Source organism: Carassius carassius, chromosome 44 (assembly GCF_963082965.1).
Source record: "Carassius carassius chromosome 44, fCarCar2.1, whole genome shotgun sequence".
Classification (NCBI taxonomy): domain Eukaryota; kingdom Metazoa; phylum Chordata; class Actinopteri; order Cypriniformes; family Cyprinidae; genus Carassius; species Carassius carassius.
In genome coordinates, this window is record NC_081798.1 from 8,188,473 (window position 1) to 8,423,359 (window position 234,887).

Below are 234,887 nucleotides of genomic sequence, written 5' to 3' on the forward strand. Positions count from 1 at the left end.
TCATCCATTGGCTGAAATAAATAAAATAGAAAAAAGCAGCAAAGAACCACAATGTGAGTGTTCTGGTGTATGAAGAAAAAAAAAAATCTATCTCATCTAAAATGAAACACTTTAACTATCTCAAACTCTAGGGGGCAGAAGTGATCCACTGTCCTTTTTATGATCCGATAAAGCATTTCCATGGAATTTTCTTTAAATTATTAACAGAAAAATCAAAAGCATTTTACATGCCATTCAGGCAACACATGTTCCACATCCTCTGTAACACAATTGCTAATTCAGTTTATTAGCAGTCACTTCTTGTCGCCAAACGTTGAGACCTTTTCAAATGAAAAGCTGTGACTGTGAGAGCTGCGCCACAAAGAATCCACACAGCACACATTTGCATTCACACAGCTCTAATGTCAATACAAAAGTCAATAGAAATCTACATTACGATTAGCCTTGCTAACCCACATGCCTCCCGGGCTGTGAATGATGCTGAAGAGTCATACCGACTGTGTTTACAGAGTAATGAATACACCGTATTAGTAAACCACCGAAGAACAGTTCACCTGCAGCTTCCTGAATTCCCTGAAGGAAAATTTTATCACTCTGTAAGCATAAATGTGTTATTTATTTAGCCTTATTTCTTTCTGTATGGTGTACAGAAAAACAAAATCTCCACGACACAATGGAAGCACTCCACAAGGCAAAGAAATGATGCTTTGTGTTGTGATTTCGATATGTTGTGCACTACAGGGTCACCGTAGGGTTCTGACCTTTACGAGTACAAACCATAAACTGTATACAAACAAAAGACCAAAGACTAAAAAAAAAAATCATGCGAGGAAGCATTTTCTTGTTTAATCCCTGAGAAGAAGAATTTAAATGATTTTATTAAACAAACAACAGATATTGCTGTAGGGACACAGATAGCTTCACACTGTTCTGACCACATTAATTTTTTTTCTCATGAAGAATGGAACAATAATCTACTAAGCTCATTAGTTTAAAATAAGCTCAGATAATAACACAATGTTTTTTTGTTGTTGTTTTTTTTTTTGGTATAAAGTACAAAAGAGTTACATCATCATTAACTCCTCTCTCATTTGCTAGTCATTTTTCAGCCTAGGACTTTAACCCATGTGTAATTATTATTATTATTATTATTATTATTATTTCTTTAGTTAAATGTCTGTAATTTCTGGAAGTGTTCTGACATTTTCTGACATTCCGACACATTCCAACTGTGTATAATTTTGAAAATAGAAATATACACAAATCCTGCAGTAAACTCTGTAGCTCATTGGTATTTTCGCTCGCCTCTGAATCGCCTAAGGCACAGTTGAAGGGAAAAACACATTAAAGGCCTCATAGCTTTTTGAATTCTATATGTTCTTTTTTTCCTTTTGGCTAGCTGATGTGCTGATAGACATTTTTGAAGTCAGTTATACTGTATCTTTTATAAGCTTTATAATACAGTATTGAAAGCTCAACAACAGCATAGGGTCAATATCAAACACTACAGCATTGAAAGCATGATGTTGTTGTCTCTGGTCGGTTTCCCCCGCGGTCAGTCCTCCAGGCCAATCAAACCCAAGGCCTCTTGTTCTCCGAAGCCTTAAAGTACTTTACCGTTTCCATGGCAACATCTGCCTGTTTGGTAAATGGAAGACTGCGCCTAATTTTTCTTGCAATTAAGAGTTGAACTGCTGTACACAAAAGCCCTGCAGGCTTAGCTGTGAGCTCATACCTCAAAGGACTCACGTTGTGGTTCACCGCTGCAGTTAGTTGACAAGACTTACACTGGATCAACACTAAAAGTAAAAATCCACTCCATTCAGCAGCAGCAGCATGTGAACATACAATAGAATGTGACAGTAAATGTGAAAGAATATTTTGAGCAAGTATGATTTTGAGTCTTGTTTGTTCATGGTGAGAGTTTGTGCATGCCGTGGCTCCCCAGCAGTTGTCAAAGAACCTGCCAGCCATCCGGTCTCTCCAGGGTCCTGTTATCATTGGGAGAAAGCATCAGTCTGAGTAAGTCAGCCTGCTGATTGGGCTTGTGGGACTGCTGTCCAGAACTGTTTTCTGCCACTGGTGCATAGATGCACACTAACAGTACATTAAGTGTTATTGTGTATTTTTATCCCAGCATAAAGTAACATTTTTAATCAACAAGGATACATTTCATTGGCCAAAAGTGACACTAATTTTATTTTCTTAGCCTTTTTTATTCTAGTCTGTTTGTTTTAGCTAATAAAAATATCAAAACTGATAAATGCATTTAAAATGTACAGAAACAGCTGTGCAGAGATGTTCGCAAAAGCTGATATTACAGGTTGGATACCAGCCGAATGTTGGCTTCAACCCAATTACACAGTTATCACCCAACCGTTCTATTACAGATAGATCGGAAGCCAGGCGCTTGTAATTGTCAACATCTGAAAACAAATTAAAAACTATTCAAAATTCAGTGGATGCCTCGGTCTCATTTATATGCACTACCATTTAAAAGTTTGATGTCCGATTATAATAATATATGTCATATCTGTGCCCTTCAGCAAGTATAAGAAAAACACAGAAATAAAGTTCAATCAAAACACTAAAGTTAAATTCCAAATTAAATCTTGAATCCATAGAGCTTCAAAAGATATTGGTTTCCTCTTTTTTTCCTTTTGTTCTCTGAGTAACAGACATTGCACCAGCTGGGTTTTTAGGTTATTTGGCTGCTATTACTTTAAGAGCTGCCGCTGCTAAAACATTAATCACCTGCCTTAACGCGCTAATTTTGACAGCAAATGTAAGCCAGAAAATAAAACTATATATATATATATATATAACATAACACTACATTTATTTCATTTTATTTCCCAATGTGTTAATAAAACATATAGTAATTAAGCTGTTTTGATCTGCTAATAACTGATTTGTTGCTAGTTCAAAATGGTCTACCAGTTTGCACCAGAGACTAACCAGTTAAGTCATTCTAGAACCGAGTTTCGAAACTCTATCATCTTAAAATTAATCAACAGGCCAAGAGTGAAAAAAGCAGAGATGGTTTACAGGTCCTAGTTACCAAATAAAGCAGTAGGGCTGGTTGCACATGTCACAAGGAATGGATAGTTGCTAGGCTACTGTGCTGGTGGAGGCCTGAGGCCTGCAGTGCTTCTGTAGATGGGAGGAGCTGACCTCTAAACTCTGGGTGATGATGAGCTGGTTGCCTGCTTTATTGCATTACAGAAAAACCGGTTGCAGAAAGTGATTTTAGTTTCTACAGTTGTTTTAGAGTCTGTTTCACTGTTAAAGAGGAATATAGGCCTCTTTTTCTCATTCCTCTTATGAATAAACAGGAAATATTCTATCTTTCTGTTCTGTTTTTTGATGTAAAAAAATAATAAAGAGAAAACCAAATAATGCTTTATTTAGTGGGCAAAAACACATAACCCTTACTTCAAAGATGGTGAAAATTGGATTTATCTGATATACTGAATAATTTATCTGCCTGTGTGTATCTGCTTGATTATATGCTAAAGGAAAAATTTCACATCACTGAAAGAATTTTACACTGATGCCACATTCATATAAAACACAGTCAGATTATGTGGCATATGGGACTGGTAGCAAACCTATATATATAAACCTATATATATATATATATATATATATATATATATATATATATATAGACACACACACACACACACACATACATACATACATATACATACAGTATAGTTTCCACTAAAATATTAAGCAGTAAGACTATTTTCAATATTTCAACAGCAAATCAGAATATTACAATGATTTCTGAAAGATCGTGTGACACTGAAGATGGAATAATGATGCTGAAAATTCAGCTTTGCCATCAATTCAGGGATATATGAATATGTTTGTGTCTGTTTATGAAGCAGCCAGTAACTGTTTGGAAAGTAAAGACTAGCACAGTCTTTCAAATTCAATCCTTTGAGTTCCACAGAAAAAAAAAGAAAATGGTGACACAGGTTTGGAATGACTCAAAGAGCTATTGATAAGAGAATTTTCATCTTGACACTCTTCACACAAAAACAGACAAAATAGATAAATGTATTTTTAAAAAACATAAGATGGTACATGAAAGATGTTGATCCTTTTTTGACGAAAGATATGAACTGTTTCCAAAAAAGCCAAGTAACAAATGATATCTGAAGATGTAACAAAGGGAACTCCATGGACACAATTTCTTCTTCTTCTTTTTTATAGACATTTACTTGAACAGTGGGAGGTTTAACAGACATGCAGTACCAAATACAATGCCCAGGGGGAGCTGGCATTCAAAGTACAAAATGATTCAATCATTCTAGCCAATGCAATGGTGCAACATGTATTTGTGATATGCCTTATTTCACAGCTAGATCAAGACGAAGCACTATGGATAAACAAGTGTGCCTGTCATTTTACAGAGTAGCACAACTTCATCCACATCTTTGTTGATCCTGGAACAACAAGGCTCCAAATTCTCACAAATCTGATTTAAGTGAAAAGAAAAGTTCAAGATTGAGGAGTTCAACAACATTCATATCTACTATATATTTAATAAACCAAAAAATGACAAAACCAGCAAAACATTATTTTTAACTTCCAATGTTCTCTCAGTGTCACCTGATTGCACAGGTGACTTGCCCATAAAGCAACGGGACTTTTTTTCAATTCCCTGAGAAAACGGCATTACGCAATAGACCTGCAAAGACAAACCCAACAGCTCATGCACGGAGGTCTTAGACCGACTAAAAAACACTGTTTACTGCAATCATCCTTCCTTATACTCACCCCTATAGCCATTTAGAAAAACTAATCCTGCTATTGGACTGCAGCAGCCCCTCAACCTGAGAAAGATTCTCTGCAATTGCCATGGAAACTATCTGAAAAGAAACCAGCAGCATTAATACCTGTTGCCATTTTCTCTCCCTGCTACATCTGCTGTACATCCACATAATGGTAGAAATGGCAACAACAACAAACTCACATTGGCAGGCAAAAGCTATAGGCAGCTGCTGCACGCCAAACATATTACACATATTAGGATCTTCATATGTGAGGGGGTGGGCCCTGCTTTTACACGAGAATCAAACGCTTCGATGCTGGTGCTACATCCATGCTGGTAAATCCAATAAATGTTCTTAATAGGTTAAAAGAGTACAACGTTATCTTGCTTGAAATTGGGAGCAGGCAAAATTATTCCCAAATGTTTTGATCATTATGGGAACACATTATATATCTATGCTTGTGGCATGCAGCTACTTCCCAAGAAGATATAGTTCAGGGTTTCACCGCCTCATCTCCCTAATAATGTGGAACATTCATCTAATGCTAAAGACAGAACCAGCCCAACAGCAGCTTTTATTTTATGATGTTGGAAGTGCACCTCACTGGAATTGGTTATTACTTTAACTGTGTACTTACTACATGGTGCTCTGGAATACTTGATTCTGATTGGTCAGTTGTGGAATTCAGTGGTCATTGCAAAAAATAAGGTCTTAGCAGATAAAAAGCACAGTCTACTTACACTCTAATGACTATATTCATGTCCATGTACAGTATTTATTTTTTTGACAATGTACAGACAGTACAAACAAGATTTGGGTGTTCAGGACTATGATATGGGGCTGTTAATGGCCCACTGACTGTACATGATCCCTATCAAATCAAATCCTATGGGGCAGTGTTTAATATTTAGCGTGTCCTTATCACATCACGATTGATTTTAAGCAACTCAATAGGGATATCTTCTTATCACTTATCTACACCCACAAAAATGTGCACAAACTGTACTTTTAGTGGTGCAACAGTTTGTCAGTGGAGCAGCACTCTTAAAGGGACATCTTTTTGCCTTATTTATCCCAACAGGTTCACAGTAATATCTTTAGGGAACAGAATACTACTCTGAGATACTAATATGTCCCTTTCAGACAAAGTTGTCCCTTCAAGGGTACCATATCAGTGACAAGCAGTTTTTTCTTACTTTCGGCCTTAAAGGCTGAAAAATATATGGACACTTTTTTTCTACACAGAACTTGCCCAGGACAATGAGTATTTAAAGGATTTATGTGCTCATAAGATTTTTTTTTAACCCACATTATCTCATGTATTGCCTTCATTCTGTTTTTGAAATGCTAATAGATGGTAATTATTAAAATCAGCTAGTGGTTTTGGGGCAATTTCAGAGCTCAGTGTGTGCAAGCATTTTGGCTTGGCTTGATATCACAAACGAGTGTTTTTGGCCACAGCTACAAAAGTCTCTGTATAGGTCAGTGATGAAAGGTCTGATCGATGATGTCTACATAAATGATGTCTCATCATCAAAGCTAAACTGACCAAAATTCCCACAGCTTAATAACATAAACAGATGCCATAATTTTTCTTTGGGTATTCCAGTAGTGAAATATTTTTTTCACAGAAACCATTTCATAATGTGTTAAGGGTCCACAAATCTATTTGTTATGATTTGAGCTTTCAGTTCTCAGTAGCACTTTCATTTTCCAGCAAATGTGCGGTAGCTACTTAAATTAAATGAGCAGAATGCAGTTGGTTTCATGAGAATACAAATTGACCTCTCTGTGTCCCATCATGTTTATGAAAAATAAATATTTGATTCACTCAATTATTTGAATATTTTAGGTCAGTAACCTTCCCAAACCATCAGCTGTATCATTCTGATAATGTGCAAGCACAGCTGTTGAATGCTCTGATATGTCAGACAGAACTCGTCAGATTCTCTTGACTATGTGGTTTCCTCATGTGTGCATAAAAAAGTACTTATTTAAAAATATATATATGATTAGTTTACATGTCTAATCCATGCTTATGTCTTCTCAGTGATGATTCTAACTCTTGTAGAAGTTCATTAAAGAAGAGAATGTTGTTTGCTGGATTTACAGCTGCAAAGAAGATAATACAAAATTGGTTTACTCTGCACATGTGTACAAAAACATTTTGGATTCATAGCCTCATTAAAATAGTGACTTGTGAATGTACAACAGCACGACTGAATAAGGCTCTGTTGCTTCCGCTTTCCTGATTTGTCTGTTTGAACTGATGTTTTGTTGAATTAAAAAGAAAAACTATTAAAAAAAGTTGATCACTATATATATATATATATATATATATATATATATATATATATATAATTAGTTGGTGCTTTGGTGAGGAACCACAGTTCAAATCCAGCTGGTGTCGTTTAAAAAATAATAATAATAATTAAACTCCAGATGTTATCTGCTTCCACAGTGCTCTTTTCTATTCTTTTTAACTTCATAAAAAACATCTGCTGAATTTATGATTTTTGAAAAATTGGGAAATGAAGGCTTGGGCTAAATAAATTGATGCAAATTAATAAATATATAATATATTATTTTAAATAAAAAATATAGTCAATAAATAATATAAATAAATATTTTAACTAATAAAGACAGTCAAACAATATAGTTTCATATTTTAAATAGTCTATTAATAGTAAAAAAATAAATAATAATAATTCACTATGACCCACACTCAAGTTTTGTTGTGAATTTTTTCATGCCTTCTTGTTTCTGCTTTATTTATTTATTTATTTTTTACCCCCAAAACAGATTACTGTGACAGTTTGTGTGGAACACCATCTATCAAATGGAGGCTTGATCACGTATATGGATCGATTCAATTCACTTTGCCCTTGTTTCAGTGACCTCCATGATCAAGAGCATTGTAGTGGAGCAAACTCCATAATGCTTTGAGCAGCTGTAGCTTCAGACACTTTATCATATCAGCTAAATTATCTCCCAAGCCAGAGAAAAAACAAAACAAAAAACAAGTGCAGCCAATGTTGTAATGCTTTATAAATACAGAAAATATATACTCTTTGTCTGCTGTGAAAAAAAAATAATTGTTTGCATGTCAAAAAGATTATATATGTATAAAGCTAATTAAACCATTAATGCTAAAATAATATTACAATAACACTGGTCAGTATGTATTTGATTAGTGACCTTAAAATCTTATCTTAATATTAGTATTACATAATAACATTTCATTGTTTGACATTTTCAGTAAGTCTGACTGAGATTTTTGAAGCCTACTGTATATACTGTATGTCTAACTAAGATGGATGGTGGTTGAATCTCATGAGCAAGAGCAAAGACAGTCTCAACTAGCCTAAATCTTTCTCTGTCCCCCTCACATCACCCCTTCCACACCAAGCAGCTACACGTCTGTCTATGGTGTGTGAATTAAAGAGACGCAGTAGAAAGGGAACATTTGAAGTTGATACATGTTGCTCTTGTGGGGAACGCCACCCCTTTGCAATTTAGCAGAGAAAAAAAGAAAGAGAGAGAAATAGCAGTACAAAAAGCAGAATACATTTCCATTTAATCTGTCGATATAGAGTCTTCTCTCCAGGGGAGCCTTTGATCTGAGATGCAAAGCTTTATTTCACTGTCAGTAGGTACTGTGCAGTGCTGTCTGGATAGTTTGCAGTGAGATTCAGACACACACAAGAAGTGTCCTCATAAACCATGTTTATGCTGTAGTTCCTATGTCATTATACACATTTCTGTTCTCATAAATCCAGCCTGATCTCACAATCAAAACGTGCATATTTAGACGCAATACGTATGTGCCTTTACGTATTTAAAGTGTCATTTACGTATTATCTGGACGTAATTACAGGTTCGATACGTATCGAAATTATGTAAAAACAACCTCAAATACGTACAGATAAAACGTGTTCTCTGACCAGTCAGTTATCCATAGAAATTTGCTCATGAAGCTGCTTTTCAATGCGTATCAGATTACTTTTTTAAATATTTATGTATATTTTCCCTTTTTATAATTTTTTTTTTTGATAAATGTAAGATCCCTATACCTCACCCGAACCTAAACCTACCCATTTTATACAGAATGTTAAAAGAATAAAACATAATAAAACACAATTTTAGTAAAAATATAACATTAAAACGTTATTTTGAGCCACTAACGTTAATCTTACACCTACCCCTAAACCTACCCATAACCATTTCTTAAAACTACATAAGGTTACTGTTATAAATAAACAAATAACAGACAAACAAACATAATGTTAATCATTTATTTTTTGCGAAAAAATATCAAAAGTGGTACCAAAGTAGTTCAAATGATAATGAGTTCCAGTCGCAGTCCTCTCTGGAGGTAATAGTTTTTATAGGGTACAGAGCAGAATTTAATTTATTAATCCGTGAAATTATGAATCTGTCTTCTCTCCGTGAAGGCGCACTGGCGTAGTAGCAGTACCATTGACAGTAAAAGAAATGGACACAGCGACCCCATTGAAACTCAATTGAGACAACTGAAGCCCGGTTTTAGCTATTTTTTGCACTTCCGTTTCTGACGCGCAGACTCAAACTAAGCTTGATGACGTCAGCAACCTGTCTGACAGATGTAAATCTTCTAGTAGCTGTGCGTGCAAACTGCCATCGTTAATCTTGCAGAGACGGCGAGCTTGAGCGGGGAGTTCTTTGGCATGAGTGAGCAGGAGTAAGTATTCTGATTAATTATTTTGTATAGTATTTTAAAATGTAACGCCAGTATGCCATATTAAGTTAATTGCCTGCGAGCTTCTCCTCCTGTCTGTACGGTAATGCGACAGAGAGTCGAGTGGTTATGACGCAATCGTTAGCCTATTTTTACAAAAACTGTTTCTACGGGGCCATAATTTAACATAGAAGGCAATGGAGCCCTTTATACATTGTCGTGTATCTTAAGAAATAAATAATGGAAACGTCTTTAAACGCCTCAGATGTAAAGTTATTCGCTGTCAAAGTGACGCCAAAATGAATGGGAGGTCAATGGGATGCTAACGCAAGTGAAGTTCTGCTACAAGATGGCAGCACCCGGCCGACTTCAACTTCCGGTCGGCTTCCTTGCCGCCTGAGCAGTACTGATTTCAAATGTCTATCAACTGAAACACTACATGTCGCAATCTGTGACGAATTATGTGAGAACCAATGAGAGTTCGATATTAGTGCCGTAAACCATGTCGTAACGTTCCTGTGGCGCACTGGCGCTATTTTCAAATTCGAATCATAACGAGCGCGGGCTTTGACTGTGACGGACGCTGTTGCTGAGAATGAAGATGAAGATCGATTGATATGGATATGTTCCTTGCAAACATCTGGATTCTAAAGATGGAGTACAGCAAACAAATAAAATGGATGTGATTTGTAATTTTATGCTGTGCTTTTGTGTATCTATGGTTTGCAGCATGCACAGAAATGTTATTTCCTATTAAGTAGATGAGTAAACTGCTTTCAATAAATTCAATAAAAACATTTATTGATATGACAATTAAATACAGCAGATTTAAATCATTAAAGCCACGATTTTAATATTAATACATGGGAATTCATATAAATTCACACTTTACGTTAGATTATTTACATTTTTTTAGCTGCTAACACGTACGTATTTGTACGTTTTACTGCTATAAATACGTCTAAGTTGTACGTTTTTATGTGCATGAAAACGTAAGTAAATGTACGTGTGGTAGAACCACATTTAACGTAAAAATACACACGTATTCTCATGAGATCACGTTGATAAATCATATATACCAGTACACATACACACAGATATTGGAAACTAAAACTTTTTTAAAATACTCTTCCAAAATCCAAATAAAAGAGTCCTGTGGCTTTATTATAGAACAATGAGTCTAAAAATACCCTTTTACATTAACAGGCAATACTGCACCAGCATGAGTCACCAAATGCTGCTCAAGTGAACTGGCGATGGAACATTATCCATTATTTGAACCTTCAGTCCTGATGCTTTGTCTGTCTTAATGGTATGCTCAACTAGATGTATTACAAACTGTGATTAGTATCACAAAATAAACATGTTCATTCTACTAATTTAACGTTATTTTATTGAACAAGCCCACATATATAGATCCGCAGCAGCATTTCCTATCCTGATAGCATCTGTGACCCTGGGCATTGTTCAGTCATTTATTAATTCATTATGCACTGAGGAGCTAGCTGGTGATTGAACTTTTAACAAGGTCTGAAATCACCCAACTACAGCCATAGCAAATTCCATCAAAAACGTAAATTGTCCTGAGAGTGGGAATATGTTTTTTTTGTTTGAACGAGACATCTACCACGGTAATCTTAGCAGACACAATTGGAAATTGAATCGTAAATTAACAAGATGGTTTAGAGGCGCACAGCTTTCCAATGCATGCTGAAGCAACGAACAGCAATACATTAGAAACAGAAACAAATAAAACCCCTCGACCTGAACTCTGGAGGGAAAAAAATCCTTTGTAGCAACTAACAGAAATAAAATATAGTAACTATGAAAAGCAGACAACTGAAAGCAGATATGAATAATAAATGTTGCTTTTTAAATTACATAAACATATCATCATTATATTTTATTAGTATATATTATAATAAATATTAAAGCATTTATGAAGTATTACAAATACATTCTATAAATGTTATGTCATTGAATATATTAATCTCATTGTTTAAATACAATAAAATTAAACTATTAATTCTATGAATTAAATATTATATGAAGCAAAGAGGATGCAGCTTGTTCATGCATAAAATGTCTATACATTTTAGATATTTGCAAAAACTTGTCTTTGGTCTAAGTAAGGTTGGAGCTTCATTATCTAGCATGGTTTTACTATGAATATAAAACAAGGTAGCAGAAGTCAGCTGATAATTCTTTATGAAATTTGATGTATTCAGAAAATAGCCTTAATCAAGTCATTGTGCTAGTTGTGCGTAAATTCTCATTCCTGAATTCAGAGAGGAGAATCTGCAGATTATTAATGAAGTGGTTCACATACTGGTCACAGTATAACTCATGCATTAAATCACAATGTAAGCAGTGATTCATGGCTAACATAATGGCATGAAATTTACCCACAAATCTATGTAATAGAAGAAGCACACTTTAAACGCTTTGCATGGGCTCTGGTAAATCAGAACGTTATATGTGAAATCTCTTCTCTTGCCTGGGGCATGAATAACAAGCCTTTTTCTTGACCCAGAATGTGGATGCTTATACAATATATATAAATGTCAACATGAGGAAAAAGATGCATGAAAATTATTAAAGTAGCACTGTCTGTACAGGAACAGAATCATGGAGCAATAAGTCATCCTCAACACAAGCTGTCTGTGCTGAACTTTAAAACAGTGTCTGATGCACAGCTATGCAGGTGTACTACCATAAACTGGATGCTCCTGAGAACACTATAGTAATTCAATAAAAGTGTGCCTCCATTTTGGGGGTAAACATTATCTTGCAAAGTTAAAAAGTACAATTGGTTAATTATTATGTACAGTAATAATATAGTGACTTCTTGACTGTGCTCTTTCATTAATGTTTTATTCCTACAGAGGAAGTCACAATGAATTAATCAGTGTCTTAAACTGTATGTAAGGCACTGTGGTTATGTTCATTTGCCACTGTTCTGGATTGTTGTTGGTGTTTGGATTTACAATAATAGTAGCATGTGCTACCATATGTTTACATATGTCTTTTACAATGTACTCATAATCAAACATGTTCAGATGTAACAGACGGTGATGACAGAAAGCCATTAGTGGTCAAAGAAAGTGCTAAACTGTGCCATTTACAGTACAACCAAGGAGGCAAAAAAGTGTTAGACATGCGTTATGTAAGGACCTTTATCACTGGATAACCGAAGAAGAGTTTTTCCCACCATGGAAAACCATTATGTTTATTGTGCCCATTACTATTTAACATTTAATGTTATGGATTTTAACAACTATGTTCGATATTCAGGCAGAGATTGTATGGTATATCTTTATTGTTCGGTATGCTACAATTAAATGGTCATAAAAGGTCTAAGTAAAACATATTAAACTGATCAGATATTCAGTTATTAACATCCTAACAACAAGCAATTACTTGCGCTGTGTCACATATCTTCAGCAAAAGAAGTTCTAAATTAAATAGAAGCTAACATGAAAAAAAGATATCAATAAAATATAATAAAAAAGATAATTAATTTTTTTTTTAAGTTATTTATTTTAAAGTATCTTACAGATACACTGAAATAGATGTGAAATATGGATATATGGAAAATTGGTGAGATGATCAATAATGATGTCATTATTAATAATAAAAATAATTATTATTCTTGCACTCTTTTATCATCTATTTTGGTGTCAATCCTTTACCGTGTCTGTCTTATAAAACACATTTATATTATAAATGACTATAATATAAATGACTTTATTTCTATGCTAAATATTGCACTACATGTTAGTATGCACTATATTTCTAGCAAATACATAATCTAGTGTGCAGCAGCATAATACACAATAGGGCCTTTCGCACTGCAGGAACCTTTTCATAGAACAAGAACTAATTGTGGAACTACCCACTTTTGGTCGTTTTCGCACCACAGGAACTAGGTGCAATTTTAGTACCGGACTGCCTTTTTCAAGAACCAAATTAGCTCCTACTTCAGAGCAGGGTCTAACCAGCACAAGTGGTACCAACTGTGACGTAAGTAGACACTGATTGGACAGACGCGCTTGAGAACACTGTCACCCGCCATGTTTTAAAACGCTGTGTCACATACAGTAAACATTGTGTCAACTTATTGCGCAAGTATGGTGAACAGCGATAAATGTATACGGCCGCTGAATTGCAGGCACTTGTGGAAAATGTAGCACTGGCTGTTGTCATTGGAGATTCTTAGTCCTCCTTTCTGTTCTTTCGATCACTTTACATATACGTCACCATTCCATTCTCCTGTTGTTGTCCTTCTTTGTTAACATTGTTGAACATCGCACACAAATGACATCGCTGTCGACCGACTTACGTCACTTCCTAGTACACATGGTCAGTGCGAATGCAACCCTTTAAATGATACTGGGAAACAGTTCGCGCAAAATCGTCCCAGTACTTCAGTACCCGTACATTTAGTTCTGGAACTAAAGTGGTGCGAAAGGCCCTAATGACACATTTGTTAATGTCCATTATTTGTTAGTATCCATCATCCATCGAGGCCTTAATTGCTGTTTACTCACAGCACATTGTTGAGTAAACAAAGCATTAACACAAATAAGCTGCTGCATGCACTGATGGGATGAGAAAGCATCATATCTGAAGGCCTGCCTGAAGCTTAATGTTTCACATGCTCTTATAAAATTAATTTATGTTCTAAGTGCATTCAATTAGTAAAACCAAATACTCCAATTATGTAATATGCTGTTTAGATGTGGTGTAGGACAGATTAAATTAGTCAGAAAACAGTGTGATATTGTGGTACATACTGTACCTTTTTGAAAGCACCTAGTAATAACCGATCGATACTTTCAGTTTAAACTCATTCATGCTAGACCCATAAAACAGTGGATTTCCCTATCAAGGAAGTTCAAACTAAAGGCTCAGGTGAAGTAGTATTGGACTATGTGTGATGTTAACACTTCTCTGTGTTCGTCAGATCTGCTTTCACATCCCCCACAATGTATAGTTATTCCTCTGGCATGTGCATTTGTATTCTGTGACTGTCTGTTTATGATGGCGTATCCTGGCAACCGTGGGCCGGCTGGCACCAGGAGAGCAGTGCGCTGGCAGAGGCGGCTCTACTGCAGCAGGCAGAGAGGAGAGCACTTACCTGCACATGAGGCGCTGTTTAATACACAAAAGGGTGCAACTGAGCTAGGGATCTGTTTGCACATGGGTATGTTTAGCACATAGCCTGCACAAAGGTGACACACTGACTCTGGCGTCAAATGGAAAATGCGGCACCGGTGACAGCAGATGTGCAAATCAGGACAAATTTGCATCTCGATTTAACATGCTGAAGTGTGCTTTAAAGTTTTTACCAAGCACACATATATACTGTATCCACATTCAAATGTTTGTAACTTTAAAGTTCAAGACTACATTTCCAAAAGTAGTTATTTCCAATAACTTAAAGTATACAAAAAAATAAACAAGTGATTGTGACGAGTGGGGCGGGGCCGAGGGACATGGGAGCGAGGCCGGTGGAGTGATTGGAGATGAACTACACCTGTTCGACCCGCCGGTCTCGAGGCCCATGGAGGAGATGTTGTGTGTCCCTCACGGACGACTGGTGCGTGCAAATAAAAACCAAAACACAACTAAAAGCCCAGGCCTGGTCCTCTCTCGTCCTTCACTGTCGTTGCTCCAGTTTTATATCCTTCCATCTCCTCCATGGGCCTCGAGACCGGTGGGTCGAACAGGTGTAGTTCATCTCCAATCACTCCACCGGCCTCGCTCCCATGTCCCTCGGCCCCGCCCCACTCGTCACAGTGATGATAGAAAAAGAATATGACATATTTAGGATTTTGCACAATTTCCACACCATAATTAATAAAGCAAGTAAAACTATTAATAATAATAATTTCAAAATTTCATAATTTGTAATAAAAATTGCAACATTAAAATGTATGTAAAATTTGTAGTTTTATTGTATACATTATATGTATAATAAAATGTAATACAATATTCATTACAAATTTAAATTAAATTCAAATGCAAACTTATTAAACTCAATTTATTTTAAATAAGTATTAAATAGTTAACAGAGTAGGTTGGATGTCTTCTAGTTGTAATATTAAGCCAGTTTTTTTTCTTGTAATTATTTATTATATTAACACAATACTTAATATAACATTAACAAAATCATTTTAAACAAATGTATTCATGATAAATTACAGGCTTAGTTCACTCTAGAATGAAATCTTCCTGATAATTTACTCACTGCCATGTCACCCAAGATGTTCATGTCTTTCTTTCTTCAGTTGAAAAAAAAAATTAGATTTTTAAAGAAAACATTCCAGGATTGTAGTGCTCTTTGAAGCTGCACTAAAACTGCAATTTGGACCTTCAGCCCGTTGGCTCCCATTGAAGTCCACCATATGGAGGAAAATCCTGGAATGTTTTCTTCAAAAACCTAATTACTTTTTGACTGGGTATTTAATGTGGCCTCATTAAATAACCAACAATCCCATAGGAAGAATCTCTGCCCATGCCCTCGTTCTTCTCCAATCAAAAAAAAGCATTAACCACCGCAACCCAGTCACAGTCATAATTGTAGGGGTTTCACAAGAGCTTTACAGTCTGCATCCCCCAGGTAATGTGCATCATAATGGTAAGAGGACCAAACTACAAACTGAATGGTTGCATGAGCTGAAAGTGGCGGACTTCTTAAAATTATCATTTAAATATTCACTACAAAAAATTTACTGTTTGGTTCCACGCATTACAAATAGTTACTTTAACAGTGAATTCCACTGTGAGCTATACAAAGAAACCATATTAAATCATATGCAGTTAACTACTAATCAGCTTAATATAACTTTTGGAAAAAAAAAGAAGCTATATAAAGCATGCGGTTACTGGGAAGCATAAGGAAAAGATGACTAATGTATAGTAGCTCACCCTCAACCTGAGCACAGGTTCCACTCTTCACAACAGTCTTAACCCCCCCCCCCCCCCCCTCAAAAAAAACGGCAACATAATAGATACTCTAAACCCCAACAGAATGTTAAATATGAACAACTCATTTTGCTAAAAAAAATTCATAAAACAACACATAACAAAAACACAAACATTCTTTTTGGCAAGTACAACTAAAATCTGGCAGAGATTTTATTTTTGTTAGCGAACTGTATTCAGTGCTGGCCTGGCTTTCACAAACAAGTGAATTTACAAATGATCAAAGCGCAGAACCATGCCAACTTGCTTTAATGATTTTCTTCTATTACCCTTTCTGATGATGTGTATTTCTTTAGAGTGGTGCAAAATGTTAATTTTATTCTAAATTATCTAAACTCTAATTTCTATTTCAAATCCTCTCTTAAATTACAATATTTTTGTGTAGGGTAGTTACATTTTAGCTGTGTCATGATTTATCTTGAGTTATAATTATTATACTTATTATTTCAGCTGAAAAGCTCAAACACAGACACTCACACAATGCAATTTAATCAAAGAAAGATGTACAAAAAAATTGGTCTTTATAGTAATTTTTCAGAACTGTAATATATGCGCAGTTTCTAAAACAGGCCGTTTTGTTCATTGTGACAACATGCTCAACCTCATTTAGTAGATCATACTGATTATAGAACTAGTAGAACTTTTAATTATTAAAGACTTGTAGTCTAGTTTAGACAAGGCACCACAAACATATTCCCAAAAGAAAATACAAAACAGATAAATACCTGTGACATCTCTCGAACAATTGTCTCTGTCGGAGAGACCAGGACATGTCAGATACTTCATCTCACCTCAAGTTCAGGAAATCTCAGAACAACCTACACTTCCAAAATGAAATCTCAGCATCTTGGTATTCTCTCAGCAATCTTTCAATCACAGCCATTGTGTCTGACAATGTCTCTTTTGTGCATCTGTACCTTGAAATCTTTACCATTTTCAGGCAGTAACCTTATGCCCCTCATAACCTCAACAATATATGTTGCCATTGTTTTCTAAAAGAGTTTAATTTCTCTTCTGATTCTCTGTCAGGCCACTTTATTAAGGGGACAAAATGAAAAGGCAAGGATACATTTATTGACCAGTCATCTACCACTTCACAATATAGCCACCTATCCAGCTCAATGCAGAGAGAAACAGTCAATCAAGCTGGTAAGGTCAGTGATCCCTGTCTGAACCTCTCAAATTCAAACAAATGCACTTTTCAGATCTGGACATATTATACGTGAATGGAAACAAGGTCAGTGGGTCTTGTCATTTTGTATGAAAAATCCAAGACTCTTAAGACCAACATACTTGACAAGTGACCCAGAAGAGTTGCCATCTGCCTTTATTAATCTACTGGAAAGTAATGTGGTACTTCAGTGCTTTACATCAAAATCCATATACAGTCCTGGGAAAAAGCTTTTGCCCCCTTCCGGTGTTTTTTTTTTTCACACTTAAATCATCAAACTAATTTAAATATTGCACAATAATGTAAGTAAATACAAAATGCAGTTTTTAAAGGATGATTTCATTTATTAAGGGGAAAAAAGCTGTTCAAAACTACCTGACCCTACGTGAAAAATTCATTTGATTAATTTAACCTGTTAAATTATGAAAGAATTGTGATTAACCACATTATTTTAGAAAGCTGAGATAAAGTTCACTAGCCACACCCAGGCCTGATTAATGCCAGAGCTGTTAAATCAAGAAATCACTTAGAACCGGTCTGACAAAGTAAAGCATGCTTAAAGATCTCAAGAAGCAACAAAGTAATTGACATGTATCAATCTGGAAAGCGACACAAAGCCATTTCTAAGGTTTTGGGACTCAATCAAGCCACTGACAAACCACAGTCAGAGCCATTATCCACAAATGGAGAAAACTTGGAACAGTGGTGAACCTTCACAGGAATGGCTGGCCTACCAAAATTACTCCAAGAGCGCAACGACGACTCAGCCAAGAGGTCATAAAAGAACCCAGGGAACTGGGCAAAAATGGCATCCAAGAGAGAATTCCAAGGCAAAATCCACTGCTGACCAAAAAGAACACAAAGGCTTGTCTCACATTTGCCAAAAAAGACTTTTGGGCAAATATTCTGTGGACTGATGCGACAAAAGCTGAACATTTTGAAAGGTGTGTGTCCTGTTACATCTGATATAAAACCAACACAGCATTTCATAAAAAGAACATCGTTCCAACAGTCAAACATGGTGGTGGTTGTTTGATGGTCTGAGGTTGCTCTGCATCTTCAGCACCTGATTGACTTGCCATAATTGATGGACCCATGAATTCTGCACTCTATCAGAAAATTCTGAAGCAGAATGTCTGGCTGTTAGTTTGTGATCTCAAACTCAAGCTAACTTGGGTTATGGTGCAGGACAATGATCCCAAACACACCAGCAAGTCCACCTCTGAATGGCTCAAGAAAAAGAGTGGCCAAGTCAAAGTCCGGACTTAAATCCGATTGAGACGCTGAGGCATGACCTTAAACAGTCCATTCATGCTCGAAAACCCTCCAGTATTGCTGAATTAAAACAATTCTGCAAAGAAGAGTGGGCCAAAATTCTTCCACAGCAATGTGAAAGACTCATTGCCAGTTTCCACAAACGCTTGATTGCAGTTGTTATTAGATATAGGGGGTAATTACTTTTTCACGTATGGCCAGGCAGGTTTTCATAACTGCATTTTGTATTTACTTTGGTTATCTTTGTGTAATATTAAAATTAGTTTGATCTGAAACATTCAAATGTGGCAAAAAAAAAACAACAACAAAAAAAAAAAATGAGGGCAAACATTTTTTCACAGCACTGTAGCTGCACTTGTACTAAGCATCCTGCTATCAAGGTTAGTAAATCCAAAAATGCACATAGCTAATTTCCTCAAAAATGACCTGTATTAAACATCTCACCATTCTTAAACCTGATGTAGTATAAAGCTGGTTCAGTCACCAAATATCCGAGCCTACATATTTTACCACCCTAGGGTGTCTTCTTTTTTTCTGAGGTATTTTGAGGTGAAAATCTCTTTTAGTGCAGCTATATTTCGTTAATTGATGTTATATAAGCCATCACCAATAAAGCTCCTTTTGTCTGTCTGCTTAATCCCTGCTGGCTTCCCATCATAACCTAAATATAAATTGTAATTGAAATCAGATCATGGAGCCTGTGGGCATATATGTCTTTAAAAGAACCCCACTGTCCTTATTCCTGTCTAAAAGCTAAAGGAGGTTAGATCTGAGCATATCTTCTGAAGTAAATAAGAATTTGTTTCAATTCAAGACAGAGCAAAAGTCAGCAAGAAAGTTTCTGAAGTCTTCTGTTTCTCTGTTACTTTTATAAAACACTGACAGACTTCAGCCTTCAGAGTTTCAAAGTGTGAGTTTTTGGAGAGGATAAGATAGGGATACAATTAATTATTTAGGCAAATAACTCTACCCTTATGAATTCAAATCCAACTATTGGTGAACTTTCAAAAGGTTTATTTCGAAACGCCATTAAAATTCCCTTTAAAATAATTCTGAACCAAAGAAAAGGTACATTTTTCAGAACTATCTTATGAATACATGTATGAAAGCTTTACTGAATGTTATGATGAAATAAAAAAACAGTACATTTCAGAGTTATAGCTCATGTCATAGGATGAATTTAGCAGCAATATTACTCAAAAGCCTGGACAAACCTATTAATTTGTATTATTACTGTGCAATATTTTACTGTGCAAATAATCCAAAATCATCAAAAATATAAAAACAATTTTGTCTACAACACTATAATTAATTTAAGCATCAGCTTTAAAAGTTCAAAAAGTTTTGTAAGATAATGATTCTGTTTTATTCAGACTTGTTAGTATACTGGTGACTGGTAGTGTATTTTTTTTTGTCTCATAGCAGTGCTGATGTGACTCAGTTATAACAAGGACAGACCTGTGGGAGGTTGTAACAACCATGTAAACATCTATATGTGGCTTGCTCAAGGGCACACTGGTAATAAAGCAGGGTTTTGAAAACAGTAACTCTGACCACCTTACACCTACTCATGCCTACAAATGAAAAATTAAGTCTTAGGAGTCTTACATCACTTGCTCACCAATGAATCCTATGCAGTGAATGGATACCGTGAGAGATTGAGAGAGAAAACCGCTGATTAAAAACATCATAATAATCCACAATTATATTCAGTCAGACAGTTTGAGGATTAAAAATTTTATTAATGATGGATTTGTTTCTTAACAATTTTTTCATGTGGATCACTTGTGGATTATTGTAATGTTTTTAATCAGCTGTTTGGATCTCATTCTGACGGCACCCATTCACTGCAAAGGATTAATTGATGATCAAGTGCCATAAATTTCTTGAAATCTGTTCTAATGAGGAAACAAAATCATCTAGATTTTTTATGTGGTGAGGTTAAGGAAATTTACATTTTTGGGTGAACTGTTCCTTCAACAAAGTTTAGCAAGCAGCAGATTATTCTTGTTGAGGTACGGACTGAAATATACAAATTAACACCACACAGAATGGGAAAATCGTAACATTAACAAACCACAAAGACAAAAGCGAGTAAAGAGAGGCAAGCAGACCTTAAGATTGGTCCAGTGTGTCCACAGGGCATGTCAAAAATTACAGAAAAGAAGAATGATGGCTCACATAGACATGGGAGGTGTCTTTCTGGCACACGGGCATATTTGAAACGTGTCATTTGCTCAAACATGTCAAACGCAAGTGTGTCTTTTGCAATATTCATGCTATATGGAAACATGCCCATCAGACACAGAATGCTGCTGAATATTGTACCATCAGAGACATGCATGCTTTAATTTATACGCTGCATTTCTTCCCTTGATGTACAATACAATGGCTTTGCCAACTTTTTTTACTCATCAACCAGAGGAAACTCTATGCAAGATGTCAGAACTAATTTACAATTGCCCATGGAAATTGAAGAAGAAAATATCTTTTTTGTTACAAAAGCACCAGTTATTTAAAATTAAAGTTTAGCTTAGTCAGGTCACCCGTAGGCACATCCTGTCCTAGTAAAATGCAGAAATAGCCAGACAAATTATTAAAACAGTTTCTTTAAAAATTAATTCTTTGGCTTGCCATAAAATATTTTGAAGCGTCCAGCAACAAGATCCTATAGGTAAGAATTTCATTTATAATGTGGCTAACCAAGATTCAGGTCAAACCTGAAAGCACGAGGATAACAAACTCTATACAAAATATGACTATACATAAAACATTTCTCAACATTTCTTTTAAAGAAAACAGTTATGGATATCAACCCTTATCAAGTAAGGCAAAATTGTATATCACTGACAACAAATTATGATACAACCACAAATCATTTGTGACCTAAAATAAAGTTTCCACTGAATAATTCAGATAATACAAGGGAAGGATTACAGAACAGTTATGATAGCTATCACACTATTGCGAGTTTATCTGGAAACAAGGGCTGAGCGCTATGGCCAAAAAAAAACTTTTTTCATATCAGTCAATATTGAAAATCATGGTAAATTTACAATCTTTATTTATTTTAAGTTTGAGTTTCTTATGTTAAATAGTGTTGGGATGCAGATGTAAATTTATGTTTATTATCAAAGAACAGTCAAATCTGTAATAATGGTAACAACCTCATTTTTATATGGTAACATTTTATTAATCTGACTATTTGAGTTTTATTAAGATTAATCATTGGTCTTCCATAGTAGCACACATTTAGATCATGATACCCACAGTTAAACCACAGATATAGCACCTCAATACCATGGCAAAATGTATCTATCTAGGCATTTGTATGAAAAACTGTCTATAAAATGCAAAAACGCTAATCTCCTTTAATACATTTAATACATTAATAACATAATACAATTTGATACAGAATCCCACATTTCTGCCACATTAACATTGTGCAGTAAGTGTTACTACAGTAAATTGATGGTAAATTATTGTGATTTGTACACTGAACAAACCTTCTGGCTGTATTGTTGAGCAATTGTTTAAATTCATTTAAATTACCAAGTCATTTGTGTTTTTCACTGAATTCAAGCACTTCACACTGGATCTCACAGCTCTTTTTACTGCTGGTGTAACCAAGACTGATCAGCGAGTAAACACATCTGCTCCAGTAAGCTTTCGCCCCACAGCAATTTGAACTTTGAACTGAGAGGATAAACAGCTTTGTGGCAATGGTAACTGTATTTCATTCCACTTTTGGTGCATAAACATTATATTGAACATTTATCATACTGTTGTTATCATTTTATCTAGGAGTATTTTATCGCGATAATTATCATTGTAATTTTATCGACCACCCCTACTGGGAACCTGAAAGTTAGAAACTTGTAAGTGATGGTTTACTCAAAATTCAGAGGAAATAAAGTCAAAATTGCAAGATACATAGATAATAATAAACATAATACACAAGCGATAACTGAGACACTAGATATCACAAATTTCTTATGAAACATGTATGAGTGCATCGGTGGTGTGATTTGAGAGCCATGAAAGTTTTGACAAAAGGTCTAAAGAAACCTTTTTAAACGTTGAACATCTTTTAATGTTATAACATGCATATGATGCTGCAGAAGCAGTCAAACTTTCCCATTTAGGGGGAAATAAATAAATAAATAAATGTATTGTGTGGAAAATCTGAATTGAGTATTTTAAAAAGCCACACAATAAATTAAATCAAATACACATACCAAACAGGCTCCTCTTCCCGGTATGCATAAACCATATGACCTGCCCTTCAACCATACACTCCATGCAGACAGGCAGGCAACATGTCTGTTCCATTAAGCGAATAGGAGGTTCAATTGCCTCATACACCCTCTCCCTCACCTGTTACTAATCAGTTTGTCTGCATTAATTAGGCATTTCCATTCCCCACATTCATGAGCTGTCAAATGAATCAACTACGGTGTCACAGAAAGAAAAGTAAACTGGGTTGACATCAGGTACAAAAGTGTTCTTTAATTTCTCTGTTCAGTTGATCTAATTACAGCTCATTGCTTGCTACACTTACAAACTTTAGTTTAATAATACCTTGAAAATTATCCAAACGAGATTACATTTACAATGATAACATGAGCTAAAGCAGCTGATTCTTTGCCCTTTCTCCCATTTGAGATCAATTCAAGCTTCACAACACAAGTAATCCCGCTAGCATAAAGGTGTTAAGGTCTGGTGCACAAACAATATTTTGTGTGTGGGCTGCACTTCAGCATTAGCACAGACCAAAGCTTCAGTCCTTAACAAACCTCCCTATTTAGAAGTTTGTCCAGCCTTCCTCTCAAGAGCATAATGTTCAAATGCATCGCAATTGAACATGCCAATCAAATGAAAGGAAATCAGGCATGTGATTCTGTAGTTATATGTCAACCCCTGTACATCTTCCTCTGTGTCATTTTCCATGAACACATGCATTATGCTCTATTCTACTTAGCCTCCTGAAACTGCAGTGGCTACCTAGCAACCCGTTGCTATTAGATACTGCTGGGCCAGTCGCCATGGCAGCGGATTCTCACTCATTTTCTTTTCCTTTGCACTGTAAACCCTTGCTCTCTCTTCTATGACATGAAAAATGAACAGTGCGTGTGTGTGAAATGTGGATATTCTGTGAAATCATGTGGGCATTCGTTGTTAAAATACTGACATTCAGCATGTGTATGATGAGATGCTCCACACAGTCAACTAAAGTGATACTGCAGTGTGTGAGTATAGACTAGAGTTCTAGTAACGGAAATATCACCGATACCACATCAAATTCTGGCATCGGCATCGGCGAGTACATGAACCCATATACCGATCCGATACCATTTTCTTAAACAAGACCATTATGACCGCAAGCTTTGCCTAACCGCTGCACGGTTCTTCTTCGAAATGAAATGAAAATGCATTAGCAGCACTGATCTATATATGACTGGATCGCTCATCGCGTTCTAAACTGCCAACAGACAGTGAAGCCGCTTCTATATTATAGATCAGTGGTTAGCAGTATGTCCGCTGTTTAGCAGTATTAGTATTCAGACTGGACCAACCAGACAGTAAAACGGTGACTAGGGATGCCACAAGTACTGCCACTTCACTACCAAGTCGGTGCTGAAAATGTAAAAATGTGATGATACCAGCGTCTCTGTAGCACAGGTAAAAAGTTCGAGTATATTCAGTACCCGCAGCTGCGTTCAGTTGCTTCCGTGTTAGTCTAAGCGCAGGGCTCCAGACTGTAGCCAAATATATACTAGTGTCTGTGAATATTAAACTGCAAAATACTATTTAAATATTACTCCTGCAAATTCTACATCTCTGTGGGTGATGGGCGCAGATGCGCGGTAGCTCGCTGTTTTGTAGTCTCTGCCGTGTGTCACTATATGAGGACACGAACACATAAACTGTCACTTCATGAGAATTTACCGTTTCATTTGAGAAAACTGTCATATCATAAAAACAGACACTCAAAGAACTTCATGGCAACCCATCAAATAAATGTAGCTTTAGCTATGTCTCTATGTAGTAATAATAATACGTCTCTATTAATAATAATAATTATGCCTAGACGGATGCTTGTTTTTTACTTGTTTTGTTGTAAAGAGATTATCTGATTAATATATAATTTTTTATATTCCTAGACTTATTTGTTTGTTTTTATACAGTTATATTGTAAAACTAAAATACCTTTTTTAGTTTGCGGTGTTAGATTTTTGGCTGCATTTAAAGTTCTTTTTTGCTTAAGAAAATAAATAATATTACTGTCAAATTCATGTCAGATAATAAAAATACTGTAATAAATACAATAGTCCACCATGTATTTGTTCATGTTTTATGAAGCACACCATAAAATAATTCTAGCAATTTACACAGGGCTAGTAGTATATACAGCTGTATATACAGATACACACCCAGGTATCGGATCAGTACTCGGTATCGGCCGATTCCCTGAGCCCAGGTATCGGAATCGGTATCGGGAAGAGAAAAAGGGTATCGGAACATCTCTAGTATAGACCCTGTATAATCCTCATCCACTACTCTGTTCCTTTCCAAAATTACATTTCCAAATGGAATTCTAATGCCAGCAACAAACATGACACACTTTTTTTGTGATTTTGACACAAATTCCTCAATTCGATTCAACTCCGTATCAATTACATGCCAGACTTTCTCAAGGAAAATACATTTCTCAACGAATGCTGTAAAATATACACGAGTCAGTTGGTATTAAAGGTTAAAATTAACTGATTTATATACAAATGAGGTAAGTTTTTATAATAAGAGTTACAATTACATAATCATATTTCTACTCCAAATAGTTTTTTTGAAATATAAAACTTAAACGGTGGCTGTCATAAAAACATGATGGAATTATTCAAACATAAATTAAACACTGAAGAGTAGTACAAATTATATAACAATTATGTAACAAGAATATGTGGTGCATGCACTGCATGTAACAAAATGTTTCTCTTTAGAGTTAATTTTTCTATTTGACTAACGCGTTTTAGATCACAAAGATGTTTTATTTCTGAAGTAAATGTGACATTATGTGAATTTGTTTATAAGCTGTTATACTGACATCTTTCCGCTTTTGAAAACAATGATTACAGGAAACGTATAGAATTTGAAATCATGAGACTTTGTTACATTTCAAAAGTAACAAAGCACAGAGCTTGTTGCAGTTTATTGGATGAAAGGTGCGTGACAATGTTATGTTTATTAACTCAAAACAGAGAATCAATTAAAAATGAGAATAAATTAAAATCGAGAAATCTATATTTTTCACCCACCCCTTGTAAGTGATCATATACAAACTTACTGTATATACTGGCTGAATTCTACAGTGTCAGGTCCTGTGAGATGCTTTACTAATTCCCTGAAAAATAAAAATGACATGAAAAGTATAATATGATCTCTGTGCACTTATTAAATTCTTCTCAGTCGCCGTTCAAAAACAATGCTCCCAAAAGTAAGTTACGTCAATATTTATGTGCAAGTCTTGTGTTAAATCATTAACTATTACTGAATTACATTAAAATCAACGCAGGCTCACTGAAAAAAAAAACAAAAAAAAATTAAAAAGTGACTACCCACTTTTTTGCAAAACTCCAAAGACGTATCTATACTGTACATACACTGCAGTTTCCAGAAATGAATACCAGTGGCAGTAAAACACCAAAAAAATTGTATTCCTTTTCAAACAAATGATGATTAAAGAAGCAAAATACTTTTTGCATGGTTCCTTGCAAAATACTGTTATGGCCTCAAAACACCTCTACCAAAGTACAGGATTTATAAATTGATACATTTTGATGTTTTCATCACATAACCAGCTCCGTATATGTGAATTTTCTAACATAAAATTGCTCTGCAACTCACCTGGTACAGAGCACCCAGTCACATGTCTCACGAAACACAAGTCATGAAAGAAGAGCTCAGAGACTTGTAGAAGCAAGCTACAATGCTTTTTTTTATCTCATGAGTGTTTTTGTTAAACATTATATGTTAGGTTTAGTGTAGGTGGTACATTATTATCACTTTTTAGTGCCACACACCAGACATTTAATTTTCAAACTGCTGCAATATGTACAGCAATGAACAATAAAATGTTGCCAGATTCACAATAGGTTTTGAATAAAACTGAACACACCTTTAGTGCCAGAACTATACTTTTAAAAGCCTAAATAAGCTGCAATAACAATTTGATATGTAACACAACAGACAAATACACATATGACCACAACCGGAATGAGTCACTGAAGCACAATTTCAATTTATAATCAGGTCTCATTAATAGCACAATATATTGACCTTGTCATTATAATAAGAAAAACATGTTATATTGTGTGCTTGAACATTAATACACAAAAAAGTAATGCTATTAGGGAAAGGACAGCTGTCCTTATGATATATAAAATTATATCATAATATAGAAAATTATCCCGGGGTTAGTTCTTCTGAATTGTAAATAACAAATTATCTAATATTTGGCATGATATAAAGGACAACAGTCCTGTAAAAAAATTTTGCAGGTGCTTGAGCTGAATTACCTATATTTGGCCCAGTCAGCGGTGCATCCCAAACAGGTGTGTGGATCCTACATCCTGGCCCTTCTCTCCACTGGCTGGCGGTGTCAGCTTGACCACATGGAGGTCACTAAAGCACAGATGGTCAAATGGGTAGAAGTCTGTTGTTTTTCTTCTCTGGCATCCCCCTGGAGGACAAATATAGAGTCAGCTTCATCCAAATTAAATGATTTTGAATGGAGCCCTGAAGGTTTAACACCACACTCTCAGCCAAAAGCCCTCTTCTGTTCCTAACTCTGTGCTGGCCAACAATCTTCTCTGTTCTCCCCATTACCTCACAGTTTGGGAATGTAGTCCCCTACAGTGACAGCTGCTGACAACTTTGACTGCCACTCACAGCATCAAGGTCAGAAGCACTCAAAGTCACAGCACTCTGATGCTGCCCCAGGTGAGGGTTCGGTGCACTGCCATATGATTGACAGAGTTCATGGGAAGGTTAAAAGTTATTTTTCCTCCTCTGTGTAGACTTCTCCCAAATGAAGGTAAAAACATCTACTGTATCTACAGTAGATTGACAAAAAGATGTCTTTTAAATGGCAGAAGCTTAGTTAGAAGTTAAATTCTGTGTGTACTAGCTGAGGAAGCTAATCTTTCATTCAGTTTCACTGCAGGGAAAGACACAGGGGAGGACTGAAACTCAACATATCTTCTCTCTAATTTCACCCTAATTTGATTGGTTCTCTATGCTTTGTTGGAAATCAACTCCTCTGGCACCTAGCTACTCTCATCAAACCTTTGACTATATCTCCAATGCACATCTGGGCTCCTCCTAACAGGAACACAATTAAGCAACAGTATACTCATCTATCAGTCTGCTAACATCAGTGTTGGGGATAACCTATTACAAGTAACGCGAGTTATGTAATCAGATTACTTTTTTCGAGTAACTAGTAAAGCAACGCATTACTTTTTCATTGACGAGAATTTCTTAGTTACTTTTTCAAATAAGTAACGCAAGTTACTTTTTTCCAATTAATTGACAGCTCTCCTGTGCCCATGTTGAGAGAAAAATTATAAGACATTACTGTAATTTCTAAAATAAATATGAATATGCATTAAAAAAAAACAGATTCAGTATCTCTCAAAATAAATAAAAATGCAACTCAGAACTTGACGCAAACCTGCAATAATGAAATGTTAAACTACACAAATATTCTTTATGTATTTATTTCCATTCTATAAACCACTGTCTTCTGAACTTCAATGATCCAGGTCATCCGTACTTATAAGCAAATATTACTCTAGACAAACTTTAGTGTGCCTTTTTTAATTGCTGAAGTGTGTTGAAATTCCTTTTTTTTCTACTGTACTTTGGCTTTAATATTTGCCAAAAATATAACTTTTTTTTTATTTTAAAAACAAACAAGCAAGCCCTGTCGAGAATTAAAAAGTAATGCAAAAAGCATTACTTTCCATAAATTGTAACTAAGTAACATAATTATTTCGGTTTTTATGGAGTAATGCGATATTGTAATGCATTCATTTTAAAAGTTACTTTCCCCAACACTGGCTAACATTCCCTGATGAGCAGTTTTGTTGCTTGTTTCTTTTTCGTTTCTTCCGGCAAGGAATTACACTGTACTAGATCCTCTCACACACACTCTTGTAGCCTATAGTGTCTTATTGCTATTGTTTGTTGTGCTCGGAATCTTTCCAAGCTTAAACCAGGCATTACAGAGAGAAGCTTGTGTCCACTTCGCCCTTTGTATAAAAACAACTTTTCATGTATTCAATTTCTTTTTCAGCTCAAGTTCTAAAGATCTGTAAATATTTTGGGAAAAACTTTTGCAGAATGGTGTTTTCAAAATCTATCAGCATAAATTGACAGATTAGTGATCCCAAGGGTGTTGGTTGCTTACTGGCCAAAATCAAAAGTCTGTGATATTCTGGTCCCTAGATTTGGCTTGGGACCTTCTTTATAGTTGAAGCAATTTTTTTATTTTTTTTTTGCCCATTTTATTTTACTGCTGGGCAAAATTTTTGATCACTTACAAGATAAATTGCATACCTCACGCTGCATGTTTTGAAGTATCAAACAGTGCAATTACACACTGAAATGTGATAAATTAAAGTGAGAAGTTTGTTCAAATCCCTAAAGTGTTATGCCTTAGCAAACAACACTAATAACAACATAAAAGTACATTTACATTTAAATATTTAAAAGACGCATTTATACGAAGAGGGAAATAGGGAAGCAGTTTGTCATAAGAGCCAATAATACACAATGGCAAGTTTAAAGTAAAGTATAAGCTAGATTAGTACACAGGCTAAAGCAGAAATCCATTTCTAATAAATATTTGTTATCTGCAGTGATTAATAATAAAAAGAAAATAGTAAATAATTTAAAATAAATTATTATTATATACAGCTATATGTGTTATCTGCTAGTCATCTCTGTCAATAAATCAAATAATTCATAAAGAATCTCTTTTCTGTTGTAAAACAAGGTTGTCAGATACATTTAGCTGTTTTTCCAAAAGTACAGTCTCATCTCTGGCTGACTGAAAGTGTTAGCCTTCATCTGCTTGAAATCATATCAGAAACGGATTAAGCTGACGCTCTGTTTACCTGACTGCGGACAACAATCCCAGCACACTGGTAAATGGAACCAAAGTCACATCTTAAAGAACCGCTTGCTTGCACTATACAAGGTAGGCTGGCTTGTAAACTAGGTCAAAACATCACGACTGATTTAAGATGAACAAAGCTCCTTCATCTACCAAAAATGCATTTGGGAGTCTACAGCAGCAGCGGGCATTCCCACGTGACACAACGCAAAGATGAAATGTATTTCAGTCATATTTTTACAGTTCTTACATATTCTCAGGAATTAGTTGTTGGGTAAAAGCTTCCAGTAATGGTCCACCGAGGATGTTGGCTTCACATTAGATCCCTCCCTATTTCCTTTGGAGTGAAAGTGCTCTGAGCCTATGGGATAATGGGAATGAAGTATTGTGGTATCATTTTACCTGAAAAGATGGCAGAGAGCCTCAGATCTTTCCCAATTCAGGCTTCATCTCCTGTCACCTGCCTTCTTTTCTACTTTTTTTCTTGCTATTTCAGTCAAGAAGCTTGATAGGTAGCCTTCTTCAAAGGCATCTCATCATTTCCACCTCAACTCTAACTTCTTTGACAGGTATAGAATGATGACTAGCCCTAATTCCTCAAAGCTCAAGAGTTTGCCTTTTTATATGACAGAACCTGCAAAGGTGATGGGATGCGCTGCCTGAAGTGACACTAGCTCCTGTAGTAAGAGATGCTCCTGTGTAGATTCTCACTGGACAAACTGTCAGTTTTGAAGTAAATGATCCATTATGTGTCAAATTGTAGAGGCAATGTGACTTTCTGTAAGAGAGGTCCAGGGAATCACTTTGGGACAGTGAAAAAACGCAGGTAAGTCAACTGCAGGGAGACCAAATGACAAGTTTCAGAAAAATGACACCAGTGTTGTGAAGCCTGGGTCTTCAATCCCCACTCTTTTCCACCGCTCAGGGCACGGCAAAAGTTTTGGCCCCATCAACTCAATGAGACAGGGGCCACTGCAGGCCTTATAAAGGAATTTCTCTCACCTCTCAAAAACAAAGATAAAGATCCAATTTTCTCTGCAATATCCTGTTCCACAAGAGGTTTTCTATGAAATATGATCAGGGATTCAATTAAAACCAGAGCACAAAACCATGACAACTTGCCAGAAACAAAGTACATGGCCCAGAGATGCTGAATATTAAATGCAAATATACTGTGAAACTGGTCTGATCAAAGAAAGTGATATGTTAGACACTGAATCTTACAGCATTATTGAAAAGGGCCATTAAAGATTTGGAAATATAAACCGGACACTTGTTGATTTATGTCTCGGATTGATGATTCAAACTTTTTTTTACAATATAGAAATTATGAAGAGCAAAAATCTCTTTCAAGAACTTCCAGCAAAGGGACAAAATGCAATTAGCTGTGTCTTGAACACAAAGTGCTTAACGTCGGCAGAGAGAGACGGGGAGGAAAGAAAGGAAAAGCACAGCCGAAGGGAAACGAAGGGGAAACAGAGATAACTCATTCTCTCATTTGAAAAAGGAACACTCCCCTTTTGTTGCCATGGAGACATGTCCTCTCAGATCCTCGTCGACATGCTAGTTCTCGGCCTCAATGCTTTCTAGCCTCCAGGATCGGTGTTGGTGGGGGCAGGGGCACTGCCATCCTGAATGAATCAGGCTAATGAAGGAGAAAGTCATTAAAGACACAGGATGAGCAACAGAAGTCAGTATCCTGGCCCTTATTGCCTCAGGAACAACACACATTCAGAAGGAAAGAGTTAATGGTATATTCTCGAGCAGGAACCAGGTGCTTCAAAAGTCTTCACATCAACAGTTGGTCGAAGGGCATACAGCAGATGACCTGGTTTAGATGTTTGATGATTGCTTTGTGACAACATCCAACCATCTATTCACATTTTGGACAACATTAGCATAAATCCTTAAGTAACTTGCACATGCTACTGAAGAACAACAATAATAGTTTGCTTCTTGGCCAGCAATACTTTACTGAGGGTATGCAGATAAAATGCACGTTTACGTTTTTAAAAGCAGCTTTACAGAAATTCTTAAGGTTACTCTTGTAATACCTAAATATCAAATTCTTCAGATTAAGCATTTCAGAATGTCTCGGTTACGTATGGTAACCCTCGTTCCCTGAAGGAGGGAACGGAGACATCACGTTGGTGACCGATTAATTGGGATAACGTAATTAGTCGGTCACGTTCGGCGTCACGTTCCCTGAAAGGGAACTACACTGTTTTATTCAGCAAGGACACTTTAAACCGATTAAAAGTAAAGAGATTGTTACAAAAGATTTATATTTTAAATGCTGTTTTCTATTTGAAGAATTGTATTACAGTATACTGAAAAATATTACATTTTATAAACACCTGTTTTCAATTCTGATAATAATAAATGTTTCATGAGAACCAACTAAGCATATTAGAATGATTTCGAAGATTGGAATAATGGCTGCTGAAAGTTCAGCTTTGCCATCACAGAAATAAATATAATTTTAAAATATATTAGAATAGGAATCAGTTATTTAAATTACTGAACCCAAACTTTTGAACAGTAAAGTGAACTGTAACATTATCATTCATATACTTTCATTTTTATACTTTTACTTTTGGGCAAATGTAAACATTGGAAAAAGTTCTGTTTAATCAGTTATTTTCAATAAATTTCAATGCTTAGTAGTACTTTGAGAAGCAGCTTTTATGATTAAACCCTACAGACAGGAAAGAAACAGATCGGAGGATACTTTATGTCACTTACATCTGTGCTTCCCTACTCTTCAAAACGCACCAGCCACGAATAGTTTGCTGAAATAAAGTGCAAAAGATGGAGTTTAAAGTAAAGCTGTTCCACTGCAATTAAGGGAACATTAACTATGATCAAAGAATAAGAAATGTACAAAATTCTAAATTAGGTTTTACAGACTTCTACACGATTAGGGCTGGATGGAAGGAACATGACTACTGCAACCCTCAAGATCAAGAGAAATTAAACAATAACAGCATGGCTCATTAACACCACCTAAAGAGCCAGAGACATAAGCATTTTAGATGTTTATATCTCTTTCATGTCATAAAAAAAACAAGCTGAAAAGAGCAGAAAAAAGCATAACAATTATTTCGTTTGACTGAATGTCAACATGCTTTTAAACATGCTCAGTGACACAGAAGACCAAGGTAAAACAAAAGCTGGATTCTTGTTTTATTCATTTTTAAGAGAATTGTTCTCTCACTCTCTTTTTTAAGAGCTTCTAGTCATGTATTTCCTACAGGCAAAATTGAATGACTGGCCCCGCGGACCTTTCAATAGGGGTCAGACACCTCTAAAATGGGAATCAGTACCTCCCCTTGGTTCATCAAAGGGAACGTAAAATACAAATGGAGGGTGAAAACAGCGAGAGAAAGTGAGAAAGAGCCATGAGAGATATGTATCACTGGCTGAAGTGGATTCAGCAGTGAGATCGTGAAAGCGAACAAACCTTTCAGATGGAAATGAGGGCACACCATACAAACCAAGGCCAAGCACAGCCTGTGCATGGTCACCATGGCAATCCACTGCGAAACAGAGAGAGACCTGTGAAATAGAACCACAAAGAATCTCAGAGGGCCGGTCTCATCGTTTAAAAACTCAAAGTCTTTTTACTTATTTAAAAGCTTGCGGCAATGTTGGAGTCATGGAGCTGCTGTACTGAATAATCAAGGAAACGGAATAATTCTGCATATGTAGCTTAGAAATGGCTGCAAATCCAATTCCTCCTTGTTGTTTATTAGGTTGCAAGCCACATAAAAGCAACCTGTCATTTCAAGACACATCAAATAATACCCAGCATTTTTTTTCCCTGTGAACTCATGCATTGAGAGAGACTGGAGGTAAAACTCTGAATAGACAGCATCTCCGCTGCCTTCGCTAATGCATTGCATTTCCCATTCTTTCCGTCTTATCCTCTTTCTCCTGTTCTGCAATGTCCCACTGAGTTCAGTGACCCTAAAGAGAAATCAATATGCTTTCTTGTCATGTCACTGAAGCCATCTTCTCTGGTGCTTTTTCTCTCTCCTTATGTTTTCCTTCTTAACATACTTGATGTGCTTTCCCTGTAGTTACAAAAAAAAGAATACCAAAAAACATGAGGGAAATGGAAGGCTTGCGGCATCACCAGCATTAAATAAATAGCCTTGCATCTCCCTTGTACCTGTGCAATGCTCCATGGGAATAAAATGCACCCTTTTACTTTTACCTAAACTTACATTAGGAGTTTGTACACCTTTACGTGGTGTGATACGTGGCTCAAATTGATATGCATTTCTTGTGCTTTATTTTACTTATGACAAAGAGAAATATTAGCTGAAACAACCAGGATTACCTCACTTTATTTGTAACATTATTTACTTGACTATGATTTTACAATTAGTTGCAGCACTCTGTTTTGACATTTATCTGGCTTATTTATTTAGCCATTATTCATTTTAATAGATAACACACGCAACATGAAAATGATCTGACCAAACACTATGACACAAGAGAGATTAAATCTTACAGTATTATTAAATGGTCCATTAAAGACATGGGAGTGAAAACTGGACTAATTTACAGCTTGAGTCAGAGCACTACTTGCAGTCAAAATAAATGTGTGATCACAAAAGAAATTCTTTCACGTCCAGTGAAGAGACATCATAAATATTCATTTGATTATAACGATGATGTTAATATTCACTCACCATCATGCAGCATTTTCCCATCTGTCAAGAAGTGGAGCACATAAGTAGAGTCGCATCTTTCCCAGAGAATTTTGGCTGTATTCAAATTGCGCTGCTGTTAATTTGCAGCTCACTGTTTGACTTCTGAATGTGAGACAAATAGGAGAAAGAAAGTTTGTGCAATTCTGTAGTTCAAAAGACTGTCAACAATGGCATGCGAATGGCTGAGAGCATAAACATACAGCACACAGTGGAGATCCCAGGGGTTGTCAAAGCTTGACTTCAAAAAGGCGAACCATGGAAAGTGAGAATCTCTTGGAACAAAGTGAATGCTACAGCCTCCATGTTGAGAAGGTTTGGGTATACTGTCATTCAAGGTAAAGTGACAGAGAAATGTTTGCAGTGGTTGCAGACATGAACCGCTCAAATGGTTGAGATTTGGTACTGCTCTCTTGGAGACTGTGTGAATAATTCAAAGCCTCTGGGGATGCCAATCCGCAAGAGGAGCTCGGGGGGAAGTCACTGTACTGCTCCACCTGCGGAGTCTACAGGTAACACAACAGGACAAAGCAGCCTGGAAACACTACAATCTGCAGCACTGAGAGTTTAAAGATTTTTAATATACTCTGGTAAAGCATGGATGCTCCAAAGTATTTTAATGAAAAATACCACTGAAGTGTGAATACAAACAGTGGCTCCAATGTCTGAACCCATATATGGGATTCAAAATGTCATTTTAAACCTACAAATAAGCAAAATTTAGGGTTGGGGAAAAAATAAACATTATAACATGAAAAAAAAGGAAATATTTAATATACACTGATGCTTTCAAATCATGACATGATCATCACATCACAAAATGCTTTGTGCCAATTTGGCAAAAAAAAACAACAACAAGGAAAAACACTTCTTTCCAATACATCTGAAAGAGCTAAACTAGTGCGAAAGATAGTCGTGCTATATAGGTCGTATTCTCTGCTGCGCTCCACTGTGCTCATCTGGAAATCAAAAGCTCAGAATACCAAGGGAAAGACATGTGTCAAAGAGGCAAAGAATGAAATCATCAAAATGGAAGCAGAAGCCAGCTACACTGTACTGAACTTCCCTTAACCACAGGTTGGATTCCTGTCGGACATGTTTCATCTGATGAAAGGCTGATCTTCGTCCCAGAGAACACTGATTGAGTGTGCTATGTGTGCTTGGTTCTTCATTTTGATTCACCCTCAATTCTACAGTTGTTACAGTCAAGCACAGGAGAGAACAGCCGTCCACAAATTGGTTTGATTCATGCAAAGGCACTTGCGAGGTGATCTGTGTTGAGCTAACAAATTTCTAATGTCTTAAAATCAGACAGAGTGTAATAATGTACGGCCTTTGAATGACAGCAGAGTCCTCAAGGGGCTTACTGAGAGAGAGAAAAAATCACCATAAACTATCAACTACATAAAAATAGGATTGCTTAAATTGAGTCTCCCCCCACCCCACCCTTTTTCCTGTCAAGCCAATACTGTAGTTAAGCAAGTTTGTCATGCAGACTATAGCAGGTGCTAGAAGCAGAAAGCGAGCTATCGCCTGGAGTTAGGCACAATTAATTAGTGACAGAATTATACATACACATGTGTATTTATGCTTCCAAGACCTGCATGGTAATTCAGATTGCCTAAGGGGGAAAAAACATCCCAGAAATCTTCAACAGCCTTGGTCTTGGATGAGCCATTTATGTTTGTGAAAACAGCCACATGCTGAATTTCAGCTGGCAAAGCATCACTCGTTGTGAAAAAGGTAGTCAAATCAGTCAGATATTACTGTAATGCAACCATAAAATCTTAGCTTAATGCAGGATGCTGGAAATTCTTCAATATTTTGATACTGTTTTCAAGATTGTTCCTCAATATGTCCCTCTAAATCACAAGGGTAGTTTAATTTCACCTTGAGTATCCATATAACCCCAATTAAAACCAAAAGAGCTGTTAAAGTTCTGGCTTGATTTGAAATTAATTAATGTTAAGCGGTAAAATAAGAAACTTTTCCAAGAGGCTAATTAGTTCTCTTAATGGTCAAATTAAATAATTAGTGTGAACAATAGGGAATATTACAGGGAAGAAATGTTAAAAGCAGTCCTTGAGTTTAGAGATGAGTGTTTGAAAGCACGTGGAGGTCAGTTGGAGTCTCGCTGCCAGTTTTTGGATCATTTGAAATTGGAAAGTGTAAGACAGTCTGACTCCAGGCAAGAACTGAAAGGAATGATCGCTAAAATGTGAAGGATTAGATTAAACCTCCAGAGATGATTCGTGGGCTTAATTCTTCTCGAAATCCTTGAAGTTTACAATTTGTGTGGTGCAGGAGAGGTAGATCTCTCTAATGAGGTTGGCACTGGTAGTCAAGGGTTGGTGTTTGGAATGCCGTTTGGTTCCAGACGTGGGCGCGTCATTTGTACGTATCTGAGATCAAAGCACATGTATGTGCTGACAGTGTTCTCAAAGAGTCTTAATTAAGGCAGTGATGCTCGCTGGGTCTCCTGATAATTCACACCAACGCAAAATTCCCTTGGATGTGAAAAAGAAAAACAATGAGGAGTTCTCGCAGGTTTGCCAGATCCTACCACAACAGAAGGAGCTGAAACAACGTTCCTCATCTGAGAGATAACTTCTGAAAAGACAAAAACAAACAGAGAAAAGCTTTTTAAACATGGAAAGCATTAGCAAAGATTTTCTCGGGACGTAATCCCGTATGATCCATCAAAACTGTGAAATCTCTGAAACATGAGATGCGCTTGGCTAGATATTCCTGTAGTTAATGGCTGACACACACGTCTGTTGGGGGTCGCTAAAGGTTCTCAACAAAATGGATCTTCCACTGCAATTTCTGGTGGGAGAGAAAAAATGTTTTTATCTTAACCAAACTGCTCACCTTTTCTCGCTAGTCAGGCAGTTTGCTCATGGCTTTTGACTGGTGAAAAGTTTTTCAAGCAAAAATAATCTCTCTCCAGATATAGCAACATCAAAAATGAAGATTTTTCTGCAGACATATTTGTGAAGCCACCCTTAACCAATTCTAGCTGAGCTTCCAGTGCCAACACATATTTACATCACTTTCTTTACCAAACAGAGTGTGAATAGTGAGGGAAGTCTTCAAACAGCCAGACGGACTGATGGATGAGAAGAGAAATGCATTCGTCAAAAACATCCTTGCACTTTTCCAAACCTTAAAGTAATTCTGAAGCCCCTTTCTGTTTCAAAACTCTTTTGCTTTATACTGTCATTGTGTCAGTCATTCTTTACTAGGAAGCTTTGTAATAACTTCCTGTTGGATCAAAAAGGGCATCATCAGAGAGCTGTATGACTGCAATCTGCAGTGAGCTCAGCTCCACTGCTCATGATAACAATAGAAAGCAAGAATGAGGATTTGCAAATGTGTCAGATGCATCTGTTAAAAGTATCAACTCCTAATCTTTTCTGCTGCTCATTTTTTCAACATTCTCTGGTTTTTGGTTAATCCTCCCAATATTACACATTTCTGGATTTCGACAAATGTCAAAAAATGTTTTTTATGTTTCATTTTTCTAAATGCAATATTTAAATGCCATTATCCGCAAATATCTACTACGGAAAAAAAATTAGTGTAATGGATTATGGAGATTTTTCCACACACTAGTTTTCTGCAGATATTCTAAATGTTTTAAGGAATCTTTTACATATTCAGAACTTTTCCATATTATTGTATTTATTTTGCATTTAGAGTCTTTAACTGCATTTGTCTTGTCTACTATTAACACATGCATATTAGCATTGGACTACCATCACAAATGAGTATATGACAATTAAACTCTGTACTTTGAAAGCCTGGGGTGCCTGTCAAATGATGCCCAAACCTGCCAAAAGAACAATAAATTCATGTTCAATGAAATGAAATGAAAACTAATTTTCTGAGAAATGTAAAATAATGCAAATGTAATTAAACATACATGCAGTTTTGTAGTTTTCTTTCCTGTGTTGATGGATTCTTATTGGAAAATGATGTTTGCAAAACAAAACAAAACTAAACTAAACTAAACTAAAACGATGGCCATTGCTTACATTATATTTTTTTGGTTCAGGCACTTCCAGTGGATTGCAGGTTGGTCCGTGATCAGCTGGAAAAAATAAAATAAAATGTATTTTAAAAATAATGAAAAAAGCAAATACATACGCATTTTATAAAATGCTTAAATGTAGCTTCAGGAATGGGGTCCTTTGCAAGGGGACCATCATATTGTCAATCTAGAGGGTATCTGATACAAATCTGTGTAGTGTAGGATTCAGTTTTCCATAAAGAGAAAAGGTTTACATTTGAATATGTACAGTATATACTAAAAGTTAATTCTGCAAACTAGCTCATATATGCATGGGTTCAAAGGTAGAACACATGGACTAACCAAACAAACTCTGATTTACTTTAACTTTAACAATACAAAAACAAGAAACTTTGGCAAATGTGAGAGTGCCTGAGCTCTGTCATGTGGCCAACTGTCCTTATTACTAAAGCACATCCAGAAACATTTTCGCTCATAATCTAGTTCCAGGGATTCGTTTTAACCCCACACATTCAATAATGATTAGAGGGCCAAGGTAGATAGGGCAGAAGAGAGATAAAGAAAAAGAAAGAGACTGAGACAGCCATTCTGAAGTAAAAGGAGGGATTATCAATGTAAGACCTTTAAAAAGTGAGACTGAGGATTATTTCACCTTCTCATGGAGTAATGCATAATTCATGCAGTCCTGAATCCTCAGTGAGTGTTAGTGGCTTCCTCCACATTTCTTCTATATCATCTCATTCTGTTCTTTCGCTCCTTCTGGACTGGTGATTTTCCCCCCTAGTGTTAAAGAAGGTTGCTTTATCTGCTTGTCTGCAAGGAACATTTTAATGTCTGTTGAGCCTGAATTCCCCCTGCCCATCAGCTTATATCTTAAAACCTCAACAAACTTTACTGTTCTTGCTTGCACTAGCTTTTTGATTCCGTAACATATTTTACAGAATTTTAATTTGCACTTCCCTGTACAGATCAAAGCAGAAGGTTTGATGCATATCAAAAATCCTAATGGCTAAATGAAAATATTGCTTAAATATTGCTTTTATTTCTTAAGGAAGTGCAGAGGAAAAAACTTAGAATGTCGACCTGTTACAAACGGGGCCCCAATAAATTCATCTATAGCAAACTTTTTGATGGCAAGGTCCCCAGGATGTCTTATTCTAAAATATAAAGCACCCATAAAAAGACCCATTAAATATCATAGATATGTCTATATTATAAATATTATCTGATATTTTCTATGAAGTTTCTTTCTTTACCACAACACTATATTTTCTCTAGCCCATCTTTTCTTTATATCATGGTATATTTATTTCTACCTGATGGTAAAGCAGAGCCACGTGCCTTTTTAAATGGAATCTTTATGTTTAGCATAAACAGATGGATAGTGTGATGCAAACTGTCCGTCATCTTCCCAGTATCCTGCCTATCACATCAATTTTGCTTTGTTTCCCTGTGACATTTCCTGGCATTCTAAAGCTGGAGATCTCCCAGTGAGACTGTTAACTGCTCACCATAGCATCAGATTCAAGGGGGATCGTATACAGGTTCCTGTCCAACATGTCACTTGTAATCTACGTTATCTACAAATTACATTAATGGTAAACCACCTACAACTGTATACTTTATATTTACACCTATACCTTTTAGATGGAAAATTCTCTTCAAACAACACAGGCTGAGGCCCACTTGTGTTTCTGCAAATACTTTTCATTTTTCCTCCCAAAGAAAAGTTTGTCTTCAGTATTTATTGTGTCGTATATTTGGAGTTGCATAATTTTCTAAATTGAAAGAGGCACGACATATCAGGGACAAAAAAATTAATAAATGCTGCAATCATTTGTCACTTGCCTGATGGAAATGAGAAAGTGGATGAGAGAGTCAGAGAATTAACAGGAGAATGTATCCTGTGGACATAACTGATCTTCAAACAGTGAGATTCATTTGAAATTCTGATTTGGGTTCCATATTTAGGCAGGGCTGTGATGAGCGCCAAATAATGGCAGATCCAGCTGTTAAATCTTTTTTGTCCCTTTTACATCTGGGCCCCTCAAGGCTGAGGCTCAGTGGCATCACCCGAAGTTTTACCATTTATCCATGATGCAATACATGATCATCACAAGTCTGGAGTTTATCCAAATTTTTCTTTTCTTTTTTTTTTCCTCAACTGCTCTTATCTCATCATGCCGCCTGAGGGCTGGACTTTAATCTAACAAATAGAATTGATAAATAATAAAGTTGTACATTTACTGTGTTTGGTTAAATAATTATTTGTTAATAAACCACAAGCAACAAGCAAGATGTGACGCAACAGCAAAAACAAGTCCATCTGCATGCGTACATTTTAAAATGCACAGCCTAAAAACAATAACGCAACTTTTGTGAACAGCCCCCAAGTCTAAAGGTTAGGGATATGTTTATGATACAGAATTAAAACATATGTTAAAGACTCCCAAAATCACATTTCTCTAAATTGAACCACATTTGAGATCTTTTCTCAGCAAATATTTATACAAATCACCCAAAAAAATGAAATGTTCTTAAAAGTAGCTCACCCTCTGGCCATCCAAGATGTAGATGAGTATTTTTTTCTTCACTTGATCAGATAGAAGAAATTTGGCATTACATCACTTTACATACTCATTAGTGAATGGGTGCCATCAGAGTCCAAACAGATAATAAATGCATCACAATAATCAAGTAATCCATATAACTTTAGTCCATGAATTAAAATCTTGTGAATTGAAAAGCTGTGTGTTTGTAAGAAACAAATCCTTCATCAACTTTAAACCATTGCTCCTGATAAAAATAGTTCATATTACATAATAAGAGTCACCAATTCTCCTCTCACATCAAAATCCATCAACATATTTGTTTAGAACCATTTTTGACTGTTTTCACTTGTAAACAGTGCTTGATATGTGCATATTTCTCCCCTGATTTTGACAAGATGACTTGTGGATTTGTTACATTAATTGGGGAATTTATGTATTTTTGTATTCATTTTTTTATCAGTTTTTGAACTCTTATTTTGACTGCACCCATTCACTGCAGAGAATCCATTGGTGAACAAGTGATGTAATGCAAAATTTCTCCAAATCTGTTCAAATGGATAAACAAACTCATCTTCATCTTGAATGGCCTGAGGGTGAACTATTCCTTTAATGTGATTAACTGATCAGAATATATATTGTAATGAATTTAAATAAAATAATAAAGCCCTGATGAATAAATATCAACTTTTTGTACAGTCATATTCTAGCAAAATCTACTTCATCATATTGTCCCATATCAGAAATAAAAAACTGTTTCTGTTCTTTCAGATAAAGCCAAATACCGCAGCATTCGCAAAATTACAGAGAGGTGACCTTGTCAGTGCATCTTCTTTCTTTTATTTGTACCGGATCTCTTGAGGTTGTGTAATAAGTAACATTTTGAGGCATATTTGGGCTACTTCACACAAGAGCCTCAGAAAACTGACTTCAGTGCAAGAGCACTCTACAATCCAGTGCTTATCCTTTTCAGAGAAGAAAATACTCTCCAGTCGCATGAATATGAAGAGCTGTGGTCCATTTTTAAGAGCAGAAAACTGTACAATTATGAATCACCAAGTGCCAGCATTGATACGTCATGTTTTAAACATCAGGGCTTGGTAGAGAAACAACAGATACAAGACACGTGCAGATAACATAAAAGCTGCTGGAACCAGATCTTGGCCAATTAAACAGTAGGAGGTGGGACTGTGTGGGAGCAGAGGATGATGGAAGTGGTGGGTTTGGGGATGTCAAGGCTACAAAATTACCCTCATTAGTCTAGTGAACGGGTCAACAGGGAAAGGTCCTCTTCAAAGGGATTTTAAACAGCAGAGGAAGAACTGAAGGACGGAATGCAACTCACACATCCAGGGCTTCTCGACATGCAACACTCTGCTAATTGCAGCCAAACTCCTGATGTGTTTTGATGATAATATTTCTCTTAGTTACCTTAATTTGGGTCCCAAGGCTGTATTTGGTTTCTGCATAGGCTTGATATTGAGCTGCTCGGTTTGATGGTGTGTTGAAAGAACGAATCCTGCGGGTGACTTCCAGCCTCTGAAATACACAAAATGGATATAACTGAGAGTTTTCTTTCTCGTATATGTATCTCTTTCATTCACACATGCTATTGTGGGAGAGGAAACGTCCACTGGCACACGTTCTTTTTGGAGAAGGAGGCTGAAAAGACAGACCTGCAGTTCGGAAAGGACTAATGTAATTAATGGAGCTTGCTGGGCTAGGCCGGCGTGGGACTGATCCAGCTGCAATGTGTGTCACTGGGCAATTAATTCACTTGACAGTGCCTCCCAAAAACTGCAAAAGGTCAGGAGACCAGATCTGGACCTTAGCTAGCAATAAAGCCTTGAAAAAGCCATGTAAAGTTTCTCACCCAAGGTCTCAGAAAGTTCATACGCTGTTAACCTGCTGTGTAGGACATTTCAAAGTCTTTAATGTCAGGGCCAGTTTTTAATCTAGAGGGCAGACAAGGGAAATATAATTTAAATAAAGAATACATAGAAAAGCTCCGGGTGTGTGTGCACTTTTATGGGTTAAATGCAGAGCACAAATTCCAGGTATGGGTCACCATACTTGGCCACACTTCACTTCACTTAAAAACATTCATTCCAGAGAATTTTTTCGTTGAGAAAGCCATTGGATACGGATGTGCCTTGATGCCTTCCTACCTTGGAATGCATCCACCGAAGGCAACATTTTTCAGCTTTTGGACACAGACAGTGAATGAATTTGGAATGGCACATTGGTATACTGCTCTCAGCGGGTCACTCAATCGGTTGACTGAATGAATCAATGACTCACTAGCTCATACTTGATTTGTTCCTGAATGAATCAGTGGTTGTGAATCAATCGCATGAGTGAATGATTCAAATGACTCACTCATAAAGATACTTTTCGCCACCTGGCTACTAGAATAATGATGTAACGCATATAATGATATGATGGTACAATCTTCTGATACCCGTTAATGTCCTTTAGCTAAACCTGCTATTAATAATATATTAAGTTCATACTGTTAAGTTTACCGTTGCCCTTCTGTGAAGATTATCTCTTTATGTGGGTCCTTTTGAAATCTCTCAACCTAAATTAGCCCATAAGCATTAAAAAGAGATATTATTTACACAACAAGAAAGCAGCACGTCTCAGGGGAGGCAAAATCTACCCTTATGTCTGATCTCTCGGAGTCTGCTGTATAGTTCAACCTCATAGTTGCGGCACTCAAGCACTTGTAAACATGTAAATAATTTATGGATAATGGCTCTCAATTTACTGATATGGATGTAGAGATAATCACATTTTGTGCCTATGGGATTCAGGAAATGCACATAAGGTAGCCTTTGTTCTCCTTTTGTGCAAACATACATTCTGTGCATAACAACACACTACAGAATCTTGCACTGTCCTGAACAAATTTAGCATGGCAGAAAAATTTTGAATAAAACAAAATAGCGCATTCACACAAAGCAAATGCCATCCATCTTATTCACATCACCACACTTCAAAAAGATCGGCAATACAATGGGAAAGTGATGAAACACTGATGTGCTCTTCTAATTTAGAGAAAGAAACAATAATTGCATATTCAGACCAAAAAAACAAAGTGTGCCCACGCAAGTTAGGAAGAACAGTCTGAAAAACACAAAGCAAACAAAGTAAACCACACTGTAAAAATACATTTACAGACAGCACCAAAAAAATAAAAAATAAACTGTGTTGTCAGGTGCAATAATTATTAGGGCTGTCAAGAGATTAAACCTGTGCCAATTAATTAATCAATCACACATCAATTTTGGCAGAGAAATTACCTCCCAAAAGATCATTTTAAGTAATTATTGTGTTAGATGAGAAAAGCAATGAGCTATACCAAAAAAAAATAAAAATAAAAATTCTGTAGTAAGAAATATTTTAATTTCACCAATACTTAATAATGATATTGAATATTAAAATAAGAAATTGTTAAAAAATAGATATAATAAAAATAAATAGGCTATAATAGGCTACTAAAACCACCAGTATGTGGAGACAAGTCTTGATGAATGTCCTTTAGTTACCGATTCGTTTAAACGATAATTATACATACTGTATGCAACAGGCAGGTTCTGTCATGTTTAATCCGCATCTGCTATGTATATAAAGGTGTGTGCATGTGATGTGTATTAAACATGGCCTATTTTGAGAACATTCAATTAATATTTTGATGAATTATGATATTTCTCTTGATTATTACACAATCACACCTGTAATATGCCTGTAGGCTATTTACAGATCACTCTCAAACTTTTTTGTGTAATGCTTATTGTGGGTGAGGCTAGATAACACCTAGATTCACAGAGGCAAATTATGATCACATTTTCACAAACGGCTGACAAAATCTAACCCCTGAGCTACTGTAGCACAGCATGAGTATGTGTGAAATCCCGAGCTGACTAAAAATGCTGTGATACATATGGTAACTGCACTGTGTGCATATTCTGACCAGGTATGCAAACAAAACAAAACAAAACAAAATGCATTGTCAGAAGGATGTTAATAGTACAATTTCCACAAAACAATTTAGCCATGTTTTTATCATCACCATTAGCTGGCCATAAATGTGGTTTTACTTTCACAGTTATCAGAGCTTACGGAATGCATGTAATTTTGCATGCAATACATCGCAGAGGATACTTTTGGAAGGATTGTAAAGGATTCGCTGTCTGTGGAAGAGTGCATGGCCTGCTGACATGCCTTGGGGCAGCAGATGAGCCCTGCAAAATGACAGTGTATGAGACAGTGGCAAAATCAGTAGAGCTGTGGGCCAAATCGGACAAATAGATCAGGCTGGGGTAGAGGAGCTTGTTGTCACTTATATTTCTAAAGGCTGTTTTATTTTTTAAATTGGTTTATATGTAGCCGAACTGGACTACAATACAGATACTGAACATTTCTGAACAGTTACTGCCTAGAAAATGAGTATGTATACACCTCATTTAAAATGAATAAAAGATTTTTATTCATTCATTCGTTCTTTTAATTAATACTTTTTTGATTCAGCAATGCCACATGAAGTGATCAAAGATTACATTAAATGTATTAGTGTTAAAAAAAAACACCACAGGTATTTCAAATCTTTTGCACTTTCTATTCGTCAAAGAATCCAGATATTTTAAATTGTAATCGGAATATTTTTTCCATAATATCAATTACATATGAAAAAAGCTCTAAAAGCCAAACCAAAACCACCCAATTACCTAAAATAATTCTACTTTTTGTGTCGGATAATTTCAAATTTTTAAGACAGAAACATCCCAAAATTTGAAGTGTGAAAAGAGTGTGAATGATTTTCAGTTGAAGACATCTGTGAACGTTTATACACAATAACAAGTCTTTAACGAGTATATTGATTCAACCCTGCCAGGATCAAAATATCATCTTTGCAATGTAACAAGGAGGTTGCAGTATTCGGCTGAAAGTCTTTTTTTTTTTTTTATCTGAGAGCATCTTCCTCACAGTACGATCAGCATCAGCAGCCATAACCTAGGATGCATCTTCAGTGAGAGTAGGAAAAGCAATCTGAACTGGGCCATGAGTAAGATGAGATGGCTCTTTTATCTTAGTCACAGAACCAAACCGATACCTCAACCCAACATCACTCAACCCAGCACTCAGTCAAAGAAGATGATTGGAGAAAAAGCAGCTTTATCCATCATGCAGAAGTTACGGGCTCTCCAGCCACCGGAGTCTCTGATGCATGAGTTCTGTCTCTGCCACGCTTGTCCTTCCAACCCAGAAAGCAAATTTTAAATCAAAAGTCAACAGAGGGAGCAGATTCGAATCCAGACACTTTCACTATGGTGTCATGCCTGTAAAGGCAGAGAAAAATGATGGAAATGTTTAGCCACAAATAAAAATATATACATTTGATAATGTTCCCACCACTAAACTTTTCTTCAAAAACTGTTTTCTTTTTAACTCTCTGCTTTTATTTTTGTCAGTGTTTAATAATTAACTTTTTTTTTCTTTTTGTATGCAGCTAACCATTTGCAACAGCACAGTACAAATAAATAATTGATCATATGAAATAAACTGAACCCGAGAGTTTGGAATAATGTAGTTCATGAATGTATACACTGTAAAAATAAATAAATAAATAACCAATTCAAGTTGTAAATAAAACCAAAATAATTGGAGTATGCTTTACAAGAAAATACTGTTTCATTCTTTCTACTTCAAAGTTTCACATTGAATGTGTTAGTTGCTGTTTCTTTGTAATTAATCATGATTATACTAGAAATTTCTAAGTGAAAATTGTTTCAACGCCACTTCATGTTTACAGCAAAAAACAACAAAAACATTATGACTGGTCCGTATGTAAAAAAAGCATTGCATATTTTGAAAATGTTCACTGCTGCATACAAAGGTCCATCCTCCCATAGTTTGCTGAGACTGTTAGCCATTGTTGTGTAAATGCCCCATGTTCTCTTCTCTGTCATGTCAGCTATTTTGAAATGTGCCCATGCAAAGCAAAGGTCAACTTGACTATTAAGAAAAACTGCATTTTAAAGACGTGCTCAGTCCCACTTTTTAATTGTCTGTCTGAAACATAACCCGCTTTGCTTCTTTAGGGCACCATATCTCTCACATTTAATGTCTGCAATGGCTTTCTGCCCTGTCATTGTCATCTCAGCCTGTCATATACGACGCTCTGTTGATTGTTTTTATGTGATATATATCCAAGCTCTGAAATTGGCACAGATTGGAACCTCAATCTGCTGTTCGTGCTACGTCTGTAAGAGCTTTGATTACTAAGCCCACTGTGTTGTTACAAGTTTTGAAATTACATGCTCGAGATGATAGCAATGGAAAATGGGAGCCACGAGGATCGCAGACAGCAGCTTAGCCTCATTGGCCCCCAGAAATCATTTTCTCCTGTACAGAGTCATGATCAGCCGCTTGACCACTTCTAAAATGTAATAGCAAAAAGGCCAGGCCAGTAACACTTGTCAAATAATAACTGGTTTGAGCAGCATCTCCGCAAACAACAAGCAGACATATGGTTAAAGGAGAGCCCTGGGTTAAAACACATCCACTTCAAGAGCTTGGCCCTGGATCCACTGCCATTCAATTTCCACGCTCTTCAGTCTTCAGACTCATGCTTCATATTACACCCTCCACCACCCCCGTTCTCTTTTCTTTTGCCTGCCTCCTCTCATCCATTCAAATAGACATCAGAATAATGATGGCAAGGCATGGGTTATCGATCAAACACTCACACTCAAACTGGCACAGGACAAATAATTGTGCCATTTTGGCCACAGAAAGGGTCTTAGTGAACTGTGATCGCTCCCAAGCTCTGATCCAGCCCTCCCGGGTGATGTGTCCTCGCGGACATGAGCATTTGGCTGCTCCACATGCCCTAGAGCTGTAAGGCTGTTTAATTGATGTCAAAGCTGGTCGTGTGAGCATTTTCTACAGCGCGGATCCAAGCGTCGTGTCACGGCAACGCATAATGGATATTCCTGTAGACATGTCATAGACACATCCATTCATCATGCCAGAGATGGCAATAAAAAATTCATTATCACAAGAAAACGTGTGAAATGCTTATAAATTGAGAAAGGCTCTGCTTTATCGTTATCTCATTGAAATTTAATACAGCATACCTGGTAAAAATATTGTGTAGTACTGACTATGTATGAATCATATAGACTAACGCAATGCCTGGAATTGAAACTTAATCATACAGTTGGTCGGTACACCTTTATACTGATAAAACAGTATCTTAAAAAGGAAAATTCATTAAAACTTGCTTTGAATGCTGGTTTGACAAAGTATTACCTTAAAAAAAAAAAGTTAATAACTGTTTAATGGAGGTCTACAGGGTTTTTTTTGTGATTCATGAAATTCTGCACTGGAAAAAGGCTACATTTGATAATGAAAAAAGTTATAGCGCAATTGAAGTCCGAAATTCTAATTTCAAATTTTTGCATGTTAAAAAATAAATAGGATCAGGTTCGATTTTCTGTGTTTTTGCATTCGTAGAAAGCATTTCGATAGGAAAGGATGACGAATCAGAAAAAAACAACAAGGAAAAAACATGAAAATTTCGGATGGCTGTGAGTCAGAAATTAATTGAGAATGGATTTAAAAATTCCAATTCTACACTATTTTTAACTAAGAGGTAATTTTGACTGATCGGCAGAGATGAAACTTAACCACAACCCCAACCTTTAGTGAGGCATAAACTGATCATATAAAAACACACAAATGGGATTGTACAGAAACACCAATTTTGCTCCCAGGTTAGTGATTTTTAAAAAGCTCTAACCCAGTGGTGCTCAATCCAATATGGCCATTAAATATGTCATCACTTGTCCACGGGAAACTGTGGCTGGATATGTCTGCAAGGCCTATGAAAGCATTCCATTAACCAAACAAAATCAAAGTCAGGCCTTCACATATAAGGGTTGCTACAAAGCAGGAGACCATCTTACAATAGGCAGCTGCACTTTTGACTTAGCAAGTGACTATACTGCTACACAGCTGAGTTACATGATAAAGGGGCAAGTGACAAGAAAATAACAGGTTTCATGTTCTGACTGTGAGAAAGAAATGAAGGAGAACAGGAAAAATAGAGCAGTCTTCAAAGGGGTTGAGGGCAAGAATGGGAGACTTCTAAAAGGAGGAGGTGGGGCTACGGTAAGGGCAGAGAGAGAGACAGAGAAAGAGAGAGAGAGAGTGAGAGAGAGAGATCTGCCTGCCTCCACTTCGTCTCTTGCTCAAGTACGCAAGCCGCTGACAGCAACAGCCACACAGAGACAAGAGAGAGAGAGAGAGAGAGAGAGAGAGAGAGAGAGAGAGAGAGAGAGAGAGAGAGAGAGATCGGAGAACACACAGATCCGTCCTCTGTAGATCGCCTACACAGTGTCAGAAATAGAGCTGAGTTTAAGGCAGGTGCGTACAAAGCATCTACATGAGACCCTGGGCGGTGAGCTAATACACAATCTAAGAGAGGATACAGGTTGATTGACTAACGTCAAGACGGAAAACGAGAAGAAGAAAAAACGTGACGACAACAGAAAGCAAAGAAGAAAAAGAGGAAGAAAAGACGGAGATGTACACTGAAATGGCCCATCTATTAACGGTAGGGAAGTTTATCATTTTCTCCCAGACTGAAATATTTACACGTTGCATTTGAACGTGCACTGCAGATGCGTCTCTAGTGGTGTTGACACAAGAAAGGGCAGAAAATGATTCCAGCAGAGAACAACCTGTCAGGAATCAACCTAAGCAGGTAATTCTTCGATATTTAAGAATTAATCGAGTGGTGTTGTGTCACAAGACCAGGTGTCGATAGTTTGAAATGCGGCTCAAGTTGTGCGTTGAACTGACAGGTTGAGACTTTTCCACGCTGCATGGCAGTTATGGTCAGCATGCAGAGCACAACGGGATAGAGTAGCACTGACTCACACATTAGCTTGGCCGAGAGAGAGAGAGAGAGAGAGAGAGAGAGAGAGAGAGAGAGAGAGAGAGAGAGAGAGAGAGAGAGAGAGTCTCTCTCTTTCTCTCTCTCTTTCTCTCTCTCTTTCTCTCTCTCTCTCTTTTTCTCTCTCTCTCTGTGTGTGTGTGTGTGTGTGTGTGTGTGTGTGTGTAAAAGAGAAAAAGAGAGAGAGATGCTTCATGTCGCATTGAAATTCCACAGCCAGAGCTTTGCGAAAATAAGGATAACGCAGTGTGCGTGCGCGTTTGTGAATGTGGGGGCATGCATCTGTCATTTCATTGAAGTGATCAGCATCCAGAAACTCTCCCTCCCTCTCTTCCTCTCTCCTCCTCTTCCTCCTCCCTGCTGTTGCTATCCGTGGCCGTGCTGCTGTCGCAGTTGAATTTGCAGAAGCTAGCGTGCGCGCGCTACTTCTCCACAGCGAGCCTATTGTTGTTGTCCTCCTCCACACTCTTTCCTCTAAGGGGTGTCAGCTAACGGTGCTAATCCTTCTCTGCCTCTTCATGTGTGGGGAGGAAGCGTACGCGTGTGGGTGTCATCATGGAAGACTGGACCAACACACGTGAGAGTGCTGGCAGGTGTCCGGTGCATTATGCAGCTCTGAGAGAGAGAGAGAGAGAGAGAGAGAGAGAGAGTGTCCAATGAGGACAGATTGGGTGTGATAAATACATTAGATGATGCTCATATGTATTTTGTAAGAATGTCTATGTGGTTGCTGCTTGTTTGTGGATAAATATAGAGCTAATGAAATGCACACGTTTTTAAAACTAAGTTTACTAAGTACAACCTGTTTTACTCTGCAAAAGAGAAATGGAGGGTTTGTAAAATAAAAGGACTGAGGGAAGTAAAAGGAAAGTAGTTTCAGTTACAGAGGCAAGTTTGCTACATGCTTTAAAAAGATTATATAAATGTCCAATTAATTGTGCAATCTGAGACCAGGAATGTGAATTATATATATATATATATATATTATAGACTAATATTTTCGTCCCCTAAAAATACAAATTTCCCTGTGACCCCCAAAATAAATAAATAAAATAGTCCTAAATGAGTTTTGGACATGGGATGTTGATGACAGTGAATCACAATCCAATTTGCGATGAAAAATATTCTGACAGCTCATAAAAATGCACCCAGACATCAATGAATAAATTCTTAATAAGTCGTACCAAGAAATTAAACACATGACTTGTCCTGACAACTAGACTGGAAAGATAATTGCATAGTTTGTTTATCGCAATGTTGATTAGCCCTCAGTGCTGTGTATGGGCATGATTACTGAATGCAAATATACACGTTTTCTTGCATGAGGGAGCACTATGGTCTCTAACAGTGCATCGCTGTAAACATTATTATCTTTACAGTTCCTCATCATTTAGTGGCTTATATAGTTCCTAACTACTCAAGATGTCCTTTTTACGAGGCAAACTTAACCCCAACCAATAGAGAGTATTTACCTACAACAATACATTTTGATGCATAATTTTATTCAATAAATTATGCCATGACCCTTGAATTGCTCCTAATTAATGATTTAGCTAGACTGACAGTCCCAATGTGCTCTATATGCAGTAGATAGTAAATTATGTTGTTTTTTTTTTTTGTTCTGAAAACTTATTTGTTAAACTCATATCCACCTTGAATCCTCAAATGTCTTGATTTCATATTGCTCACATCTGTTGTTCTCTAAATCAACCTTTAACATCTCATCTAGATCCAAACACAATCTAAATGAGATGCAATTTATTTGAGCTCAGCTCATGCTCTCTGTCTCCACAAGAGAGAGAGAAAAAAAGATCCAAAGTGGATTCAAACAGTGACTCTAAAGCTAAATAATGTCCAAGTAGCAAGAAAAAGGTGAGAGTTGCCAACTAAAATACCAATGACTCACATGAGCTATGATTCATTCAATTAGTCTCAAACTCAAGTGTAACTGATTTGAATAAAGCTGGTTTATTGAATCGTTTCGAGTGGTTCCATCTTGAGTTACTGACTGGTCAATAAATGGTGCTTTGATAAATAAATCAATAAATCAATAAATATATATTTAACACAAAGAAGCTATCAATCCATTTATTAATCTATTTTTCTATCTATTCACATATGATCATATACAAAAGATATGATTCTAAAGAAAATTTTACTCTACAAGACAAGAACAAACACTAATCACAAACACTCCTACTTGACATGTTCCCTACTGATTCCACCTATAGAATAACACACTTGACCACTGCTGTCCGCTCTTGATTTCCTTTTAAAGAGTCCATTCCAATGCTTTTCAAAGGTGACAGCAGCATAAGTCCAGACCTACAGAACACTATCAACAACCACTTCATGTTGAGCATAAGACAAGAACCCACCCACCGAAGGGCGAAACGCTGCCACGGCTCTGCTTTCTAAAAATAAAAACACTGGGGGCTGACTATTACAGCTGCAAACAATTACTAAGGGTTGCCTTGCAAATACAAATACAATGCTTTAGCTCCTCTGCCTGCTATCCCACTGCTTTGTGCTGGCTTTGAGGCTTGTGTGGTCTTTTAGCAGGAGTTTTGTGTTCTTGTAGGTCTTTTAATGTCTTCATCCTGCAGGTAAGTGTGAGCTTGTTTGTCATAAACATCTGTTAAATCCTCCTCATGTTAGCATCGCTAATGAGGCGAAGGGTGTGACAGAACAGATGCCTCTGAGTGTGAGAAAGAGATACAGAGGCGAGACTGTGGAAGGAAGTGAGTGAATGAAAGGGTGAGTGATGGGAGAAAATTTATGCAGCACATCCCTCCGTACCCCTACAGATGAGTCTTCAGTGAGGGCAGATGTTCCTATCATTAGGAAGTTGAGACAGGCTAGGTGCTGCTTAGCAGATATATCTGCTGTTGCAAAGACATGCCCATTTGACTATAATGGAAGGGTCGATTACGTTTATTGATCTACCACCAAAGAAACCGCCTTGTGCTATTTACCACATGCAAATGGCTCTCGTTCCATATGGTTGACAAAGACACGCAAGAGCCTCAAACCAAATTAAGACTTGTGCGTGTGAGGTCTTGTTTAACTTATCATCATTCCACAAATGTCCCTGCAATCTAGCTGCTGTAATCCCCATTTTATTATCATGGATTGGCCTGTGAACAATTTAAGATAATCCCTGTTAAACTGGCCTTAATAAAAATGTATAGCAACAAAAAGCAATGGAATTGATGTGGAGAGTCTTCTTAAAAGAAATATAAAGTTTATTTGTGGTAAACGATGACAGTATGGGATTTTTTTTCCCAGGGTTGGGAATGAAGCGCTATTCAGAGCTGTAAAAAAGTTTTTGAAATAATGCCGAAAATCTATGATTTTTATCATTTTCCTTCTGGTTACTGAATGTCAAAAATATTCATATATATATATGGAAGAAAAAAATAGTATTTTAGTTTTGTGTTTGTATATAGACATTTATAATGTTCCAGAAGATTTCTTCTTCAAATAAATGTTCTATAAAAAGATCGTAGAAATTTGGAAAAAAGTATCACATTTAGCACAAAAATTCAATATTCACCTTTGCCATCACAGGAATAGGCTAAATTGCATTATAAAATACATTCAAATGAAAAACAATTATTTTATTTCATTACAATATTCACAATGTTTCTGATTTTTCTATTTTAACTGTGTTTGTATCAAATAAATGCAGGTTTGGTGAGCATAACCGACGTCTTTCCAAAACCTTTATTTTAAAAACCTTTTAAACAATAGTTTAGTCTACATATTTATTATTATAGTATTAATTGGTAGTTTCATATTTAGATTTTGTCTAGTTTGGATAAAATTTTGGATGAGGAAAGTACTAAAAAAAATAAATGGAATGATTAAGTGATCAGAATAGGTTTTATGTATGATTCCCAATCATAATGACATGCACATAAGGTCTGTCCACATAATTTTAATTTTTTTTTTTTTTTTAATGTGCATAATCTCACAGCAGCCTACATTCATTTTAAGCTACACCTCTGCATTCCTCTTCCCTATTCTCTCTCTATCTAAAGAGCAGGCTTGGCTAGGTCATCCATGGGCAAGGGCTCACTCCTGACTGCTGGGAAACTGCAGTATAGCAAAAGAGCCACATGAATATGTGCGTATGTGCACAAATGTGAGCAAGCATATGCGTAATAGGGTCAAAAGGGCTGCTGGACTCACCTCTTGTGCTCGCTGAAGAGGGCAGATGAACTCAGGGCAGAAAAGATCACAGACATCTGTCTCAAAGAGAAAGAACAAATTGCACTGTCACAACACGGACCATCACCGCACACGCTCCCAGACTCACTGCTCTGTCTGTGCACTGCATTTCTGTAAGCACATATACAAACAAATCAGTGAAAGGAGCAAAAATAAAGTAAACTAAATCAAAGTGAAAGCCAGGACCGGGATGTGATGTCTCTTCTGTGTAGCTCATATGAATTCATGGCCTTACAGGCACCCTACATAAAGAAAAATAAGAGCAAGTATGTTGTGCATCATATCTGCATAGGCATATAGTACAGCACTGCTGTCAGAAATGAATATGTTTTCTGCTGAGAGTGGTACAGATACGTCTGAAGGAGGAGGTGAAGACAGAGCACTGCTCACAAGCCTCAAGGGCATATCTGTGAATAAGCAAACACATCAGTCTGCCATCTTGCAGTGTGATGATGAACGCAAACAGTGACAGTAAAACAAACCGAAGAGATTTATCAAACAGTCGCCCATTAACATTTCATTTTTTAGCTCAACATAACAATGTTTTTTTTACACTGTAGGCTTACCAGAAAAGAGCAAAAAAAAAGAGCAGTTAAACTATTCTTCATCTGTTTTCTTTTTTCTTTTTTGACACCTGCAATGAAAAAATATTTTATTGTCATTTAATATTGCTCTTTCGATGTATTTTGAATAATAATGTATGGTTTTAATACACATTTTTTATTAGGACTGTAAATAATTTTTTTTAAGGAAATTGAAAAGCCATTTTTTAGTGTGTGATGTTAACACACACATTACTCTGACTTAAAAGGCATGAATGTCATTTTAGAGAAAGAACAAAATAAGAAAAACCACAAAATAACAATGACACATCACTCTGGTTGAATAACTTTGATTTTGACAATGAGTTTTTAATCTTATCCTGTACTGCAGCAAGCTATAAAGATTTTGAGCTGTTCTGTAGGAAATTGTTTACTCTCACTGCTGATTGATTCGAATCTTTTATGAATTCAGTTTTCAACTCACAATGCTTGTTGTCTGATTTACACTGTCATTTGTGAGTGTTACATCCAATCTCATTTGGACATACAGAAAAATGAATTTGTCTGTACAAACAAGAGAAAAAAAAGGCTAAGTTTGTAATAACATACTTTAGCAATGTGATTCAGAAACACAGAGAAAACCAAAAAGACACGCTGACAAGTGATAAAACATTTCTTTTAAATAAAGAAATTAATGTCTTTCTTAATGACAAAGTCAAAAGAACTTGCTTCAATAACCACATTGTGAATACTTTCCCCTAAATTCTAAAATGTATCCTTTGCTCGCCTATAGCAATAGAACAGTTCATTAAAAAATCCCTGCCGCTAGAAAAAAAAATACAAAAATAGTCTGCTTTGTCTTGCAAAATTTCTTCCCGTCTTCTCAAGAGAGCTCAGTTATGAATACTAAGGAATCTTTTCTCATTAATTGCTCTCACAGGCAGCTTATCCGGGGTCATCGCTGCATTTTTGACTCAGTCCAATTAATACTAATCACAGCATCAGACTGGCTGAGCAAGAAGATTGCACTGTCAGAGCAACTGATCTTGGAAATTCATCAACAAAAGAAAGAAAAAAGGAAAAGAAAGACAAAAGTGGGACTCTGAGTGGATATGGCAACCTGCTTTTATTTTTTGGCCTTCAGCTTTCAAAATGTTTGGACAATTTGTCATTAACATTCATTAAGGTGCCGGTTCCAGAAACAAACCAGGACTTAAATGAACAGATGGACTTTTCCTTGTAGAATGGCCTAACATGGACGAGTAAGACAGACTGGCTGCTGTCTGCTCCAACGGCTCAAGGCATTTGTGAGATATCAGAAGGTATGCAGCTGAATTATTTATTAGGTAACCCAGTATATTAAATTAAAAGAAAGTGACTTATAAACAGAGGACAACATGATAGCAGATCAAGGCTTATGCAAAGCAGAGCTCAAGACAATGATTTTTTTGTCTTCTGCTGGCTCGTTCAGACATGGTGAGGTAAACTTGCCATGCAAATATATTTACTAGCCCAAGAAAAAGGCTGCCGTTTATGGAATTTATTGGAAACAAATAAACAAATTAATAAATAAATAATTTTTTTTACATGATTTAGTGACATACTCTATGCAAATCATCAAAGTTTTCAAGACGTTAAAACAACGTGTCAATGCAGAAAGCAACACATCCTGTAAGTGGCCTGAAACCATCACAGACCATCAGGCCATCCTTTAATTGCTGAGCAAAAGGCAGTGACGGCTTCCATAGAGAGCATATTTCTTAACATCCACTGGTGAACAGACATGCATATATTTGCATCCTTTCATGGCAAGTAGTCATTTCAATATTCAGCAATTAAAAAAAAAAAAAAAATTATATATCTATAAAAGCATAAAACAGTTTACTTGTACAGACGTATCCTAAATAAAAGCATGCATCTTTCTGCCAATATATGCAGGGTGCATAGTAATGAAAATATTCATACATGGCATGTTGCCATGTGCATGACTATCCAGAGCTGCTATTTTAGTCCACATCTTACTCAAGCACAACGTTCACATCCCCTCATTTTTTTGAGCCAAAGTGGAAAAAATGTCTGTTTATTACCACATTCAGACGTGCCCTCGCCCAGCCACAGAAATGCAATTATTCCCACAAGCCAATGCCATTTAAGTCATAATGGTCACACTGATATCCATAAATTGGACGGCCAGTCTTACTTCAGAATGCTGAGTTTTCCATTACTGCGTTAGTCACGTTTCAAAGTTGCCATGCGTATTATGATATCAGAATTTGAAGTTTTTTTTTTACCCCTTGTTAACCACTGCTTCTCTTAATTTCCTGATAAGAAACATAATTGTAGTATTTACTATAAATTCCTTCATAGTAGGTGACATTTAGCAGGAAAATTACTGCAAAATACTCTGAAAATGAATATTTTGCCAAATGTATAACTGAAATGTTGTGACATTTACATAAACTCATCTTAACATATACCAGCTGATCTTATATTGTCTTTAAATATACAAAAAAGCCCACCACCTGCCTCCAGATATTATTATATAAAATGATAACACTCTGTAACCAATCAGACTGTAACTGAATATTAATTCTAAAACCGGTTTTGCCAGAAGACATGCTTAAGACACAAATACAGTGAGAGACAGGATTTAAGCTGCACTGACGGCCCCAAGGTAGCCAGTCAGCTAAATTTATCCACCGCAAAAATGTTCACACCAGAATGAAAACCAAGTGGACAGTGCTAAACGCCTCCCTAGACAGCAGACAGTTATACTTAGGTCTCCCAGAACTTGGGCCACATGCTCACACCTTCGTGTACATGCTGTCCTCTCGCTTTGAGGGTGGCATTTCTTTCTGGGAACGATACAAATCTTTCTTATAAAGATGAGTAATTCCCATTATTGCAAGCAGGAGCACAGTGTGACCCTCTTCGGAGTGTCAGTGGGAATAAAACGCTTAATGAGTGACACAAATTGAATGTTGTTCCTCTCGGTGCAGGAAGGTGGAGGAAATTGAGGCAAACCTAATGAGCAGTCCAATCCCTGCAGCGACACCTGACATCAATGGCTGGTGACAGGTCACACGGCAAGAGGAGAAGAGCAGGGAGGGGACACCTTGCCCCCATTTCACCCGGCGCCATGTGACATGATCCATCCTGCCACGGGCCATCTGCGCCTAGTGAGACACTAAGTGGCACTCCTCCCTGCATCTCCCAAAGGAATGGATGTCTTTAATCACTACCATCAGCATCATCACACGCACATGCTCGTGCTCTTGCACAACACCTTATCCCCTTGTGGCCAAAGAGCATGGATGAAATGGAAGAGATGGGTCACTGCGCATTCAGTGAGACTTTTACATGCAAGAGCAGTAGCACTTGTTTGTTAGCCGAACGCATGTTTATGTCCCCACAGACCATCAAACGCACGTCCATTAAGCTTCTGGGCCAAAAGTGTAAACAAACTTATGTAACTCTGTTTGTGCATGATTGAACAAATGCAGATATGGACTTTACAAGGGAGTGCAGAAGCAAACATCTGCATTTCATTTTTCATCAAATATTTAGGTGAATCAGCCAGCTTTAATATCCTCGACTGCCTTTTAAGATGACACATGGGACACTGATCTAAGGCCATCACTCCTTTACCTAAAGGAAAATAAATATATGTATTTTTTTATTTATTCATTGAATTGAATTGATCAAAAGTTACAGGAACAAATTTTACATTGTTATAAAAAAAGTTGAGAATTCGTCATTTTGAAAAATGTAAGCATTCCACGTTTCTCATTTTCAGCATTAATGATAATAAGAAATGATTCTAAAGCACCAAATCAATTTAATAATTCAACATGAATGTTATCATGATAATACTTACTCTGATACTTTAGCTGTTTTTGTATCACAAGACAAAATCAAAGTATCATGACAAGCCTATTGGCAGCTAAAAGAATTTACAAATATAATAGAATAATAAATTAATAATAATAATTAAGAATAATAAATTAATGTCCAAAGGCACAAGGGGAAATTTTCTCATGACTTTTCCAATTCTGTGGAGTTTCACTTTTTTAATCAAAAAGTGTTGATTTTACAGTTCTCCACAGAGGAAAGTGGAGCAGCCCTATAAAGGGAGATACTGCCAGACATCTGTGGTTGCAAAAAGTGTGCTGGTGTTGATGGTGCATTGATTTAAATGACATGCCTGATGCTGACGTCCCCCTATTTTACACTCCAATCTTCCTCCGCTTCCATTTAATTTCATGTGCCATCCTTTGCCTCTGAGCGCGCTACCCTTATCTGATTCATTGAGCCATTTAAACCAGAAATTAAATTATATTCTTCAATACGCTTGTTTCCCAAAGAAAAGTTATGGCCAGGCCATTTATTAAAAGCAGACAGTTCCCTTCTTAAACTTCCTCTGATTTACGGAGACTCATTGCCGATAAAAAGCCCAAAATTGGATCGGCCTATTCCCACACTTCGCAAAACCTTTATTTTCTCCGTGAATGTTGAGATGATAGAAAAAGCCCTCAAACACAGCAGGGTTGTGTAATAAGTCTGATTACACACAGGAAGTAATTGGAAGGATCTGGATGGATCCACACACTAATGCAAACTAATTTGTCATTTGGGGATTGTGCCAAGATAATTTCCCAAACACCTTTCTGCAATTAGAGTGAAGATGCAAAACAGTCAGACTAAAGGAAGAAAGAAAGAAGACTACATGTAAACTGATGCAATACTGATTAGCGTTTTATTTGTAGCTGGCACGACACACAAATCTTACTGAATGCTCGTACCATGTGGCTGTCGGCAGAGATCTAACCAGTTTTATTTTGATTTGTAGACAAATACAAGCAGGGTCAGGGATGGAGCATTTTACTGTCCTCTTTATGGCTGGACATGTAAAAGGATTAAGGAGCTGGGCACTTTAATGGCCTATCATATAAAAGGCAAGTGTTGAGTAAAATAAAGGAATACATACTCACAGGTTTGTCAATTTAAATGTGCCACACATTCAGAAAAAGGAGAAAACAACTTAAATACTAACCAAAGACTTCTAGAGAGTTAGCATTAACATTCATGCTAGGCTAATGTATACAGCCACGGAAGTACCTTTTACTAATAAGATAATGCAAATGTATTCTGGAAATAAGTTTCAAAAACAATTTAGCCTGTGACTGCATGTATAATTAACAAAAAACAAGTATTAGAATTAGCATTCCTGATAGGCTAATGCATACAGCCACTGAAGTAATTAACAAACTTTTCCTAAGCAAGATATGCAAATGTATTCTGGAAATAACCCCCCCAAAACAATGTAGCCTGTGACTGCATGTATTTATTGCTGCAAAAGATTTAGCATGAGCATTCATGCTAGGCTAACGCATAAAGCTGCTGAAGTGAATAATGTCAACTTTTCCTAACAAGCTACGCTAATGTATTCTGGAAATAACCCTCAAAAACTTCAGGTGTACATATTAGCGGTTTATAAAAAACAAGCCCAATGGCGATATAAAATGATATGGCAACAGACAAGTGCATTAAAATTAAAATAAGGCATAATTGTATCCCAATTTTGTCTGTTTAAAGTAAAGCTTTTAGTCATACTGGCAAAATGTGCACTCATGCCATTCATATAGGACCATTTGGTGGGAAAGATTTGGTCTCACTGCATATTTAAAAGCAGCTCCCTCAAGCTTAGCACACTAATGGCTATTTAGGTCTGCTACTTCTTTCTTTACCAGCAGTCGGGGAGGAGGACAAACACACTGACATGTATGCAGCTCTGTAAGCCACCATGATGAGAAAGCAACTCCTGTCTCAAATCCAACACTTTTCTTTCTCCCTCTTTATCATGTTCTAATCCAGTATCTTCTTGTGATTCTTGCTGCCTCTTATTTGCAGAAGTGGTTTAGAGATTAAACACCCTCCTACTCCTATTCATATTCAAAGCACCCCAGTACTCAAAGAAAGAGGCACTCTGTTAAATGGTATACATAATTTTAGTACTTAAACTAATTTCCGTAAGTTTCTACATTTCTAATTTTCATTCAGATTTATGTTTTTCATCTAACATGTATATCTTTTGTTTAATTTCAGCTTTATTTCAATTATAATTTTTCATAGTTAACAACACTTAGGTTTTAGAAGTCTTTGACCTTGTATCAGGCAATTAAAATTGTAATTATTTTTTGTAATTACTGACAGAATTCATTGAATTGATATTAAATGGACAACGCACATAAGCACTCAAGTCCATCATGTTAATGTGCCAGATTTAGCCATACAGATTGATTTTATTCTTTCATATTATGCTTTGCATTGATTGTTTTAAAAAAGGAATTGTTAATTATTAAGCCACTTTAAATACAGAAACATTAGATAAAAAAAAAAAAAAAGGATTTTCAGTTTATAGAATAACAACGCTGGGGTCTTAGACTGCCCTGGCTGTGTCAAACAATTGCTTTACAATAATTATTGGGAAAAAAAAAAGTTTTTATTTGTTAATTTGTTTTAAACACAGTTACAGTATTTAATGCTCTCACACAAATAACTATTTCCTCAAATAATCAGCGTTTTCAAATGCTAAGCAGCCCCTTTCATTGACTAATTGTTAATAATAATAAAAAGATTCAAACGTATGTCATTTAAACCCTTTGTATTTGTACCCTAATCATGTAAAGTGCCAGGAACATACAGGTACAGATCAAAGCTTCCCATTTACATTTCTAAGTTATGACCTCATCAAAAATTCCTACATGATTAAAAGCAGATGTAATGGAGAATTCCCATATGTCTTCTGCTATAAGCATTACTAACCACTGAGGTTCTGGTGGCTAAATGCGAGTTTGCGGCGGGTCAGTGCCCAAGGTTTTCTTTGCCTATAACACACATAGAGGGTGAACTAAAACTGGTGTCCTCTTTAAATCCAGGAACTGCATCCATAATATATGAGGAAGCAGTAGGCACGGAAAATGAGCTATGGTTTTTTTAAGTTAAAGTTTTAACCATTTTTTTTTTTTTTAAGTTTAAGTTTTCTAGGAGCTGGTGGAATTGGTTCAATAAAGTCAGAAATAGGTCAGCAGATTGTTCAACTGTCATTTCTGCCAGCAGTTATTCAGCAGGGTAATCAAATGGGAAAACAGGTTTGAAAAATCACATATACTACAGCACTGTGCATATTAGTAATGCTGGTTAATCTATGTGGCTCACAATATGCGCACACACACACACACACACACACACACACACACACACACACACACACACACAAAACAGCAGATGCTGTGAGATCGAAAATATTACTGTCAGATTACTCCACTTTGCAACATATTTAAGTCAGCGATCTTCTGATCGTTTGGCCTTCTCCAATCATGCCTCCACGAAGCCACTCTGTGAGCTAACATTTGTGTAAACCTTCCCTTTGGCATGTTTTGTACTATGGCCAATGGAAAGTAGTCAAATGTCTCTTTGCATAATAGCTGATCAGAGGATTGAGAAGCATCTGAGTGACAGCTTTGACATTTCTAGAGAGCGCTGCAAGAGAAAGAGAGACAGATGCAGATAGAGTGAGCGAGTGAGAGAAAGAGCCCTCAGGTGCCCCCTCTCACCGATCACTGGAGAGGAACATCTGCATTTAATTGAATGCTGCGGACGTAAAGCGGCCTCACCCCCATTCACCTCCCCTTTTTCCTTTACCATCTTCATTTCCATGTGGAGTCCCACTCAAATCGCACTGAATAAATCTCCAATGCTTACCGCTAGCAGGTGGCACAGAGAGCTAAAAGCACTACAGTAGAGTCAGGCAGGAACTCCTCTAGCATGAATGCTGCTTAGCACAACAGTCAAAAGTGTGATTGAGCGAATGGAAGGTTTAATAACACAGAAAGTGATTTTGTGTGGTAGGTGCAAAACAAATCTGATTTTACTGGTTAGTTTGGGATCACTTTGGCGTGGTGTATGCTTCCTGAAACAACATTTATACATAAAACCTCAGCTCAAACTCAAATCTATTTTAGAAATTAGAAATCTATTTTTTTTTTATATATAGTGGAATATAGTGGATTAAGTAAATGGATAAATAGTGGATATATATATATATATATATATATATATATATATATATATATATATATATATATATAGAGAGAGAGAGAGAGAGAGAGAGAGAGAGAGAGAGAGAGAGAGAGAGAGAGAGGAAAATAGTGGATAAAGTAAATGGAGAATAGGGAGCAAAAATACATGTAACATTTATAACAACGAATATAACTATATACTAATTACTACATTTTATATATTTATATATTTTCTATGCTTGTCAAAGCTAAATTTATTATTAATGTACATTTATAACATTACATAGTACAAACTAAAATAACAGTTCAATATAAATAACTGAATCTATTCTAATAATGCCCATTTTAATTGTTAGAATTATTTAATTTATTATAATTTAAAAATAAATTCTTAATTACAATTATTATAATATATAATGTGTTATTCATTTAGTGTAATTATTGCAATTATGATACCATAATTATTATCAGGAAAAATTTATTATTATTATGAATTTGAAAACTTTTCATAGAAACCATGATACATTTTTGGGGACTCTTTGAGGAATATAAAGTTAAAAATAACATTTATATGGAATAGAAATCTTTTTAACATTATAAATGTCTTAACTGTCACTTGTATAAAATTTTATGCATCCTTGCTTAAAGTATTAATACATTTCTGAACTTCTAAATGGTAATGTACAAAAATAAATAAATTATACAAACACCAGTTAAAGTGCAGCAAAACCAATTTGCTAAATCCATCTTCAAAATGCGATCTATAAACATTTACCATCATAACCAGTTTGATGCTGCTGTTAAGCATGTTCTGGCTAAAACATGTTATTTTTACTGAAAGCCCGCAATCTTGCTCTAATCGATGTGAATTTGCAGAAGGTAGAGTCTGGTTAAAATCATAGTATTTTCCAAGTCACATTCTCTAAAAGCACTACCCTCAAAAACTCACCCTCTGTGCAGAATAAAGGAATGAAGCACAATGAAGAAACAAATTGTCACCTCTTGCACTCTGTTTAGTCAATCTTCTGACATGGTGATCAATTTGCCCAAGATAAAAAAAAGAGAGCAGAAATTACACTGTGAGGAGTCCCAGCGACCCTTGGCCAGACGATTACACAAATGCCATCGATCCCTGTGGCTCTTCTGAGGCACAAGCCATGAGGATGGTCCTTCTGAATGGGTATAGATTTTTCTCCACTGGTTCTTCCTTCTTTTCTCCCAAAAGACACTATTAAAGGCTATGAGAAAGGACAGGCAAGCTAGCTCACTGGAGGCCGGCCCGTTACAAGATCTGATCAACAGTGCAATCACACACTGTCAGCCAAGTCACACTGCAGAACTAAAAGTGTGGAAATAGACACCCATATTACTACAGCTTTTATGACATGCAAAAGATACATAGCGCAGCATGACTGCAGACAGCAGGTCAGTCGTAGGTGAGACATCTGCGGGTGGCATACCAGCCTTACTGCAATTAGATCTGCCCTCATTATCATTATCTGCAGCACCACTGAACTGTGAATAGCGCTGATCCAGGTCCAGGTCCAGGTTCCCTGCTTAACACTGGAGTCTATTGCAAAAGAAACAATAACAATGAAGTCATTATACATCAGGGTTAAGGATGCACTTGCTTCAGGCGAGTATGTGACATCTACCCTTGAATAAAGGAATGCATAATGTTTTATAATGAATTTTAACATTTTTAAAGCAAATGTACAGTACTCACTGAATAAAGACCAAAGTGTATTTTCCTTTCTATACTATAGCATATCGAAGTTGAGTGTTGTTCCAGATCATTCTGGGCTAATATAAACCTTGGTTGTTAACCATTTTACAGAAAGATCAGTGAAGCATTAATGTCTTAAGACTTTACATTACGGATCATTAATCATAAATACCTCTTAATTCAGAACGGTCTTTGAAACAGTGATTACATGGCGGTGTATACATTCCAGTAAGCAGTCCAGTATCTTTCTAAATAACTTCTGATTCAGGTTTATTTCATGCTATGAGTGGTAGTAAACAGGGAGATACTATTTATAACGAGCATCAAATCAGCATTTTCGAATGATTTCTGTCCATTAAGTAAATGCAGGGCACATGTTTCCAAGGCACATTTTAAAATGTGTTGCCGCTCAAATGCAAAAAATCATATTAGTTTTAAAATGTTTTATCTTTAAACCATTGTGTGTGGTGGCAGTTAAGACTAATCTCCTTTCTTCCAAAGAATGTCAGCTCATTACTGGGCAGTCATGGTAAAATGTAGTGCTGTCAAATGTTGGAGGCTTCAGACAGGGCCATGTGCTGCAATCCAGCAGCCTTCTGTGTAATTACAGCATGATGTGGGAAGGATTTGATTCATCTAGTTGAGAGCAGCCTTGGTTGAAAATTTCTGCTGCAAAGCCTGACGTGCAGTAATGATTAATAATTGTGTTTAATTAGCCTTTGACGGTTAGCCCTCATATCTTGGTGAGTTGATAAATACACTTGCACTGGCCCGGACAGATTTCTTCATTAATCTTCCATGGACCATGTTTTGTGAGCCAGGTGACGGCTGGCGAGTCTGCCAAATGCAGAAAATGTGTGTATGTGATATGCTGCAGTGGCAGACTTACCTCAACAGTGTCACAGCAAGGTGAAGCTCTTCTCTCTTTCATGCTGGGGTTACTCAGTCTCAGGACTGTTCCTTTGCTGTTTGATCTTTACAACAAAGCAGCCAAAAGCTCCTGCAGACCTGTCCCCTGAAACGAACCAGGATGACATTTTTAAAACTCACAGTGGTGTTGTGTCATCCCATGTGGCCTCCTACCATGCCAGAAAGCCACCGTGGTTTCAATTTCCAGCTCCAAACACCTTAAGCAAAATTGATCAATAACTTTATTTGTGATTACGTAAATTGTATCTGTAATATTTCATGTGATTTGCAACAGTGCTATAAACAATTTTTGTTTTAGGTTTAAGCTGTCCTGAATACTTCCATTCGGGCATTGAGTTGAGTCAGCTTAGAACCCAAAAGTGATTTGGGGAAAATAACATTATTGATCACTTTTGTTTAAAGTGTTTAGAGCTTGAAAATAGACAGCAACAGTCTGGTTATTTTAGACGATAACGTATAAACCTTTAAAGGGATCATATGATGCTGCTAAAAAGAACATTATTTGGTGTATATGGTGTAATTAAATGTGTTTATGCGGTTTAAGGTTATAAAAAATACATTATTTTCCACATACTGTACATTATTGTTTCTCCTCTAAGGCCCACCTTCTGAAACGCGTTATTGCCCGAATATTATATAATATTGTTATAGCCCGAATATCTCAAGCATGTGATGGAAATGTTACGTCCCTTAACATTTGGTGATGTCCTTTCTGGCCGGAGCGACGAGACATAAACATAAAACCCATTATAAACGTGATATAAACATGATTTCTAGTCGACCCTGGGCTAGACTCAGCTTCATTCACGGTGAAAGGAGATCCGGCGATCCACAGTGCAAAGTTTATGTATTTCCTAAGCGAGCAGCACAGATCAGCTCCAGGCATGACAAAGTAGATATCTTCCTCTTTTGGAAGGCCAAACAAAATAGTTTCGCTTTCACATTGAAACACATAGCATCTATACGAAATGGCGGCGGCAACAACAATACTATTTATGAGAATAAAAGGTACGCCTTCTTTCTTTGCGTGAACATCTGGGCAGCATTATGCAAATCCCACATAGTGACGTAGAGATGTGGGGGTCTGTTAGAACGAGCTATTTTAGAGGGGTGTGGACAAGTCTTTACTTTGATAAAGAATATCTCTTTGGATTTGAGACTTTAGTCTTTGCAACATTACAGATCTTCTTTTTACACCAAGAGCTTGTAACACTCCAAAGAAAAAGGACAAATTTAAATCGCATCATATGACCCCTTTAAAGTGAAACGACTTGTTAATCGGCGGTGTATACTTTTGCTGGAGCCATCAAACTATTATTTCACATTTGCTAAACAGAAAAATTCCTGTTGAAAACTTAATTACCTATGATTCTAGAACAATCAGTAAATGTGGCAGAATAAGTCTTCAGTGCCCACCCACTCAAATGCTACTCGAACTACTACCAAAAAATGAAAAATCTTTAATTAGTTACTCCCCCTCATGTCGTTCCAAACTAGTAAGAGCTTCGTTCATTTTCAGAACACAAATTAAGATATTTTTTGACGAAATCTGATAGCTCTCTGTCCCTCCATAGACAGCAAGGGTATTCACATTATCTTAAAAAAGTGCTTAGAGCACTTGCCATATATGAGCAAAGACTACATTACAGAAGAAAAATTTAATATTTTAGAAACCTCCAGCTACCTCTCATGCATCTTTCGGTCAATTACCCGCTATAATGCAATGCTACATTACATACAGTAGGCCTACCGCAGTCATTTTACTGTTTATACAGGCCGATCATTATAGTCAATAGTATATATTTTTGTGATGCATTACAAAACATATATCAGCATTGGCCTTTCATATTCTATCCAGGCCTGCTGAGTCTGGATTAAAGCTTTTAATCACCATTTACGCTCTTTTATCTCCACAGTTAGCCAACAGCATAGCTGACAACAGCATACAATCAAGCATCAAGGCAATGCAGTACATCTGCTCTTCCTCCCAAAACCAATCAACATGCTCTCAAACTCTCACTACATCTCATGAAAGTGAATTACTGCACTTTACTCAAAGATTAATTCAATCATCGTCATTAATTCAAATATGTTTAATAAATTGTTGGCTGTAGGCTTCTTAGCCCGCGTTCCTCTGAGACTTATCAATATTACAAGCTCCAAGAAATGAAAACTCTCCGAAGGTTTGCTGTTTTGCGCAAGAAAATCCAATTCCATCTACTAAAAAGCTATTGGTCGCTAATAGGATCAACTCATTCGAAGATGTCACAGACCAGTTTAGACCTCATTAAATGCTGTTACGGTGCATGCTGGTTTATGTATTCGATGTGTTCCACAGAAATGTATCAGAAGTGCCCGAATTACAGCTGGTCTTTAGATAAGTAATGTACGCATGTCAGCTTTACGTCATCGTAACACTTCTGCTGGATATTCAGTAAAATTACAGTCACCATGTTTTGGGGCGAGGCCAGAGGGTCCTCATGCTCTGTTAATTCTGGCAACTAAAAGCTTAATTGGGCTGTGTGGTCATAGCTGGCCTGCATGTCAGATTATTGCATGCTTGTCAGAGGAGATCCAAATGACGATGTGCCACGGTCTTGTGGTCATGTGTGCCGAGGTCATACTTACAGAAGAGGGTGCAAGTCATCTCATTTGCTGCTTCAGCTCTGATTAAAAGATGTTACATGATAAGCAAAGACATCTCGTTTCTGACGAAGCAGATGCATTTTGATGGGAATGCAGTAATGAATAGGCTTGCTGGCTTTCTGTGGTGCCATCTGTTCTCATTGAATGATACCCTTAATCAATATAAGGCCTATACAGTGTTTACTGGTAAGAATAAGCATTGCAGAAGAGACTTCTGGGGACTGAGAGAGAGAGTGGTTACACTCAAGCCCATGGCTCTGTCATTTCTCTAATAGCCTCGTCCTTGTGTAGATAGATGACTGCAGCTGAGCAGTGGGTTTTTACTACTTGTTTTTTTTTCTTCTCACTTTCTGAGTTGGGTAGGGGGGTGGTCTGATTTATGGCCCTCTCTCTCATCTTCACAATCTCTTCTCAACTTCAGGCCATCCCTTTCCCCATTTGTCTGTTTCTGAGTCTTATAAACAGCATGTCTTGATACACCGCATTGAGGGTCACATCGAACTGCTTTGTCATATATAATGTGACATGTTGACCTTAAAGGGATAGTTCACCCAAAAAGAAAATGGGGATCTGGGCTGCTGACCTCAAAACAGCACCATAAAATGACAAAACCATACCAAAGAAGTGGTCCATATCACTTGTATGTCTTCTGAAGCCGTGCGATTGCTTTGTGTGGCTAATAGGCTGATATTATGTCATTATTCACAAAAAAAAAAAAAAAAAAAAAAAAAAAAAAAAAAAAATTATATATATATATATATATATATATATATATATATATATATATATATATATATATATATATATATATATATATATAAATTTTTTTTTTTGGATCTGCATCCATTCCAATATAGAAGATAACTATGGATGCCATTTCTGTAAAAAGAAAATGGTAAGTTTTAACTTTATATCTCACGATTGATGTTTTATTTAAATTTTACAGTACATCTCATATTTGTAACTATAATTATCATAATTGCAGTTTAATATCTTTATAATTTCACAAACACAACTTTATTTTTTGCAATCGTCACATTATTATTCACAATGCAACCTTATGTTTCATATTTCCCAATACTTTATCTCACAAATGCAACTTCATTTCTCGCAATCACCACATTATTATTCACAATGCAACCTTATGTTTCATATTTCCCAATCTTGTGATGTGACTTTATATCTCACAAATGCAACTTATTTTGCATTTCCCAGCTGTCACTTTTTATCTTGTGCTGTGACTGTATCTCATAAACACAACTTTATTTCTTACTTTATAACTCAAAATGTGACTTTATATTTCACAGCTGCAATGTCATATCTCACAGTGTGGCCTTTTTGCTTACGTATTTTAAACTTTAAAGGTGCCATCTGTCATATCTGGCAAAAAAATCAAGTCATACTCCACATTCCATACCAGATGGGGGCAGTATGCCTGAATAAAGTGAATTGGTCTACTCTAGAGTAACAAACGAGAAACGGCATAGTCTCTATGCTCCGCCCCTACCTTCACAACAACCCTAGAGCATAGCCGAAGCCTATAAGACAGCGGTTCTCAATTGCAGTCCTCGCGCCCCACTGCTCTGCACATTTTGAACGTTTCTCTTAGCGCTTTAGACATTTGTTCTATTCGAACATAAGTGCCCTGCGAAGTGGACATCACAAGATATTCAGCCATGATTCCAGTTCGAAGCGAACGTAGCTATATGTTCCAATCAAAGTGCATTGAAGTGTGCAAGACATGTTATTCGTGTATTGCAGGTTGGCTGGTGGTTATGTTGCCCGCATACCGCCTCCCATGGCCGAAACTGGTATTACGACACCTGTCGGGCCGGGGCTAGTAATGCTACTGTTAATTAAGGTTGATATCTCTGCAGCACTATAACTTGACATTTTTTTAATGACATCATCGCCCTTATTTCTTCTCATACTTTTGATGCATGTAGGTCATTTTTTGGATATTTTTACCTCAATTTTTCCACATGGCACCTTTAACAAGCTCTAGTGAAAAGGTGTAAGAGCTACAGTGGACAGGAACATTATAAAGGAAAAATGACTTCATTGTCTGTCCCTCACAAAAACGATCATATGGCTTCAGAAGAATTTGAATATGAAGCACGAGCTGCATGTCCACAGATATTTGTAAATGTATAGTGTGTATATAGCAAGGCATAGTATTGAAAGTAAACCGAGAATTCAAAGCTCATTAATTTCAGATCAAAACACGAGCTGACATTCACGCACACAGAGGATCCATGTCTGAACAGAGTTGTAAACACACCTCAGAAAGCCCCACTGGGTGATAGAGATGGCTTCATGCCATCTCCTTCTGCTTGCCCCACTTTCCCCTCTCTATCTTCCCACTTCACCTCTCCTTCACCTTGAGGGATGAAATCACTCTAAGCCCTGCATTGGATTTTCTGGTTAATGCAAATTGAATTTTGGGCCAGTAAGGCCAACGGGGCAGGACTTGCAGCCAGCAGTACTTCTCTTAACAGCGAGAGTGATCTTGCGGCCTTGGCGATTACACAGACAGGAAATGACACCTTTGCTAATTCATCTCTTCTGCTACTGCTGGGGCAATTAAAGCCATTGGGCATCTGTCTGAAAATGAATGGAGAAATATTGGAACGTTTAATTGATAAATGTTTAAGCATTTGTGTCGTTTTGGGGAGTAACTAAATAAAAATAGTGACTACTAACTTAGAGGGACAGCTCATCCCAAAATTAAAATTCTGTCATCATTTACTCAACCTCATTTTTGTCCAGAAAAATAGATACAATATGTAACAACATGTAAATGGTATCTAAGAAAGAAAAAGCATGCCTGTTTAGCACCACACGTACACATTTATATGTTAGAAATAAATGTCTCAGTTCTGCTTAGTTTACTGTTCTATCGCTTTAGTTTCACATATAAAGAGGGTGTGTTTATTCAGCAGCTAATGGGTGCTATAAATCATTTCATCGATGAAATGCAATTACCACATACGTCCAAAGCTATTTAAAAGTCCCAAATGAAAGTAAATGCATGATTTCTTGTGGCTGTGACAAGCAATGTTTAGAGCATAGCTGAAGATGAATGGTATTGATGCTATGATTTATTGCAAAGCAATTTCGGCCCACAATGTACCTGCCAGCATGTCTTTAGGCCGAGTCATCACTATTTCAGAGGGGACACTGTGCATCACTTCAGCACCAAGCAAGAAGGTATATGCTGTGAAAGGAAGAACATGAATTCATAATTGCCCCTGAAATCTACTGAATCACCTAACAGCCAGCAGCAACAACAATGCAACAGAACTGTCAGAGAGAGCTCGCAATTATGCTGGCATCAGCAGATTTTTGAAAACGTAAAAAATGATCAAAAGGAAAGTTGCATGTCAGGGAAGGGCCAGGAAATAATTTACTGTATGTGAAGCAGAAAAGTGCACCTCTTTTTCAACCTCGGAGCTCCTGTAGTTTTTTCCGTGACAATTTTCTAACTTCTTTCTGACTGTTAGAATTAAACAGACTTTGCCTTTAAGAAACAACCCCTTCATATGTGAAATGAGAAACTGCACTTTTACTTATGAGACACGGGTTTGTCAAGTGAAATATAGTTTTAATTGCTCCATTCTATAAAAGCCTGCGAAACATTGTGACAGATTTGCACAAAATGCTTAAAAAAATAAATAAGGAAAAGCACCCAATTTGACCTAATTCTACTAATTTAAAAGTATCTGCCCTAGTACTCATTACCTCACTTTTACTGGACTAATGTTAATTTTGTCAGCCATTTTTTTTTATTTAGTCTAAGTCCTGGTGTCAAATGTACTTTTTAGTTTTCATATTTATTCACCCTTGTCCTGTTTTTGTTTAGTCAAATTTTAGTTGACTCAATGTCTTAGCATTTTATTTATACTGAAATTTACAGTACAATGAATCTGATCTCAAAAGACAAATGAAAACTGGCTTCCTCAATATCAATTCTTTAATTTTTGTGTATATGAAATAAACCAAACTTGCATGTTCACATTGTGTTTATAATCTGCACTACATCGCAGCTTTTCACATGGCACTGAAAAGGACCTAATACTGTTCATGAAAAACAGCAGTATATAGTGTTCTGAAAAGCAAACAATGAACCTTTTACCAGATGTATGTATGACTTTGGAACATAACTTGATAAATCCAATAAAAGCATCATGAACTTATAAGGTATCTTTAAAGCTTAGATCCATTCGCATTTATTGCGCCTTTTATGCGCTTAATTAAAACAACACTTGACTTAAAAGGGACACAAAAAATGCATTTTCAAAGAACAGAATAATGTTTCAGGCCTTTAATCAGCCATTATCATATACACTTAAGTATGTCAGAGCAGATGAAAACTCATTAGCAACATACGTAATTAAATCGCTCGGTTATAGACGTCATCTACCCCAAGGCTAGCATAGGCTTGTCACCTTTAGCTGCCAGTCGCTGAAGTTACTTAGTGCAGGCGCCCTGAAATACCACACAGCATCACAAGCTATCTAATGCATAATGAAAACCAACCAAGGGGGTAAATCAAATAAATATAAGCGGGAAAAACTAAGTGGTTTTACTCACAAGTGACACTTCTAGTTACTATGAGCCTGCTATTGTCAGCATGCTGCGGGATCCACTGCAGAATACATTAAAAAGACAAAATGCAGCTTCTATTTCCTTGTACTTGGTAACAATTTGCCATGCTCTGTGTTACTTCAAACTGTCCTACTGAGCGGGGCGCATTGTTGCCGTTCTACACACAAACATGCTGTTAAAGGGCTGAGAGAAAAGTAAATGGAAGCCAGTCCCACACTCTGGTATTATTATTGATTTTTCAAACAATCTGTGAACAGATCGACCCCCATGGGTTGACACTGCTTTTATGCGCTAACTCTAATTAACATTATAGCACATAGGCTGCTGTCTGGAGAGCCCTGGATAAAAGGAGCAGCTTCAGCAAGCTAACTTAATTCATCCCTGGCTGGGTCAAAGGGTTGTCAGATCTTCTGGTCCCTCTCTGACCCTCAGTCTTTTACCAGGGGGTTCGGACCGCTATCTGTCAGGCTTCTCAATCGATGAACCATTTGCAGATCACTCTGCAGTGAGCTAAGCGAAGGTTATTTACTGGAGAACTCCAAAAACCAATCTAATTAACAAAGGCACATCTTCACTAAATGCAACAGCCGAAAGCATTAACATTTGGAAACATTTGCCATGTTGAGGCTTTTTGCTTTATCTGTGCTGAATCTTCTCCTCTGCAACTTTAATAATCGAAAGTCAAAAAAAAAAAAAAAAAAAACCTACAATTTGCAAGGAAGCAAATGCCCAACTTTCAAAAACAAACAAAAAATTATAGCATGTTACTTAAATATTTAATAAATTCAATATTTACTGTATAAATCACAAAACAAAAGATTCAGAAATAAAATACACACACATACAGTATATACACCGTACATACATTTTATATATATATGTGTTACTAGTATCTTTAAGATTCTATTAATTTTATTTATTTATTTATTTATTTAAGTCTTTTTAGCTTTGTTTTAGTTTTTGTTATTTTTGTGCATCAATTTAAACTAAATAAAAATGCTAAATGTTTTGGAACCATCTGAAATCATGTTTTTATTATTTTTTTTCCTAACCTGAAATCATGGCAGTTTGTACATATTTTACGAGTTAGCTAATTCTGGCTCGTATGAATTTGTACGTTCTGTGAAAATCATACATATTTTACAAGTCTGCAAATCAGAGGAATTCATACGAATTACCACCCTTAACCTACCCCTCATAGAAAATGTCGTACGAATTAATTTTACATTGTAAAATCTGTATGAATTGGTCGTGAGATTCGGCTGTTATTTCAAGTAATGGAGATGTTTGCACACTATGCAGGATGGATAGTTTGTGATTTCAGACAGCTGAGATAACTCAAAACAAATTGAAAATAACTACTTGAATGAGCAGCATTCTTCTGTTATGGCCAATGAGCATATAACATCTGCTTGACGACTGACAATATGGCTTCTTGCCTCAAATGTGAGTCTTCAGTCTAGCAACTTGTCTATATTCCCCTTAAGGCAGCCCAGAGAGAATTGAGTCTTAAAGCATTACCAAAGTACGCTGATATATGGCTTTGTTTCAATTATCTTAGGTGATGGGATAACACACACCCTTGGTCTCGTAGGAGGCATAGAAACATAGACTGCCAGGAGGGCAGCAAGCAAACACAGACAGGGACTCATAAGGAAATTTTCTCAGGGCATAAGAAGGATTCAGTTTCAGTCCACAGTGATTTTAGATTTATGAGAGAGAAAAACTCAGCTCTGGCCAACAGAAACAAAATGAATTAACCAATAATAGATAACAACATAAGGTGGGGTCTAGATTGTTATTGTAATGTTCAGTAGATGCATCGGAAATAAAGAAAGTGATAAAAGAGTGCAAATTTCCAATCGCACAGTAGCTCTTTTTGTGATGCTGTTGCAGTTCTCTGAGATTCTATCCCCTGTTGTAAATGAAAGCGGTCTCCTCTGAAACTAATTAAAAGTTTATTAGTGATAGCGCGTGTCTGCTGTGCGTCAGTGCCTGGAGGTGAGAGAGGACCATATTGCATGCTGGGATTATTGCCACATCACTCCGTAGCCTACTCCAAATGGGCACTGAAAAAGAAAAGGGCGTCATTTACTGCAGGGAAAGTACAGAGGGTAAGGAAGGGGTCACCAGCCTCCAAGCACTAGTAACACGTCATCTAAACATGGGGTATTCTACAGGCCCAAATACGATGCTTTAATGAGCCTCAACGTTACGTCCTACTATATGGCTCATAAAGATCAACTATCATTATCACTTCATTATCTTAGTACTATTTATATTATGGTATTTATGAGCATTTAAATTAGCTTTTATTATTGTAATTTGCTTTTTTTATATTTTCAATTTTAATTTTATTCTATGTGCTTTTCACATTTTCAAGCTATATTTTAAGTTCAGTTTTACTTTTAATAACATATGTTAATTTCAGTTAGTTGCCAAAGTAACAAATCTTTTAAATATTTTCAACAGTTTTTCATTAATTGATTTTATTTCAGTTTTATTTTCGTTAACATTGATTTTTAATAGTTTTAGTTTAGTTACACGAACAACACTGATACACATTTATAATTGACTTCCCCATTGACTTCCACAGCATTTCTTTTCCTACTTTGGAAGTCAATGGGAACCATCAACTGGAATCTTCAAAATATCTTCTTTTATGTTCAACATAAGAAACCAACTCATGCAGGTTTGGAGGGTGAATAAATGAAGACAGATTTTTCTTTTTTGGGTGAACTATCCCTTTAAGATGGTCATTAAAGTGTATTAAATTCAATGCATTTATTATTAGATCAATGCACCACAAATTTGCTGAAGAATGACATCCTGAAAAAACATAACCACAGAAGCCATTATAAACACTGAGGACTCTTTACGGCTCTTAAAAACATATTTCAGTCATGGACTGTGATATCCAGAATGAGCCAAGCGTCTCATATGTCCTCATCCAAAGTGGTCTTCTCCAAGCCAGTTTTGCCTTGTACCCACATTGTTTCCACACACACTGCCAGGGAAATCACAGCCACTGGCATGTATGCACATGCAGTATATAGCTGGTCAGAAAAAAAAAAAAAAAAACACGGAGCAAACATGATACAAGCTAAGAGTTTAAAATGTGGACTGCCGTATTTTTAGTGCAGGTGAAATATATTGGGTGGTTTTCAGTCGTTGTAAAACCAAGACATGCACATAAACTCTCACACGCATCCTGAAGGGTTTGAAAGATTGTGTAGGTCAGTAAATGGCTGACTGGGGCTCATTGCACAGCAGCGGAGGAGTTTGGCTCTCCTCGGCCTGCAGGAGGTTTTAGTTAATCAAACTTAAACCCCTGCACTGAGACCATTGGTTTTGCTGGGCTGAGACTGAACTCTGTAAGGAGCTTTAGTGTATCCATCAGCACAATGGAAAAAAACGGTCATCCATCAGTGTCAGCCTCGATCGATGGCCGTGGCTTCTGGAAGCACCATCTGATTTTATTACGAAAATTAAAATAAATACGGAAACAAAAAGCACAAAGTAGGCTTGTGAAGTTGTGGATGAAGGCATATAAGCTTCACTGAATATATAAAAGTAAAGCTTGTAGGTGGTGATGAAGTTGAGACCTTGCAGCAATAATTCCATCAAGCTAAACCACTGCCAAAAAAACCATGGAGGCGAAACAAAGAAGGGTGAAGCACTCTTAAAATGAGGCAATCTACAATGCTGCTACGCTTGCAAGGAAAAAATAAATACTTGCACAAAAAAAAAAAAAAACAACAACACAACAACAATCGATCAGTCTCGTTCATTGCTGACCAGCTCCAGCAGGTAAAAATTATTCTGCATATTATTCTGCATGTTTTGCCTCTGGGGCAAAGACATTGTGTAGCCTACATTTAAAGATTGGATTACGTCAGATGTGAAGGCAGAAGCCAAAACACACAGAGAATCAGTTGTAAAGTAATGCAGAGGCAGGGAATTAAAAAAAGCAAAAACTGTTGAACTTTAATATAAAACTGTCGGGCATTTTGTGTGTGTGTTTGTTTGAGACATGTGGGGACTGAAGCTTTGTGGTGGAATGACCCAGCAAGCACCTTTTCCTTCACAGTATTTCATAATGTTGCGCTTTGGTTGCAGGGAGATTGCATTGCAGTACATTGTTTTTTTTTAAATGCTCTAGAATACAAAAATACAAGTTAAAATAAAAAAGGGTGAGAGCAAAACATGACATCATGTTTACCCATCTGGATTGTCAAAAACGAAATAAACTTCCATCTGTGTGAAAAGTTACATTTAAGAAAAGTATCATAACTCACTACAAGGGTTAAACATTTCACTTTTTCTGAAACTGAAAGTGCCTTTTCCAACTATCACACAAGATATAATTTCACAAGTGAGAAATATAAGTTTTATATTACTGGTAAATAATTTACTTAAGTTGGACTTGGTAAAGAGGTATATTACATATTGCAAAAGCATAACCCAGTTAAAAACATTCCTGCACCTTACGATTTTTCTTTTGATTTTTAAATTAAAAAACATTCCTATATTAGGGACATAGAATAAAATGTATGGTGTTTGCTTGCTTGCAGATCTAGTGGAGGGTGCTTCTTTGACGACTAGCAGTCCACAGAAAGCCGTGTTTCAACTCACAGCAGGCTCATGTTAGTACGGCAGGCGGCGGTGTGCACATTTCCTGGATGTACACTACACACAGCTCATTTAAAGCACCAAAGGAGAGCGTTTCCGTTTCATCTTTCTGAGTGTGACAGCAGCAGTAGGGAAGGGATTGTAGGTAAAGAGGAAGAGAGTCTACCAGCATGAAGTAAAGATAATCCGTACCCCTTCTCTCAGTTCTGACCTCTCTGAAGCTGATAGGGAACGTGGATGTGCGGCAGGGCCCTGCTGCCTGCGGTCACCCACTGTAGGTCCCTCGCTGACTACCGGAGATGGATGACTCTTTCTGTGCAGCACACGATCACATACGCATGTACTGTACACAGAATAGGACACATACTGATAACATAACTGCAACAAACCATGTAAACACACAGAAAACACATACACCAAACAGACTGTTGCTTTTTTTAAAATGGACTCATAGCAAATTAAAGTTTTGTCATCATTTCCTCAACCTGTATGACCTTCTTTGGAACTCAAATTTGAATAATATCTTGGCCCTGAAGAATATCCATCATGGGCTCTTTGCTTGTCAAACGGCGAGTAAATGATGACAAATTCTAATTTTGAGGTGAAGTATCCCTTTAAGCAATTACCTTCCAAGATCAATGATTTCCTCCTTGCCCTACTTTTCACAGATAAAAAGGGCAGATTGCAGGCAAACAAGTCTCGGATGATAGTCTGATTGAGTTCCCTCTAAGCTAAACCATGGCAGGAAGATGTGGCGGCTGGGGCAGACAGAGGCAGAGATAGCAGTGAAGGCCTCCCAGGAGCGGACAATGACATTGATGCTTAAAGCCAAGTGCTAATGAAGATGAATGTAAGGACCACAGGCAAGCCTCTGTCAATATTATTGAGGGTGGTATGACAGAAGGTCACTCTGAGCATGAGTCATCCTCCCACCAGCAGGGGACCAGCCAGAAGACTTAACCAACATAGCTAGTTTCAGAGGACGCTTGAGGTAGCACGAGGATAGCTTCTCTTTCTGAACGATCTGCAAACAGCCCAGACTGATCCCTTTAAAGCAATGAAACATTTAACATTTAATCATTTAGCAGACGCTTTTATCCAAAGCGACTTACAAATGAGAACAATAGAAGCAGTCAGGTCAACAAGAGAACAACAACAGTATACAAGTGCCATGACAAGTCTCAGTTAGTCTAGATCAGAACGCATAGCCAGGTGTTTTTTTTTTTTTTTTTTTTTTTTTTAATGAAAAGACAAGACAAGGAAAAGTGCTAGTATTAGTTGGTTAAGTGCTGTCGAAAAAAAGAGTCACATTCGGTGAGGTTTGGTAACGGCTGTTTAATTGTGCTGCACATGCGATTGTATCAGCCACGTTGTGTTTGTTTTTTTGTTTGTTTAATTTGTCCCCTTCTTTACCCTGGAGATGGATTTATCCTTTCCTCACGGTTTTGCCTTTGTCCTGGGGAAAACAAAAAGAATGAGAGAAATTATGAAGATTTTGATATAAATACTAACAAATAAATGAAATCACTGAAGCTTACATGATGTATATTGCTGTAGTGTATATGATTCTGGTTTTTGACATGAACATTCACACTACCGTTTAAAGGTTTGGGGTCATTAAGTTTACAAAAAATAAGATAAAAAATCATTTAAATTGACTGTAAACATTTATAAATGGTACAAAGATATATATATATATATATAAATTAAGTAAATAAATCCTGTCTTTTTAACTTACTAAAATATTGGGAAGAAATTGTGTGTATATATATATATATATATATATATATATTTTTTTTTTTTTTTGTGAACAGGTTTTAAATGCAGTAAACGGATAAACGGATATGCTATCTCATAATGACCATAACAACATATTTATCTGAAAGTTACAGAAATATTAAGAAAAAAAATCAAGACATCTATAAATATGTTCACAATTCTATAAAACTACATTTGTATCACAATACATTAAAAAAATATTTTAAATAAATGCTGCTTTTTTGAACTTGCTATACATCAGAGAATCTTGAAAAAAAAAAGATTACAGTTTCTACAAAAGTATTCTGTCTTGCTTTTACAAATCAGTTGATGTCTTTCATAAATGGGGGTATTTTTTGCAACTTTACTGGAATGGAAAACTGACTGCCACTGATTAGAGGCATAATGTTTAATATAATGAAAGTGTTCTTTTTTTGTGCCAGTAAACCCATTAAATGGTGATTGAACACCGTTCTGGTTATCTCCAGCTTAATTTAACCCCTGATTTATCCTTTATATATACATTTCACTTTATTTGGCATATCTATCTTCCTCTCAAAAACACTACAGGCAGACGGAAATGAGAAAGGAAAGGAAATGAGATCAGAGTCATTAACACATTTTCAGAAACACATTGTGCATCAGGTGATCACTATTCACATTTGGCAAGAGTTGCTGTAATCAAAATTAAATAAATAACCAAGAAGTAGAGAAATGCTGATCAAGAATGTGCATCTAGTTTTCATATTCAGGAACCACTGCAGGGCTTTCCTGAAATATAAAAGATGAAATACAAGAGATGTATAAAGAGCTGATGTTTAGTCCATGTGTGAAAGTCTTTCCCATTAATGAAAAACCTCAGGCCAAAGTTCTTTTGTAATGGAAATAAATACATATATGTTTGAAATAGAACGAGATGAGAAGAGTTATAACCCATGCTTCATCAACCAGAAAATTGCAGAAAAATTTTCAGTTTTACATTTTTACTTTTCATATAAGTGACAGTACTTTTTATTGTCCAATTTTTGTCTGAAATATTTTTGTTCTAAAACAGGTTTGGGGGGGGGGGGGGTGTATGACAAGCCCTACTGTCATTCTGCATCTCCATCCAAGATTTCTGCCTCTTTTATGCTTGGATACTAGTGGTTCCTCTGATGAAAAATGGCAGTTCAGGTTGTCAGTTCTCTGTCATCACACATTGTTAGGTATGAAGTACAGCATAAAATCTGCCCTTCACAACATCTAAATGTTTCTGCAAGTTCGACAACTACATGGGGATAGAGCTGATAGATTATATATTGTGTGATTACTGCTTAATTGGTTTACGGTTTAACATAAAAAAAAAAAAAATGACAAAGTGAATATTGTCTGCATTCATTCAATTGGTCAAAGTTGACAGTGAAGACATTTATAATGTTAGGACATATTTTTATTTAAAAAACAAATAATACCTCTTCATAAAAGACTCCTGAAAATGTTTTTGTAACAACTCTTTGAAATCTACAATTTTGAATTTCCAATTCCTAAATGTCCCCTGATAAGCAAAAGGTAAATGCTATAAATGATGGACAAAATGTGTTAACTGTCTCATAATGACTATAATAACATGTTTATCTGCAAGTTAGAGAAATGTTAAGGGAAAATAAAACAAGACAATATAAGTATGCTCATTAAAAACAAAACAAAACAAAAAAAAATCAGTATGTGTTCAAATGTTTTGCAGTATTTTATTAGTCGGCTGTGTGAAGGAGCAAACCTGTTATGCAGAGCTCCTTCAACTTTCACACTGACCTTGTGAAACACGGAGGCAGATCTCCATGGCAACTCTGCAGAGAGCACTGCAATAGCTCCTTCCAAGAAATAAATGATGGTGGCTTTGCAGAGGGTAACAACAGAAAGAGAGAGAGAGAGACAGAGAGAGACAAATATCAACTTTTTTTATTATTAAAACGCTTAAGATGCTTTTAAACACACAAAACACAAACAGCTGCTCTGGTTTACACATTCATTCACTCTGTAAAGGTGAACAGCTTTTTGTCCCACTCTGAAAAAAGCTGCTATCAAGTCGCTGCCGCAGCACTCATCTAATTATTACAAAGGTCAATATTCCTCAGGAAGGTGAATGAGAATATACGACACTCTCCTGAGACGCAGGCGGGGGATGCTGCAGTAAGGATGGAATAATTCTTGTTCATATCCTAGTTTGCATCTATCTGGCATTTAAAAACCGCTTCATAAAGAGCAATGTGATGGACATATGGGCATTCATATTATATAAAATACAGGTAATATGCGGCATTGTCAGTTAGTTTTAATTGATGGAAAGTGTGGCTGTCAGACACTTATAATATCTATTTAACCTGTCGCATATGAAATGTGGAAGATTTTTTCTGTGTGTGATTTGATGAGCAAACCAGTATAATCTGTAATGTGTGCAATTCTTTAAAGCTTTTAAGGAGGAATTTTTAATTCACTCTCTAAATGACTCCATCATGTTCCATCAGGTGCATTGTAATTACACAAAGAGGCTTATGAAACACTATTAAGGGTTGTTCGCACAGGACGAGCTCTTGCGTTCAAGAAAAACTGGAACTGAACAAATGCATCATGGTCAAAGACATCCATGCAGCATATAGAAAGAAAGAAAGAAAAAAAACATTAAAAAAAAGCCCATTCATTTCTCTTCAAAAGCAGGTGGGCATGGGAGCCTCATCCCAATTTGTGGGTCTTATCAGAGTGTCTTTATATATATAAGTATAAAAAAGGCAGTGAGGACCCTTTCAGGCTGTGAATTTCCTATCAAGTCATGATATTACAAAAGTGCTCACCCTTCCATTCCCTGGAGGAATTGTCCAAAGCCTAAGTAAGGCAGACTCAGGCGGATGAAGGCAAAAATAACAAGATGAAAATCCCCAATCAGATTCCATCTGTGGCAATGGTGGATTAACCTGGCTTTGAGTCACCACAACACCAAGTCGCTGTTTACGAGGCAGCATCCAACGTTGGATGACCTGGGCTAAATGCAATGCTGGCACGCTCAAGGGCCCTTCTTCATGTTTTGTGTCAGCCTCTTCTGAGAAGAAAGAGGAATATTCAATTAACGTGTGTGGTTGCAGCTTCAGGTGTTGTTCCCCTTATTATTATTCAAAAGCTTTCTTCTTTGTCTCAAGGGTTAGTGAAACCAGGTGTGGATCTCACTTTTTGGCATAAACCAAGCTTGCGTTTGCATAAATAATGTGTGTGTGCATGAACGTACCTAGAAAACAAACAACTCTTGCAAACACTAAGACAAATAAGGATTACTTGCAACCAACCAAACAAACAGATGCTCAAAAAGCACTAGTTTTGGATAAGATTGAAAATCCAGCCAATTTTGAACAGAGCATTAGCATAGATGATAATTAAAGTCCACACCTCATTTGCCATGGCAGATTTTGTCCCCAACATTTTATTAATTTAGGATTTTGACATCTAATATGTAGCAAGCATTTCCAATTGTGGAGCGGGTTTCATTTTGTCAGTGTCTTGTGTCACGAGTAGCGATATGGTGGTGGAATTTTTTTTTTTTTTTAATGTTGTGTGGTTGTTATGGTTGTTATTAGTCGAAAAAAGTAACGGCAGCAATATGTTCTATCGAGCACACAGCTGTCAGACTCCAATCCATCTTTTCCAGTTCCCTCCAAAAAAAAAAAAAAAGTGTACAGCTGCACTATTAGATTTTTACAATGAAAGGTTCTATTAGGGCCAATTACACCGTGTCTACAACGGACACGACAGCTGGACATGATAAAGTGACACTGCAAACCATTTGTACTTTGTTTCTGTATATCATCAACAGAACGAGGCATCAGCTACTGTCTGATTTGTCATGTCGCATCACTAATTATAATAAATTGTACTGTCTTTTGTCGCGTCCCGCCACTCGCATTCGCTGTCGACATGGTGTTAGGACCCAAATCCTCACAGTCAAAATTAAAATGTTACTAAAAGACCTACTTGAGCTTTTATCCAGAGCTAGGTATAAGAAAGCATCTATCTTCTGATCTATTAAAACAGTAAAAGATCATGTTACATATGCATCACCTAATTTATAAATAACATAACATTCATGACTTAAGACCATGATGTCTGTGCCATTAACTTGTTTTAAAATGAGATGCTGATAGACTACAGGTAAAGTGAGGTCCACTGGAAGCTAGAGGGGTCAAACTGAAGTTTTGAAAAGCAGCGAGACACAGTATGTGTGGCAGTAGTCATGTTGTGCTGTCGGAGCTTGATATTAGATTTGGCAGAAAATAGGCTGGCAAGGTCAGTGCAGGTGAAAGCAGAGAGAGACAGACAGTTAAGTCCTTTCAATGAATTCCAATGTTACAGACACACACTTACAGAAAAACACACAAGATGACAAGCTACTATTTTAAAGGTATTTTCTATGTAAATGTGCTGCTAATACAAGGATAACAGTGGCTACCACTGCAATGTGAAACATTGTAATTGACGTTCAGTGGCCTTAAAAAGTATTTGGACATTTAAGCCACACTTATGCACTATATAGAAGTCATAGCACCGCACAATAAAATACAAAAGCAAGTGGCATTTATTTCTGAGAAATATATCAAAAATAAATTAAGAATGTTTAAGGGAAAAAACCATTATTTGTTTGCAGATGCCACTTGGTTTCATATTTTGTATCTTATGTACTGTACATGTATGTGCAGTGTTATAGTGACTTGCATGTCCAAAGGTATGCAAATATATCTGAGGGTCAGGAGTTTCTGGTAAGGTATCCTTTTTGAGTCTTTTCAAATTATTTCAGACTTTCGGCTCCATCTACTCTTCATAGAGGGTTTTGTATTCAGGTAAAATATAGAGTTCCTTTACATCGTTTCATTACAAACCCATAACAATTTATGGATTCTACAATGATTCAGATATTCCCTTTTATTTCATATCCTGAAGCATGCTTCATAAATAATGAATACTGCCAGTCAATTCAGTCAATTCCATCAATTGATGAAAGATTAATGAGCATGCACTATTTTTTGTTCGAAAGAAAAATGTCTTGAAGAAGAAAACCATGGTAATACAAGAGGACAAACATTTTTTGTGATGGTATGGATTATCTACTGGACTATAATGAGACAAAAGCATGCAAAAGCAAAGGAATTAAATTAATAATGCAGGTGTGAAGTTATTGCTTTGGCACAGAATAAACAAACATAAATAATGTTCAACCCAAAACAGCCATTAATGCTATGTGTAAACCCACCTTTGAGGACCGGGCAATCATTTCCAGGTGTGTGTAACCACAAAGAATTATTCATAGAGCCTGGCAAATCGGCCTTACTGCTAGAGCGCAAACAGACCTTTTTTTTTCTTTTCCACTCACCGTTAAGCTCTGAAATGAGTCGTTGAAGGAGAGGACAGGAGGAGATTTGGCACAGAGATCCAGGCATCAGCATGCAGCCAGAGGTGGCTTGTACACGCACCGATCAGCGTTCATGCCGTGAATGAACATCAGGCCCGTAAGGAAACTGACAGTGGCAAATTCAGTTAATCCCCGCAATCTGCAAAGCAAATCAAGAACATAAATTGTGATTAAATCGAAACAAAGCACTGTTTTATTTTTGCATGAAAAAACCCTGACAGGAAAAAAGCTTTTGTAAGGATGCATTTGTCAGGGTAGTGACAGGATACCATGTTTCATGGGTTAAATCACAGCCTGGTGTCAAAATAGGTCTTTCAGCATGTCTTTTCATTATATTCTTTGTTGCCAAGATAATAGCTTGCACAATCCATTGTAAAGGTCAAGAAAAGAAGATTATTATGAACAGGAAGCTTTCAGAGTGAAATACAAGCATGTGTCAGATCAATTCTCATTTGTGCAGGCTTTTTAATTAATCAAAAACATACAGCTGCAACTACGATAGTTTCAGTCACAAACAAATGATTCTTCTGAGCCAGTCCTTTTAATGAATCACTGAGTAATTAACATTGGAATGTTAATCCTTCAAGGAATGAACTCCATTACAGAGAATCAGTTATGATGTTTGTATTTAAGCAAAATGGAAATTAGAACTGAAATATGCCCAAATGAAACAGAATCAATAAGCTTGTGGCACCAAATTGAACTGAATAAGGAAAACTATCAATTCCCAGCCCTAATGGCAGCTAAGAGATGAAAACACATTTATTTAGAGACGAAAAATAGTACCTGCAAGTTGGGACCACTTGTTGCCTGGCACCACAACAGCTGTTTCCTTTTGGAGGTAAATGAAGGTGCTAATCATTGGCCTCCTGCACTTATTTTGTCTTGCCTTTTGTGTTTCTTTTTGACCAAAGTGAGAGCAGAATTCAGTAAGAAAAAAAGATTAGTTGGTAACCTCAGCAAATGCATTATTCAGTATGCACAAGCGAGCAGCCCACATGCAAACGTCTCCATGCAAACGTCTCCATTGACCTCACATTAGGGGCACTCAATACGACACAGACAGGGAACCGACAGTACGCAACACATCCCTGGACCAGCTGGGCCAAGGTAACAGGGTGCATATCATGAGGGCCAAGCTTCTACTTGAGAAGGTGACTCTTTGTAAATGAGCTTGAAGGTGAAGTGCACATGCTGATGGCTGGCAGGGGAGAGCTCAGGGCTGTGCTCACATGGGCCTGTTGATAGCTATGGATCGTTCTTCTATCCCTCCATGCCAGTGCGCATATATATGAGAGGAAGCACAAATAGTCTCTGAACCGGCAGGTAGACCCCTGGGGGACAAAAGAGAGACAGAGAGAACATTAGAACTAATTGGGCATTCAGGAGAAGGATGGATTACAGTGGCAGAGCTTTGAGGAAGGGAGGAAAAGGGTGGATGCTATATCAGAGCAAGCTCTTCTGTCATTCTGCCTTGTAGATATGGTGTATAATTGAAAAATGAGCTCTGCATCTGTGATGTTGTTTAGACTGATGTGATCTCATGAACCCAATGAAGCAAAATACTGCATGGTGTGCCATGTAGGTGAGAACTTATACTAATAAAAAGAACTAAACCAGCCCATCAAGCATTGCAATTTATATAATAATACTGCATTAACTTCCAAGCTGGTGTTCTGAAAGTTAAGTATGAAAAATGTTTCAACTCATCTCCAAAAGTATAGAAGCTCTAAATCCAAAGTAGACAGCTGAAAGACTTCCTCTACACACCATGTCACAAAGTTTAAACAAAGTAGGTTAGACCACAGTCAGAGTTTCCTCCCTTAATGCATTTTTATGTCCCCTCTGAGTTCACGTCTTGTGAATTTAGCCAAAAACATGTCATATTTTCTCCATTCCTTACAAGCCCCCAGCATATGAGTAATACCAGGTCCCTGATTATTTGCAGAGCTAAATCCTAAGCCATGAATTAGACTCACTAAATTTCAGCCTGCATTTCTCATATTTTCACAGTAGTCATTTTCCTTCATGTACGAGACTTGAAGTGAAATTCGTCTGGAATATCCTAGAACAAATTTAAAGGAGCTCTTTACAGGGGAAATATACAAGCTGAGAAGCATGCAAAGTGTTTTGGTAATTGAAAAAGGACAATTGTGAACAAAGTTGTTGGAAGGAAGCTGAAACAGAATAAATAAAGCAGCAGTCGTCATACACAGCATGCGTTGATCTAACATAAGTTAAGAAATTTCATGATGTAATTCTTGGGTAATCTCTTCTGTGACTAAGTGTTGTATTTCTTTCCTTCTATTTATTTTTTCTTCAGGTGTGCCCCTAAACCAATCATAAAACCTTCTCTCTACTGTGCTAGGATGCAAGATCAATGGAGTGAGACTGAAGAGAATTACATCCTTCCAAAGACAGAAAAGGGATTTTGAGATACTCGTGCGACTACTTCACAAGACAGGATATGAAGAAACAGAGCATGCTTCATCTTTGAGACTAAACCCTTGGTACTCCTGTCACATGAACTTAAGAGATAAGTGAGAGGGTGATATTAATAACGGACTAAATAGTCTACATCACAGTGAATCTGCATTATATTATATCAGTTTAATTATGAAAATGGGACAGATTGCAATATTTCTTCTGCACATGCATCTGCTGCTCGGAGTCGGAAGTTCCTTGGTTACTCAGTCCATGCCCTGGAGAGTGCCCTGCCCTCACCAGTGTGTCTGCCAAATCAAGCCCTGGTACTCTCCCCAGTCTGTGTACAGAGAGGCTCCTACAGTAGACTGCAATGACCTGCTACTTATCCAGCTGCCCACTTCCCTCCCTCAAGAGACACAAACCCTCCGGCTGCAAAGTAACCTCATCAGTTCTGTCGACCAGAGTGAACTCCAGGGCCTTGTCAATCTGACAGAGTTGGATCTCTCCCATAACAGCTTTACCAGTACCCGCAACCTGAGGATAACTGACCTGCCAGCTCTTCTCAGCCTACACATGGAGGAAAACCAGCTGAGACACCTCCCAGAAGCAGCTTTCTTTGGTCTCCCTAGCTTGCAGGAGCTGTACCTCAATCACAACAGGCTTCGAAGCATCTCCCCTGGGGCCTTCAAGGGTCTGGATAAACTTCTAAGGCTTCATCTCAACTCTAATCGATTGGTTGTAATTGACCGGCGTTGGTTCCATGCTTTGCCACAATTGGAGGTTCTCATGATTGGTGGAAACCCTGTGGACATTATTCAGGACCTAAATTTTAAACCGCTGAGCTCTTTGCGCAGTCTAGTCCTGGCAGGCATGGGCTTGCGTGAGATCTCAGAGAGAGCTCTAGAGGGGCTTGAAAATTTGGAAAGCATTAGCTTTTATGATAACCATCTAGTAAAAGTTCCAAAAGCGGCATTGCAAAAGTTGCCGGGTCTAAAGTTCCTTGACTTAAACAAGAATCCCATTCAGCTAGTGCAGAGGGGAGACTTTCAAAATATGCTTCACCTGAAAGAGCTTGGCTTAAACAACATGGAAGAGCTGATTTCTATTGAGCACTCAGCAATGGAAAACTTGCCTGAACTGACTAAACTGGAGATCACAAACAATCCTCGACTCTCCTATATCCACCCTCAGGCCTTCCAAAAGTTATCGAGTATGGAAAGTCTAATGCTGAACAGTAATGCCTTGAGTGCCCTACATAGCCAGACAGTAAGGTCACTGCCCAGCCTTCAAGAAATCAGCTTGCACACCAATCCCATTCGCTGTGACTGCCTGATCCGCTGGGTGGGAGCCGACAATGACAAGCCGGTCCGTTTCATTGAGCCTCAATCCACATTCTGCTCTGAGCCTCCTGAGCTGAAAGCCCGACGAGTTAAAGAAGTCTCATTCAGAGAGATGGCAGACAGCTGCCTGCCATTGATTGCCCCAAGCACATTCCCCTCTTACATTGAAGTCAAACATGGAGAAAACATAGCCTTGCACTGTCGGGCACTGGCAGAGCCAGAGCCAAACATCTACTGGGTCATTCCCCAAGGTGTGAGATTGACTCCATCCAGCAGCTATGGGCGCTATGAGGTTCTCACAGAAGGCACGTTAGAGATTTTTGGAGTCACTGCTGAAGAGGCCGGATTCTACACTTGTGTCGCGCAGAACCTAGTAGGAGCTGATACTAGAAGCTTAACTCTACAGGTGGAGGGAGGTGACCTGCTTCGTGCAAGTACTCAAAAGACAGAGAACAGCTTTAAAGTTCAGGATGTCAAGGAAAGGTATGCCTTACTAACCTGGCAAGCAAGCCGTAATGTCCCTGCTGCACATTTATCATGGGTGTCCAATGGCAGTCTGGATGCCCATCATAGGCACAGCACCCGAATTCTAGCTGGCACCAGGAAATTCAACCTAACCCATCTGCTACCAGGCACTCATTACAAAGTTTGTCTACACATGGGGCCAAATGACACCTCATGTGTCCATCTAAGGACCAAGGAGGTGTCCATGCCAGATCCTTTACCAGACCTGACCCCAGCTGTCCTGCTGGCAGTTTCAGCTCTGCTCCTTTTATTTGCAGCCAGAGCATGTCATGGGGGAGCCTCATTCGGTTTGAAAGACCACATGCTGGAGCTTGAGAAACCCCACACCACCATTCTGACCCAGGAGCCGAAGGCTTTCGTGACTCCTACAGTACTAGTAAAGCACCTGAATCGCCAGGATCCAGACAAAGTCCTATCAGACAGCAAAGGGAAAGACCTCAGAAATGCTTCACTGGGGCAAGATGCTCGGGGGCTAACAAAAGAGGCATGCTGAGCAGAATATAGAATTCAAGAAGGACAGACAAGAAAAAAATCCATGGAGTATAAGTTTCACAAAGCTCACTTTACCAATCTGACATTCAAAACTACAGAGTTCTGAAAAATACAAAACTAGACAGTTAAGTGGCAAACCCGCTTCACATAACAGCAACCCAGTTTCAAAGTATAGTATAAAAACAAAACAAAAAAAGAAAGAAATTAAAAAAGATATTTGTATTTATTTTATAACAAAAAACATTCATCAAATCTATGTATATTAAAAGCATTTGCTCATATATCCACATACAGTATATCAAACTAGGACACTAAAGCTGTGCTCCCAATCATAAATAAGTTCATATAGAGTCTGTTTATATGCAACCTCCCAACTTCACGAGTCCGTGTCACAACAGGCTTAATGGTTGTAGAAAGATAAGCACTTATATATTTTTAATACTGAAGAAGAGACTGGCTTGACACAGGAAAGCATAGAACACAAATATCAAGGAAGCCTCTAAAGAACTCAAGAAGGCAGAATTGAAGTCTTCTGAAATGCATTCTGCGGGCAACAAATCACTTTTTGTTTTTGTGGTGAAAAACCCAACTGACTGATCTCAAAGCAAGCATTATGAAAAGAGCTGATATAAAGAGAGGTGTCATAAATGTTGTATAACTAATGTTGTATGTACTCTCTTTAACAGTGTGTTAAATTGTGCTTTGTACAAGGACCCCAAGAGAATGCTCCTAAGTTAAGACCATCCCAGAAAAATGTTATGCTTTTATGCATAAAAGAAAAATCTTTTTCTTCCTCAAAAATGAACCGATCTATACATCTGACAGGGGCCACAAACTTATGACCTAAAATGCTCAGAATGGGATGTTTGCCTATTTTGGTCCCCTTATTCCTGAAATATGACAGACTCTTGCTTAGAAAAACAATTCAAGTGAACAGACGTTCTAGTTTTGATGGACGTACTGCCTAGACATATGTGTCGGCCTCTTTGTTCAGACATGTCAAAAAGAAGAGAGGGTCATGGAGAAAGCCTGTGGAACAGCCCCATGATGCCATCCTTTCTGGCAAAGACGGCAAACATTTGATGACAGGAAAGAAGTTCACGTCTACGTGCACACAGTTTTGTACAAAGTAAGCACGTCAGAGCTCCAATCTCTTTCATTGCTGATGAAAAGTGCGGGTCCTCTCGAGATGCTAATGGGACAATACTTCATGGAAAGATAGTGCCAATTCTTCTTTCTGTAAAAAGAAAAAAATGGGCTTTTTCTGAAAACAGTTTGTCAGGTGAATATTCAGTGAACAGCACATGAGCTCTGCTCTGACTGCTGGACAGCTAATGAGAGACAGACCCAGTGAAAGAGAGGTCAGAGGACACCAGTGTGCTCCTCTTTTATCCGGGAAAGGAAATAAAGCAGCACTGGTGATTGTGAAATGTTCTCTTATGTTCTCAACTATGGGGAAATCCATATTTTAAAGGCTGTCATTTTACGGTAATTTGTGTGCTTTGATTTGTATTTTATTTTTTAAGTTTGTGGTTGATGTGCCCTCCTGTTTCAGTGATTCTCTCTCTTTAACTTGACCTCTTGTCTTGTCCTCAAATTGTTTTTCTTTTATTATTGTTTGTTGCTCATTGGTCTTTTCCCCACCCCAAAGCTGTACATAAGTCAATCTGAGTTTCCTATTCAACATACCACTTTCTGAAATAATTTAGATGACTATGTGTTAAATTCTATTTTGAGCTATTATTAAAACATTTTGGACTGATCTCCAGGTTTGATCGATTGCAGGACACCAAATGTTTACATGCACTTTAAAATTTTGATTTCAGTCAGTCTAAAGCAATAATTCCACTAAATGTCATAAACATCTGCCACTAAGTCTGTTTTTTGCTAAATCTCAAGACAACACAATTTGCCCAGTATGTATACACCTTAATCAGACTACAAATTAGCCTCAGCATTTTGCGATTAATCAATTTTTCACTGTGCATAAACATTCTTGATGGTATGGACATCATATATCACCCACAATGCATATAAACTTTAATTCATGCTCTTCCTTAATCAGGGTCTTGAGTTATGTTTCCTTCTGTTGTTGTGCTATTGGTCCAAAAGGGGCATAATTTCATAGAACTGCCTTAGAGTTAACAGGAGCAACATATCCTCCAATTATAATGAAAACAAATATTCATTCTTTTGAAAAGGAGTCACCACAACGAGTTACTCCAGTTTCTAGAGATTTGAAAAACAGCCCTCGGCTTCTTAAATTTGCTGAGAAAAAAGCCTCAGGCTGGTGATGCTCTTCCTCTCAGCAGCAAATGGTATATCCATCCCCCCAGTACTCCCCCTCCAGTGCCCTCCTTACATACTTCACAATTAAAGATCCTGTTGTCTAAAAACAGTAACTTAGAGAGAGTGATTGGTGCCTGAAGAGAAAAAAGAGTGAGAGAGAGACACGCAAGTTTGGGAGGGGGCAGTGAATTGAAGGCAACATAATAGCGTTATGCTTCTCCATGGAAATCATACATAATTGTGAACAACTATAATTGCACATTACAGTTATTTTAAGGAATATCGAAAGTGGGACGGCAGGGTTCTGTTTCATAACACTTAATGCCATCCTTCACACTCAAGTGGACCCTCTTGAATCTATCAAGCTTGGAAATGCCAAACTATAAGGCTCAATGCACCACTGAACCGTATCTTTGCCGTTTAATGGAGGGAAAAAAATACATTTTTACAGTGCAAGATCAAAGGAATATTAAAACCAAGCAAGCTCAACTACACTATTGCGGCATCTATAGTCAAAGTGCATAAATGGTAGATTTGCTGAATAACGATTTAATAAATGACCTTCTCGATTCAATTTCCTGATCAATGAGAGATAGTAGTAGTCTTGATTTCATTGCCTCAAGCTTGAAATCGGTTTATTTGGTTTCAGCCCAAATCAAAAAAACATAATTCACTATTAAATGGTACACTAGTCACCTGATATAATGTGACATTTGACTATTATTGGTCCAATCATTAAGATTGATTTAACTTGATTTTACTGAAATAAAAATACCACACTGACAAAAGGAAATGTTCTATTGGAAGAAATATAGAGTCCCTGTGATGCACGAACTGATGGGTTTACATTGATTAAAAAATTGCCTTAATGAGGATACAGCTGCTTTATAATTGGGCATTCTGTATAAAAACTTCACAGTTGAGGAAACATTACTCACTTATTGACGAACCAGCGGGCACTGCTGGTTAAATAATCATGAACCAGTAGCACCATCAAAGCACCCAGGCGCTGCCTGAAAATGACTGTCCATCAATTTCTGCACAGATAAAGTGGCCAACTATAGAGAAGAAAAAAAAGTTATTTAAACAGGTTACACACACACACACACACACACACACACACACACACACACACACACAATAACAACAGAGTGACTTAACAATTGTTACAAATCAGGATATGATTACTTAGAAAAAAGATTCAAATACAATTTTAACGGTTTTGCTGAAGGTTTAATTCTTGTACGTCATACACCTTCAAAATGTGAACATTTTTTGTGGTCTCTTCAAATACAGTCATGGATGAAATATCTAATAAACATTTAAAGTAATTGAATGAATAACAATCAGTTAAAAGGCATTTGAAGATAAACATGTTGCTCTCATGAACTCAAGGAAAAAAAGCAAGAATGTTAGGTAGGTGCACTGCTGCTTGGACTCAGTAAGAGTTTTATGTTGACCCAGACTACTTTTATTTGAAATATATATAGTCAGTAAAACAGTATTATTATTATTATTAAAATAAAATAATTAAAAAAATAATGGTTTCATATTTTACTATATTTTAAAATGTAATGTATTGTAATGTAATGTCACATGATGGTGGTTAAGGAGAGACCTTTTTTGGATTTGATGAAGTAAAGAAAAGAACAGCATTTATTTGAAACCAATTTTTGATCAATTCATCAAAAATAATGTATACCTGATGAAATTTGCAAAAATAAAAAACCTAACCCCAAAATGTAAGTATTGTATAAACAATACCAGCCCATGACAGCAAACTGGCTTATGCAATACTTCTTGCAATAGTGCACACACCATTCACCTAAAACTTTTTTCGATGCAATTCGGACTACATCTAGTGAAAAATACACCCTAACCTCAGTCGCTCAAGACAAGACCAGCAGGAATTTAAACATCCTGTTGCTCTCTTTTTCCATCCCTTAAAAGTGTTCCCATTTTTAAAGCCTGGAAGCAGTTTTGTGGAACGATGATAGAAAAATTGATTGTGAAATCTATTTAGTGTGGCTATCGATTTCCCCATAAGGGGAAGGAAGGCAGACCGTGTGAGTAAGATAATGGAATATGGAACGGGGGAGCAAGAGCCCAGAAATGGGAAGTGACACTGGTTAATGGAGTAGAACTGGGCTGTTTTAGGTGGGGTATGAGAGTGTGTGCACATACATCCGTGTGAGAGGTCCCCACAGCTACAATAACACTCCACAGTTTGCTCTGCATTTCAACTCACCCATTTCAAAAGGGCATCTGATGCAAACAATTAATTTTGGTCATTATTAATGCAATCTAATGTCGTTCCAAATCAGTCAGCTATTATTTACCCAAAGCAAACAAAATGAGCCTTTTTTTAAGTCACTGTTTTTATCTGGGAAAACTGGTGTTTTAAGCAACACAACTGTTTTCAGCACTGATAATAAGTAATGTATCAAATGAGGATCAAATACTATATTTATTGAAGGTTCATGTCACATCGAAGAATGGCTGTGGAAAATTGAATTGAATTACATTTTACAATATATTAAAATTAATTAAATATATGCAGTCTTGGTGAGCATACTGGCCCCTAAGTTTTAGTAGCATATGTGAAAGGTAGATTCTCACCACCTGCAAGAGCATTGTTGTAAAATCACCAGACATCTTACAAATCCTGCTCCACATCATTGGACAGACAGATATTGGAAAGGAAGGACAGTCAGATTGGAAGAAAGGCTCAGAGCAGTGAAAAAACACAATATTGATGATAACAATGAACAGCTAGACAGAACCAAACACATCGCTGCTACAAAAGTGACTGTCACTTCATTTAAAATCATTCACAGTTATTTAAATAGTCTGGCCATAACTACTGTTTAATAAGTGAAAACAATGAGCTGTCATTCCTCCTGTGTGACGGGTCTATGACTCATTGCACATGCAGAGCTAAGCTTTGCCATTAGCAGTCAATGCATCAAGCTATTTCAGGATTTCTAATAAGTATTTATCATTGGGAGAATCTTACTTAATGAAATTCATTATCTCTGAATAAATGATGGCAATGGATGACTATTTCAGCCTGGCTACACCAGGGAAAGAAAAAAAAAAAGAGAAAGAAGAAAAAAAATGCAATAACCTGAAATTGCTAGCAGGCAACCTGAACACATGTGGTCAAATCATGGTTAATACCAGTTTCTCAATCAACACATCTTTTTGTACAGCTATATACTGTAAATGAAAACAAATATGTCAGTCTGGTGCCTACACAAACTAAAACTGTCAGAGTAAACGGCATGTTAAGGTGGAGAAGTATAAATAAACCGTAGAAAGACAGAAGAACAATCACAAACAACACATTATTTTCTTCATAAGATCAAAAAAAAAAAAGATAAATGCAAAGAACATGTAAAACTGAAGCTTGAAATACTGAGGGCATTTAATGGTCACGTCCTTCGACGAGGACATTGAGCTGTTTATGTGTAGACCCCTCAGTGACCAGCTACTGTCAGTTTAACAGATCTAACCTGATGGTAGGCCCATTACTGTGAAGACCTGAGATGGTGAGAGATTAGAGGTGTGATTAGAGGAAGAACCCAATTATCCCTCAGCATGAGACTGACCCCCAGAGATACTTCCGTTATTGATTTCAAATTACAACACTGCGTCTTCCATTGGACAAGCCTGATGGACAGAAACAAGCTGAATTTCATGTATACTTCACATTATCAGACACACATTAAGCACATGAACAATGGATTTAATATGCATTATGAACAAACTGGCCTTTATATGATGAGAATAAACGATTTAAATAAAGGAGGGCTTTTCAAAAGATTCAAAGAGCAAAGTCAAAGGCAGCAAAGCAGAGATTTCAAATGATTCGTTGCGAAACGGAAAAGGCTGTTACTGCCTCCTTGTGGTAGAAAGAAAAAATAAACGTACCTTGTTTCTTTGGTAACGCGTAACAAGTAACAACTGGTGCAAAAGTCATTGAGTTAGGTTCTGAAATAAACGGTGAAAATACTGCAATGAAGCTGCAAGTAAAACTGAAAAAAAAAAAAACAGCATTTATTCCCATTGATTACATTACTTATTTTACAGTAAAAAATAAAAAAAACTGTTCAGATTAATCTGAGCAGAAACCATGTTTGGATTAAAAAAAAAAAAAAAGCAAACAAACAAAACCACCAAATAGACTTCATTTTATAATTGCACTGGCTTAGGATGAATTTGTTCTAGGAGGCATATAATGGCAGTGAAACAGCAGTGTTTGTACCACACACACACACAAAAAAAAAATTCAAGATAAATTTAGATTGACATCCTCAAAAAGTTAAATAACATCATTTATTAGAAAAAAAAGCAAAGATAGTCCTTTTTGTTTACTGTGTGTGAAAGCTCTTTCCACATCTAATGGCTGAGGACAATAGATTTTCTTTTCAAAGAGTCTACAATTGCTTTGCTTAATACACAACAGAGACCGGATCCACTTTGTTATGGCAAACAACACAGTGCTAAGAAAAGCAGAGGACAAAAACCCTAAAATCCCATACAACTTTGGTGATTTTTACTTAACACAGCCAAAAATACAGATGACCATTTTGAAATAAAAGAATATGGCAGTATGGTAGACTTTGTTTTTAAAATACCTTTCAATAAATGCCACTTAACCTAGCAGTTCCTTAACCTTCATAAAACCGAACATGTGTGGATGAGAGGCAAAATCCTGAACAGACAGAGCACAACTGTCCTCAAATCATACATGAAATCTGTTCAGGTATAGAAAAACAACAATGTGGAAGGAAAGAACTGAACATGTTCAGCAACCAAAGAAAGTAATTAACTAATCTTTTCTATTGTAGCTCCCATATATGAAAAGTTTAATACTTTACATTTGTAATACAATTGGATCTCACACTATAGCACAGGAATGACATGTGACTGGTCATCCCATTTGATCTCATCAACCAAAACTAAGTTTATAAATAAATAAATATTCCCATATAATCATCTTAAAGCAACTGTCTAAAGGAAAACTCTTTACCATGCATACTAAATATCACGCAGGAATGATTCCTAGAGCTTTAGTCTTTAAGTGCCCGAAATCTGCAAGAGGGAAAAATGAAAAAAAAAAAATATTCTATTCTTAAAAAAAAAATAAAAATAACAAGAGTTAAGTCAAGTACATTGAAAGCACTAATAGCACACTGTCTGGTCTGTTTAAAGTAGTAAAAACTAAGATTTGAATGGTTCATGCAGGCACAAATACTGAAGCCATGCATTTCTTAAGGGTCTATTAATATTTTTGATATCAAGGCAGGCAACCCTCTCTTTCACCTTACAGATGCTAAGCAGATGCAAAAAGATCACGTTTTGTTAAGCTAACAAAACAACGGCGAACCAACAATACGAGGTCAGTTTCTTTAAATTACATTCTGTACATTATATATACTTGATTTGTACTATACAACATAAATCATCAACATAGATACACTGCACTATTACACTGATACACCGTGCATTCATTTTAGCCCAGAAATGGTTTGTCAGTCACCCTGCCTCCTTCCATATAAGGGAACATTTATTAAAACTAGTATGTGAGTGTGCCTTTATAATACATGCGTGCCTTTGTGATGTTTCGGTCATGCTATGAAGGTTTTAATGACCTTCTGTATAACCTGGCCACAGCCTGGGCAAGGAGCATGAAATTTGTGCAGCCTGCGGGCACAGGGGAAACAGGTGATCAAGTGAGCGGTGCGGCCGTGGATGATGTTGCCGTTCCGCGGCCGCACTCGGCACAGCTTGCAGGGTTCCAGTATGGCCTCTGGTTGGCATTCTGTCTCCATGTCCAGCGTGTCCTGGCTGTCTCCCTCTGAGCTCTCCTGTGAGTGGTGCTGGTGAACCCGGGAAGGACCCTTTCCTTTAGACGATGAGGTGGATGATGTGGGGATGTTTCTCGTGACGTGGTGTGAGGGGAGGACGACGGGGTCAGACACAGTCCTAACGCAGTCAGGCATGTCGATTCCATCATCATCCTCGTCTTCATCCCTCTCGGGACGTGAACTGCAGGCAGGGATGTCTGGCACGGAGATTGAGTGCACAAGACGAGGACAATCCTTGTACCAGTCTTTCCGCAGAGCCCAACAGCGCATACAGTACCTTTGAAGAGGGGTGTTAAATTTGCGGCACTCTGAACACTGCCACGCATCCTGCCAAAAGAAGAGGACATTTGAATAAGATATGCCTTCCATCTATGTGTAACTATTTTGGAACATAAACATAATAAATGTAAAGATGGTAAATGTAAAGATATACAGAGTTATTTAAATCTTAAATTCATTATACAAAACTGTTCAAAAGTTTGGAAGTCCAGAAATGTAGCAAGGGCATCGTTAAAATAATCACTGAACATCACTGACATTGTTGAATAAAGTCGTTATTTTTGTTTTCTTTGCACAGAAAAAGTATTCTCGTAGCTTCGTAAAATTATGGTTTAACCACTGATGTCAATGGATTATTTTAATGATGTCCTTGCTACGTTTCTGGACGTTGATTGTGGTATTATCCTTGCTGTCAGAGAGCTCTCGGAATTCATCAAAAATATATTAATTTGTGTTCCAAAGATGAATGAAGGTCTTACAGTTTTGGAATGACATGAGGGTGAATAATGAAAGAATTAAAATTTTTGGGTGAACTATTCCCTTAAGTAGGTAGGTCAGTATCGACATTGGCCATTTAAAAATAGCTGGCTGATCACTAATAAAGAACAGCAAAAGTACTATTTGTCTTAAAAGTATACCTGTGTGGAGATCTCCGTATCAGTGTCATCACTTAAACACTGAGAGTCATCATCCTGATCTTGCATCTGAAAGTGAAAATTAATTGCATTTAGCTGGTTATGATGACTCGATAATGTTAAAACGAAACAGTCAATAAAGAAAAAACATTACCTTCCTGACATCTTTACCATCTTTCCCAGTCTCCTCTTCTTCATGTGGGGACTCCGCATCACTACCCTGCTCCAGCACTGCCTCCTTCATCTCCACACTAACTTGCTCGCTCTCTGCCTCATTCAGGAACCAAAGATCATCTGTGGTGTCAGAAACAATGGCCGTGTCCTCGTCCTGTCCGGGAGAGAGCTGTTCCCTCAATCTAGTTGTGTGACAGTCTCACTACAATGACTAAACTCCAATAAGCCAGAGTTTTATTTTTTCTTCTTATTTTTCTTCATGAAAATAACCATATTAATTATGTTCTGGTTATCGTGCCCTCTTACTTGATTGGTGTGAATATCCGTTGAACCGTTGCTCCGGCGAGTGTAATTACTTCGCAGGTTACCAAGAAACCACCAGGGCAACCCAGAAAGGTCCCACTCTTCTAGAGTAACGTCCAGTTTTGGCCGTTTGCAAGCAGACCTAGGCAAGCCATCTGAGGAGTCTGTAAAATCAATATCTGATTTTACACTACATATTACAATGAAAAAACTGCTGGATAATGATTATATTGATTACATTGTCTAAAGTGTGTTCGGTGGCTAATGCTGACCTTCATCAGGATCGCGTGGCCTGCGTTGCGAGCAGCTCTGCGTTGCACCAGTGCTGGAACTACCAGCAATGAGAGCCTGTCCAGAGCTGATCAACCCACTGGAAACCTACAGGGTAAGGGAAAAAAACGAATCAGCATACAGTAATGACATGACACACGGTAGAACAGCAGTTCCTTCACAGCAGGTGCCCGTGGGTGTGGCAACTAAAGGCCAAGTTCTCACAAGTTGTGGGAGGGGGAAAAAATAGGACATTTCTAAAAAGGTTGCTTAGAATGGGTCGCAAATGATGGAGATATTAGACACCGCTGCAGCTGTAAGTGCAAATAAATTAGCAACAAACTAGTAGACAGACACCTTGTATTTAAATTACATCTCACCAATAACACTAGTATGTGTAATTACCAGTAAAAAAAAAAATGCCAATCCAAAATAACACCTTTTAAAGTTCATATTATTATCATTAATTACTCAAAGAATTTCTATTTAAAGGGGTCATATGATGTGATTTTAAAAATAATTATTTTGTGTAACAGAATATGTTGACATGCTTTAATATTCAAAAAACACATTATTTTTCAAATACTGTACATTACTGTAGGTCCTCTATGGCCCGCCTCTCTAAGCAATTTTTTTCAACAAAGCCCCTCCTTCCGACAAGTGCAGTCTGCTCTGATTGGCAAGCTGACCCAGTGAATTGTGATTGCAAGCACGTGTCAGAAATGTAACGCCATTAACATAATAGCAAGCTTCAGCTTTCAAAGTAAATATCAAGACGTTAGTTATAATGTTGTTAGTTTCACCTTCAGTTCAAGCCCGAAAGGGCAACAGAGTACCGTGACAGACACCATGATGATGCAGTACACAAGCCACGGTTAAGACAGCTGTGGTGATATGATTTCTGACAGGCTGTTCACTGCTGTGATGTGACCCTGTTCTCCTCACACACACGACGTGTTACTCTACGCTGCGCAAAACTCTGCATTTGAACAGTCAATAGTAAAAAAAAACTTGAACTAATAACAAAACATACTTACAGACACGGTTTCAGAAGCAAAGTCGGAATTTACCTTTACTTCTGTAAGGCCAAAGTGCGTTTACTTTTGCACAGAAACACACAGCGTCTCCCTGACATGGCTGCATCAACACTACTGCGCGGCTAAAACCACGCCTTCTTTCTTTGCGCGCACATTTGGGCGGCATTACACAAATATCTCCACATCATGCATGGACATGTGGGGGCGTGTTTGAATGAGCCGTTTTAGCCTGGTTTGGATCTGGATTCTCTTTTAGATAGAATAAATACTTTTGTGGGAGACTTTGAGCTTTGTTACTCTGCAGATCGTATACACGCACAAACAGCTACATAAAACATTAAAGAAAAGGAAAACAAGAAATCGAATCATATGACCCCTTTAAAGTTTAGCACAAATGAGCACAAATGCATGACGGTACCAAGCACCTCCTCCAAGACTGCTTTTCCCAACTCCACCTAACTTCATTCCGCCAACTCACAACCGTAAACCGTCATGCCAATGGTGTTAAATGTGGATGGGTGTATGACAGAGGGGAAAGGGGAGAAAAGGGCCTGTGAACTGAGAAGGAAGCTGCAGTCCTTCCGAAAGAACCAACGACGCAGAGAAGGAAACTCTGAGCGACAAACAGAGACAGGTACTCTGTCCCCCAGCAGCCAGGCCCATGCTGGTGGCTTCTCCGGAAGGACCACCAGACCAAGCCGGCCGTGGGGAAGTACAGAGACGGTGCCACTCTGTACAGATACGGCTGGCGGAGACAGCTGCTGCCCTCCCCTTCATGGCAAACAGGCTACTGATCATGATGCAATTCTACACACAAAAACTGCATTGTAGCAAACGTCTGAGCAACTACAATGTAAAGAAAAGATGTGAAAGCTTGAGAAGACAATTATGGGCATTAAAGTAACACTGATTAGAGCACACATTAAAATAAAAAACAGAAAAAGCTGACAAATGTAAAAGGTTGCATGTATTGCATGCTTAAAAAGCACCAATATAAAGACCTAAATCATATTTTAACAAATAAAAAAATTACAATTGATTTTGTACTAAAAAAAGCCCTGCACAAAGCACTTTTGTCAGCCTTTCATTTACAAAGAAATAAGCAACGGAATTAATCAAATTAGATTTATCATGATCAGGATTTATCTGATTTTCTGATCAATTGTTTGCCATGAAGAGGAGTAGTGGACACTGTTTCTCCTCTGCACCATGCTTTAGTTTTACCTGACCAGGATCTTCACTTGGAGACTCATTAGAATCCTTGCCGACTGAAAGATTCTTTGCTGCATCTGTATTTCAAATAAGACATAGTAACAAAACAAACAAAAGAAAAAAACCTGCCTTTTATTCACCAAGCACACCTCAAGCACACTCGGCCCAAATGTAATGCCTGAATCTGTGGTGGAAAATGGTGTTTCTAATAAATATTAATATTAGTTTTATTATTTAATCTTTTATTTAACCTAGTCAAGTATTTAATGTGAATTCAAGATTCTGTATGAAGATTGCAGAGTGCACTAACCTGATAATAGATAAAAAAAAAAAAAAAAGTTTTTACATACCCACTTTAGCACACACACATCACATCACATTCAGACACACAAACACACCTTAAAATGAAAGGTGGGGCTAATCAAAATGAAAGAATGCAAGAGAGTAAAGGGCTAAATGACAAGCATGACAAGTCAATCAAGATCATTCAAAATATGCATCTTTGGGAGATCAAATTCAACAACAAGAAGAATGGACTTACCCGAATTATTCAAAATAAACAAATTCTTCTTCAACATCTCATACACAGGGCTATGAAAGGCAGAAAAGAAAGACTTGTAAATACCTGATATTTGTTAATTATCTCAAGGTATTCAGAGTTAGCTGTTAAAGGGTTAATTCATCCAAAACAAGACCACTCAGTCACCATTTACTCACTCTCATGTTGTTCTAAACTTGCATGACTTTCTCTCTTCTACACCTGACTTCCACTGTATGGATATTTGTCCAAACATTCTTTCATGTTTCGCAGTAGTAGTCAAACAGGTTTGGGTCAACATAAGAGTGAGTAAATGAATGTTAGCGCCCCCTTGTGTCAATTTGGAAAAACACTAATAACTTCGCAGTTGATAATGTACATTCTCACAAGTAAACGTGTGTGCGTTTGAGTGCGTGTAATTTATATTGGTCATCAGCCAAACAACTAGCTGTCTAGATATTGTCAACAACTGAAAAACCAGACACATATGAGACATCTTTTAAATCTCCTTTCTGGTAGTTGCGAGCTCACCTGGGGTTCTTAACAGAAAAGCTCCCCACTTCCAGTAGCTCTCCAAGTGGGTCATCTTGACAGTGGACAATGTGCTGTCTCTGTTTGTCATACAGCTCCTTCATCATGATGTACTGCCCCAGGTAGTGCATGACCTAATTAAAAAGACCGCCATTATTAAATGTACCATATCAAGCTGTTCAAAATCTTACCCAAAGCATGTGTCAATAAGCAGAGGTCATCTCATAAACCCTCCTCACCTCCTTCAGGGTAAACACCTCCTCCTGAGCACCTGCTACTCTCAGGATCTGCAGCAGAGGAGCTCTGGGGTGGACCTGCGCAATCAAAAACCAGGCTATGATATCTTGCTCATGATCTTGAAAGTATATAAAGTAACAGTAATTTGGTAGCAATATTTTAAAATAAACATTTACTGACTGCAGCAACTATTTCCTGTCTGAATTATCCATACATATTTATTTGAAAAATCATGTTAAAATGTAAATGCCAAATCTGATATAACAGGCTTGTGAAGGAATGTTTATTTGTTCATCATTCAATAAACATTATATTGCATTATATGCTTGTCCCCACAATTAAAATACTTCAAATAGCATCTTAATTCATATTATTCTAAAGATGGAGACAATGGATAATCATATGCAATTTAAATGTATTAAAGTCTCATTGATTTCCATCAGAATTTCCCCTGAGAGTTTGGGCCTCTGAATAAAACAGTTTTGTTGTTGGTGTTTTTTTTTAATGAGTTAAGAGCTCCTCTTACTACCTAGGCCTGACATATCAAATAAGACACAAAACACGTGGATCTACTTTTTAGAAATATATATTGTCTGTCCAACAAACAGTTCCATTTCTTAAAACAACAACAAATAAAGATTTTTCTTTTTAACGTTTCATACATCAGGCTTTACACTGGAGTAAATGAACTACATGAAACCGTAAGAATGAGAGTTAATATATAGCAAAAATGCATATCTATTGCTCACCTGGGCCCCTTCCCCTGGAAGAGTCCTGCATGAAGAGCTTGACCCCGTTAACTGAGATGATGATGATGACAATGAGGTCATGATTGACTTAAGTACTGTGAGGAAACATATTTGTTTTATTTAAAGTTATACCAACAAAGGGCTGTCTTTCAAAACCTAGTGAGCGGTCTACCTAGACAGCATTTCTGTACATCACAGATGTCGTTCAGATCGAGCTCCATAGAAATTAAGTGCATGTTAATAATATACATATACACAATACACTCGAGTGCTAAATATGATAAAAGGGAAGAAAAAAAGACAAATAAAGCAAGTGTATCGTTATTTTCCCGAGGCCGTCATAATGTAGCCGTCGGCTAACTACAAAAAAAAAATCTATTCAATTTCACGCGCACAGGACACGTTGGAGACAAATGATTTTACTTACCATTGTCCTAGTTCTTAAATTTGGATAATAAGGTAAACTGGGATAGCTGGCAGGATTAATTTAAATTCTCCGAGGTTGAAACGAGGATGCTAGGCTAACTTGCGCGAGCTATCAGCGTGCTACATTTAGAAGCACAAGAGGCGTTATTGTTTAAACTAGAACTAGATAGCGTGATCGTGCTGGTAGTGCATTCACACTCACCGTGTTATCTGTGAACGATTACATGGCTTCCAGCTTTTAACGAATCGAAATTTGCGTAAAGAAAGGGAGAGATGTGTGGGTTTTTTGAACAGTTGCAGTCAGTTGAAGTTGACGTGGTATATGTCGTCATCGGGGTTGCCAGAATTTACGCAGTTCTCTTTTTGTCCTAACGGGGGCGCTATAATGACCTTTACTGCAATTCCCATTGATCATCCTCAGAAATACACATGGAAAAGTGCTTTATTTTTTAAATTTAATTAAAAAAGCACACTTTCTTATATTCTAAATTCATTGCAGTCAAACTGAAATATTTCAGGAGTTTTTTTGTTTTAATTCTGATGGTTATGACTTATGACCAGTTCACAGAAATTTAAATTCAGTATCTCAAAATTAGAATATTTTCTCAAAGAAAAAAAAAAAAAGATTAACTAAACAGAAATGTTCAAGATCTCCAAAGCAGGTTTAATTATGCACTTAATACTTGGATGGGGCTCCTTTTGCACAAATTACTGCTTCAATGCAGCGTGGCATGGAGGCGATCAACCTGTAGCACTGCTGCGGCATTATTGAAGCCCAGGTTGCTTTGATAGTGGCCTTTAGCTCCTCTGTATTGTTTGTCAGATGTTACTTATCTTCCTCTTCACAATACCCCATAGATTCTCTGTGAGGTTCAGGTCAGACATGTTGGCCGGCCAATCAATCACAGTAATATCATGGTTGTTTCCTGACATCTTCCCAAGGCTGTGGTCATCACTGTGGCTTGTGCACCTTTTCCTACCACACTTTTTCCTTTCAGTCAACTTTATATGAATATATTTTGATACAGCACTCTGTGAACAGCCAGCACTTTCAAGTAATGACCTGCCGTGGCTTACCCTCCTTGTGGAGGGTGTTGATGATTGTCTTGTGGACAACTGTTAAGTCAGCCAGCCTTTCCCATAATTGTGGTTGCATGTTCTAAACTAGCCCAAGAGGTACCCTGTATTTATACTCAATTGTTCAAACTAATCAAACTCAAAATGGAATATTCCAATTTCTTGAGATACAGAATTTTTCATTTGCCTAAGCTGTCAGTCGTAACCATCAGAATTAAAACAACAAAAACAACAACAAAGACCTTTTCACTGATATTAATTTTTTTTTAGATGCACCTGTGAATACAAACTCTATTGGTCATCTTTGTTTTTTTTGTTTTTTTTTTTAAATGCATTTTCTGATGAATTATATATGTATTAAGCAGTGTTGGGAAGGTTAGGATCTCAGTTAAAAAAAATAAAATAAAGCTTATACATAAAGCCAAACTGGAAATAAAGTTATTGAATAATTATGAGTCCTACTGCATCGTAAACTCCTGAAATATTGGTGTCTCATATTTTAAAGCGGTCAGTGGAATTTGGGAAATAAATCAGTCAATATTTTAAAAGTAAATGCACATTGTTTTTAAGATGGTCATTCCCTTTATTATTATTATTATTATTATAAATGCTACTACTACATCATACATATAAGCTATACATAGGCCTAAAATAGTTTTCCTGTGCGCATTGTGAGGAAGTCAGACAAAACACTCTCTCTCTCTATATATATCACATCATGGCACCTTTGCTTAGCTTTCTTCCTTTAACAAACTTAATGTTATCTAAAGAAAAACAAAAGAAAATCACAAGAAACCAAGACATGAGCCTCATTGTATTTCAAATTTCTAATGGCTTTATTTATATATAGAGATTTGTATGTATGTATATATAGTTTATGTAATAACTTTGACTTCAATTGCTTGATTATCCTTTTTTTTTCATTTTTGTTCTGTTAGATTTTAACGACAGGACATAAAGAACAAGGCATTCCACATGATCATATATTACAAAAAATAAAGAAAACTTGAATGTGTGCACATTACACACATACATTACATAGATAATACACTTGGCGTTAGTATAAATAATGAAATATGGGCATGACTGAGTTCACTTCGACAAAAGAAAGCAAGCGCACAGAGAGAGAAACAGAGAGAGGAAGAGAGAGAGAGAGCATTGTTATGACAGCTAAGAGGATAAATAATTCATCATATTTCAATCCAATGAATCTGTTGCATAGTTCGAAGCAAGCAGGACTGACATTTCAGCATGATAATGATTCTCACAAAAGCTAAATGAAAGGGCTCAAAAAAATCTGGATCTTTTTTCGCCAATTAAAACACACACTGACTGAAGACACCGTTTGTGACTGTCAGATCAAGAATCAAGACTCCTCTACCACACACATGCGTAGACACTTTGTTGTCTATATCCAAAACACACATTCAACTATTTACTCCAAATGTGCATTGACAATAAATGAAATGGCAATTCAGCTGCTTATGGTGATGCCTCCAATAAGATTGACACACCTGGGTCGACTTTACATGAATTTAGCATGGATCAAAATGAGCTCAACTCACACTTTGATAATGGAAAACAAACCATCTAAGTGTACTCTACTTTCCAACAAGAACATTTTGAGTCAACTTCTCCTAATTAGACACAGATTCGGTAACAGTGTATCCCTATACTGTCACCTTATAGCCCTTAAAACTACATCACATTAGATGAGCACATATTCTCTAGCATCTTAAAGAGACTGTAAACACATACATGACATTGGGCTTTTTAGATTCACCAGTTGACATTTTCAATTCAATTATGCAAAATAAATGCAAAACATATTCACTTTCATGTTGGAAACAATTAAGGCCTCCACACTTTCCCAAAACCCATGATCAAAGACAGTTTTCTCATTTTTAATCGACTACTCAAGACTAAATCAATCAGACACAGTGGTGCAGGTTGTCCATGTGGTCCATTGGCACTTCTGTGATCCTAGAGATGTAAAAAATAATTACAAAACACTACATCTCTGTAAAGTGACTGTAAACAGATTTTTCCCAACATTTTATCCCTCACCAAGCAAAGCCCTTGTCCTTCAAATAGATCTTGTTCAGTAAAAGTAACAGAGAAACCTAATTTGAATAGCTTAAGTCATTAATAACATGATCATGGTAATGGGGGGGAGGGGGGTCATAGTGATTACCATAGAAAAAACATTTTGGGTTCCCTGAAGAACCTTTCAGTGAAGAGTTCTCAAAAGAACAATTTTCTTCTGTAGAGGCCAGTGGAACGGTGAAAATGAAAGGTTGAACCCGGCCCTTACTTTAACTTGAGCAATGCATTTTTATAACACCATCTAGCACATTTACACACGAAAACAATGGGATTTAGTGCGGTGGAATGGACACATTCTATGTGAACGGCCTCTTAGTATGAAGAACCTTTTGTGGAACGGAAAGATTCCATGGATGTTATGGAACCATAGATGCCAATAACCTAATTTTAAGAGTGCATTTCAAATGCATTATTAAAAAAAAATAATAATGTTTTTGGATTGAAGACTACACATTCATTGGCTAATGGAAATAACTAAACCTAACTTGTATGAGTTTATTAAACAATGCCCTCTCTCTCTCTCTTTAAGCCCTCAAACAGAGGAAAAGAGTATGAATTAAGAGAGTAAAGGGAATCAGTGCGTTTCAGGAAAGTGAGATGGGAACTAAGTACGACTGTTGCCTACCTTGAAAACGCAAGTTCTTCAGCTTTACCACACTAGCGTCTTTCATCTTTGATGGATCATGCATGGATGAGAGGGAGCTGTCTGGATGGAGTCGGTAACCCACACAATAAGGTGATGGAACATCAAAGCTCGTACCACTCTGCAATTAAGCAGTTCAATCGACAGCCACTGCTTATGGCTATAAAAGTAACGAAACAAAGCCAGAGCGAAGCGTAACTGGTAAAAAGACCAGAGATTGTTCAAGCCCATACTCCGGCAGTCATTCCCCAATTCCTACGCCCTAATAATTAGGAAATTTAATGGAGTAGTGCTCTCTCGTGATGTCTAGATAAGAAACGAGATGCTTTCATCTCCTCGGTACAGAACGTTCTTCTCTGAAACAGCATCGAGTCAGTGTGTGTTTCCCTAGAGTCTACTGATGTGTAAGTGTGCATGCGTGCGCGTGTTTGTGTGTCACATTCATTCTGGAAACAAGTAAACATTTGGGGACGCCTCATTCCATATGTAATCATGCAGAACATTGAACACATATATTGAACAATTACATTTTTTTCCAATGCAGTTTCCCCCCCCCCCCCCCAAGTACAGCATGGTTTAAGCTACACAGGACACTAAAAATACCAATCGCACCAGGTTGTACATATTGCTTTGAACCACCAATTTGTTTATAAGTAATGCATGCCACATCGATGATATTATGTTTATACAAAAATAACACCAGTATATATTAAGGTGTTTCATATGAATTACAGAAATCAGATGTTCTATTGACTGCTTTCCCCGCAGCCAAATACAATTTTCATTTCACTCAACATCAGATGTAAATGGACTAAATATATGCAAAATAAGTGGTTATAACTTAATGTTATATTCCAGTTTTAAAACAATCTTTTATTTACAGCTGTGGTGTATCATTTCCTCCTGTCCCTTACCAAGCAAACAAGAATTGTCAGACAACTTCAGTAGAGTAGTAATGCGTTAAAATTCAAAAGTTATTGCACGACACCTTGAAGCGATTCTCAGTTTACACAATGCGAAAAGAGAGATAAACATGTGCAATAACAGAAATTGTTCTAAAGAGCTATTAAAGGGAACCAGAAAGGAAAATAAAATAATGGCTTTGATCGTCTCCCCCTTTTTTCTGCATCCATTCTGATCAAGTAATGAAAAAATATTTAAGTGAGTGGGGCATATTTTAGATCCTCATGGGAAAGAAATATCCAAATATGGATGAAGTCCAGTTCTAAGTTATTCCAAATGAACAAGAACAAAGACATAATCTGTACAAAGCAACACTTTGGCAGAATTTATATAAAGCTCTAACTGGAAACCGTTTCGACTCCTTCCACATCAAGTCAAATACATTTGTACTTTCATGTATTAAACAGTATGTATTTTTCATTTATATCCAGAGCCGCGTATGACAAAAATGTTTTGCACAAAGACAAATCAAAGTTAAATGATGACAACACAGAGAATACGTACTGTAATAATCTCTTTTTCCCATTGCAGACACTTTGCCACTTTAATGGGTGATACAGAAGTCTCACAGAAAAAAAATTATGCTTTATCAGTCTAAAAGAACAAAGGAGTTAAGTTCGAAAACCTCAAAACCTGTAATTAACATTTCCCACTGTAGTCCAACATATTCTAATTAGGTGGCAAATCATAATATTTTACACACATCTATCTGAGGCTGCAGGTTTGGAGTACGCTATTCGGGATAAGGCCATTAAATGCTCACTCTTCTGTTGACAACTAAACTAGACCCCTTGACTTTACAGTAAACACATATATATATATATATATATATATATATATATATATATATATATATATATATATATATATATATATATATATATATATATATATATATATATATATATATATATATAAACAAACACTGCAATATGTACTCAACTGCTTATTTTGCTAATTTGTCATGTCACCAAACTCTCTGGCCTATACACCTATATTTATATATTTTCCCAAAATATTAAAAAGTACTTAATATAAAAATACAGAATAATTGTAAAAAAAGGAACAAAACATTAAGTTTTATATGAAATTCATGCATGCTTCCCCACAATAACATACCATGTTCCACTTAAGCGAAATAACAAAAACTGCCAGTAGGGGGAAGTGCAGCATCAGCCGACTGCTGTGGAACCTTTCCGTAAACATTAAAGTGGTCCATCTAGATTTTTTTTTTCTTTTGTCTTTAGGCAGTGACTCTCTGTGTTTTTTGAATTTGGTTGGATATACAAAATAAACTGCAAAAACAATGGGATATAAAAGAACAATCTATAAAATATGGCTCTGAGCAAGTAGAAAAGGGTGTAATTTGAGGAATCCATCAAACCTAGATTGGTATGAGCGGAAGGTCGTTCTATGGCAGTAGTATGTTTTGGCTAATAAAAAGCACATGTTGTTGAGGCCACACTCTTATGAAAACTTATGTTTGTCATCCAGGTTTCAACAGAGCTCACAGGGTCCAACAGAGGCCCTTGCTGCATGCTAATGTGTATTAAAGTGTATTCTTTTTTTTATTTTTTTTTTATAGCAAAAGCATGCTTACTACGTGCAGTATCCTTACTATCACAGGCTAAGTTCAGGGATGGGATTTTGGAGCTCTACCAGTGATGTCTGAGTAACTTGGAGCTTATGTGGAGCACAGCCTGATGTTATATAAGAAGAACACCTAACTGCCGAGCTGAGGTGAGAAAGAGACTGGATTTGAAAGTACACACATACATAATCACCTCTAATGCATTTTTTTTTCTAAAGAGGATACAAGAAAAAAAGAAAATCCTATTCATTAGTTGTTATATCCCATAAAGGTTAGTAATACAATTCCCATTCCCATACAATCAGACACAGATGAACCTAAAGACAGATACATGCACACTATGAGGAGGTGCTGTACCTTCAATTAAGTATTTGGTCAATTAGGTGAGCATTCATTTTGAGGCAAATGAGCATTAACAAGAGACTAGAGATGCCCATTGGGTTTGATTTCAATGAGATGCTGTGTAGGATGACCCTCCCTGCCCCCTTAAGAGCCAATCAGGTATTCTTAACTCAACTATACAATAAGTTTATTATAGGCTTTTATTCTGCTAATGTTTACTATAACAGCCTTACATCTGTACGTATAAAGTGACAGAACACTCAAAATGAGCCTACAAGCATCGTATTAACAAAGTCTGCACACATAACATGAATGTAGTGTCTGAACTACTTAAAATGTCCATTAGAGCATAATATCAAACCACCTTAAAACAGAGCAAATTAAGAGAGAGAAGAAAGAGATAGAAATGTATTCAAATAGCAACTGAGTGCATGATTATAATTGGCTGTATCATCAAAAAAAAATTAAAGAGAAAAATCAAAAGAACTATGTAACTGAGAGTCCTGGGACAAATAACAAAAATGATTACAGCATTACACAAGACCAGAGATGTGACAATATAAAAATGAGAGAACTGTAGAAGAGAGAAAAATGCCAGTGACAGGCTGAAAGAGGGCGTTTGCCGCAGAGTCACCCTCTAGTGTGTAAGTTAGGCCATGCGTCACATGGGCTGCAGCACAGCCGCATGTACTTACAGAGCACTGCTGCTGCTGCCGACACAGTGCAAGTCATGAGGGGCAGAGGGGTGGGGAGGGGGGAGGAAGGAGGAGAGGAGAAAGGGATTGTGGTTGCCCCATCGGCCGCTTTAGGTGCTGCTGTCTCTCAGATGTGCATCAGCAGGGCTCCACCGGAGGAGTGGTGCACAGGTTTTAAAAACAGAACAAACAAAATAAAAATAAAAAGATGATTTCGGGGCAGGAGGCTCGATGGGATGTTCACACAGAGAATTCATGGCTGTGAAGAGAGTGGCCCGGGGGTTCACCGCCACCTCCTTTTCTGGAAGAGGAGGGGAGCTGATCAATCTCTACACAGCCCTCATCTATCGTGGAGATGTGGGCTTCTTCTTCGGAGAGGGGTACAAACCCAGGTTGGGACATGAAGTTATGGATGGAGCTTCTTGATCCTGGCTTCTCTAGGCCCTCGTATAGGGAGCTACGGAATGCGTTCACCACCTTAATCTGCAGCGAGGAGTTGGGAGACAGAGAGAGAAGGAATTAGTGGGATCGTATTGGCACAGGGTCCGCTTCAGAGCGGGATGCACTGGATCTAGAGGGGTACAAATCGGTGGTTGATTTCATTTCCATAATAGCACTCAAGCTCTTTATGAGATCTCAAAACAAACAATTAAAAACCAACAAAAACAACAGCACAGACAGTTGAATAGAGAAACGGGGATAAAATGAATACAAACCATGACTGTGATGCAATTTTCTATTTGGGGCAAGTGAATGAGGAAATCAGGCATAAGTGGGACACATCCATATCAATCACAAGCTTCGAAATGGTACAAACAAAATGACCGCAATCACAGAATCACTGCAAGATTAGACGGACATGCAACCAATGTTTGTTCAATAAGCTATTTAGGAGCCAAAAATTGCAGATGTTCAGCATCGCTTCTGGGTTTATGAAAGCCTGCCAGTAGGGGTGGGCGATACAGCTGTCTGAACGCTACACTGGTAGAAATGGTCAACTGCAGAAATAGAGTATTGTGTAAAACACTGCCGCATGGTAAAAAATAAATGTGCCGAATCACATTATATTCAAGATGGAAAGAAGGGAAGTTACCATTGCTTACTCAAGATTTCCAACAAATGTTTGTCTTAAACCATGGCAAGAAACAATAGTGTAAATTACTACAGTGAATATTAAACGACATCTAGATTAACTCTTTATAACCAGCAAGTGCCACCAGAAAGGACGCTACACTTCATCCAAAATGTCAAACTGGGTTTATAAGAAGTTTACTTCGGAATGCTTTTAGTTGATTTTTGTTTGACTTAATAAAAGCAATGCTAAGGAGACTTCAAATAGATTTTCATTGATTAATTACTTGTTGCAAAGCAAGGGGGCATCAAAAGTAGCTCAAATCACCTAAAAGTAGAGGTCGACAGATGTAATGGTTTTGCTGATTAATCGGCACCGATAGTTGATTGCTGGAACAATCGTTTATCGGCAAAAATCCATGCCGATAGATTTCTGGGTTGCGTCTGTATTCATTGTACAGTGCGAGAACGGCATCTAGTGGTTGAAATCATTCACAATTTTCTATTAAATTAGATTATATTTGCCCGAATCATTGTTAAAATGTACATAATTGTATACTAAGCATTTTCATCAAAACGTTTGTCTTTCTGTGGCTCTAATAAAGTCTGCATGCTTCATTTATAGAGCTATAATATAGATCGCTCTTTCCATTTGCTCTGTTTTAACATTGAACACTGAACTTCAAACTTATCTATGCCTCATTGTTCATTTTTGAAGTAAACTTGTGTCCGTTTGATGAATAAATAAACTTTAGACCACTTTTTAGTTTTTAGTTTTAGACCACTGCTCGAGTTGAACGAGACGTGTCTGGAGTGTGTGTGATACCGGAGTTCGCCTAGACTCAGCGCTGCTCTTTTATTTTGATTAGATAATCATTAAGTGTTCAAGAATAGAAGCAGTTAATGTGTGACTGTGCGTTCACACCAGATGTGACTAGCGTGAATAAATCGCATTCTGGCGAGAATGTAGTGGTTTTAAACACAAATATGCAGTTTATTTATAAAGACAGCGTCTATTTAAAAATGTGTTTCGCTGATTTCGGAGACGATCAGCTCCACGTGATCAGTGGGAGCTCAGTGCTCATGTAGAGCAGTCTCAACTCGGCCAGTCCGTAATATATAACTCATTTTAGGGTAAATCTAACAGGTAATTTTTGGTCTTTATTCAATTAATCTATTAATATGTTCAAATTTAAATAAAAAATAGGCAATACTGTTTGATATAATATTTCGTTTCATTGTAATGCAGGCTATAGGTCTACACATTTCCCTGAACTACGTTTATGCGGCTATTTATATGTTTAAATGAAAACAAAAGGAGGCACTTGCGTTTTTTGTTCAAGTTTAGATTGTAATGGTTTTCGAATGATAAATGGAGCCAATGTTTTCATAAAAGTATGAAAATGTATCATACAACAACGATGATTTTGTCCTTCATTCTTGTTTCAGATTTCTGCCTCTGCTCGCTACTTCATAAATCAAGTCACTACCAGAGCAAGCTCCTGATTGGTTAACGCGGCGTGGATTTTCGCCAAAGTTAACATTTTTCAATATGCGTGATTCGTGCAAATTCGTGTCTATTCGCATCTTTGCATTGACTTAACATGTAAATCACTCGCACTTAATGCTTCATTCGCGTCTGGTGTGAACTTAGATTTGGAGAGACACAGAGGAGAGGAATTGTTGAATTAAGTCGTTATTTTTGTTTTCTTTGTGTACCATAAGTATTCTCGTCACTTCATGAAGTTACAGTTGAATCACTGATGTCAGATAGACTATTCTGATGATGCTTTTCATACTTTCCTGGACCTTAACACTTATTTATTTGGCAGTCTATGGGACAGTCTATGGGATAGTTTTCATCCAAAATATCTTAAATTGTGTCCCAAAGACAAGTGAAGCTTTTACGGGTTTTTGAACGACATGGGAGTAATTGAATAATGACAAAATTTTCATTTTGGGATGGAATATCCCTTCAAGTCAGTTGTTTTATATTTATATCTTTATGGTGCTTTTTAGTTTAATTTTTTGCTTTAACACCCACCACTACCAGTAAGTGTTCTGCTTTTGTAAAAGAGAGAGGTAAGACCAGTGAACGGGTGAAATCAAGAGGGAACGGAGAAGAGAAGAACTGTCAGGAGGTTGAGAGAGAACAGAGAAGATGCTGTCAAATAAGTGAAACAAACACACATGGACACATGTATAATAAAAGCGTAATTCTGATTCCTGGTTTTAATGCTTCATAAAAGCACTTGCTAATGAGTATGGTGCTTCAAAATGTCTAAAGACTTAATATGCAGACCAATAGAGAGGATGCCAGAGAACTTTTGAGAGATGCTGCTTTACATGCAGGAATGCCAACAGAACAGTTTGTCAGGTAATTTTGTGGTAATGAGTTTTGACAGGCCATTGTCCTTGCTCAGCGCTGTGCAGTCAAGTTACCATTACCTTTGGTTGAGGATGCCATTTATTTTTATATGAATTTTGTGGGAATTAACATTTACTTTTTTTTTTTTTTTTTTTAACTTAACAGTAAAATTGAAGTTTATTCCCCCCCAAAATATAAACTATTATGAATACAAGTAGACAGAGCATTAAGATGCATAGCCTGTGCATTCTGGGTCTCTTAGAGACTCTATGCGCTGTGTGGTAAAACGTCAGAAACTAATCTTGCTCTATTGCAATTTTTATGCCTTCAACCTTGAGAACAACCATAAAGACAGATGTGAATTGGAGTAACTTTTTTTGCGAGTGTCTGGATTTCCCCCTTGGTAACAAACAAGTCTGAAGAACCCTCTGCCCTGCCAGCTCAGCCAATCAGCAATGGCTTGGTCTGTTCAATCAGTTTATTTCTCAAGTTTACATTCTAGAACCATGCAGCTATGTCTACCATGTTACTAAATTCCATCTGGCTGTAAAAAATGCAGGAACAGCAGGCTGAAGTAATTTGTGAAGCCTCTACTCTCTCCTCATAAATTCTCACAGCCTTGTCTTGAATCACTAATTTGGATGAATAAAAAGATGACTCTAGACCTAAAATGATATTCATGTACAAAACTAAGTGCTCACTTGTATGGTGGCAATAATAATTGGTTTTATTTACAACAACATCATTACAGCTTTAAATGTGAATCTTGAGGATTCATTCCTCAGAAAAGTAACATTTATTTCTGGTGTAACAAATGCACATGAGCCCTATACCCTTCCTTGTGTTCCCCATAGTGAGTAGGGGTCATAATGATTCTCTTTCCTATGGAATTCCTATGGAATTCGCCCTCTTCTCTTCTCCAGCTCACTCTCTCTCGTTTTAACAACAGGCTTCTCCCTCTTTTCACAACTCCTTTCACACACTCACTCACACTCTTCTCTTTGTCTTTCCACATTCTCACACTCATGCTTTCAGCCTCCTCATCACATCTTGTGTCTTCTGCTCTGACACGTTATACTCTGTCTCCATCTCTCTTCATTGATATTCTGGAAGGAACTATGAGTCATGGGCTGTTTTTTACTGCTTTCCTTATTTAGGTTGCATCAATAGTGCTTTTTTGCATTACGCATCTGAAAGTGTGTGTTCACGCTCAAGGCAGATAAAGGGTCAGAGGGTTCATTTCACCATAGATGAGAGCAATCCAAATATACAGAGCTGGTAGGAAATTAAAGGTTCAATTAGGTTCAATCATTTTTAAAATAACCATGTGAAAATGGACAGATGCATTTCAGCTATATCCTGCCAAGCAGTGCATTAAAATGTTAACTGGGTTTTCTACAGAACCGTGACGTGTTCAGAGGGGTTTTTAGTGTCAATATGCAGTAGCTAGGACGTTGGTAGGTGGTAGAATCAAATTAGATTATATGAGAATTGCAAAATATGTAATTAAATAGTAGTAGTATTGCTTGCACATACAGTATGGTTATAATACTAGCCATAATAACTGGGAGTTACTTAGATTTTTAATACATTAGAAAAAAATATTATATTAGCTACTGTTGCAATTAACAATACAACTATTAAAAATGGTTTTAATTGAAATAAATCTGAAATATAATAAACTATGAATATTTTATAAATGAATAAAAATAGAAATAGATACATTAAAGGGGTGTTCGCTGTTTTATTTCTAGACTTGACTGTGTTTATGGGGTGCAGTCTAACATGCTTTAATGCTTCGTAAAAAAAATTTAATAAAATAAACATTACTTTCATATTATTTACCTTTTATTCCACACCGCTCTGATCCTTCTCTGAGAAATGCGCTGATCATTTTCTGCTTTTATGAAGCCCCTCCCTCAGAAATAGGTGATGGGCTCTTATTGGTTGGCTAGCCCAGTGTGTTGTGATTGGCTAAACTGCCTCTAGTGTGAGTCTAAATGTCCCACCCTTCATCTCAGCAGCATGTGCTCCGGTTGTATTGTAAACAACGGTGTGAGAGAGAGAGAGAGAGAGAGAGAGAGAGAGAGAGAGAGTGATGCTGAGCATGTGCAGACACAAGAAACAGTATTAAGAACCGCTGCTTTAGAATATTGATTTTGAATCCATTAGAATCGTTAGAAGACAGAAATTGTGATTCATATATGAATAGATTTTTACATGCACCTCTAGTTTTCTCTTCCTCTTCTATAAAGCAGCGCAGCATGGCCACGCCCCCTTAGCTGCCTTTTCCCTGAGGGTGGGGTTTAGCTGGGTTTGTTACGTCATGAACCCAGGAAGTAACTTGTTCAAGTCCCAGGAGCCGTTTTTTTTTTCTTTGCCGCCGAGAACAGATATTCTGTGATAAAGTAATCCATATGAAAACAACGCGATGTCTGTTTTTCATGTCTCCCTTCATTATATCTAATGTGACCACGCCCCCGCGCTGAACGCGCTATTCAGATTCAAACTGAAGCGCGCGGCTTGAATACGCCCATAACAGAAGAAAAAGCAGCGAGACTGTTCTTCAAGTTTTTATTTTACTGTTTGCTTCGCGATGAGAGGAATAAGACATAATTCACCCCGAAAAGATGTGATGTGGTTGAAGATTTGAAAAATGGATTTCCTCAGAAAAAAAAGAATTAAGCACTTTATTCAGCAGAGATCATAAACATGAGTAAGTCTCTTTTTATTTATTTATATACTTGTACTAGTTTTCACAGTGTAAACATTTTACTAGAGACTTTTTCCAATGACTTTTTCCAAACTATAATTCCTGACTAAATATGTAATCAAGTGAAACATTATGAAGTTTCAATAACAATATACAATACTATACCATTCAAAAGCTTGATGTAAATAATATAAATGTAACAAATAGATAACTGTAACAATTGTAAAAACAATGCTGTTCTTTCAATTTATTCCCCCTAAAAAACCTAAAAAATATTCTCAGCTCTTTTCAACATTAATAATAATAATAATAATAATGATAATAATAACAACAATAAATGTTTTTTTTTGTAGAAAATAAGATTGTTAAAAGGATTTCTGAAGGATTGTGTGACTGGAGTAATGATGCAAAAAAATTTGTTTGAAAGTCAGCTTTGATTTTTACTAATAAACTGTTTAACTGCTCCCCCAAGTGGATATTAAATTATGTTGTGGGATAATTAAATATATTCTAAATAAACTACAAACATAAAATTATATAGATTTATTTTGTTCTCACATTCTTTCTTGTAACTCTTCCCTCTCAGTGGCACAGATGACTGAACGGCTCATTATGCGGGCCTTTGTCTTCCCGGGTGTAAATCACAATGATATTCATGATAGTTGAAGCCTACTCGCATATGACTTTTACCAACAAAAAGTGTCTTAGAAAATTTAAATCAATATATTGTTTTCTGTTAGTGAGCAAACATGATGATTTTCACATAATTTAGAAAGAAAAATTCTAGGCTACAAGCTCCAGTTCTCAAAAATCCCGGGAACCATTGTTCTTTATGTGTTTTATGGCCTTATTCAAGTGATTTAACATTTTTAGTTTTTCACTAACCACGCATAACATTTTTTTTCTCAAAAATACAATCATGTACATGGATGCATTTCACATATTATTATAGCCCAGTTTGTGCTGATTACAGTGAGATTAGACTTTACCCATTTAGATGTTTATAAGAAACTGAAAAAAGCACAAATGTCAGGGCATGACAAAACTTCTCCAGGCCCCAAAAATACCCTTAGACTCCAGAGGGTTAAAAGACGATATCTCCATTTGCAATGAACTTTCAGCTTCATAACTTTGCAGATATTGTTTATATTCAAACAGTAAAATTACACACTAACATTAATAAGTGAAATGGGAATCAACCACCCCTTTAAAAATGTTGCATTGTCAACTAAATAGAATGTTTAAGGTAAACCAATACAATTGCTGTTTATTAAACAACTAAAATTGAATTAAATTGCAATCAACCTAACTAGTACATAAAACAACCTAAATAATAAACAAAAAATGCATTTAAGAAAGTATATGAATGCTTAATCCAAGGTAAGATCTTGAATAGGTCTAAAAACCTATGATTTAATTACATCACATGCACCATTTGCTAACGGCCTTTCTAAAGGGTCCTCACTCGCTCACTTTTATTTGCAACAATCCTATATGTGGCATCCCCTTCAATGGTCTCGTCCAGAGACAGGCAGAGAGTCAGAACGGAAGGGTTGTAACGTGACAGAAGTATTTTTTGTTTTTGTTTTTTCAGGAAGGACCGTGAATGGCCTGCATCTGTCTTTCTGTCGGCCGGTTCATCAGACAGTGTACATGCCGTGCAGGTCAAAAACATCAAAGGTTGTGTAGAGATGCATCAAAATTATGGAAACACCAAGCAATTCTTCCCACACATAGACTTTACCTGGGCAGGCCGCCCAAGTATTTTTTGTAACACTTTTTTGCTTTTCATTACTTTTATCCTCTTATCCTTTTTTTTTTAATCTCCTCGTGATGATGAAACAATCCTGCAATCGATTAGAGGCCATTCACATGTCGCATCTAAAAAACGCATAAAAAGACCCGCAGAGAAGCAGTGGATGTCTCGCAGACAAACACCAGGTGCGTTAGTGTGATCATGCTTGTTCCACATAGCATTTTTAAGAGCAGTCAGGCACTTGCAGAAAAATGAATGGATCTCTATGGACCTCTGCTTAATTTATTTGGTAATTAAATTTTTTTTCTTTAAAACTGTATTTCCTCCAGATTTTTCTGTAACCAGCAGATGGCAGAATTCTGCTCCAACACCTAGATCAATATCCAAAAACAACCCATTTTAATCGGAATTAGTGTTTTCAGAAAAAATATATATATTTCAAATGCATGCTAATGGTGTAGTTGACAAATTTTAAAGTAAGTGGATAAAAAGTACTTCATACCCCACTAAACACAGCATGATCTGTATCAAAATTAATTTCAATAAATAAAAATATTGTTAAGTCACAAATTATTTGTTGTTTGTCACATGTAGTAGACCATTTTTGTGCCATGGGTAATAGGAGGATTTTCACCCGGCTACCACCTCAAATATATTTTAAACCTGTGGGAAGCACTGCAAGGTCATCAAAAAAAAAAGTGACTGTCCAGAGTAGAACACAGTGTGCTTTGGCATGTCACCCACTCTGTTCTAGAATAGGAATAGGCTCATTGAGTAATTGGATGCCTGCACTAAAACCAGTTTTCAGGTTTCAACTGATCATATGTTCAGATCTAACGCTTCATTCCAACTAGGTGTGACATGTCTCAACTAATTCTTCAAATAATCACTGACAGCTAAATGCTGTGCAAAGTGACAAAATCGTGACCAATGCATATTTGATGTATAAAGCACACCTATTTAGAGCTGCACTGCACAAAATAAATTATAGAAAAGTGTGCACATCCAACCCAAATTAATGAATGTGGCCAAATGTGTTGATATTTCACTGTCTGTGGCATTACACAGCAAAACGCATCAAAATTGTAACTAGCATCCATCAAAATATCTTGATGCGTGCCATTGTTGATATTCGCAACTTTAACATGGAAGATATTTTTTATTAGTATATAAAAATTGGTTTAATAAAATAATTTTATTGGTTTTACCCTTAATTGTGTAAGGGGTAGTTAGGACACAGTGCTAATGTAAACTGGGTATAAATAAAACAAAACAGAATAAAAGGAAAATAACTAAATGATTTCTCCTAATGAAAATCTAAATAATTAAATATGTTTGGCCATCCTGAAAAAAATAATAATAAATGTCCTAGCACTAGTAACTCACATGCAGACAACAACAAGGCTGTCTGCATTCAAATCGCACGATGCACTTTTTCAGGTATTGGAAGAAATGCAAAGTTAATGAGAAAGAGACAGAAATAATGAGCAGAAGGAGCTTTAGATGGGAGATTGTGAGGACAGACTAAAAAAATGAATGAAAATGAGGAAGAGAGATAGGAAAAGCAGTCTAAAAAAAGGGTGGTTACTGATTTACCGCAGGATAACAGGCAGATCATGAAAGCATTCAGCATTGCCATCATGCAACAGCACTGCTAGCTTGCCGGTGTGTTATGTGGCACTCACTGCCTGTAGTAGAAGAGGAAGCAGGGGCGGGCGGCCCAGCAGCCGCAGCAGAGTTGGCGGACAGGGAGGAAGAGGAAATCCCTACATGGGTGGGGCTAGAAACAGTTTTTGCATCGTTGTGCTGGCTAACCACGGAGGGCTGGCGACGCAGGGCCCCAGGCACCGCCGTTTGGCCCGTCTGGAATGTATAAACCACGTCCATCTGCAAAGAACAGGGAAAGGACGAGGGGAGGGGGGGACAGAGGAAGAAAAAGAAACAGAGAAAGACAGAGACCAAGGGGCCAAAATGATTGGTTAGAGCAGATCAATTTGTTATTTGAAAGAGAAAGAGAGAACATCCACTCATCCCACAGATAAAAAGTTTGGTTAGTACTGAGCAAGTCTGGCAGTAGAAGGGCTGGCACAGGAAGATAAAAAGGAAAGTTTTATGTGGAAAACTATTTTTTTTCCAGGAGAAAGGAAATGCTGTGAAGATGTCAGTGAAAAGAAAGGGAGCACAAAGGCTTTATGTAGTACTGATGAGTCTGAATCGTACTTGTGCCAATTATTTCTTTCTTTGTGTACCACTAACCATGCATGACAGATATAAAATAGAAATCCATGAGGATTTTAAAAGTGGGGTGGTGGGACGTTGGGCGAGGGGGAGAGATAAAAAGCTAATTAGTTGAGTACTGTTTTTGCGGTCAGTTCAACAGCTCGTGATCAGGAATAAGAGCGAAGGGGAGGGAGGAGGGAAAGAGGAGGAGGATGAGAAGACTGTTCGGCCTCTTTTTCATTTGGGCTTGGAGGAAAGTCTGGCAGAATTAACAGGGACGGTGATCTGAAACTACATGGGGTCCGAACATATCCAGGGCACATACACATTAAAACTCTCCCTCCCCTTCACACATTACTGCCCAATTAACTTACTTAGAAGACAAAAGAAGATAATGCAATGAAAATGAAAGTACACCATTTCAATCAGGCTAATATGGGAATATTAGAATAGTTTAGAATCATTTAAAATAAAATGTAATAAAGTTGGGTAAAAAGAAATACTTGTACTTGTCTTGTCTAGTAAAAATCTATGTAAAAACACATACACATTTTTTTATAACTTATTTAAGTTTAATGTCACTGGCAAATAGCTTTTTTTTTGTCAAACATAAAACTTAAACTAATAAATAAAAATAATCTTTTCATAAGGAGGCTTGAAAAAAAAGTTAAAAAAAATCAAAATTAAAGATTATGATGTAAATTTTTTTACTTGTTTTTAATTACTGATATGCTATAAGTGATCCCAAACTATTACATAATGGACTACTAAAAAGATAAATCAAAATAGATGTTTTGTCTTATCTTCAAAACAGCTTTTGCAACATGTTAAGAGGCGATCACATAAAGGGATAACCAAATGTTTTCAACATCACTTTGTAGGCTGTTCATTTCAGTTAACATACACTTCAAATCTTGTTTTTTTTCACTAACACATCAACGTATTGATCTTTTACTCTAAAATATTGATTGCAAAAACCCAAATGATATGATGAAAGCAGTAACAAAGAATGGAGAAAGAATGAGAACAAAACAGAAAAGGGTTTAAGATGATCCCATATGCCAACATGAATTCCCCGTGACTTAACCCATTGCTGAAAGGCAAATTACACATTTCTTAACGATACAAAATGAAAACAAAAACTAAAACGAATGTGTTGTTTTCAGAAGTGACAGGAAGCAAATCTACAGGGATAAATCAGGGCTTGTGGAATACACTGATGGTGGGGGGTTTACCATAGTGTTCGCTATAGACCATTCTTAATAGGCAAAGAACGTCCTCTCAGAAAGATCGCCCACCAACACACAGACACTCCTGGAGGATCCAGATAAATACATCTGTGAACCCTCTCACTGAATCCACTCATTGTTTGTGAGCTGCAACACTGTCATGTATGAAGGCAATGGAAAGTGAAAGGAGGTCCTCCCACACGGCCTCCTTCTACAGAGCTTTAAAAAAAAAAAAAGTCTGTTCCCAGTCGTTTCTTCTGTTGAAAGAGAGCAAATTTTGCTGTACAGTCCCTAGTTATCTCTAGGCAGGTTGTGCATATAGTCAGAGAGACATGGGTTGCCCCACTGGCATTTCAAGAGCGTCATCTCCAGGGCACATACTGCTTTTCAACCTGGGAGACCTAAGCAGCTCACAAGTCTTTGTTTAGTCTTAAGGGAGATGCTTTTCCACAAATGAACCCATGGAGATGCTTGAAGGCCACTAGGGTGATGTCTACACAAAAAGAGCCACCGGCTATCTAGAATGTTCACTAATAATGCCACTTTCAGCAACGCACATGCTGTTTGGAGCTGTAAATAAAATATGTATTTGTTGCTCAAAACCAATTAAAAGCAAACCAATGAAATACTAGAAAGGATTGCATTCATCAGAAAATTCTGATGATAATAGATTGAATACATTACTCCCACAGATCATATTCTTTTATCTAAGATAATTTAATGTAAGTTTTTCAAATCTATCGCTCTATACATAATTTACAAAATATTACAAAAGGAATAAAACTATAAAAATATAATTACGATTATAAATTGAGGATCTGCTTGACATTTTTCTTTAACAAATTCTGATACCATTTAAAGTGAAGAAACAAAGTAGCAAAGCAACTGTTAAACAAATTGACAATGGATCAAAATAGATCAAAAATATTAATAAACCACACATTTAATCAGTAAGCTGCCAAAGAGCAAAGACATTTTCTCCAAACAACGTCTACAGTGGCAGAGTTGTGTATAGGTCACTGCTGTTGTATTCAAGTCATTTCTACTCTCTCCTGGCACACCTGCTGGAAGAGGCAGGAAGGAAGAAGGAAGAAGTAAAGAGTAGCTTGCCTGAGTCTGGATGCGGTTGAGACCTCTGAACCATAGGATCTGTCCCCTGCGCATCTCCATCTCAGCAAGGTCAATTGCATCCGCACCTTCGGTTAGCTGCTCCTGGGCAATGTCCTCTTTGGGGATGCCATGGCCAGCCTCTTTCAGGAACTTGAGGTGGTGTGTGGGGATGGCAGAGATGAACTGGAGAATGAAAAGAGAGGGGGGAAATGGGGTCAAGTGATGGCAACTGTAGCTCATCAAATAGTCATTAGCACAGTGGTTGTGATTGTGAATGGCTTTCCGAGAACAGGATGCTGAGAATGTGGAATTCTGAATGAAACTGATGAAGTGACAGTAAAAACATACATTGTTACAAAAGTTTTGTATTTCAAATTTCAATACACTGAGCCTACACACTAGAAAGGGAAGGAATAAATAAAGAGAAATATATATATATATATATATATATATATATATATATATATATATATATATATATATATATATATATATATATATATGCCATCATCAACCACATTATCAACCACCTATGGTAGTTATTTCTGCACATCACTGAGACAACTTAATATGGAGTGGATAGAATGCACACTGTTTCTCCTCCACGTTTAAGTTCCCAGTATCTGGTTTGTGAGGCTGCACGTGTGTACACGCACAATAAATGCTCACATGCACAAACACCATCTGAGAAACCCAGTAGGAAATGGCTTATGTGTGATGCAGCTGCCAGGAGCAGCAGACGGCTTGCAGCTCTAAAGGCTTTATCCGTACTTGATAACGTCCCCAGCCTTTTGATGACCCTAACTTGATGCATCAGTCCTGCATACATAGTTTTAAATGTACCATAAGCATGGATGTATAGAGGCAGAGGACCGACCTTGTGCTGATTATAAAGCTCACAGCTGTCCGTCCTTTTTCTGAGCTGAACTTTGAGATGGTGGCAACTGCTCTCTGGAGTTGTGTCTGCCAGCCTCCCTCGTCCCCTCCCACAGGTTTGAAATCATACATGGCTTCACCTCCCCCTCCCCTGCCCTCCATGTGGGATTGAAGAGAGAACTAAAGATGTTCCACATCACCCACGCATGTGCATTCTGCAGTGATGTTTTCTTTATTTCCCCACTTCGAAGCTTGTAGATCCCGCTCTTTCTCACCTTGTCATTTGTAAATGCGCTCATTTAACTAATTCGTTGTTTTGAGGTACTGATTAGTGATGAACAATAACATACTGTAAGGATTTGCCTTACCTGGCCCCAGAGCAGCTCACCAACTCCTATGAAGATACACCAGAGCCACTGATCGATAGTGAGGGCCGTGCAAGAGAACGGCTTCCCTCCAAACTGCACTATGACTATCTGTAAAAAGGTGTATTCCATTAGTCCTGCTATACTGCAAAGAAATAAGCCACAAGAGACTTGAGATACAGCAATTTCAACATAGTTAAGGGGTGTTGTTTGGGTTAATTTAAAACCGTGTAGCTGTAGTGAAAATAGCTGCAACAAATGGCCTTGGGTGGATTAGACTTTTATAGTACAGTAGCAACAGCAACCTGATAAATGATTGGCAATTTAAGGAATTTAAAGGTCATTAGAGGAGTTCACTATTATCTGACATAAAATTAACATTGCTTGGAAAGTATCTTGCTTAAAACACATCAGTGGCTGGTTGCATAAACTACCCAGACTAGTATAACAAGTTAGTTATAATGGTTTCCATTGTCTTTATGTCAGTTACGTAAAAAATAATTTGAACACAAAAAGAAAGATTTTCAGACAATTATCAGTTCAGTTATGCAACCTAACACTATAATGCATCAAATGTCTGTATCTTGAGGGTGACAAACAGCAACTTTACATAACCATTTGTTGGGGATTTTTTTTACTTTTTTATTAAAAGGCTTCATTCCAGCTTTGTAGCCTATTTGTGGAAACGCGTCTAACCTTATCTAAGCAGAAACTTAGCACATTAATAAACTATTCAGTTGACACGCAAAGTGACATAATTTCACATACGAACATTTTCTTTTTACAGCTTTTGAACAAGCCAAAACTATCCCATTTTATAAAAATCATATAGTCATATACTCAAAGACATTGTGACAGATGACAATTTTATGTAATGTATATTTGCTACATTTAATTTCATTTAATTTTATACCTGCAGAGCAAAGGTTCCCAGAACAACGCTGCAGAAAATGGGGTTCCTGTAAATTCCCTCAAACACGTTCCTTTCTCCGTGGATCTTGCGGGCATTAATCTCATTGAAAAGCTGCATCATTACGAAGACGTTGAAGATTATGGTGTAGTGTTCAGATGGCAGGGAGTGCAGAGGAGCATTGCGGCCACTATCAATTTTGAACAACTTCTCACCTTTGGGCAGAGAAAAATGGTGTCCGTAAAGGTATCATGTGAAAGTTTAATATCTATTTCAAAATGTAATAGTATTGCATGTAAGGAGGAACACTGATCTCAATAAATACAAGCTTAAATACAAGTGTACTGTCCACTAAGACAGAGTATTCAAACTCTGCTGAATGGGGTCTTCTGTACAGCTGTTCCTTAACCCAGGGACACTGTAAATTTGTGATCAACTTACTAAACTTTTTTAAACCATTGTACAACATGGGAACATGGTTCTTCACTTGTATATGCTTTAGGTAATCTGTGATGTGATCTATTGCACTGCAGGGAGCAAAGACTAGGATTTACAGATATTTGGCCCAAAACTGTCAAGTTTTCTCTGTGAAAATTTGAGTTGGGATGGAGACCTTTAACTATTAAAATAGGGAAATAAAAAAAAAGCAAGGCAGTGAGTTTTTAGCTTTAATTATGGCATGGACAACATTTAACGTCAGAGCCTACAGAGTTGCAATAAGGGTCTAAAATTTTTACTTCTAGATTCACAAAAACTCAAATGTATATTTTATTAAAATAATATATCAATTTAGCAAATAAGCATTGTATACAAGTCATGTCAAGAGAGACAAACCCTCAGATCCATTTGAGATGAGACAAGAGGTTTTTGAAGGTTTTTCTCTAAAATATCCAGTACTGACAATTCATGGTAAAACTTTCGGGTGCTTGAGGTAAATTCTAATGCTTTGAATATTGCAAATATAAATACTAGTTGCTAAGCAACCATACATCCCATACACAAAATGCAATCAGCAATAGGCCCTTCCCGCATGCAAAGTTTGATGAGTTTTCACTATAGTTTAAAGTGCCATAAAATTAAATAATAATTATTATTATTGAACCAAATTCATTTGGACTTCATCATGAAGGGGGAACTTGTGGCCTAGTGGTTAGAGAGTTTGATTCCTAAATGGCTGCCCACTGCTCTGGGTGTGTGCACTTTGGATGGGTTAAATGCAGAGCACAAATTCTGAGTATGGGTCACAAAACTTGGCTGTATGTGACGTCAATTTTTTTTTTTTTTTTATGAATTCAGAATCCTCTTACCAGCAAAGAGAAGAGTAAATGTGATAATAAGTTGGTAAACCGCATGACCCAAGATGTTCTTCATCATAGTCCTGGAAATGAGTGGCTTGTCTCGTCCATAAGGTCTCCTCAGCAGGAGCGCTTCTGTTGGGGGTTCTGTTGCCAGAGCCAAAGATGCCAGTGTGTCCATAATCAGATTTACCCACAACATCTGAACAGCTTTAAGTGGAGAGTCCTGCAGACAAAACAAACTGAAGTGAGACTCCACAGAAAGATTACTACAGTATTGTCATACTTAATGTTGTTAGCCAGGGACACAACAAGTCTAGCTGGACCCATATTATCCAAAGCCTGGCACCAGCACTAAATGGCCTCAGAATGTTTCTGTAAATACACAATAAAATACTTGGCTTGTAGAGTTCTGTTATTATGGCACATGAACTCTCCCACAATGCCATGCTTAACTACCAAATACTCTTGTGTTTATACTCTTGAAACCCAGCAATTTATTTTTGTCTTCTGTAGTGGTAATTTCTCGGAGACTACTTATGCTGAAGTCTTAATATTTAACTTAAAGAGGACACCGTATTCAAAGTACTTTTTTTTTTTTTACCTGTAGCATCTTGCCTGAATTTTGAATTTGATAAATTACTGGATGTGCTCTACATAGGACCAAACCAGAATGTGAAATAGCAAAACTGTCAAAATGTGAACATTTTTATTAGATATCCTCCCCTCAAGATTCATACTTCTTATTTCAAAACACTATTATAATTAATAACAATTATAAGACAACATAAACCTACATGCTGAGTCCCAGGAAGTTAAGTCAAATGATGTAAATTTACCTGTGTGATGCATGCTCCAGTGAAAGCAACAATCACAGCCACTACATTGACAGTCAACTGAAACTGCAGAAACTTGGAGATACTGTCGTAGACATTACGCCCCCACATCACAGCTTTGACAATACTGGTGAAGTTGTCATCAGTTAGAATGATGTCAGAGGCCTCCTTTGCAACATCTGTACCTGCAATACCCTGTAAGACAAAGAAAGCAACTTAATAAATATCAGAGCAGTCTACATCATGAATAACTTCAGATGCAGGTTCATTCTTGAGAGTGGAATGGTTCTTGTTAAAATGAAAGATGAAAGAGAGAAAAACACAACATAATATTAACTGGGCTTTTTCTTGGCTTAGGATTTGTTTTGTATGAAGACATTTAAGCTGAATTAATTTTCAGAGATATGACCAAAGTGGCAGTTGTGTGGGTGTAAACAGCACAGTAAATTGATGACCCAAATTAAACCATATTTTTTACAGCTTCATGGTGTCTATTTCTGTAATAATTTACTATACCAGCCCTCATCCTAACCTAATGTCCTTCAGTCGGCAGTTAGCACAGATGCACCACCAACTGCTTTTGAAACAGACACTCTTAGACTTAAGACGATATACAGTTCACTACATATAAAATGCATTTATAAAAGCACATTAATTATATCCTTGCTTAAGTTGTGGAGTCATTTGAGCAACAAGCAGAGGTCAACCACTTATCAGCTAGTGCAGCATGTTGCGATGATGCCCTGAGGCATTCTGGCTCGGCAAGAGATACTGGGCAGGGATTAGCTCACAACCTCTGTGGATAAAGCAATTTATGCTACAGTATATCACTGGCTGCCAAAACCTCATCGAACGAGCCAGACACTCATCCGGCAACTGTCTCTCGCAATAAAAAGACAAAACAGTCATTTTAATAGCAAAACCTAGTGGTCTAAAACAGCCGATCAAAAATTTTGAGTATATGCACAATATGCTTGGATAAAACCAGTATTTGTAAGAAAAACATCAGTGGTATGATAATGGGGGCGGGGGGCATGATTTACCATAGCAAAGCCAACATCTGCTTTTTTAAGGGCAGGCCCATCATTAGTGCCATCTCCAGTCACAGCCACCACCTGTCTAGTCTCTCCAACGGTGCTATCAATGATGCCTAAAAGACAACAACACAAGAACTAACCAAAAGATATTTGACATAGGCCTCATAACAATGTTAGAAGACACCAGCTCCCCTCCAGTGGGGTTTCAAACACTTTGTTTATCAGTGGAAGAGCGGACTAGAAGCTCACCCAACCATTGGTAAGGATCTTACCTTTAACCAGAGTGTGTTTGTCTGTTGGGGAGGAACGAGCCAGAACACGCAATTTGGGCCAGACCTTGTCCAGACGCTCTTGTTCAACCTAAAGATAAAGGCAACGCTGAAATAAGCACTTTCCATGTTGACTTCAGACATCTGCAGATAAAGCTCTGTAACTCTTTACCTCTCCCTTGTCATTGCGAATCTGCTGGTTGAAGTCTTTGCCCTCCAGGCAGATAAAATCCTCTCCAGGCAGCAGGATTCCACATTTGGTGGCAATGGCACGGGCTGTGTTGATGTTGTCTCCAGTGACCATACGGACAGTGATGCCTGCTCGCTGACATTTAGAAATAGCATCAGGAACCTACACATGGGAAGAACAGAAAGACCATTATTTGGCTTCATAAAAAGCATGTTGAGCAGCCTAACAGCCACTACCAAATCCATATCTACTCTGGTGCTGAATCTGGAGATGTTTTTCACTTCATCTTAACTTGAATGAAAAAAAAATGCATGACTAGTGTAGTCTGATTCACGAACAATTGATTTTGATCGAATTCTTGTAGTGAATCGTTTAATGCTCATCAGGAGCAGTTGTTTATTAAATTATTTAACAAGACAAATTTCTTCCTCAGTGTCATTGCTGGCCTGAGATCAGTGAGAGATGAGGACATTGCAATCGCTCTTGGTGTGGCATCCTGTCAGCTTGTGGTGTGTGTTAAGCGGTAAGGGGTACCGAGATGACCTAACACATGAAGGGGCTGGATCCAGAGGTTTGTGTGTGTATGCTGGAGTCCTATGTAATTATCCACACTCAGTCTTGCAATGAATCACACCATACCCGTAATTAGAACCAATAAGCTCATTTATTTATAGATAATTAAAAACCTCCCAGTGTTTCCATGGACAGAGACGCTGCACAAGTGATACATGCAAAAAACATGATGCATGATTCAAAGAAACTAGTGAGTGCATTAAGACTTGACTCTTGCCTTGCCTGTGACAGCAGAAATAAACTTAATCTACAGATGGCCCTGATCATAAGTGCAAGAGTCATTTTCACTAGGACAAAAAGATTCAAACCCATCTTATTACTCCCACATGGCTCCACGACTTCATTTCAAAGCTGTAAATGATCTAGTGCCACTGTCATGCTATAATATAACATTGCCCTAGTCATCAACTCAAACATAAGACTTAGGCTTTTTTTATTAGATCAAAGTGAGGTTATTGTTAGAGAAGCAACTATGAAAGTCAGACTATTTAAGACTGGGTTAAAAACAGAGTGTCTGACTGTATTGTAAATGGAAAGAAGATGACAACTGATTCAGCAAGCAGCAATATTTTCAACACACCAATTAATTTACATTAACATTTCCAGGACTTTTTCAGTTGGTTTATGATTACTCAATAAGGTCTTTAAAATATAATCTAATATAAAATCACAAAAATCGCTATGAAATCTTTACAATCACAGCAACTGGAAAGAAATTTCCTTGACCTTTTTAAGTTTGTCAGCTTTCATGACTGTGACTTTTTCATGGTAAATTCCCTAAAAATCCCAGGTTAAAATTTACCAGCTATTCTTTTTATTCCCCTTGATCCACTCATAATGATGCAAAAACGACATTCTTAACAGAATATATATATATATATATATGTTGTGGACATACAGAAAGGATGATTTTTAAATCTCACAGTAGAAGATAAAATGAATCTTACCACTCAAAAAAGCCTGCATGAATCATTTTGAACCTAAAGATCAGTTATGCATTCCATTATAGAATTAAATATGCCACCTGATTGGAGGGAAACTTACGTCAATTCTGTACTGATCCAATATCATAATCAAAAACAGCACAATCACCTGTCATGTACTTATTTTACCACCTTTAGTGGATTTAGGTCAGTTTGTCCTTTCACCAATAAGGCTATTCCAGTCCACACTTTCACATAGTGCTTGACACTCTGCAAATAATCCATCATCACATGATAATCACATTCAATACAATTTCATTACACGAAATGTGGCAGGTTGCCCCACCCCCTAATGCTTGTCATGTGTCATTATGAACGGAGGTCTGAAGTATACAAATCTCCAGCCCATGTGAAGCATGTAATTTTGGCACTATGGACAATTAGCAATGAGCAAATTGGACAATTTCACTCACCTCAGGACGAACAGGGTCTTCAATGCCCACAACACAGATGCAGGTCAGGTCATTCAGAATGTCAGCCTCGTTGTCCCAGTCTGGCTCTGTTGTGAAGTCCCTCATGGCTACGCAAATGGTCCTTAACCCGTCACAGGCCATTGGCTCGATCACTTTCCGCACCATCTCATCCCGATCTTTGGCCTTGAAGACACGTGACTGGCCTGAAGCATCAAGGATATATGAACACCTGACGGAAAAGAGAAGATTTTTATAACCACTCAAAACTACATTTTGCTTTAAAGGAGTAAGATGCAACAAATGAGAAAACAGACGAGAAATTGAAAAAGGGGATCATATCTTTTTTTCTATTAACTTATTCCCTTCACCTCGATTAATATTTTTATTTTTTAGCTGATGTACCTTTAAGAAGAACCCCCATTAATGCTTCAGGTTTGTGACATCAGAAAACCAAAAACTTCAGAACTCATTCTTACTGCAGTCTTTTTGGACTGAAAGTTATGTTTACCAGTATATCAAACTCCTTTATCTCTAAACAAAGATGAAGTAAAATTGTATTTCTTAAGATATGAACCCTTTAAGAGCTTGAGAATTCATTTAGCATACTTGCGCAGGACAATCTCAGAGGCGCCCTTGCTGTACATTCGGAAGCCGGGACCACTGGTGTTCTTTAGTACGGTACTCATGCTCTTTCGGGCGGAGTTGAACGTGTAAACCTTATAAAGATTTTCCTCAGGAACTTCATCTCTAATAGGCTGATAGTCTCTCTTCAGGTCCAACACCAGACCAAGAAGGGCACATTCTGTCTTATTACCCACAGGCCTTGGCAGACCTCCCTCCTTCTCTGAAGGCTATGGGAAAGAAAGATAAATCATAAATAACAGGTAAGAAAAGTTAAAAAATACACATTACATATTGTCAAAGTACAGTAGTCAACATTTGAAGTGGATCAAAACCTTTCATCAAAGCTGTCCTAAAATCAAAACAAAACCCGTTTTTGATCCGATTCAAATGTTGACTACTATAGTGTTAGTTAACGGTAATAACCCTGGTTCAGAATGTACACATGCAGAATAATGTCTATGGGCACTGTGTTTGTGTGCACCACGTTTAAGACAACCCACCAAGTAATACAACTTGCTTCACGATACATCAAATTCTAATTTGACAACCCTATAATTAATAAATAAACATAACTAAACAAATAATTTATTCATCGCTATCTCATTTGCGTATGGCTAATTCTTACCAGGATCTTGGTAGTGTAGGCTGAGTTTATGGAGATGCTGTTCACCAGTAGCTCCAGAGTCTCTGGATTAATGGCCTCTGGTTCAGGAATGCTTTTATAGTGTGTGTCACCTATGTAAGCCTGCACCACCGTCATGCGATTCATAGTCAGCGTTCCAGTTTTGTCAGAGCAGATGGCTGTGGCATTACCCATGGTCTCACAGGCATCCAGGTGCCTTACTAGGTTGTTGTCTTTCATCATTTTCTGTTGAGGAAAACAGAAATGAATGTGGTTATACTTGGGGAAAGGAGTGTGCTTTAGTGTGTGCAAAGATTAGATTAGCACAAATGTAAACAATCAAGTGACATTTACTGACTTATACTCATCTGGACACCATCAAGACATTAACAAATTACAGGTTTGAGTTGCCAAACTAACCCAGAGGCTCTCACCTTGACGGAATAAGCCAGAGAGATAGTGACAGCTAGAGGCAGCCCCTCAGGCACGGCTACCACAAGCACGGTCACACCAATAATTAAAAACTTCACAAAGTATTGAATGTAGATTGGAGTGCACTCTGCGGTCCACTCACGGCCCTCGATACCAAACGTTTGAATGACAAAGTACAGGATGAGGATGATGACGGTCATCGCAGACATGATGAGACCTGCCAGAGGAGAGGGGTTTTTAAAACCAATACGGCACAGAGGGAAACAAAGACTCCTGACATGAGTTTATAACAGCAACAGCAGTGTCCTGATGTGCTCCATCTGAATGTTATTTGATTGGGTAACTCTAGGAAGTAGGATAATTAGGTGAAACACAGCCCAAAGGGACAAGCCTGTTTCCATTCTGGTTGACACGGTTTCTTTAAGCAGTAAGTAAAATAAACCTTGGGAACCAAAATAACTAATTTACGGAAATGACGTCTAAAGAAATTAATGTGCTTTTGAACACATGGCTAATTAGTATAAATGTTTTGCTTTAAAGCTGCACTTTGTTTGCTATGGCAAATATGGCAGTCATCTTAAGCAGAGTTCAGACTGCACGATTTTAGCCCAGTTTTTGGCTCGCCGACAGGTTTTGAGAAATCGCCGACAAATGCCCGAAATCAAAGGCAAATCGGTGCTCGTTCACACGAGTGACAATCACACAGTGTGAATGAGCAAAGACGCGATCTGAGAATATCGCCGACGAGTCGCCGACGCCCGTGAGATATTTGCCATGCTAAATATCTGGAACAGTCGGCGATTCAAAATCATGCTGTGTGAAAAGTGTTCTGACTGAAAACTACATTGGCGATGACCGACAGCCAATGAGAGAGCAAGATACAGAGCAGCGGGGAGTTCGGGGAGGAGTTACAAACCACAATATCCTCGCATCTCCCCAAACATTTCCTCCTTCATATTATTCTTTTCTTTTTTTTTGTTTTCGCTGCAAATCAGCGCACAGGCAATTTGTATTGCAAGCTTCTTGCGGGCTACCATTTTTAATTATAATCCCAGTCTCACGTGAGAACTTCGGTCTTGCACACGTGATATCGCGTTGTTTCCTTGTCAAATCACGCGTGTTTGGTTGTGAAACGTAGTTTGCGTGCCAGACAGTTGTTGGCGATTCTTCCTATTGTAAAGTCATGCAGTGTGAAACCTTCTGTCGCCGATCCATCGTGCAGTGTGAACACAGCAGTGACTGAATGCTGGCCAAGATAGTCATGCAGTGTGAAAAGAACAGTGACCCGACTACTTTGAAAAAAGTGCAGTCTGAACTCGGCTTTAGAGTCATCTGATGTAGCTACAAATCATTTGAAACATGTTTTACGAAGTTCTCTTGATTTCTCGGTTTAAAAAAAAATGTATACAAAATAGAGATATTATAATCGAGATAATACTGTATCTTGGAGGCCTTTTAAGTCATTAAATTTCACAACATATATTAAGAAGAATAATTTCAGCCTAACAGCTCTCTAGTAGATTCAAAATGTGAATCAATCAATATCAAATGTGAATCAGTTTTAGAAAACAAATTCACAGGGGAAAAACAGACTCAAAACTATAAACTTTAACATTGCTTTTTATACTTTTAAAAGCAACAAAATATCAACGACAAAATCAAAGCATGAAAAACTCTTGGGAAAGTGATATTTAACCATTACAGAGATGGTATATGGAATATAAGTTTATTGGGCACCAATGACGCTCAGTTGTGCAGTTTTCTTACCTGCTTTTCCAATCTGAACAGCTAGCCTGGTCAGCTTGCTCTGAAGAACAGACTTTTCTTTCTTGGTGACGTTGACCTTCTTTTTCTCTTTTTCTTCTTTCTCCTCCTTCTCCTCTGACTCCACACCTTCCTCGCTCTTCAGCGGTTGGATCTCCAGAGCAATGCCATCCTGGGTCTTAGCTGTGGAGGTTGATTTTTAAGGAGTGGTTATGGGAACAAGGAAGGAACATGCCAAAAAAGAATGGAGGGAGATGAGAGGCAGGGGGAATGGGGGAAAAAGGGAAGAGGGGAGAGAATGGGCAGTTCAGTAACAGCTAAAGGGCAAGTCATACAGTGGGTTCCTAGAGAGTTATACAGAAGAACCATATCAGAAGCACTTGTTTAATGTTAGTGAGACTTTGCTTGAGTGAATCTGGGCTGCTAAAGAGGAAACTTTAAATTCACAGAGCCATTCCTCGGCAGGTTAAGGTGGGCATGGTGAATTAAATAAGACCCAAACAGCACACAAGACGTTGCCATTGGCACTGAACAATGAGCTACCCCTTTATAATACCATTAGAAATATAAAATAAACTATTAGGTGTGTAAACCTCAAATAGCAATGAAAATATCTTCTCTATTTTATTATCTGATTAGTTTAAATTAAATTTACCTTTTATTTCTCTTATGGTTGTTGCTCGGGAGATTGCATCTGTTGATGTTCAACTCACTTTAAAACAACTTACTGGACTTGTGCAATATTGTACTACAATTAACTGCACCAAACTGAAATAGACATAAGGGAACTATACATTCGTCGAAAAAAGACATTATCAAGGCAAACCAGCTGCTAGTTAAAAGAAATGTTGGGAACTTTGATAGTTTTAATTCAATTATGCTACTTGCAGGGATAAAATGACATATTATATTACCCAATTTCCCACTGAAATAGAAACTTAATGGAGTCGAAGATCCAATTCAGCCACTTTGCTGTGGATAGACATTGATCCCTCACCCCCAATTCCCATTAAGTCTCCATTTTAAAAGATACAAGGAGGCCAAGTCATTTTCATTTTGCAGTTAGCCTATGTATCATCTCAAACGTGGTGTGCAACAGGCTGAAACTTTGTAGTAGTGGAGTTTGAGAAACAGTTCAAGAGCCTACCTGACCACCAGTCACAACAAACAACTGACCAGAACTGACAGAGCTGACCAGAACGACCACACATGAATCGGAGATTGATGGACGGACTGACTGTCTGACTGACAATATGAACAGAGGCACGCACGACGAACAAGAGAGTGATTTACAATCAACTTAAAAACAGAAAAAACGGTCCAAACAGCCAGAAATACAACCACCACGAGAAAAACAAGGACCAAGAGGAAGACAAAAAAGATCAGAGATATTCTGGTTTATTTTTCCGCTCCCAAAAGATAGAGTGCGGTACCAGAGAAAGAGGTTAAAGGAGAAAGAAAAGGTCAAATTTTGACCAAGAGAAGAGTGTACGAGACAGCATGAAGTCCTGAGCCACACCCTAGAAAGAAGCAACAGTGAGAAAAACAAAGAGCTAAAGTAAAGGAACGGACAACAACAACAATCCACAGCCGGTCCATTTTGCAAGGGTGCAACTCCCACATAAGCCACGCCCCTAAGCATTACATTCACATCATAAAACATCTATGAAGCGAGGAACACATTGTACTGGGCAATGTGCATCTGTACAAAAGCTCATGGATGCATATAAACAATAAATAAGTCAACGTGAGACCCAGTTCGCAACACACTGTTCTTGCTATGCATTTCAGAGTGCAAAAAGGACAATACATTTAAAAAAAAAAAAAAAAAATTAAGGGTTGGACTTAATTTTATCCATCCAGAATCGATTAGTGTGTGAAAACATGACAATACCATAGAACTAGCCCTGAGCATGATTAAATCTTCTAAAATAGCTTGTTGGCTAACACTTAAAAACTAGGGGAAGACATTGCCTTCACATACACTCTGTGTTAAACCAATACCAGCTTGTGTGTTTGAGACCAAGGGCAAAAGGAAGGAGATCTGTGCAGACAAAATGAGCAGCTCTGTCTGGAGCAGATGCTCAGTCCCTGAGCGCTACAGGGGGTGGGGTTGGGGAAGGGGTTGTTGGGGTCAGCCAGGGCAGAGTGGGCAGACTCTGAAACACAGTACAAATGTTCACAGATGGCCCAGCCAAGCACAGAGAGATAGTTGCCTTCTGAAAAGGAGAGGCATCTAAATGTCACATTAGTCAAAATTTGTATCTACAAAAAAAGAAAAAAAAAAAATTATACATGCAATCATTCAGGTTGCCATTGTAAACATTCACATATGACATTAAACAATGTTTTATGCAAGGATGGTCGACTAACTGTCCAACCATCAGCTACTCTAGTCACAGTCTTTGACTTGTCTAGACTTAAAAACGTTCTCTTTAATTGTTGCAATGCATCTCTCACTATGGCATATATATAAAAAAGAAGAAGTGAACGCTGACTACACTACACTAAGAAAACATAAGTAATAAAAAAAAATTAAAAAAATTAAAAAAAATATATATTTCAGAAAAAGTACAAGAATGGCGTAAAAAATTTTTTTTTGAAATTAATTTTAGATTCATCGCAGTTATTGAAATCGACTGACAAGCTCTGTATAAAGAGGAGCTGCAGAATTGCAAAGTCTTCTGGCTGCTTAGTGCCGTTTCCAGCAGGTGAGAGTTGCACCCTTTGATAGGTAAAGCGAGGCGAGAAGCTCCCCCGGGCTCAGCAGGAAGGGGTAAGCAACAGCGTGAAAGACAGAGAGAAAGTGAGCAAGTGAGTGAGTGGGACTGACACGAGACTCCGAGACTTGCTGCTGAATGGGGAGGGGGGAGGGGGAGAGGGAGTGGGAAAGGTTACCTTTGTTGCGATTTTCAGGGGGTCCTTGTTTTTTACCTGTTTAAAACGAGAGAGAGAGGGCGGAGGGCTGATATAACATGGCTCAAAGTAAAAAAACCAAAGACAGAAGAAGAAAAGAAAGAAACACAACAACAAAAGAATAAAAACTAGATAAGTAACAATACATTACATGAGTATACGTGGGATTGGATGTGTCATCTATAGAAAAAGACAAGGACTGGAGGGGCTTTATGCAGGGTACACTGACGGCTCTGTCATTGTTTTTGACTGTGGCATACAGCTGACAAAACCTCTTTACAATTTAGCGGTTTCTAAAAATGTCCAATTTTTGTTCGCTTCCATCATGAACTATGATAATGCCAACAGGATTTGGCTAAAACCAAAAGGCAGTTCTCTCAATTTCCTTTGGCAAAAGCATTCAACAGAACTATACTTTTGAACAAGAGGGGAAAGGGATAATTACAGCAATTATCTAACTAAAAGACAATGACTTAATTGTCATTATAATAATGAATATAAAAATATTCCAAGTTTTAGAGCTGTTCTTTTAGCTATTAAGGCAGTGAGAGAGGAAACCATTTAGACCAGTCTGACTACTGAATAATGTGGTAACCCAACAAACAGAAACGTGAAAGACATTGTGAGCTGACGGTAGATGTTTGGTTTTTTTTTTTTTTTGGACATACCCTGGAGGACCAGGAGAGCTAGTGCATGCAGTAGGGACATACTGCAGACAAAATTGGCGGTGATATAATACGACAAGCTTGACTGTTCAAATTATCATGATCATTTCAGTGTTATGCATGTAACATTTATGAAAACATTTTTTAATATGTTTAGCCAATTAGAAATAACTAGCTCAAATTTAGCTTAAACTAACAGATTTTTTTTTTACAAAAACAATATGAAATAAAAACTAAGATAAAAGGGTTAGTACCACGGAAAGTGACTCTGTATGTCTCCACTGACATACTGTGATCATTCCACAAATACAAGTCAGATTTAAACCTTGGAAGAGGATTTTAGAGCAGCGGTAGCTTTGGGGGAGGAAGACAATTTAGCAAATCATGTGAACAGCTCTTACCTTTGGCAGGCTGATGGTAGGTAACCTCCCAACTAGAGAGGTAGACTGTTTACTCAAAGAGAGAGGGAATTATCCAAATGAGAATGCAAGTATGTTCATTTCTCACCTTTCTTCACCTTCTTCTCCTCATCCTCACCGCCGGCGCCCAAGAGGGTGAAAATGATTCCAGTTTGAGAATTCAAACCAACAGCAGAGACCACCATTCGGCCAGATCCCTCCATCACATGAGTTCCTGAGAGAAAGCCATAGGAATGGTCGTGATGATACCAGTCAACAGTCCCATCATCATCATCATCATATAAGTGGAATTTAATTTTTCTTGATAGCAATTTTAATATCATAGCAATAACTATCATAAAAACTGACCGTAACTAAATTAATTGCAATTGCCAGCTTCAATTAAGTAATTTTTTTCAAAATTCTTTGAGCCAAATCAGAAATAAAGCCAATTAAACTCAGTGAGTGGTCTAGTATTTTCTAATCAGTACAACTATTTGATTAATATTAATACACTTCAATACAATTCATTCATTCATTTATATACTGTATATACTGTATATGACAGTAGCAAGGTAGACTAGGCGCTAAAACTAAAGTTAGGTATTAAATTGGACATCACGATTCAATGTTTTTTCCAGTTCTAAATGCTCTTCTGAATCCCAAAAGCAAGCAACAAACAGTGCTAAAATATATTAACTTTGTACTGTAGTGCTACCGAATAAAACATGATCCTAACCTTCATCTCAATAACAAAAATCTCAGCTTGCAGAGAGTGATTCATCTTTTCTGATTCATTACGATATTGGTGTTTGGGATACCAAGACCTCAGAGACTGTACATGAGTTTTAAAGCTTAAAGGTGTGCTATATATCAATAGTGCTCATCAACAGCTTTTGAGAGAGAATTCCCATTTAAGATGAAGCAGTCTTGGACCCAGAAATAGTATTGTCACACCTAAATAAGGTCTGTGTGCTTGAGCAAGGCACTTAACACCAAGGCTGCTCTAGGGGGGATTGTTTCTGTAGTAAACTGTAAGTTGCTTTGAAAGAAAGCATGTGCTAAATGACTGCTTACTTTCTAAATGACAATGCTTCAAACAGAAGCAAAGCAGCTGAGTGGCTTCAAAAAAAGAAAGAAAAAAGTAAAGCCTTCATGTCTATACCACTGAAGTGGGGTCTAAAAGTTATTTGAAATAACTTAATTATGTACATTTAAATTCTTTGGCTTTAAAAATTGTGTCGTCACTTTTAAAAGAATATATATTTAATCCGAGATTGTGGCTCCTTTTACGCCCTACAACAGAAGTTAAGAAGGGAATGTAACCAAGGAAAAAAGACAATCTATCTCACCAGAAAGGAGCATGGGGTCCTTCTCCAGAGATTTGCGGACCTGATCAGACTCCCCAGTCAGAGAGCTTTCATCAATCTTCAGGTCGTTACCCTGGATCAAGATACCATCAGCTGGGAGAAGGTCACCTGATGGAAAAGAACATGGGGTGGTGAATGACTGTGGGATGACTTGGAGACAGAGAAAGAGAAAGACACATTCAGCAATTCGGAAAGAGGAGAGGAGCAGAGGCTGATTTGGCGACCATGACAACAGATATCTCCTGTGGCTCTTGGACACCCCACGCGTCGCCCACGTTGCAGGCACCATGAGCAGTAGCGCAGTGACTCACGCAAGCCGGTAAGCATGAGTCATGAGCCATGCTTTGTGTCTCAGCTAAGACTGGTAGTCACATATGATCTGTCATATGAACTCGCCTCTTAGGTTTAATAAAAAGGCAAAGGGTTCTGGGGGGGGGGAGAAACTAAATGCCACAGCACTCATAAAACTCTAATATGGATACAGAGATCGCTGGATACAGTGACATGTCACATCTAGTTCCGTCACACTGTCGAGATAAATCAATAGGTTTACACTGTATTTCCTCTGTTCTCAGACATGAACTCTCACCGTATTTGATTTGTGCAATATCTCCCACAACGATTTCAGCCACTGGGATCTGGATAACCTGACCCTTGCGGATGACGGTGAACTTCTGTTCCTGCTCGATGCGGCTCTGCAGCCCACGGAACTGCTTTTCTTTACTCCAATCATTGAAGGCGGTCACCAGCACCACGATAATGACTGAGAACAAGATGGCAGCACCTTCGATCCAGCCTGCCTGGGCCTCGCCCTCATCCTCAACACCCCCAGATGCTTGGCCACAGCCTGGAATTACATAAAAACACCAAGAGAAAGTCACTAAACTAAACGTGACCTTCAAACAGTTTCATACAAAAAAAAAAAAAAAAAAAAAAGTCTCCTCTTTCCTCTTGCCAGAAACATCTTTTATCACACATTTACACTTCATTGACCTAATTTCCTCCTGGAGAACTTGACTGTCTAAGGTCAACCTTCTGGTTTGTGTCATATGGGTAATAGGAAAAGTCTGCAGTCACAGCCAAATTTAAATTCTACGGCATCCAGAGCGGTGCGTTTGAAAAAAAAGTCCCAAATGAGGCCGTTATTAAAACATAAGATGCCAAAATGTTGAGTCATTAATAAAGTCGGAATTAAAATGAAAAGCACTAGACTGCTTTCTGGACAGTACAAAAAAGGCATGCGCTTCAAATGGGTAGTTTGAGAGTGGGAAAATAATTCAAACAATATTGAAATGACTTTGTAAAAACTCTGTTTAAAGCCACTACTTACTGTCGTTGCCTTCCCCCTGTGGGTGGTAGAAGGACAGGCCGAGAGAAATAATGGCTGCCACCTCCAGAATAATGAGGGTGACATCCTGCAGGGCCTCCCATACCAATTGCAGAAAGGTCTTGGGCTTCTTGGGGGGGATGAAGTTTTTACCGAACGCTGCGTGACGCTTTTCCAAATCAGCAGGGTTACCAGAGAGTCCTGCAAAATAAACAAACAGTCATAGTTATTATTATTATTATAATATATATTATAATTGATTTGATCACACCTGTAACTCAACAAAATTAATATTAATGCAACATGTCTGAACTGTTACTGAACACAAGTCTCATTGCTTTATAAATACACTGGGTCACCAATATGAGGTAAAATTATTTCGCTTCAAAAGAGGTATTTTTAATCAGTGATTGAACTGTACACACAAGTAGTCCTTTCAACCTACATTCAAAGTGCCACCTTATTTGTAGCCTGTTTGCCTTTTAGACCACAGTTGTCACAGACAAATGAGATGTATCGATAGTAGCCAGTGACATTATTATTATTATTATTATTTTTTTTATTATTTTTTTTTTTACCTTTACCATTTCGTTTTTTTGGGGGGTTTTTTGCATACATAATTCAAAACAAAACTCAGAATTGGCAAGGATAGCAAGCCATCTAATCGCACGTCAACTTTCATCAGTTATTATGGTATTGGAAGAGTCATCGCACACATTCATGGGGTTATTATTTTAACACACACACACACACAATAAAAGCAGTCAGATATTTCTGCATTTCAGGTGGATTATCATGGATGTGTGTGTCAAGGTTTATAGGAGCAGCGGAACAATTAATCAGTGTTGAGCGCCTGGAGTGCTTGTAGCCGATAAGCCCAGAATATTGAATGAGTTTCAGCCTTTGCTTTAATCAACCAGAAACTAGTACATGGGGTTTGGGCAAAATAGACATTTATTTAAAGGGGTCACATGATGTGATTTAAATTTTTCCTTTCTCTTTGGAGTGTTACAAGCTCTTGGTGCAAGTCTCAAATCCAAAGAGACTCTTTATAAAAGAGTCAACCACGCCCTCCTAACACGCCCCCACATGTCTACGTCATGATGTGGGAAGATTTCCATAACACTGCCCAAATAATCACACAAAGAAAGAAGGCGTAACTATTATTCTCGCTGTTGCCACCGCTGCCATATCCTGGAGACGCTGTGTGTTTCATTGTGAAAGCGAAACTACTGTTTGGCCTTCAAAAAGAGGACACAACTAGAAACCAGTGGTTAAACTATTTACAACACTGTTCCAGAACAGTTCAACCCAAATATACAGATGTGTGCAGCGCATTTTATAGAAGATGAAGACTGTTTCCTGAACCAGTAACCTACAATGAGTCTATGGCACAAAGGCTGTTTCTATGAAGTTGGGCACATAAACGCACAAACCACATAAACGCATTGTATTACACCAAATACACAAAATAATGATTTTTTAGCAACATCATATTACCCCCTTTAAATGGATTTCGCACAGAAACCATTTTAAAACCAGGTTAGTCATTTTTCCTCTTTTATAGGTCTATACTTATGATTTCTTCCCCCCACTTTGTTATAAAATGTGCCCTGGCAAGATGTCCTCTGCTCACAATCAATCCTCGTTCATAAATTGCAGACAGATCAGATGTGATGGACTGCTTTCTGCCAGCATTAGGTCTTTGAAAAACACTGAATCTTGTCAGTATCGCTAAATAAATTATTATGCAACAGAAGAACATGGGAGACGGTGAGAGCGTGTGCACATTCTTCCTCAGAGACGCAGCTGCCCACTGACCAGTCTGCTGATGACTGACACTGCAGCAAGGCTTCCAGGGGGATAGAGAATGGAAAGCTAGCAGCTGAGATTTTAGATAAAAACCAGAGGATAGATACAATAAGAGCTTGGCCATATGGAGGATGGTTCTTATTAGGGGTGTAACGGTACGTGTATTCGTACCGGACCGTTTCGGTACAGGGCTTTCGGTACGGTGCACGTGTGTATGCACTGTGCGAATGCAATATTTTGTGCGCGTTCCGAAGTTGCGTGACGGCTGCTTCGCGTTTTCTGTGTCTTTACACACCAGAATCGTACCTGACGCGGCGCTGGCGTACTGCTGCTACTGTAGGTGACATAGAGGGAGGCCGCAGAGGCACCGACAGACCAGGATCTTGTCTTCACGACAACAATATCTACACTTCATGTTGAGCATAAATATAAAGCCTACTGATAAAGGACACCGTCAACAGTATTGACGGCAAAATAGACTATGTTTGACAGGTGCAATATGCCAGTGTGTCACCAGCCTAAGGTTTTCAAATGGCATCACGCGATTGTGAACATCACTACAACTAGGAAAAAAATGATTGTAATTCAAACGCAGCTCCCGTCGGCATTTATACAGACCTTTGCTCTTAATTCCGATCGGTCCAACGCAATAACGAAATCGGAGCAGGTCTAAAAACCGAAACTGTTGATGCTGCACTTTACACTTTGGAAAAGTTATATATATATATTTTTTAATATGAGCAGGCCTACAAGCTGGGATTGGTAATGCAGCACTGTAATAATATTTATTTATATTTTTCATTATATTATATGATATTGGTTTGAGACAGAGTATTTTATTTAGTGGAGAACTTTGCAGCAGTATTTTATTATTCAAATTGTTAAAAAAAAGTTTACAGTAATAAACAACCTGCAGTTTAATGTTTGCATTTCTTTCCCTTACTGTACCGAAAATGAACCGAACCGTGACTTTAAAACCGAAGTACGTACAGAACCGTGATTTTTGCATATTGTTACACCCCTAGTTCTTACTGACTGACTTATTAAAGGGATAGCTCACCCAAAACTGAAAATTATGTTTACTCACCCTCATATGGTCAAAAACCTTAAAAAGACTTCATTTTTTTTTATATATATATATGATGTGTTATTTTAAAATAATAACATTGTTTTGGACCCCACTGACTTGTCGCATGCACACACTCACACACACAAAAAAAAAAAAAAACACTGTTTGAAAAATCGTTTCTTTATGTTCCACAGAAGAAATTCAAGAGAGATTGGAATGGCATGAGGATGAGTAAATTATCATCATGTTCATTTGTACTTAACAGATTTTCACTTGTCCGTTACATATTCATTTATTAAATAGCTGGACATTATAATTTAATTGTGCCTTTAGTGTAGCACTCTCAACCATGATAAGCAGTGGTTTAAAACCATTCGCCATAAAAATAAGCAAAAAATAATGTCCTGTAGATAATAAGCATGGTTGTGACAAAATATTTCTCTATCAGCAGGGTCCTGTTTGGTAATCAAGCAATCCTTCGGTTTGACCTCTACTCTAAACATGCTGAAGGTCAGAATTGATTTTCCAGAGATTGCCCCCTATCTTTATTTCTCCCTGTCCATTTATCTCTCGGTGCAGGCCAGTCTGTGAGTGATTTGTATGTGTGTCGACATTTACGGGATTGGGAATTAGGTCGAAAGCATCCTGGCTCTCCGTGTGGAAGTCGATGTGGCATTTATTTAAGCATTTCGAGGGTCTTCTACATCATCTTGAGTTCTTTATTTAGGCTGGATGTTGTTTTCATACCCGTCAACATAAACATGCGGTATCAGGACACAAACTAGGTGTATTCCCACAAAACTCCTGACTCACGTCAACAAAGACGACACCCGGCCCCGTCAACAGAATGGTTTCAATTTGGAAGAAAGCACTCGGCCATGCAAATCAGGTAAACAAAAGTCCCATTGTGGCCTAAGAATGGAAAGTCGAGGAGCACTCTGGTCTCAAAAATTGTGAGATGAAATTGTCCATCGTGATGCCTTAAAATCAAAAGCAAAAGAAACTAAATCAACATTATTAATGTGGTGATGTAAGGACTGACAGATGGAGGTCTCCATTCAAGAGATCATCAACTACAGGCACCTAAACATTATTCATGCCTTTATACGCTCTAGGCTAACAAGAGCTGACTGCCTCCAGACAACTGCAGTCACATCTATGGCTGAGAGTCTGTTGCCGAGGGCTGGTGTCAAGGTGACTGAAGTAAAGGCTTTGAAAGAGGATGCTGAGGGGAGACAGTTGTGATGGTAATGGAGGAGATCATTAATAGGGCCGCAGAGCTCAGCGGGGCCAGGCTGACAACCAAGCACAACAGGCTGCATTCCAACTCAGCACACAAATGACATCACAAGGGAAAGACGTACAGAAAGGGCAGCCGTTCATTTTGTTTATAAAACTACACTACTCGCCTTGGTTTGCAGTATAAGGTGTTATATTTAGCATACAATAAATGCAACAGAAATGGAGAAGTGTGAATAAGTTTGGAGTTGTTGTCGTCAGCAAATATTTGCAGTCACAAGACATCTCCACAAAGGGCAACATTGTGAGGCGTCAAACACTTTGGGCAGTACTAGTAACCTTTTTCAAACGCACAAACAGAGGGAGGAAGGCCATGAACATTATAAATCACTTTAACAAGTATTGGTCCAGCCTGTATTATGGGATTCAATTCTTCAATTTTCAGATGCACAGATTGTGCCCAGTTACTGCCAGATTGACCAATTTGTGAGTGGACAGATTGTGCAAAAGAATTAAGATGGTGTAATTTACTCATCCTTAAGTCATTTACAAAAGTTAAAATCAAAATAATCCTTCCTAGCAGCAAATACAAATTTAAACAACAGGAACAGAAATGAGGTACTAAGCAAACTCTTGCGTGCTACTGCCTTCTCTGCTGACTAATCAGGACTGCTAGGAATAAACTACTTTGTAAAATGTATTCAAATAGAAAACTTTTGTGAAGCATAGTAATATTTCACAATATTACGGTGTTGTTGTATTTATCATCTGAAGAGTGGGCAAGCAAAGGAGAATTTTCTAAAACAAATGCAAACAGAATCCAAACTCTGGCATGACAGTTTATGTCTGTTTATGCAATGAAAAATATTTTTCAAAATTTGTTTTGGATTTTTAGCATTTACTGCAAGAAAATCATATGAAACCTTAAACCTTGAATTCCACCTTAAAAATCCTGCATTTTGTTTTGCTCTCTTGGCCAAGATGAGAGGTGAGAGAGAGATCTTGAACACATGGACAGCATAAGGGCTGTGGCTGTCTGGAGGAGAGCCAGTCACACCCCCTACAGATACACCAACTCTCTCTCTCTCTCTCTGAACAACATGACCATCATTTTCTCAGAAAACCGCCAACCTGAAACACAGAGCCTAGCAGTAAATACACCATGTCCTCCTTTCTTATGCCGTTTACTTCAAACCCACTAACTGTTTGTTTAGAAAATTACAGTGTCTATAAATTAAACCATGAATCTTATGTTTAAGCTAAGTGTAGGAACTTGCTGAATGAATGGAAGATTGCTCTGAGAATGACTTATTTTGGTTTATCTTCCTCACATAAAACTATCAAAATGCTTGCAATACATTTGTATTAAGTCATACAGACCACTTTTTTACTGGACATAAATAAACACAGTCTAAAAATTTTTTTGTTATCACCTAAAGGAAGGTTTGGAACAGCTTTTCTGCTTTTAAAATAATGCATCAACACTGGACAGGTAAATCATTTCATATTTAACGCCTGGCAGCTCATCTCTCTGCTGCTCCCCAGGGAATGGGCTTTTTATTTCTTAAAAAAAAACTCTTGAAAAAATAAAAAGCAATTAAAAGTACAAAATCAAGATAGATGCGTTTAAAATTAAAACATGACGTGCGTTTTATTTTTAATTGCCCACTTATCATCATTTGATAAAGGTAACTCATTTATAGCTTGACTGCATCATTTTAATGTTTTACCTTGTTAATGTTACTACTACACTAAATCTCTTTGCTGCTGCACAGTGTGAGACATTTCATTGTGTCTTTGAACTGCTTAAATGTATGTACAACTAGGCATTATTCAAACTAGGCAATCCTTTCCCACATCACAAAGCAATAAAACCATAGTTTGATCATATGACCCCACAGGCACCATAGAAGCTTATTTGAATGGATAATTTCTATTACACAACAGCATCTCTAACAGTACTGTGACTCTTGCCTTTGGTCCCATGTTGCTTAAGTATACAAAAATAGTTAAGAAAAGGACATTTTCCAATCTGCTTCTTTCTATCTGGTTAAGGAAGTGTTCATCAGCTCTTAATGATGCATTGGGTATATAAGGGCTCCCGACTTGCCTGTGTACCAGAATAAAAGTAAAAACCCATGCTAACAGGACACCATGCTCATGCTATGGAGAACACTTTGATGAGAATTTAAGGAGTTGTGTGCCTAATAAAGGTCTTAGTTTGTCATGCAAGACTGGATTCCAATTAGCCTAAACTTTTTTGTTTGTTGTTGAAACACTAGGGGGAGATAAGGCGAGAAGAATGCATGTCATTTTAATGTGTTTTTCCAGCTAGCTCACATCTCATGAAGAAAGCCTCCATTAATACACACCAGACCACATGCACTTAAAGAAAACAACCTCCATATTTGTTTTCATTTATTTATGCTTTGCACCATTAATTATAATTCGACGTGCACTCAGGACGGTGCATGCACACTGGCTTATCTCAGCCAGGAAAATTTACTTTTTATAACACTCTTTGTGCAAAAGAGACAACATTTATGATGCAGTTATTGTCAGATTTATTTTGTGATTTCAAATATGAAATTGAATCGTAGGCTTAGTGAACAGTTTTGGAGAATCTGATGTTTTCACATTCAAAGAGATAGGAGTTGCACTTAGACCCCGAAGCCGCCGGCAGGCGCCGCCATTTGCGCCATTTAGAATTTCAGCCGCCGCCAGCCAATAATTTCCTAAGCCAAATTGAGCCGCCATCTGATAAAGTTTGGCTGAGCCGGCTAGAATTATTTGCATCATATAATAATTCTATCACATAGAGACATACACACACACGAAATATATAAACAATACACGAGATCTATTTCCCCACTGGTTTCATAACAGCACCGTCTTGTGCTCGTTGCTACGATACACAGACTCACAGTGAATTGACGACCAATTAAAATTGCTCGTTTTCCGTCCAGAAGAAGCGATGCATTTTTTTTTCTCGCACTGAGGTGAAATGGCGGAAAGAAACAAGCAAGGTAATTTTGATCTCACTTGTCACTTACTTTCCTAATTCCTACGTACTTTTTTTTTTTACTTAGGCCTAGCCACACTTTTGTTAAATCTTCAGGGCACGGTTGCACAAACACCTGAATCAAAGATTGATGTTATGAACCAAATATTCTGGAACGGAGAGATTTATAGCACTGAACGTGATATTACTGCAGTAACAAACCACCGTTTCCACATTGCTAATTCACGAAGCATGCTTCAGTGTACATTGAAGTGAAATGTGCAAAACTTTGTCGAAAATAATACTGATAACAGTGTGTGTTTATATTAAGGCGAGACACGGCAGGCAAAAACATCGTTTTTTTTCCTGGTCACTTTTGAGATTTTTGGATATTTGTCTTCAATAACATATCTTCTTTCAGACTTGTGGTGAAAAAAAGTCTGAAATACACATTTAGGTCTTTATTTTACTACACTTCGTCTGTTTGCGTCTGTAGATTTCTCATAAATTCAACAGTTTGCGTTCTTAACCAACATACTTCTCCGCGATCTCTGCCGTCACCCTCTCAATCATGCACCGTTTAGCTCTCTCTCTTCTGTACAGTCCTGTTGGATCCAAATATGGTCATTTCCTTTTTATCAGCAACCAATCGTGAAAGTAAAAAGACTGAATGCATGATCTCATTGTCTGATGATAAATCTTTGAAGCCCGTTTTCTCAAAATGACCTTTCTCTCATACTCCAAGTCCGAAATCTCCACTTCAGTAGTACCTAGTTATATTATGAAGACATTTACAGAGGGATTTGTAAATATATTATTCCTAGCCTGATATATAACATTTTATTCCAAAAAACATGGCGAAAATCGTTTTTTTTAAGGCTATTATTGACACAGTATATTCTGATTTACAGGATAACAAAAGTAGATATCCATAAATCCCTCTGTAATTTTTTACCATCAATTGTAGGCTATTTGAAAATGTTTAGTAGCATACAGACTACAAAATAAATATTTGCATACATTTGTGAAAGTAAAATCTGGTGTTTTCTTTATTACATTGTATTGCATTTTGTAGAAATATAGTGTAAGCCATGCATTGCTTGGAAAGATTGAGATCTAGTTAATCAGTATAACATAGACATCTGTAGACACGAAGGTGCAGCTTCAGCCATTTGCAGCTATGAAAAATTTGGCGGCTGCAGCAGCCATTTAGGTTTTGGCTGAGCCGGCTAGCCAGCCAATAACTTCATCAGCCAGCCATTATTCTCAAAACAAATGGCTTCGGGCTGTAGTTGCACTTGCATACCCAAGGAGAAGGGTGTAACTGCAGCCTGGAGATCTCCAAATGGGAGTGGCTTCCTCCGATTGACAGACAGACACGACACACATGTGCAAATTTTTTTTTTCATCAAACTTGTTTCAGTGCAAACTCCATCCCACAGCTGATTCTAAATATTTTATTGGTTGTGCCAATTAAAGTGTTGATTTCCTAGAATAAAAAAAAAATGCTTTACTGTAAACCTACTTATTTTTTTTAGCTACAAATTAGTTATTTGAATTTATTTAGTATTAAAATAATTTAGATTGGAATTCTTTACATTCAAATTCAAGTTTGAATTCTACATCTAATTTGCGACCTTATAAACTTAAGTTCAGGAACTCAATAGGATTTTAAAAGGCATTTCTACTGTGAATAGTGCACAACCCTTGATTTTCTTGACCGCTGCCTTGTATTGTCACACAACTCATGCTAAGGCATGTTAAACAAAGCTATCCTATATAAATATTTGCTGATGAATGCCTCATTCAGCAATCAACAAAGAAAACAGGCTACAAAGTTACTATGGATGGATCCTCGAGTCACTGGAGAGAAGGAGGGAGATGGCAACGCTGTGGGGTCCTGTAGTGTGCATGGGGGACTTAAGGTACATCCTTGCCCCCTGCTTCCATTGCCCTTTCAAAACACCACCTCCAACTCTTCTCTTGGCACGCAAGAACCTCAGGAGTTTCTGTACAGAATCAGTAGGTTCATTTCATATTGAATGTATTATAACTAAGAAAAGGCTGCTTGAGTTTCACTTTCCCAGCAGGTCTCATAAAATCTACAGAAATTATTTCATATCATATTGCTACTCACTGCGTAGATATAACTAGATATCATTATGGTGAATGTGAGACATGCAGTAATCACAAATCTCAGATGCCGTATCACAGCTAATGGAGGAAAATGCAGAGAAAATTATATCTGCCATAAGCATTTATGCTCTCCCTCCCTCATTTCTGATCCGTGATTGTTTAGACCTCTTGAACAGCTGGATGGTGCTTTTCCATCAGGCTATTCAGAGAGGAGCAGGAAATATTCACATTAATTGACCATCCAAGTAAATCTGTGCAGATATAAACCTGCAACTGGACTTAATAGTGGGCTGTGATATGCTTCTGCTGCCATGGCAATTTGCTATATTGGGTATTCAAATGGCATGTTAAGCAGCTAGGTTCTTGTCCACAGTACCACGTGTTCAATGAGCAAGTTCTTTAACAGCACTTTTGAGTTACATCATAACCTTGATACATTGATATGTTCAAAAGTTTGGGGTCATTAAGATAAAAAAAATAAATGCTAATAAATACTTTATTCAGCAAGGATGCAAATAGTTGCAAACAACGTTTCCAAAGATTTCTATTTCAAATAAATGCTGTTCTTTTGATCTTAGAATGTGCCACTGAAGACTGGAGTAATGGTTGAAAAATGTGCTTTGCCATCACAGGAATAAACAACATTTTAAAATATATTACAAAAAGAGTAATACTAATTCATGGTATGACTGTTTTACTGTATTTTTGATCAAATAAATGCAGCAATGGTGAGCTTAAGACCAATTGTGATCCAATTAAGTTTTATTATCAATGTATGTCTCCTATAATACTAACTGTCAGAACACATACCAAAAAAAAAATCTATCCATAAATTATATTTTCTTACTTGATATCCTCACAGATTTTTATTATAACTTGTTTTGCTAGGGCCAAAACAGTAGGTCTTCCTTGTTCAGGCCTTGGTGTGATTGGAACAGCTGCCAAAAGATTGTCTATATTAACAGGAAACAAATGAAAGGAAGTGATAAAACCCAATGTTAGCCATTCAGCCAAATAAACAAGTGATACCCTCTAAAAAAAGTCAAGCAAACAAAGTCCACTGAGAGCCATTGTGTGAAAACAACTTGTATTGATTTAGTAGGGAATTTGAGGAGTGGTTCAGTAGAACCTGCAAAGTCTAAAGGCCGAGATAAGAGGTTAAAAACATCTTTTGTTTTTATCTATTTATCTTAGGAGGCCACAACATATCTCGACCATAAAGAGTACACATAAATGGCTGCTGAACCTATAACTCTTGAATGGACTGTAATGGAACTGTATTCAGCGGTCTGTGTTATGCTGTAATGCAAAAAGGAGAGGTTTGGATTTAAAAAAATATATTATAGCAGACCGGTGATGATTCATTTTTCCTCATAAGCCAAGCATGTAACAAGAGCTTACATCGTGGCCAGTGCCAAGCTAATATGCCTCTACTGTCAATTTCAATGTTTTTGCTTCCTTTCTTTTAACAAATGCACGAAAGCAGTCAGACTCGCACGCCCCAGACAAAACACGTTTATGCTATGTGACAAGAACCATGTCAAAAGGACTCCACAGCACCTTTAAAAGAAATGCTCCTTTACTTTTTCCACCTACTCTTCTATTTAAAGGCGAAAGAGAAAACATAATTATGCCCCCTTCAATAAAATTAGTCATTTCTTGTGTGGGGAAGTCTGTACAGCTGTCCCTTCATTGCTAAATGGAACAGAGCGATGATCTAAAATGTAATTAAGGACACGGTGTGGAGCAAATTTCAATGGTAGAATGATCCAACAGAGCCCATATGCTGAAGTGGAGATGAGAAGCCTGCTGGTGTTTGCTTAGTGGGATGACAGCGAAGCCTAATCTCACCTTGCGCTGATGGAGGAGAAATAAGACCGCCTTGATTGTGTGACAAACTGGTTTATGATAAAGTATTACAATATCAAGGTCACTGGGAAGGAGGACTGTACAGCCATTCTGTAAACTGGAATGCTTATTCAGTAAGCATATGTGAATATCTTTCAAAGGTCAGTATGAGGGTCTAGCTTTTCTTTGGATGAGCTGTCACCTTCAGTGCCACGCAAGTATCTTAAATCAACAGAATTGTTCAAGGTTTGATGGTAAACAACCTTCCAGAGCCATGAGGCAAAACAAGACTGCATCCCGAGAGTAGAATTATCTTGTCACCAAGTGTCACTTCAAGTGATATAAGTACTCAAATCATACTGAACAAATATGTAACACTTAATGTGGCTTTTCAACTTCAAATATTTTAGATGCCTAACTGAATCTAACATTCAGTTAGGCGTCTAACTGAAATGATTTGCAGCCATGTTCTAGTGGTTAGCATACATTAAGCTGTAGGTTTATACAGGTGAGACCTGTTTGAATCCAGCTTGCAACATTTTCCAATTACTTTCCCTCTTTCTTGACTGTCTGTATGAATTCATGTGTCAGAAAGGCCTAAAAAGTACCATGTTGTAGGGTCTAAACAAACATATTTGTTGAAGAATATTCTGGGTTTTATTTGTTCGTTGGTTGACTTTCAGCTCCATGTTGGCAAAAAGGCTGGTCTCATAGTAAACACAGGTACAGAATAAAATTTATACTATTTACAAAACTATATAAGACAACAGATTAATTCAAGATAAAACTTCTAAAATGAATTTAGATGATATCCAAGTATTGCCGTCAAGACACATTTCTGAGTAAAACCATTGTCTGATTGCATCTAACGCAACGTATACTCTGGGTTAAATGCAAAATAAACTTAAGATACTGACAGCATCTATGTTTTGCTGTTGATTACCACAGAAAATAACTTGTGCTTAACTTGCATTCAACCCAAAATATTTCCATCAAGAATGCATTTTTATGTAGTAGATTTGAAGGTCAGCTGTAAAACCCAAGACATGAAGAACATTCCAAAAATGTCTGGGACAAAGCAACAAAAATGCTTAAATTAGGAAAAGGGGACACTGCTAGCTGAATTATCCAGCAGTAGAAACGTCAAATTACCAAAACACTGTCTACATAAACTTGTCCCACAAGACTCTCCTCTTGAAATGCAGACTGGATAGGAAAACACAAAGCAGCAAACAATCACAGAGCTCAGTAGAGGAGAACAAAATAAATCTAAAAAGCTCTGCATAACGCTTACACGTATATGAGGGTGGCACAAAAGCATCCATTACTCTAAAGAAACTTTGCAAAGCATGTCCGGAGTTTGCCACAAATGCCCACGTGACCAAACTGTGACGTAAGAAAAGAGCTTGTGGTCAGATGACTAGATGATAGAGCTTTTCCAAAGCACATGTAAAACACAACACTTCCCACAATCATAACACCATGCTTACAGTGAAGTATGGTGGAGTGGAGTCATGCTTGCAGCTAAATATTTAAAGCTTTCATTGCTGAAATGGATTCAGCATATATTAAACCTGAAATATGCAACACATTTAGTTTTCTGTTAAATAAGAGTTTCAAATATACATCAATTGAAATTGATTTTGCAACATGTACCAGTGCTTTCTGCATACGGCACAACTGCATCAAGCTCTCGTGCATGTACAGGTAGGGCTGGATGATTATGGCCTAAAATCAAAACCTCGATTAATTGAACATTTTACCTCGATTACGATTAATGAACGATTATTTTGTTTCTGTTTTGTTGCCCTCATAGTTTACTGACAAGGTTTGTACTGTAAATATGATTGACTATTAAAGGTAATTATCCAAATTCGAATTATATTTGAATTTAAAATACATAATTTTAGTTAGGGTAAAGAAAAGCTTTTGGCTTATCTTCTGAGTTCACAAGAGGATGCATTGGGCAAAATATTACTAATGCACATTTATTCAAAGCATAAGAAAATATGACTTGTGAAAAAAGTGCATAATATTTAGAATAATGTTTATAAACCAATTATAATTAAGTAGCTTAAATAACTATAAACAAGACAGCACCATGTGTGCATGCATAGTTTAATTCAAAGGGGTGAAAGCCAATAACACAGAGTACATTTTTCATTTAAACATGAGATGCAGTAGGATGGGGAAAACCCACCATAAAGTCCCACGATATGTTTTTGAAAAAAACTGAACCCACCTTAATTTTACAAGGCTTTCTTAACATGCGGCTCTATTGTGTGAGACGCGAGTGCAAGGGTAATAGAAGACGTCCCTCTCTAGAAAATGCGTGAAATATGAGTTGTGTGTGAATGGTTTGGTTTCAGTTTTGACGTGAACAAGATCTTCTCAACATTCTCTTTTTCCGCGATATTTTGATTGAACATCGCAGCAGCGCTGCATCTAGTTGCTTCAACTGTATAGGTTAACAAAAACATTATAATGCAATGACACTTTTATATTATCATCGCATTTTGTGCGCCACTGATAAAAAGCCAAAGTATAATTTGACAATCCGCATCCGCGCACCGTCTGCATTATGTAATTTTCATCATCAAGAAGGCTCCGTCCACGCGGCCTCAAAAAGTGCCTGCACGTGGAAGGGGTCCGCGGCTGTCAACAGCGCATGCACGAGGTGAATGATGACAGAAGTGGTACTTGCTCGTCGAGCTCGTCCGCCTTCTGAAAGCTGTGCGGAAGAAGCTGTGTGTGAGACGGATCAGAACGCGGAATGTGAAGTATACCCGGGACGGGCCTTAAAGCTGCCTCCTTAACCGACACCTGGATTTTTATTTTATTTTTTTATTTTATTTTTTTTGACAGCCCTAGCGCTAACATGGTAGCTCGATATAATAATACAAATCCGATCATCTAATCGCTTGAATGTCCAAACCATAAAACAAATACAACTGACAAAGTTTAGTGAAGACGCAAGGCCATCACTATGTGTTGAACCGGCATTCACCTCCGTGTTTTGCTTTTATGCCACTGACTAGAGAGTAGAGTCATGTGACTACACACGCGGTAGTATGTTTTTAAGGGGGAAGTATTAACAGGAAAACATGGGAAAATTACGTCGGTTAGAGGTTGTGAATTTCGGTTTCGATTACTTTTCGATTAATCGTCCAGCCCTATGTATAGGTGTAGATCTGCACTGATTCTTACCCTCGATAGGTGAGGTATTGAGCCTGCGGCAGATCCCTTGCACATCTCCGTAGCATTCTGCAATCTTGTTGACTGCTTCGCCACTGCGGAGCTCCATCAGCTCACGGAGCTGCATTGTCGTGCAGCCAAAGTCCACTTCGTGGTCAACCTCGGCGACCGAGTTCCCCGGCGGGTGGTCTGCAGTGTTGTTTGCCATTTTGACTCCTCGAGTTTCAGTCAAGCCTCGGGACGTGAGACTTCCGATGATCCACTTGTAAACGTAAGACTGGGTGATACAGGAATGCTTCAGATAGGTGTTACAGTGTTTCCAAGTTCAACAGGTCTTTCTGTGTGTTTGCTGCGATGTGATCAGAACTGTCTTGAAAGCGAACGAGCATCAGAGGAAGTGTTTCTGAAGGGAATGATCCAAGTCGGACATGTTACCGTTGCTGCAAGGCATTAAAGGGATGCAGTGTAGACTCGAGACGCACCACAGAAAAACTGAAACAAAAAGAAAAACAGACAGGCTTTAAATTATTTTGCAAATCATTGGAAAAATGTCCTAATTTCGAAACTTAAACATTTTGTGACAGAACAGACAGGCAATGTTGACACGATCTAAATGACTAGAACCCCTTCTGCTTGTGAATGAAGTGATAAAACTGTGGGAAAATGACAAAATGTTACAAAATACAGAGCAACAACTTTCTTTCCCCCACACAGCAGTTCTACAAACTTCCTCATGCACTCGAACAATCACAATGTACACATGCAACCCATAAAAGATGCCTAGTTTGTACATCTAGTGGGAATCTCCAACTCAGACACAGATTCCGTCCATCGCAGTCATACATAAATAATTAACCCCAAAGGAATCCATAGTTTAGGAGCTAAATAAAGTGTTTACTGTTTTGCTGCCAGTCTCCAAGCCCACAGAAGAAGGTAGGAGGAAAACACAGAGATAGAAAGAGAAAAAGAGAGGGTAGTGGGTACAAAAAAAAGCTGGGGAAGGAAAAAAAAACTCAAGAGATAAGGTGTTCTGTGTTAATGTGAGATAGGGGAGTTTCCAACTCCGTCGGGTTTTCTTATGCACACGGAATATGAAAAATAGAGGTCACTCTTTGATGTGTGCTTGCAGTGATCAGAGATGAAATTTCGGACTGGGACACATCTAACAGTGCTACGGCCAAATTCCCACTATCACATCCGCACAGTCAGTGATGGTAGCCATAAAAAGCGAAGCACTGAGTACTTGAAAGCCCTGAGGTGGATTTTAACCCAGATTGGATTACAGTCCACTCCTCCTTCAGCGTCAGTCAAGCTTCAGCCTCATTGCACACTGCACTGACCTCTTAACCTTTAACAGAGGAGACATCAGCTCATGGTAGTTTTATTCTGATCAAAGTGACCCAATTCTGATGAATGGTTTAAACTGCTGAGGTCAATTATTCTCACCTCTCTTTAGGCCATCCTTAAAAATATTTTGGTTTGCAGTAACAGTCATTTAAAAAAAAAAAAAAAAAAAAAAAAGGGTCGGTAGGTCGGTTTATTTTTTTTTTTCAAGTTTCAATTTTTGGCGATGGTGATGAAGTAAGCATGAATTTAAACAAATTAGCATATCGTGACGTCACTGACTGTGTCTTCAACCCGTGCCTTCGGGCGCATAATTGCAAACCTCATTTTGATGCAGGCTATATGGACCACAAACAAATTAAAATCTTTGTCAAAAACATGTTTATTGCATGAATTTCAGGTGAGAAGAAAAAAAATGAGGTACTGTTTTACTTGCATCCACCACTAGGTATCAATGCAACCTACAAATGAGAGACTGTTTACTTTGCTTTCTTGGGTTGTCACTTTTGTGAAAAAATCCTGTTTGATTTGAGAGACAAGTGTTCATTGAATCGATTGTAAAATCGATTTTTTTATGTCTAAATAAGTTCTATACGGCAAATAACACCAAATATAGGTAAATCCACGGACAACAGGCAGGACGAATGTAAAGACCAATATTTCTGATGATTTATTGGCATGAAGTTACGTGCACAATGACAAACAGGAGTGCAACATTTTCGAAAAACAATAAGCAGAGTGGACTACCAAAATGCAAAACATTTACTGCAGGCTTCAACATGGCTGTGTTTACGATTAGAAATGTCAACAACAACAAAAAAAATCGCATAGGCGATTCTAGGGCTGTCAAAAAAAAAAAATCGAATAAAATAAAATAAAAAATGTAAAATAAAAATCCACATTCGAATGCAAAAACGTTGCATTCGAATTTTAGGTGTGCATTAAGGAAGCTGCCTTATGAGCCCCAGTACTTCACAGTCCGTGTTCCATTCCATCTCGCCGCGCGCACAGCCGTGTCTACACAACTTTCAAAGGCGAACGAGCTAGACACGCAGTAGCTGCTGTCTCATCTTTCACCTCGTGTACGCTCACCATCCGCGCAGTCTCAAAAAATGCCCGCACGCGGATGATGAAAAGGACATAATGCAGACAGTGTGCGGACAGCCAAAGTATACTTGATCTTTATCAGTGGCGCACAAGATGCGATGATGATGTATGTGGCATTGCATTATAAGGTTATGTTAGCCTATCCAGTTGAAGCCACTACAAAAAAACAAAAAAAAAAAAACAAAGAGAGCACATCAATGTGGAGAAGATCTTGTTTACATCAAAACTGAAACCAAGCCGTTCACACAAAATGCACATTTCGCGCATTTTCTAGGGGGACGCCGTTGGACTCGCGTCTCGCACAAGAGAGCCGCATGTTTAGAAAGACATGTAAAATTAATTAATTTAATTTAATTTTCTAAAAAGATCTCGAGACTTTATGTTGGGTTTTTGTTCCCCATCCCACTGCATCTCATGTTTTTAAATGAAAAAAAAAAAATATTCTGTGTGACTGGTTTTCAGCCCTTTTTATTTAACAATGCATGCATACATGACGCTGTTTTGTTTATAGTTCTTTAAGCAACTTAATTTATAATTTTTTTCACAGTCATGTATTCTAATGCTTTGAGTAAACGTGCAGTAATATTTTGCTCCATGCGCTATCTTGAGGCCTCAGAAGAGAAGCAAAAAGCTTTTCTTCACCCTAACTGAAATTATGCATTTTAAATTTGAATACAATTCGAATGAAAAAGAAAAGAAAAAAATCGAATTTAGTTTTTTAGCTATTTTGACAGCCCTAGGCGATTCTAGCCTGAATTTGTATCTGTATGCATGAGACTGTCTGAATACCGGCAGAATTCACATTTCTGTTGTAAAAAGAGAAACATTGTGCAGAAGTATTATTTGCTGTTATGCGTGTGTCCGAAGCTGCAGTTGCTGTGACGCGTGTTCCAAAAAAAAAAAAAAAAACCTGGACGCGCTCCGAGAGAAGGTAGTTAAAGTCAATTTCCTATTTTAGTTTTCGAAACTTGTGTTGTTTGGTCCAATCGATTCGTACAATAGAATTATCGAACATAAAGTGACAGTCGACACGGTCACGGTTTTAGACTAGACGGGAGAAGGGATGGGAAAAGATCTGGGCACAGTTTTTCCAGAACTTCGTGCCAAGTTAAAGTGGTGTCGAGCTGTTTTAATTACTTTTTTTAGATGTATTATGGTGCCCGAACCCGTATGACTTTGAACAGTGACCGCGAACATTTTGTTGCAGCCATCATTACCAACTGTTGAATCTGACAGTGAATGAGAAGAGACGAAGCGAACGCACAGGCCACAGTGTGACATCCGTGTAAACATAGGGGGGGGGGTTTAATTAAGGAAGATAGCCTTTGTTTGTATGTAGGCCTAGGAAATTTATATATTTACTATACTTAAATATAATTAATATTATTTTATTGCTTTTGTATTAGTTGTTTGATGAGTAAAAAAAAAAAATTGGTCGGTCTTAACGCAAATTTACAATCGGCAAGTCGGTCGGACTAAAAGCAAAAAAAAAAAAAAATTGTGTCGGTCCTAAATTGACAGGGTCTATCGGGTTACGGCAAACAAGAATATTTTTAAGGATGGCCTTAGTAATATTTTAACCCTGGCACCCAGTCGCATCATAGTTTAAAGTACCTAAAGTGAGGTCTGATTTTAAAAACTTATTCATTGTTCTATGTATAAATGTGTGTTTGAGCAAACCACATTAGTCAGGTTTAGTTCACAGTACTAATGTAACTGTGTCTGGAAATGTGTAAATGCCACACGAACAAGCGCTACAGTGTTTCCAAACAAATGTCATCCATTGCCCAAGGCATTGAGAGAGGCCATTACCGAGCCTTTAGATTAGCAGAGCACATAAAATGTTTCTGTGCTTCAAAAAAAAAAAAGAGAGGCTAAATCTATAAAGCAATATGACATGTCATGCTGAAGAGGACACACCCAAGTTCATCTCTGATAAGTGTTTTTCAAAAAACCTTCTATGTAGTTGCTTGGGTTTTCTTCCACCCCAGATATAAAATCACCAATATTCCATGATCTGATGTTAAGAAAAAAATTTTAATCAACATTGTAAACAGTTGTCCTGCTTAAAATTTGTATGTGTTTGTAATGTGTTAGAATTTGAAAAACTCTTGAAACGGCATAAGTTTGAAAAAAAAAGAAAGAATTTTCATTTTTAGGCAAGCCATTCCCTTGGAGTTCTCAGAAAAAGCTCAAATTGTTCAATTTCCTAAACCCAGGTATGAACAATAGTGATAGGTATGCTTGCCTTAGCAAACACTGCTAATTCAGATGCTTTTCGCAACACTGTGATTAATTTGGACGCACTATATTTAGTTGTTGCACTGTATGACCCAGGGTAAAAAAAAAAATGCTGTTAAATGATGCTTAATGTATGCAAAGCTATTTTCCAAAGCCTATTTCAAGTGAAAAGTATGGTGACTGAAAAAAAACCCTTAAAACACTTTACACAAAAGAGCAACCAAGGCAAACATCTGCACACCTTTGAACGCTTTTGTTCTTTTGTTTCTCTACACAAGATTCGGTGAATGGAGGATATAACAAGGTCTCTTTAACACTTCTGTAGGCATGAATACTTCAATTCAAGCACTAAATAACAATACCCAGGGTGAAGTATAAAGCCGTCAAATTGCAATTTTCAGCAGCTGTAAGTCTACCAATCAGTGTAGTCCGGTGACACGGTGCCAAAACCTCACAGCAAAGCAAATCACTCCACCCTCTATGTTACATGGTTGAGATTCTCACCTTTTTAAGCAGAGACATCACCTGTGAAAAACCAGAATGAAAAAAAAGGGCTGCTTCCATCAATAACCTACTGGTGGTAAAACATTCCATGAAAAATACAAGATAACTACAACCCGTTTGCCAAGGTCATACTGATAAACCAATCCGACAACAGACCTTTTATGTGGAGGCCTGACAGTTGCACTGACTTTCGCCTAAGAGCAGTGCAATTTATCACACAGTCCCTGAGGGGCATTTAACAAATCATTTTAAATGCTCTCCTACAATGCATTTAGAGGATGAGCTCAGCCCAAAGAGCCGTTTGCAAGGTTAAAAAAATCAGACAAAAGCAGGCTGGTGCAATAAGGCCTGGCATACAAAACCAGCATTTTCGTTCTGGGTGTAGATTTGGTGAATATGCAACCAAACAGGTCCAAAGGTTGTCACAACACGGATGACAGTTTAATATATGAGAAAAGAAAAGGGCTACTATGGGCCAGTCCATGTAAGCACAACTTAAATATATATTCCCTTTATTTGAATGATCACAATACTGTCTTTTTTTTGTGAATCAAAAAATACACAAGCATAACCAGTGTACACTGATTTACAAAATGAATGACTATTTATTTTCAAAATAAATCTGAAACACTGCCCTGCACAATTTGAACTATTAACATAGAATAGCCTTCAAATACAATCATTAAATTCCATATAACAATAATACACCCAAACAAATCTGAAACTGAAAAATTAAGTAAACTAGAATTTAATCAAATCTGGAAATGTACATCAACACTCAGCCCTCACCCATTTCTCTATTTCTACCCACGTGTTAATTTTTTTAAAACTCAAAAATATATTAGCATTCTTGATTATGCAAGCACTCATAATGCAGTTATACTGCCACGGCCTTTTTGTTTACATCAATATGCCTTGGCACAAACTGCACATTAAGAAAATGCAGGAAATCCAACAAAGTATTAAGTCTGACTTAAAAAAAAAAAAACACTTTCAGCAACATGTCAAGGGAGGAGCTGGGTGCCCTCACTTCCTACAAATAAGTATTTATGTTCGCCTTCACCATGACTGCAGTCTCCATGACGAATGAAGCTACGAATTTCATTTCACTCCAAACATCTGACTGCAAAGCAGAATAATGTTCTGGCAAGATGACAATGGCCTGAATGACCTCTTGCTATAATCCACATTTACTATAAAAAGTACTGCCTATAGACAGTTCATTAGTAAACTGCAACGAGTCAAATTTTCACATTTTGAAGCTCACTTGAGTAGTGATGCTTCACATTAATGCATGTTCACCCCGCAGCAGTCACCAGACACACGGTTAAATGAAAAGAGAGGTCGGCGTCTGCATAAAATCTCAGCGGTGGCGGAAGTGTGTGGCTGTGTAAATGGAGAAGAGGGTGCACTAAGTATTTCACACTCCCCATCCCAGTGTGAGCGCGAGGAGGATGGTAAGACACTGAGAGGATTAAAGCATCTGAGCTCAGGCTGAACGTGTGGATCGAGCTGGAGGGGATGATGAAGGGTGGGGAGTGGTTGCGGTGGAGATGGAGGGGGGCTGCCGAGACACGGGGGAGTGCAAAAGTAGGTGGGGACATGCGGGTGAGCGGAAGACGCCAAAGAAAGGGAGAGAGGAAGGAAATAAGAACGAGGCATTGCTGTGAGATTAAAGCGTTTGAGCAGTTGCTGGTAGGCAGCAGATGTAAATCATGGCTACATCTGTTTCCTCCACTGTCCTGCAGCAGCGGTGCCAGCGCAGGCCTTTAGGCCCCATATCCGCCTCCACTCCGCTGGGGCTCTGCAACACCACAAACCCTGCGCTGCCTCGCCACCTCTTCGGTCTTTCATTCTTTCTTTTCTCTCTCTCACCACCCTCTCACTCTGTCTGTCGGGTTTTTATAAGAGTGAGTCATCAGTCTACATTGCATCTCAAAAGTTTGAGGAAAACATGCAAGTTAGTGCGCATCCAAAAGAAGAGAAAACATCTCAGTTCCCTGCAGACGAAGCCGTTTTATACTGTCAGTGACTAAAACTTACAATAATGCTCTTCATCAGTGCTGACATGTCTGCCGAGCACAGTGTCAGCCATTACCAAAAACCCAATAATGATTGCTTTATCATTTTAGATGTGGATGTTTTTATCTGCCTTTAATCAGGAAGTGAATTAAATTAGGCAGCTATGTAATTCACCTATCAAAAGTGTGTGGTAGAGAGCGGGACGGACGTCTCAGCTTTTTTTGGTATTTTAACTAAATATGGCTACAGGGAGATGCAACGAAGCAAAGTAGGCCAGTCCAAGCCATCAATGACGGAGGGGCAAATCAAACAGTCTGATGCACTCCCAATAATTAAAGGTGGAGCACCGGATGCAGAAAGCTATTAAATTACCCCTGAAAGGATGAAGTTTAATTCAGATAAGGCGGAGGGAAAACCTTTTACAGGAAGTATGCTAAAAGGAGGATGATTTATTTTTGATCATCGGCTTCATTTGTAATACATAAAAACATCTATTTGGATCAGGGAAACGGCTTGGAGGGCTCACAGACATCCAGCAGCTCCCTGGGGAGAGTGAGACAAATGGTGCGCAAATAAACAAACTACGCCAACAACTTGTGAACTCATTTTGTAATGTTGAAAAAGCAACAGATGCCCAGAAATGACTATGTCATTTTTAACCCTGTAAAGAGAGTGCTGACCGGTCAATAGCAACTCAATGGTGGTTGTCATCCCTATTCCCCTTTCTAATGGGGGCTGTACATTGCTGGACAGACAGGTCATCCGTCTTTGCTTCCCTCGGCTCTTAAATTTCAGCTTTTCATTCATCAGACACCTCTGGGTCCCTGACAGGGAGAGCGAGAACCATATAAGCTGTGGCTGAAATAGATGACAAGGAAGCTTGATCGGAAAAAAAAAGATTGATAGTGGATGTGCATCAAAGCAGACAAGGATTGTCTTTTTTTTCCCGAAGGCATGGCTGCAAAGCGACTGCAAGAGACGGATGCGGAGACATTTTGACTGAGAGGTGAAGACAGCAGGATGTGAGATGGAAAGGAAGGCATGCATGCTGAACAGACAGATGGGGTGCATAGAAAGGGAAAGAAAAAAAGGACAGAAAATTATTGTGCTGGGTTGTGAGTGTGTGTGTGTGTGTGTGTGTAATGGGGGGCGTGTAATTGGATGCGGCCAGGAGCGAAACACTCTGTCTGTGTGTCGAGGCGTTGGCCTGTGCCCACCATCCCTCTGACTGCAGTCACACCTGCCTTGCATACTAAAGCGGTAGAATGCGGAGCCCTGGACCCAGCTGCTCGCTCTGCACCAAGCCAGCCGACTCACGCTGCACACAAAAAACCATTAACTGAAAGGAAGTAACCCACCACCACCAAGTTGCAACATGCCATTAAGACAGTAGGGCATTGTACAGTCTTTACTGAGTTATGTAGCCCATAATGCAAGGGAGTAGTATCCACCTTATTTTTCAGGGTGGAAGTAAACCATTTTCTGTAAATGTGCGAGACATCCGGTTCATTAACCGCTGAAGGGAAATAACAAAAAGAATAAAGTGCAGTAAACTGTAAAATTGTTTGCACTACAGTGAACCAGTGTGTTCTACTGCTGTCGCGACTAATCGCATCCAAAATAAACGTTTTTGTTTACCAAATATATTAGTGTGTGCACTGTATATATTCATTTTGTATATATATATGCGCACATACAGTATATATTTTGAAAATATTTACTGCACTGTATATTTATTTTATATATAAAATACATGCACATACAGGATATATTTTGAAAATATTTACATGCATTTATATTCATATAATTTACATTATAAATTAATATTTGTAATACAGTATATAAACTTTTTTCTGAAATATATACATGCCTGTGTGTATTTCTATTTTTATACATAATAAAAATATATAGTACACACATTATGTAAACAAAATCTTTTATTTTGGACGCGATTAATCGCGATTAATCATTTGAGAGCACTGGTGTGTTCATAAGATAATATATTAAAATAATGGTAAGGCACACCAGTTTGCAATATCAAGTGGCAAAACAAGCTTTTTTTTTTTATAGCTAAAAATAGCTGGAAGCGAATGACACCGGTAGCCAGACACATAAAAATTTACAAAATGGCCATGCCCAACCTTATGGGAAAAATAAGGTGGATACTAAATTTGTATACTGCAACTACTATATATGGCAAAGAACAAGAGGGTAGTACGCAGGTACTGCTCCAAGTTTCTGTAAAACAACAAACAGTGGCTGACTTCGAGGAAAAATGTTTGCCAAAGCACTATTTGTAAATGAATACAACAACATTCTCTGTGAAACTGGATTGAAATGAAATGTATTTTTTGCTAAATTAAGTTGCATGTTCAACAAACAGCCCTTATATTACGCTTCAATTCAACGATATCCAAAACGATCTCACCCTCTCTCGCTTTATATTTCATTTACACAAAATGAAATCTTAAAATAAGTATCTTGAAATAATATAAATAAGAAGTGAAAGGAAAATTAGAAGATAAATTGTCATACTAGAATGATTTCTTAAGGATCATGTGACACTCAAGACTGGGATAGCGGTTGCTGAAAATTAAGCCATCACATGAATAAATTAATTAATTTTACATTGTAATAAGATTTCAAAATATTACTGTTTTTATTTTGATCAAATAAATGCAGCCTTAGTGAGCCTTTTTTTTTATACTTACTGATCCCAAAATTTTGAAATGTAAATTATAAATATGAACCATTATGTTTACATCTAATGAGGATTAGAGAATGCAGCCACCCACCAAATGCCAAGAATTCCCTAGCAACAACCTAGCAATGCCCTAGCAAGCACTCAGCAAGTGCATATTAACACTAAAAAAAAAAAAAAAAAAAAACATCAGAAGCCCTAGCAAGTTTTGCACTGGCCAGCCCCACTTTCTTTTACCTTCCCTTCACTAGAAATGGACAACATCCTGTTTATGTAGACTGGATGGGGTGGGAGGAATGGCCACAACCATTTCTCTCTCTCTGTGCGTGCCTGTACTGGGGTTGGCATGAACACCGATCCATTGCCATAAATAACTCGGCTGCTTGGAAAAAGCCACACCCTGTCTGCAGTCACGTGACCCAAAGGAAGTAGGAAATCCCTTACACAATCTCAGAATCTCTCATAGCTCGCCTAAAAGATGGAAGCAAGGAAACATGGGAGAGAAAGAGAGGGAGTGTAGGGAGGGGGGAATTAAGGGTGTTTTGTTGAGAAGGAGAAAAAAAAAAAAAAAGCGAGCACGGTTACATCAACGATTCAGAACGCAGAGTGTGTGTCTTGGAAGAGAGTGAGCTGTTTTGTGTGTTCTTGTCATTTCACGAGCAACATGCTGAATGAGGCATCGAGCACAGATAGCAAGTGCCATAGCAAATCTTTGTGTAAACAAGCAGGTCGGTAGAAAGCAATTAAACCCACCATTAGCAGAGCGTGGGTAGCAGGAGATATCATGCCACAGGAGCGCAAGTAAGAATAAAGACACAAATCAAACATGGAAGAGAAAAATAAATAAATAAATCCAGCCAAAAGGCCTGGGGGTGGAGGTGTAGTTGGATGTGAGAGATGGATTGCATACAGGTGCAAACAAGGCAAAGGCGCCAACTGTTTTTCCAATCCTGAACTCCGCTCTGCCTGTAAAACTGAGAAAAGAATTTGTTTCTCAGTCTAACACCACATCTTAACCATGTCTTAACATGTTAAAATTTCAGCAACAAGCAATTCATCATATTTTTTTGGTAGAGTATGCAGACTTTCATCAAGTGTTCTACGTTTTAAGTTATATTTTATGGGCTTTATGCTTTTATTCAGACGGGACAGTGTAGAGAAAATAGGAAAGCACTGAAGAGAGGGTAGAGTAGAGCGAGATCGTCAAAGGACCCCAAGACGGGATTCGAACTCGGGTTGCCACATGCTCAGTTGTGCTATATGTTGAAGCCGATAACAAGTTCTACCTTTTAAAAAAAGAATTTTCAGCAGCCATTTCTCCAGCCTTCTGTGTCACACGATGCTTCAAAAATAATTGTTTTATATATATTATTGTGCTGAAAATAGTTGTGCTATACAGTGAAAAGGTTTTTTTTTTTTTTTGCATAGTCCTGTGTGTCACACTTAGATTCAGATCAAACAAATTTTAATATTACACAAAGTTAATGCAAGTAAATACAAAATGATTTAATTTATTAAGGGAAAAAAGCTGTCCAAACCTACCTGGCCCTATGTGAAAAATTAATTGCCCCTCCTGTTAAATTATGAAAGAACTGTGAAGTGAATTAACCACATTATTTTAGAAATCCGGGATAAACTACACTTGCCACACCCAGGCCTGATTATGGCCAAACCTGTTGAAACATGAAAACACTTAAATAGAACCCGTCTAACAAAGTGAAGTATTATAAAAGAGCAACACATCATGCCATGATCTAAAGAAATTCAAAAACAGATGAGAAACAAAAGGAGTTGACATGTATCAGTCTGAAAAGGGTTATAAAGCCATCTCTAAGCCTATGGGACTCCAGCGAACCATGGTCAAAGCCATTATCCACAAATGGAGAAAACTTAGACAATATTTAATGAGCATCTTGTCAGTAAAGCCGGTTCTGTAATCAGCAGTTAATCTCCAACGCCTGCACGCTTTCAGAACAGGGGCCAGTGCTAAAAAACAGCAATGGAGTGACATTTAAACCAGCAGGGGCAATAAACTGTTCAGAGGGCCCAGAAACTGTAGTGGTGCCCTTCCTGACAAAACACTGCAGCTGGTTTTCACCCTACTTTTATGCAAGTATCGCATCAGAAAAGAGTGATGGAAATGAAGAATTTCAAATAAAAATGCCTTAATTCGCAAAAACGTTTTAATGCTCGATTGAGGTGGTTTTTGACTTTTGCGAAAAATGATTAATGGGAGATGCATTTCTCATTTGCAAAATGAGAAATGCATTTTGCAAATAAATTCCTCTAAACACATCAAAAAAAATAATGTGACTTTGTGCTATGGGACGGTAAGTCCTGACAAACCAGCAGACTGATCTCATTCCACAGCATCTAAAATGTTGGTACGGTCATTCGGAAATGCCCAAGCAAAGTCTGTAATCAAAGTATTTCTGTATAATTGCCTCCCAGAATTGTTAAACGACTGCATCCACCTCCGAAAGCAATAACCGCATTCATTGCATTACGTCTGCTCGTACTGAGGTAGTGTTGGGCGATATGGTCATTTTTCAGATCGTCATATCGTCAGCCTGTGAGATCGACGATACACGATATTATCGTGGATGGGTGGAGCTAGAGAGAGACTCTTTGTCCTTGTCAAATCATAACTATTGAGTGTTTTAAACCGCGCAGGTGCGCGAGAGAGGCCTATGGAATCACCAATAATCGAAAAAATATACTTTCAAACATACTGATAAACTAACGTTAAATATAAAAATACTGTATTTAAAACAGCTAGTTCATACATAGTCGGATGCAACTGCCATATCGCGCGTCCTTATCTGCGCACGGAAGTTATCAGTCTAAATGTTCTGCAAAATCAGTCAACGGTGAAAATCAATAGTAGATTTCATTTAGAGTCCAGCAGTTTAACACTACTATTGGGCATAAACGAACACGTTAAATATAAAGTATTTAAAACAGGTAAGTTCATATATTTAGAGTAAGTTGAGTTGAACTGATGCATCAGTCATACAGCGCTCCAGGCCGCGCGCCTCATGACGAGTCTGACGCACCGTCACAGAAACAAGAATGAGATGCGTTCTAACCTATGGTTCTAACATAACTGTGGCATTAAACTCAGTTAGTGAGGGCTCGTTTAAAATATTACACATATAAAGGCCATTCAGATTACTTGTTAAAGTTCAATGAAATACCTTTTATCTGCAGAATATGTACGTCTGTTTGTGGATGGAAACTTTGTAACAGCCGAAACTATGTATTTTGCATGCATAATATTATAGTGCGGAGTGCATGAAAATAATAACTAGGCGGCAGATTGAATTTATTATCTATAGTGGTTCTCACGTACTCCTAAGTCATCACCACATACTGCGTGTTATAAGTTAAGTGATCAGTCTTTAAGAGAAGGACTACGTGAGAACCACTATGGATGATAAATTCGCTCTGCCGCCTTAATTATTTTGTCTTTACTTTATTTGTGACGCCAAGAAAGAGTTAATCTTTCATGTTTGAGAAGAGCGCGTTGCAGTGTAGCAGCCATTAAATGTGTTTGACACCAACTCCTCGTTTTCTATCTCTTTCATTTCATGGATTTATGAGTTATCCGAGTCAAAGCGGACAATTTCAGTGACTACAGGCTCTAATACTCCTGCGCTCGCGCGCACTGTGTGTATATGTGTGTGTGTGTGTGTGTGTGTGTGTGTGTGTGTGTGTGTGTGTGTGTGTGTGTGAAATGCGGTGCTGAAGTGAAATAACTGGGCAGTTTGATAGCCGAATTATAATAAGCAGCCTAATAAAAATAAAAATAATAGTTATTATTATTATAATCTAATAAATAATAATTAATAGGAAAATGAGCCTAATATCGCCTTGATTATCGACAGAGAAATCTGCTTATGTCGATATCTCTGACGATCGTCGATACACGATACTATCGCCTATCGGCACAACCCTATACTGAGGTGCAAGTATTTTATTATGTAGGAAAATTATTTTATTCAGGAGATTCTCCTACTCTTCTTAGTGATATATAGTGCCAGTTTATCAGGAAGTGGCAATTTTGTTCTCTTTGACTCATTGGATGGAAATAGTGCTTGTTCTCAAATGTTTTGTATGATATTCCAATTTTGCGCATAATTTAAATTTGCAACTTTGGATGGAAACCCGGCTAGTGATGCTCATCGCGGTCATGGTTAGTTATTTTTATGTTCCTGTAGCTCAAGTGGTAGAGCATTGCGTTATCAAGCGTAAGGTTGGGGGTTCGAATCCCAGGGAACACATGTTAGAAATTGTTAGCCTGAATGCAATGTAAGTCGCTTTGAATAAAAGCGTCTGCTAAATGCATAAATTTAATTTCTAAAACTCTGAATAAGACAGAAGCATGTCACTTTATCACATCGCATCTGATGAGTCACACTGAGCTTAACCTCATGTACCAGCTTTGGACCTTCCAGACAAGTCAGCCTGTCATTTGCGAGAGAAGAGGGGCACATGCTGTGAAAGGGAAACAAAGTCATGTACGATCATTAGAAGCATTAGTGGTAATGAACCTTATTAAAACTGCCATTAGAGTCTGCAATACGTTTCTGTTTCTAGAGCAACAAAAGCCCCTCCACCAGCCCTTGAGAAGAAGTCTACCCAGAATTCAAGAGTCTCTCAAAAGAAAATGTATTAATTTTCACAACAATAGCACAAGAGCTTGTCTAATAAGCTCTCACTAGATGGCAAACACTGTGGTCCATTCTTTTTTTTTCTCCTATACCCACAGACATAATACAACCTGAGCCACGAGTCCCTCTGGATTCTCTGGCTGATGGAAGAACAAACAAGGTGGAATGAAAGAAGAACAGCACTCGATAAAATGAACACCATTCTGCTGAGAGAAGGAGAGATAATGCCACTCATATGTGCCGATGTTTTGGGCACCTTTTGATTTCACAGATGATGAGGACCTAGGCACACCATCTCTGGCTGTAAGTGGGATACTCTCCTTTGTAAATAAATCAAGAACAAAAGAGATACAAAAACGGAAAAAGGGAAGCAGAGGAGATCAGTTATGTTCATTGACTCCTCCCAGCACACAGCACTGGTTCATCTTGCCAAATTCATGAAGCTTGTGACCTATGTCAGGCCTGAATGTGGGAGTGTGGTTTGTTATGGAAGCCAGTTAAGAGGACAGAACAGGGTATTCCTCAGGCAACCCTCTACAATGCGAGTAAATCATTTGCATACGAGACTAAATCTTCACTCGACTTAATTATGTCTAATATTAGCCAATGGCTAATAAATTCTCAGATTTTACTAACAAGTGTGTGAGTTGGATGCTAAGTATAAGTTTAGCACGGATAAATTTACACTCGCCGAACACAACGAGCGCTTCAAAGTTTACCGTATTTTCCGGACTATAAGTCGCACTTTTTTTCATAGTTTGACTGGTCCTGCGACTTATAGTCAGGTGCGACTTATTTATCAAAATTAATTTGACATGAACCGAGAGAAATGAACCAAGGGAAAACATTACCGTTTACAGCTGCGAGAGGGCGCTCTATGCTGCTCAGTGCTCCTGTAGTCTACCACTGAGCAGCATATAGCGCCCTCTCGCGGCTGTAGACAGTAATGTTTTCTCTTGGTTCTTGGTTCTAAATAAATGCGACTTATAGTCCAGTGCAACTTTTCCTCGTCATGACGTATTTTTGAACTGATGCGACTTATACTTAGGTGTGACTTATAGTCTGAAAAATACGGTAATCTCTGCTAAAGTGATCTATGCTATTTTTCAGTTCATCTCAATGGATGCGCAGCGCACCTGCATTTGATGTACTGTAAACTCTAATGTAAAAGGTATACGGCTCACCATCGCTTAAAAAATTGTAAGGTTTAGTTTGTTGCCATTTTCAATTGTTCATAAAAACTACTTTTTTGAACTCTTAGGCCGTTGAACTGATTGTCATGAAAATTTTACCAGATCATCTTCAGACCACGCTGGCAAAGAGTTTTGGAATTCAAGTTGATTAGTCATACTGTTTTCGACTAGCACGGGAACAAATTCTATGAAAAGCAAGCAAAAGTGGACATGAGGCTATATCTCTGCAACGGTTTGGCCTTTTGAGACCAAACTTGGTGTGTGTTATATCAAGCATGACCTGAGACTACCTGCAGTGTTTCGGCACTGTGCCCCTAAGTGGTCAGGAGATATGAAAAATGCATATTTTTCCTCATATCTTCTGAATGCTTTGGCCAAAAATCACTAAACTTGTCTCTTTAGATTTGGTGCATCATGTCGAAAGTCGAATTATATATTACCATGTCAGCCACTTTGGGTGTCGGCCATTTTGAATTTTGTTTTAAAATGTTGTATTTTACGAACGAATTGGCTTATCGTTACAACACTAATTACAAAAATCTTCGGCTCCATTCCCTCATGGTTCTCAAAAAGTCTGGGTCAAAAGTTATAATGAAATTTAGAAAAATGCTAATAACTTTTGCTTACATTAACCTATTGCAATCGGATGATGTTGATGTGATGTTGATAGATTCCTTGGATCATGATGAGAACACCGATACCGGTGCCTTTTAAATATCTTAAAGTACACTCTTAACATTAGTCAGTCAAGCAAGTGCTGCGTAATGATTAACATTTTTAATCATGATTAAATCACATGATTGTCTGCGATTAAATTGCTATTAAATGCACAAAACTAATAATGCATTCAAAAGTAGTGTATTGTGCACTTTTTTCATTTAAAAAGTACTGCTATATGAATAAGTGCAATTACACTAAACAAATAAGGTTTTTTACAGCAATAATTCCTTTTACATAGTAGCAGTTAAAAGATTTCTTATTGTCTCTATAGGTTTTCAGAGCCAGTGAGCAAGGACTTTCATTAAAAAAAAAATAACTAAACGCGTAATTACATAATTATCTTCGTAAATCAATTAAAGCGTTAACTTGCACATATGTATATACATATATATACATATATATATATATATATATATATATATATATATATATATATATATATATATATACATATACATATACATATATATATATATATATATATATATATGTGTGGGGCGAGTAAACAAAAAAAATTGCTAGCCAATGGAGATTCAATTGCCAAGGTGTCCATAAAGGGTTGTCAGTCAATCTTTAGGAAAATTCTTCAAAAGCTTTTGCTGACAGAGGAAAATTAAATAACTTTGATTAAGAATACATAGTACAGCTCCTTCATATTTGGCCATTTTGAAAAAGCAGCTTGGTCTGGTCGGACAATGGCTAAACATTCTTTTCATCAATGAATACAGATAAAATACATTATGGTTCCAAAATAGGGCTAGGTGATATAGAAAGAAAACTTAGCACAATAGATATTTTAATATCAATCGATATCGATAATTATCACGATTAAGTTTAAAGGCAAATTTTTGCTAGAGAGTAATTCGTGACAATTTTCATTTTTGGGTGAACTATCACTTTAATGAAAAGTGAACAGTTGTAATATTTTTTGTTGTTGTGAAATTTTCGGAAAGCTATTGGGGAGAGCTATGCATTAGAGTGAAAACGCCCATGTAAATGTTCATGCAAAATGTGGGACAGCATCGCTTTGCAATCAGGAATTAAAAAAAATCAAAAAAAAAAACATGGTGGTCCAAAATGCTCCCCTGGTTAGTCACCAGCCCACCGGCGAGCGTTTCCCACCTGCAAGCACCCTGAATATCAACAACATCGAACAAACTGAGAATAGTTGCACAGTGTGAACACTGCATGGCAGCCGTCCAAAACCACTGCCCTGATCATATGTCTATATGATAAATATTTTGGTCACGGATGCTGAGAGAAGCAAATGAGCAAAGAGTACATGCGAGGAAGCTAAGCTAAGCTCTAAACTGCAGAGAGAGGGGATGAGTGCTTCTAACACCCCATGACTGATTAACAAATCATTGCGAAACACAACAACAGTACAGTTGCACCTTAGTCCACCATGCATACTCTTTACCGGAAATGTCAGCAAATGCTGGTCAAGTTTACACACAGGCTCTGGTCTCACAAGACCATCTGAAAATCCAAAATACACACAGAAGTCAACAGATGGCTAGTCCATATAAAGCAAGCGGTGCAGGAGGTCTTTCCCAACATCAGACTGATCAGATGTCAGTTTGAGAGTCAGGGGGTAATGGGATGGAAGGGCATAGGCAGACATATCACCTGTTCTGGAGTCATGAGAAGTGGGGCATATCCATGGGCTGGAGGTGAGCTATTAATACAGTGTACAGGGAGAGGATCCCTGAATTATCAACTGCTACGGGTTAGTTACAGCATGACTCATGGCAAATAACAGTGTCCCATCAGCCTCTGGACGACTAGTGTTACATGAGCGGGCCAAAATTTCTGTTTTTTTTTTTCAACAAGTATGTGCATGGGATGCTACTCAGAAAATGTACAGGATTAAATTGGTGTGAAAACATGCAGTCAGATTTGGCCTTCTAAATTTGCATTGCACATGGCTTTATGGTCTGCTACATATTTTTTCTAGCAAAACTGGGGGGGGGGGGGGTATTTTCAGCAGCCAATCAGAAAAGCCATCACAGCTGTGTTTATTAGTTTTTCATAATTGCAAAAGAAATACAACACAAATACAGTGACAAATACACTTTTTAATGTATTTTTCTTATACTGGAGAAGGTTCGATTTATGACATTCACTGTGGAAATGCGACAGCAGTCAGATATCAATATCTGATATTCAGTATAACAGCTCTTTTGTTTGCTATGTTGCTTGGATATTAGATTAGCCACCCTGCACTAGATATCAGTTTGGGTTTTTTATCGGAAAACAGTCCACCACTAATTATTCAAGAAGAGTACTTCATAAAAACAGAAGCATCAATGGCCTTTAATCACCACAACTGTGTCCAACAAATTAGTTGCAGTAAAGATGCTGCAACACTTGGTAAAGAGGATTAGCACTTCGTACAAATATAACACATTCCTCAAGATCTGAATCATTCCCAACTTCGGTCACAGCAGATGTTACATCTGAAATAAAACAGCTGGGACTGTGCTGACTAGAGAATATAGGTGCTGTCTTTTTGAGCCTTGCATTTTTTTCACTGGAAAATATTATAATTAGTATAACTGGCAGCGACATTCATGCACTTCTTAAACAAGACCGGCATGTTTTGGCAATCTCTGTCACAGGATTCTCTCATAGTCGCCTGGAATGCCACTCAACAAGTATTGAATTGTATAAGAATTTATACAAGTCCAAGTGCGTGAGAGTGTTTGTTGTAAGAGTTCAGCTCAGCAGACCCTAACCAAAGACTGAAATGAATCTTAATTCCAGGCATTCCAGTCCTGTCTTGCAGATCAGACACCAACGAATGCAAAGACAAGCAGACATATGTGACCCTGGACCACAAAACCAGTCATATGGGTAAATTTTTCAAAACTGAGATTCATACATCATCTGAAAGATGAATAAATAATATTTCCATTGATGTTGGTTTGTTAGGATCAGACAATATTTGGCTGAGATACAACTTTTTGAATCTCTGGAATCTGAGGGTGCAAAAAAAAAAAAAAATAGACCATCGCCTTTAAAAGTTGTCCAAATTAAGTTCTTAGCAATGCATATTACTATTCAAAAATTACGTTTTTATTTACAGTAGGAAATGTATCTATACTAATGACTAACAACTAATGATTTTTGGCATGAAAGAAAAAAATCAATAATTCTTTTGGCTATTGCTACAAAAACAGTATACCCCAGCGACTTAAGACTGGTTTTGTGGTCCAAATGACCATTCCAAATGACAATTCCAAATGACTTTAGGGAAATTTCATTATACTGGAAAAAAGAAACAACATCCTGCTCTCATGTAGGCAGTGAATTGGTTGAGTGATATTTCTTGTCCAAAGCCATATTTGTCAACCACCTCCATGCTAATTGGGACATATACCCAGCACTAAAAGAAAAAAAATTTAACCTACAGCCGTGCAGATCGGCCATCCCAGTCGCTTTTATTGAATTAACATCTTGTCACTCCTGTAACCTTTACATCAAGAGTGTGCCTTCTTGATTCGTACTTGTTACAGAAAATTGACTGCCAGACAAAGTGGATGAACTTCAGATTCAATAAACAAAAAACAAATCAACACATATGCTGACATTCACATTGAGCAAGGGCTGAGCAGCAGTTGAGCTTTTAAATAAAATGCTCTGACGAATGTTGCATAACCTGCTCAGCACCCCTGCTATCACTTAACTGAACACACGCACACAAGCAACAAGCCTCGGCAACAAGCAGAGATAAAAGGCGTCTAGTGCAAATGTTTAGTATATGATGAAATGGGAACTGAAACTGTTTGCTGAGCATAGTGAAGCCTTCAGGAGCTATAGGATCTCAAACACCAACTGACGGATGCATTACTGAACTTCAGGAAGTGTTTGGATACGATTAAAGGCCAATCTCTTCGAAACTCCCTGGTAATAGTACAGATGACCAAAAAGAATAAACTAACATGACCTAGTTCTCAGCGTGGCACTTTTCCTAACAGCTTGACATTCCACCACCTCACCTGAGTGACGACTATGATAGCTTTGAAGTGAAGTACTTTGAAATGCAACATCAGATGTGAGGTTTCAGGGTTTTTTTTTTTTAATTGGCACGTTGTGTTAATGAGCAGCAGTGTTCGCAGTGTTGTTTGTGCTCTTATTATCAGGTCATGGATACAACGGGTCTTCAATGGATACAACAGGACTTCAACACAAGGTCAGGTAATCAAAGTACAGTCGATGCACTGGAATATGTTTAAGTGTGAGTTTGCACGTGCTGATTCATGGGGTTCTGAAAGGCGTGAGGCAAAGAATCCACCCAAAAAAAATATGAATTCAGGAACTGGCAGGTGAACAGACCTCAAAACATGTATGACAGAAATGGAAATCAACATAAATAAAAGGAAATGAGATACTGAAAGTTAAAAATACACATGACCAAATAGGGCTGTCACTTTTGTGAAAAAAATCATTTTTCGATTTTTAAGACATAAGTGTTCATTGAATCGACTGTAAATAGGGTTGTCGCGGTTAATAAATTTCCCCTGCGGTTATTATGGGTGGCTCAATAGCGCGATATGCGGTATTACCGCGTTTTTTTTTTACATGCCTAATTTATCCTGATTTTGCTGCATACAAAGCTCTATCGTTGAGTTATGTAGCATATATTGTTGCTATTTTAACTGACAGAGAGACACGTTTTAAAACATTTGTTTATTGTTAAATGCAAAACAGCAACAAGAACATGCGTTTTCCAATACATTGTTTTTTTTAAGAAATCATTAATGTATTACACATGTATTTGAGCACGACTTTGTACAGCAGCGGAAATCTAGACTGATTATCGCACCACCACTGGCCCACCAGGACAGTGGATTCACGTTGGAGTCGATGCACTCCTCAAGCAGATAGCGTGTGTGAGCTCGTTATCTGCTCATGCTCTCTTGGGTATGGGCACTAACGCGGAGGTTGTCCGTGAGTTCAGCAGGTATGCCTGTTACTTTCATGCCTGTATTTTACAGATTTCGCAAAGGCTTCAGCTACTCCTAACTGTCGGCCGATACTGGTCTCAGCTGTTCTTTTTGATGTTGCTCCGTGACCTGATGCTTGAGGGGACAGCTGCGCTGGATGACAGGGGACACTCTAAAACGCTTACCGTGAAAAACGCTTAGCATGGCTTAATGTACTAAGACAGTGATATTAACAGACCAAACTCACTAAAAATCATACTAATGAAGTATACTATCTATAAAAAATCAGATGAGCCCTGATTAGGAATGCAAGTCGTTTAATAACACGTTAAGCCTTATGATGGTTTTCTATAGGAGGAAAAGGCTTAACGTGTTATTAAACGCGTTGAATGAAATATTCATGGATCATCTGATTTTTTGTAGATAGCATACTTTATTAATATGATGTTTAGTGAGTTTGGTCTGTTAATATCACTGTATTAGTACATTAAACCATGTTAAGCGTTTTTCACGTTAAGCGTTTTAGAATGTCACGATGACCTCAAATTTGATGTATTGCCACGTCACAGGAACCTTTTTGCAGCAAATTTTGCATATTGGCTCATCTAAATTCGCTGGCTCGCCCTTTTCATTGGGTTGAAAGCCGAAATGTTCCCGAGGTGACATTAGGTTTTGGGACGAGATCGAGCGCCTCCCACCGTTTCAGCCGGTCTATTCAAACAAACGAAGCACCATAAAGCTACAACGGCTCGCGAGAAAATTACAGTCGTAACCATATTGTATCATTCATTTATTTAACATTGAATGCACAGTGACAAATTGAAAAAAAACAAGGACACAGCCTCATAAAAAAAAAAAAAAAAACTGAACACTGCGGTTGCCACGGTTGCTATCTTTCCTGTTTCCTCTAATATTGCGGTTACCGCGACAGCCCTAATTGTAAAATCAATGTTCCATGTCTAAAAAAAAAAAAGACGTTTCCTTTTTCAACGTCAAATAACGGACGAACGTAAAGAGAGCGCTGGAAATGCACAAGTCAGCAATATTTCTTATTTATTGGCATGAAGTTTCGTGCAGAATAACAAACAGCAACAGGAGTGCAACATTCTCGAAAAAATATATATGCAGAGGGGACTGCTGCCATAACAAAAGAAAAACATCACTGCAGGCTTCAACCCAGCTGCATTTATGATTTAGGCAATTCAAAAATCTCCAAGATTATTTTAAATAATGATTCAATACATTTCAAACAACTGTTTAAAAAAAGAAACTTTAAATGTATATTTCAAGCTGTTGAGAAGATGCACTCCGACCGCACTGATGTCCCAGGGACACTCAGGTACAGCTGCGCAAGGTGGAGGTATTACTGCCAATTTTCCATCACAAAAGCTGGTGAGGCGAAAACGCGTCTTTACATTGACTTAACATTGAAATCATTCGCGCCAGACGCGTTTTGGTGTGAACGCAGCATAAGAGGTCGCTTTCGACGTCACTGGGTCTTATAGGCGCGTAAAATTGCTGGTATTTTCTGTCTAGCTTTTGCAAGGCATACTGCACTTTCGGAATTCTTTATTTTCTTTTTCTGCTTGTTTGTGAGTTTTGTTACATCTATATTTTTTATTGTTTAATTATTTTAAAATTAATAGTGTACATATTTGGTTAAAATCGATTCCCTATTTTCATTTTCAAAACTTTTTTTGGTTGGTCCGATCGATTGTGCAATCGATTTTCGAACTAAAAGTGACAGCCCTATGACCAAACAAGCATGTCTACATCAGTGGTTCTCAACCAGGGGGCCACGATCCTCTAGGGGAGAAGGGTTCTAAGCAAAATGACAAACAAAATGAGAAATCACTAAAATAAGCTAAAACAGATCTGATTTTTCAGATCTGGAAAAAACACCTTCACACAATTTGTACCCGATTTGTATTATTTTTTTTTTAACTGGATCCCTTCTATCATAATTAAGAGAGATCTATTATACAAGAAATGCATCAACTAGGCTATATGTAGCGGTTGACAGCACACCCTGGTTTTAATTCTGACCTGCACAGCATTCCAACCACTTCATTTAGCCTGTCCATCTGGAGAAGAGAGAGAGAGAGAGAGAGAGAGAGAGAGAGAGAGAGAGTGAGAGAGAGAGAGAGAGAGAGAGAGAGAGAGAGAGAGACTTACAAATGTCTGACATGTGAACTGACCATTTAACATATTCGAACCAAAATATCAAAGCCAGCTTGTGACACTTCTGGTCTCTTAACAGGACTGTTTGATCCAAGAAAAAAGATTGACAGGAATACAATCTCAGGCATTGTTACTCTGCTAAACATGCAGAACAGTCTACTAGGTATTTGGAAAACAACTATGAAAAGCACCCATAATAGCGTGAATACTTTTAATTCAAAACTCATGGTTGTGAGAACAACTGCATTTGCTGTAACCGTTCAACTGGCCACTGCCGGAGAACACAATCTGGCTCCTAACCACAGGTAATCTGTGGGGTCCCTGATATAAATGGTTTTCCAAATTTATCTGCCCCAACGTAAGTGATTATTAAGCAAAAAGACATTATAAAAAAAATGTATTCATTACAAAAAGAACACACAAAAATAAGACCAGGAATTAAATATTGACATTTTCTGCTAATTGACATATTGGTAAGCCCCCCCTTAAAACAATTAAACCAATTTAATATGAAGAGAGAGTGAAATGTAGACCTTTTGTTTATGTGTTTTTGCCCTACGTACACTGTACAAGACACAAGAACAGTCCGCTATTTAGGTTTGTATGGACTCACTAACTTTAACGTTAGCTAGTTTTAGCCAGAGATACCTTGCTAAAGCACAATGACATTAACGTTCTGCTTGAGCAGATGAAAATTGTAACTTAATGGGAGTATGACAACCAGAAAAAGCTAATTGGGCGTGGCTTCAGCAATCAGCTCCCGCCTTTTTGCCCATTTTCAATTATCCAGGAGCGACGTGTTGTGATGCACTGCCAAGATGGCGACGGGTGGCTCTGTCTATTTTAGTCTTCAAAAAGCACTTTGTAAATCTACGGGTGACGTCTCGGAAACTACACCCATGTTTTTATATAGTCCAAGGTTTCCCACACATTGATTTATTTGTGGCGGGCCGCCACAATATCAAAACTGACAGCCACAAATTAATTTTTCAAAAGTCTTTGACTTCATTGAATAAACATGAGCACTGTACGTTTCAAAATCAAAAACCGGTCCAGGGGTTTTTATATCACTGTATTTTAGAAGTGTTCCTGTTGTTCAAGTGGTAGAGCATTGCGTTTGCAGCGCAAGGTTGTGGGTTCGATTCCCAGGGAACACGTTAGGTAAAAACTGTTAGCCTGAATGCACGGTAAGTCGCTTTGGATGAAAGCGTCTGCTAAATGCATACATTTATATTATATTATTTATTTAAATTTAAGAAAGAAACTGACTATATTTAGAAAATTTTCTATTTAATTTTAATTTAATTTTGTATGTAATGCTTGATAAGGCAGCGTTTGTGAGCTCAGTGCTGCTTTGCGGCTATTATTGGAGAAACCTCCATCTCTCCTGCTCTTAAAGCGCCTCCTGTTGGCAGAAAATTTTATTTGCATATATATGTATACAACCCGAATTCCGGAAAAGTTGGGACGTTTTTTAAATTTTAATAAAATGAAAACTAAAGGGATTTCAAATCACATGAGCCAATATTTTATTCACAATAGAACATAGATAACGTAGCAAATGTTTAAACTGAGAAATTTTACACTTTTATCCACTTAATTAGCTCATTTAAAATTTAATGCCTGCTACAGGTCTCAAAAAAGTTGGCACGGGGGCAACAAATGGCTAAAAAAGCAAGCAGTTTTGAAAAGATTCAGCTGGGAGAACATCTAGTGATTAATTAAGTTAATTGATATCAGGTCTGTAACATGATTAGCTATAAAAGCTTTGTCTTAGAGAAGCAGAGTCTCTCAGAAGTAAAGATGGGCAGAGGCTCTCTAATCTGTGAAACACTGCGTAAAAAAATTGTGGAAAACTTTAAAAACAATGTTCCTCAACGTCAAATTGCAAAGGCTTTGCAAATCTCATCATCTACAGTGCATAACATCATCAAAAGATTCAGAGAAACTGGAGAAATCTCTGTGCGTAAGGGACAAGGCCGGAGACCTTTATTGGATGCCCGTGGTCTTCGTGCTCTCAGACGACACTGCATCACTCATCGGCATGATTGTGTCAATGACATTACTAAATGGGCCCAGGAATACTTTCAGAAACCACTGTCGGTAAACACAATCCGCGGTGCCATCAGCAGATGCCAACTAAAGCTCTATCATGCAAAAAGGAAGCCATATGTGAACATGGTCCAGAAGCACCGTCGTGTCCTGTGGGCCAAGGCTCATTTAAAATTGACTATTTCAAAGTGGAATAGTGTTTTATGGTCAGACGAGTCCAAATTTGACATTCTTGTTGGAAATCACGGACGCCATGTCCTCCGGGCTAAAGAGGAGGGAGACCTTCCAGCATGTTATCAGCGTTCAGTTCAAAAGCCAGCATCTCTGATGGTATGGGGGTGCATAAGTGCATACGGTATGGGCAGCTTGAATGTTTTGGAAGGCTCTGTGAATGCTGAAAGGTATATAAAGGTTTTAGAGCAACATATGCTTCCCTCCAAACAACGTCTATTTCAGGGAAGGCCTTGTTTATTTCAGCAGGACAATGCAAAACCACACGGTTACGGTTACGGGAAGTCGTGGCCTAATGGTTAGAGAGTCGGACTCCCAATCGAAAGGTTGTGAGTTCGAGTCCCGGGCCGGCAGGAATTGTGGGTGGGGGGAGTGCATGTACAGTTCTCTCTCCACCCTCAATACCATGACTTAGGTGCCCTTGAGCAAGGCATCGAACCCCCAACTGCTCCCCGGGCGCCGCAGCATAAATGGCTGCCCACTGCTCTGGGTGTGTGCTCACAGTGTGTGTGTTCACTGCTCTGTGTGTGTGCATTTTGGATGGGTTAAATGCAGAGCACAAATTCTGAGTATGGGTCACCATACTTGGCTGAATGTCACTTCATTTCATTTTTTTCACTTTTTTTCATACTGCAGCTATAACAACAGCATGGCTTCGTCGTAGAAGAGTCCGGGTGGTAACCTGGCCTGCCTGCAGTCCAGATCTTTCACCTATAGAGAACATTTGGCGCATCATTAAACGAAAAATACATCAAAGACGACCACGAACTCTTCAGCAGCTGGAAATCTATATAAGGCAAGAATGGGACCAAATTCCAACAGCAAAACTCCAGCAACTCATAGCCTCAATGCCCAGACGTCTTCAAACTGTTTTGAAAAGAAAAGGAGATGCTACACCATGGTAAACATGCCCCGTCCCAAATCAAAAAAAAAATCAAAATTGAAATGAGCTCATTTTGTGCATAAAATTGTAAACTTTCTCAGTTTAAACATTTGCTGTTATCTATGTTCTATTGTGAATAAAATATTGGCTCATGTGATTTGAAAGTCTTTTAGTTTTCATTTTATTAAAATTTAAAAAAACGTCCCAACTTTTCCGGAATTCGGGTTGTATATGGGGGCGGAGGAGTGCAGCACAAATAGAGTGTAAGGCTGTGGGAAACACTGTAGTCTATGGTCATCACTGAAACACTGCTGAACAAATCCCAGAGTCATTGTAAGTCACTTAATGTAGTTCAATGTTTTTAATGAAGGCACTGATGCAACATTATACAAGTTCCACTAATGGTCAAAACTGCTTCATAAGGGAGTCGGCTCTAGTGGTTGTCTACAAGTACAGTGGCATTTTAGCTGCTGATTGCTCATACAGAATGACCAAAACTGTCTTAAGGCAACGATAATGCAGATACTACAGAAAACATTCATAATCGTACAAAAATGCTATCATGGAAAAAAGATTGCCCATGATGCTTCATTGGATTTTTCAAGAACTAAGATATTCCATTTGTGATATCTCAGCAGTTTCCTCTCTCTTTAATGGCGATCAAGAAACATTGCCTGCTTGGCTCTGACATGTGACATGCAAGCCTGAAAGCTATGTTTTTCATTCCTCCATCTATTTGCCTTTCCCTTACTCTTCCGCTAGATTAACATGCCCTCTCTCAATGCAGAGCAAGTTCGAGACCACTACAGCTTGTGAAAATTATACCACCAGCAAAAACATGTCTAAACACATTGCAACATTGCCTAGGATTTGTCTTTGCAATCAATGTGGCTCAGTTCACGTCAACAGTTCTGCCAATAACTGGAATGTCATGTGTTCTTGTCTAAAACTATCCCCCCTCCCCCCATCTCTGCTCTCGCTTAACCCTCCCTGCCTTCCAGTTTTTCTCTGCTGAGCTTCTCCGAATTCAGCGTGTCTGTTTGGGCCCGAGATGGATGGATTCTTGACAATGTCTACAGATGTCACATTCAATGCTTGTAAGGCCCATTTTGCTCTGGAGGGAAAAACTATTCGAACATACAGCAATCTCTGTAGTGTTATCTTCACTGACTAGGCAGCTCCTGCTGAGGCTCCCTTTTATGCTACAAATTATTAGACAGCAACAGAGGCTTTTTAAACCAAATGTCAGCGGCTGAGAGACTCACAGACAGACACATACCCTTGTGACTTCTCTGTCTTTTGTTCCATTCAGCAGGCCTATCTATACAGAAATGCTTGAGTCTTGCTCTCAATGGACAACACCCAAAATGCAAACCCAGCACCACACACACACACACACATCTACAACTACAAAAAAGCCTCCCACTCTATAAGAAGTTTAAAACCTTGACAGCTTTGGATCAAAACACGATCATTTCCTCTGAGGATCATCTCTAATGTGGATGGTCCTACAAACGGTCAAGAATGAAAATTGTGTGTTAGAGCACTGACAATACAACCCCAGTGTATAACCTCAACATGAAAGCAGCAGCATATATGACTTCAGTAACTTATTAGATTCTTACCTTTTCGGAAGAAAATGTGAGTGGTATTTGATCAGTTTTCTCCAATCAAAACAGTACATATCACTAAGCACATATCTCCTGAACAAACCACAAGATTCAGAAAGATGTTGTCGTTTATTTTCCAAAAATTGTGGTTAATTATTTTTAACAACAGGGTCAACAGTCTGACTGGAAAGTTAACAGACTAAAGATTTTTCACTTCTATTTTTTCCAACTTTTCCAACTCATGAATTTATTTATGGAGCCACTCCAGTCTTCAGTGTCTTAACTCTGAGTAATGTCTGCCTTACTAAAAATCACGGCTATTCTTGAATGTACAGTGTAATATCGATGTAGAGATGTAACAGTATGAACATTTCTTATTATGATTATATTGACCGAAATTATCACGGTTATCAAATTTTAGAATTTTTAAGAGGCGCATTAAATATCGAATGTGATTTATCGTGCAGCCCTTCTCTGTGTTGTGCGCGTGAGACTGTTACTTACAACTGTGCTTTATGCTGGATGGCATTTATTTATCCTGAATGAGTTGTTAAAATCACGGTAATTGAATATGGTTTTTAATGATAATTGACATATGAAATGGTGGGGAATTTTGTCATGATTTATTGTCAAAGCAGTAATCATTCCTATATGAATGTCATTTCTTTGTATGTTTATAATAGCATGCACATTTTAAATAGTACTGCCTGACTTTAATTGAACGGGTGGCTTGATGTGATGGCTTAGCAACTGAAAAGTTTCACAATAGCGGTCAAAGAAAGTCTGGTCTGTTTTGATATGGTAAGGGCCCTCCACTTTGTCATGAGGATATGCACTCTAGTGGCGCCTGAGAGGGAGGAGGTCAACAGTTGACACATCTGATCTCGGTTGTCTCTCTCGCTCCGTCATGACTTGGGATTGAGCCGCAGGGAGCTTCCAAAAGACCTTAAGCTTGTTCAGTTGAAGGCCAGCTGCAGCCCATGAGCTCCCATCCATCTCAGGGTTTGTGTTTGACATCTATAGGGAAACTGGCTGATAGGAGCCTTGACCACAGAGACATACCCAATGTCAGCCAATGACCCTGTAGGAAATTCAATTCGAAGCAGTCCATCTTCTGGCAGACATTCTGTTCCACTGCATAAGATCAAACTCAGAGCTACATGAAACATGAATTGGAAAGGTTTTCACAAATTAGTGAAGAGGTTATAAATGCTTAGATGTCTGAAATAAACCATCTGGTTGAGAACAAGGCGCCTTTTCCCCTCAGAGATGCTCCCCTTGCACAAATGCATGTCACAAGATGCTAGCATATGCACATGTCTGACCACTTAGCAACTTCTGCACAAACACAGAACATTTGGGAACAATAATGGGGCTTTTTTTTTTAAATGGGGTAATGGAATTTCTTGTAAAGCTTCTTTTTTTCAGTGGTAATGAGGAATGAAAAAACAGAAATTCTTTTCCACTGCTAGGCGTATCTTACCACATTCTCCTATGCTGCTTGTCACACACAAAACCACTTTAACAGTAGGCCTTAAGAAACCGTGGAAAAAGTTGGGAAGGAGCACGCAATCTACAAAGGCTCCTTCTTCCTCTCCTCTCTGAGTCTTGGGACTCACATGGTCCTTACTACAGCCTGTCTTGAATACTGAGAGTTCTTGTGTGAAAAGCCAGCATGTGGGTTTCGGAAAATTGTGCATATTTGACCCATTTTACCCTCCCTGTGCAGTCCACAACCTCCACATTCACTACCAAACCATGAATATAATGGGCGTGTCACACTGAATGGAACAACATCACGACAGTTTCCACCCATGACAGAGCTAAGATGAATGCAAAACTTCCCGAATACCACAAGAGGAAAGTGGCTAATCATATGATATAAGAAAAAATGTGGAAAAGAAAAGAAAAAAAACATTCCATTCATTTGGAAAGAAAAAAAAAAACAGTTACTGTGAAGATTACCGGTCATCGATCTGTCAAACAATGAAGTTTCAAAGTAAAATTTATTCTGTAAACCATGAAAAGAACGATGCGTGTACACCACACCCTCATCCACTAATCAAACAAGCTAGTCCTCTGAAACATGATGTGGAAATTTACGTCACGGCCAGGCAGTGAGAAGGCATGACACAGTATTTTGCATCCATCATAAGACACAGCATGAGATCAAAAAAACAAAACAGTCTCACATAATTCTGGTTTTGATGACAGAGACAGATATCAAAGTTTTACACACCTGAGGCTGCTTTGTTAACGAGAGGCTAGGTGAGGACAGGCTTCTACTGCCATAAACAAGCTGCACTGGTCAGCAGGCGGCCTTTAGTTCGCACAGATCCCAACACTGTAACCCTGCAAAAGCGATCAGGGAGGGCCTCGATAGGAGGCAACATGCCCAAGAGTTTCCCACTTGGCACAACGCCCAGCAACTAAATTAGAACTGTGCCTCTGCCAGGCACCTCTAAGGCACAAACAACTACAAACAAATAAAGCATGGCAAAGAACACCACCACCAACAAAAATAATAAGAGTAAAACTCTGTAAACAACATTTTGTTATCTTGACATTGAGCAAAGATTTATAAAAAGCATATATGAAGCAAGGATAAGCATGTTTTTCTTATATCCACGACCACCCAGTCAGGTGGGGTCTTATCCTAATTTCCTAATCTTTAACCTGCGATCTGTTAAGTTACAATACAATTATCTTCTGCTTTATGGCTTCCGTTAGTGACTATACACCATTCTTTGGCTTCAGACAAATATCAAATAAGTGAATAATTTGAATAATGCACTATTATTTCCTTCAGAGACACTTCAGATGCACACTGTTCACCATGATGGGTTTTAATTGCTTCCTTTAAATTGGAATCGTTTTGAAAAGGAAAAAAACTGTTAAGTGCAACATGTCCAGGGCAAGTCTCTCATATAGGCTACATAAAATGATATGAGCATGTGCTGTAAAATAATGTTGTGGAAACTTTGTGGAATTGTGTTTAAGTGCATTGTTACGGGAAGAGTGCATCCATAATTCTGGGCCGAAACTGAAAATTCTGGATGCACCTGGCCGAAAACCAAAACTGCTTTGTAATGATTATTTAATATTTTATTAAATAATACAAAAGACATTTTATAAGACTTTTTAAATTTAACTCAATTTTAATGACACTGGATTTAAAAAAAAAAAAAAAACATACTTTTTACTGCAAGTAATACTTAAATTGGAAATATTTTTTATTAACATTAGTAATTATTAATCTTAGTTGATGTGAATTTCAAAATTTTCAAATTTATTATTTAAAAATCAACAGTTTGTGTTGTGCTTGTTAACAGTTAACAGTTAATGCACTCTAAATTAACATTAACAGGAAAGATTAATAAATTTTGTAATAAATGTTTAGTTCATGTTAGATAATGCTAACTAATGGAACCTTATTGTAAAGTGTTACCTAAATATCAATATGTTTTTATTCAGTTCCAATGCAACAGAATCAGATAGATAGATATATATATTTTTTTTTTTTTTTTTACGTATTATCAAAGTAATGTTTACTAATCCTACAAAGCTATTATTATCAGAGCATGTGAGCAGAGTGCCACAAGAGAGTAGCATCATTTTACCAACGTTGCCATGTTACAGCACTGTAGCGCTATTGCAGACAGGAACAAATACACAACAAAGGAATATCCTGTCGGCACGTTATTTGAGCGGAGTTTGCTTTTCCGGCGAGTTTTTAATAATTTAAAACAATTATTCAAATATTATTATGGTAAGAGCACATGTAACATTCTGGCATTCTGGTTAGCATGTAACTTGGTTTGATTTCCCCTGTATATTTGGATAATTTTGTACATATATTAAGTTGTTAATATGTTTATGTTGTATAAATTTATTATTAATCTCACATAAGATACATTTCTTTCAGTTAAATAAGCTTCTAACAAAGCACTTAAGTTACCAATGTACATTCAGCTCTTCAGCTTTAGTGCACGCAGCACAAACAGCAATGCACAACATCAATAACTATAATTGGGAATGTTATATACATAACATTATAAATAGAACACTACCATAACAAAAAGTTGTGAATTAATTTGGTTTATTTGCCATGTTTGAGTGCATATGGGAAGAGCCAAGAGTGCATCCGCAAAGGATTTACACATTCCGACTGGCACATAACTAAATTCAAGTTCACTTGTGCATTTGCATATTATTGTGCATATATATGTTGTAATATTACATTTATGATGATTAAATATGGTTTAAATAAAATAATTTCAGTATTGTCTGTGCGGAGGCTTTTCAGTTTAGTTTACATGTATTATGATGCTTTACACGCAAGTACCGTATTTTCCGGACTATAAGTAGCACTTTTTTTCACAGTTTGGCTGGTCCTGCGACTTAGTCAGGTGCAACTTATTTATTAAAATTTATTTGACATGAACCAAGAGAAATTAATCAAGAGAAAACATTACCTTCTACAACCGCGAGAGGGCACTCTATGTTGCTCAGTGCTCCTGTAGCCTACACTGAAAACAGAGCGCCCTCTCGCGACTGTAGACGGTAATGTTTTCTCTTGGTTCTTGGTGCTAAGTCCAGTTTATAGTCCAGTGCGACTTATATGTTTTTTTTCCTCGTCATTACGTATTTTTGGACTGATGCGACTTATACTTAGGTGCGACTTATAGTCCGAAAAATACAGTAATGCTGTCCAACGATTCGTTCACATAATTCATTATTTTATCTATTTATCTATTTTTTTTATCAATTATTTTTGATAAAGAAAGTTAGTAATAGGAGTTAGTAGTCTGTTGTACTGTTTGATTTTAATGTTTTAATGTTTGATATATGTTTTTTGGGACATGGCTTTTCATGGTACGGTTTTATAATAATCCTCTCAAAAATAAAAATTTGGATTTAGATTTATCAGCCAACATATTAATTACTACCTTTCAAATATAAAAAATAATTACAGTATCAGCCAAAATTTTCATATCACTGCATCCCTAATGAATACACCCTATAACATAACTCATCGCCAAGCTTTCATATTTCCCTTATGTTAACGTACAAGTCAAAGGCTATCTGTGAAGCATCAGGGGTCGCATGCCTGTAGTCAAGGACTGTTTATTCCAAAGACCCTCAATCGATTTGGTAATTGTGTTCCCTTACGCTTGTCTTTTAAAACATTTAAAGGTCAGAAACAGATTCCTCACCAAGACTGAATGGCTGATGAGGTACTTAAATCTCGAGGAATGGTGTTTGTGACAGTAGATAAGCCCATGCTTATCATTTCACTGTTTTCTGTTTGTTAGCAGCTTTGACGGCAACACAGCCCAGCACATAAAGTAATTCTCTCTCAATACAAGTGGAATTAAATATGGGGCAATAAAACTGAAGAACAAGTCATGACAGTTCTCACATTAAATTTGATGGGCCTCCAATTACAGACAGTATAAGTACACAAAGTGCCTTTGGCTTCTTTAGTTGCCCTTGAAGAGTATTACCTCTGAGGCTCTTGCACATTGTGGCTGTTAGCACAGATGGCCATATCACGAACTTGCCTACCACTGACTAATACCCCAATTCAATAAGGACATTCTCTTCCTTAAATATAGCACAAGTGGGAACATGATGCATTTCAAAACGACATGCTGAATGCAATCTCTGTAAGCTGCCTGGTTGAGAATATTCTCTACAAGACGTTGTCACTGTTGTCATATTTTTTTTTTCTTCATTCGATCTTCCACCAAGGCTCAAGTTATTGACCATGCCACCCACCATGGCCAACAGTACAAGGCCAGCAGTGGAGGTTGAACGTGGGACCTGTTGATTGACTCTAACAGTTGCACGGGGAGACATCAGTGATCGTTATGTAACTGCCATTGCTGCGTGGGCTGCAGGAGCAGCGCTATCATTCTGATAAAGAATTGAGCTCATTGAGTTAAGGCCAGTTTCTCTCTGTGAATTATAAGATACAGCACCAGTATAACAGAATATTATAAAAATATGCATTTGACCTAACAATGTTAAAGTATGTAATGCCTTCGAAGGAGTGTAAATTAGGTAGTGGGCAGTTGTGGCCTAATGGATAGAGAGACAGACTTGTAACCCGGAGGTCGTGGGTCTGAGTCTCAGGTCCAGCAGAAATTGTCGGTGTGGGGAGTGAATAACCAGCGCCTTCAACACCATGACTGAGGTGAGACCCTTGAGCAAGGCTCCCCAGGTGCTGCAGCATTGGCTGCCCACTCCTCCAGGTGTGTGTTCAAGGTCTGTGTGTTCACACTACAGTGTGTGTGCACTTGGATGGGTTAAATACAGAGCACAAATTCTGAGTATTGGTCAAAACACTTGGCCACACGTCACATCCCTTTCACTAAAAGCCTGACAATCCCACACAGTACAACAGCAAGCATTTTACATCAGGATGTAGCATACAGGCCAATATATGAACAATCAAATTCAAGGACCAGAAATAACTTCTGCGTAAATGCAGTGGACACTGTTTGTTTTTCCGGTGCAGGAACGGAGTTTCACAAGTGTGTTTGTTGACGAATGTTTTATAAAACAAGGCCTAGTTAGATGCTGTATTTGCACATCGTTTGATACTGAAAGATGGAGTGGTCCCAGATATAAAAAATCCCAGTCATGATTCAGAACTGCAGATGGTAAGTGAAACGGCATCAAATGTCTGTTTTGTTGGCAATCAGAGCTCAAGTGCTCGTCAATCTTTAGCTCCGCCCATGGCACGCCTCCAGGAGCTCGGCTGTTTCTGGAGAGAATCGTAAAGCTGTATCTTTCTTTTATAAATATGATTAAACTGAAGACTTTTTGGAGATACGAAAGGATGCAGTACTACATTGGTACTCAAGATTAGCATGAGATTGGGTGAAACTGTGCGTGTTAAATGCCCTTTAAACGTAAAAGTTTTTTTAGCATGATAATAAAATTATATGAACTGATATTAAAATAATTTATTGTGATAATTTTGGGGGGAATATTGCCTAGCACTAATTATCAATGATGAAAATAGTTGTGCTGCTGAATTTTTTTGTGGAAATAGTGATACATTTCTTTCGGGATTTTTAATGAACAGAAAATTAAAAAAGAACGGCATTTATTTGATTTTTATTTTTTGTAAAAATACATTCAATTGATCAAAGTGACAGTAAAGACATTTCTTTAACTGCCATGTCTGATAATGTTGAATATATCCTTTCTGAATAAAATTAAGTTAATTGAAAAAAGACCAATCCCAAACATTAACATGCAATGTGTGTCTACATTTTCTTATTGGGGAGATTCAAGAGATTTTGCAAAACTTTCAAGGTGATGCTGCATCCACTTTGCTATGTAATGCAGTACCTACCCAAGCAGCCAATTTGTTGCACTGTGATTACATGCAGAGCATAAGCAGAGTCTGGAAACTCATCCTCTATGGAAACCCACATAGGTACACGGTAATGGTATCTGTCATGTACACAAACACACACTTAAGGACACACACTCTCTTCGCTTACTAGCTAATGTTGATGCAACTGCAAACACAGTTAAAGACTGTTGAATCACCAGCAATCATGCATCATCGTACACACAAACACACCCCTAGTATTGCATTTAACATCACACAGAAGTGGGAGGGTGAATGATAAATAGAAACAGAAAAGAAGACAGACAGCAAGAGAATAATGCAGTTAGTAAATGAAGGCAAGAGCAAAAAAGAGATGAAAAAGTAAGAGAAGACATCTTTAGACTACAACTAGTTTGACAGTGGGTGATTTGGCAGGGGGGCAGAAATCATCCTTCACTAGCTACCAGTGATAACAACACAAATGTTGAGTCTCGCTGTGATTGGAACATACAAATAAAAAAGCATGTTTGTTTTTCCAGACAAACAAGTATGAGCATCTGTTACAGGGAGGTCCTTCTCTTTATCTCAGTCAGCAGAGATCTTTCTACTGCCACTGCATGCTGGGCAACCTCACATCCACATGCATACACGCTCCACTAAACCCAACTGCTAATGCAAGATTATTTATGCATTTATTTGCGCAATCACTATTTCATCCAAGCTGAGCCAAAGTGAATCACGGCATCGATGCAAGGCTCGTTGGTCGCACTGTTCTGCCATCAAACCAGAGCATGCACGCCACACTGTTTGACAGGAGAGGAAAACAACATGCAGATGCCAAGAATCACCTGACCTCTGTAATCATTACACTGCCACACTTAACCCTGGTACAAATGTTCTCCTATTAAGCAGTGCTAATGTCCTAAATACAAGCAAACTACAGGGAAAACAAAGCAAATCTTTGTAACGTACTGCTGCTGGCAGGGAATGAAAAGCAGCATGCATGAAACCACTTTTTTTGACACAAGATGATGTTAATGTGTAATAGAAGGGCAATTGAGTATCTCCACTAATTGTACAGAAATGGAAAAAAACACTGGTTCTTTATTCCTCTGCCTAAGATATATTACTGCATATATTTTCATTTAAAGTCTCATTGGCTGCCTTTTTTACATAAAAGTTAATGCGTCAATCTCACAAAATCTTTTAAGAAAATGAACTATACATCATATTTCAACAATATTAAGTTGCTTAAAGAACTATAAACAAAACAGCGTCATTTATGCATGCATTGTTAAATAAATAAAAAGGGCGGAAAACCAGTCACACAGAATACATTTTTTCATTTAAAAACATGAGATGCAGTGGGATGGGGAATAAACCCAACATAAAGTCTTGAGATATTTTAAGAAAATTAAATACATTCATTTTACATGTCTTCTTCTGCGAGACGCGAGTCCAACGGTGTCCCTCTAGAAAATGCATGAAATAAGTGTTCTGTGTGAAGGGCTTGGTTTCATTTTTGATGTAAACAAGATCTTCTTGTTGATGTTCTCTCTTTGATGTTTTTTTTTTTTGTAGTGGCTTCAACTGGATAGGCTAACATAACCTTATAATGCAATGCCACATACATCGTCATCGCATCTCGTGCGCCACTGATAAAGATAGAGTATACTTCGGCCGTCCGCACACTGTCTGCATTATGTCCTTTTCGTCATCCGCATGCGGGCATTTTCACGAGGTGAAAGATGAGACGGCAGATACTGCGTGTCGAGATCGTCCTCCTTTGAAAGTTGTGTAGACACGGCTGTGTGCGCTGCGAGATGGAATGGAACACGGACTGTGAAGTACCGGGGCTCATAAGGCAGCTTCCTTAATTCACACCTAAAATTCGGATGCAACGTTTTTGCATTCGAATGTGGATTTTTATTTTAAATTCGACAAACTATTTTTTTGACAGCCCTAGAAAATCGCCTATGCGATTTGTTGTTGTTGAAATTTAATCGTAAACACAGCCACCTTGAAGCCTGCAGTAAATGTTTTGCATTATGGTAGTCCACTCTGTTTATTGTTTTTCGAAAATGTTGCACTACTGTTTGTCATTGTGCACGTAACTTCACGCCAATAAATCATCAGAAATATTGGTCTTTACCAATATATTGAATCTTTTACATTCCTCCTGCCTGTTGTCCGTGGATTTACCTATATTTGGTGTTATTTGCCGTATAAAACTTATTTGGACATGCAAAATCGATTTTACAATCGATTGAATGAACACTTGTCACTCAAATCAAAAAGGATTTTTTTCACAAAAGTGACAACCCAAGAAAGCGAAGTAAACTGTCTCTCATTTGTAGGTTGCATTGCCGCGTAGCAGTGGATGCAAGTAAAACAGTACCTCTTTTTTTTCTTCTCACCTGAAATTCATGCAATAAACATGTTTTTGACAAAGATTTAAATTTGTTTGTGGTCTATATAGCCTGCATCAAAATGAGGTTTGCAATGATGCGCTCGAAGGCACGGGTTGAAGACCCAGTCAGTGACGTCACGATATGCTAATTTGTTTAAATTCATACCCACGTCATCACCATCACAAAAATTTACTTTTTTTTTTTTTTTACATTGAAACTTGAAAAAATATATACCGACCCTTTTTTTTTTTTTTTTTTACCGTTACTGCAAACCAAAATATTTTTAAGGATGGCCTTAGTAAACAATGATCGAACGATCCAATCAACTCCCAGTGGACTAAATCAAGCCTGCCATAAATTTTTTTAGCATTCAAAAAGCTGTTTTACTTAGATATACAGCACAAAATGGAAGATGATCACAACATCCAACTTTAAAGCACCCCATGCTATTCTCATTACCATATTGCCTAAATGTATGCTGATTTACAAAAATACAAAAAATCTAGTAATGAGAACTCAAAATAATGTGAATTACAAAACGTTTAAACATTCAATGCTAATTAGAGTTTGAGGGGCAGGAGTAATTATTTGTAATTAAACAATGTAAAAATAGACTTGATTTCCTTTTAGACAAATTGCAAAATACAACTCATTCCTTCAGCTTCATCCATGAAATGTTACCAGAGCATGTTTTGAAATTTCACCATTATGCGACAGCATGCAGAAGCTTTAACTCCTACTAACGAAGGCCTTATTTTCCATTTTAGCCCAATTCAACAGGTACATCCCCCACACTGTTTCATGCTAAACAATCCCCCACAGCTCATTAAGTGCCTCTAGTCGTGTTTTCGGCACAACAGTCTGAGCTAGTAGATACAGCTTTCCCATTTATTTAGTCACAACTGGGAGACCAGAGTCACTGTATAGGCTGATGTTACCACCAGCGCCCATGATCACATCTGAGGAGGGAGGCTGAACAATACAATTCTCCCCTAATTAGAGGGAACAGATGCTCTGCAGGGTAAACACAGCTTGATATGCACAACAATAAATTGCATCAGTCGGCTAGAGTAACCACTAGAGAAGAAAACTTCTCGATAGCTCCAAACACCCCCACCCTACAGGTTATGTAAAGTTTAAAGCATGCACAAGCAAGCACACCCACATACATGAATGCATACACAAGTGTTATTGTTCAGTAGTGATATCTGCTTACTGAGGTCTTCAAGAAGGTTCTTCGCAATACTAATAAACTCCCCTGAAACATGAGCGGTATTTGTGCAAACACACACTACGCTCCACATTTAAACACGCAGAGTCTAGGTTCCTGTTTGCAGATCTATCACATAACACAGTGATCTCTGTGAGTTTCAATCACTCTCATTTGGTTAACAACAGTCTTTTAGCCTTGGGATGGATTCTCCTGGATTACAGTGGATCTGCAGGGACAAGCTTAAATGTGATCACAGCATATTTCATAATGACTGACCTTTCTCTTCTGATTATTTTGTGGGCATACTAAACATCTCATAAATTTCCAAAAAAAAAAAATCATAATCACACAAACAGAAGATTAGCTTGTGAACATCCCCTGTGGGCCGTAAAACAAAAAGGTGGCATTCCAGTTTCCACACTTTGGAACTTTATGAATGTGACAATGTAAACAAACTAACTGCTATGATTTGTGTCAAAGGACTATCAGCATTCCAAAAACATCTAGATAACACTGGAAACACTTTGAAAAGGAAAATACAGTGAACTGCAATGTGCAGGGCAAGTCTGTCATATTATAATGCGATGTGACGTGACATACAGCCAAGTATGGTGACCCATACTCAGAATTTGTGATCTGCATTTAACCCATACAAAGTGCACACTCACAGCAGTGAACACACACACACACACACACACACACACACACACCGTGAACACACACCTGGGGCAGTGGGCAGCCATTCATGCTACGGCGCGGGAGCAGTTAGGGGTTCAGTGCCTTGCACAAGGGCACCTAAGTCCATCCTTAAAAATATTTTGGTTTGCAGTAACAGTAATTTAAAAAAAAAAAACAGGTCGGTAGGTTGGTCTATTTTTTTTTTCAAGTTTCAATATAAAAAAAGGAACATTTTGGTGATGGTGATGACGTAGGTATCAATTTAAACAAAGTAGCATATCGTGACGTCACTGACTGGGTCTTCAACCCGTGCCTTTGGGCGCATAATTGCAAACCTCATTTTGATGCAGGCTATATAGACCACAAACAAATTAAAATCTTTGTCAAAAACGTTTATTGACTGAGTTTCAGGTGAAAAGGGAAAAAAATGAGGTACTGTTTTACTTGCATCCACCAGGTATCAATGCAACCTACAAATGAGAGACCGTTTACTTTGCTTTCTTGGGTTGTCACTTTTGTGAAAAAAAATCCTGTTTGATTTGAGTGACAAGTGTTCATTGAACCGATTGTAAAATCGATTTTGCATGTCTAAAGTTCTATACGGCAAATAACACCAAATATAGGTAAATCCACGGACGACAGGCAGGGCGAATGTAAAGACCAATATTTCTGATGATTTATTGGCATGACGTTACGTGCACAGTGACAAACAGAAGTGCAACATTTTCGAAAAACAATAAGCAGAGTGGACTGCCATAATGCAAAACATTTACTGCAGGCTTCAACATGGCTGTGTTTACGATTATAAATGTCAACAACAATAAAAAAAAAACGCATAGGCGATTCTAGGGCTGTCAAAAAAAAAAATTCGTCGAATTTAAAATAAAAATCCATATTGGAATGCAAAAACGTTGCATTCGAATTTTAGGTGTGCATTAAGGAAGCTGCCTTATGAGCCCCGGTACTTCACAGTCCGTGTTCCATTCCATCTCGCCGCGCGCACAGCCGTGTCTACACAACTTTCAAAGGCAGACAAGCTCGACAAGCAGTAGCTGCTGTCTCATCTTAAACCTTGTGTACGCGCACCGTCCGCGCGGTGTCAAAAAATGCCCGCACGCGGATGATGAAAAGGACATAATGCAGACAGTGTGCGGACGGCCGAAGTATACTTGATCTTTATCAGTGGCGCACGAGATGCGATGACGAAGTATGTGGCATTGCATTATAAGGTTATGTTAGCCTATCCAGTTGAAGCCACTAAAAAAAAAAAAGAGAGAGAGAAAGAGAACATCAATGTGGAGAAGATCTTGTTTACATCAAAACTAAAACCAAGCTGTTCACACAGAACGCACATTTCGCGCATTTTCTAGAGGACTTGCGTCTCGCACAAGAGAGTTGCATGTTTAGAAAGAAATGTAAAATTAATGTTTTTAATTTAATTTTCTAAAAATATCTCGAGACTTTATGTTGGGTTTTTGTTCCCCATCCCACTGCATCTCATGTTTTGAAATGGAAAAAAAATTATTCTGTGTGACTGGGTTAACGCCCTTTTTATTTATTTAACAATGCATGCATACATGACGCGGTTTTGTTTATAGTTCTTTAAGCAACTTAATATTTAAAATTATTTTTATGAAGCAATTATTATTATTATGTTGTTTTTCACAGTCATGTATTCTAATGCTTTGAATAAACGTGCAGTAATATTTTGCTCGATGCGCTATCTTGAGGCCTCAGAAGAGAAGCAAAAAGCTTTTCTTCACCCTAACTGAAATTATGCATTTTATATATAATTTGAATTTTGATCGTATTTAAGTAAAAAATTCGAATTTAGTTTTTCAGCTATTTTGACAGCCCTAGGTGATTCTAGACCGAATCTGTATCTGCATGCATGACTGACTGAATACCGGCAGAATTCACATTTCTGTTGTAAAAAGAAAAACATTGTGCAGAAGTATTATTTGCTGTTATTCGTGTGTGTCCGAAACTGCAGTTGCTGTGTGACAGTGTTCCAAAAAAGAAGGTCCGAGAGAAGGTCGTTAAAATCTATTTTCGTTTTCGAGACTAGTGTTGGTTGGTCCAATTGATTCGTGCAATAGATTTTTGAACATAAAGTGACAGTCGACACGGTCACGGTTTTAGACTAGACGGGAGAAGGGATGGGAAAAGATCTGGGCACAGTTTTTCCAGAACTTCGTGCCAAATTAAAGCGGTGTCGAGCTGTTTTAATGCATTTTTTAGATGTATTATGGTGCCCGAACCTGTATGACTTTGAACAGTGACCGCGAACATTTTGTTTACTGCAGCCTCTTACAGTGAATGGGAGACGAAGCGAACGCACAATCCATAGTGTGACATCCGTTAACCAATAGTGTAAACATAGATGAAGTCACAAGGTTTTTTTTAATTAAGGAAGATAGCCTTCATTTGTATGTAGGCCCAGGAAATTTATATATTTACAATACTTACTTAAATATAATTAATATTATTTTCTTGCTTTTGTATTAGTTGTTTGAAGAGTAAAAAAAAACTGGTCGGTCTTAACGCAAATTTACAATCGGCAAGTCGGTCGGACTAAAAGCAAAAAAAAAATAAAAAATTGAGTCGGTCGTAAATTGACAGGGTCGGTCGGGTTACGGCAAACAAAAATATTTTTAAGGATGGCCTAATTTGTGGTATTGCCGCCCCGAATACTCTCTAATAGGGCTGTTCAAAAAATCTAATGCGATTTTCACGCACATCTCATCAGTAAAGACGCTCCTGTAATTAGAAGTATATCTCAAGCACGTGCGTTCAGATCAGGGTTGCCAGGTTTTCACAACAAATCCTTCCCGGTTGCTTCTCAAAACTAGTCCAAAACTAGCCCAATAGCATTTCCATGAGGTTCCCCGATAAAATTTGCTTCCCGGGGTTAAAATATAAAATTTTTGGAAGGGTTGCCTTGGTAAAATTCGCATTTTAGGGGCTAAATATCACGTATTTGGTAGTGGGGTTGCTTCAAACCGCGGACATGAAAAACAATCTGCGACTCCAATACAAATAACGTGATATTTAGCCCCTAAAATGCGAATTTTTACCAAGGCAACCCTGCTAAAAAATTTATATTTTAACCCCGGGAAGCAATTTTTAATCGGGGAACCACCTCGAAGCGCGATTGGGCTAGTTTTGGACTAGTTTTGAGAAGCAACTGGGCAGGATTTGTTGTAAAAACATGGCAACCCTGATACGAACGCACGTGCTGGGGATATACTTCTAATTACAGGAGTGCTTTACTGGTGAGATGTGCATGAAAATCGCATTCGATTTTTTGCACAGCCCTACTCTCTAACCACTAGGCCACGACTTCCCCAAATGCATGGACGCTTTTCCTCATGGCCTGCAGCGAACAGCGTAGTCGGCAGGATGAGATCATTAGCTACTGTAAAATAATGTAACAGAATATTTGTTCACCCGTGTTTTAGCACGTTGTTAAGAGAAGAGCGCATCCACAATGGATCCACACAACTAGCACAGTTAAGTTTGCTTGTGCATTCACAGTCTTTTGTGCAAATGTACGTTGTAATATTGTGTTTATGCATATAAATCAGATTTTTCTCATATAGAATGCGTTTGGTTAAGCTATGAGGGTTAATAGAGTGCTTCAGTTTGCTGGTGATCATCTTTAGCTCAGCGCATGCAGCTCAAACAGCATCTTACAACATTAATAACTATGATTGAGATTTTCACATATTATATATATATATAAAACATTATAATGAGAACACTATCATAATAAAACGATATTAATTATTTGGGTTTGGTTTCCGTGTTTCAGCGCGTTGTTACGGGAAGAGCCAAGAGCGCAACTGAAGTTACACATTCTGATAAGCACGTAACTTAGTTCGAATTCAAGTGTGCATTTGGTCTTTTTGTACATATATAAGTTGTAGAAGTACGTCGTATATATATATATATATATATATATATATATATATATTTTTTTTTTTTTACACGTTAAGTAATGTTGTCCTGTAACCTGTTTCCATTATTTAAGCATTATTTTATTTATTTGTAAGGCTGCTTTATGTTTGATTTATGTTGAAGTGTTTAATGCCGTTTAATGGTGAGACTTTTTTGGTAATCAGGCTCTCAAAAATTATGTAAAAATGTGGATTTAGATTTATCGGCCAACATATCGGTTTATCGGCTTTCATAGTTGAGGAATTATCGGCAAAATTTTTAAATCGGTGCCATCCCTATCCCTAAGTCGTCAAGAGGCCCTCAAGATGACTATTTACACAAAATATTCAACATCAGCTTCAAAATTGGATCTTTGTCATAATGGCAGCCTCACATTGTATGGGAAAACATACAATGGAAGTCAGTACTGACGTTCTGCTAACCCTTCATTTAGAGGTGAATTATTTAATACTAAAACCTGATGTTATAAGGGGGGATTATACAGTTTTTGACATTGTAAAGCTTATTTCTTCAAGCTTCTAGACGTTGTCACGACTACTACATTCGCCGCTATATCACCCCCTTTAGGCTGCTGAGGCTAACAAACACAAGACACCTGAAGGTGACGGAGAGCTTCAAACCGTTGATATCGCACATGAATCTTTATTTAACATTCATACTTTAGCATAATACAAACCAGTAAGCTTATGTGCCTCGTGTTTCTCTCTTTCTGACACAACTGGGCATGTTTTGCTCTCCACACAGGACAGAGAATCGAAACAAATTGCAGGGTTTCCCCTTCGACGCAATAGCGCGAGGACACACCCGGAAAGGCGCGAGAAGCGCGGTGGACGTTACCCAAGGGGATGACGTCAAAGGGATCGACTGATTACCTCTTTATCAATCAGCAAGAGAGCCTCTTTACTCTTCACATTAAATGTACCCGTTTATTTCTGCCCATTAAAACCCCCTATTAAGCAGTAGTGCAAAACGTGTACATCTCAACGTTATGTGATTGCGCTGACAGGCATGATGAAATGGCACAAAAATACGGCAATACATGCATGAATAACGATATAAAAAACTATATTGTAGCGTTTACGTGAAACAGGCAGTTATAATACGGCACTGGAATACCAAAAAAAGCATAGTCAACTAACAGTTAGTGTAATGTCTATAACCGATTAAATCGCTCACTGAACAGCTGTGCAGAAATGATTACTTGCAACAGGCAAAAACTATTCTCGTGAGAAAACACGGAGTGGCTCTGGGCAACGTTTACAAGAGGGATCATGCACGCACACACATGTGGACAGGAAAATCAAAGTGAAGGAAATTAATAGAATAAAACAGGAAAAATAAAAAACCTACCTTGGGGCTGAAGGTTTGTCAGAAAGAGTGAAAGCCGCACATGGGACGTTTCTCCTCATTCACTGCATCGAGAAACAAGCCCTGCTCCTCAAAAACAAGCCTTCTCCTGAAAAACTCCCAATGAAGACAGACGAAAAGGGTCTCTAAGTAAACGCTTGCACGGATAGGCAATGTCTTTCTTTGCTTGCAAACCGTGGTTGTTTACTCTGCATCTGGAAACTAAATTTAGAATTGGTGCCAGTCAACCAGCAGGATGGAATTAGACACTTTTCCTACTTGTAAAATGTGACCTCCGCGTTTAGGCTAAAAACATGTAAAGTTATAAACTTCTTATATCACGCCTCTCAGAAGTAAGAAGCCCGTCTGCTCGGGCGCAATCCAACAGCCTATTCTCGTCCAGAGAGAAGAGGAAATAATCACAAGAGGGATTGAGGTATGTTCCGCTTTGGTTACGGAACGCAAACGCAACAGATCAAAGTTTTGTTTGGTTTTCAGTCTTGTTTTCTACGCGTTAACTGCTCTATATTTTTAATCCCAGTTTCATCGCTGGGAAAAGTGCGGATAAACGCAACCTTTCACCGCGCAACGAAAAAGACGGTTTAAATCACTGGTTGTCGTGGCTGGAAATCGAAAGAGGGAAGATCGAGAGAGTCAGTCTGAGGGTTGGAAGAGCTGTGGCGAAGAGGGAGGGACTTGTGTGGGATCAGTCATTTAAGGTGGATCATAAGGAAAATTGAAGCAAATGAATGGTCAGATCCTGGGATTCACAACACCTCGAGTTGCTAGACGGTAAATTGTAAAGCGAGATATTTAACTGTGGACGCAGTGGTTCGACACTGTGTGGAGCAGGGATATTTTTACACGATATAAATATTTACATATGGTTGGAAAAGACCCCGATTTTAGTCATAAAGCCAGTGGTGTAGCTAAATAGAGCTCTTTAACTAGTAGTCTTTGAAATCAAAAGAGATTTAGCATTTCTGGTGAGAGAGATTTAACATTTCTGGTGGGGACTTTTTTAGCCTTTTTATTTTTATAGGCTACTATTCTGATTTTTACAGCAGTTTTGAGTTTATTAATAAAACAGTTTTGTGCTTGACCCTACAGTACTTAATAACACTTTCTTTGTTCTACATAAATTACCAGTTCAAATTTAAAGCTGTAGACCTAATTATTGAAAATAAAATAAATTATATAAATTTTATATATAAATTATATATAAGTTGCTAACAAGTCTCAACAGAACGACTTTAACTACAAGTATGTGTGTTCACCAGTTTGAGAAGTCAGAGGACAGTTGTAGTTCATATATAGCAACACTGCGGCTTCAAAATTCACATCACTTCAGTCCAGTAGACGGTGGAAATGCATCTTAAGTTGGTGTCAATTAACTCTAAATGCAAAAGAAGAATGACAGAAATCTAATTTTGAATTTTAGTATGAAAAATCAGAAATACCTATGTTTGGCAGATGCTCAAAATACATATTTCAAAATGAGAATGGGAGGTAAGCTATTTTAAACTTTATTACATTTCACATCTCTTTTGTGACTAATGTAAGGGCATGATAACTGAGAATTGTAACATGATACTATAGAACAGTAGTCAAATTGGCCTACATACAGTAGGTGAACAAACAGCATTTTTATTCTATGCAAACATGCGATCTTGTCATTGTTTTGAAATTCCTGGCTTCCTCACTGAACCAGTAACCCAAAAGTGGCCCATTCCTATTTAATAGCCATGGTTACATACAGTATATTTCTCTCATTATTGCATACTCTTAAAATGGTGACTGTCATGGCTAGAGAGTTTGTCTGGGTTGTGTGTTCGAGTCTCGGGCCGGCAATACCACGACTTAGGTGCCCTTGAGCAAGGCACTGAACCACTAACTGCTCCCCGCACTTTGCAGCATAAATGGCTGCCCACTGCTCCGGGTGTGTGTTCAAAATCTTTGTTTTCACTGCTGTGTGTGTGCACTTTGGATGGGTTAAATGCAGAGCATGTATTCTGAGTATGGGCCACTATACTTGGCTGTGTCACGTCACTTTCAGTTTCATAGATGTTTTTATTCCTTGGACAGTTCTGTTCTATGAATTGAAGCAGCTGGACCTGAATGTCACATAGATTGAATATGAAATTCAGATCTATGTCACATGTAGGGTAGAGCACATGGTGTAGGGCACAATGCAAACAAAATAATTAAGAGTAAATCTTCACACTGATATCATTATTCCAAAATTATATTCATTAGATTCCCCACGGTTGATGATACTGCAATATCAGACAGTCATGCAACACTGTGCAAAGTCATCATTTATTTGTGTCGTAATCCTCTTCTCCTTGCAACTGTATGCACCATTTAAAAGTAAACAGGCCGAATACAGAGTTGCAAAACTAATACCAGTGTTCCTTCAATGGCATATTGTAAATCATCATCTGGTTCTTTTTGATTTTCTGTTATTGGTTTGTCTACACTTCACGTCGAAAAGGATATTTTAAATACCAGTATTTATGTAGACAGGGTTTCAACAAATTTGAAAGACTACATGAAGAAAGTGTAGACTCGCGAAACACAAATGTTCCCCTGGGAAGCAGAAACTTGACATGTATGAAGCTTAGGGAGACACTCCAAAGGACAGTGTGTGCCTTATTTTTGCTCCTGTAACTCATGAATCTGACTTCAGAATGGCTTATTTATATTTGATACAAGTGGTGTTGTGGCAGCAATAGATGGTAGAAGGTTGGAAAATGCAGCTGGCAGCCAAGAATAAACCGTTGATTGTCCTCCTACCAAACACACATGGGATAGAATGATGTACAAATGCCACAGTACAGCCACATTGTCAAAGAGTTTCTTTAAAGTGACGAGTGCAACGTTTTCTTATGATATATGGACCGCCACTGCTAATGGACTAAAATATGATTCATCCAACCCTTATGGTTCATCTCAGCTGTGCCACAGAAATAGTCTTGTCTCTTTTAGGTCTTATGAACAAGCTCTGCAAGGTCAATTAAATAAACAATTAAGACAAACAGTTTTCGCCATGTTATAGTAATGATATTCATCTCTAATGGAGTCTTTCAAACAGAGCTCAAATAAACAGCCTGCTTTTGCTTGCGCTATTAAAGCACCCTAATGACTCTAAGATGCACCAAAGGACAAACGTGTTGATGAGAGCAATTCAAAAACATCTTTGTAGATTTCTATGTAACCCAAATATGAAAATATAAAAGTATTGAGTGTGTTTTTGTTATGAGCTGCGAAAGCTGTAGGAATCCCAGAATGGCAAAAAAAGTCCAAGGGCAGAGTAAGCAGGCAGCACATCTAGAGACAAGGAGAAATGTTTAGAAAAGCTAGAAGAAATAGTCTGGGTTGCTCTTCAAATTTTAATGTTGCAGAGTGAAGGCAAACGGTAAATGAGATGTCTCCTTGCAGACTGAGAGATAATGCCTGAAGCCTTAACGGCTTTTCTCAAGTTTAATTTTCTTTTGTGTCTTAAAATATTGCCTTTATATCCTCATTTGCCAAATATTAGAGAGAAAATGGGCTGTAACAGTGCAGGGTCATAACTACTGAACAGCAGAACATAAAATCTAGAGCGGTTGAAATGAATACTGTATTTTCTACCATGTTCTCTTGGTGTGTTTTTATTGCTGTGGGTTTATTGCAATATTCAATTGGCTGCCTAAAATTATAATAATATTTAAATGATGTGACTGGGCAATTTTTATTTTTTTACTGAATTCTCAATACACGTATACTGGCTTTTCCATAGGAAATGTCACATGCAAAGCCCAATGTAAAAGATTTGGCAAATTATTAAATTAAGATATAAGTATGTTTTGTATTCATGTTTAATTTCAGTTTATTCACTTATGTGGTGTAACCATTAAACATATATTTTTTTAGACTGTGCATCTTATTGTATATAACTAAGTATACAAACATTTTAATCTTTATTACTAAACGAACATGTTTTAAAATATATTTTTCACAACATGCCACATTACATTTTACATCCAGAACTAACATTTCCTTCAAGGTTAGACTCACTGACCTTGACACGCAGTCATGAGGGTCTGCAGGGTCAGCACCTTTATATGACGGACAACCGTATTTTCAAAGATTAGTTAGCCACTAAGCCTTAAAGTAATCTTGTTAAAATATATATTTGTACTTTTAAAGAAATAACAATAATAATACATAAGGTTATTATTAAGGTTATTTAAACAGTTATTCCTTTTGTCATTTTACTTTCCCATAAAAATGTCAGTTATTTTTAATTCATTAAAATGAAAGCATGTGCATTATAAATAAGGTGCACGTATTCAAGTCACTCTAAGTAAGACCTGTATGTTTAATGTTTGTTTAAATAAATTGATAGGATGAAAAAAAATTGAGCAACATATCATTGACCCACATGACATATTTTGTCAGTGGGTTAGAATCACACGCACAGTGTCATATATAAGGATGATTGCAGACAGCAGACACACTGTTTATCTGGCACTGTAGTTCGTTTTATTATTTATGATTTTCTCTAGAGAGTGCCTTCAGAAAACTGGGCTCTTGGGTGTTAGGGTTTTGCCTCCACTATGCACACACAGGCTGTGGCATGATTTGTCTCACTATAGCTGGCACCTTTCTGAAGAAGGCTGTCAAGAAAGACTAAAATGCTTAGCTTTGAAAATGTTTTCTGAAGCCCTTTCATTAGATTTAAAGTTATTGTTCTCAATCTGTCTACAGGACAATTCATGGCATTTAGCTGCTCTTTGCTAATGTATCTATGATGGTTTTAGATCAGCTGGTTGATGAAGCAGACCTGTTATCCTTTAGAACTAAAGTTTCCATCAAATCACTCTCAACAGCACTTAGCACATACTGAATGGGTTTACATAATGTAAACAAACTGTAGTCACACAAATAGATTGTATCTCTGGGCATTTTCATAGAAAAATGGGCACATTTGCAGTCTCTCTACTGTAGGAGTATTTTTATTTTCATAGTGTTTCTGTTTCTGAGGGATTTGTCTTCAAGATTTATTTCACAAATCTTAAAAGTACCATATAGCCTACTGCCATATTCATTTTGGCAACTTTTTATTTTATTGAACAAATTCATGCCCCTACACTAAAGCAACACAGTGTGAAGCACATAGATACACATACTAATTTTGGCCCAGATTAACACCCCACAGAGTGTCATCCATGTGGTGTGAAAGCTTCAAGGTTAAAAATTCCCTCCATTAACACCTTTTCTCATATTCAGTTTTCATGTGAAAGTTTAGTGTAGTGTAGTAGGCTATTCACAGACTACGGAAATCATTTTACAGTTTTATGGGATACCATGGGACTAATGTGAAAATGTTTTATTAAACAAACATGGGGATATAGATGTTGTCAAGAGTATAAAGCATCTGGGTTGCTAATATGAATTCTGCAGATTTCAATACTGGTTTACTGGTGATTCTACCAGTTAAGGGCACTCAGGCGGGTCAGTAAAATATGTTCTCTTTCTCTGTAGAGCCTTAGCTTTTATACTTAAATTAACTGACTTTCAGGCAAGTTGTGGACTACCATGAGCAGAAAACGAAAAAGCTGAAAATGTAAAAGTCATCGTTCACAGTCAGGACAGTGTGTCAGAAACTAATTTCCTCATTTAAAGCTTCCACTTATCAGTTCCAATGGGCATGAAGTGCACCTCATCACTCCACACCAATTTTTGGATTATATTTGGTCGCACTTTAGAATAAAGCTCAATTTATTAATATTTCAGCTAACATTATATAATTACCAATACTTTTACCACATTTACTAATTTTGGTTAATAATGTTATATGTAGAAATTAACATTTAAAGTTGTATAAATGATCATTAGTTAATTTTTTTTATGAGCAAACATGAATTAACATCCACCTATATGTATGTTACTTGTAATTATTTCAAACTGTCATTCACTTAGACCTTACCATAATAAATGCAAAAAAAAAAAAAAATGTTTAATTAAAGCTAAAACACTAACTGATGCTCATAAATTAAACTTTATTGTAGATGTACAGCGCCGTCGCTAGTGGGGTGAAAGATGGTGATGATTATAGGGGTCCATGGCTTTGGGGGCACTTTCAACCAACTGGCCAGGCCAGCCTTCTTGCTCTTGAACAGACAAATACATACAAAATTATGTCATAATACCTGTCTTTGCCTCTATCCTCGAAAAAATCGTCTGTTATGTGTTAAGTGAAAGTAAACAGTTGAGAAAGAAATCGAATTTGTATCGTTATATTGGACTTGTCTCTTAAAGTGACCGCGCCCAATTTAGCCTACTAGCTGCTGTAGGTTTCATTAATGTTTATGTCGTGTGAAGTTATCTCTACAACATTATGAAAAATACCACTATATTTGAAGGATATAACTAGGAGAAACCGATAAGATTTGCATGTTTCCTTTTCAAAATACTTTGTCATGACAATACACTGCAATAAATTTGGGCCTATCCGTTTCCACTAAAAATAGTTAAAATATGTTAATCTTATCAGCAAAACCGCATAATTTATTTTTTTTATTTGAATTGTTTAAAAAAAATTAAATACTATTTGGCCACTGTAAAAGAATGAGATCAACTTAAATAGCTATATCTGAGAACTACTTAAAACTATTTTGTTTTTATGGATATTTTCATATATTTATTATGAAACATAACAAGGATACTGGCACAAATGGCATTAAAGTCAGTATCTCATATATCCTTAATGTCTTTCAGGGAGGAGTCGAGGTGGAGATGCACGTACTCACAATCTTTCTCTGACTGGAATATATAAAGAGATTTATAAATTATAAATTATGAATTAGTATGCCAGGTTCTGGCATACTAATCTAGCTTTTGTGCCTACGTACACTTTGAGGATGAAATCTATGCAGACTTTTATAAATGAGACCCCTGATCATGCATCTGTTTTTGTCAGATTTTGATTTTGATCTAGATTTTGATAGATACATCAGTTTTCATTAACACCCATTATATAATTCCTTATCAATCAAGTAAATATTAAAGACATATTGAGCCAGTGGTTGTGATTATACAGTCTATAATTGTCAGTATACGAGTGGGTGTGAGTGTGCGCACCCAGAAACGTGTGCGGCAAGTAGTCTCCATGGCTACTCTGACAGGCAATCTATATTTCTCTCCTGCAACATGCTATGCATGCCTTAACCTATTAATGATTGTATGTCAGGATGTTTGCTGAGGTTTATCTCAAGAAATGAAATCTAGTAAAGTGATTACAACTGATTGATATAAAATGTAAAGCACGCATAATAATAAAAGGTGTAGACACAAAAAACATTAATTTTCTGAAAATGTACTTGATTTTAGGCCATTCAAGATGTAGAGGAGTTTGTTTCTTCACTGAAGCAGATTTGGAAAAGTGTAGCTTTACCGCACTGCTCACCGATGTATCTTCTGCATTGAATGGGTGCTATCATAATGTTTTTCTCAGCTGTCTCATTTTGACGGCACCAAATTTGTCCAAATATGTTCCAATAAAGAAACAAACTGCTCTAAAACTTTTATGGTCAGAGGGAGAATAAATTTTCAGCAAATTATCATTTTTGGGCTGACCATTCTTTTGATGTGCAAAATTCACACTTAACCTCTTAAAGTTGGTGAGTTAGAATTTAAATTTCTATTTCTATTGGCCACAACATACATAAAGTTGGAACCTTCAGATTTAAGGCATGTTCAAGAATTTTTAAACTCCAAATTAAATGATACATTCTAGACAAAAAAAAAATAATACAGTTAAATGTACGAAATTCTCCATTTTTTTTTTTTTTGCTAATCTAATTAAAAGTGAATTAGAATTCAGGAATTTATTTATTTTATCAGAAATCTATAAGGGATTCTCAGTTTCAGTTTTAAATGATTCACAACTGTGAATATGATATAATTTTGCTGAATAACATATTTGTCATTTGTGATTAAATGCATTAATCAGAATATCTATACTAGTAGCACATAATGCATAAATTAAATTATGTTTATTTTTGTTGTTGTTTGTTTGTTTGGTTTTTTTATAAATCTTTTCCAATTTCCAGTGTTGACTCAACTTCGAAGTATGACATCCTCAGAGGAATATTTTTTCTGGCCTGCATTTAGAATTGTTGCTCTAACCTTTGGCTGCCGGCAATACAATTATTTGTAGTGCCAGGCTGATTTTGAGGCTCAGAAATTCATGAGCTCTGCGGTGCAGCTGTGACAAAGCTTTTTCTAAACAGGCAGCGCAAGGACATTTGAATATAAGCTTCTGCACAGAACACCACCTTTAACCATGGTTATACCCCACAGAGTCCCTGAGTCTTTCCTTGTGAGGTTGCCGAACACTAATTTGAAATACATGCTCATTCCTCAGTTCATTGACTATTGAGTGAATTGCGATTTACCGTGAGAGGAATGCCAACACTGTGACTGAAAATGAGCAAGTGATTACAGTCAGGACAGTGTGTCGGAGCCTAATTTCCTAATTTGTACACTCCTCTCTTATCAGTTCCAATGGGCGTCAAGTACACCTCACACACTACCAGCAGGACTCCACTATTATGCCTCTGCGTTTGTCCACCCATCCATGTCATGAGCATAAGCATGGGCTCATAGGTTCATGTACAAAATTGTACTTGTGTCATACTCTTGCTAGTAAATTACACAAACAATTAGAAAGAAATGGCAAGAAACATTGAATTAAACATGAACATTTTAAATTGATTGACTTGAAGAACAACTCCAGTGATCTTTGTTTTATTTACTACTTTGAAAAAATATACTCCATAGTTGATTTGACACAAATTAATGTTGAGTACATTGTGAATAAACATTTTGGCATAACAAATCCTTCATATATGAAATACCTTGCATTTTTAAAGCCATAATACGAAATTATGGGGCATTTTGATAATGACTGTCATTTTCAGAGGAATGTGTTTTGGAACGGTGAGAACAAAAGCATTTGGATACTTTAGCGTTACTATAGCTACAGAAGAGTGCAGGACTATTTCCGTCATCATGTTCTAGTCAGGAAAAGGCACAGACATTTTATGTGATTTATAACAAGCATATCTCTCGTTTTATGAGCTTGCTGAAAACAAAAGTGACCGTTAGTGCTGGTAAGCCAGTAAAGCTGCAACCTTCTCCATTTCTGACCCAATTTTCATCTATTTCTTCCATGTGGATGATCTTATAGTCATAATCTGCCGTTAAGTTGAAGTGGTTGAGACTATGAAATGTGAGAAGACTCAAGAGAATCCATCTATATAGATTTCCACTCTGGGACCCATGTTAATCCATCTATTTATTTGTCATGATGGTTCTCTGTTGTTGTCCTGAAGCTCTTCTCAGTCAAGTCAGGCTAAACGACTCAATAACAATCATTTATTTTTTCAATTCTGAATCCAATACTCCAGTTTACACAGCTGAAGTAAAATGTGTTTGCAATACTACACATTTGGTTTGAATTATGATATGTCTTCTGAAATCTGTAATCCTAAAAGGAAAGTGTGAAATTGTGTTTCTGCTGCTGCAGAGCCTCTCTTGAGTAACGTCACCAACGTGGGCTGTGTTAGACCTTTTTCCCTTTCTCCCACGCTTGGTACCACTGCCTCATCATTAGCATGCAAGCCACAAACACTCACACACACACACACACACACACACACACACACACACACACACACACACACACACACACACACACACACATACGATCCTGTACCCAGGGTTTCACTTCAAACACCAGCGTAGTTTCAGTCCGCATGCAGCTGGCAGCATCAGAGCCCAGGATGCTGCATTTAGGAAACCATACCGCATTCAAAACATGTAAAATGCATGTTTGCAAATGAGGAACTTATACATAAATATAAACAAGTTCAATTAGCCAAATCCACTTGAAACAGATAAACATGCTTGTTTGACCGTATGTGCGTAAGAAATCCACAACAGCCTGTGGCTTCAACTGCAAAACTTGAGTATACAAACACATAGGTTCCAATCATTTTCATGAATCGTGCTTTTCTCTCACAAATGTAAAACCATTTACATGCTTGAGTTTGCCAGTGGCCTATTTCACACGGAGGTGCTCGGAGAGAATTCTACTGCAGAATTACTTTTAAACATAATAAGTTCACATCGCAGAGGAAGTAAGCCAAAAAAACACTCACTTAATATCAGCCAGAGGGACACGAGAACACAAGCTTCTTTATATGCTAATAAGACTCTGCCGCTGTGCAGTGCTTACAATGTGGCATTCCATCATGCACTTACTATATTTTCACATATTTACATGGTTCATAACCTCAAACGTGCCGATTTGGCAACCCTGTTACCAAAATTTGGGATACAAATTGTTGTTCAATAGTTGCTAGTTTGGGACCAAATGTTAGTCATTTAGAACTTGAATTTACCATAAGTAAAATATGTTTTCTTACATTATCAGACAGTGTTGAAGCTTGAGTTTGTAAATGTGTTTACTATAATAGATTCTATAATATTAGCAAAATTTAAAATGAAATCACAATGAAAATTAGGCAAGTTGCAACAGAAAATGTGGAAAATATATTCATTTCCTACTAATAATAATAATGTCAAAATTCTGATATGGTTTAATTTGATAGTCGAAATGGTTAACACATTGGTGGGGCAGATTAAAATCACTTTTTTAAGCAGGTATGATTTGATGTATTTTAAACTAGCTCCCTTCCATGCTAGGCTAAATTATTAATGGTTTTTCAAAGGTATCTAAAAGTTGTAGCTAAAAAACATTATAATTTAGCCTCTGTTTTTTTTTTTTTTTGTTATGGGGTGCTGTATTTGTTTAAAGTACTGGTAAATAATGGTAGATTGTGTCCGCATACATCTTTAATGTTTATTTCCTGTCTCTAGCTGTGCACTGTCGATACTGTCTTAAAATGTTTTCACATCGTTCACGCTTCACCTTTTGTCTGTCGCACCAGATCAATAATATAAATCAAACTATTATGGTTCTTCTCAGGTCTGTGTAACAGAGGATATTGTGGAGGTTACCACAAGCACTCGAACTTGATAACAGCTGTGATCCATGTGACCCTGTATGCATGACTAACAGAATAATGGCATGCTCTAAATCGCATGCCAGGCCATGCTCCTCACAGGAAGCCCACTGTGTCCCTGCCCTGTTTTGCTCCAGTTGTCATGGTGTAAGTTATAGTCATAAACTATATATTCACAGTCTATTGCATATATATGATAGATTAACACTGATCCGTGTTTGGTGTAAAGATGATGTTCCGGCTTGGCAAATCACCCTAGTCATATGAACATATGAACCCTCGGGTGTGAGAGGGAAAAGGAGTGCCTGCTTTACAAAGAGTGCTTCTGTTGTGACTGTACATCATGAAATATACCGTATTTTTCGGACTATAAATCGCACCTGACAAGGTCATGACGAGGAAAAAAAACATATATACGTCATGACTCTTAGTTCATTTGTCTTGGTTCATGTCAAATTAATTTTGATAAATAAGTCGCACCTGACTATAAGTCGCAGGACCAGCCAAACTTTGAAAAAAAGGGCGACTTTTAGTCAGGAAAATACAGTAGTTAGAGAGGAGAAGAGAGTTTTTTAGAAGGCTCAGTCTCTCTTGTGTTTACATCGAAAGAAAGAGGAGCGAGAGAAACACTCTTTGTGGATTAATGTGCTTAGTGGAAGTTCAGCTTCTGAAGGCATACTGATAAGGTGCAAGAGTGTATGGCATAAAGCTGTTGAGGTCGGACAGAGAATCCCACAATTCCAAACATGCTGATATGTGTCCACTCTCTTTCTCCATCCAATCATAGTAATTCACTGGCCTTCATAAGCCCACAAAATCCAGAGGTAACTGTATATACAGTGACCTTTAGACGCTATATTTCTCTTGTAGATTTCTCTAATAGACCTCAGAAAATGGTTTACCTTACTGTGTGGAAAAACTTTCTATTGAAACCGAATGGTGGGATGGGACATATTGAAGTTCTTGCTCTTTTTTATAGTCAGGCATGGTAAAACCACAGTTTGCTATTTGCTAGTGAGTTAAAGATTGTATCAGAGGGAAGAGATGTTTTAATCAATTTTACTGGACAAAAATTGTAGGCCAATAACAAACTTTCATAACATTGCACATCAATGAACAGTGTTTTACCCTTTCTTTTCTCTGTTTACCTTTTCTTTTCTTGTTTACCTTTTCTTGTCTTTCATATTCTTAAAAAAAAAACTGGCTACGTGATCTGTACTAGACTAACTGAGACTTGTCATGGCACTTGTATACTGTTGTTGTTCTCTTGTTGATCTGACTGCTTCTATTGTTCTCATTTATAAGTCGCTTTGGATAAAAGCGTCTGCTAAATGATTAAATGTAAATGTAATGTCCTAAATATGTTTTGTGGAAGAGGAACACCAAGGAATCAAGAGAAACTCGGTCCATGTTTCTTTAATAAAGGATTTCTTAAACTAAGGTTTGTGAGGGAACTGCAGGGGTTTGTAAGTTGAAGATGAAAAGCTACTAATTAAACTAAATCAAATAGCCTACTTACTAAAACTAAAGATTTATTATTTCATTTTTTTTACTTGCAATTGACTATTAACAAACATAAAAAAAACATTAATATGCAATTGTGTTGGTCAATTATTTTTTTATTTTTTTTATTGAAATTTTTTTAGTGCATGCTTTCAGGCCAGTGAGTCAGTCTTATATAGACATGGTTTGTGCACATTTTATGCAAATTACTACCTGCAGGAATGCACTTATTCATTAGAACAAAGTTAAGAACAAATTTATGAGTTCACACACCTCTTGTGTAAAGTTCTGCGTGATAACTTTGTGTGATGACTTTACGCATTATGTAAAGACATTGGAAAGGTCATGCATGACAGACAAAAGTAGTACCGAACTCCATTTGACTTCAAAATTGTCTAACGTACTTTTTTACCTTTTTTTATATTGGCCGTTTGATCTACACTGGGTTGGTACTTCCGCCCTTCATCTCATGTGACCTTTCCAACATGATGTAACATGATTACATAATGTGTGAAGTTATGGACACGCATCGCAGAGCTAATACAAGATGAGCATTTGTGGTTAAAAATTATATATATATATTTTTTTTTGGGGGGGCGGGTCTTTTGAAGTTGCATTGAAACTGCAGTTTGGACCTTCAACCCATTGGGTCCCATTGAAGTCCACTATATGGAGAAAAATCCTGGAGTGTTTTCCTTAATTTCTTTTAGACTTAAGAAAACAAAAAAAAGACCTGAAGTGATCTAATCTAAACTAACACATAGAAGACTTGTAGATATAAACTAAACATCTTGCACAACCTATGTAATGGCACATTTTACAAGATGAATATGATATGTATGAAACAGGCAACATACTCAAGTTGTATTGTGTTCGCCGAAGTTCAGTTCAAGTCTAGCCATGCCTTGCAGCAAGCAAGAAGGTGTGAGAAACAATAATGCCATGACTCTGTGGCAGATACAACCCAGGGACATCTCGGAGAACAGGCAAAGTGACAGTTATCCAGGCTATCAATTACTTTGACACATTGCATGCCTGTGGAGTTCATTATACACTCACTGGCCTGAAAGAGCTGCGGCCATTCATCATCGCGGTGAGTGAGTCTCAAGGCTGATGTGCGAGCTGCAAACGAGATTTTCTAATTACTCCCGCAATTTCTTTGATCGAAAGGCAGTAAACCGAGGGCATTAATTGGAGGTCGCGTTCCGATGGATGGCTTTGTTTATTTGACATTTGTGATCATATGAAGCTCATTTAAAGTTCGTGCTCCAGTTGAGCACACCATGTCTCTAAGACAAAAATGTTAACGTAAAAAAAACTAGATAAATGGACGCAAATAAAACTCTTTTGTATGCTATACACAACAGAAATGTCAGCGAATACTGCTCACCCTGTTGTATTCTAGGTAATTGTAACCAGAGGGTATACTTCAAAAGAGAATAGTCGGTTCAGTACACATCTGTTTACCTTTCAAGCCTAAAATTAGATAAAAGTGGCAGTCCAAACTGTTACTGGACGAAGGCAGGCATTAGCATGCAGCAGTGTTGGATTTATAGAATTGCAGCTGTGATTTTGGCTCATGAATCCTCACATTAATAAACCCATTTACTGCTGCACCTTTTGTAGAATCTGACCCCTCTGGTGATGCCTTGTTTTTTTTCTTCTTCTTCTTCATTCTTTATTTCCTCTGCAAATGCCACCCAACTAGTTTACCTCACCAGTGAGTAAACTTGCCCCTCAGCTTTGTAGGATCAGTTACTCCCCCTGTCATTTTTTTTTTGTTCTATATCAGTATCTACTTCTGCTGTACTACTAAATCTACTTTTCAATAACGCTGCAATCTGCAGCTCAATATGAAGTCTGTATTTGTCACATTGTCCGCAATGCCCCACTGTTGTCCTAAAGCTGTTTTGCTTCCAAATGTCCAACTGTTGATGCTCAGTGCCAGAGAGAGAGAGAGAATGAGCCTGCCAGGAAACAGACTGAGTCAGCATGGGGAGGGGAGTCATCGTCCCTTGAGCCTGGAGCTGGTCCAGTGCTTGCCGAGGTATGACGATAACAAGAGAGATGAGAGCTGCTGGGAATCCCTTCAGGTGATTGTGTAACAGAGCTAGAGAGACATATAACCATAAAATAGATGATCTTAATCAGTTTGTTTATTCAGATGATTTCTAGTTGTTTTGCATAGAGCTTAAAGTGTTGAAGGAGTCGCATTGCACCAGACAAACATAAGATCAGGAAATACATGGGTCTTCTAGGTCAGGGATGCTCAAACTTTTCAAAGTCGCAATGAAATGGAAACATCAACAGATCTTTGCTTTCATATTAGGATGTATTGTGCATCTGAGTGTAACGGATTATGGGTTTATATGTAAAAACCTGATGAGAAATATTTTGAATTCAATGTATTTTCATACTGCTTTTCATGGGAAACTTTTCATTATCATCAGTAATGACAGTAGAAGCAGAAGAACACTCAGTAAACAGGAAAGGAAAGGCCGGAAAAAAATAAAAATAAGATCTCTAAGATTGAAGATACAGGCTAATACAAATATAAATGAACAATTCTGGGATGTTTTGTTATGGTTACTGTTAAAATTATTATTTTTTCCCTCTAAAATGTCTCCCTGGTGTCCAGTTGTGGTCTGCAATCCCCAGTTTGTAAACAGCTGTTCAAGTGTTCTTTGCATGCAGAAACAGTCTGTACTTTAAATAGCAACTTTTATTTAGATGGACACAATGTGCATGAACTATGGGGGAATTAAGACTGTTGGAAAAATCAATGCAAAATATGTCAGCTGCCATCAAACACTGGCAAGTATTGATCATTTTATAGGTGAACAGAAGTTATGTCTCACTCTTAAATGATAAAAACAAAAACAGATCTCTGGGAGTGTCTAAAGCTTAAAGTCAACATGAAATAGCGTTTAATCTAATCTAATCTCGTTTAATCTAATGTAGGTGTTACCAATTGATCAAAGGGATGAAAAAAAGTAAGATGGATTCTTGAAATTAGCTGAAAGTATTATTATTATACTAAGTATTTGGTTAAAAGATTCTGATTTCATATCAAATTTGATATTATTGACATTATTATACTTGTAAAGCTGAATTAACTAACCCACAAAAGCAAACAAACCCCCTGTCCTGCTATATATAATGAAAAACATTCAAAATAATAGCTTGACAGCTGTCTTCATTGCTTTAGGGAGACGTGTTTTCAAACAATCTTCGAAAACACTGAGAACACAGAGCTTGTGTATTATCTATAATAACACAGAATACCCTGTTCTTGATATTTTTTAACCTCTGTGATCATTAGCTTCTGTGCACAGTGTTCTCAGGTAACTGAAGATGCTATATGTAAACATTTTCTACTTTTAAACGTTTGCATTTGGATGCAGAACCCGTTTACACTGTTTTCTAGGGTTTTCCCTCAGCACCATCAAAAATGAATATCCTAAGCCTCAATGACCTAGAAAGAAACTGTTAGACCTTTTACAGTCTGCTGTCATGAACACCACCCCTTTCAATTCAAATTGCAGTGCTTTCTCAATAAAAGAAATACGGCTTAATTTGATTTGCTTGCCTTATGCCTTGCGGGAAGATGTCTTTCATATTGGGTCTAGGGAAATTTAGATCATTCTTTAACCAAGCAGTGGATCAAGAAAAAAAAGAGCTAATTTAAAGTCTGTGTTCAAAAGGTTTACACTCCCTGTTGTGTGTTTATCATTGTGCATTTCTTTTTTAATTGCCTGTGAGATACTGTAGCTGATTGCAGCAACCACAGTGTGCATTTTGTATTGATTTGCTATTAAAGTCTTATTAGCAACTGATCGGGTGGCAGTCAATTCACCTTCCTTTCAAATATAACAAATACTCTGCTTAATGCATCTAGTATCTTAAGAGCTATGAAGCACAATATGAAAATGTAATATGTGCTTAAACTGTTGTATAATGTTTAGGCTGTTTAAGGTTGAAATCATATCTCAGCTGCTCTTATTAATTGTAAAGAGAAATTTATTCATCCCTAACCTAGATTAAAAGGACTTACACATTTTGCTCAGCAGTTCCACTTCAAGGCACCAGCAAAGCCCATGTGGGATCCAAGCATATGCTGGATTTTTATGTTTCAGGCTGCTGTAAATTTATAATGAGGATGCCATCACACTTCGTATTCATAAATCTCAAGCCAATTTTGAAATCACATCCAACAATATGAATGAAACTTAGAATAACTTATTATTTAATATGCAATTTTGTGTGTGATCAAGCAAGCATGCAATGGTTTAGTTCCACAACTTTAAATACATAAAGCATTTATCTTAATATTACTTTTTTCTTTCTTTTTTTACAATATAAAAGCATTATTCTTTGAAAAATCATTTTCTTGATTATATAATATTATGCAAGTATACAAGTAAAAAAAAAAGAAAATTGTAGTTCAGTCCAGTTTCTCTTCCCAGCATGCACTGGGGTATTGATAACATGGTGTCATCGCTTGCCAGTTTTATCCAGAATTAATCATTCCATCAACAGAATCATTCAAAATCATGACAAATATCATAAATCTGGATTACATTCATACTATAGAATCTCCTTTTTTAACAGTCACAATATGCACTTTTGGTACATTTCTATTAAAGCAACTGAAATCTTATTAGTTTTATTGTTTTAGTAATAGCAGATTTTGATTAATGGCAACTTGATATTGAAGTCAGGCCATCTTCAAGACAAAGAAATATATATATATATATATATATATATATATATATATATATATATATATATATATATATATATATATATATATATATATATATATTAAACTTGTGGTTTCTTTTTTAATGTTGCATTAACCCCTCATTATACCCTGTTATGTAGATTTTAAGATTTTTATATTAAAGCTGAGTTTAAATGCAGTCTCACAGACCGGTGTTGCATATAGTATAAATATAAACAGTAATAACAGTTTAAATGTGCCATGCCGAGTCACATTGTCCAAAGATAGAACAGAACATATCTGCTTACCTTTATTTTCCCCTTCTCTGACTTTCTCTCATGTCAGAAGAGAAGATATTAACTCATTCACAGACACAAGCTTGCCTCAGTGAATTTCCAGATAAGACGGCAACAGGGTTGTTGAAGACTATATAGAATTACCACACTAATGTTACTCAACCAAATAAATCCGCAATACCCAAATTTGCCTTGTGGTGGGAATACAACTCATCTACAACTCACAGTCTACATTAAAACCATTTAAACAGCTTTGATGAGTCATTTAATCCACATTATAGCCTCTGAGAGATAAGATACTTGCAGGACTTGCAGTTTGGCAACTATTCATCCAAACACAACACACTGCAATAACATAAACCCTCCTGACGGAAGAAACTATTTCAATATCAATTTAAACCAACAGAAAACTCTTCTTGAGATAAACCGAACCTTTTGTTTATAGTTTGCAGAGCTTCATATAGCACCCCACTTGGAGAACAAGTTCCAGTTTCACTTAATTATAGTAGTCAGATCTGTACCTCTAAGCAGAAAGCACCTTAGCTTACCATTCGACCCAATTAGAGTGAAAGGTGAAAGGTGAGCATGCGTGCTTGTGCTGCTATGATGCTCATATTTTAACTTGTCCATCTATTTTTTCCTCTGCACCAGTGGCAGCCCATTGGAAATCCATAGTAGATCTCTCCCTGGCATTCACTTTATTGATTATGTGTCTGGATAGCTAGCGAGCAGGTCTGTGTGAAGTGGTGCAGAAAGAGATGAGAGGGGAATGAGAATGAGAAGGGAGGAGCAGGAGAAGAGGGTAACGTAGCTGTTTGAAATGTTTGGATTCAAGAGTGAAGGCTGTAACGCTAAACTTTCCTGCTATTTTACAGAATGGTGTTTAAGGTAAGTATTGATGACCGCTCTGCACTTGTGTTCCTGGTTCTCTTGAGAAACCCAGATCACAAAATTCCAGTTTCAGTGCTAATAAGCCAATCAGAGCTCACCACTACCACTTTAGATGCAGAATGGATGTATAGCTGTGCTTGAAGGGATAGTTCACGCAAAAATGAAATTCTGTCATTAATTACTCACCCTCACGTCGTTCCAAACCTGTAAGACCTCCATTCATCTTCGGAACACAAATTAAGATATTTTTGATGAAATCTGAGAGCTTTAAGTTTTTTGGGGAATTCCCTCACGTTTTTGGAAATTATGCGATGTGCATTCAGATTACTTTTGCCAAAATAGACTGAGCAGTTTCCTCTTTCCTTTTCATTTCCTAATGATGTAATTTATTCCTACAATGACAAAGCTTAATTACTCTTCAGTGTCACATGATCGTTCAGAAATAATTTGAATATGCTGATTTGGTGCTAAAGAAATGCTTGTTGTTATTATATTATTATCATCATTTTGAAAACAGTTGTGCTTCTCAACATTCTTGTGCTAACTGTGATACCTTTTTTTTCAAGATTTTTCAATGAACATAAAATTCAAAAGTTCAGTTGCGTTTTTTGTGTGTGTGTGAAGAATAGCAATTTTTACAGTCACTTTCAATCAATTTAATGCATCCTTGGTAAATAAAAGTATTTCTTTAAAATTGGACTAAACGAAAGCTAAACTAGTATTTGCTTTATTTGATTGCACTTTATTTTGTCATTTTAAGAGCTTGAGAGTGTTAAACAGATCCTGCAGCATCTGTTAAATAGGGCTGCCTACAAACGCTGACATGCATGATTTATTCTAAATGAGCAAAAACAAAACAAAAAACATTATTCTTTATTGATTACTGCAGGAAAATATCATTCTGTTGAAGATGCATGTGTTTGTGTGCTGGTTTTAAAAAATGATAAACAAGGGAGAGGGGGAGAGAGGTGGGAAAAAAACTGGAAAGACAGGCAAGAAAAGATGCAGAACGTAACTGATGACATTTGTGAAAATGCCAATGCAGCTGATGGATGGAGGTTCTCACTGGCAGGCGGAAAGACTCCTCACGGCAGGTGCCCAACGACACCAAAGAGGACACAGTCAAAGAGAATCGACAACCTTCTTAATTATCACCACAACTGAATATCATTAGGCCTTTAGTATGAATGTTTATCCATAATTAACTCCCTACATATGAATAATAAATACACTTTGATCAATTTTTAACAGCTACATACTGCTGGATCTTTGCCAAACAAATATATGGTGAGCTGGGACAAAATGGTGGATCCCACACAGAGTGAATGTAATGGAAACAGTCTGTGAAGGTATCAAAGCAGTTCAGTTCATTTGGCTTAAATGAAAAATAATGTACCCTATTATGGGACTGAATAAAATGCATTTGGAGCACAAAAGGCGCACTGATCATGAAGTAAAATGTAGCTTTTGACCTGATGAAACAAGGTCTTCCTTCATTAAGAGCAATGGTATGTGAAAAGGAAAAGGAGTGCATAAATCGGTTCCTCCATTTTCTGCTTGATTGCTTAACACACGTCTCTCCTTGGCTCTTTCACCCCTCCTCTCTCCATTCTTTTTTATAATCCCTAATTCATTCTCTGTGCCCCTTAACTTCATTTTTATTCTTCCCTGCATCTCTCTCAGGATGAATGCAAGGTGCTGGATTCTCACAATAATTTGTGACATTGGGTTTTGGAAGCAAAGGTCAAAACCACAGTACAAGTAGATGTTCTGATAAATTCAGCCTGTACATTGTAAAAATCTGATGAATTTTTTAATTTATTTAAAGCACATTGTTGAACATTGTTCGTTGTTGCACCTGATTCCCATAAATAAATAAATAAAAACAAATATAAAAATTATTATAACATTAAATGTAATATAATACATATTGGCCGTATTTTACCAAAATCAGAACTTATTACTTTTTAAAATAAGTTACTCATCCTTAATCATAGTCATAGAACCTTATTCCAAATAAAAATAGCAATAATACATTTGATCAAAATTTAAATGTCATATCATAAAAAGTCCTATATTTTACCAAAATCAAAACTGACCATATTTAAAACACATTACTGAACATTCTTCTTCTTTGTTGCACCTTATTTCAAATAAAACAAGAAATATTACATTAACATTAAATGTAATAGGCTACTATAAAAAATTCCCAACATTTTTACCAAAATCAAAATTGGTCACCTTTGCATCTTCTTCCAAATAAAAAATGTAATTTGATTAAATAATAAATATTATCCTATAAAATATTATATAATAAATATTCCCAAAATATTTTATCAAAATAAAAATGTACCATGTTTACAACAATTTACTGAACACTGTTTGTTGTTGCACCTTATTCCAAATCATTATTGATCAAAAATGTATGTTAAATGTTATATAATAAATGATTTCAATATTAAAAAAAAAAAAAAAAAAAAAAAAAAATATATATATATATATATATATATATATATATATATATATATATATATATATATATATATATATATATATATATATATATATATATATATATATATTTCAATAATAAATATTATTATTATAATATTAAATTTAATATAATAGAAATTGAAGCATCTTTATTTTTTAAATGAAATCATCCTATCCCTTCCAATTTGATAACTTTTCCCAAACTTTCAGGTCCCAATGTATACAATTCTTCCCATCCTACAATTCTTCATCATTGAATATACATGGTAATAAATCCGATTACAGATGTTAAATGGAGTTGTGATGCTGTTTCATGCAGTATTTGGCATACAGACATTCACATGCCCATATCTGTGAAGACTGTTGTGTCCCATTTATCATTTTATGATTCGTAAGGGTGCTCATAAGTGTTGCCGTACACCCTCAAATAACATGAATTTGCAACTCCACGGTGACTTTAAAGCCTATGAAGAATTATATCACCAAAACATGACACATTAGGACAGGACACTTTAACTCTTAAAAGCTATTTGTGGTTTTAGTTCATAAAACATTTCAGAATTTTGCTCAGATTCCTGCAGTATTTTTGACAAACTGCTTCAGCTGTAAGCCTCCATGATTCAAACACTGCTGTCAGCTTTACAGCAGCACAATGTCAAAATAACAAAGCTGTGTTGCTCTCCAAATTAAAGCAGGGAGAGGTGATAAGGACAGAGTAGCACTAACAGATGGGGCAATCAACCTTCCATTTATATCTAAATTGAATCTATTCCACCACCATCTAAAGAGCACCGCAGTGTGTCTTTTGAGAAAGCACAGACATCACAAGATGCCTCCTGCCCTTCACGCAACAGTAAATATCTCAGGAGATAGATATGATTTGGATTCAGTAGCACATATACATGGTCCTCTCATGACCATAATGAGATATTGTTTTCATTTTTTCATGATAAGTTATTCACTCTCTCTCTCTCTCTCTCTCTCTCTCTCTCTCGAGCACACTTGTTTGCTGTGGTGAGGAACAGTGAGGTTCTGCTTGATGAGAGTTTCTGTGTTTGCTGGCTTTGTACCCTCGTACTATGAATAAAACACCAGACGCTCAAAAACTAAACAAACTCTAGGCAGGAGTGAAAAGTAATATGTCTCGTACTCAAAATACATTCATATACTCACAAACATATACACACAAAGACTAGCATGTACAAATATTGTACACGTGAACATATATCCAGAAATCACTATCGTCTTATGTATACTGTTTGACATATACTATACTTTTGAAAGATCTCTTGTGGTTGTTATTAGCTCTGTTCCAAAACCAAGAGAGCTGCCCGGCTGTGCTCTGCCTACACAGACTTCTATCCACAATGGAAACTAAGTAATTGGAGCACAGATTCAGAAAGAAGGAACTACCTTTTGATTAATAAGTTGGAACTTTAATTAAATTTGATGATACAAGAAGTTGAATTCTTCTATTGTTCTTTCTATCATTCCATCTATCTAAGGATTAAAAAAAGATTTTCAACTTTTTCAAAAAACTTTCAAACAAGGCTTTGTGAAGTCAGCCTTCAAAGTCTCTAACTTTACTTTTCTAGTTAAAGTACAGTTTATACTCAGAAATGTCAATTCAGCATTTTTCTCAGTTGTGCTGTGCCTTGATTGCAAGCAGAAGACTGTACATAAAATAGTCTTCGTAAACATGCCTTAAACAAGATGTCGACTGAGATGATGACTTGCAATTTTTTGCTCAGCCTTATATAAGGAAAATAATATGCTAAATACAAAAAGAACAGAGGAATCTATTGCTTGAGCCATTGCTTGCAGCGACTAGATGACATGGACTGGTTTCTGCTCATTCTTTGCTGGAAGCCTGGAAGCTTGATATGAAGGATGGGGAATTAGAAAAGCCTCTCCGTAATCTCCAACACTATTGCAGATATAAATCCTTCTATGAGTTCTTGGAACGAGACGCTTCCGCTGGTGAGGGGCAAAGTCTGATGGACAGTCCAGCCTGCTCTTGTTGATGACATCCCCAGATTAACGGCCCATGTGGTGCTATTACTTCAGGCTGGAGGACCACAACTCAATGTGTCATCCTGTCCACCAGCAGCAGTTGGTATGTATATGGCTGCATGCACAACTCTCCCAACTGTTTTCTTCATAGCCAAAACCGATATGCAAATCCCCACATATATTGCAGTATGATTTACCACAATGAAGTCTGTAATACAAGGAGAAAGCTATTTGGTAGCATTCCCATTCATCTTAATGGCAGTTCCTCGATAAGAGCATAACTCTTTTCACACTTCACACTTTTGAGAGCGCTCAAAAACGGCACTAGCAGAACACTATACATCAGTGTAGTACATTTTCATTTATATAGCTGGGTATTGACTTAATTACTTAATTCATTTTACTTTCAACAAGCCTTTTTCTTTATTGTAATATAGGGTCAGTTGTATCAGCCTGATGTTTTTGACATTCTAATTCACTTTAATTCAGAAATTAAAAACATGCTCATCCTAGAGAATATGTTTTCAAGTCATTACAGGTAGGACAAAAAAAAAAAAAAAAAAAAATGTAAGCATCATTAACCACAGGAAAAAGATGTTGTGACGAGTGGGGCGGGGCCGAGGGACATGGGAGCGAGGCCGGGGGAGTGATTGGAGATGAACTACACCTGTTCGTCCCACCGGTCTCGAGGCCCATGGAGGAGATGGAAGGATATAAAACTGGAGCGACGACAGTGAAGGACGAGAGAGGACCAGGCCTGGGCTTTTAGTTGTGTTTTGGTTTTTATTTTATGCGCACCAGTCGTCCGTGAGGGGCTGGTGCGCTGTTTTGTGTTTATTTTGTTATTAAAATGTTTTTGATTGTCCGCCGGTTCCCGCCTCCTTCTTCCGGATGAATATGAAGGTTGTTATCGTTACAGTGGTGCCGAAACCCGGGAGAAGGAGGGACGCGCTGCTGAAGATCCCTCGCCGCTGTGGTGAATCCGCGGTACCATCGAGCTGGCGAGGAGTGTGCCGCCATGGACGCTCGAGGCGGTGGACTGGAGCGAGTTGCCGGGGACGGGCGAGCTCGCTACCGGCCGCCCACGATGTGGAGAGACGGCTGCCGTCCGTGAGGGAGCGGAGGAGTCGGCGCCGTTCGCCAGGTGGCCGGAGCCTGCTGCCTCCGCCGGAACGGGGAGGAGCAGGGAACGGGGGACTCCTGCCGGCTGCCCAAAACCGGAGGAGCCGTCGCCGTCCACCGGGCGGCGGAGGAGTGTCGTGCCGTCCGCCGAGGGCCGTCCAGTGCCACCGCCAGGCACCGCGGAGGAGATCACCCAGCTGGTGGAGGGCCGAGCAGCGGTGCGTCTGGGAACCGGAATTTTTTTTTTTTTTTCCTCTCTCCCCTCTCTCGTCTCTGTCGCTCCTCCTTCCATCTCCTTTTCTCTCGCCTCGCCTGTCCTACCCCCAGGTTCCCGCAGGTCCCCGGGAGCGGCCCCCCCGGAGGGAGGGGGGGGGGGGGAGTAGAGCGCAGTCTCGGGAGTACCCCCCGGCCTGCGAGGGGCGATGGGGGTATGTGACGAGTGGGGCGGGGCCGAGGGACATGGGAGCGAGGCCGGGGGAGTGATTGGAGATGAACTACACCTGTTTGTCCCACCGGTCTCGAGGCCCATGGAGGAGATGGAAGGATATAAAACTGGAGCGACGACAGTGAAGGACAAGAGAGGACCAGGCCTGGGCTTTTAGTTGTGTTTTGGTTTTTATTTTATGCGCACCAGTCGTCCGTGAGGGGCTGGTGCGCTGTTTTGTGTTTATTTTGTTATTAAAATGTTTTTGATTGTCCGCCGGTTCCCGCCTCCTTCTTCCGGATGAATATGAAGGTTGAACTCGTTACAGATGTCTTGTCTACTTAAGATGTATTAACAGCATCCACCAGGGGCTAATTGGCTCATGCTAACCAGCCAAACCTTGACCACTGGGTTTAACAACATGAAGCTTATTTAAAATACCACTTCCTGATGTGTCAACAAAAGTTTAAAGTTCACGCCTGCAGTTCTCTGCAGAGTTCACACAGCCATCGGTCTGACATCCGATTCCACCCTCAGGGCAAACCGATAGGACCATAACAATGAAAAGTGCTCACTCTAGCATTCTGGGCATTTTCTCTAGTCTTTCCCCCTGGCTTTTGTTTTTCTTTGGAGTTATTCATTGGGCACAAGCACAAATGTGCAGTCTGTGAAGAGAAATTTCCCCACAATGTTCCTGAAATGAAGCCATTTATTCTCTCCGCTTGGTTTTAGGTGCTAGATCTCCCCCTTCAAGCTGCCACCATGTTATTGTTTAAATTGAGAAAATGAATTAAGATGGGTGATGTTGGCGTAGTTTGTAATTAGTATGATTAAAATTATATCACATTTCACACACCCAGACACAAGCTTGCACGCAAATCGCATAAATAGAACATGTCAGTAAGAAGGGCTGGGGTAAGAGGAGGCTGGTTATGACTAAGGCTGAGTTACTGTACGTGTGAACACTGACTGCAGCAGTGCAAGGAAAGGGAGGGAGACAGATGGGGGGGGGGGGGGATAAAGGAGAATGAGAACAACAAGAAGCAGGGAGAGAGGATGTGAGATACAGGCTCACATGTGCAAGAGCACACAGAGGGGGAAAATTCAGTTTATTTAAAGGGACAATTCACCCTAATGTCATTCCAATGTCATTTGCAGAACACATTTTTTTTTATACATTTCCTTTAATAGGAATATCCATATAATATTTTAAAGAGTTTATTTAATTTAATGAATTGTATAGGGGCTAGGTGCTTCTCTCTCTCTCTCTCTCTCTCTCTCTCTCTCTCTCTCTCTCTCTCTCTCTCTCTCTATATATATATATATATATATATAATGCTTTATTCCGCATTTTCTGAAGGCATTCAATACCTGAATAACAATAAAATAACCAAAATATAATCTGTTGTTTACATAGACTGTATAAAAAGTTATTTACTGATGATCAAAGTAGCATGTTCGATTTCTGTAATTTTTGTATTATTACTATTGTTTATTAAAATGTTGAAAGATTTATTTATTTATTTATTTTAATCTTTTTTTATTGTAGTTTTTGGAATTGTGTTATGCATTTTTGTAAAAAGTTTAGCTTTATTTTTTCAGTTTTAGTACTTTTAAGACTTCAGCTGTTTTATTTGCTAAGTAAATTATTATGTTTATTTTCTTTATTCTTAAATGTAAATGTTTTTTTTTTTTACAATGGTATGGAGTAGAATTAAGGGATCTAAAATATGGTAAGGCAGAAAAAGGTAAGAACATGTGTTTTATAACTAATAAACAGCCAATATGCTATGCTGATCCCTAAACTAAAATATTATAGCTTTATTTAACACTAACAACACAGGTCTGATTTGTTAACAATCAAATAAATATTCAGTGAATCACAAAACGTCACTGCCAGATTATCAGTGAATAATAACTTGAATTAGAATATTATCAGTGAATAAATGCATTAAATGATAATAATACATGAACTGAAATGAAAACTCAGATGACTTTGGAAAATGTGGATCATTCATGAGTCGTGTAGCCTACTTTGACTGTGTATTTGTATCCTTGAAGCTTGAAAGCTCTGGCAGATGATTATGTGTTTCGAACAACATGAGGGTGAGTAAATGATCACAGAATTTTCATTTTTGGATGAACTATTCTTTTACTTTGACCTCAATGCTGTTTTGTAAATGAATAATCTCTTTTAATTTAATTTAATTCCCTTCTGGTTCTGTCTGGATCTTTTTTTTCCTCTCTGTCTCTCTTCCTACTCACAAAGCTAATGAGAACTGGTCACACTCCGGGCCCTATAAGCATGCGTGCTCTGTTCTTCATCAGTCCTCAGTGGCATTGAGGTGCACAGTAGGAACTATCACAATTATCCGCTATGACCTTTCAGCAACTCCCTCGGCATCGCATCCCTATCCTGAGAGACTCCGGCCGGCCCTGAGAGAGTACGTACGTATGTGCATATGTGTGTCTGTGCCTCCAGAAGGACAGCAGAGCTGGCGAGGACATGTCGGTCCCGCCCTGTGATTATTTTGTGCTAGTGAGCACACCATGCAAACTGGGAGTCGCTCCAATCCGCATGTGGCTTTTCACATTTTGTAACAGGTGGAACGTCCGTGGGGATGACAACCTAACATTATGATCTAATAAAATGCTTCACATACTCTCGGTCTTGATCTTATCACTTCCGAAATAGTGGCACTGCGTCTTTCAGAAAAAAATTTAGTTACTCTAACAAAAGTATGGAGAAAAAAATGTAGTCAATGTGTTAAAAATCTGGAATCTGAGGGTGCCAAAAAATCTAAATACTGAGAAAATTGTCTTTAATGATGTCCTGAAATGAAGTCCTTAGCAATGCATATTACTTATCAAAAATTAGGTTTTGATATATTTACAGTAGGACATTTACAAAATATCTTAATGGAACATATTTACTTAATATCCTAATGATTTTAGCATAAAAGTAAAATCGATAATTTTGCCCCATACTGTGTATTGTTGGCTCTTAATATAATATACCCGTGCTACTTATGATGGGTTTTGTGGTCCAGGGTCACAAATAGAGTTATAAATGTTGGTTTGCAGCCTACACTGAATGTGATGAAATAAAAAAAGATTATGGATAGATTAAAGATTACAATTATGGTAAACATCTTTCTATTGCGTTATCCTCGCAGGCTGCACATAAAACAGAACATGACCAGCAAAGTCATATTTCCAAAAGAATGACTCCTAAGAGCTGTTTTTTAATTGAATTAATAATACACAACACAACACAGTGTACGCCAAGTCATGAACAAATGACTCTAAAGCAAACAGTGTGACGAGTGTGTGATTCACAAGCAAAACAGTGAATCAAAACAGTGGCAACAATATAGATAGATTTCTGAAACGAATGGTTATATTAAAAGTTGCTGGTATTTCAGTCCCAAACACTGCCCTATAAAAAGAGAGAGAGAATATATTTAATTTAAGAAAAATGAAATATAGTATCATACCCAAAAGAATCAAAATTTAATTGGAATCAAATCATCTGTTGGACTATTGATAACAGCTCTAGTGGCGTGATTTCATTTAAGTCTTTTCATATATGCACTGCTTTTTCTGCAATGTTTTTGTAAGAATAGAAAGTGCGCCCAGAAATTGCACCCATAGCACCAGCCCTGGTACTTTGCATAATGAGTTTCTAATGATTAAAAGGGATAATTAACCACATTTGCTCTGTTTAAATATAAATAGCAATATACTCTCATAGTAATAGAATGTTTAATTTTATGCATTTTAAATGTATTTTTAATGTACACGGCCATAGGCAGAGACCCCCACACTGTAAAAATCTGTAATTTTCTGCCTGGGCAGTATCCATTAAGTTTGTGAACATTTCCTTTAACCCTAAAACACATCACAATGCAATGTGTAATTCAAAATATGGGTTAAAAAAAACTGAAAATCAATAGGGAAAATTCCTTTACATTAACACAGTACATTGAGCCTTATTTTTATAGACTTTTCTTAGAGTGCACTCCAACCACCATCATCTCAGATGCCTTTAGACTCCTGCAGCAGCACTAAACAGTGTGCCATTAAATAGAAAAAATAAATAAATAAAAATCAGCCAATGCAATTTCTATGTAAATCCACAACAGAGCCAGGCTAGTGACTAGAATAAAACACACTGTGGACGTTATTACATTGACAGAGAGCAGCAACAAATCAAGTTGGGATAAGAAAATCTACATGACTACAGTCTACTTGTTTTCTCTCTGACCCTCTGAGTAAAGCTGTGATTTAGAAAGGATATTTGCCATTTACCCCTTACAAGAATGACCTTTTTCCCATTCGACACAAAGGAATAAACACACACTTAAGCAAACACACATACATACCTGTACAAAACAGGGTCCCCGCTGCCAATGTCATCAGGGTGCTTTAGCAGAAGGTGGACCGCCTATAAAAGTGTAATTGATGGTTGCTAGTGAATGGACATTTCTTTCCCTGCCTTTTTAAGAATATAGCTGAGGAAAATGAAAGCACACACGAATGCCTGGCTCATTTTATGGCACCATGGAATTCTTTCTTGGTTCCACATCTCTTTCAGACAATGTAGTCTCCATGGGAACCAAAGTCTGAACTTCCATGTTCTGTCCAGTAGACCCTTCTGCCCTAATGACCATGTGCTGTCACACTGGAATTCTCACAAAACACTGCAAAATGATCAAACGCTAAATAAGACAATGAGAATAATGGACTCGGTCTTCTATCAAAGTTGGGATGGCTGCCATATATTAAACAGCTCCCCATTAAAAGGGAAAGACGGCATGGCAGAATGACATCTCTCGGTGTTGTAAAAAGGGAGGCTGATGTGTAGTTTGGTTGTTGAATGGTTATTCATTGTGCTTTGATGTCCTTCATAGAATGCATCTGTTAACCTTTGTGTGGTTGATTTCATCTGGGAAGTTTAATCGCAGCATCGCTTCCACACATGTAGTTTTCTGACATAGACTGTAATTTGATTCCTCCAATAAAGGCAATGCAGAGTTTGCATGACAAACGCTGAAAAATATAAATATGTAATGGGTTTGCTCAGATGCTCACTTTAAATTGTGGATTCAATCGGCCAAGTGTAGTTCAGTTACCTCAAGGCAGAGCAAGTGCACATCATAAACATGTCCTTCAGTTTATATAGTCCAGATCTAATCTGAATTCCATATCTAATTTACAAAATATGGTGATTTTCTGATTTGTTTTGAATGCAGATTCTACCTAAAGTGTGTGTGTATATGTGTAGACATAGGGGCAAACAAAAGATCATTATTTCAAATCAATAATGTTCTTGTGAATGTTACTCATCAAGGTATCAGCAATTTAGAATGATTTCTGAAACTGTAAAAGGTCTTTTTATTTATTTGATAAAAGTAAAAAATAATACAGCATAAAAAATTACATTGTAGTAAAATATAAGAAATGTGAATTGTTTTCTTTTTAAGATTAACTATATTTTTATGAATTTTCAGTCACATGATCCTTCAGAAATCATTCTAAAACACTGATTCTTTGACACTGCCATTAAAAAATTGAATAAAAAAATAACAGTAATATTGTGATATATTGTTGCAATTTAAAACAACAGCTTTCTATTTTAATTTAATTTAAAGCATAATGTATTCCTGTGACGGAAAGCTGAATTTTGTTAACTTTTGAAAAATCAGCTTAATTGTCACATGATCCTATACAGACATCATGCTAATATGCTGATTTATTATCAGTGTTGGAAACAGATGTGCTGCTTAATATTTTTTGGAACTTATGATACTTTTGTCAGAGATCTTTGATTATTATTATTATAAAAAAAAAACAGCATTTATTTAAAATATAAATATTTTGCAAAATTATACACTAGCCTACTGTTCGAAAGTTTGGGGTCATTAAATTTTTTTTTAAAGAAATTAATATTTTTATTCATCAAGAAGTGTTAAATTGAAAAAACAGCTTTCTATTTTAATTTAATTTAAAGCATAATGTATCGGCGCCATTCTGAGTGGCGCCGATACAGGATGGCTGCCTCCGTGACGTGCTCTGCAGTTGTTTTTGTGTTTTTGTTAGTTTGTCCTGTCTTTAGTTATATTCCTGCAATCAGTTTCACCAGGGAAGAATTGCTGGATATTCGGCAACACACATCTCCCGATATTTCACCGGTTTTCGACTATTCTGATGTTTTGCTGGACATTCTTGTCGGCGGAGCGGCTGCCCTGATCACACGCTTCAAGAGGACGCGCAGGCGGGGAAAGCGAGCGGGAGCGCTCGTGAGACTCAGAAAACGCGGATTTCGAACGCCGTTGCCTAGCATCCATCTGGCAAATCTCCGCTCTCTACCCAACAAAACGGACGAACTGCTTCTGCTCTCTCGGACAAATAAAGATTTCTCCCACTCTGCTGCTCTGTGTTTCACGGAAACTTGGCTGAATGACACCATACCGGACAGCGCGCTCCATCTGCCGGACTTTCAGCTGTTTAGAGCGGATCGCGACGCAGAATCAACGGGGCAATCGCGCGGCGGCGGGACATGCTTTTACATCAATGAACGGTGGTGTACAGATGTAACTGTGTTAAAGAAGACGTGCTGCTCAAATCTCGAAACAATCTTCATTAACTGCAAGCCGTTCTATTCGCCGCGGGAGTTTCATTCGTTCATTCTGGTTAGTGTTTACATCCCTCCTCAAGCGCACGTGAGCTCAGCTTTACAGAAACTCGCTGAGCAGATCACAGAGACAGAACAACAACACCCAGACTCTGTTTTAATCATTCTTGGGGACTTTAATAAAGCCAATCTCTCCCGTGAACTGCCAAAATACAGACAGCATGTTACTTGTCCCACAAGAGACAGTAATATATTGGATCACTGTTACACAACAATAAAGGATGCATTTCACTCTGTTCCACGAGCAGCTTTGGGACATTCTGATCACCTTCTGGTTCATCTTATACCGACCTACAGGCAGAAACTAAAATCAGCTAAACCTGTATTAAGGACTGTAAAAAGATGGACTAATGAAGCAGAGCAGGATTTACAATCTTGTTTTGACCTCACTGATTGGAGTGTTTTTGAAGCTGCTGCCACCGATCTGGATGAACTCACAGAGACCGTAACATCATATATCAGTTTCTGTGAGGATATGTGTATTCCTACCAAGACTCAACTAAATTACAACAATGACAAACCGTGGTTCACTGCAAAACTCAGACAGCTCCGTCAGGCCAAAGAAGATGCTTACGTGAAGGGGGACAATGTCTTGTATAAACAGGCTAAATACACACTGGAAAAGGAGATCAAAGTGGCAAAGAGGAATTATTCTGAAAAAATAAGGACTCAGTTCACTTCGAACGACTCCGCATCAGTGTGGAAAAGCCTAAAGAAGATCACCAATTACAAGACACCACCCCCCAGCACTGTGGAAAATCAACGACTGGCAGACGATCTGAACGAGTTTTACTGCAGGTTTGAAAGAACACCCATCACCTGCCCTGAACACCTCTCCACACAACCGTTCACACCAATAACAACTCCTGCAACCAACCCTGAATGCCTCTCCAAACAAACGTTCACACCATTCACAGCTCCTGCAACCAACCCTGAATGCCTCTCCACACAACCGTTCACACCATTAACAGCTCCTGCAACCCATCCTGATCACCTCTCCAATCAACCGCTCTCACCATTCACAACTCCTGCAACCAACCCTGAATGCCTCTCCAAACAACTGTTCACACCACTCACAACTCCTGCAACCCACCCTGAACACCTCTCCAATCAAGCGCTCTCACCATTCACACCTCCTGCATCCCCCCTCTCCCCCACACCTGCAATACAGATCAGCGAGGATGCGGTGCGCCAGGTCTTCAGGAAGCAGAAAAGGAAAAAAGCACCAGGCCCAGATTGTGTTACACCAGCCTGTCTGAAATCCTGTGCTGACCAGCTGGCCCCCATCTTCACAAAGATCTTCAACAGATCGCTGGAGCTGTGCGAAGTCCCTTCATGCTTCAAACGCTCCACCATCATCCCCATCCCAAAGAAATCCAAAATTACAGGACTAAATGACTACAGGCCTGTGGCTCTAACGTCTGTAGTCATGAAGTCATTTGAAAAACTGGTGCTGGCCCACCTGAAGGACATCACTGGACCCTTGCTGGATCCTCTTCAGTTTGCCTACAGAGCAAACAGGTCTGTGGACGATGCAGTAAACATCGGACTGCATTATGTTCTGCAACACCTAGACAGACCGGGAACCTATGTGAGGATCCTGTTTGTGGACTTCAGCTCTGCTTTCAACACGATCATCCCAAACCTCCTCCTGCCCAAACTAACTCAGCTCTCCGTGCCCACCTCCGTCTGTCAGTGGATCAACAGCTTCCTGACAGACAGGCAGCAGCTAGTGAGGCTGGGAAAATACACATCCAGCACCCGTACAATCAGCACCGGAGCTCCCCAGGGCTGTGTTCTCTCCCCACTGCTCTTCTCCCTGTACACTAATGACTGCACATCTAAGGACCCCTCTGTCAAGGTCCTGAAGTTTGCAGATGGCACCACACTCATCGGCCTCATTCAGGACGGTGACGAGTCTG

General features: G+C 37.6%; 3 protein-coding genes and 2 long non-coding RNA genes across 10 annotated transcripts; 1 reads left to right on the forward strand and 4 right to left on the reverse strand.

Moving 5' to 3' along the window:
• The first annotated feature begins 49,730 nt into the window (after window positions 1-49,730).
• LOC132126428 (leucine-rich repeat neuronal protein 2-like) lies at window positions 49,731-91,515 on the forward strand. The gene is made up of 2 exons (XM_059537675.1): window positions 49,731-50,042; window positions 87,292-91,515. The coding sequence occupies exon 2, from the start codon at window positions 87,585-87,587 to the stop codon at window positions 89,751-89,753; it is 2,169 nt and encodes a 722-aa protein (XP_059393658.1). The 5' UTR covers window positions 49,731-50,042; window positions 87,292-87,584; the 3' UTR covers window positions 89,754-91,515.
• Window positions 63,889-78,175, reverse strand: LOC132126612 (uncharacterized). Its single transcript, XR_009427418.1, has 4 exons — window positions 77,975-78,175; window positions 71,676-71,759; window positions 65,856-65,981; window positions 63,889-64,810 (listed from the first exon to the last, which is right to left on the reverse strand). It is a non-coding gene; the product is annotated as an uncharacterized LOC132126612 (long non-coding RNA).
• LOC132126722 (uncharacterized) lies at window positions 81,871-85,976 on the reverse strand. The gene is made up of 3 exons (XR_009427442.1): window positions 85,755-85,976; window positions 84,930-85,107; window positions 81,871-82,613 (listed from the first exon to the last, which is right to left on the reverse strand). It is a non-coding gene; the product is annotated as an uncharacterized LOC132126722 (long non-coding RNA).
• Window positions 91,516-97,441: 5,926 nt separating the features above from the next.
• LOC132126792 (protein Mdm4) lies at window positions 97,442-104,659 on the reverse strand. Of its 3 annotated transcripts, none has more exons than XM_059538299.1 (11): window positions 104,508-104,659; window positions 103,880-103,974; window positions 103,133-103,207; window positions 102,894-103,027; window positions 102,366-102,415; window positions 101,837-101,901; window positions 99,578-99,683; window positions 99,309-99,469; window positions 98,983-99,156; window positions 98,832-98,897; window positions 97,442-98,241 (listed from the first exon to the last, which is right to left on the reverse strand). In XM_059538299.1, the coding sequence occupies exons 2-11, from the start codon at window positions 103,958-103,960 to the stop codon at window positions 97,675-97,677; spliced, it is 1,479 nt and encodes a 492-aa protein (XP_059394282.1). In that variant the 5' UTR covers window positions 103,961-103,974; window positions 104,508-104,659; the 3' UTR covers window positions 97,442-97,674. The 3 variants fall into 3 exon arrangements, with proteins under 3 accessions (XP_059394282.1, XP_059394280.1, XP_059394281.1); XM_059538297.1 differs by having other exon boundaries at window positions 98,983-99,171; XM_059538298.1 differs by lacking the exon at window positions 104,508-104,659 and adding an exon at window positions 104,307-104,454 and having other exon boundaries at window positions 98,983-99,171.
• A 6,550-nt stretch (window positions 104,660-111,209) lies between these two features.
• On the reverse strand, window positions 111,210-202,409 carry LOC132126291 (plasma membrane calcium-transporting ATPase 2-like). Of its 4 annotated transcripts, XM_059537469.1 has the most exons (22): window positions 201,729-202,409; window positions 156,367-156,846; window positions 142,058-142,255; window positions 141,317-141,574; window positions 140,710-140,835; window positions 139,467-139,592; window positions 138,277-138,312; window positions 135,382-135,561; window positions 133,617-133,831; window positions 133,186-133,428; window positions 132,543-132,787; window positions 131,937-132,165; window positions 129,950-130,129; window positions 129,781-129,868; window positions 129,515-129,621; window positions 128,475-128,666; window positions 127,648-127,861; window positions 126,344-126,555; window positions 125,434-125,541; window positions 124,190-124,372; window positions 121,316-121,517; window positions 112,066-112,205 (listed from the first exon to the last, which is right to left on the reverse strand). In XM_059537469.1, exons 2-22 carry the CDS (start codon window positions 156,560-156,562, stop codon window positions 112,201-112,203), a joined length of 3,543 nt encoding a protein of 1,180 aa, XP_059393452.1. In that variant the 5' UTR covers window positions 156,563-156,846; window positions 201,729-202,409; the 3' UTR covers window positions 112,066-112,200. The 4 variants fall into 4 exon arrangements, with proteins under 4 accessions (XP_059393451.1, XP_059393453.1, XP_059393452.1 ...); XM_059537468.1 differs by lacking the exon at window positions 121,316-121,517 and having other exon boundaries at window positions 111,210-112,205; window positions 201,729-202,408; XM_059537471.1 differs by lacking the exon at window positions 138,277-138,312.
• Window positions 202,410-234,887: the final 32,478 nt, after the last annotated feature.

Bases quoted from the DNA above. Each gene is read 5' to 3' on its own strand.
- LOC132126428 (XM_059537675.1), top strand. From the start codon at position 87,585: ATGAAAATGGGACAGATTGCAATATTTCTTCTGCACATGCATCTGCTG.
- LOC132126291 (XM_059537468.1), bottom strand. From the start codon at position 156,562: ATGGCAAACAACACTGCAGACCACCCGCCGGGGAACTCGGTCGCCGAG. The intron at 142,256-156,366 runs GTAAGAATCAGT...TTTATTTTGCAG, and splicing joins CAATACCTCACCTATCGAGG to GACTCTCTGGTAACCCTGCT. The intron at 141,575-142,057 runs GTAAGTAGTGGC...ATGTAATTCCAG, and splicing joins ACAGGGGGAAGGCAACGACA to GCTGTGGCCAAGCATCTGGG.
- LOC132126792 (XM_059538297.1), bottom strand. From the start codon at position 103,960: ATGACCTCATTGTCATCATCATCATCTCAGTTAACGGGGTCAAGCTCT. The intron at 99,172-99,308 runs GTAAGAGGGCAC...TTGAGGGAACAG, and splicing joins CGGATATTCACACCAATCAA to CTCTCTCCCGGACAGGACGA. The intron at 98,898-98,982 runs GTAATGTTTTTT...TTTCACTTTCAG, and splicing joins ATGGTAAAGATGTCAGGAAG to ATGCAAGATCAGGATGATGA.